We start from the raw sequence: 288358 nt of genomic DNA on the forward strand, positions 1-288358 counted from the left end.
TTTAGTTCTTTGGCCCATTTTTTGATTGGGTCGTTTATTTTTCTGGAATTGAGCTTCAGGAGTTGCTTGTATATTTTTGAGATTAATCCTTTGTCTGTTTCCTCATTTGTTATTATTTTCTCCCAATCTGAGGGCTGTTTTTTCACCTTACTTATAGTTTCCTTTGTTGTGCAAAAGCTTTTAATTTTCATTAGGTCCCATTTGTTTATTTTTGCTTTTATTTCCAATATTCTGGGAGGTGGGTCATAGAAGATCTTGCTGTGATTTATGTCGGAGAGTGTTTTGGACAGGCAGGTTCTTTACACCTAGTGCCACCTGAGACGGAGAAGGAAATGGCAACCCACTCCAGTGTTCTTGCCTAGAGAATCCCGTGGACAGAGCGGCCTGGTGGGCTGCTGTCTATGCGGTCACACAGAGTTGGACACGACTGAAGCGACTTAGCAGCAGCAGCAGCAGCCACCTGAGAAGTCTGGAAGTACTAGTACTAGCTGCTGTTGTGTCTGGCTCTTTGGGACCCCATGGACTGCCAGGCTTCTCTGTCCATGGGATTCTCCAGGCAAGCATACTGGAGTAGGTTGTTATTTCCTTCTCCAGGGGATCTTCCTTACCCAAGGATGGGGCAGTCCCAAATCGTGGCAGGTTTGGAGTCTGATTTCCTGACCTGCCACTGTTGGTTGAAATGATACCTACTTTAATGTCACAGGGACCTGGATTAATATTCTATATCCCTCTTCTGTCACAGGCTGGCTGGGTCATCTTGAAAAACTAACTTAACCTCTCTGAGCCTTAGTCTCCTTACCTGTAAAATATGAGATACCAGTCTCTTTGCAGAGTTAAGTTTCCAAGGAAACATAGTCAATTCATGTATGACATCTGTCCTGATGACTGGGATGGGGTAGGTACTCAGAAAATGATGGACTATGAAGATGATTATGACTCTGAAGAAGGAATTGAGAGTGTCTACTCAGAAAGCCCTAGAGGCTAATGTCAGAGGCTGTAAATCAACTCCTCTTCTGTTTTAATACTGAATTAACAACCAAGCAGGGGGAAAAATGGAACATTTAAATATTTAAATCAAACATTTAATTTTTAAACACGAACATTCTTTTTATAACTCGGACAGCTCTTCAAGGCCTGTGGAAAATTCCCCGAGCCTCGGAGACTGGCCCTCCTTCACGGTGCGCGCTAAAGAACACTGCTAACCTTGGGTGCCTCTGAACTTGGCAGGGGATAGCACATTTGTTCCACTCAGAAGAAGGCACATTTGTGTCCTAATAAAGATATTTCTGACAAGTTTCTGCAAAGAAAGAGGAGTAAATCTCTGTAACATAGAAAGGACACTAAATCTATTAATAAAAGAAAGGGAATGATTTCATGTGATTCTTGATTCCTGCTCTCCGACAGACACAATACCATGCTTTTTATGTGATTTCTTTCAAACTGCACAAAAAGCCCGGCAAAGATTTCATTGCAATTGTCTTTTTGTCCACAGGAAGCTGAGGTGCTAGGGTACTAATGAACTATCCTAGCATCTTGCTTTTTGGACAGCGGATATTTATGCAATGTAGCTCTTTGTCCATATCATCCTCTTCTTTCTGCAAGGAGCTCTGATTTTTGCTTGGAGATTGACTATTTCCTCCCCAAATTGTTGCTTTTGATCGTGGAACTAAATCCACTTTTAGTTTGTGTGCTTTCTGGGCCCCAGGAAAATGTCTCTCATTGTGGCCAGGAGAAGATCCCCTGGAGGAGAGCATGGTAACCCGCTCCAGTGTTCTTGCCTGGAGAATCCTGTGGACAGAAGAGCCTGATGGGATACAGTCCCTGGGGTCACAAAGAGTCAGATACAACTGAAGCGACAGCATGCACATGTGAACCAACAGAAGCCAAACAGGTGCATTGAAATGTCGCTGGGATCTTCGAAGATGTTGATGCTTTTGGTCATCTCATCACTGGGAAGGGAAAGCCTGATGAGGAAGGAGTTGGTAGCAGCTACAAGAAAGAGATCATAACTTGTTGTTCAGTCACCCAGTCATGTCCGACTCTTTGTGACCCCAGGGACTGCAGCATGCCAGGCTTCCCTGTCCTTCACCATCAACTGGAGTTTGCTCAAACTCATGTTCTTTGAGTCAATGATACCATCCAACCATCTCATCCTCTGTCACCCCCTTCCCCTCCTGCCTTCAATCTTTCCCCCAGCATCAGGATCTTTTCTAATGAGTCAGCTTTTTGCATCGTGTGGCCAAAGTATTGAAGCTTCAGCTTCAGCCTAAGTCCTTCCAGTGAATATTTAGGATGATTTCCTTAAAGATTGACTGGTTTGTTCTTCTTGCAGTCCAAGGGACTCTAAAGAGTCTTCTCCAACACCACAGTTCACAGGCATCAATTCTTTGGTGCTCAGTTTTCTTTATGGTCTAACTCTCACATCCATACATGACCACTGGAAAAACCATAGCTTTGACTAGAGACCTTTGTTGGCAAAGAGATGTCTCTGCTTTTTAATATGTTGTCTAGGTTTGTTATAGCTTTTAGTCTCATTCAGTCTCTGGGGTTATCTGTTGCCTTTAAGAGAAGGGTTTCTCTCCTCTTGATGACTTCTTATTTATTCATGTATTACTTTCATCTGCTTGTTAATGCAATCAACCATAGCAACAGCAACCATATAACCCTCTGGTCTGGCTTCCAGCTTTGGATAAGCATGCACTTGACTCCAAGGATAAGACTTCTTTTCCTCCCACGATTTTTTGCACCTACTTATAAGCTGTACCACTGGTGAAGTCTCAGATGCCCAAGCACAAAGCTGCTTTCTGTTGAGAGTGTGGTTCTCAAAGTGGGTCGTACTCTCTCTGCTGTTGTCAATCTGAGTTTGCTGCTGAAGATCTTTATCTCTGCCTTCTACAGGGAGTTTTTGGTCTCTGTCTCCAGCCTTTATCATGTTGGACCTTGGTTTTCTGCTTGGCTTTTCTCCCCTACTGGACCCTGTGTGTCTCCAGGTTTGGGAGAGTCCATCCAGGGGTGAAAGGAGCTGGCTCCTTCCTGTCTCCCATCTCTTAATGGTCAAAGGTCTTGCAATGGGAGCTGGTTCTTCCATACTGCCAGGTGTGTTACCTGACCCTCTTGGCAGACACCAGGAAAGCAAGTCTCATGGGAGCAGCGAGTGGGTCTGAGCCTGCAGCACGCCCTGGGAACCTGCAGCCTTCATCCCCTGGGGCTCAGCCGGGGGAGCCAGCAAGTATGGAAACGTGTGGTCAAGTGTCATTCCCTTAGTGTTGGCAGGGAAACCCTGCACACGAGGCACAAGGTAGGTGCTAAAAGCCCTGGGGTGGGGGCCTGGGTCAGCCTTGAGAGTCTCTTGAGTCAGCCACGTGACATGGGGACCAGGCTGCAGGGGCCTTGGCTGGTCAAGCACGAGGATTGCTTTGATAGCAAAAGGGCTGTGCTGTGAAGCTGGTGAGGAACATAAGCTCACTTTCTTTTCTTTCTCTTTCATTTTTCGTGGGCGTATAGTCGATTAAGGGGCTTCCTGGGTGGCACTAGTCGTAAAGAAACCTCCTGCCAATGCAGGAGACATAAGAGACGTGGGTTCAATTCCTGGGTTGGGAAGATCCCCTGGAGGACGGTATGGCAAGCCACTGAAGTATTCTTGCCAGGAGAATCCCATGGGTAGAGAAGCCTGGGAGGCCACAGTACATGGCGTTCGCATAGAATCAGGCATGACCGAGGTGACTTAGCATGCTTGCATCGTTGATTAATAATGCGGTATTAGTTTCACATGTACAGCAAAGTGACTCAGTGACACGTACACAAGTGTCTTGGACATGACTGAGTGACTGAACAACAGCAACATTCGTTTTTCAAATTCTTCTCCAACGTGAGCTTTCCTGAGTGAAGGTGAATGTCTTTTCCTTCTGTCTCCAAGAAGTGTGACTGGTTCCACGTCATCTTCCCTGAGCAAACTGGGCAAGTGGTATGAAGAGGAGGCAGAATGCCTTGAAGGGCTCATTTGAACAGAGTCTCACAAAAGTCAGGGTAGCAGAAGGAAAAACAGCCACCGGCCAGAGGTCCTGGGTCCTCTTCTTCTATCAGCTAGCTTTGTGACCTTGAGCGCGTTCCTCTGGGCCCTGGACTCCCTACCTGCGCAATGAGAGCCGTCTCCAGGCAGAGCCCTTTGCTGCTTGGCCATTCTGAAGCCCTCAGGCTACACGCAGATGCAAAGCCGTCCTTCCTTACCCCCTGCCTGTCCTCTGCTCCATGTGGGCACAGGGGGCAAAGAGGAGTGGCAGGCTCACCAGGAGAGAATCACCGAGGGTAATGAATAGCCAAGGTCACGGGCAGCTTCATCCTGCTAGTGTTGCTACAGACAAGTTAAATATAGCCACCAAAGTCTTCCACCCAATGCTGACCAGCTGCAAATATTTAACACGTCCTGCAGGGGAAGGAATATCCACCAGTCACCAGCAATCTTTGGCGGTGACTCTGTGAAGGGAGCCAAGGGCAAAACTTCACTGGTGTCGACATTCACAGTTGGCATCTGTAATGACCGAGAGATGCCTGAAGCCCCAGGCAACTGCATGTTGAAAGGTGACCTTCCATTTATTTATGAAGCAGTGGAGTCCTTTCCCTTTTGAAGCTTTTGATGGGTTGAGGCTGCCAGAACATGACTCCAGAAGCATTCTGAGTTATTATTTTTCCAAAAGAAAATCACACTGATGATTGTTGTGTCTTTGCTCTATGCATGTCATGTATCTTTATGTGTATCTCTCACCTTCCTGCTGATGCTTTGAGGGTCCAATTCCTGGTTGGGGAACTAAGATCCCACATGCCGCATGGCTTGGCCACAAAAAAAAAGAGAAAAAATAAAGAAAAAAAACAGAGACAGGGTTGAAAGAAAGAACATGGATATGCAAACATAGGAGTTCCAACTAGCCATTAAGATTGGGCCATAATTGAGTTATTTGCCTCCTGGTGGCCAATGTGAATGAGGAAGAACCATCAGGGTCATGGTTTCTTAGTCCACAATCCCAGAGCGGAACGAGGCACATTAGAAGCTGCCTGGCACAGCACTGGTGCCCATTGTGATAAGTTTTCTTCCCATTTCTGGCCTTGGATTATAAATACTCTATAACCACTGGCCTTTTCATAATAGACCAGGGTTTTGTGGCTCAGTGATGACGTGGCTACACAGCGGGGCAGAGAGACTTGGGAGGGGCTAGCCTCCCCTCCCACCGAGAGGGAGCCTGTGGTGTGGTCCTGTGCTTACTTTTGTGTGTGGAGCTTCCACTGATGGATGTCCCCACCTGGTGTAAGGCTCTAAGCTAAATAGGCATTCCTGCTCCCAGGTGCTACTCACACCAGCCCTTTGAAAGATGCACTTTTATCATTCTCATTATAAACATGGAAGATGGAACCTCAGAGAAAATAAGTAACACACCTGAAACCACATGCTCATGGATGACAGAACTGGGGTTCCTGTCCAAGACTCTTTGATCTGAGGCTATAAAGCTTGAGATGTGAGGTACTCTGCCTGACTTCTTTTAAAAAAAATTCTTATTGGAGTGTAGTTGATTTACAATGTTGTGTTAGTTTCAGGTGTATAGCAAAGTGAGTCTGTTTAAATATACATACATGCATGTATGTTCAGTAGTGTCCAACTCTTTGAGACCCCATGAACCGTAGCCCACCAGGCTGCTCTGTCCATGGGATTCTCCAGGCAAGAATACTGGAGTAGGTTGTCATTTCCTTCTCCGGGGGATCTTCCCAACCCAGGGATTAAACCCACATTTCCTGCATCTCCTGCATTGGCAGGTGGAGTCTTTACCACTGAGCCACCTGAGAAGCCCCATATCCATATATCCACTCTTTTTTAGATTCTTTTCCCATATAGGCCATTACAGAGTATAGAGGAGAGTTCCCTGTGCTATATGGTAGGTCCTTATTAGTTCCTTCCTGTCTTCTTTATGTGTTAATTTGATGAAGGTGAGAGAGGAAGCCTTACTGATGACATCTTTTGAGTTTCTAGCCTACCCCCTGGAAAGAAAAGAACCACACTTGCACAATCCATTACTACCAACCTAAAATAAATCTATCCACCTTTTAAACAAATGGATATTTTCCTCCACATCCAGGCTCTAGGAATACAGCTGAGAATGAAATAGACCAAGTTTCTGCTCTCTGTGGAACTCACATTCTATTAAAGAGACACATCTCAAGAACGAATTTCAAGAAAAGTCATTTCCTGTTCATTGTTATTTAGAAAATACCCACAGCTTCTACTTCCTATCTCCACCTCCATTTCCACACTGGCTATGTGACTAGCATAATAGTTATCTTCTGTTGAGCATCTACTATGTGCCAGTAAGCCTGGTAAGTACTTTATACATGGCATCTCATTTCCATTCCATAATGATCTTACAAGAAAGGTAAACCATGCCTTTTTTATTTTTATCTATTTACTTATTTTGCTGCCTTGGGCCTTAGTAGCGGCTCTCAGGATCTTTCGTTGTGGCTTGCAGGTCCATCATTGTGGTGTGAGAGCTTCCTTGTTCTGCGGCATGTGAGATTTTATTTCCCCATCCTGGGATGGAACCCGTGTCCCCTCCATTGTAAGATGGATTTTTAACCACAGGACCACCAGGCAAGTCCCACCATGCCTTTTTAAAAGGTGGGCAAACCAAGGCACAGAGAGGTTGGGTATTTGCCTAAGGTCACACAGCATAACTGGTAGAGCTGTGATTTGGAATTAAAACTGAATCTAAAGATCCTACTTCCTCTGTTCAACTATCATAGCTTCATACAGGTTCAAACTTTGGTTTTGCTGCTCACTAGCTTTGGAGCTTTAGATAAATATCCTTCTTTTTTTGAGACTTCAATTGTCCCTTCTATAATATGGTAGAATTAGACAAGATGACTAATCAGTTCCTTTTAAGTAACATGCTCTCTGATGGTGATTCTCTGAAAGGGGCAAGGGATGCTCAAAACTTCCAACGAGGTCTGTCAGTCTGGAGAAGTGGAGAAATCTACTTCTTTTAATGTCAGTGTAGGCCAAGCACTCCCAGAACATGAAGGAAACTCTTTCCATCCCAGGCCCATTGAATGCATGATGGTTGCTCTCTTTCTATTAAGATCAGCCCACATTTGGAATTCAAAGTCAGCTAGCTACCTGGCAACCCATGTGGAAGAAAACTAGCCATCACCCAGGGAGCCATGAAGCTGGTTTTATTGTCACTGACTTTGAATCCTTCTTAAATTATTCACATTTGGGTTTGTTGTGACCTGACATGAACTATGCATTTAATTAGAACTAATTAGGGAGGTGACTCCACATCTGAAGAATTAATCCTGGAAAGTAACAAAATAAAACTGCTATCACCTCTTCAGCAGCCTGGAAGATGTTCTGGATAGTGGTGGGGGAAGAACAGACAGTCTTCTATCCGTTTGTAGATTTCGGATGTTATTGTCGGTTTCATCAAAGCTGTTTTTGTTTTCCTTAAAGTAGTATTACGGTATTCTAAAAAGGGGTGTGATCTTGATGTTAGGTCTGAAATGGAATTCTGGCTCTGTCGTCACCATCTGTTTGCGGCAGTTTTTGTCAAGGTGACACTAGTTGCTATGCTGTAGGTTCATTGTAAAAATGGCCCCAACTCATGACCTCTCACAATGTGATCTTGCTTCTTCTCCCATTAAGAGATGGCGCTATTCCTCATTCTATGAATATGACTGGCCTTGGGGTCACTTTGCTCAGTGGAATATGAGAGGAGATGTTGGTCAATCCCTAGGTATCAACAGGCCATGCACGCTTCCCTGATGTTGGGTGGGCCCTGCCACTGCCATGAGAACCAGCCTGGGCTACCCTGCTGGAGTGAGAGTGACCACATGGAAGAAAGTGGGATTATCCCAGTATAATCCATTCCAGACCATCCAGCCCACAGCTGGCATGGCCCTTGACCTCAGATGAGTGAGTGAGTCCAACTGAGACCAAGTCCAGTCCATTCAGAATAAGATAAATGTCACAAATGACTCATTCATTTGTGAGATATCGCAAATGGTGTTATTTCAAGCCACTGTCTCAGTCAATTTGGGCTTCTATGACAAAATATCATAGACAGGCTTTTTTTCTATCAAGAAAACATTTCTATCAAATTAAAAAGTAGGAATCAATCTTCAAGCAAGATAAAATCATCAATAACACAATTAACAGTTAAGAGACCAGTGTATCTCTTTAGGGCTTCCCAGATGTAAAGACCCTGGTTGTAAAGGACAGCTTGCCAATGCAGGAGACATAAGAGATGCGAGTTCAATCCCTGGGTCAGAAAGATTCCTCTGGAGAAGGCATGGCAATTCACTCTAGTGTTCTTATCTGGAGAATCCCGTGGACAGAGGAGCCTGGTGGGTTATAGACCATGGGGTCACAAAGAGTTGGACATGACAGAAGTGACTAGTACACACGTAGTTCTTTAATCATAGCTAGACTTTGGTCTTGAACTGGCGTATCTCAAAGAAAGAAGGGAGAAAAGCGTGGGTTCCTCCCTGCCTTCCTCCAGAAACAGGGAAGGAGGTGTGGTCTTTGTGTTCACAGGACCAGAGAACTGGGACTCTGTAACGTCTTCTGCAGACCCTGCATGAGAAGACACTGATAGTAACTCCTGCTCGTTCCTAAGGAAAATACCGAGCCTGAGTGACCGCCTGAGCTTCTGGTTGGGTGACCTGGTGAGACACCCCGTGGCCGTCCTGGGGCTTCGAAACCGTCTAGATTCACTCTCTTGTCGTCTTAACACTCTCCACCCGAGCAAGGGATGGATGGTGGGAAAGAGGTTTGGGAAAAGTTGTCACTGATTTTTAGAATGATGGTGGGAATGATGTGTAAAATGAACTGAATGTTGGAGGAATCTGGGTCACCTTAGTAATAGAGAGAGAGAGGCAGGTGATCTACCGTGAGAATCTGAACTCCCAAATGTCCAATGAATTCAGGCACGCAGCCAGGGAATGGCAAATGGACTGTTCTGATTTTTCTTTTCTCCTTTCATTTCTTTTCTTTCTGAATCTTCCACTCAGAGAACCATCACATTTACAGTCAGGTGGGGCTGAAAGTGAGAGTGGGAGGAATAAACTAGAAAGTTTCTCCCCACATGTTGTCCTAAATTTAGGCTCCACTGTGTCTCTTACCCCTCAGAAACAGCTCTCCAGCAATGTTCCCAGTATGAAGCAAGTTTGCAGAAACTTACTGCTCTGTTTTGCAAATCTAGACACTAGGAAAGTGTTGCTCAGGCTTAGGGTGACTCTATATTTTTTTTTTTCCATTTAAGCAGGAACTCTTTTGAGAGTGAAAAGAGGCACTGTTATTAATATTAATTATACTAGGACACAGTTATAAACTAGAACCATTCTGCAGAAAGCAAGACATATCCTCCCTATTTACTGCGGTCTCCCATGGGACCAGAGCTGAGACATCCAGTTGAGAAACAGGAATATACCCTCAGATTCAAAATTAGCTCTCCTGGGATGGACTGCAAAAGGCTCAGGATTCAGAAAAATTTTTTAAAAAGGGCGACTTCCCTGGAGGTCCAGTGGCTAAGACTCCATGCTTCCAACCCCTGTGTTGAATTGAATCGCTTGTTCAATTCCTGGTTGGGGAACCAAGATCTCACATGCCATATAGCGAGGCCAAACATTTTTTAAAAAAGGCTCAGGATTTGGAGTACATCCTAATGCCTTGCTAGATACTTGGCAAGTCAGGTGTCCCCTATGAACCCTGGTTTTCTTCATCTGTAAAATAGGGGTTATGATAATCTTCACTGTAAGGATCATTGTTAAAGTGGGGAGAGATGGACTCAGAAAAGATTCTGTAAATGAAATTATTCTGCAAATATTCTGTCCTACCCTGAAGTTCTTGCTGATAAGTTTTATTTTATTTTTCTACTTTCCTACATGCCTTAGCCTGTTCCATCAGGACTGCAGACTGAGGACTTAACTACATCCTAGTTCTTACTTCTCCCTGTCAATGCTCAGAAGTTTTGGCTTCAGTAGTAGCCTTACTCATGTGATAACCCCTTTTTAAAGTTTATACAGGACTTCCCTGGTGGTTAATAGTCCACCTGCCAACACAGGGCAAAGGGAAAGTGAAAGAGTTAGTCTCCCAGTTGTGTCCGACTCTTTGTGACCCCATAGACTGTAGTCCATCAGGCTCCTCTGTTGATAGAATTCTCCAGCCAAGAATACTAGAGTGAGTGGGTAGCCATTCCTTTCTCCAGAGGATCTTCCCGACCCAAGGATTGAACCCAGGTCTCCTACATTGCAGGCGGATTCTCTACCATCTGAGCCTCCTGGGAAGACCCCAATACAGGGGACTTGGGTTCAATCCTTGGTCAGGGAACTAAGATCCCACAGGCTGTGGGGCAACTAAGTCCATGCACCGTCTACTGCACCTGTGTGCTTTGCAGGCTGTGTGCCCCAACTAGAGAGTCTGTGAGCTGCAAGGAAAGATCCTGCATGCCTCAAGAGAATCCCACGTGCTCTAAGTAAGACTTGATGCACCCAAATAAACAAATAGAATAGAAAATGAAAGTTTATACAGCATCTATTAAACCCTATTATTTTTCTCAATACTCTTTACTACTTCATAGCTGTGTGACTTTTGAGAAGTTACTTAATCACTCTGTGCCTCAGTTTCTTCACGTGGAGATAACACTACCGCTTAGGTTTACAGTAACCTCCCAGGGTTACAGTGAGGACTGACTGCTTTCTCCTGTATAAACCATTTATAACAGTGCTTGTCATGGGATTCTCACTCCGAAACTTCCAGCTTTGCAGTTGATGTGAAATGAATGTTCTTACCTAGAAGATGTTTATCCCATGGTTTCTAGGACCCCCTAGAAAGCCAGTATATATTTCCCAAAATGTCCAGTTTGAGAAGTGTCGTTCTAGGCCATGTTCATGCTCTATCTAATTCCCTAGTTATCTGCATTCACCCAGGGGGAGGAGGTCATTTCTCACTAGGGAATATGTCATTGGAACCAAGTGGCAGAGAGATATCTGGGAACTCTGTCACATTCACACGCACGTCTGCCATCTTTATTTGACACCACGTTTGGTGGCTCAGACAGTAAAGTGTCGGCCTACAATGCGGGAGACCCAGGTTCGATCCCTGGGTCAGGAAGATCCTCTGGAAAAAGAAATGGCAACCCACTCTAGTACTCTAGCCTGGAAAATCTCATGGATGGAGGAGCCTGGGGAGTACAGTACCCTGGGGGGGTACTGGTAGGGTATAGTCCATGGGGTCACAAAGAGTCGGACACGACTGAGCAACTTCACTTTCACTTTTCACTTCACTTTTGAATGAGGAGAGCTGAACTGATGAAGGTCATGACAATGGAGCACCAAGTGGGACCTCTCAGGAGTGATTTGGTCACCAGCAGTGGGAGGGGGTTGTGATTATTTGGATGCCAAGGCTCAGGAGAGGGAGCCCATTTGACTGGTTAATTACCCTTGAAAGAGTAAGAAGGTCAGAGAAGGGCATGAATGACAAAGTCTATTGAGCCTGCTGGATGGAGGCCAAACCCAAGCTGCACTGACCTCTTCTTTCTCCTCTGGAGGTGGCAGTGGTTGCTAAGGGAGTGAGTACTGAACAAGCATTCTGATGCCTTGGAGAAGGCTGGAAAAATGGGGAGGGTGCTGAGCTTGGAGCCAGGAGACCCTGGTCCTAATTCTTCCTTTCCTACTATCTCAGTGTGTGACTCTGAGCAAGTCCAGTTCTGTTTCTCGAACTTACCCTTCTTCCTTAAAAATGAGGGGATCTTTTGAAAAAAAAAAAAAAAAAAAAAGAAATAAAAAAAAGAAATGAGGGGATCTCCCTGAATGATGCTGGGGGTTTTCCTGCTTCAACACTCCTTGGCTATTAATCTGGGGAAAGCAGAAGCAGCTCATTATCAACCATAGGTTTGGGATTCATCTTGTAGAAATCTACAAGGGAATGGTGAAATTGAAACTGAATGAAGGGTACATGGAGGTTCATCATACTTTTTGCTTTATTTTTACATATGTTAGAAAATTTTCTGTTTATAGAGGAAGTTTTAACGAGCTCCTAAAATCTTCTAAGATTAATGGCAAGAATGATCAGATCTAGTTCATTTGTGAATGATCAAAATTTCTCATACATCCCACTCTGGTAGAATGTGGTATAAATAAAGGAAAGCCTGCTTGATAAAAACTATCTTTACCACCCACTTTTGTATGGCCTGTAAAGCTCCCAGCATCTTTTGCTTAAAGAGGGATTGTAGTATAGTGGGAAAAGTACTGAATTTGGTTGTGTAGACAGGACTGGATTTGAATTCTGAGCCTCAGATTTTTGTCTGTAAAATGGTAGTACTTGTACTGACTTGTAGTGGGGTTTTGGTGAGAATCAGGTATGTATACAAAGTGCTAAGAAAATGGTAACTCTTGTTGTGATATTTTGGTTTCCAGAAAATCATTTACATAAAAACACTACCAGGAAGGCTCACTCTTTTTTTTTAACTTTTTATTTTATATTGCAATATAGTTGATTAACAATGTTGTTTCAGATGAACGGCAAAGGCACTCAGCCATACCTGAACTCCCTGAACTCCCCTTCCATCCAGGAGGGAAGTCTCATTCTTGTAATGGAATTCAAATGGACGCATTTGGAATTTGTAAAATAGCATATTTTAATGGGGTTGGGGGCCCCTGATTTCTAGGGTGTGAGGGTGAAGGGATCTAGGCAAATGATTAGAAATGGAAATGGTGGGTAACAGAGTGAGCGATGCTTTTGAGAAAATTTCCAGCATCTCTGTACTTACAACAAGCATCTATTTTTGTACTGAAACTGGGTGTGCCTCTGTTCCTTTGATCCAGAAAGGATAATATGATATCATAAGGACAATATATCATATCAAAGAGCATGAAGTTTGATATCAAAGGGATCTGGGTTCAAATCCTAGATCTGCCAATTCTTAGCTTGTGAACTTCAAAGTCACTTAAGCCCTCTGTTGTTTCGCTTCATCTCTAAAATATGGAAGGAAATGCATTTTTGAGAACATTACATACATTTTCTGCTTCACGGTAGCTGCTCAATGTCTGATCCCTTCCTTATTACCTATATGGGAAGCTTTGATTATTCAAATGTTTTTCCATTTGCATTATGTGATTTGTGCCGTTAACCATAATAGTTCTGTGTGAACCTCTTCAGAACTCATGTAATTCTTCTTACCTGTGAGATCTCTTTAAACCCTTGAAAGTAGTGGTCATCTTTTGCCAAACCCTTATTTATCTTCTCCTGCCCCCAATCTTCACTTTTCAAGGTGAAATTCCAGTGAATTTGAACCAATTCTCCTGTATCTAGGTGGTAAAACCGGTAAATCTGTGGTAGACTGTAAAACTTGCCACAACATTTCCCCTCTCTGGATCTTTAAATTTACTTGACTTGTTTTTAGTTCTTCCAACCAAAAAGTATGGTATTTTTTCACCCCTTGAATCTGGAGTGGCCATATGATTTCTTTGGCTGATGGGCATGAGACTTGAAAAGTGATCATTGGCATTTATTGTCTTGAGATTCCAACATCTGAAAAGTCCTGAATGATGGTTCATGACAGGCTATGTGGAGCTAAAAGGAACCATTTCAGACAGATCCTTGCAGATGAGGGCTTCCCTGGTGGCTCAGTGGTAAAGAATCCACCTGCCAATGTAGAGGATAAAGGTTCGACCCCTGGCCCGGGAAGATTCCACGTGCCATGGGACGACGAAGCCTGTGCATCACAACTATTGAGCCAGCATCCTAGAGCCTATGACCTGAAGCCCATGTGCCTATAGCCTGTGCTCGGCAACAAGAGAAGTCACTTCAATGAGAAGCCTGTGTATCACATCTACAGAGTAGCTCTCACTCGGAGAAAGCCTACATGCAGCAATGAAGACCCAACACAACCATACATCAAGCAATCAATCAATCTTAAAAAAAACCAAACAAATCCTGCAGATGAGAGAGAGTCAAACTACAAATGTAAAAACCATCCAGGTACCCTGACCCATGGAATAAAGAGCTAAATAAGTGGTCATTGATTTAAGTCACTAAGTTTTGGGCTGGTTCATTTTTCAGAGAATCGGATACATCAGACTTCCAGAACATTCATTCTCCTCTGGCCTGTTTGGATATACCCATTCTGTTCCATTTTTTTTTTTTTTTGTATTTTTAAATCATCCATTTTCTTGGAACTTTCTAAATTACTGGGTTCTTGGCACAAGCAGTGCATTCTGTCTGTTCTTGACTTCTTCCTACTAAATTCTAACCATATGGTATAAAAGTACAGATCAATGTCCAAAAAGTCTTTAGAGTCTCGTTGGAAGCTTAAAAAATCCCACCCAAAACTTTTGTGAGGAAATCGTGCTTGGCCAAGGAGAAGGGAGCTTGAACAGCTTGAGTTCTGCTCAGCTCTTCCTGCGAATGATAAATAACTCTATACTTAGGAGAATTTCTTTTCTAGGTTTGAATTAATAAGGTGGCCTCTGCACAGCACTCAACGGGTCTGCACAGAATTTTGGAGCTGGAAGAAGTCTAATTTTCTTCAGTCTAATTCTTTTTTTTTTTTTTTTTTTTTTTGCATATGGAGAAACTGAGAAGATGGTAGTAGATTGTTGGAAGTGACACTATAGTGGAAGGGACCCAGGTTCCCTGAATCAAAAAATTAATGCTTACAATGGTCATATTTGAGTTTCTGTGGACATAGATTCCTGCTTTCTGGAGTATTAGACGCAAGAGTGTATACAAATATGTATGAAAACCTCTGGGAATAAAGCCACGGAGGGAAGAAATGTAGAGTCGTTGACTTCTTGTTGGCCATTTAGGGCATCACTGGATCCAAACATGAGAACAGAAAGTGAAAGTGTTAGTCACTCAGCTGTGTGCAACTCTTTGTGACCCCATGGACTGTAGCCCACCAGGCTCCTCTGTCCTTGGGGTTCTCCAGGCAAGAATACTGGAGTGGGTTTCCATTCCCTTCTCCAGGGGATCTTTATGACCCAGGGATGAAGGCGTCCTGCATTGCAGACGAATTCTTTACTATATGAGCTACCAGGGAAGCCTCAAGGATGGGGTTATTTTTCACCTTCAAGCCTGACATTGTGTTTGGCATAGTGTTGAAGGAAGACATAGATTATGAGTTCTATCTCAAGGGTCAGAATCTCAGATTGGTCTTGGCAATTCTTGGATCAATAGCTCTTTTCCATTCTTTTTGCCATAGACCCTTTATAAGAAGGAACAGACTCATTTCAAATACAATTATGCCATGGATGAAGCAATGAATAAGACTTGACTCTTGCCATGGAGGAGCTCACAGTCTACTAGGTAAGATAGATACATAAACAAATAGTTAAAAAGTGACCCTCGACATAGGTATTACATCTGAAACCTTCAGAGTAAAAATATTTCTCTCGACTGAACTTGTAGTCAGTGGAGAGTTGTTCAGCTCCTCTCTTTACTGTATGATAGCTGCTCCCAACATGTCACTGAGACATGAGCAAGGGTTGGGATTTTTGGAACTGATAGAAGCCACCATAGGCTGAGGAGGCATGTAAAGGAGAATGGATTAACTCAAAGGCCATCATAATCCTATCAGTTAAGTTCAGTCACTCAGGCCTGTCTGACTTTTTGTGACCCCATGGACTGCAGCACACCAGACCTCCCTGTCCATCATCAACTCCTGGAGTTTACTCAAACTGATGTTCATCGAGTCAGTGACACCATCTAACCATCTCATCCTCTGTCATCCCCTTCTCCTCCTGCCTTCAATCTTTCCCAGCATCAGGGTCTTTTCTAATGAGTCATTTCTTGGCATCAGGTGGCCAAAGTATTGGAGTTTCAGCTTCAGCATCAGTACTTCCAATGAATATTCAGGACTTATTTCCTTTAGGATGGACTGGTTGGATCTCCTGGCTGTCCAAGGGACTTTCAAGAGTCTTCCCCAACACCACAGTTCAAAAGCATCAATTCTTCGGCACTCAGCTTTCTTTATAATCCAATTCTCACATCTATACATGACCACTGGAAAAACCATAGCCTTGAGTAGATGGATCTTTGTTGACAAAGTAATGTCTCTGCTTTTTAACATGTTATCTAAGTTGGTCATAACTTTCCTTCCAAGGAGCAAGCATCTTTAAATTTCATGGCTGCAATCACCATCTGCAGTGATTTTGGAGCCCCGAAAAATAAAGTCAGCCACTGTTTCCACTGTTTCCCCATCTATTTGCCATGAAGTGATGGAACCAGATGCTATGATCTTAGTTTTCTGAATGTTTAGTTTTAAGCCAACTTTTTCACTCTCCTCTTTCACTTTCACCAAGAGGTTCTTTAGGTCCTCTTCACTTTCTCCCATAAGGGTGGTGTCATCTGCATCTCTGAGGTTATTGATATCTCTCCCAGCAATCTTGATTCCAGCTTGTGCTTCATCCAGTCCAGCATGTCTCATGATGTATTCTGCATATAAGTTAAATAAGCAGGGTGACAACACACAGCCTTGATGTACTCCTTTCCCTATTCAGAACCAGTCTGTTGTTCCATGTCCAGTTCTAACTGTTGCTTCCTGACCTGCCTACAGGTTTCTCAAGAGGCAGGTCAGGGGGTCTGGTATCCCCGTCTCTTTCAGAATTTTCCACAGTTTGTCACGATCCACACAGTCAAAGGCTTTGGCATAGTTAATAAAGCAGAAGTAGATGGCTTTCTGGAACTCTCTTGCTTTTTTGATGATCCAACAGATGTTGGCAACTTGATCTCTGGTTCCTCTGCCTTTTCTAAATCCAGCTTGAACATCTGAAGTTCATAGTTCACATACTGTTGAAGCCTGGCTTGGAGAATTTTGAGCATTACTTTACTAGTGTGTGAGATGAGTGCAATTGTGTCATAGTATGGTAGTTTGAGCATTCTTTGGCATTGCCTTTCTTTGAGATTGGAATGAAAAGGGCTTCCCTTGTGGTTCAGCTGGTAAAGAATCCTCCTGCAACATGGGAGACCTGGGTTCGATCCCTGGGTTGGGAAGATTGTCTGGAGAAGGGAAAGGCTACCCGCTCCAGTATTCTGGCCTGGAGAATTCCATGGACTGAATCCATGGGGTCGCAAAGAGTCGGACATGATTGAGTGACTTTCATAATCCTATAATTTCCCTTAAATCCAGTATTCCCATAGAAGGTTATAATATCATTCCTGAATTTATTTATTTATTTAAATGTATGCTTTATACTCATTTATCTATTTCTTGTGCACTCTATTTATTTATTTATTTTGGTCCCACCACGTGACGTGTGAAATCTTAATTCTCTGACCAGGGATTGAACCTGTGCCCCCTACATTGGAGGTGTGGAATCTCAACCAGTTGACTTCCAGGGAAGTCTTCTCAATTTATTTAAAGAAACACCAGTTTTTGAGACAGACAAGTCTGTGTTTGAACCTAGACTTTGGCACTACACTCCATATGGGTTTTCTGAGTCTTGATTTCTTCTTCTTTAAAGTAGGTATTAATGGTTGTCTTATATCGTGCTTCAAAAATGTGGTGAAAAACCACCATCTATATCTTTTAAAACCCAAATTCCTGGGCAATATCTGATAATTAATTTTTTTAAAAGATTCACTAAACACATTAAAAATATTTATTATTTGGTAATGATTGTATGGGCTGAAGGAGAGAGGATAGAGATGAGCAAGGCAAGAATGTTTGTTTACAAGGGAAAAGAGTAAGAGTACTGGAAAGATTACTGAATTTTTAATTCCTTAGCGTAGAGAAACAAAGCCTCCTCCCCAAAAGGCTATTGGAAAAAGGAGGGAAATCTAATGGAAGAGCTACTGATTGTATCAGACAACTGTGATGGGGTGGGGGTTATGAATAAGAGAGGGACATGGTGATATTTATGTTTTAGAAAGAGCAGAAGGATGGGAGGATGTGTGGCAGAGAATGCTGTGCATATCAAATATTCATGAACTGCTCTACTTTTCCTAGCCTTCTGTGAAATTAGGTCAGTGCCACAGAATGGGGTTCTGGCAAAATGGATATGGGCAGAGATTTGTAAGATACTTCTAAGGCTTACAGTTCTAAAATCCTCCATATCTTCCTCTTCTATGAAAAGCATGGAAGCCACATGTTTCAGAGGGTGCAGACAAAAGGTGGAAGAAGTCAGCTTGACTTGTGTCAGAGGATGGTTCAAGTGAGAACACTTATTTACTGCACCAAGTCACTCACTTTCCAGGGCTTATCCCTTGTTGCAGCAGAGCCTCTCCTATCCTGACTAGCTCAGGGGACTGAACTAGAGACAGAGCCCAGTTAAAGCTGGTAATAATAATATCTTATTACTATAGATTTTAAATTTAATGTTGGATGTGTGTGCGTGCTCAGTCATGTCTGGCTCTTTGTGACCCCACAGACTGTAGCCAGCCAGGTTCCTCTGTCCTTGGGATTTTTCAGATAAGAATACTGGAGTGGGTTGCCATTTCCTCCTCCAGGGGATCTTCCCGACCCAGGGATTGAACCTGCATCTCCTGAATTGGCAAGCGGATTCTTTACTGATGTGCCACTGGGGAAGTCTTTAAATTTGCTGTAGTTGTAGTTAAAGCACATATGTGTTTGTTTATAATCCTTTAAAATTTACTGACAATCAGTTTATGATTGAGTATATTGTATTCCTTGATGAATTTTCCATGTTCATTGGAGTTGTATTAAGCAATTGTTGGTAATGCTGTTTTTAAACTTTCTTTAACTCCCCCTCGTCCTGCCCCAAAAGAAGCTATTGAAATAAAAAAACTAGTGGGGATAAGGGCCCGAATTGTGAGAGGGTCACTGTAGATGATGAAGAAGAAACAAATCCCAAAATGTGGCAACAGCATAGCTAGATTCCAAATCTCCCAGGCAACTTGCCTGGATTAATACAATAGCCCTTGGCTTGTACCCCTGATGCCACCTGTCCTTTCCTACAGTCTATTTTTAGTTCAATTTATTTTAACCAGAAATACCACTTTTTCTGCATAAAACTCATCAGTTGCTTCCTAACTCTCTCAGAGTAAAAGCTGAGATATTCTACGGGCCAACATGATCTGTCCTTTTTGTCGCTTTTTGGGCCCGATCTCTTCTCACTGCACGTTTTCTCTCAATAACCCCTCTTAGTCCACACTGACCTCCTGCTGTTCCTTGAACCCGCAGGCGCACTCAGACCTCAGGACCCATGCACATCCTGTTCCCTTTGCCTAAAGTGCTGTTGCTTCAGATTTTCTCATGACTGCCTCTTTTACATCCTTTAAGTTATTGTTCAGCTGTCATATTTTCAGTAAAGCCTTTGAGTGTTCAATTTAAAATTGCATCCCACCTCCTTCCAACATTCTGAAATTCCTTTCACGACTTAATTTTTCTCCATAACACCCCACACATCCTTAAATATTGCGTTGGCCTAAAGGTTCATTCAGTTTTTCATAAAAAGGCAAACAAGCAAACCAATTTTTGGGTCAACACAGTAGTATACGTTTTACATATTATTTTGTTTAATGTCTTTCTCCTCCCGCTGGAACGTAAGCTCTAGGAGGGCAGGGATTCTTCTTATTTCTTTGCACACTGCTCTATTTTTCATGCCTACAACAGTGCCTGATATACACTAGACACTCAATGCTTACTAAATGAATGCTAATTACATCAATTAACTAAACAGATTAACTGAATCTGAAGATTACTGGCATTTAAGCATAAGTAGAAGAATTACTGGAGAGAAAAATGGTAACCCACTCCAGTATTCTTGCCTGGGAAATCCCATGGAGAGAGAAGCCTGGTGGGCTACACTCCAGGGGGTTGCGAAGAGTCAGATACGACTGAAGCAACTTAGCACACACAGAGTTATTCTTTATAAAGACAACATGTGTACTAGGCAGTTAGGTTATAGAGGAGGACTGGAAAAGTCTGGTTTGCCTTCAAGGAGATTATGCTTGACAGTCTGTCACTCAGCACAACTTTCTCTTGGCCATTCTGGGCCTAGAGATCAATTTGTTACTCCTTAAGTGTCTTTTATGTCTTCCTTATCCTAGAAAAGTGGCCCCAGAAAGATCATTACTGGTTGGTAGTGGTGTTGGGGTGATCTTGCTAGATTACTCTGAGAGTTCTATGAGAGGCTGGAGCTAACAGACAGCAAGAGATCAATTATTCTCCATTTTCTTCCCTCACACTTTCCCCTCATCATTTCTTTCCCCTCCTCTGCCTTTGCTTTTTCATTCATCTGCTTCTTTTAGCTACCTCAGTAGTGAGTGGATTTAAGACTATACTCATTTCCAGGTTAAGAATGGAGGCTGAGAGGTAAGGAAACCCAGAAGGAGCAGGGAAGGGAAGGAGAAAATGTGGGAGGGCTTCTGGGAGCACTGTTCATGATTAATAGCTATTTGAGTGTCGTTTCACTGGGTTCAGCTGAATGTTAGGCCATATAATCATGGTTAAAAAGCTTTAATTCCCAGCTTGAGAAGGGTGGTTGAATACTCCCCGATCACTGTGACATGCAGCCAGCAGACTATTGAGAAACCCCGCTGCCGCATTCATTGAATTATTCCAGTCCTGATAAATTCTGCCACCTCCATCCCAGATTCAATTTGGATGTTGCAGTCGCAGAAAAGATGATGAATGTGGGGATGAATCTAATATCATTAACTGAAGCCTTCATATTCCACATTTCCAATAAGTATCGACATAGGATGTGATGAAAATTCATGTAGCTGGTGGCGTTCTTCCAGCCCTATCTTGCCACAGTTGTATAGAGAAGCCACAGAGGGACTATAACTCAAGAGGCTTTGGGTTCAAGTCCCAGCTGCACCAGTTACTGGCTGGATGACTCTGTGGCAGAGCCTTCATTTTTTACTATAATGTTATTTACTTATTTTTGGCTGCGCTGCGGCTTCGTTCCCGGGCGAGCTTTTCTCCAGCTGCGGTGAGCGGGGACTTATCTTCATTGCGGTATGCAGGCTTCCCATTGTGGTGGTCTCTCTTTGCGGAGCACGAGCTCTAGGGCACACGGGCTTCCGTAGTCACGACACAGAGGCTCATTCGTTGCGGCTCCTGGGCTCTAGGGCACGGGATCCAAAGTTGTGGCCCACAGACTTAGTTGCTCTGCAGCCGGTGCGATCTTCCCAGACCAGAGATTGAACCCGTTTATCTTGCATTGTAAGGTGGATTCCTCACCACTGAGCCACTAGGGAAGCCTGAGCCTCCGTTTTTTATGTTTAAAATGGATATAATATTCACTCTTCAGTATAGATATATATGTAAGGCTGAGTCCCCTTGCAGCTTACCTGAAATTATCACAACATTGTTAATTGGCTATACTCCAATACAAACTAAAAAGTTTTGTTTTTTTTTTTAAACAAACGAAGATCCAGTGAGAGAAAGGATATAAAGTGTCTGGCACATTGCCTTTGGCATACAGTGTGTTTAAACTATGTAATTAATTTCCCATTTTTCTCCCATTCTAAAGACTTCAAGACCATCCATTTATCTGGCCCCCATTACCAATAAAATTGATTTCATGTTACTTAGGCAGAAGGCTCATCAGAAGGGGATGCCTTCTACCAATGCTGCTCCTAAATAGATGCCTGAGTGTGTCCCATTGGGAATACCAATGTGTTTTCATGAGACATCCAGCATTCGGGATAAAATTTTGAGTTTTTCTTCCCCTGAGGAGTGGGGGTAGACTTTTCTGAGCCAGCTGCATCTCTGTCAGATGCTTCTGTGGCCTTTTTTTTATTAGTCAGGATAGGCTAAGACATGCTGCATTAACAAGCATCACCCAAAACTCAGTGGCTTGCAAAAACAAACACTTACTTCTCACTCATGCTTGGTGCTCAGCATGGCTTCGTTGCAGCTCTGCTCCACGCCGTCCTCAATCCAGACACAGACAAACATGCAGGCTTCGGGGTGATAGTGCTTGTCCACAGCGGAGGGAAAGAAGACATGGCAAATGACGTAATGGCTCTTCAGGTTTCTTCCTGTGAATGACACATATTACTTGGCTCAGATTTCACTGGCTGGAGTCACATGATGATTCTTGAGTTCACTGCAGTAGGGCTGTAGAATCCTCACAGATTGTAAAGCATCTTAAGGAGAGAAAAATGGAAAACTTTGGTTAAAAAGTAACACAATACCATGTTCTTATTTTTTCTAAAACTCCATCATTTATACCCCTCTTCATAATTTCACCATACTTTTTGACAGCTGTCTTATTATTTACTTGTCATTTTTCTTTAAAAATCATTGTTACTTAAAAAGGTTACCATAAAAAGTAAAACCAGGGATAACAAAATAATGGTGTTAAATTTTCCCTGTCTGTCTCTGTTTTGTTTTGTTTCTCTTGTCTCTCTTTCTGTTAGAAGAGAAGGAAATTGGAAAGCTTTTAGATGTTAACAACATATGGTAACACACTTTGACTTTATTCTCAAAGTAATAAGAGGAGTTGGGGAAAAAATGAAAAGAGAATGGCTTTCACACTCTGGAAGTCAGTTATTTAATATCTTACTTATGCATGAACAAGAACTCTCTCTGTAGAACTAAAAAAAAATTAAAATCACGTGTATCCACTCATGATAAGTCTCACACATTCAGAAACACTGAGCTATGAGGACAGTGGAATGGACTAAATTCCAGGCTTATTCATGTTTATTTCTCTGCACTGCACCTGGCAAGTGTGTCCTCAAGAAATGTTTGTGGAATGAAGCAATGGCTAATTCTTTTTCTGGTATAGATCAGTCAGTTCAGTTGCTCAGTCGTGTCCGACTCTTTGCGACCTCAGGGACTGCAGCATGCCAGGCTTCCCTGTCCATCACCAACTCCCGGAGCCTACGCAGACTCATGTCCATCGAGTCGGTAATGCTATCCAACCATCTCATCCTCTGTCGTCCCCTTCTCCTCCTGCCTTCAATCTTTCCCAGCATCAGGGTCTTTTCCAATGAGTCAGTTCTTCTTATTTGGTATAGATCCTTGCATATCAAAAATAAAATTTTAATCAGTAGAGGAAAAGGCTTAGGATCCCCTCGTTTTGTCTCTCCTCAAGGTCCAGGCCCTCCTGGCATCAGCTTGTTGCTTTTTTTCTGCCTGGCATGGTCACGTTTTGACGTGGATGTAGATCATCACCTGCCTTCAAGGTATGGATCTGTTGTGATCATGCTGTCATGGGAGGATACTTTATGATAACCATGTCAGGGTTGGTTGGAAGGTATCATCAATATGAGTTTAAGCCATAGATGCCCAGGTTGCTCAGTGGCATTCCCTTTCTTGAAGTCTCTTAGGATACCTGTGTTGGAAAGCTTGTGATTTGAATCCTAGGAGTCTTATCACTCATGCCCATGCCATCCCTCTTGTTGTTCAGCCCAGAATGGGCTTGGCTGGTGGTGGTGGTGCCAGGAGGAAGGTAGGTGGCTGCTCATCAGAAGGCTTCATGGGTGACAATCCTTCTTAGATTTAACTCTAGCAATAGCCTTTGAAGGCTCTTGAACTAAAAATTAAATTAAAAGAATTTCTGAGCATAGCAGAGAAAATTTTCAGTGATAGACTGACATGAACCAAACACACATACAAACAAAGTTATGTCAAACAAGGTACCAAAACACCCAGTTACAAAGAGGAAAACATTTTTCAATGAGAACTGTGAGTGCGCTTGACCAGAAGCTTGTGGTTTCTTACAACTAGAGTTTTCCTGCATAGTATAAAACCACTAATTGATCCTTCCCTCTAGGGGGCCTTCCCTAGAGGGGAGATTCCTAGATTAGTAGATCCTTCCCTCTAATCCTTCCCACTAGTGGGCCTCCTAAGATGTAGTAGGGTTGTTTAACTCTTGGAGAGTGTATCAACTGCAGCATTTTTGGTTGTACATGTGGGCTAAGTTGCTTCAGTCATGCCCGACTCTTTGCGACCTTAAGGACTGTAACCCACCAGGCTCCTCTGTCCATGGGATTCTCCAGGATATACTGGAGTGGGTTGCCATGCCCTTGTCCAGGGGATCTTCCCAACCCAGGGATCAAGCCCATGTCTCTTTCATCTCCTGCATTGGCAGATGGCTTCTTTACCACTAGTGCTACCTGGGAAGCCCAGGTGTAGTGACTTTTTGGTTGTAATGAAGAAAAAATCCAACTCAGATTAGAAATGTGTTTTATTTAGCTGAAAAGCACAGAGGCAGGGCTATGTCAGAGAGGCCTCTTCAGTAGCTCAGTGATGTTGCCAAGTGCCTGGTTTCACTCTGTCTCTCCATCCTGCCTTTGATGGAGTCCACTCCATCCTTATGCTGACTCTCCTCATGACCCCAGTGGCTGCCCCCACATCTTAGGGTTTCCAGTCTTCCTTGTTTACAACCAGCAGGAAAGCAAGATTGTCATTTCCCAGAATTTCAAGGAAAAGTCACGTAGTCAAAATGAAAGTAAAAGTCACTCAGTCGTGTCCAACTCTTTGTGACCCTATGGACTATACAGTCCATGGAATTCTCTAGGCCACAATACTGAAGTGGTTAGCCTCTCCCTTCTTCAGGGAATCTTCTCAACCCAGGGATCTAACCCAGGGATCTAACATTGCAGGCAGATTCTTTACCATCTGAGCCACAAGGGAAGCCCAAGAATACTGGAGTGGGTAGCCTAGCCCTTCTCCAGAGGATCTTCCCTACCCAGGAATCGAACCAGAGTCTCTTGCATTGCCAGTGGATTCTTTACCAACTGAGCTATAAGGGAAGCCCAGAGTCAAATTGGACTTAAGTCAAATGCTTGTTTCCAGTGGGGAAGGGATATTCTGATTGGTTTAGCCTAGCTTGTATCTTCCTCCACACCTTGAGCTGGAGTCAGCTTCCTTGGAGTTGTCATAAAAGAGGATGGGGAAGCCAGATGCTGGGAAGGCCACCAAGAAGTCTCTATTGGAGAGGTTGACATTATTTCCTAATCCCTAAGAACCTGGCTGGAGTATAGGGCTGAGGACTCACTGCCCTTCTCCATGCCCTCCATCCGTTCCTCACCCGTCCCGTCTGCCTGCTATGATAAACTGCTGCATAGTGAGGTCTGAACCCCAAGCATTCTGGGATAGCCGGAGGGTGACCACATGGACACCTTCAGTAGGCTTCTCTGCCTTTGGACGTCTGGTTGAGTTTGGCCAGTAGGGAGTCCGGGTGGGGTGGAGGGAGGGAGGTTGGTGAACTGGGGCACCCATTCTCCTTATCAGCTTTGCAGTGCTACTGAGAACCTCAGGCCCTGTTGGGAGACTCTCTCCAGGCAGCTACTCTTGGGATTCTGGTAACTCCTCCTCCTCTTTGCCTCTTTGGACCTGGGGGATGGTAACTGGCCCTGCTTCTGCTGGCATAGAGCTTCTGCATTGTCTCCTTTCGGCTTCTCTCCTGCAGGTAGCTCCATCGCTGAGCCCTCGTGCGTCCAGCTTGCAAGCGCCAAGCTTCCCTGCCAGGGCCCAGACCGATGCACAGCATCACTACTGACACAGGCTGTCTCAGGGCAGGTAACACGGGTGCTGTCCCACGGCTGCATTCTCTTTCCTGTCTCAGGCTCTTGCTCTTCTCTGACTTAGTCCATCATCTTTTCATCACCATGGTCATACCAATAATACAGTCTTAACAACATGGTGTTTTTAGAAGATTTTTTTGATGCAGATCATCTTTATTGAATTTGTGACAGCATTGCTTTTGTTTTGTTTTGGTTTTTTGGTCATGAGGCACGTGAGATCTTATCTCCCCAAATAGGGATGGGACCTGTACCGCCTGCATTGGAAGGCAGAGTCATAATGACTGGACTGCCAGGGAATTCCCACAACGTGGCATTTTAAACCACGTAACTACAAGGGCATCGCTTTTAGAGTCTATGCCACTCACTTCTGCTGTAATGACTGGAACTCATGCAGTTATTCATGGCTGACTTTAGTGGTCAGGCAGGCTCTGTGGTATGAATGGGTTGACTGAGCTAAAAGGATCAGTGATCAAGTGGGCAGAGAAAACATATTTTGATGTACGTGTGGAGACACGGCTAGCGCTTGAGCTTCAAGGAAAAGTGAGACAGCCCAAGTCAAAGATGGAGCTTCCAGTTTCAAGCCTCCGGGGGGCCCTCCTGCTTTAACTGTCTTAACTGCAAAATGCACATTTAAAAGAGCAAGACTTCCCGGGCGGGGCAGTGGGGCTGGGGTGTGATGAGAGGCTGAGGCCGGGGGACCTGTCACTCTCGCTCAGCCTCCCTCCCACGGATGAGCCCTAGTCCTGGGAGAGGTGGCTCTTCTCCCGCTGACGCTGGGTCCCTTGTCACCAGAGCTCATTATCTGTTCAGTGTGAGTCACTCAGCGGCCCCCACGCCCTTCAGCTGGAGGAGGCTCTGTGAACCTCCTGGTGGGAGGACAGGGAGCAGGGGGCGCCCCAGGCGTCAGCCCCGTGGGACCCAGTTCCTCTTCCGTCCTTTTTAGAGAGGCTTGTGGAGCAAGGGAGGGGAGGGAAGGAGCAGGAGGACAGTGGGAGGGAGAGAGCTTCTGGAGGTGCCTGGGCTTCTGAGTCACGGCTGGCATGGCGGAGCAGGACCTACAGTGTCTCACGGTCTACAGCACTGGTGAGATCCCAGGGACACTGTGCAGTTACAGCCGCAGCCCCTCTCTCTGCTCCTTGGCCCTGGTCAGGGCCCGTTCAGCTGATTTCCAGCACCCTCCAGCCTGTCGCCACCCCCCACCGCGCCCCGGTCCTGTCCATTCTGCCTCGGCATCTTTGTCTAGCCGGTCCCAGCCGTCCGTTTGCACCAGCGCTGCCTGGCTCAGTGCTCTCTGACTGAGACCATGGCCACTCCTAACTGTGCTCCTGACCTGCCGTCCCCTCTGGTCCAGGCAAAGCTCTGTGTCTGATAAGCAGATCACTCAGTGCCAGCTGCCCTCCTCGCTCACAAACCTGCCTGATGGATGGGGTCCTCACGTCTCTGTCCCTAGACCAAGGGTCCTGGAGGAGCCCTTGTCCTATTCATCTCTATATCCTGGTACCTGCTGTAAGTTCAACCAGAGCTGTTTAACTGGGGCAATTGTGCTCCCGAGGGATCAGCTCAAGGACCCACACTAGGTTGGGCTGGAGTTTGCTCAAACTCATGTCCATCGAGTCAGTGATGCCATCCAACCATCTCATCCTCTGTTGTCCCCTTCTCCTCCTGCCTTCAATCTTTCCCAGCACCAGGTCTTTTCCAATGAGTCGGCTCTTTACATCAGGTGTATATAATTTGTTTCATTTTGTTTTCCTTTTGGTAGTATATAAATATGTTTAATAAGAGCACTGTTATGAATATGCTTTATTACTTTGGAAAAATATTTGAGTACTTTCTTATATAGCAACTCAAAATTCTGGTTCTATCTAGCTTGGTTTATTTTATAGTATTAATGAAAATAAAGAAAATGATACTATGAAAAAAACCCCAAATTCTGATTCTGTATTTAATTTTAATCCTGTCTTCCTAGAAAAATATATCTCACAGAGATATGTAGTTTAAAATGAAAGGAGTGTATCATTGGCTAAACAAATTTTAATTGTGATAATAATTTTTCAGCTCTATCCACTGGTTTAAGCACGCATTGATACTTAAGAGTCTTCTTGGTAAACATAGCACCAGGATCTCTCTGATGGTACAGTGGGTAAGAATCTGCCTGCCAATGCAGGGGACACAGGTTCGATCCCTGGTCTAGGCGAGAAACTGTTAAGCCTGCACGCCCCAACCACTGAGCCTGTGCTCGAGCCTGTGAGCCCCAACCACTGAAGCCCGTGCGTTCTGGGGCCTGTGCGCTGCAACAAGAGAAGCCCCCATTTGTTGCAACCAGAGACCCAGCACAGCCAAAAACAAATCAAATTAAACTTAAAAACCTTAAAGGCAAAAAGTACAGCACCAAAGATGGACCTTTTCAAGGGGCGCCCAGTATCATGAAGGTGATGATGTAGGTGGAGGACAATCCACGACCACTACTGTTGGAGGTGGTGCCGAGAGGTGCCTCTGCTTTTGTGATTTCAGGGGAGTCTGTCCTAATTCTGTTCTCAATTGTCCAGCAGGCACGATGCTCCTCTTGTTCAGCCTGCCCTTCAGAATTGTTGCAATTTCCACAGAAGATAAAAATCTGCACAAAGGCTGTGGTGAGCAGCGGCGGGCTGTGTGTGTGAGCAGTGGCGGGCTGAGTGTGTGAGCTGCGGTGGGCTGAGTGTGTGAGCTGCGGTGGGCTGTGTGTGTGAGCAGTGGCGGGCTGAGTGTGTGAGCAGCGGCGGGCTGAGTGTGTGAGTTACAGGTGTGTCTGGTGCTGAGCGAGGGGGCCCAGGCCACAGAGTGCTGTCTTCGTGACCCTGCTGCTCCGAGGTTGCCGTGGGAAATGGGATCCACTCCCCCAGCTGAGCCCACTCCTCATAAGCTCCTGTCCCCAGAATAGCAATGTTTCTGAACTTCTCAGGAGAAAGGTCCTGCCTGCGTGCAAGACCAGTCTTCAATTAAAATTTCTGATTTGGAAACCAGGATGACTCAAGCTAAAAGTGGCGGCGGGCAGTGTGGGTAGTCACACCTTGGTTTCTTTCCCAGAAAGTCCCTAGTGAGGTACAACACACCTCTGGTGAATGTACAGTAAAGTTTTCCTTTACTTGATTTTGAAGACCTGATTAATGCCTTCAGACTATTAATTAGGTCTATTTTCAGCCCTGGAGCATGAACATGAAGCTGAAACTTTTTTTGGATCTTTCTCATTCCACCTGATTTTCTTAACCAGCCACCCTCAGCTCTGGTCATATTAACACAGGCAAGGTGATGACTAAAGGGAGGGGAGAGGACTAACGGAGGTGAGGGCCTACCATGCCTGCAGAGCTCTACGAGTGTGAATTCTCTGTTTATTTATTGGCTGTGCTGGGTCCTCGCTGCTGCGTGCAGGCTCTCTCTAGTTTTGGCCGACAGGGGCTCCTCTCCAGTTGCCGTGTGCAGGTTCCTCGTGTAGTGGCGTCTCTCGTTGTGGAGCATGGGCTCTAGGGCATGCAGGCTTCAATAGCTGTGTCCTGTGGGCCTAGCTGCCCCGCGGCACGTGGAACCTTCCTGGACTGGGATCAAACCAGTGGCCCCTGCACTGGAAAGTGGATTCTTAACCACTGGACGACAGGTGTGAGGCGAGCAGAAGTAACGCAGCTTAGATTAGGAGTAGGCCTTCCTACTTGGTAAGATTATCAGGTAGCTTTCGTTTAACACTGACCACTGTTTGTCAATTAGGACCAATTAGCTTTCACTTAACACTGACCGATGTTTGCCAATTAGGAAATTAGGAACGGGGCGGAAACCCCGAGGAAAGTCCAGCGCGTGCAAAAGTATTGACCAATGAAATTGCTTTGCGAACGTGTAACCAATCCGCTTCTCACCCTATAAATTTGTGTAACAACTTGGGCTCGGGGCTCTCTGACCCACACCACTGCGTTGGTTGCGGCAGAGAGTCCTGGCTCGAGTCAGTAATAAACTTCCCTTTTTGTGAGTTGCATTGTCTTGGAGGCCTTCTCTCTTCCCGCTCGGGGATTCGGACATCGGGCATAACACAGGGAAGTCCCAAATGTGAATTCTTCAACTCAGAAACACCCTGGAAGGTTACCCTTATCATCACTGGGTAAAGTCAAGCGGCCAGAACCCATGGAAGTGAAGTGTCTTGACCAAGGTCATGTGAACGGAGACAGACTGGCCTAAGAGGGGGGCCCCGCCACTGCACTGTGGCCTTCTCGACCCCCACAGCTGGGAAGGGTGGGGGGTGGTGGGGGAGTGAAGGGAACATATTATAAAGTGAGATGCTCTAAATGAATGAATGGCTGGCAACAGAGACAAAGCGGAAAAGCACCCCAGACAGTCTGGGTTCAACTGCTTAAAATAGGCAAAGAAATTTCTTTGGCTAATGCATAATCACCGCAGGGATTAATGCAGTTCTGCTCCTCGGGGTTAATTTATACTCCATGAGCCCCTATTAGATGAGATTTTTAAATGCGTAAGAGCACGGGCTCTTTAGGGGTTTTCGTAAATGCCTGGGACAGGAGAAGAGAGGGAGGCTGGGGCCGTGAAGCTGGCCCAGAATAACTGGGCCTGGCTGCCTTTGGGGGCAGGTGCTGACCTGTGGGGTTCTGGCTGCCGTGGAGTCTTCACTCTTCTTGGCCCCGCTGAGCATCGAAAGGTGGCGGCAGGGGCGGAGAGCAGAGTGTTGGGTTCTCCTCAAGTCCCAGAACAGCAGAGCCAAGAGGGACCTCGGAGGTCATCTGGTCCAATCCTGCTGCCAACAGCTGGACAGATGGGGAAACTATGACCCAGAGGGGCTTCCCTGTTGGCTCAGGGGTAAAGAATTCGCCTGCAATGCAGGAAAGGCAGGTTCCATCCTTGGGTTGGGAATATGCCCTGGAGAAGGAAATGGCTACCTGTACTCCAGTACTCGTGCCTGGAAAATCCCATGGACAGAGGAGCCTGGTGGGCTCCAGTCCATGGGGTTGCAAAGAGTCGGACACAACTGTGTGACGACTGAGTGAATAAAAGACATTTGCCGAGAGAGAAGAGAGCTCACATTCAAGGATGTTTCTTCTCCCCCATTTCTGTGTACAACCAAGCATCTTTTCATCCATCCATGCTTCTCTGACAATGACTCTCACCCGCTTCTTCATCCCTCCAGCAGTGCTGAGCTGAAGTTCTCACTCTGGGAAAGAAGAGGTCACTTACTAGTTTGTTCATTCCCCTATTCATTCAGTTGTTCAGAATGAACCTCCTGCTACCTCCTGACCAGGTGATGTCTTCTGGGAAAGGCAACTGGGTATCACCCTGCATGCTCTCTCAGAGAACTTGGTCTGATGTGCAAGGTGCAGTTATCACAGTGATCTCTGTTTTCTTGGTCTGGTCTGCAGAGTGCAGTTATAACAGTGATTTTCTTTCAACTCTTTCTTTCAACTCTTGCTATTCACAGTGAATCAGTCCTGAGTTACAAAGGGATCCCCTGATTAGTTTGCCTTTTCCAGTCACTGTCTGTCAGTTCAGGAGACGTACCCTGTCAGATTAACCTCTGGTCTGGTCATTCCTCATCCTTAGTGGCTGCCTGTGTACGGACTCCAAGCTCCGAATCCCTTTGAGATGGTATGCCCCTCACATCTGGCCGATACAGAATTCCTGGCTGGTTCTGGAGCACGTGCCATCTGCTGTCCTTCCTTCAATAGTAGGACACCTGTCTCTTCACTGGCCCACCTGGCCGGTCTTTCTTTCCCACGTCCACCTATGGGAGTCACACTCTTTAAGGCTCACATGTCATGGCACCTCTTCCAGGAAAACTGTTCTGCACATTTTCAAGAGAGGCCATCTCTCCCATATCTGAACTTCTCTTAGAAACCATAAGTCTTGGTTTTTAAAATGTCTAGAACCCTTAGCTCACACTTCAGCCTGGTGAGTCTTGCTTTCTTCATCTGTAGGATGGGAACATGGTAATACCTCCTCACTCATCGTGAAGACTGAATACATCAGTATGTAAATTGGAGCAGATGGACTAGGTCAATTGATGTTTTCTGTTATAACAATTGTGTCTATTATTGTTACACATCACTTTCAGAGTAGTGTAATATCCATTTATTTTCATACTTCACCGCCCCTGTGGGCCACGCCTTCCATGTAAGTGAGACCTGGTACCTGATTGCTCAGTGAACAGCATTGTTTAAGATGCTCATCACTTTGCTCATTGAACAGAGGTGTTCTGATTGCCTGTGAGGAACTGCATGCTGAGAACACAGCTGAGAGGGAGGCACAGGCCGGCCCTTCACAGCTCATGACCTGGAGGGGGACAAACATAGCATATGGCAGGCTCGACTGGGCGGGGCTCACAGAAAGGACAGGGGCTGAGGGTCCCACAATTCGGGTGGGGGGATTCATTGTGCTCAGGAACAATAAAAATCATGGCTCAGCCAATAGGACCTTAAATGGCATCTTTCTTGTTACCTGAGCTTTGGCTGTGCCTCCAAAATTGAGAACAAATGATGTTTAAGCCACAGATTAAAAAAACCAAGAACAATGAGGAACCACCGAGGAGCAGCCCCCAAATCAGTCTAAAGGCCTGGCCCATCACTCGCTGGGAGGGTAGAGGAGACTTGCAGGGAGGCCGATGGTAGGGACAGAGGCAGATTCTCTTCAGAAGGAGGGTGCCAGCCACTGGGGCATCCTGTGCTCTTCTGATGGGCTCAGCAGGGCAGGTGAGGGGGTGGGCTTCCCTAGCACCATTTGGAGAGCATGGCCTTGGGTATCTGGGGGTTCAGGTGTGGCCCACGGGAGTGGGATGAGAGCCACGAGGAGCACTCAGGCAGGATGCAGACCGTGAGTGTCTGGCCGTGGGCTCAGGTGTGTCCTGGGATGGTCAGCTGGAAGTCAGGCCTAAGAGAACCATGAGCCACAAGCCAGAGGTGACATCAGCCAGGTTAGGGGACTGCAGTCAGGGGCCCCCAGGGAACACATTTTTCCCGAAAGAGCTCCAGGAGGAAAGGAGTGAGTGTTAGACACCTGCCATGTCCTTGGTGCCCCCAGGGCTGGACCACAAGGACAGCGAGTGGACAGTTTCTACTCCTTCTCTCCTCACAGGGGTCCCCGTATTCCCTCCCAGCCCTGGAGAGCTGTCTTACACATCTGTACCACATTGCTTCAGGACTTCTCAGGTGGCTCAGTCGTAAAAAATACTGCCTGCCAATGCAGGAGACACCAGAGACGCCGGTTCAATCCCTGGGTTGGGACGATTGCCTGGAGGAGGAAGTGGTAATCCACTCCTGTATCTGTGCCTGGAAAATTCCATGGACAGAGGAGCCTGGTGGGCTACAGTCCATGGGGTCACAAAGAGTCAGACACGACTGAGCACACACATGCCGTGGAGCCACGTCACCTCCACCCCGGGCCTCATGTTTAGCTCATAGCGACAGTGATGGAAGCTCTTTGCTCTGCATTTTTTAACCCAGGAGGTAAAGGACCCTAAGGCCACACAGCTAGGAAGAGGCTGGGCTGAGACGGGAGGGTCTCTGGCTGACTCTGATGTATCTGTAGAGTGAGGATGACAATCCTTGCCTCTGAAGATTAAATCGAATGTGGAAACAAAAGTGACAGTGACTTGGAACGACAGAGTGAGATAGACTCAGAGATTCAAATGTGCTTTGGAGCAAGCGACCTGGAGCCCTTGAGCTCTGAGGTTTGCAGGGTTCCTGCCCAGAGGAGGGGCGGCAGCAGCGGCTCCTACCCAGCCCTTTCCTCCTCCACAGGGCAGGAAGCCTGGGGGTGGGGGGTGGGGGCGGAGTCAGGTCCCAGGGAGCAATTTCCAGGGATTTCCCAGCACTTCACTGAAGTGCTTTTAGGCAAAGCAGCAGCTGTCAACACTGATGACTGTGGGCGCTGGAGAGCTGGAGTGTCAGCGCCTATGCGAGCAGAGAGAGAAGCAGAAACGTCGGAGAAGAATGCAGCGGAGAGAGCCAGGCATCTTGCAGCCCTGAAGCTGCATTTCAGGGGCTGGAAAATGAGGCATCAGGAGGGGTGCGGAGAGGGGAGAAGCGGCTGACTTGGGGGACGGCAGCCTCGACACGTTTGTTGTGAGCTTAGCAGGGGTTATGGGAGAAAGAGATGAGAGTGCAGCCCCTGATGAGCCCTGGGAGGAAGGAGAAGTCAGAGGAATAAACAGAAGATTACAAGACAGAGCGATCAGGACTAGGGGATGCAGGGCACATGAAAATCCAGAGGAAGCGCAATTAAAACAGAGGCGTGCAAATTGTTCTCAGCCCAGGCTGCGTATTAAAATCACCTGAGGAGGTTTTAAAAAGTACTGCTGTCCAGGATTCCTCCTAGATCAATTACTCCAATATCCCTGGTGGTGGAACCCCCCGCCGTGTCAGTACTGTTTTTCTAAAGCTTCCCAGGAGATTCTGGTTTCACAGCCAAGCTTGAGAACTATATTGGGCCAAGGGATCTGGGAATGCTTCTTGGAGAAGGTAGAGCTTGAGAGGGTGTTGGGCAAAAGCTGGATGAAAAATGCGGGGAAGGGCTGTCTCCTGGAGGGCGGGTAAGCTGGAAGCCAGAGGAGACAGAGCAGCCCCCATCAAAGGAGACGGGAGAAGATTCCGCAGCGAGGGCATGAGTGGAAGGCTATGACTGAGTTCAGGAAAGCTCCCCGTGCTCAGCCCAAGGGTTGAAAGCTTCTTGGAAGCAATGGGGAGGTGCTGAGAAAGATGACTTTATCAGGGCATCAATGGGGGAAAAAAATGAGTGGGTAAAACTCCCTCCCCTGTCCTTCAGAGGGATGGATCTGGAAAGAGTCCTGAACCCACCCAGTAGAGCTTCCGTTCCCACAGCAACAACCTTGAAATGCACCCCAATACTGGTTTTTCCCAATCTTTATCCCGTCCTCCCCGATCCCGTGCTTCTCCTTCCCAGAATCATCCCTAAACACACGGCCTGCACTTGAGACTTGGTCTCAGGCTGTTTGCGGGGAACCCACACTAAGATAAGCCCCAGACAACAGCCAGACCTCAAAGAACTCATTGTCTGCTGATGGAGTCAGATGAGAGTGGAGATCAACTCAATAGTGAGACACATCCAGTGAGAGGCAGAGCACAGACCTATCATGGGGTGTTATGGAAGGCTTCCTGGAGGAAATGGTGTTCCAAGTGAGAACTGAAAATCAGGAAGATACTGGCCTGGTAAAGACTTTGTGTTGGATATCCGTTCAGTCACTCAGTCGAGTCTGACTCTTTGCGACCCCATGGACTGCAACACACCAGGCTTACCTGTTCATCACCAGCTACCGGAGCTTGTTCAAACTCATGTCCATTGAATCCGTGATGCCATCCGTCTTATCCTCTGTCGTCCCCTTCTCCTCCTGTCTTCAGTCTTCCCAGCATCAGAGTCTTTTCCAATGAGTCAGTTCTTCGCATCAGGTGGCCAAAGTATTGGAGTTTCAGCTTCAGCATCAGTTCTTCCAATGAATATTCAGGACTGATTGCCTTTAGTTTTTATGTATTTGGGTATAGGACCAGGCAGAGGGTTGAGGATGAAAGTCAGTGTTAACAGAGGGCAGGGGCCACCCTGAGGCTGTCTGGAGAGGGGGTGGGACTGACCCTGGGAACTGCACAGGGTCATGCAGGTCCACAGTGTAGAGAGAGGGTCCAAGTGCCTAGGATGGGGTGGCCACTGAACAGCGAGGGGCCGTGATCCGGGTCATTAGGCTGCTGAATCCCAGTTGCTTAGGAAACCACTGAGGGTCACTCTTAATCATGGGTGGAAGCTCTGTTCCAAGTGTGTGAGTTTCAGGTGCCTAGCTCAGGACATGGCCCAGAAATTACCTATTAATATAACAATGATTTATCATTATGCGTCATGAGAGTCCTTTCTCCTGTTCTCTTTACCTACCGACTCTCTTCTTCCTTTATGATTTCACCTTCACCCTCCATCTATTCTTTCTGCTGTCTGGAAGAATCCAGTTGCCTCTAATTTAACAAAGAAAAAAACAATCAACTCACCCAAAGAGGGAGCGTCTGTAGATTCTGTCACCTGGTTCCTGGCTCCTTCAAAGGCAGGTGGGGACTGAAGAGGGAAGAAGGCCCACTTGCCGACAGGCGGGTGACATTTTTGGGGAATAATGGGAGGATTCTGTCAAGCAGCCTTGATGGGTCCTAACAACGTTGAGTGTTTGAATTGGGTGAGTGCATGTTACAGTGGAAATCAACCGTGAATATTCATTGGAAGGACTGATGCTGAAGCTGAAACTCCAATACTTTGGCCACCTCATGCCTAGAGCCGACTCATGGGAAGAGACCCTGATGCTCGGAAGGACTGAAGGCAAAAGGAGACAGAGGAAGCAAAAAGACAACAGAGGATGAGATGGTTAGACGGCATCACTGAGTCAGTGGACATGAGTCTGAGGAAACTCTGGGCGACAGTGAAGGACGGGGAAGCCCAGTGCACTGCAGTCCGTGGGGTCACAAAGAGTCAGACACGACTTAGTGACTGAAGAACGTTGACAATGTTACAGTGGGGTCCCTAGGCATGCAGAATTTTTAGCTGGGCCTGCTGGGGGAGGGGTCTCTAGGGTGGGAGACTTTGACTTCTTAAACATCTGCTCTGGCATCTCTGGGTCCTCAGTCCTGGCTCGGTGTCTGCTCTGGAGTGAGGACACCTCTTCCTTCCATGTTAACTGTCAAGAAAGGGAATTGGTGACTTACTGTGGTTTAAGCACTTTTGTTACCATGAGAATAATGATGATGTGAATATCATCATCCCCAATGAACAGATTAGAACATTGGACCAGAGTGGAAAGTTGAATACATTAGTCAGGGTCACACGATTTCCAGTCAACAGGACAGGGTTGGCACCCAAGCTGGCCTGAGACCAGAACCCATGATTCCCCTCTCAATATCCCTTCTTTCTCTCCCTACGAGGGTCAAATTAGGTCATGCCCTGGCATTTCTCCATCCTGTCTTAAAACTAATATCAGGCCCCTGTGCTTGTTTTAGATTTTCTCCCCTCTCACCTGCTCCTAGTCGCCACCCCAATCAGCAAAGGTTGTCTGCTCTGGACAGTTGACTCAGTAGCTGCCTCCATCCATGGACCCCAAGGAGCCCCAGATGCCAAAACTGAAACCACTCCATGACCTAATGGCTTTACACCCTTCAGCGTGGTTGTGTTTATAAACATCAATCGAATTTGAACTTATTTTTAGGGCAGGGGAGAAATATCAATAGCAGTGACACCATCACTAGTTCTGCTGGGCTAACTCCAGTCTTGTTCAGACTCACACCCTGGTCAGTCACTGTCTGCACTCCACTGCTTCCTGAGCCTTTTAAATCTCACCTTTTGCCATCAGACCTTCCTATTACATGTTCATAGACATGCTTGACATGCTTGGTTTTCATTCAACACCTTTTCATGGAAGCCCTGTAAGTGTGTCTGTGTTTACCATTGCAAACAAGGCATGCAGAAGAGGTTGGATAAGGGAGATTTGCCAGACTCTGAAGGTGAATATTCATTTCATCATTTTATAGATGAGAAAAGTGAGGACCTGAAAACAGAGTCACTTGCACAGTTGGAAGGGCAAAGTCTGGCTGGAGTGGCTTCTTGTCCAGAGCTGTTCATTGTTCACCCACTGCCCCACTGCTTTTCCAAAATCCTCCAAGAAATCTCCATTTTTTTCTCCCGATAGCCAGGTGTTGAACTAAAATGGAGTTGGGAGAAAAATGAAATGAGGGAGATGACATTTTTAGAGGCAAGATGGTTTAAGAAAAAAAAGAAAAGAGCTTTTCCCCTTCCATTTCCAGGTGAAGTAAAGCAAGAAAAAGAAAATATGGGGAAATGATGGGGGTGGGGGATGGTACCACTCACTTTTGTCTCCAGTTAAGAATGTCTTCCTGACTTTTTCCTTTCTTCAGATGTCTGTGCACCAGTGGAAAATGATCTGTTTTTTCTTTTAAAGCATATATATAGGAAAAAAAAATACCCTTTAGCTTCAAACCAGAGCTGTGAAATGCTTGTGTTCATGTACTGCGGGAAATGGGATTCCTTCTAGAAATATACCTCAGGACCCTCAGTGTGAGAACATGGGATGTGGTCAGGTTGATCTTTCTTGTTTATGAAAGTTCTTGAGCTGTTACAGAAAACTGGTGAATATGTTAATTCATGAGGCCTATCTTTATCAACTGCTTGAGTCTGAGATGTTTTGAACTTAAAATTTCCCCTTATCTCCTACCATGCAGTTGGGCCCTTCACACAGGGTTTAGCACACTGCAAAGGGTCAATATGCGTTTTTTGGAAATCAGAGAAAGAAGGGTGGAGGGGGTAGGTGGTCTCAACCCCAGTCCACTTCAGAGAGTCCCTGTGTGTTGACACCTTCCTTGTACCCTTTCCCTAGGTTCTCTCTCCTCCTCCCCACATCCTGCTCCCTCCTTTTCCAGCCCTGCTATATACCTATGCATATACCTGTATGGGGAAAGTGATCTTCAAGATGGATTCAAAGCCATTTCACTCTAAAGTACAAGCAGCTGAATAGAGCTCATGTTTGTCCCTCCTGTAATGGTTTGCAGAGTTATTGTGAGAAACATGCTCTGGGAACTCTAGGGAACAGCCACTCAGTATGAGGGTGTGGAAACATGTAGTTTCCAGACTGGTCTAGATGAGCTATGAGTTTATGGAGAAAGAGTGTCCTCTTTCTCATCGGAAATCCTTGCTTCCCGTCGTGGCTCTGTTGCTGGTTAGTCACTGTGTCAAGTCCAACTCTTCGTGACCCCATGGACTATAGACTGCCAGGCTCCCCTGTCCACGGGATTTCCCAGGGAGGCATACTGGAGCGGGTAGCCATTTCTCCCCCAGTGGATATTCCTGACCCAGGGATGGAATCCACGTCTCCTGTGTCTCCTGCATTGGCAGGCAGATTCTTCACCACTGAGCCACCAGGGAAACCCAGTCTTGGCTCTGGGAGAGCCCAAATGAAGAACCCCACAATCTACCCCATAGGCAGCCACTAATATTGCCCAGTGTGATGTCCTACACCTATGATGGCATCTGACTGCGAGGCAGCTTGGCGCAGGGAAAGACCTCAGAGGATCATGGGGTCCCCTCTCTGCTCCTTCCCTGTCCAGCTGGAATACAGAGGACTTCTGGCTTCATCTCCTCAGATCATCGTCTTCACCTGAGGTGAGTTCTGAGCAACAGAGAGGAAGCGTCCAGGGAGCCATTGGAGGGGTGGGACCAATCCTTCTGCCCTTGGGTGGTGGTTCTGGGTCAACCCATCACGGGACCCATCACAGGGAACTAGCTCTGGACACTGACCCGGGACAGTGCATGCTGACAGACTCTGGAGGGGGAGCTGGAGTGGAGGTGGTCAGAACTTGAGAAAAAACTCTGGCATCCCCTCTGCACCCCCTTTACCTCTGTCCTAACTGGGACAGAAATGGCCGCAAGGCACTTGGGGATCCCTGCCCAGCCAGCTGTCATGGAATGAGATGATTTTCAGCACTACATAAATGGACATTTTACATTTAATGTATTAGAAAAATGGTAACCACCACAGTAAACCCGTAGTATAGAATTTCTTTTATAAGAAGATTGTAAATGGGAAAAAAAAGTGAGTCAATTAAAATACATATTAAGAAAAAAGGAAATGATTAAACAATAAAATTTACATCTTTTAAAGCTTTGTTATAGACAGTACTTGTCTATAGGTATATGATTAGATATACCATCTGTAACTGTATTTTCTCATTGCCAGATCATCATTCCAGACATCATTTGCCTTTTCTTCCCCCTCAGAATTTCTAAGTAAATTGAGATCATTGGATGAAAAAACATGTAATAACTAAATTGATTTTATTGACCAATTTAGGCAGTTTTCCATTAGAAATGAATTCCAAGTAAAGAGATACAAATTATATATCTCAGTAATTGGAGAAGGGAATGGCAACCCACTCTAGTATTCCTGCCTGGAGAATTCCATGGACGGAGGAGCTTGGCGGGCTATTATAGTCCATGGGGTTGCAAAGTGTCAGACACAACTGAGTGACTAATGCTTTTCACTTTTCAAAATATATATTAAGTAAATCATAGGGCAGGGGGTATAGTACAAATAGATGTGATGACAATTGTGATGGCTGTTTACAAAGGACTAAGGAAACTTTGATAGATACCAGCAGGAGTATTATCATTCTGCTACCAAGTCATTTTTTCCCGGAAGACCAAGGATCTCATCATATTCTTTATTTCACCTGTCTTATCTTCTCTCTTCAATAAAAATAAAGTGTAGGGAGTGAGTTATCATTTCCATTTGTGTTTCCAAAGCAAAACAGTAGACACCCAGCGAGCATGTGTTATCTGTTCATCTATCACTTACAGTGTTCTGCAGGACAACCCTTTATGCCGGCTCCATTCTTCATGGGAAGGGTTTGGCTTGTGTGCAGACACACAAGCTGGGGTGCAGACACATTTCCTCATTTTGGCAAATAAATTGAGCAAAGATTCTCAACACTTCTCAGAAAGTCCATAGCTCCCTACCAAGGTCCCCAGAGTCAGCCCTGACTCCCATCGCCCCTCTCTGGGCTCTGCTCAGGGCACTGTGTATGTGAGGCTCTCAGTCATGCCCGACTCTGTGTGGCCCCGTGGACTGTAGCCCGCCAGGCTCCTCTCTCCATGGGATTCTCCAGGCAAGAATACTGGGGTGGGGTGCCATTCCCTCCTCCAGGGGATCTTCCCAACCCAGGGATTGAAGCCATGTCTCCTGCACTGCAGGCAGATTCTTTACCAGCTGAGCCACCAAGTCAGGACACCAAGTCTAGTCCTCTCTGCTCTAATCCGCAGAGTGAGTGTCTTTTCCGGGGTCCTTAGTGTTCTTACCCATCCAAAGATGTTGGCTGGAACCATCCCATTTCAACCCAACAGGTTTCTTTAGCTTTTCATTTCTAAATGGGATGAGAGTTTAGGTGTTTAGAAGCCTTCTGGCTCCTTCTGCAAAATGGTCACATCCACCCTAAATCCCAAAACGTTGAAACGGTGTTCTAGTTCAACTCGACGAAAAATCCATTCACAGAAACCCAGTTTGATAGTTGATCAACTTGTTGAAGGATAATTTCAGTAAATTATCAAATCTCCCAATTAACCACAAACTGATTTTGATGATTTGTCAGTTTGTAATAGTTTGCAGTGCACATGCGCATGCGTGTGTGTGTGTGTGTGTGTGTGTGTGTGTGTGTGTGCGCGCGCGCACTGTGGGGGGTAGGTATAGGGAAGGGTTGGTTCCAGAACTTATTTCTCAGGGAACTTTGGTTGAAAAGTATCCATTTTGTCTATCAAGAAGTGTCAATTGGCCCAAAGTTCTGAGTTAGAGGGCAATTCAGTCTCCTCATGGGCACTTTTAATAGATTGGCCCTGTCAACATATAGCTTTAGCTTCAGTAGGTCTTTATGAATTTGATGGGATACAAATAAAAGAAAAATCCTCAGCTGGAGTGAGACTTACTAAATCCAAACTATGAAACAAACACCATGTACTCTACAATTTTCTCATCAAAAGTAATCCCATGTTTGAATGTATTCACATATGTAAAACTGGATGGAGTGAGGGGAAGGTTCAAGAGGGAGGGGACATATGTATACCTATGACTGATTCATGTTGACGTGTGGCAGAAACCAACGCAATATTGTAAAGTAATTGTTCTCCAATTAAAAATAAATAAATTAAAAAAGACTGGAGGGAACTTAGCCGGAATGGCAACAATGAGGTTCCTTAGTTTTGTTTTAAAGTGAAACTCTCACTTGAGTTAGATTTCTTCATTTTGTGAAGCTAACACACCATGGCCATGTGAAAAGAAATGTAAGAGTCCTTTGTTTCCTCTGTCTTAACATTCACACTTCCTAACACTTTAGAATGCTGATCCCTGGAAAGGAGTGAATCCATCTGCTGAGAATCTTTATAAAACCAGGATGGGGAATATAAGGCGATGGGCCATCTCTTTCTCCTTTGGTTCCAGTTGCAGGTATTGCTAATCCATCACAGATCTCTTTCCACCTTTAAAATCCTTCTCAAGCCTTTGTTCCAGGCAGAGCAGATCACATGGTGAACTTTGGGATGGGATAAATCTATTTGCCATCTTAGTTCTTGTTCTACTGGATTATATCAATATTCTTTCATTGACCTGTTTCTATTTGCTCTCATTCTTCCCCAGAGTTTCATATTCTTCCCCCCGCCTTTTTTTTTTCTTTTTTTTGCTCTACTATAATGGTTGCTTTTTGGCTTCAGAATATGCACCTCGAAAGCAGAGAATTATCCATCATTCTGCCAGCCTTTGCTTGCCCTTCTGAATTTATGTGCAGCGGATTTGTAGCTCCATCCCTTCTTCTTGCTAACATGCTCCCAGGAAAGCAGACCTGTCCTCCTCCAGCCCAGTGTGGGAGCAGCCTGGCTCAGAAAACTCAACTCCATCTGTTTTATGACATGTTCATTACCAGTGTGTCTTCACATCCAACACGGGAAATCTCAGGGCACTGTTAAGTCTAGGCTATAGCTTACACCTCGGATTCTACTGTGCTCCAGGCTATGGACTATTCATCTTTCTATTTACCAAGAAGCTGAAACTGCAGAATTACCTGTACCAATGTCCAAAGGACCTTTTGGGGGTAAATAGTCTTAGGAATCTATTTTCTTGGTTTTGCCAGAACTGCCCACCCCCCCTGGACAATAGGTCCTGGTAAGATCATGCAAGCCTTCAAAGCCATATTCAAGGCTATTTCCTCATCAAATCGTAGTGCTTTATACACATCTCTGTGTTGGCCTTTCTTGCATCACTTTTGGGCTTCCCCAGTGGTTCAGTGGTAAAGAATCTCCCTGCAATGCAGGAGTTGTGAGATGCAGGTTTGATTCCTGAGTTGGGAAGATCCCCTGGAGAAGGAAATGGCAACCCACTCCAGTATTCTTGCCTGGAAAATCCCATGGACAAAGGAGCCTGGCAGGCTACACTCCATAGCGTCACAAAGAGTTGGATGTGACTGAGCATGCACGCATGCATCACTTTTTAATATCTTGTTTCCATTTTCCCATTCAGACTGGGAGGCATCTTAGGCGGGCAGAGTTTTATTCACCTCTGTGTCCTGAGGGTAAGTCACAGAGCCTATTATCATGGGGAGTAAGGTATATTGTGAAGAGTCAGGCTTAAGCAAGCAAGTATTCCCCAAATCCCAGTATTGACTATACTTACTGATTGTGTAGCAGCCTGTGAATTGCCTGGACCTTTTCTAGTAATTTGAATAGGCCACAAGGCTTTAAAAATTAAATAGAATAAAACATTTTTGTAATGAAAAGAGCAGCCATCACCTGCTTGCCCCACCTCTGTCCTGCTTCTTAGGAGCCATCCTTTTTAACTCTTAGAACTGTTTCTTTTGGTAGTTATCTCCATATTTCTAAATATAATTTCTTATATTGCTTTTTTTGGCTTTACACACTTAGCATTTATTGTTGTATAGGTAAAATTAAGTTGGATTTAATTCTTTCATATATTTGCACATTTTCTTGACAAATTTATATCACAACGTGTGTTTAATTCTTTAGTAGAGTTTTCAGTATTATGACTATGAAGTTTGCTCTAGAACCAGATGATACATTATGATTTTATTTTCTTTCTTGTATAGCTTTTGTGTCTTGTTTCTTTTTCTGTAAAGCTTCTGGTTACCATTCTTTTTTTTTTTCTTATTGCAAAATCTCCTTTATATTCATACTTTTTCTTCTTATTCTGTCCCAAGAGCTCCAGCTGATCAAATATTCTATTAAGCATTTAAAATAGCCTGTATTGACTGTTACAACATCGCTTCCATCTTACGTTTTGGTTCCTTGGCTGTGAGGCATGTGGGATCCCAACTCCTTGACCAGGAACTGAACTCAGACGCCCTGTATTGGAGGATGAAGTCTCAGCCACTGGGCCGTCAGGGAAGTCGCTCTCCTAGGCATTGTAATTATTCATAAAATCCTGCCACCCTTTCTAGGCTGACCCACGTTCCCTTCTGTGTGGCACGGCTACCATCCTGGACGCCTCTTGTACCAGGGGTCTCTGTTTCCCGAATTCCTCATTTTCCTATTTCTTGGGTTACTTCCTTATTTTGCTGAAGCACATCCTTCTTTACATCCCATAAGGTAGGTGAATTTTCAGAGCCCTTGAATGTGTGAAGATACACTTATTTCCTAGTCGGTTAATTAGGATTGGAAGAGGCTTAACTTCAGTGTTTAGGACGTACTCCCTGGTTCTCTAGCATGCGGTGTCACTGACAAGGCGCCCACCACTATTCTGATGATTATCCCTTTTCTGGGAGACCATTATGCCTTGAATTGTGTGTACGTGAGTGCTAAGTCACTTTAGTCATGTCCAACTCTTTGTGGCCCTATGGACTGTAGCCCACCAGGCTCCTCTGTCCATGGGATGTTCCTCACAAGAATACTGGAGTGGGTTGCCATTTCCTCCTCCAGGGGATCTTCCCAACCCAGGGATCGAACCTGTATCTCCTGTGGCTCCTGCATTGCAGGCAGATTCTTTACCACTGAGCCACTGGGGAAGCCTTCACTGAATCGTGTTCCCTTCCCCAAAGATATATTAATATTTAAATTCTAATCCCTGGCAACTCAGAATGTGGCCTTATTTGGGAATGAAATTACTGCAGATGTAGTTAGTTAACGGAAGATGGAGTCATACCGGAGAAAATTTTAGGCATATGTTATATTTTCTGTCATGGTAGTAAGTGAGAAACTGTATTATTTTTTAACCTTTTCTAGTTTAATCTCTCAAAATAGTCATATCACATTAAAAAAGTCCAAATGTATGTGAGGTGGCTTTATTTATTCTTTAAAATTTTATTTATTTTTCTCTTTGGCTGTGCTGGGTCTTCACTGCCGCTCGGGCTTTTTTCTAGTTTCGGTGAGTGAGGGCCAGTCTTTGCTGCGCTGTGGCCCCTCTGCAGTGGCTCCTCTTGCCGTGGGGCGTGGGCTCCAGGCTCACGGAATTCAGCAGCCGCAGCTTGAGGACTCAGTAGCTGTGGCACGTGGGCTTAGTCTCCCCACAGCAAGTGGATTCTTACCCACTGGACCATCAGGAAAGTCCTTAAGTGGCTTTATTGCTATAATTATATACACTGTCCAATGCTGAGCCTGCTGCTGCTGCTAAGTCTCTTCAGTCGTGTCCGACTCTGTGCGACCCCATAGACGGCAGCCCACCAGGCTTCCCCGTCCCTGGGATTCTCCAGGCAAGAACACTAGAGTGGGTTGCCATTTCCTTCTCCAATGCATGCAAGTGAAAAGTGAAAGTGAAGTTGCTCAGTCGTGTCCGACTCTGTGCGACCCCATGGACTGCAGCCCACTAGGCTCCCCCGTCCATGGGATTCTCCAGGCAAGAGTACTGGAGTGGGCTGCCATTGCCTTCTCCCATGCTGAGCCTAGTAATGCACAATTACAACACTTCCTTTTTTTTTTTTAACAAAGATTTTAGCTTTTCCTGGAGTTAATAATTATCTGTTTTTCTATTTACTTAGTTCATATATGTAAAATAATTGGAACAGTGCCTGGAAAAGAGTAGACACTATTGATGTGTTTGCTTTTATCATTTGACTGTTTTCTCACACCCTATAAGAGCTCTATTAAATTATGTGAAGCTGCGTTAATTTTCCACGTCATCAAACCCGTAAAATACTCTATATATTCTATTTTTCTCTTGCAGCCTCTTGGTGCCTCCATCCTCCTGATTCTATCGGGGACCCATTGCTCTCTAAATAGATCCTTAGCTGTATGCTAGAAATCCACCCACCATCGTCCTTAGGGTTCCCTTCCCCACTCCCTGCAGTGGGTTTTCCATTCCTTGATTTCTTCTCTGTTTAATTGGACCATCTCCTCCAGTAACTTCCTGAGAAAGGGTAAGTGAGTAGGAATTGAATTTTTGAGACTTGACACATTAAAACATTTCTTTTCTCAGTGCTCACATTGATTCCCTGGTGGCTCAGATGGTTAAGAATCCACCCTCAATTCTTAACCAGTGTTTGATTGGGAAGATACCCTGGAGAAGGAAACGGCAACTTGCTCCAGTATTCTTGCCTGGAGAATTCAATAGACAGAGGAGCTTGGTGGGCTGCAGTCCGTGGGGTCGCAAAGAGTCGGACACAAATGAGTGACTAGCACTTCATTGATTTATAATCTGGGTAATGTCTAAATTATTTTCCCTTAGAATTTTGAAGTAATTGCTCCATTTTCTTAGCTCCCTTATGTTCCTATGAAGAAGTCCAGTGCCACTCATATTCTCATATTTTTAATATAATTTAATGTGTATCATCTGTTCACAGTATGATTAAATTAGAAATTAATAATAAAGAGGCTTCTAAGAATCAACTTCTATTGGAATATTCAAAATGAGAAGCTACATAATATATAAGATAAAAGAAATATACCTTAGGAAAAAAGAAGTTAAGTCATATAAAAACTGACAGGACATAGATAAAAAGATACGGAGAAAAATATATATTTTTATAGATACTTATAAAATGAAATTAAAAAATGTTTTTTGGTCAGCTAATAATTCCAAATCAAGGGTAAAAAGTAAAGGACTGCTGTTATCAAAGGGATAACAGAAATGCAAAATACAACTGGTAATTGAGGAGAAAAATTGAGGAGCATTTAGGATATTCTTTTGTTCTAAAGTTTTACAGTGATATACTTTAGTTTGTTCTTCGCATCAGGTGACCAAAGTACTGGAGTTTCAGCCTTCCGCAGACTCATTGGAAAAGACCCTGATGCTGGGGAAGATTGAAGGCGGGAGGAGAAGGGGGCGACAGGATGAGATGGTTGGATGGCATCACCGACTTGATGGACATGGGTTTGAGCAAGCTCTGGGAGTTGGTGATGGACAGGGAAGCCTGGCATGCTGCAGTCCATGGGGTCACAAAGAGTCAGACACGACTAAGCGACTGAAGAGAACTTCAGTTTATTACTTTGGACTTACATCTTTTTCACTTATGACTCAGGGAGAATTTTTGTATCTCCATTCTAGGAAATGTTCTTGCATGTTTTTCTACAATAATATCCTCCTATTTTCTCTGATCTCTCTGGAAACTCTTATCATTAGGATGTTCAACCTCTTGGATTAATCTTTTAATTTTCTTGTTTTTCCTTTCTCCCCCTACCCCCACTTATCTTTTTATTCTACTTCCTGGGAAACTGTCTTGCCTGTATTGTAAAGTACTTTTTTTGAATCTTTTTAAAAAAAAATTGAGTCATCATATTTTTAATTTCCAGGAATTCTAACTTATTCTCTGAATGTACTTTTTTGTGTTTGCATTTTTCTTGCTCTATAGATTATAATATTGCCCCTTATTTCTCTGAGCATAGTAGTTACATTTTCTTTGAAGTTTTTCATGTTCTCTACATTAATTCTGTTGCTTCTTTGTTCAGATTTCTTTTATCAAGTAGGATGTTTTCTCTGATTTTTCGGAATTAATTGTCTTTATGATTAAGGTGTTTAAATCCAGATGCAGATGCTGAGTGCACTGGTAATCTCCAAAGAAGGCCAGTAGAGCCCAGAGGACAATTTTCGTTTGAGATTTGCAAGTCTTTTCCTGCTTTGTGGGGTTGTTTTTCTGTAGGGCTCTGTGCTCCGTGTGCTTCAGTGGTGTCCAACTCTTTGCAAACCCGTGGACTGTAGCCCGCCAGGCTCCTCTGTCCATGAGATTCTCCAGGCAAGGACACGGGAGTGAGTTGCCGTTTCCTCTTCCAGGGGATCTTCCCGACCCAGGGATCAAACCTGAGTCTCTTAAGTCTCCTGCACCTTCAGGTGGATTCTTTCCCACTGTATCATGCAATGGTCCTCAAATCAAGGGGCTGCTCACCCATCCCATCTCATTTATATATACAAGAGTTTACTTTTAACCTATTTTCAGCAGAGTATAGCCTCAAGGAGAAAAAAAAAACCCATGATGTCTTAGAGGGTCAGATAGGGGTTGGGACAGGGTCCAGTGGGTCTAAATTGGTATTATTGGAACCTTTCAACCACTTTTCTGTGTTTAGCTGCCCACCCTACCCTTCTCATTTGAGCCTCTTTTGATACCTGGTCCTGTTAGTTTTTGAGCCTTTCTCTGATCCTGGAAGGGTGAATTGGGTTGATTCCTTTCTTTGCAGGCACTTAAGGTTGACATGTTCTCTCTGCTAAGTCATTTGTTTTTCTCCGACTGTAGTCCATCTTCTCATATAGTGTGTTAAGATGTCTCTTAGTTTCTTTGAAGAAGAAATGCATTGATTTTTTTCTACTTCTTATTGTTATTGGGGGAAAATTTTGGAAGGAGAAGATGGCTGAAATGGATGTACTCTGCCATCTTAAAATGAGAACCTTTCTTGTGGAAGCTTTTAGAGACTTTTCTTTATCGTCATGCTTTAAAATGTGATAACCTGTTAAGTAAAATATTAAGCTGTGTCTCTTTCTTTCATATGTTTTTTAAAGCTCTTTATATTTTTAGCTGTTATGCTCGGAGAATCCTAAATTCTCAACTAGGGATCCTTTGGGAGGAGGGATCACTCAAAATCTTCAGTTAAAAAGAACAACCAGATGTTCTGCCTGAAGGGGAGGTGTGAGGTTAGGAAGGCAGGTTACACACCTGGATGGCAGTGCTCTGAGCACAGAGGGTGCGGCTGGGGAGGAAGGGAAACAATTCTGAGCCCAGTTTTTTAGCGAGTGTCTCTGGTTCCAGCCCCCTACCTTGGTGAACCTTGGTTTCAACCTCCTAGCGGTCTCACCTCCCACTCCCATGTCCTGGACTTCTCCAGAGTTTTGCGTTACTGGATATCGGTTTTTCATGCGCATGGCACTCTGCTAATGCACAGAACTGAGTCTGCATCCACCTGTGCCATCAGTCGCCTTTCTCCGAGCCGTTTCCCGGGACTTCAGTGAAATTCCTTAACCACAAAAGGGTTTTCTGCAGGTACTATCTTCACTGTGAGTTTAAATATTTTTTACTTCTGTACAATTGTAGAAATTGAGAGGACAGAGTCTGAAGATGCCATGCTCAGAAAGTGCCACTATTTTTTAACTGTCCATCTTTAAGCAAACTAGTTAGCATCTCTCTGCATCAGTTTTTTTTATCTGTAAAGCAAGAATAGTAATAAGACTTTCCTTGTAGGATTTTGTGAGCCTTAAATGAGGTAATCCAGGTAAAGAAAGGAAAATTTGACATGTATTAATAAGCTGATTCATAGCTGACCTTTCAAAAATGGCATTCATCACTATTTCAGTGGAATACTAGCATGGAGAAAAATACAAGCTTATTTCAATCCACTGTCATTTACTGGAAGTTTGATGAACTTTCCTGAGGTTTACATATTTCATACAACTGTTTGAGGAGTAAATAAGCTAATGTATGGAAAACACATAGCACATAGCAGATACACAGTTGTTAGTAGTCACTGAATAGGTCTTTGTTGAATGACTATTGAAGATAGAGTTTTATACAGGGAAGCAATGTCAAGCCTCAGTGTTGGATGACCTACATTTAGTCCTCCTTGCCACTGTTTTTCTGTGACTCAAATCAAATCAATGAAACTTTCTGAGCCTGTTTCTTTTTCTGAGAATAGGAATAATAATAGCAGATACTTTGATTGATGCATTTGAACTGTGGTGTTGGAAAAGATTCTTGAGAGTTCCTTCGACTGCAAGGAGATCAAACCAGTCAATCTGAAAGGAAATTAGCCCTGAGTACTCATTGGAAGGACTGATGCTGAAGCTGACTGGCCACCTGATGCAAAGAACTGACTTATTGGAAAAGACCCTGATGCTGGGAAAGATCAAAGGCAGGAGGAGAAGGGGACGGGAGAAGATGAGATGGCTGGATATCATCACCAACTCAATGGACATGAGTTTGAATAAACTCCGGGAGTTAATGATGGACAGGGAAGCCTGGCGTGCTGCAATCCAGGGAATTGTAAAGAGTCAGACATGACTGAACAACTGAACTGAACTGAACTGAATGATGTTATAATGATGAGTTCTATGATAAGTTTATACAAGCTATAAAGTGCTTTATAATAGAAAAAAAAATGTGGTATATTAATGCATGTATGTGGAATCTAGAAAAATGCTAGAGATGATCTTATTTACAAAGCAGAAATAAGAGACACAGACAGAGAAAACAAACATGTATGGATACCAAGGGGGGAGGTGGGATGAACTGGGAGATTGGGGTTGACACATGTAAACTATTGATACGCCGTGTGCAACAGATAATTAATGAGAACCTGCTGTATCTCACGGGAACTCTACTCACTGCTCTGCGGTGACCTAAATGGGGAGGGAATCTGGAAAAGAGGGGATTTATAGCTGATTCACTTTGCTGCATGGCAGAAACTAACATGGTATAGTAACTACACTTCAATAAAAATTGATTTAAAAGAAGAAAGAGAAAGACCCAAACCACAAAGTGCTTTATAAAAAATAGGGTATATGTGGGTGTGTGTGCCCACAGGTGAGCACGTGAGTTAGGCAGCTTGAAAGATGAGACGTGAGCACACCTACGATATTGTCAGAGGTGCCAGGACGTTCCACTGATTCTTAAAATTGTTGCTTGCTCCAGATATGGTAACAAGGTCTTGGTGCCCAAGAGCAGTTAACTCATGCCACCGTCTCCAGACCTGAGTTCAGCGCTTTCCCACTGCCTGTGGTTCTCAGGGAAACCAGCCAACGGGAAAGGCTGCCCATCATGGATCAGAGTGGAGGACTTCCTGCCAAGTTATTTCTTTTACTGAAGTCCACCGGAGGTAATTTGAATGAAAAGGAAGAGGTCAGAGGCTACCTATCTCTAGGTCTCTGCGTGGAGACCCAAGATTACAAATAAATTCCTCAGAACCAAGAGAATTCCAAATTGCTTTTTGGCAGGGGGCGCTCTCAAACAAGGTATTTTTTTTTTTTTCATAATTTTTTCAATCAGCACTAAGCAAAGTTCATAAATGACCAGTGAGAGAATAAGATAATGAGATGGAAATCTAATCCCCAAGCAGCTCCTACCAAACCCTCAAGAAACGGCTGCTTATATCAACTTCTGGGGAACCCTCCTCAGCGCCCAGGTCATCTCTCTTTCCTTCACACAGACCCAAGCACTGACTTTCTCCATGGAGACTGTTTACGGGGGAGCTAATTAGTTTTCCTTGTGCAAAAGCCCACTTTTGACTTTGCAGCTGTGCTCAGCCTCCTGAGGGGGACTAGATCTGAATTTCAGCACTCCTGACTGTACATCGAATGGCCTAAAAATACTCACAAACTGGTCTTCTCTTTCCCAACCGGGCTGGGCTCTCATCGAGAGGCAGACTCTTCTGAGAATTCTGAAGGACTATTACTTCCCAGGGATGGCATCAGCTATAAATAGCAGTGCCTTCCTGGTAGCGTGCTGCCGGCTGGCAAGCCCTGAGCTTGCATTATTCCAGGGAAGATTGAATGTCACTGGTGGATTCTGGGAACGAGAAGGCTGGTCTGGCCCTTGGGGCTTGGAGAAATTTACAGGGATCCTCCCTGGAGTCCCTTCCCTGTACCAATTTCCCTCCCAGCTGGGCATGAGGGCAATACATATGCATAGGACAAGCTTCATTTTTCAGGATCTTGTCGCAGACAGAACTGCCCAATAGGCATGAAGGGCAAGTCACGGTTATAATTTAAAAATTTCTAGCAGCCATATTTTTAAAAGTACAAAGAAACAGGCAAATTTCATTTTAAGATATTTTACATTCCCTTTTTTTGGGGGAAGGGTATCTCCATTGTGGTTGATTTTTGTTATTTGGCATGCTCCTAAGAGTTGTAAGCTGTGCTAAGAGGTAGACAGACCGAAATGTCTGCCTCCTCTCCACTCCCGACTACTCCTCTCCGAGTCTAGCAGTCTTTATACTCTGTTTTGGTCTGTTCCCTTAGTAGTTTCTGCTTAATTTTCCCTGTCTTCATCCTATCCTTTTTCAAAAATGAGCAGATGTACTTTTAAAGAATGACCTGGAGGGATGGGGGCAGGGAGGGGAGAAAAATAAGGAGGGAGGGGATGTTTGTTTAATCACGGCTGATTTGCCTTGCTGTGTGTCAGAAATCTGCACAACATTGTAGAAATTAAAAAAAAAATCCTTCATTTCCTGTTGGAAGGGTCCACACTATAGATAATCTTTGACACTTGGCTAATTTTGACTTCAAAGGATGTCCTGGAAATCTCTCCATATTGGAACACAAATATTTTTCATCTTTCTTTTTTTTTTTTTTTTGGGCCATGTTGCTCAACTTGCCGGATCTTAGTTCCCCTGACCAGGGATTAAACCTGGGCCCATGGCTGTGAAAGGTCAAAGTCCTAACCACTGGCCCACCAGGGAATTCCCAAAGATTTCTTATTCTTAATTGCGGCTTCAGAGCCCTTCATTACATGGATATGCCGTACTTATGTCAACCATTCTATGTGTTAGGTGTTCTAAAACACTTTGCAGTTACAAACAATATTCATGATTTTAAATACAAGGTGTGCAGTCTCCAATCCCCTCCCCCAACACCAAGCAATTTTCTGGCTCCAGCTGAATGTCTTACAATTCAACTCAATTCTGACACTGTCTACCTAGAGATAGCATCAGATCCCGCAGATTAAGGGCTTAGTCCTACAAGACTGTTGCCACTCCCTAGCCCCCTCATCAGATACTAATAGCAAGTCCAGAATTGTTACCTGGGCTTCTGATGGCGCGACTGTAGAGTCGAGGTTCCAACAACCCCATATGTTGGATTAATTTGCTAGAGCAGGTCACCAAACTCAGAGACACATTTTTCGTACTAGATGACTGATGTATTGTAAAAGATATAACTTGGGAACAGCAGATAGAAGAGATTCACCAGGCAGTGTATGGGGGCAGGGCAGAGAGCTTTGATGCTCTCCAACCTCTGAGTGCGTCACTCTCCCTGAATCTCCACGTGTTCACCAGCCCAGAAGCTCTATATTCTCTTTTTAGACTAAGCCTTTGAAAGGTGTGTATTTTAACACATTAGCACATCTCTCTTTGGACTCTTAGCTTTTCATTGGAATGACTTGATTTTTACTGAAATTTCCCGAAACTTGCTCTAAAAAGAGTGGATTCACAACCCGGGATATTTCAAACATCCTTACAAATTTTCCAACAGCTGAATTGAATATCATTTTTAAAATTTTTTATTTAAATTAATTAAAACAAAAAAATGTGATTCCTCAGTGGCACTGGCCACATTTCAGGTGCTCAACAGCGACACATGAGTGGTGGTTGCTACACTGGATGGTGCGGGTCTGTCATAAAGAGGCTATAAGACGAGCGCCCTTGCCTGGCAGGAGTGGGGAGTAGGTGAGGGGAAGGAGAAGGAGTAGAGTGGCCCAGCAGACTGGGCACACGAGACATGCAGCAGGGCAGGAAGGCCCGCAGATGGAGTCCCAGTCATTCAAACAAGGGAAACAGCAAGGAGCTGGTGAGACAGCCCGCTGCAGCAGCGCTGCTCTGTGTAACCCCACTCCCCTATGGGCTCGTCCAGAACCACTGCGAGCCTGCTTCCAGATGAGGATGTGTGACTGAAGCTCCTTTTTGATTCTCTTTCTTTTGGCCAATTGGGTATCTCCTCATAATTGAAGCTGAAGCTGTTATTTGTTAAGAATATCAGGTATTTTACACATCCTGATTGTACTTGTTTTCATCTTTGCAATAACCCTCAGGGAAGAATTATTATTTGCATTTCCCAATAAGGAAACTGAGGCTAACGGAAGTTCAGTTAACTCCCCCAAGTTTAGCCAGGTTTGACTGTAGGTCGATCTTACTCCAAAGCCTGTGCTCTGTCTTTTAATTCATTTTCTCATTCATTTATTCACTCACAGAGGTGAGGAAGACAGACAAACATCCTGCTTGCATGGAGCTTTCGGTCTTCTTCTCTTTTTTTAAAAAAATATTTATCTACTTATTTATTTATTTGGTTCCTCTGGGTGTTAATTTCAGCATGCAGGATCTTTAGTTGCAGCATGTGAACTCTTAGTTACAGCATGCGGATCTAGTTCCCTGACCAGGGATTGAACCTGGGTCCCCTGCATTGGGAGTTCAGAGTCTTATCCACCGGAGCACCAAGTAAGCCCCTGGAGCTGTCTTTATAACAGGAGAGGTATACAGGCATAAATAAGAAACAGTTACAAATGTGGCATTTATATAGAGATAAATTTTTATGAGGATAAAAATGGTTGGGGTGGGGGATATTTTAGACTGGGTAATTCAGGAAAGCCTCTCTAAGGAGTTGGCATTTGACACATAAATGAGAAATTGTAGTCAGCCCACAGGTAGATCTGAGCGAAGGGATTGTTCATCCTCTCCGGATAACCTGAAAGTCTTACTCATGTACAAAGGCTCTGCTTTCAGTCTGATCACCTATTCTCACATGATCATGGAAACTGAGGAGTCAGAATCGGAAGTAGATTTAGCTGGCATTAATCCCATAAAATATCTAATTTCTGTGTAAGGCTTTGCTGTTTATAATTGTCAAATGATATTCAGAAAGGCCTTGTGAGGTAGGAAATCGTGTATGTTTGCCCCAATTTTTCAGCCAACAAATAGGTAAAGAGAGATTTTGTCTCTTTCAGGGCAGTTTTTTACTCTTAAATTCCTTATCCACTGAGCAAGGTCTGTGCTAATTTATTGCATCTGGCACATGGTAGAAACTCAATGGCTGTTTGCTGAATAGGAACCTGGAGATTTTAAACTTCTTCCTGTAATGCATGCCTCCCTTCCACCTACAGAATGAGTCTACTTTCTGAGGGAGTAACTTGCTTTTGATCTCTGCTTCCTCTCTCTCCTTTACCAAAATTACCTTATCCATGCTCAGTTTTACCAGAACTTGAAGTGAGAGTCGTTAAACTGAAAAATAATATATTTATGTATTCCAAGTTTCCTCCTTCGCCAAAGAATTTAAGATGGTTTAAAACCAAAGTTTCTTAGACAGTAATGAGATTAAAGTAAATATACTGGATAGGGGAAAAAAGCCTACTGAATAGAAGAAACTAATGACAAACTATATATATGATAAGGTGTCAATATCCAAAATGTATGAAAGACCCACACAACTTAATAGCAAAAAATCAAAATCAGATTACAAAATGGGCAGAGCATTTAAATAGGTGTTTTTCTAAAGAAGACAAAGAAATGACCAACAGACACTTGCAAAGATGCTCAACATCCTTAATTATCAGGAAAATGCAAATCAAAAGCACAATGAGACACCACCTGACACCTGTCAGAATGACTTACCAAAAGGACAATGAATAACAAGTGCTGGGAAGGATGTGGAGAGAAGGGAGCACTTGTGCACTGTTCGTGGGAATGTAAATTGGTGCAGCCGCTATGGAAAACAGTATGGAGATTTCCTCAAAAAATTAAAAACAGAACTGAACAGAGCTGTACTTGATCCAGCAATTCCACTTTGGGGGTTTCCACTCTCATACTAGCCCACATCCAGCCTTTAGCAGTTTGTTGGTTCTTTTAGCTGCTTGTATGGTGCCCAAGTTCCCAGGTGGCGCTAGTCGTAAAGAACCCACCTGCCAATGCGGGAGATGCAGGAGACATGGGTTCGATCCCTGGATCAGGAAGATCTCCTGGAGGAAGGCATGGCAACCCACTCCAGCATTCATGCCTGGAGAATCCCCCTGTCATCCGAGGTCTGCCACAGGTGAGCCAGGTTTCCAGTCTGTCTTTCCTTGGATTTCACGTTACTTGTTAGTCCCGTGACCTCAGCTGTCTGATGCGTTCAAGAAAGCAATAATTTTGTATGTTATCCCACTTACTCTTGTTGTTAGGATTGAAGCTCTTTCTCGCTTTTATATATCTTAGGCCTAAATTCTCTGATTGTTTTTGTTTTTTAACAACAAATCAATGAAAAAGAGATGTCTATATTCACGTTCACCAAAATATATCTCTTCATTATTTCTTGGAACTTACTCTAGTAAGGCTTGGACCCTCATCCCTATATTAAAAAAAAAAAAAAAAGGTTTCCAATAATCTCTGTGTTCTTAAATAAGATGGATAGTTCTGAGTTCTCATCCTATTTTACCTTTCAGCATCTTTTCGTCCAGATGACTTCTCACTCCTTCTTTAGTGAAATACCTTAACTTGGCTTCTGGGACACCATACTTTCTTGTTTTTAATGTTTTAATTGGAGGAAAATTGCTTTACAATGTTGTGTATGTCTCTGCCGTACCACAGTGTGAATCGGTCACCATTATATACATGTCCTCCCCATGCTGAGCCCTCTTACCTCCCCCCGTCCCGCCCCTCCAGGCCATCACAGATTGCCACGCTGGGCTCCCTGTGTTGTAATGAGTAGTAGCTTCCCACTAGCTCTCTATTTGACACGTGATCGTGTATAAAGGTCAGCGCTGCTTTCTCAGTTCATCCCACCCTCTTCCTCCCCTGCTGTGGCCACAAGTCCACTATCTACATCTGCGTCTCCATTCCTTCCCTACAAATAGGTTCACCATTTTTCTAGATTCCATAAAGATGCATTAATATGCAGTATTTGTTTTTCTCTTTCTGACTCACCATACTTTCTTGAATTTTTGCTTACATAAGTGGCTGTTCCTTCTTTATCACCTTTTGGGAGTTCCTTCTCTTTTCCTAACCTTTAAATACTGAGTATCCTGGGCTCAGTTTCTGGAGCTCTTTTCTTCTTTAATGATACTTATATTCTTTTTGTGATTTTGTCTAGTCTCAGAGTTTTAAATATCACTTATCCACTGACAACCTCCCCGAACTCCAAATTTATACACTACTAGACATCTCATTTGAATGCCTGAGACATCTTAATTTAACATGTCTAAAACCAGATCTTCCCCCAACAAACCTGTTCATCCTGCAGACTTCCCGAAACTTAGTAAATATATTCTCACTAAAAGTCCTTCTTTTTGTTCAGACCAAAAACCTTGGAGTCATCTTGGCATCTCCTTTCAGATTCCACATCCAATCCATCATCAGCTCTTACATTCAGAACTAATTGCTCCTTATAATCTCTACTATTACTACCCTTAGTGACACCACAAACATCTTTGGCCTGAATAGTTGTAATAGAACTCTAACTGGGTTCTTTTCTCCTGCCTTCTTTCCCTACCTAGTCCATTAATATTTTGGCCAGAAACAAAAAAGCAATAGCAATTATAATCAGTAATGTGATATTAAACAGGTCACAACCTCCCTGTGTCTCATTTGAAAACTAGAAATGTGAGCAGAATTCTAAAGATGTCCTCTCAAAGTTTCAGTCCCTGGTTATTCAACTGAACATTAGTTTAGGTACGGTTGTGAAGGGCTTTTGCAGATATAATTAATGTCTCAAATCAGTTGACCTTAAGATATGGATATTAATTGGGTGGCCTTACTAAATCAATTAGGTCTTTCAAAAGCAGAAAGTTTTCTCCTGCTATAGCAGAAGAGACATTCAGAGATTAAAACATGAGGGGAATAGGTTGTGCCGTTCCTCAATTTGAAGATGGAGGGGGTAAAAAGCAAGGGATGCCTTCAGCTCTTAGGAACTGTGAGTTAGCCAGCAAGTAGACGAGTATCTCAGTCCTACAACCACAAGGATCCGAATCAGCCAATAATCTGAAAAACCTTGGGAGCAAATGCATTCCTAGAGTGTCCAGATAAAATCTCAGTCTGGCCCATGCCTTGATTTCAGCCCTCTGAGACCCCAAGCAGAAAACCTAAATGAGCCTGAAATTCTGACCTACAGAACTGTGAGATAATAAAGGTGTGCTATTTTAAGCCACTTAATTTGAGCCAGCTGTTATGCAATGATAGAAAACTAACGCGAGGAACTTACTCTCTTCATGGTAGTTGACTTTTCAGAGATAAGTCAGATTATGGCTTCTTTTTTCTTTTGAGAAAGGGGTTTACCATGTCATATTAAATAAAAGCTGAATATGTTAAAGGGTTCGACAAGACTGTACCTGGTTTTCACCTCTTTGACTTCATTCGTGTTCGCACATGCTACGTCCTATGCCCACAGTATACTTCCCCCAGATACCTTCATGGGCTCACCCTCAGCTATCTCAGGCCTTTGCTCAAGAATCAGTGGCTTGATCTGTTTCCTTAGCTCATTAGTGGTGGAAAGTCCACAGTCACTATCCTTTCAAATACGGTCCTTAACTGATTTTTTTCTGTCGTTTCTTTCTGGGACTTTAATTACTATGAAATCTTTTGGTGACGTGTCAAACGTATTCTATTCTGTTTTTCTGTGTTTTTCACCCTTTGGTCTCACCATCCTTTAGTCTGAATATTTTCTACTGACCTGTCTTGTAGTTCATTACTCCTTTATTCTTCTCTCCCTAGTTTTCTGTTAAATCAACCTATTATGTTCTTATATCCAGACACTATATGTTAAATATTAGAACTTCTGTTTAATTATTTTTTAACTACTTTCCAGTTTTCTGGTCAAATTTTCTGCCTGGTCACTTGTTTTCAGTTATTTAAAATTTACTTTTGGATCTTTTTGGAGTCTGTTACTATTGGCTGCTTTTTTCTAGTGCTTTTGGTTCTGTCTCCTAATATGCCTGGTAAATTTCACTGAATTCCAGCTATTGTGTGTGAAAAAATTCAAGAACTTTCATGAGACTCTGGGAGGAAATTATCTTCCTCTTGCAAGTACTTAGGGATTAAGATGTTAGTAAACCAATCTGATATTGAGCTGAGTGGAAGCAGTATCTTCAATCTTTGTGGAAGCTGGCAAATTTCCAGTATGCCTGTTCCTAGAGAGTAGAACTTCAGTGGCCCCAACAGAAAACCTGTGGTGTATACCATGGCTCTCCTCCTTGGCATGTTTTGAATGACAATATTTTCTCTCTAGCCCTTGATATGACTGAACTCTCAGCACACTGTTTTCTTGTTTTTTTTTTTTTTTGCCTCTTGGTCATCATTTACTAATGAGAAAATATCTCAAGCAAAGACAGGATGTAGGGCTCACTTTTCTGTAATTCTCTTCTCTCTCAAATCGTAGCCCTTCAAGCTAAGTAGGTCACTAATTCCTTCAAACAGAATAGTTTAAAAATAATTATCTGTGTTTTTTTTTTTCTACTGTCTTTTGGGAGAAGCTTGGTCTGATCTAAGCTGGCTAGGTTATAGTTGGCAATGGGAGAAGTATCACTGCCTTTATGATAACTTTCCTGACACCCTGTTAAAACGACAGCCTATCACCTCCCCTCCTCCATTCTGAAGCCTTTTTTCTCTTCTCTGCACTTTTTCTGGGTAGTATTGATCACTATTTTATGTTCTACATATGTTCATTATTGATGCATATTCTCCATAAAATACAAGCTCTGAGAGAAGAAATTTATATAAATGTAATATATACATACAAACTGTACATGTATATTATATATCAGTTCAGTTCAGTTCTCAGTTGTGTCCAACTCTTTGTGACCCCATGAACCACAGCATGCCAGGCCTCCCTGTCCATCACTAAATCCTGGATTCCACCCAAACCCATGTCCATTGAATCGGTGATGTCATCCAACCATCTCATCCTCTGTCGTCCCCTTCTCCTCCTGCCCCCAATCCCTCCCAGCATCAGGGTCTTTTCAAATGAGTCAGCTCTTCGCATCAATCAGGTGGCCAAAGTGTTGGAGTTTCAGCTTCAGCATCAGTCCTTCCAATGAACACCCAGGACTGATCTCCTTTAGAATGGACTGGTTGGATCTCCTTGCAGTCCAAGGGACTGTCAAGAGTCTTCTCCAACACCACAGTTCAAAGGCATCAATTCTTCAGTGCTCAGCTTTATTTATAGTCCAACTCTCACATCCATACATGCCCACTGGAAAAACCATAGCCTTGACTAGATGGACCTTTGTTGACAAAGTAATGTCTCTGCTTTTTAATATGCTGTCCAGGTTGGTTATAACTTTCCTTCCAAGGAGTATCTTTTAATTTCATGGCTGCAGTCACCATCTGCACTGATTTGGAGCCCCCAAAAATAAAGTCAGCCACTGTTTCCCCATCTATTTGCCATGAAGTGATGGGACCAGATGCCATGATCTCAGTTTTCTGAATGTTGAGCTTTAAGCCAACTTTTTCACTCTCCTTTTTCACTTTCATCAAGAGGCTCTTTAGTTCTTCTTCACTTTCTGCCATAAGGGTGGTGTTATTTGCATATCTGAGGTTATTGATATTTCTCCTGGCAATCTTGATTCCAGCTTGTGCTTCTTCCAGCCCAGCATTTCTTATGATGTACTCTGCATACAAGTTAAATAAGCAGGGTGACAATACACAGCCTTGACGTACTCCTTTTCTTATTTGGAACCAGTCTGTTGTTCCATGTCCAGTTCTAACTGTTGCTTCCTGACCTGCCTACAGGTTTCTCAAGAGGCAGGTCAGGTGGTTTGGTATTCCCATCTCTTTCAGAATTTTCCACAGTTTGTAACGATCCACATAGTCAAAGGCTTTTGTATAGTCAATAAAGCAGAAATATATGTTTTTCTGGAACTCTTGCTTTTTTGATGATCCAGCGGATGTTGGCAATTTGATCTCTGGTGCCTCTGCCTTTTCTAAATCCAGCTTGAACATCTGGAAATTCACGGTTCACGTATTGCTGAAGCCTGGCTTGGGGAATTTTAAACATTATTTTACTAGTATGTGAGATGAGTGCAATTGTGCGGTAGTTTGAGCATTCTTTGGCATTGCCTTTCTTAGGGATTGGAATGAAAATGGACCTTTTCCAGTCCTGTGGCCACTGTTGAGTTTTCCAAATTTGCCGGCATATAGAGTGCAGCACTTTCACGGCATCATCTTTCAGGATTTGAAACAGCTCAACTGGAATTCCATCACCTCCACTAGGTTTGTTCGTAGTGATGCTTTCTAAGGCCCACTTGACTTCACATTCCAGGATGTCTGGCTCTAGGTGAGTGATCACACCTTCGTGATTATCAGGGTCATGAAGATCTTTTTTGTACAGTTCTTCTGTGTATTCTTGCCACCTCTTCTTAATATTTTCTGCTTCTCTTAGATCCATACCATTTCTGTCCTTTATAGAGCCCATCTTTGCATGAAATGTTCCCTTGGTATCTCTAATTTTCTTGAAGAGATCTTTAGTCTTTCCCATTCTATTGTTTTCCTCTATTTCTTTGCATTGATCACTGAGAAAGGCTTTCTTATGTCTCCTTGCTATTCGTTGGAACTCTGCATTCAAATGAGTATATCTTTCCTTTTCTCCTTTGCTTTTTGCTTCCCTTCTTTTCACAGCTATTTGTAAGGCCTCCTCAGACAGCCATTTTTGCTTTTTTGTATTTCTTTTTCTTGGGGATGGTCTTGATTCCTGTCTCCTGTACAATGTCACGAACCTCTGCCCACAGTTCATCAGGCACGTTATCAGATCTAGTCCCTTAAATCTATTTCTCACTTCCACATATATATATTTCCCATTATTTATATATTCTTCTAATATATATTTACCCACTATTTCTGGATAGTATTTTATGTACTATATATGTTTATTATTAATATTATTGATATATATTCTCTGCAAAATACAAGCTCTAAGAGAGAAGAAATTTATATATATATATATATATATATATATATTTCATTGCTGTATTCTTAGCCCTCAGCACAATGCCTGGGACAGAAGGTATGTATTTATCAGATTAAATACTTGGTTAATGAATAAAAAAATTGAATGAGTAAATATGAAAAAAAATGTAGATTTAATTTGGTTTAGACATTGTTTTGATTTTGTTTGTAATTTTAAAATATATTATTTAAAATTTTTGTTTGTTTACTTAATTTAGCAAGAGAAAAGACAGATTTTTATTCACATAGGAAGATTTTTACAAAATGCAAAATGACTCAAAATGGCAGCTATAATTGGGGGCTTAAATGCCATCTTTTTTTAAAATTAATTTTTATTGGAGTATAGTTACTTTACAATGCTGTATTTGTTTCTACTGTATTGCAAATTAAATCAGCTATATGTCTATGTATGTCCCCTCTCTTTTGTATTTGCTGCCTTTTTAGGTCACCACAGAGCACTGAGTGGAGTTTCCTGAGCTATACAGCAGATTCTCATTAGTTATCTATTTTATAGATAGTATCAACAGTGTATATATGTGGTTTAGATACATTTGGAGGCAGAGACAAAAGAGAAAATGTGATAGGTTGAAATGCTCTTATTATCTATTAGAAAAAAGGATATCAGTTATTAAAGCAGTAAAAATTTATTTCCTGACATGGCATTCTTAAAGGAATTTATTACCTGATACAGTATATGAGTCTTTTAATGACATAATAAACAATACATTAAATGGTACTTTCATAGTAGATGCAGAAGTGATTTTATATGATTCTTTTGGTTCTATTATCCATAAAAGTTGAGAAAAATGAGTTTAAGCAAGAGAGGTAAGGGCTCAAAAAAAAACTCAAGGTAACTAGAATGGTGACATTTGTATCTTATGGGTAATCCTCAGAAATTATGAGAATTATCAGTAACATCAGCAGCAGGAAAACCCAGAAAATCTAGCAGGGTGACAAAGAATGGGTTAATTAGCTCTGTGGGCCTTGGTTTTCTTTTCTGTGAAAGAGGAATAATGAGAACCCTGCTCTTTTCAGAACTGCTATTAATATCAAGGATAACATTCTAACAGCCGACTAACAAATAGCTGAATCGCTTTCCTGTCATTCCCAAAATGCTTGTATGTGCACTTTCATATGCACATAAGCAGGTTCCGAGTGCAAGTACTGTCATCACTCTCTGTTTTCCAGGTGAGGAAACCAGATTCAGGAGGCCCAGCTGACACAGCCAGCAAGCCGCAGAGATGAAATTCATCCCCGTGTCTTTCATCCATGTGCTTTGCCTCCAGAGCCACATTGTCTTTCCATAGGAGGCATTTTCAGGTGGTAGAAACTCAGACATCAGGGCAGACACTCATGGGTCTGGTGGCCTTTCTCACGCTTCTGTGGTTACTCCACATAACCACATGAGGATGTGGAAGTAGTTAAAAATCCCAAGAACTGCTTTCACTTCATCGTCAAACCCCAAGGTCTCAGAAATCCGCACAGCTTCTACTTTATCTTGGCTAAAAAACAAAACATTTCATTTTTCCCTTAAAAATGAATATCTGGAACTGAATATAAAGACCCTCCTGATGTCTGAGTCAATAAATCGACTCCATCCTTTGAACTCTGTGATGGCCTCAGGCTACAAGAGTATGGGAAATGCCTCTACAAACATCAAAGGCAGACCAAGTCTATCTCTGTAAATATTAAACCTAAAATAGCCAGGACTCTGGGAGGATAGACCTCCTTGTTCTCCTGGCCTCCTTGCTAGAGGCTGTGGTGGTACCTTAGGCTCACTGAGTCCTTACTTTCCCTGGAAGAAGGGGAGATGTCTGGAGTTCTCTGGAGTCTTCCAGAGAATGTTTGAGCTCAGAACCTGGGGAAGCACACATTTAGGATTTTCTGAAGCTCTCATGACCTCATCCATTGGCATTTTATCTCTATTCCTAAGATTCAAGGAACTGGAAGCAGATGATGCATTTATTTCTTGATCTAACACACTGGCTAGCATCTCAGACAAGCCAATTCTTTAGCAAAAAAATGTGCCAAGAAAATGCAATTACATCTAGCTGGAGCTAAAAACCCCACACAACACAATAGTGATGCTATCATTAAATTTTCCTCTTTCTTTGTGCCAAATACCACACGTGCATTTCATATCCATTGTTTCACTTATGTCACAGAGCTTCTATGCAAATGCAATATCATCTTGTGTTTACAAATGAGGAACTGAACCTTTGAAAGGGTAAGTGACTTGAAATAACCTGAATGAATCTCCAGAAGATTATGCTGAGTGAGAAAAGCCAATATTATAAGGTTACACATCATGTGATTCCACTTATACACCCTTCATGACAAATCACAATTATAAAAATGGGGAATAATATAATGGTAACCAGTGATTAACAAGGGGTAGGGGACAGAGGGAAGTGGATGTAGCTTATAAAAGGGCCACACGAAGGATCTTTGTGGCCCTCATTACTGCATCACTGTTAATATCCTGACTGTATTATTGTGCATGTGTGTGTGCTCAGTCGCTCAGTTGTATCTGACACTTTTCGACCCCATGGACTGTAGCCTGCCAGGCTACTCTGACCATGGGATTTCCCAGACAAGAATCCTGGAGTGGGTTGCCATTTCCTTCTCCAGGGGATCTTTCAGACCCAGCGATCAAATCCATGTCTCCTGCATGGCTGGCAGATTCTTTACCACTGAGCCACCTGGGAAGGCCATTGTACTATAGTACTGTAGTTTTGCCAGATATTGCCATTGGAGGAAAGTGGTTAAAGGGTAAACAATATCTCTATATTCTTTCTTATGAATGCGTGTGAATCTACAACTAGCCTAAAATTAAGATTTTAAAAAGTACTGTAAGAATATTTCTCAAGATGGAAGAAACTTCAGTTTCCAAATTGTAAGGGTCCACCTGAAGATCCAAAACAGACTTAAATCAACAAGAATTTTATGTGTAACTCCAGAAGAGATTAAAGAAGAGATCCTAAAAGCACATCATGATAGTCAGAGAGGGAAAAGAAGAAGGGCCACAGAGAGGGAAGGAGAAGGGAGAGGGAGGAAGAGGTGGGGAGAGGTGAGAGAGGGAGAGAAAGCAGGTCGCATGAAAAAGACTGGGTATATGGGTGACAGTCCTTTTTTGGGTAAATTAATTAATTTATTTTAATTGGAGGCTAATTACAATATTGTAGTGGTTTTTGCCATACATTTCACATGAATCAGCCATGGGTGTACATGTGAGACCGGTTGATAGTCTTAATAGCAACATTTAAAGCTAGGAGAAAATGGACCAATGCTTTCAAAATTAAATTCTTCAAAATCCAGGTCTTTAACCTAAAATTCTCTTGCTCTTCCAATTAAGCATGAGGTTAGGAAATTCAGATAAATATACTTTCAAACATGCATATCCTCAATGTTTTTACTTTCAAGTTAGATTTTTATAGGATGGGAGCATATCAAGAGAGAAGATACAGGATCCAGAGCAAAAGGTTCACACCCAAGTGAGCTGAAGCGGCTGGGGCAGTGTGGCAGCTGTGCTGTGGGCAGAAGTTCAGCTAGCTCAGAAGTGTCTTTCTGGAAATATTAATAAATCAATTAATGAGATTTATGAAGTGCTCGTTTCTGAAGAAAAATTACTTAAAGTGGTTATAAAATTTTTTTTAAGAAGATCTGGAACTTGAAGGGACTTCCCTGGTGGTCCAGTGGCTAAGACTTTGCATTCCCAATACAGGGAGCCCAGGTTCAATCCTTGGTCAGGGAACTAGATTTCAAAAACCATATCTAAGGGCTCACAGGTCACAGCCAAAGATCCCAGCTCAGACAAATAAAATTAAAAAAAAATTAAAATAAATTTGGAACATGGAAAAGTAACTAAGCAAATTCTCAGTGTCAACAACTGAAAATGAAGCAATAAATTAGTCCTTCAAAAAATAAAAAGCTGTATAAGGGGGAAAAAATGGCATTCTTAGTTAGATTTAGCTTAGTCATGAACATATTTACATCATCGTAATGAACACTGGATTTAACAAAAAACACTGATGGTGGGAGAGAGGGAGAATAAAGTGGAGATTGTATATAGGCGAGACTTGAAGGTGCTGGCTTGCATTTTTATCTAATAGATTTAGATAATGTCCAAAATCAAGAAATCAAGAATCATAGTAATAGCTAGCATTTTGGATGAAAATCTAATATGGTGGGAAGTGCAGAGAAAACAGATGAAAAAGTGAAAATTGGTTGCTTTTTAGAGTAGGGAGAGACAGGGCAGTCAACTTCTGATTTGATTGTAAGTCTTCTAGTGATTTTGACATTTTAAACCACGTGTGTGTATGACATTGATGAAAAAAAAATTTAAATTTGAAAGAAAAAACCTGGAGGCAGTTTTTTTCCTTTCAGATGCATTAAGGAGACAAGCTCAGTTGAGTCGGAGGAGGCATTTACCCGTCTAGGGTATTTCAGAAGATATAGGCACACCTTCCAGACAATTCCTCCAGACCCTCTGCCCATCATCTGTATTAATAGTAACCATGGTAACCTGACTAGATGCTCTAGTGGCTGAGCCAAAGAAGAAAGGCAAGGTAGAAAGATGGTGGATATGTTCTGATATTTGTCTCCTTGGCCCCTCCATTTTGGCTCCTTGCCTTTGTAAAGACAGAGGACTCAGGTTCATGATAATAGAGTAGATCCATGTACCTCTTGAGTGATCCTGTTTTTTGTCTTTATGACCTGCGGAAAGCTGAGTGATTAAAAACAAACGTGGTAAAATGTGGCAGCTAGCACAGCCATACCAACAAAGAATAGCAGGAGAAGAGATTAACCCCAACAGATGGTTTTTAAATCTGACCTAAGCAGGAGGCATTTATTGCTGCCTCTGCTCTGGTGCAGACTAAGGTTTTTGATTTGCACCATGCTGTTCTCATAACATCAAAGTTTCCACCAACAGGTAGAAAAGCCTTTATGTCTCACTGAACTGAAAGTTCACAAAGCACCAGCTGCCCTGTCTGCATGGAAGCAAAGAACATCCCCATTTTACAGATGAAGAAAGTGAGATTTAAATTTATTCTTCCCTGGAGCAAAATATTTAATACAGGCATCAGCTATGAGGCAGGCACTTTCTTAGGTACTGAGATGGGGAGATGAAAGTCAGATGCTTTGTATACACAGAAGAGGGGGGCTGACTCATTCACTCATTCATTCAGCAAATATTCATTAAGGATTCAGTGCTTAGTCCTGGCTCAATGCTGAAGATAGAGCTCTAAATATACTAGACATAGTTCTTGCTTTCATGAAACTTATTTTCAAATCTGGTGTACTTGGCTGTGCATTGGAATCTCCTAGTGGAGATTTAAAAGCTCCCGGTCTTATCCCAGATCTCCTGCATCTGGGGGATGGAGTGGGATCCAGGAATTAGTGCTTTTCAAAGATCCCCAAGTAACACTTATGTGTAGGCAAGGTTGAGACCTGTCACAACCTCCCCACCCCCCCAAAAAAAAACTGATAAGAAATAAGTAACTGCATAATTTCAAATCATGGTAAGTGTAATGAAAAAAAATTATAAGGTACATTGGTAGAGAATTAAAGGAGAGAAACTCTGGGTTTGCAGTCTCTACTGATGCTCCCCTGCTGTAGACCATTGGGTACATGGTCTGATGGTGCAGACTGGTAGAGCTTACAGGAAGTCAGGGTTTGTAGAATTCTGGAGAATAGCCCATTTGGGTTCCTTGGCTAGCAGTGCCTTTTCCTTCCACATTCCTCTCTGGGCAGGTTCCATAAAGGAGCATCACAGTCAGACTCTCATTTTATTTCTGCCTGTATTGAAAATCAGAGCTCGATTAATAGTAGGTACTGCTGCTTATTCGACAGCATGATGCTTTTAGGATGACTTCTTTTATGAGAGTTGCTCTTGAAAGTTTCACTATAGAAATGCTTAGAAATTTTCTAGATTTCTCATGGCATAGGGAGCATAATTGATATGCTCCTGTCACCTGCTGGTGTCTAGTGTCCCTGGCCTTTAAAATATATCTGGCCCTTCTCCACCTCCATGAATAGGATCGGGGACAAGGATTACTGGAAGCAAAAGCACCTGTCCAGGTATTCAAGACAGTCCCAGGAGAGGTGGCTTATACCTACTCTGTAATAATCTTGATTCTGAACCATCCCCCAATTTGGCTTATTATTCAACTTCACAGCTGGATCTAGGGTACCAGACAGCATTATCAGGGTCTATCTTCCTCCATCTTCTTTTCCACCCTCTTCTCTGTCTTGGGTTTATTTTTACATATAAGAAAGCATAAAGTTGGTGAGCAGAATAGATGGAATTCTTGCCTAGGTCTGTACAATTCCAGAGTTCATGCCCCCTTTCTCCATTACAACATCCGGCCTTCTGAAGCCCTTGAATTCCCCATCTTCTGAGTACAGCTCCCTGCGGGGGCTGGCCTGCAGAGCTGAACATCGCCACAGCACCCACTGCCAGCACTTTAGGGACATCACCCTCTTAAATCTGTTCCCTCCTGTCCTCCCTTCCCCAGATGGAGTCTCCCTCTGTTCCCAGCCCTGAGTACTGGGCAGAAAAGGAGGTGCTTTCCTTTCACCAAATGTAGGAAACTACAGATCTTAGGATTCTTGTTCCCATCAAATTGCCTGTGTCTGGTCCACCTTCACCCAGATCCTTCCTCTTGTGTTATATGCTCTTGTATTCAGTTAATAGATTTTCAATCACTGAACATTTATGGAGCAATAACTCTGAGTCAGGACCTCTGTTAAGTGTTGGGATTAAGAGAAGAATAAGGCACATGTTCTATGTCTTCCATGAGCTCAAATATCACTGCAGGAGGCAGACAGCTCCTGTGACCCAATCGAGGTTGTGTTGGGAGCATGAGATGGGCATGGCTATTGCTACTCAGGCATGGAGTGTTAGTGACACATTCTTGGACAAAGAGGTAGGAGTATTGGGCAGTTAATTCCATTTATCCACCCATGACGCATTATTCTATCCATCTGACAATTGCACTTAAATCCATTTGTGCCTAATGAACTCTGACTGCTCAGTGTGATGGCTTCCCCAAGTCTTTATGGGTCTTCTGTGGGTCATTATAGTCTTCTATGGGTCAGCCTCCATGCCAGACATAGGTGTAGGAGGGAACACACCTCCTGGGAACTTAGAGTCTACGGAAGTCACATTCCTAATTGTGTTGAACATAATAGTCACCAGGGGAACCTGTTAACAACACAGATCCCCAAATCTCACTTCCAAAAATCTGGCTAATTAAGTCAGGAGAGCAATCTTAGAACCTTCACAGTTTTGAAACCCCCCAGCTCGATTCAGGTAGATCACACTTTCAGAAGCATTGCTCTCATTGATGTTGAGTGGCTTTGAAAGATGAGAAGTTAAGAGTTAGGCTAGACATTCCACATAGAAATGCAGCATTAAAAACAGCAACAACCTTGAGGAGTGCAAAATGCAGGGGTGTGTTTATGGAGGGAGAAAGATTTAACGATCAGGTAATACAGCAAACGGAATTCAAACAATCAGTGGGCAAGGTGAACTGAAAATGCTGAAAGGTAAATAGAAGCTAGGGGTTTGAAATTCACGATGACAAGCTTTGACTTCGTTTTATAGGAACTGGGAGTTACAGAGGTATTTTTTTAAAATATTCATTTATTTTTGGCGGTGCTGGGTCTTTGTTGCTACGCGTGGGCTTTCTCTAGTTGTGATGTGTGGGCTTCTCGTTGCAGGGACGTCTCTTGTGGTGGAGCACGGGCTCCAGAGCTTGGGTTCTGCAGTTGTGGCACACAAGCTTCGTTACCTGTGGCGTGTGGAATCTTCTTGAAGCAGGTATTAAACCTGGGTCCTCTGTATTAGCAGGCAGATTCTTAACCACTGGATCACCAGGCAAGTCTGTCGAGCTGATCTCTTTAATTGTAAAGAGCTGGTTTTGTTTTAGTATTTTTAAAAATTGAAGTATAGTTAATTTACAATGTTGTGTTAGTTTCAAGCTTCCAGCAAGGTGATTCAGTTATATATCCATACATAGGTACATATTCATTTTCAGATTCTTTTTCATTATAAGTTATTACAAGATATTTTTGTGTTACATAGGGGCCCTTGTTGTTTACCTCCTTTATATACAGTAGTGTATGTATGTCATTAAGGGGTTAGCTTTTAAAAATCCCCACGAAGTTACAAAAGCTGAGGTCTTAGTCATTTTCTAACTTACACGAGCTTTGGTGTCTTTATCTGCGAATGGCAGTTTTCTTCATTCTGGAATAGCCACATCCATCTTCTAGGATAACTTTAGGAGTCTGATGATGTTAAGTGGCCTAGAGACACGGTAAACAGCAGTGTCCTTCTGCGTATGATCACCTGGGTAGGCACAGCAACTGTGACCCTTCCCACTGGAAATGTGGGACTCCAGGGACAAGACAAGGTGAGGCGCTCACTGAATTAAGCAACATATAAAGTGAGGCATAAAGTTGGGGGTGTGGATCCTGCTCCCAGGGTTAGTTTGGGTAAGGAGGATGAAATAAAGGAAAAGAGAATCAAAATTGGGGGCACCTATTTCCACACAAGGCTCAGTAAGTCTTCAAAATAACTTTAGAGTTACTAGTGACAAGTATCTCTAATACAAACAACCCCAGAAAAAAAAGAAAAAAAAAAGACTGCTCTCAGCTCTGGCCTTTGCACTGCCGTCTCATCTTTATGGCATCCTTCTCTCTGCCCTGTGTCTCTCCCCGGTTCTCCTAGATCTCTGCTCCAGCTGCCTCTCCTAACAGCAACTGCTTCCAGGAAGGTTCCCGAGGGGCAGTGGGCAGGCACATGCCGTCTCTAGTTTCTCTGGCCCCTGGAGGGCAGGACAGTCACCCTGGGTGTCTCTTGTGCCATTTGGCTTCCAGCAGCCCTGCCTCTACCAGCCTGGGCCACCTCTTCATGGCCAGTGCCCTGGGCTCTTCTTCCTGTTGGCGGGGCTCTGGCTTCTGAGAACAGCATCCTCACTTGCAGGGTCTGCTTCTCTCACTAATGAACACATTGGGTAGGTGCCTAGAAGTCTATTAAAGTTGTTGATTCATCATTTTTCTCTCTCTCTCCCTTGGCCCAGAGACTCCAGCCTAGTCACATTATGACTGGGTGGCTGTACCCAAGTGACTCTGTGAAAGAAGGAAAACCTAGAGGGGAGAGGTTCCGGCTGCAAGACCCTCAGAGCAACCATTCCTCCTTCCTCAGAGTTCAAGGGGCACCTCTGTGAGCCTCACAAAGCAGGCTCAATGATGAGAGGGAGGTGGTTCTTGCTCCTCTGGATCCAGACTGGTGGAGAAGACTTGAGTAAGTGAGTGGATGAGCACAGGCATAAGTGAATAATACATTTACATAGACTGTAGTGGACACCGTTGGATATGTGTCTTTATTTTTTAAGTTAATTTTTTTATTGGAGTGTAGTTGATTTATAATGCTGTATTATTTTCTGCTGTCCAACAAAGCAAATCAGTTTTATATATATATATATACATAAAAACATATGTATTATATATATACACAATAAATATATATCTATAAAAAGGATCTATTTTAGATCCTTTTCCCATTTAGGTCACTACAGAGTACTGAATAGAGTTCCCTGAGCTACATAGTGGGTTCTTATTAGATATCTGTTTTATACATAGCTGGAGAAGGCTCTTGAGAGTCCCTTGGACAGCAAGGAGATCAAACCAGTCAATCCTAAAGGAAATCAATTCTGAATATTCATTGGAAGGACTGATGCTGAAGCTGAAGCTCCAATACCTTTACAGCCTGATGTGAAAAGCTGACTCATTGGAAAAGACCCTGATGCTGAGAAAGATTGAAGGCAGGAGGAGAAGGAGGCAGAGGATGAGATGGTTGGATGCAAATGGACATGAGTTTGAGCAAACTCCAGGAGACCGTAAAGGACAGGGAAGCCGGGTGTCAGACACAACTGAGTGACTGAACAACAGTAAATATATAGTAGTTCGTATATGTCAACCCCAACCTCTCGATTTATCTCCTCTCCCTTTCCCTCTTGGTAACCATATTTGTTTTCTACATCTGTGACTCTAGTTCTGTTTTGTAAATAGACTCATTTGTACAAATGAGTGTCTTTAAAATACAAAAGGTAACATTCCAGGGTGGTTCAGGGAGAGAAAAGATGGTCTGAAATTCCAGTCAATTCTTGTTCAGCTAGAACAATATGGACAGGCCAAAACAGCCAGGGTGATTGGGATGCTCTTGGGATTCATTGATGAGAAGTTCTGGAAACCTTCCAAGCATGAGTGATGCGAAGTTTGAGCACTCTCCACCTCGCGGAGTTAATTGATTCAAAGACTTAGAAGCCTCAGGAGGCTAATTGCTGGCAAGAACTACGTCCACTTTCAGCCTTCAGAGATCCTATAGGCGAGGAGAAATATTCACAATGTAGAAGCATTCACGAGAGCACTAATGGATTGACTGAGGGGAAGGGAAAATAATTAAGGGGTGGAAATAGTCGTCAGTAAAAGGCTAAGAAGTCAGCTCCAGCAAGATCAAGAAATCAAGAAGAATAGAGACACATATGCCTTCTAGGCCCTGCATGTCAAGAGCAGAGGTCACTAGATAAAATTAGGAAGAAGAAAATTGGAGTTTGTTAAGGGGGAGAGTTTCTCAGTTTCACAAGCCCCTGGAGGTCCCCCAGGAGGAAATATTTCAAAATGAAACCACATTGTTTTCTTTATGAATTTTACTTTTATTTAATACTCTTCTTCCTTCAATAACTAACTTTCATTTTGGATTTTTCAAGGAGCAGATACAGATATTTTTAATTATTGCTTATTTTTTTTAAAGATGCTTATTTTATGTTTTTAGTTTTTTAACATTTTAAAAAATTTTTGCCAAAATTTAGTTGATTTACAACTCAGCGACTAAACAGCTACAACAACAATCTCATCGCAAGGGCTCCACCCAAACACAATTCTCTCCCAAAGACCCCGCTTCCACGTGCTGTCACACTGGAGGTTCAACGTGTGAATTTTGGGAGGACATAAACATTTGCATGTGTGTGCTAAGTCACTTCAGTCGTGTCCTACTGTTTTTGACCTCATGGACTATAGCCCGCCAGACTCCTCTGTCCATGGGATTCTCCAGGCAACAATACTGGAGTGCGTAGCTATGCCCTCCTCCAGGGGATCTTCCTGACCCAGGGCTTGGACCCTTGTCTCCTGTGTTGGCAGACAGGCTCCATACCGCTAGTGCCCCCTGGGAAGTCCACACAAACATTCACTCTGTAACAATTAGGAAGGGGTCTAGTCTACCCTCTCTGAGCACCAAAGTCTTAACTGCAATTGTCAGCGGAAGCCATCTCTTTCTGTCATCAATCCATAAGGGAACATATAGGAATTCGTCAACATAGGAAGATAAAAATACCGCCCCCCCCAAATTCATCAATTTACCTTAACTAAAATCAAACTCATCAGATGACCTTAACTTAGTTTGCTGACAATCACTCAGGCTTGACCGCATACCAGGCACTGCGTGGGGGTCTTTATTTAAACCGTATCATGAAATGGACTCAGTGCAGCTTGTTAAATAGTAAATAGTAAATAGTTAAATAGTTAAATAGTAAATAGTAAATAGTTAATAGCTTGTAAATAGTGAAATGAAGCATATATCCATGCACCCCTCATGTTGCAGTCCTGGTACTGCCCATGCTTCCCCATGCTACGTTCCCAACCCCAAACACCAGAGAATGGGTAAGACTCTTAGTTCCATGTGGCGGAGTCAAATGTGTCCTTCCTGACCCCACTCAGCCTCTCTCGTTCATTCTCTCAACATCTATTTGTTGGGTGTTGTCTAGTGACAAGCACTGTCCAATGCACAGGATACAGCTGTGAGCAACCCAGGCAAGGGCCCACCCTCACCTAGCTCAAAGCCTGCATCTTCGTAAACTGCAATAAGAAGAAACGTGCCTAGGAACAATCAGAGAAACCAAACCATAGCACACTGCATCAGGCTTTTCTGGGAAGACTAAACCTCTAAACAGACAACTCCCAAATGAAGCCAGATTTAAATTCATTTTTGTGGCCTGAGAGGTGACTCACCCTCCATTCCCCCCATGCCCTGTCCCACTAAACCGGGACTCCACTGTGCAAGAGACACACAGAGAGGTCTTCAGTGACGCTGAATTTGTATGCTTTTTGTCGCAGATGTGAAATCAATGCTGGAGTGGAACACCATTTTCAAGTGGAAGAAAGATGAGCATCAGGAAAGAGAAGTGACTGATGAGGGGGAGGAAACACATCTAAATGATCTATGAGAACATGTATGCAATTATTTATGAAATTCTTGGAAATCTTCCGTTGCTAATGAAAGATAAAAGGAGGAAACTCGTGAAGCTCATCTTCAATGCAAGATAACGTCATATTTTCCATATACAATTCTTGGGGAAGATTGATTAGTTTCACTTTTTGAGAGCTGTAGAATTTTAGAGGAGGGGAACTTAAGCTGATCTGGGGGATGAAGGCAAATTCTATGAGGGGGCCCATCTATGCTTTAAGTCCATAAATGGAAGGCAGTATTCTCTTATGAGTTCCATTCAAGCAACATGATTTTCTTTTTTAACTTTTTATTTTGTATGGGAATATAGCCGATTAACAATGTTGTGATAGTTTCTGGTGGACAGCAAAGAGACTCAGCCATCCATATACGTGTATATATACATGTATATCCATATCCATATACATGTACCCATTCTCCCTGGAACTCCCCTCCCATCCAAGCTGCCACATGACACGGAGCAGAGTTCCCTGTGATATGCAGTAGGGCCTTGTTTGTTGTCCATTTTTAATCTAGCAGTGTGTACATGTCCATCCCAATCTCCCTTGCTCTCCTTTGCTCTCTTCCTTCCCTCCTGGCAACTATGAGTTCATTCTCTAAGTCTGTGCAAGCACCATGCTTTATGTGGTTAGAAACAGACTGGTCAGTTTCCTCTGACTTAGTTAACGGGAACATTTCTTTAAATGGGGTTGAGTCCTAATTCTGGCCTAACACCTGCAGCAGCATAATCATGACATATCTTCTGGCTTTTCTTCCATCCATCCTAGCCCTTCTTACTCAAAGACCTTTCATGAATCCACTTTGTCCAAAGTTCTACCTTCTCAGGGGTCTCATTCGAGGCCCCCTAAATCTGACTTCCACCCACTTTTCTGCCATCATTGTTTGCTGCTTCTTCTATTACAGTGTCTGTGGCAGAAGAGATGTGAGTATTTGACTGGCTGGAAAAATTCCTTCTAGCTTCATTTGAGGGTCTTTGTGTGGGCCTCTCTCCCCATTTGAAGCCTCTTCACAAGCCCATTTAGCACCTGGATATTTTCCTGCTATGATTTGTTTGGGATCTGTGCTGTGTCTTGTTCTTCTGGCTTTCAACTCAAATGTAAACTTTTTGAGGACAGTCTTTTCCTCCTATAAGGTACAGATAAAAACGTCTGCAACAAATGACACCACACCACCCTTTAAAAGAAATGCCCAAGATTGCAATAAGGCCGGATCAACCTGACATTTAATTCGGGGTTTGACTTTGGGGAAGTTATTTACCAGTCGTGAATGCTCGGTTTCCTCGACTGGAGTGTGAGCGTGATAGCTTCTGGCTGCATTCTTGCTGGAATCAGGCAAGAAATCCAAAGTATTTAGTGTGTGTGGAGCAATTCTCACTGAAAAGTACTTAGCATCATGCTAACGGATGCCTGTGGTCTGCTGCCTCCAATACGTTCTCACATGGAAACAGATTGCTCTTACTCTGGGACTAGTACTTTACCTATAATACAATCTCCAGAATAAAGGTTTACATTAGTGCATTTATTAATGCATTAATTTATACATTATTATTTATAAAGAGGAAATTTATTGCTCATTGTTATTATTTATAAAGAGGAAAAAATTGGTTTACAAAAAATAGAGGAGGGGTGTATGGGGGCTGCAAAGTTTTCAAAGAAGATGAGCCCCAGAGCTGAGAGGTCAAGAAAGGGCATGGAGGATCTGCTGACAGAAGGACCTGAAATGAAACCCTGCATCGGAGGAGCCGGCATGGGCGCCCTCTTTCCTCTCCCGGCTCAGTCTGTGGGAGTGTCACCTCGCGGGAAAACCCAGGGAGCGCTGCTGCTTTGAAGGGTTTCAGAACGCTCTCACCTGCTGTGAGGGTGGGGCTGGCGGAGGCAGTGAAGATCACATCAAAACCCTCGGCTGGGCATCTAGGTTGCTTCCATGTCCTGGCTATTATAAACAGTGCTGCGATGAACATTGGGGTGCACGTGTCTCTTTCAGATCTGGATTCCTCAGTGTGTATGCCCAGAAGTGGTATTGCTGGGTCATATGGCAGTTCTATTTCCAGTTTTTTAAGAAATCTCCACACTGTTTTCCATAGTGGCTGTACTAGTTTGCATTCCCACCAACAGTGTAAGAGGGTTCCCTTTTCTCCACACCCTCTCCAGCATTTATTGCTTGTAGACTTTTGGATAGCAGCCATCCTGACTGGCGTGTAATGGTACCTCATTGTGGTTTTGATTTGCATTTCTCTGATGATGAGTGATGTTGAGCATCTTTTCATGTGTTTGTTAGCCATCTGTATGTCTTCTTTGGAGAAATGTCTGTTTAGTTCTTTGGCCCATTTTTTGATTGGGTCGTTTATTTTTCTGGAATTGAGCTTCAGGAGTTGCTTGTATATTTTTGAGATTAATCCTTTGTCTGTTTCCTCATTTGTTATTATTTTCTCCCAATCTGAGGGCTGTCTTTTCACCTTACTTATAGTTTCCTTTGTTGTGCAAAAGCTTTTAATCATCAGCAGATGAATGGATAAGGAAGCTGTGGTACATATACACCATGGAATATTACTCAGCCGTTAAAAAGAATTCATTTGAATCAGTTCTAATGAGATGGATGAAACTGGAGCCCATTATACAGAGTGAAGTAAGTCAGAAAGATAAAGAACATTACAGTATACTAACACATATATACGGAATTTAGATAGATGGTGGCGATAACCCTATATGCAAAACAGAAAAAGAGACACAGAAATACAGAACAGACTTTTGAACTCTGGGGGAGAACGTGAGGGTGGGATGTTTTGAAAGAACAGCATGTATATTATCTATGGTGAAACGGACCACCAGCCCAGGTGGGATACATGAGTCAGGTGCTCGGGCCTGGTGCACTGGGAGGACCCTGAGGAGTCGGGTGGGGAGGGAGGTGGGAGGGGGGATCGGGATGGGGAATACATGTAACTATATGGCTGATTCATGTCAATGTATGACAAAACCCACTGAAATGTTGTAAAGTGATTGGCCTCCAACTAATAAAATAATATTAAAAAAAAAAAAAAAAAAAAAAAAAAAAAAAAAAAAACCCTCGGCTGTCTGGAGCGGCAGCCGGGCAGGGGTTTCGGTCTCGCCGGATCAGTTTTGATAATCTCAAAGCAAGAACTCGGCCATTTTGCTAGCTCAGGAAGAGACCCTAAGGTTTTTCACCAAAGTCAAAGCAGAAATAAAAACCTTTTCTGCCTGACAAGGAAAAGAGTGGCCCAGAAAACTCTGGACAGGGCTCTCTGTAAGAGATGCCAGGGGCAAATTTGGAAAATATCTTAGTTCCACAGTGGCTTCTCCTCTCTTATTTAGAGGACAGTTCAGCACTAAGGTTAGGGCAAGCCCATGGTAACCGTGTGGTATTTTTTGAACAATGTAGGGAAGGAACCCCATCCAAAATATCACCTTCATTCTTGATTTCCATCATTAAAAGTCATGCCCTTGATGACCGAGTGATTTATCAACTCACTTAATAGATGTGTTTATTTATACCAGGCTGCACACCATAAAGAATTTTAACTACCTTTCCAGAACCTATTTACTGTAAGCTAAGACATAAAGAAGAATTAGAAGGGACGAAATAAAAAATAATGATAGAAAGTTCCAAAGAGAGGTGTCACAAAGGTGACAGGCATAGGGTATATACAAGTGCTATGATTGAATCTAAAATTTTTTTCTGGGCTGAAAAAACAAAATAGAAGATATAGTCTTCCTACTATTGTTACCATGAGGGAAGAAAAGCTTGTATGTCAATATAATAAAGGCTCTGAGAAGTCTTGCTGCAGATAACAACAGAAACTTAACAACAGACATTTGTGGGTCTATGTTTCAGGCACTATTGGATGCATATTGCATGTTATCTCATTCAATCTCATAATGTAGTCAGCAGGCCGCTGGGGCTCCAACGGAGCAAGACCCCGTGAGGCCTTGGCGGGGTGTGGGTCAGCAGTCAGCCTTCCTCCACACCCTCTTCTTTAGCTCCTCTCGGAAGTACCTGGATAGTAGCATCTGATGCACATTTCCTGAGTTGTTTTGCAGATGTGAAAACCCACCACCAAACAGAAGATACTAGCTGCTTGATGACCATGGGCCCACAGCCCCAGGCCTCCTGGAGCCTAAGAACTGATAATGCTAACCCTGTTCCCTCACCATCCGCCAGTCAGAGAACTGGGCTGATCACAGACCCTGCACACTCCCCTCCTTGCCAACCTGGCTTTTAAAAGTGCTCTGCCAAAACCCTTTGGGGAGCTCGGGGTTTTTTAGGACATGAGCCACCTGTCTCCTTGCATGACCCTGCAAATAAACCTTTCTCTGCTCCAAACTCTAACTTCAGTTTGGTCTTCCTGTGTTTCAGGGACATGAACTTGTACTAGCAGCACTGCTGTCCCATTCAGCTTGTGTATCTTTATGAAATGCAGAGGTTTGGGCCCTGAAATGGCATGGTCCACACTCTCCTATACGTGGGATTCCAGCTGAGAAAACAGTTCCATGAGCAAGATGTCCTACGGTAAGACTGGGAAAGAAGAAGTGATGGAGTGAGTTCCAGTGGGTTGGCTATTTTTAGGGTCCAGTGGGTGTGGTCATGGAAACCAGATGCTGTCTTGGGTACAGAGAGGCGGTTGTAGTAGACAATGACTAGACTGACTTTTTAATGGTTGGGCCAGTGCAGTAACGGTGTTGGGGGCTTCCTGAACCCTGAACGGTACCTACCATGGTATTTGAAGCAAGGCCTCAAGTTTCTTCATGTTTCTAATCACGGTAGAGGTACAGTCAGTTCTACTTCCCTTTTTTTTTTTTTTTTCCCTGGGCATCACTCCTGGAGGTCCAGGCAAGAATTTTCTCTTCCAGTCTTTCCAGGGATTTCTGTAAGCACCTAATTTCCTGTATTGAGTCCTTTTCCACTTAAAAATACTTGAAGTGTTCTCTGTTTCTTGCACTGAATCCTGGCTGACATGGGCAGGAACTAGTATCATTTCTACTGTGTGGATGAAGAAACTGAGTTATGAAAAGCTTAAATAGTTTGCACAGAGTCACAACGCTAATAGACAGCCAAGCTGGGACTCAAACCTGTTTTAGTCTGATGCTAAAATCCATCTCCGAACTGTTTGAAAAAAGTAGAAGTGTTAGACTCAGTCGTGTCTGACTCTTTGCAACCCCATGGACTGTAACCCCCTAGGTTCTGCTATCTGTGGAATTCTCCAGGCCAGAATGCTGGAGTGAATTGCCATTTCCTTCTCCAGGGGATCTTCCTGACCCAGGGATTGAACCCAGGTCTCCTGCATTGCAGGCAGATTCTTAACCATCTGAGCCACCAGGGAAGCCCCTCCAAACTCTTTAATAGTGTTTAACTCAGAATTTCCCAAACTAATTGACTCCAGAATCAGCTTTTGTGTAATTTCTATTAATGTTCTGTGGAACTAATCTCTAACAATACTGCTTTCAGACGTGGTATTTTCAGCTACATTATTTTCACTCAGTGGGTTCTGACCAGGTGGGACCTGGATCTATCCGTGGTGGGAGAAGAAAGGGGGTATGTCTTCCACTATATTCTGGAAAAAATACATGACCTTGGAGATGGAGAGAAAAAACACAGTCCAGCCAGCAGAGCATAAGGGCTTTGAAGTACAGACCATGAAGTCAGGTCGTGATATGTTAGGGATAGTTAATCACTTTTCTGCACTTTTGTTTCTGCACCTGTGAAATATAATTAACAGTACTGTTCACTTGCTGATGTTTTATAAAGAGATGATGTGGTCAGAATTCTTCCTGATGGGAGCTGTGCAAGTCCAATTCAAACCAGCTCCAATAAAAGATAAACGGTTGGATCCCTGCCCCTAGCTCACATCCTCATCCTTTCTGTTAATTTAGGGTCACCATCGTTGTGTTGGTCCAGAACTCTTTTGACTTCAGAGCAATTTTTCTTCCAAGGACTGATTTTTCCTTCCATGGCTCTGGGTCTGAATTAATTGAGTTCATTCAACTCATGTCCTTAGTTTTGAATTTTAGAAAGAAAGAATAGGGGCCTTTTTAAAAATATTTTTTTGTGTGGACAATTTTTTGAATTTTTTACAATATTGCTCCTGTTGTTTGTGTTCTGGTTTTTTGGCCACAAGTCATGTGGGATCCTAACTCTCCAACCAGGGGTTGAAACCGTACCCCTGCATTGGAAGGTGAAGTCAACCACTACACCACCCTGGGAAGTCCCAGGGGTCTTGTTTAATGTCTCAGAAGGCAGGTGGATACATTGTGAAAATTTACTCTTCTTCCCAGAGCTCTGCCTACCCAGGGTAGGATAGACTTTGCTAAACCACATAAACACATAGGCTTTCCCACACATTCATAAGCACACAGACGCACATACTCTCACTCACACGCATGTACACACCCTCCTGCTGCTCACAGTGCAGTGAAGATCTTGGGCTCTTCCTTATTGAGTGTGGAGGTTGTTAGGGATTTGGAAGAAGCATGAAGAGGGGGAGACCTGTTGGGCAAAGGGGCAAAAGAGTGTCTCCTCCAGACTTTCTGCTGGGACTTTGTACTGTAAGAGAAGACTAATATGAACAGATGCTCGGTGAGTGACAGGCACGCTCAGGTCACCTGCTTGTTTCCTGCAGACCTCACACCGGCCGTGCCCTGCCTCTGCTCACTGCCCCCCTGGGCTGCACGGTCCTGGTGTGAGTGGCAGGCACTCGGGAGGATGCGGAGACTCACCCAGGCTGGAGGAGCCAGCAGTTCGGTCCTCCCTTTGGGAGACCATCCACACTGCCTGCTTGAGCCTTTCTGGGCCTCTCTGCCAGGTGGCCCCGGGAGCTCCACGGCAGGGAGATGCCTGCTTACCCATTAAGCTGGAACGTGCACTAGGACATCTGCAATGAGGGAGAAACGTGGTCAGCTCGGCGGGGCGGGAAGAGCGTTGTCCCGGAAGGCAGAACGCCCCAGCTGGCTCTGTCACCTGTGGGCAGTGACACCTTGGACAAGCCCTTTTGCTTCTCTGAGCCTGGATTTCCTTCTCTGTGAAATGCTCTGGCTCGGCCAACTGAGTTGAAAATGAAAATGGTCCTACCCTACCAACCCTGGGCCGTGACTTTCTTAGTCTTTAAAGTGAAAGTGAAGTCGCTCAGTCATGTCCAACTCTTTGCAACCCCATGGACTGTAGCCTACCAGGCTCCTCAGTCCATGGAATTTTCCAGGCAAGAGTACTGGAGTGGGTTGCCATTTCCTCCTCTAGGGGATCTTCCTGACCCAGGGATTGAACCCGGGTCTCCCACATTGCGGGCAGATGCTTTACCATCTGAGCCACCCCGGAAGCCCTCTCAGTCTTTCAGTGAGAGATAAAGAAACTTCTATCTCGTACACATGGTGGCTTTGGACGTCTGTTATTGCTATTGCTACAGCAACTTAGTGAATACTCCAATCCAAAGAATGACACCATGCCCAGGTAGGAGTGGGGAATTTATGGGCAGGAATGACTCATGCCCCACCTCCAAGGTGAACTCTTGGGAAGACCTCAGAATTTGCTCTGGACCAGCGTGACTCAGGCAGTCATGCAATAACCAGACCAGTTTCATCCCACTGGCAGGCGTGAGGGACTTAGTTCCTAAGAGAGAAGCAGGGAGGAAGCTGAATGTTCAGGTATCATATGGGGAGCTGACGGGTCTGCTCGTGGGTGAAATGCATAAAAATGGAAAGCTCATCCAGTGTCATTGTCTTTTTTCCATGTGTAGCTTCCTGTCTAGTTTCTGTCTGCTTTTGATCATTTTCCAGTACCTTCAGGTAGTTGTTTTATGCATGTTTTGCTTATGTCTATATCTATGTTTATAACTATATCATTTAGATTGACCTATCTATCTATCCATCTATTTATCTGTCTAATCTCTAGAGGGATATACTTATTATCAATGGGAGGATTGGTCTGGTGTGACCTGGTTCATCATTATGAAAGCAGAATTATAAAACTCTATTTTCCTGAGCAATAAAATTGTAGGTCTAAACCAGGAAAGGTCTAGCTCTGGCCACACATTTGTTCACTTATCACTTATGGCTGCTTTCTAGTTCTCACAGCAGAATGGCATATCTGCAACAAAGATGTGCAAAACCAAATGGTCTGTAAAAATCTAAAATATTTACTATATGGCCCTTTAAAAAAGGTTTGCCCTCCCTCAACCTACAAGAATGAATAAACTACATATCCTGGGTATGTGCATGCTAAGTCGCTTCTCCTTGTCCAAGGTATTCTCCAAACAAGAATACTGGAGCGGGTTGCCATGCCCTCCTCCAGGAGATCTTTCCCAACCCAGGGATTGAACCCACATCTCCTGCATCTCCTGCATTGGCAGGCAGTTTTTTTTACTACTAGCACCACCTGGGAAGCCCATATCCTGGATAATTATCCATAAATATAACTTCTTGTTAATAGCATTTTGAAGAAGAATTAGAAAGTTGAATGTTACTTTTTCTGGGAAGAATTGGGCTAGTGGGTGTTGTTGCTTAAATGAAGTGTGTGTTGATAAACTGAACGAGGCTCAGGGTTAAAATTCTTCACCAAGTTCACACAGGTGGGGAGTCCAGGCCATGAATCAGACTTGGGGCCTCTGACTCCTAGGTATGTGGCCTTCCCCCCACACCTGCAGAACTCCCTCAAACTGGGAAGAAAAATTCTTCCAGCTCAGCCTTTTGTGAAGCTTTGTTGAAACAGAGCAATTAAGATTCTGACTTGTACTGCTAGATGCTCTGTTCTTTTGAGTCCTCTTCGGGCTCAGAATCTCTTAAGGTCAGAGGCCAATTGCTAGTCCCCCTCCTCCCGCTTCCTCCTTTACCCACGTTCCTCTCTGCTCTCTTTTAAGATAGGTGCGCTGGCTCTGAGCCTTCAGCATGGCCCTTCCCCCTGCAGCCAGGGCCGCTGTGGAAGGTTCACACTGCCCTCTGCTCCCCGCCCCTGGGAGAGGAGCACTGACACATACACATCACCGCGTGTAAATAGCTGGCTGGAGGGAGGCCGCTGTCCAGCAATGAGCTCAGCTCAGCGCTCCGTGATGGCCCAGAGCGTGGGACTGGCGGGGTGGAAGGGAGGCTCGGGAGGGGAAGGATGCACATATACATGCCGCCGCTTCACTGTTGTGCATCAAAAACTGAGACAACATTGTAAGGCGCTGATTCTCCGATAATAATAACAGTAAATACTGATAAAAAGTTTTTACATAAAAGAAGTAAAATGAAGACAGAATCACTATTTTAAAAAATGATCCACGCTCCAATTCAGGTGTGTTTCACATGATATCTGCCAAGCTGTAAACCCTGCTCATCTACCTCCTGGAACATCATCTGCCTCTCAAATTGGGTAAATGACTGCCCTTTCTCAAATCAAGAATTTTGTCCCAATTTCCTCGTTCTTACAAAGCAAATACGTGTTTTTCAGACCAGTAGGCATGTGGCAGAAATTACCACTCCATTTCTTGGCAGTCTTAATCCTTCTTCCAGAAATGTGTTTCTTGATACAAAAATATTATTTGTAATTTGTTCCTCGGTGAGAGGCAGTGGGAAACATAAAGAGGAAGAAAGAGAGTGAGTGTGGTGCTGGTGAGCATGATTTTGCCGACAAACACGGATAAAGCAGGAGGAATCTCGAATCAAATCAGGGAACGGGACCTGAATGGAGGGGCTCTTGCACTATTATGTGTGGGAGTTGTTAGTACTTGTGGACTGATTTTAATTCTTATTTGTTGTATCCTTTTGAGTGTTCGTGTGTATGTGTGTGTTCCAAATCACACCTCCAATCAGGAGCTCTGTTCTGAATTTCAGCTTTATACATACAGCCAGCAACACAGTATTTCCGCTTACAGTATCATTCAAAATAAACAAGCAAAAGAAAAAAAATGAGAGGAAGAAAGAATGGAAGGAAGGAAGGACAGAAGGAAACATGAGTTCATTCTCACTCTTTCAAACCTGTCCCACTCCTTTATCCAGAGCCCGTTTTTGGAACTGGGGTCTGAAACATTTAGGACTAAAATGTCTATCCTTTAGCTTCTGGGAATGGTGGTGGTGGTGATTTAGTTACTAAGCTGGGTCTGACTCTTTTGTGACCCCATGGACTGTAGCCTGCCAGGCTCTGCTGTCCATGGGATTTCCCAGTAAGAATGTTGGAGTAAGTTGCCATTTCCTCCTCCAGGGGATCTTCCTGATCCAGAGATTGAGCCCACATCTCCTACATTGGCAGGTGGATTCTTTACCATCTGAGCCACCAGGGAAGCCCTTCATCTACCATGTAATTTACTTAAGTATTATTTATTGTCTGTCTGCCTTCTCTGAAATGTAAGGTCCATAAGTTAGAATCTTTATTCTGCTTACTGATGCATCCTAAGTGTTTAGTAGAGTGACTATCCAACCTATAATGAATATTTGTGGGGACTTCCCTGGTGGTCCAGTGGTTAAGACTTCACCTTCCAATGCAGGGGGTATGCAGGTTCGATCCCTAGTGGGGAGCTAAGATTCCACACGCCTCTAGACCAACAAAAACAAGACATAAAACAGAAGCAGTATCGTAACAATTTCAATAAAGGTTTTAGAAATGGCCCACATCAAAGAAGTCTTTAAGAAAGAATTTGTGGCGTGGATGAATGAATGACCTCCCTCTGTTCTTTGTCCAGTCACCAACACAGCCCACGTCTCTGCTGCCACTTTCTCCTCCCCTCCCCTCCACCTCACCCTTGACCTCCACTGACACTGCGGGTGGTCTCCCCTTAGAAGCCCAGGACCATCTTCTTTCCTGATGCTCTGCAGGTACCACCCCACCAGTTTCAGAAGAGGAAATTGTACATGTCCCTTTACATCCTCACCCAAGGCATGTACATCTGTAACCTTTAGTTCTTCCAAGGCACCAAGAATCCAAGTTGGCTGCATATAGGATTTTACATGACAATTCGGTGGAGAATGGTGTGAATGGCAATTACATACTCCACGGGGGTCAACTCTAAGTCAAATGTCCAACCTCAGTCACTGATGCTAAACACTCACCAGTGTCCTGATACACAGGACATTTCTCTTTACTGAGTCCTCTTAGGCTCCAACTCCTGACTTCTCCTTTTATCCCTTCTTGGTATGGTGATTATTCCCTGCTTTCCTCTCTTTGCTGGGTTTTCAGGATCTGCTGAATTCCCTCCATTGGAACAATCATAGGACAGATCCCCAATTCATCTTACATTTTTGTCCAGAGTCATTTTATTTTCCTTTTTTTTTTTTTTTTTGCAGTCATCACCTTTCATTATGGCACTCTGCTCTCCAGAAATAGGAAGCCATTGCTGTTTTGCTTAATCAAACCTCTATCGTGTTCAGATCTCCACCCAAAGACACAAGGAATAAAAGGAACTTCGAAGTTCCAACCTTGTTTTCTGAGTTCTGATTTCTGTAAGGGCCAAGCTAAATGTTTATCTAGGGCTCCTACCCTTCTCCCTAGGGAAAAAGCATTGATGGGACCCTGGCTAGATGAAGAACCCAGGAGTGATGGATTTTCGTTTCTTTCCTTTACATCGGTGGTTTTTAACCCTAGCTGAACACAAAAAGTCACCTGGAGAGCTGTTGAAAATCTTGACACTCAGGTCAAGCCCAGGTCAATTCCATTAGAAATCTTAAGGGTGGGGACCACTTTGCCGTTGGGTTGAGAGCCACTGTTTTACATTTAAAGCAACTGTAAAGTAGGAGCTTTCTGTTTTAGGGATGTGAGACTGAAGATCAGAGAAGTCTGCACAGCCAGTTCCTTATACTCCGGATCCCGTGCTCTTCCCTTGAGAAGCAAGGCCTCATCTCATCAGGGAGTCAGACATGGAGACAATTCCAATACAACGTGACAGTACAGGCTTTGTAGGTGTTTTGCAGCCATAGAGGACAGACCATCAAACTTCACAACGGAGGTCAGGAAAGGAGCTTTGGTGATTTTTTTCTGCTTTAGGGCAGCCTGGGGATGTTTTGTTCTAGCCTGGTTTTACCTGGATGAGCAGGTTGAGGAGCAAAGGGAACTGAGAACATAAGAGATGAATTAATGCAACCCTTCATCCCCCAAGGGAAAAATCCTCATCAAGCTCCCGATGAGCTTGTAATCCCTCTCCTCTCATTAACCAGGGAGGGAATTTTCCCTGCTCCTGCTTCTGTTCTTTCAGGATGGCTCATTAGCCACTGAGCAGTTCTCCTTCCCCAGGGGTCTGCTTTGAGATGACTCCATCAGGCTTTCAGCAGTGCAGTCAGGCTGGGGTCTGACTCTATATAAACGGCCACCTGGGAATATGCGGAGAGTCAGTGGGACCAGGGACTATTTACTCTGCCAGCAGTTTGGGGAGGACGCTGTTAAGTTCTGTGGAAGACTGTGCTTTTCTGGCTGGCTTTGTTTTGTGTGTGGGGATGGGGTTGATGCAAAAAGAAAGAGATGGCATAGCAGAGACAATGTATCCCGTTTCATTTCCCTGGGCCTTGGCACAGAAAAGACTGCATTCCCATCTCCACTGACCTTAACTCAGGGTCATGGACTGCATTTTGGGGGTCAGTGGGATATTTATAAATGTTAACTATTTCCTGGCCGGACTCTTAAAACGACCGCACCTGGCACTCCTGTTTTCTCCTCTCTTGCTATAATGACTTCGCAAGTTGTATGTTGAGCTAGCAGAATATGGACCCCTCACAAAAGAACTGAACCCAAGAAATCAGGAGGCCTGAATGGACTTCACCTTTGTACAGTTACGGCACTGACAATATGAGGCTTGTCTATTACAGCAGCAAGAGATTACCTATTCTGAATAATATATGCAGACATAGTTTAACTCCTACATACAGTGTAAAACATAGATTGGAAACAGAAACATAACATTTTAAAAATGCAACTTGCGAAATAAAAGAAAAAATAAGGATCAATGACCCAGGGAGTAGAAATCACGAATTTTTTTGACAGCTCATTTTTATGTGTTTTTGAGACTAACTTTACAGACTTGGTGTTTCTAATTTATGCTTGTAGAGTAAGCTTTAAATGACAGCTTCTGGACTATTACCACCTAACTTAAAACTCAGGTTCACTTTTCCCATGAGCTCAAGGATTCAAGTTTCAATAACTCTGATTTGTGAGCCATTTCTGTTGGGGATAATTGTTGAAAAAGGGTATTAGGCAGCTTTCAGAATAGCAGCTCCATCACAGCAATGTAGTAAATAAAGGTATGGTTTCACTTTGGTTTCAGCATGGAAATTTATTTCCCCAGACAGAAATAATGCCATTATCACTCATCTTGATACCAAAACCAGACAAAGATATCACACAGAAAAAAAAGATTTCGAGACAATATCAGTGATGAACATATATGCAAAAATCCTCCACAAAATACTGTAACCTGTATCCAACAATACATTAAAAAGATCATACACCATGTTCAGGTGGGATTAATCTCAGGGATGCAAGGATTTTTCAACATCCACAAATCAAGCAACATAATACACCACATCAACAAATTGAAGGATGAAAACTATATGATCATTTCAACAGATACAGAAAAAGCTTTTGACAAAATCAGCACCCATGGATTTTTACATCTCCAAGGTGTTTCTCCATCAACTGCCCAGTCAAACATCCAAGTTACTCTTGTATCTGGAGCCACGAGGGGGTCTGACAGACTGAGTCAGAGCACCCAAGGCATAAATTAGGATGCATTAAACTATATCACAGGGAAGCAGGGCTAGTGGTGGGGGCTAAAGGGAAGGACTTCTTCATGTGAATGTTATCTACAAGAAAGCCGGAATTATATTTGAAGATTTTAGTGAAATGTGAAAAGATGAAATCACTGAGAAGTTTTTCATAAGTTAAGGTTATGAATAGTATAGGTTCATTAGAACAAATAAGTGTCATGGAGGTCTGCATTTTTTGATATATTTTTGTGTATTTTATTAAAGTACAAGTGTTTATTAGGGTTGTTCTAGGCCCCCCTTGGGCTGCTATTTCCTCTAACACTTCTTCTCCACTGGGAATCAAATTTCTAGGCTGGGAATGTTCCTATCACTGTGATTCCAGAAGCATACTTTTATGGAAGGAAAGGGCTGATTTCCTTTCAAATTCTTCATCTGTAGCTGAGAAAATTGTTTTCTTGCTCCTTCCCACCCCTGACAAATTTGTCATGTCTCTTCTGCCCAAGAGCTCGGGACACAGTCGTGTTTGGATTAACAGACTTTGTAAAGCCTGAGTCTGCTTTTTTAAAATGGCAAAGCCCGTTGGCCTGTGTCCTTCATGTTCACTTGATTCTGCTTTGCTTTTAGCAATGGAGTGTCACCTCCTTCAACAGAAAGTGTCATTATTTCCCCTTCTTCTTGACATCTTCAAGTGATTTGATAGCCTGTTGGATTTTGTCTCACTTATGAGCAATGACATGCGCCTGAACACACCTTCTTTCTGTTCTGATGTGCGTCCTCTCTGGGGAACTTTGCTTCGTGACAGTTGTAGGAGAACCAATTTGAAAGAAGAGATACTTGACATTGCTGCAGAAACTTCCTGGCAAGTCTGGGCAGAGACAATCACCTTCTCACTTTGACTTAGATAGCTTCACTCAGGTAATATTTATTGTGGTCCGATTTTTTTCTTCAAACTCCAGAGTTATAGGCTAAGGCTGTCACCCTCTATGTATCAGAGGATTTACAAACATAATATCAGGCATTGCTCACAATAATAATTTTGTCCTATTGGTGTAATTATGGTAACCTCAGGTTGTGAATGAGGAAACGGAAGGCTTTGAGAGGTTGAAGATCTAACCCTCTCTTCAGAGCCTCTGATTAAAGCCTCCGCAATTAAAGGAAGGACAACAGCACTGCAGCTTTGGAAAGAGAGCCACGAGTCAATAAACAACAGTGCTTCTTATTTTCATTGTTAGCATTTTAAAAATAACTGTGTGTGTTTATTTACTTTTGGCTGTGCTGAGTCTCATTGCTGCCAGGCCTTTCTCTAGCTGCGGTGTGCAGGCGCTATCCTCTGGTCGCGATGTGCAGACCCTCACTGCAGCAGCTTCTCTGGTCACAGAGCCCAGGATCCAGGGCGCGCAGGTGTCCGTAGTTTCAGCCCAGACTGCACAGCACAGGTTCAGTAGTCGAGGTGCACAGGCTTAGCTCTCCCAAGGCACGTGGGATCTGCCTGGTTCGGGGTTTGAACCCATGTCTCCTGCGTCAGCAGGTAGATTCTTCACCTTGGAGCTACCAGGGAAGCCCTCATTTTTAGTTTTAATGATGCCGGCTTCATGTGTCCCTGTCTGTACTAGTTAGAGTAAAATGCAACGCTGAAATATTGGGTGGGGCCAAAAAGTTTGGTTGGAATTTTCTGTCACGTCATATGGAAAACCCAATTGAAATTTTTGGCTGACTCAATAATAAGGACAGTGATGATATGGTTTAAAGCACAGAGGAAGAAGATGTGGATTCAGGAGACATCCATCCCTCCTAGATACCAACTTGGAAATGGCATTTATCACTTCCACTGTAGTCTAGCTGGCTGTGCTGGAGCACACTCATGAGTGCTAAAGAAGAGAGAATTGATTCAGGGGAATAAGAAACAGTCTCCACAAAAATATCATAATCCTAAAATTTGTGCACCTGCTCAGTTGCCCAGTCATGTCCGGCTCTCTGTAGCCCCATGGATTATAGCCCACTAGGCTCCTCTGCCCATGGAGTTTCCAGGCAAGAATACTGGAGTGGGGTGGCATTTCCTCCTCCAGTGGATCTTCCCAACTCAGGGATCAAACCCATGTCTCTTGCATCTCCTGCATTGGCAGGTGGATTCTTGACCACTAGCACCAACTGGGAAGTCCCATATACATATATGCAGACACAAAAATTTATATATTCCAGCAGTATCTGAGGGCCCCACTCATTTCTTCAGAGTGAGTTAATGCTAGGATTTATTTCCTTTTTAAAAACATATTTATTTATTTGGGATTTCCCTGGTGACTCGGTGGTAGAGAAGCTGCCTGTCACGGCGGGAGACATTGGTTCGATCTTTGATCCCAGAAGCTGCCACACGCCACAGAGCAACTAGACCTATGCACCCATGACAAGCCTGTGTTCTAGAGCCCAGGAGCCACAACTACTGAAGCCTGTTGGCCCTAGAACCCGTGCACCACCACAAGAGAAGCCCCAGCAATGAGAAACCCATGCACCACAGCTAGAGATTAGACCTTGCTCTCCACAACTAGAGAAAAGTCTTAGTAGCAATGAAGACCTAGCCCAGTCAAAAATAAATAAATAAAATTATTTTTAAAATATATATTTATTTGGTCCCACTGGGGGTCTTAGTTGCAGCAGGTAGGATCTTTAGTTGTGGCATGTGAACTCTTAGTCATGGCATATGGGATCTAGTCCCCCTGACCAGGGACTGAACCTAGTCCCCTGAGTTGGGAGCATAGAGTCTTAGCCTCTGGACCACCAGGGATGTCCCTAGAATTTATTGTCTTTATGTGTTTTGCTTAGCACTGGACTGAAGTCAGAGTAACTTTCTAATGATTTGTTGAAAATGTGACTGAATATAATTTAGAATTCGCCAGATGTCTACAGTTGCTAAGGTCTGTGGTTTCCTTCTCTTAGTTCACATTCCTGGTTGAACATAAAAGGGACCAAGACCCAGGGAACAGTGTAACGTGTAGATGAGGTGGGGCAGTGAATCAGTACACAGAGAAGTTAGCCTGAAACCGAAGTCTGATGGGCCTCTCTGCCCATCAGCAAGATTAAAAAGAGAAGAATTAGTACAGAGGGCCACCTCTTACCTCTTCCTGATAGCAGACCAAGCTCCATGCTGTGGGGGGACATTGGGGAAGTGGTGAGGATGCATTTCTGGCTATTTCTGAATCTACAGAGTCAGGGACCCCATTTCTGCCTCTTAAGGTCACAGCTGTTCAACAACTTATTGCCGCTTTGATGGATTGTTGCAAAAAGTCTTAGTTACTTGTCATGTCCAACTCTTCGCAACCCCATGGACTGTGGCCCACCAGACTCCTCTGTTCATGGGGTTCTTCAGGCAAGAGTACTGGAATGGATAGCCATTCCCTTCTCCAGGGGATCTTCCTGATTCGGGGATTGAACCTGGTTTTCCTGCATTGCAGGCGGATTCTTTACCATCTGAGCCAGCAGGGAAGCCCCAAAGGTGGGGGCAGAAGTGTATTGAAATTAAAAAAAAAATTATTTCTTCCTGATCAGCCTTTCCATTGTGAGAAAAGGGGATCCTGGTAAGGGAAATAGAGAAAAGCTTTGAGTGTCAGCAGCCTGGAGTTCAAAGCCAGATCCACAGCCTCTAGTAAGACAATGGGCATTGCTAAGACTTTGCTTCTCATCTTGATAGTGGGCATTATAGCTACCTTTCAGTTGTGTTGGGAAATTAGATTATGGACATAAAATTTCTGGCAAAGAGTCTGGCTCATAGTCAGGTATAAATTATAGCTGTTAGAATTGTTACTACTTCACCTTTCTGCATTTCCCCAAACTTTTTCAATGAATATGAATTAACCTATTTGGTGAATATGTTTGGTAGTATAAAAAGTATGTATATGCACCAAAATAAAACTAAACCTCGCTAGGCTAACTGCATACCTTTTTCTATGAGGTGCAGTTCTCATAAGGTTGTATTACTGAAGGGGATTTGAACTTGGCTTTCCTTCCTTCCTTCTTCCTTCCCTTGTTCCTTCTTTTTTTCCCCTAACTTATACTCACTCACTTAAAAAAAAAATTGAGGCAGTTTGCATTGTAAAAACAAACATGCGGTAACAAGGTTTACACAGATAAGACCAGAAATATCTTAAGCGATGAGAAAGGACAGAACTCAGAACATAGGTTGAGATTCATTCACTCATCAAAAATTTCAACTTTCATTGATCATTTTATCCATAGGGAAGGAACAGGGGAGTGGAGGAGTCAGATAGTCTCTGCCTCCCAAGAAGCTGTCGTCTAAGGAGAGACAGAAAGTCATTAAAATTACTTACTGCTACTTTCAATACAGGCAAAGTCCAACACTTGGGATTACTGCTGCTGCTGCTGCTAAGTCGCAACTGAATTCTAAAACTGTAGCAGCGTTTCCTGGTAGCCAAGGCAAAAATATGAACAGAACACAATGAGTTTGGTCTTTCCCTTTATCTGATAAAAAGGGCAAATCCTTCCAGCAACAAAGTTAGCCTGGATTCACACTGAGTCACTGGCTCACCAGGACTCTTTGTTAACTGTATTTGTGCCATTCATAAAAATCTCTAATTCAAAAAGGATAGTTAAAGCCCAGTCTGTCATCATAGAGGATGCTATGCAAACGTTGTGTGCAAGGGAGGAGTGGAGTGGGGGGTGGTTATCACATTTAATGAAAATAAGAACAATAATGATTTTATCCTGAGCAGTCTCATTTTGCCTTTGAAATGTCTTAGGCCTCCCTCTCTGGGCTGTCTGTGCCCCTAAGTTGACTCTCATCTCTCTCTAAGCTCCCTTTGCTCTTGTGATGCCTGATTTTCTGATTTTCCAGAGCAGTCCCTTTGCTGCCCTTGTCTGCCTCTTTATCTCTCACTTATCCTCAGTAATGATTCTTGGGTGTACTGCGTACCCTGTTGTCCTTCTCTAGAGTTGATTCTCTGTTGGGGCTCCTTTGAGAAGAGCTGGCTCAGTGAAGAGACTGGATTAGTGGGGACATGTGGACAGACAGACCTCCTTTGGGTGTGTCCTGTGGCTTTCTTTCCACGACTATCCACTCTTGTTAGATACCAACTGGTCTCTAACCACCCTATCAAGTCAGAGCTACTCCTGACATGTGCAGAAGGCTTTGCAACTTAGAAAGCACTTCACACATCTCAGACATGCTAACCTGGTGAGATGAAACATATTTTGAAATACTGCTTTTCCCCACTTAATTTTATATCATAAGTATTTCCCCATTTTTTTCCTTTGAAAACCTCATTTTTAAAGGTTTCCATTGTATAGAGACATAAATATTTTAAGAGATGAGAAAGAATGATTTAATCTCAACCTTGTATTCTGAGTTCCATTCTTTCTCATCTTTTAAGTTCTCAACTGTTGGACAATTAGGGTGTTTCTAGCTTTTATTTAGAAAACTACATTGATAATCTTTACACAGAAATCTAGGTTGCACATCTCAGATTATTCCCCAAAGTTGTATCCCTACCAAGAGGATTATAAAGCATTTTAAGATTCTTGAGAAGCGTTGAATCTTTGCCTTATTGGTTATATTTTCAAGTGGGTTCCTTTGCAGATATTTTAACAATACTAAGAAAGTGTTCATCTAACTAGATGTTGTGAAAGGATGCATTCAGAAAGATACAGTTCAACTATTATAGAGTTAAATGCACAAACATACACACAAGCATGCACACTCATTGCTAACAGTAACTCTTTCTCATTGAGGAACTGGTAAAATTCCTAGTCAAGTGAGACCAAGGAAATTGCCTGATCCTGCTAGAAGCCTCTTCTTCAGCTGTTTGCCTCCGTATTGAATATTAATTCTCTCCCTGTTTAGTTAGTCTTATGTTCCAGGACAGCTTGTGTTTAGACAGTTCCACGTTGGGTCAAGGATTTTACAGAGTTTACATAGGACTGTTCTCTTTGTCTATACATAGTACAGACTCTCCTGCTATTGCCCTTTACCACCTCCATTCCTAACTTGTTACTGCATCTGTCTGTGCAATGATAGAACACGAGAAGGCCTGCCACCTTTGGGGAAGGCTTTACAGAATGTCTGATCCTGTTGTTTTGTCTTTGTGATTACTTTCTTGTGTCCTCTGGCTCTCTGTGTCCTGTGACACTTTTCATTGATCCAAATAACCCACAACTATGTCCTAAACACTTCTGTCCCATGAGTTTCCATTCCTCCTAATATAATAATATAATCCAATCACCTAGTGGCTTATTGTTCACTTTTTCTCACACTCATAGGGCTTTGCTTGTGTATAAACAGAGTTTTAATTTTAATTATTTGTCCAGCTTTGGTGTACAGGAAACTTTTTATATTTTCACAGTGATGTTGTATCTTACTAGATTTTGTAATACTGAGACATGGGTGATTTTTCTGTTTACTTCCTAGCATTTATTGGTGATGTCTTTTTAAAATGTTTTTCTAATTGTGTAAAAGTCACATAATATGCAACATACTATTTTAACCATATTTAACTGTAAAGTCCAGTAGCACTAAGTATATTCAGTTTGATAGGCAACTCACCATCACACATCTCCTGAGTTTTTTACCTTCTAAAACTGAAACTGTCCCCATTAAACACTAACTCCCGCATTTCCCCTTCCCACTCCCTCTGCTGGCCCCTGGCACCTACCAGTGTGCATTCTGACTTTAGGAATTTGATTTTTCTAGGTATCTAATATAAGTGGAATCAAACAGTATTTGTCTGCACTCAAACCCCAATACTTTGGCCACCTGATGTGAAGAGCCAACTCATTGGAAAAGACTCTGATGGTGGGAAATATTGAGGGCAGGAGGAGAAGGGGACAACAGAGAATGAGATGGCTGGATGGCATCATCGACTCAACGGACATGAGGCTAAGCAAACTCTGGGAGATAGTGAGGGACAGGGAGGCCTGGCACACTGCAGTCATAGGGTCGTAAAGACTCGGACATGACTGAGTGCCTGAACAGCAACAAAGGCATATTACAACACGTTTGTAGGACATATTACTGATATCTCTTTATCAGCTGCAAGCATGGGTGCCACATGAGTGTGCCCTGTTGCAAAGCTAGGAGCCGCCCCAGGAGGGCACTTCGAGTGATAAAGATGTCAGTACCGGCCTCTTACACAGCATGTTAGAAGCTGAGGGGAGAATTTAGCTCGTATGTTTGGAATCTGTAACAAGCTAATTTGTTCCCTGAAGATAGTTCTGTAAGAAAGAAAGTCTGAGTAGAGGAAACCGATTACAAGAAGGTAGATTTCTTTTTTCAAGTGAGACAGTTGGGAAGGAACCTCTGGTGGGACCCAGTCAACACGAGCTGGGCAAATACCACCTCCAGCTGGGTGCTTGCTCAGGGCTGGAGCCTCCGGAGACAAGTCACGGGCAGCCCCACCCTCTGCTGCCAAATGAAGAGGCCACTCAGAGCTGAGGGGAAAGGGCTAATTCAGCTGAGACTTTGCTGGCTTCTGTGGAGAAGCTGGAGGGAAAACCGCACCCAGGAACTCATGAGCCTTCATGAAAGTTTAATTTGGTTTCGTGAAAAGGGAAAGACTTGTATCCGGCCTTCCTGTCTTTATTAAAGCAAGGATAAGCTCTTAGGACAGGGGTGTAAATGAAAGTGTTGGTGGCTCAGTCATGTCTGACTCTTTGTGACCCCACCAGGCTCCTCTGTCCATGGAAATCTCCAGGCAAGACTACCGGAGTGGGTAGCCATTCCCTTCTCCAGGGGTGCAGCTAGGTAAAACCCCAGACGTTGATCTCTGTGTGTGTGAAAGAAAGAGAGACTGAGAAAGAGACCCAAATGGAAGGTCCAAGGGAGGACCAAACTCAGCTTCTGGTAGGGGCCGGGGGATTTGTGACTCAGGCCTCATTGTCACAAAAGTCCTCAAATGGAGCTTTTTCTCCCAATGAACTTAATGCTCCTTCAGTGGGGTTTCTCAGCAGGCCTGACTGAAGTCAATTTCCTCAAGCAAACTTCAACACTCATTGGGGCCTGAAATGCTGCAAATTCATGTTTTAAAATAAACTGTATAATTATTCTATGTAAATCATAATTATATTGCTTTGTAATTTTCTCCTCTAAAAGTGTTAATTTATTCCAAGTCAACATTTAAAACAGGCCACAATTTTTGTAAGCCTGTTTTGGCTGTCTTCCATCTTTTTTGACGGAATGAGAAACTCTTAAATGGGGTGTAGCCAGGGCTGCTCGAATGACCCCAATTTGAACCAGAACCCAAGTACTAACCACATCAATAATGAAAGCAATTGCTAATAATACTAGTGATAATAATAATAATAACACTGACATAATAATAGCAGTTACTCATCAGCTCTCTCCCAGGTGCTATAGTACATTATTCCCATTAACAATCCCAGTTCTTGAAACCCACCCTGTGCAGAACACTCGTGGGAGGAAGTGACCACTTTCTAATACACACTGGCATCTTGTAACTACTAAGTGTGTCTTCTATTTACTTAGAGTCAGGTCTGTTTCTTCTCAAACCAGTTTATGCCAGTTGTCTTGGTTATCAAATATTTAATTAGCTACTAGGTAATATGATGAAATGGGGCTTCCTGGGTGGCTCAGTTTTAAAATATCCACCTGCCAATGCAGGAGGCATGAGTTCCATCCCTGGGTTTGGAAGATCCCCTGGAGGAGGAAATGACAACCCACTCCAGCATTCTTGCCTGGAAAATCCCATGGACAGAGGAGCCTGGCAGGCTACAGTCCAAGGGGTCACAAAAGAGTCAGATATGACTTAGCGACTGAACAGCAACAACAAAATATGATGAAGTACGATGTCAAGAACTGAGTGACTATTGCTTTAAACACTGGCCTGACTACATTGGAAACAATTTATTGAGCATAGGAACTAAGCTCTCTGCTGGGCAGGTTTTTCATGCCTTATCTTCTTTTTCTGTTGTAGCCACCCCCCAAATTAGATACCATCATTAGTGATAGCCAAAATGAAGCTCAGAGATCTTAAGCAACATACTCCAGGTTAGCAACTAATAAGTGCTGGAAACAAAATATGAATCCAAGCTGTCTGACTCCAAAGATCATGTGCTTGCCACCACTGCAGGACCAGCCAATGTACACCTGTGCCTGGTATTGCATTAGGAGGAGGAATAGGGCTGAAAAAGTCACAAATCTGTGCCCTCGAGTAGCTCAGAGTCAGACAGGTAAACATACCACTACAAAGCATGTTTATGCTATGAGAGAAAGACCTGGGACTCGCTGGGGTTCATTGGGAATGCCAATATGGTGCGTCTGACCCCAGCTGGAGGAAAAGAACTGGAGGGAGCTTCTGGAAGGGGAAATTCCAGGTTAAGTCTTATAGTCTCAGCAGGCAGGTACCAGGCCCGTGTGCTACAATTCTGCCCCATCACAGCAGCCCGTTTTATTAGAGCCTTTCCCTGGGGAAATTCAGTCCTTGCAACCCAGCCTGGCCAGGCACTCTGAATGTCTGCTGGAGGATGGGGCCAGGTGGGAGCAGAGGCGGAGCCTGTCCGCTCCCTGCTTGTGGTCTGGATGTCACTGCTGCCCTGAGGTCCCTCCCAAATGCCACTGTGCTTTTCTGCAAGGAAAATGGGGCTCTGTCAAAAAAGGCGGAAATCGCTGACCTTGTCTGCTTCGTCAGAATAAAGACAATGAGTGAAGGTGGGTAGGAGGCTCCGGGGACTCTGGCAGCCTCATTTGAAGTGAGAACTGCTAAGCCTGCCATATTTAATGGCAGGCCTGGGAGTGTGGTTGAAAGCACGCGAGTGGTTCCCCTCTTGACTCCCGCCTGCCCTGTAACACTGCCTCCAGGCCTTGCTAAGTGGTGGCTCCATCCTCACCATGGATGGGGGCCAAGGGACCCACGAGGAGTCTCAGACAGCCCCTTACCTGCCAAGCCTGCAGGTTTCTTTTCCTTTTTTTAGCTCTTCGTTTGAAAGAAATTGGCTTTTCTTCTTGTGGGGTCTCTGAGGTTCTTGGGAGGCCATGAAAAGCTTCAGAAACAGTTCAAAATGCGGCACTGATGAGAAGACAGAAGGAAGGGACAACCTCTAATGGAAGCTGAAGTCATCAGAACAGCTTAGGGGCCCCCAGACCTCATTCTCCTTATTGTCAGCTGCCTTTTAAAAGAGGAAATCTTGATGACTGGTCAAGATGGCTAATTGGCAGTTATTCCATTACACAGCATTCCTGGATTAAAAGCTTTCTGTGGTCCCTGGGATTTCGGCAGGTACAGATGTCAATTGATCCTTTGGTTATCTTTGAGCTCAGTACCAAGTCTCCTGGGAATCGCCCAGAGCATCTCGCCCATCTCTCTGGGACCTGGAAATAGCTGGCAACAGCTGGCAACTGGATTCAACAGTGAAGATGTTTTCTTCTTTGCCTACTGACATCTGATCAAAGTCTAAGCCCATCAATTACCAAAAAAAAAAAAAAAAAAAAGGTAAAATAAAAGCTGCAGAATCAACACTTTAAAAAAGCCTTCTCGACTTTTCAGGATGTCTAATTAATGATGTGAGTGGGCAATTTGCTGCAGCCCTCACTGATTAATTTATCAAATACTGAAGCCTTTCTTGTTTGCCTCTCAGCCCAATTAGTTAAGTGCTGGATATGACGAGCAAGGCAATATCTCTGAGAAATCCCTCATGAATTCATGTTCATGATGCGTTCTCAGTCGTGTCCAGCTCTTTGCGACCCCACGGACTGTAGCCCACTGGGCTCCTCTGTCCATGGGATTTCCCAGGCAAGAATACTGAGTTTCCCTTTCCTACTCCAAGGGATTTTTCCCACCCAGGGATTGAACCCATGTCTCTTGTGTCTCCTGCATTGGCAGGCTGATTCTTTATCCACTATGCCCTTGGGAAAACCCTGGCCACTCCCTTTCAGGATCCTTCTCCCACACCCGCAGCCCACTCTGGGGCATCTTTCCCCTCCCTGTTCTTCTGGGCAAATTGCCCAAGGCTGGCTCCTAACAACCCAGCCTGTCCTGCCTTCTCTTGATGAGCGGTCCAAGACAAGCTGTGGCTCAGAACAAAGCCACATGCCTGTTAGCTGTCCCCAAAGGGCCCTAGCCACTGCCTTCCTGCCAGCGCTCCCCAGCCCACCACTTGATTAGGCTCAATTTAGCTTTTCGCAACAGATCGACGTGCATCGCTCTCTAATTAATAACAGCCAAGAAGAGCTCACGTGTGTCTGGTGTCATCATCTGTGAAGCGGCTTTCACACCTGTTGTCATGAAACGTCTAGGACAGTAATTATTATAATCTCCATTTAGCAGAGGAGAACGCTGATGCTTCGATAGGCAGCTGTAAACAGTGCAGGTTCACTGCATCCTTTATGTAATTGCTACAATTGTGATGAATCGAACATCCACTCTGAAACTCAGCGTGCAACAAGTAGCATGCTTTGAACTCACTGATCTGTTCACTAGTTGTGAGTCCCTTGATTTGGACCAGGTTTGGCTGGGGAGGCTTGATTCTGTGCCCTTGAGGCCCTTGTTCTTCCTCTGAGACAGGGGCTGTCCAGGGTGTATTGTTCCCAGGGTGACGGGAGGAGACTTCAGAGCCTGGACTTGGAGCTGGCACACAGTTATTTGAGTCTCATTCTATTGGAAAAGGGGTCATATGGTTGAACCACGCCAAGGATTGGGAAAATACACTCTATTCCCTCGGAGAAGGAAATGGCAATCCATTCAAGTGTTCTTGCCTGGGAAATCCCATGGATAGAGGAGACTGGCGGGCTACAGTCCATGAGGTTGAAAAGAGTTGGACACGACTTAGTAACTAACCCGCCATCACCACTCTGTTTCCTAGAGAGGGAGGTGCTGCCAGATCACATGGCAAGAGGTCAACATTTAGGAGGGATGAAGAAATGCAGTGTTGGGACCCAGGCTGGGCTGCCCCCAAATGTGCCACAGTGGAATTAAATTTATGAAATGACCAGTGCAAAATGGACACCCTGACCCCTTTTCCCTGTCTCCCTGAAAGCAGGAAATAAATCTCTGATGTGAAAGATGAACACCCTATATGGGGAGAGAGAAGGGCCCCCTTATCACCAGAAATAGAAAATTTGGACAAAGGATCCTGTATAAAAGCATCTTGTTACTTAATTTCCTACCCTGAGACCTGACTGTTTAGATTCTTCACTAACTGAGCAAACAAAACTTTCATTTCCTGGTTCTGTTAATTCCTCATAATTATTGTTTCTTTATCTAACAAGTCTAAAAGCTGCCTGCGTTGGCCACTTCTTAGGTCCTATTTCTATGCAACCACCATGAGCATGAATTAAAATGTGTTTCTTTTTCTCCTGTTAATCTGTCTTGTGTCAACATTAGGGTTAGTCCAGCCAGAAGAACTCAAGAAGGTGGAGGGGTAATTTTCTCTTCACCTACAGTGTCCAGCAATGCAATCTATTATAGAACCAAAAATCCAGCTGGGGTTTTACTCTCAATTGTCAACTTTTTCATGGTACAAGTATTTTAGAAGTGTCTACCATGTGTAAGACACTTTAAAAAATGGGGACTGAACAAGAAAAAGTTGCTGCTGTTACGCAATTTAATATCTAGTAAACAAAAAGAGGAAAGTAGCTAAACAAGAAAAAAGTTCAGCTCGTGATATAGACAATGCGGACTAGGAGCTGGGAAATGTCTGTGAAGAGCCAGAGAGTAAATAGTTTAGGTTTTGTGGGCCATCCAGGCTCTGGGGCAATTACTCATCTCAGAGTTGTGGCATGAAAGCAAAGACTGAAAAGATGTCACTGCTTGTCAATCAAATCTTATTTACAAACCTTGTTTTGCAAGAGCAAAAAAGGTCCAGAGAATTAAAATAACGATGAGCTGTCCCTTTGTGTCCTTGTTGATTAGTCACTGAGTCATGTCTGACTCTCTGCCAACCTCATGGATTGCAACCAACCAGGCGCCTCTGTCCTTGGAATTCTCCAGGCAAGAATACTGGAGTGGGCTGCCATTTCCTTCTGCAGGAGATCTTCCTGACTCAGGAATCAAACCTGCATCTCCTACCTTGCAGGCAGATTCTTTACCACTGAACCACCAGGGAAGCCCCATCCCTTTATATACTCAGCCTAAAAACACCGCGATAGAAACCCGCAGCGTGCAAAGACAGCTCTGAGGAGGGAGCGGGAAATACCTACCTGGGGTTGGTGTTGAGTACAGTGTCGCAGGACGTATGGAAATCTAGCAGGCAGGGAGGGATGAGAAGGCTTGGAGATGATGGACTGGGGAAACAGTTGTAAGGGTACTGAGAGAAATAACCGTCAGTGAAGCCTTGGACTGTGAAACGCCCATCACCCGTAACCCTACCCAGGGCCCTAGGGACTCTTGAAGCCCAGGCGTCCAAGGAAGACTCCAGGCTACAGCTAAGGTATGGAATAAAAATCCCAAGGGCAGAGCTCTGTTAGACATGGGGTTCTGAGCCATAGGAGCGGTGATCTTTTTTCTTTTTAAATTTTATTTCTTGGTCGTCCTGGGTCTGCAGCTTGCAGGCTTCTCTTGTCCTCAGCTCTAGAGAGCATGGGCTCAGTAGTTAGGGCATGTGGACTTCTCCTGGGCTGTTGCTCCACAGCATGTGTGATCTTAGTTCCCTGACCAGGAACCGAACCCGTGTCCCCTGCATTGGAAGGCGGATTCTTAACCACTGGATCACCAGGGAAGTCCCCAAAGTGATGATCCTGCAACCACCGAGTCAGCGTCCCAGCTTGTAGGAGAGCAGCCAAGTAGTGCTCCAGAGGATGAGGGGAGGGAGGCGAAAGATCCCTCAGTCTCTCCCCAGCCCCACACAGTGTCTAACGCTTCTCTGAACTGTGCCTCTCCTCGGTGGCACCCTCATGTTCTCGGCAAACAGAAACCGTGTCTGAGCAGAGTGAGGTACGGGCCTGTCTTAAATTGTGATAAAAGGAGAAAGTCTGAATTTGATGGGACCTATATCAACGTTCTTGCCTGGAGAATCCCGGGGACGGCAGAGCCTGGTGGGCTGCCGTCTATGGGGTCACACAGAGTCGGACACGACTGAAGCGACGTAGCAGCAGCAGCAGCATATCAATGAGGCTGGGGGAAATTCTACAGAATGAGACCCACAGCTACTGGGAACACTGGGAACATGGCAGGAAAAAACTGATACAGGGAGTGGAGAAGCTTCTGAAACTCACTGTGACCAAGTGACTTGGAGTCATAAATCTCTACACACATCAGATGCTTCACTTATTCGTCTCTCAGTCTGGCTACTCATTTACCAAGCATTTATCAAACGCCTTCTGTATGCTGGGCGGTTTACAGGGTACCTTGATCCTGCCCCTGTAGAACCTGCCATCTAGTGGAAAAGGTGGATAATCATCATACAATTACCACCATGGAATGAATGCTCCCAACTGTGGTATGTGGCTGGGTTGCGAGGTCATTGTTCCCTGAGAGAGGTCAACAGGGGAGATTTGACCTAATCAGGGTATCTGGGAAGGCTGCCATGAGGAAGTGACAACCGAGCTGACATACAGGACAGGAAGGAATCGACTAGGTGAAGATGGCAGGAAAGGACCTTCCTGCAGAGAGACCAGTGTGTACAAAGTTTCTGTGGCTGGAGGCTACCTGGTGCTTACGTGGAAGAGAAATGAGTCCAGGATTGCTTGAACTGAGTGTAACAAAGACAATGAGAGAAATGGACAGAAGAAGAAGCCAGACCCCGTGGGGCACTGTGCTGGAAGATCACGCTAAACACATCCTCACTGATCCCAAGGCTGAGAAACCACAAGAGTGTGCTACTCAGAGAGGCGACCTAAACTGACTTGCATCTTGAAACGATCCCTTTGATTGCTTCGTGGGGAACAGCCAGGAGGGGCCAAGTCGGGAGTCAGGTGGAAGAAGCATTGGCTTGTTTATACGAGAGATGATCAGGATTTGAACTAAGACGGTGACTGAAGAAGTAGAATGAAGTGAATGTGAGAAACACTTCAAACATAAGATTGTCAAGGTTTGGGTTGGAGTTGATGAGGGGGAGGGAGGTATGAAGGAGGACCTGAAGATTCAGCTTGCCCAGCCAGATGGCAGGGGTCACTCTCTGAGCAGGGAGTCCAAGAAGCCTAGTCGTCTGCAAAATCGGGGTAAACTTGCCAATCCTGCTTCCCTCGTGGGGTCGCTGCCAAGCCCCAATGAGATGAATGTGTGACAATGCTTTGTGGATCGTGTGATTGCAGACCTGTAAGCTATTATTATTTCCCCACCTACTGTCGTTAAGGGCTCAGTGGTGCCCTGCAACCAAATCTTCTAAGGAAATCTAAGTTCTCACTGAGAAGCAAACAAAACAAGTTCATTCCATCTTGGCAACAACCAGAAAATCAGATGGAATAAAATCTTTGGGAGAGAAAAACGTCTTTTGCCAGAACTGCAGCCCACGCAGGAACTTTAAGTTCCAAGCCTCCAACTCAGCCAAAATCTCTTCCATTTCTAATTCTTCTTGCCGTTGGAAAAGGCAACACAGTGAGTGAGGGAAATGTCCCTTACTAGGAGACTTTATGGACCTTTTTTGCTCTTGCCAAATAATATCTTAAATGACCCCCAAGTGATTCAGAAGTGAGGAGACTTCGCTGGCTTATCAATACCATCAATGCTTCATGCAACATGTAGCATGGATTTTTCCTCATCTTTAAGGAGACATCTTCCTGTCTTTCCTGCCTTGGAATAAAATGCATTTTATGAATGTCACGGTGTCTTCTTCTTTCACAGATTAGGGCAGTTCTGAGGATGTTCAAGGGTACACAGATCACCACTAGACGGCAAGTCTCAAATTTCCAGCTAGGTTTATCAGCTGCACAGAAAAGTCCCCAACTCTCCAATGCACCTTGTGAGTCCTCTGGTACCTGATGCTTCAAGAACAAAGTCCATACCCTGCAGCATCACATCAGTGAGCCATCAGGCTCTGACTCTGACTTTCCTTTCCTCCAGCTGCTGTTTCTCACCACTGTCCACTGTTATAGATACACTGTCCTCTGACCCTACAGAAACACTCCTTATCATCCCCTTGTTGATCCACTGTCAGATTCCTTGGCTTCTAACTAACTTCATCTCACTCGCCCAGATTCAGCAGAAGCATCTCCCATTCTTTGGGTTCTCTGAACGGGCCAAAGTCATTCTCCACGTTGGGTCATCGCAGCAGCTCTTCCCACGGCTGGGCATGTTCTTCTCTCATGTGTACACTTGGTTGACTCCTTCTATCCACAAAGATTTTAGCATGAATGTTTCTCTGAGAGTCCTCTTCAAGGATTGCTGCTTCTCGTTGTCCATGTTGTGCACTGCACAACTTCAGGGGAGGGGGCGCTGTTCCCATCACAGTTCGTGCTCAGGGTATGTGTTAGAGCTGGACAGGCGTGGTCAGCAGGGCCATGCCGGGGGGCCCTTGTCATCTCTGATGTGCACTCTGATGACCTTCTCACCCATTCCTGGTCATTTTATATTTTTTTCACCCTTTCAGATTTTTCCCACTGTACCTAACATTATCCAAAATAATTTCATTGAATTATTGATTTACTTCTTTACTGTCTACCTGCTCAGAGTAGACTGGAAGCTGCATGGGAGCAGACGTTGTGACGTTCTGCTTCACACTGTGGCCCCAGCGCCTGGAAGAGTGCCTGGGAGGTCCTAACTGCTCAATAAACATGGCTTAACTCCAAGGACTGAAATGTAAAGGGACATCAGAAAAGACAGCAATTAGGAACTGAAAAGTCACAGCGTGTGCATCTTCAGTCGTGTCTGACTCTTCGAGACCCCATGGACTGTAGCCCGCCAGGTTCCTCTGCCCATGGAATTTTCCAGGCAAGAATACTGGAGTGAGGTGCCATTTCCTACTCCAGGGGATCTTCCTGACCCAGAGATCAAGCCAGCGTCTCCTGTGTCTGTCTCCTGCATTGGCCGGCAGACTCTTTAGCACTGCACCACCTGGAAAGCCTAAAGACTACAAAGGGGGACCAATAAAAGCTGTCAGACCTCTGGACCCAAACACAGTGAAGGTGCTTGAGGGAAAAAAGAAAAATAATTGTTAGAAAAGACAAAACTTGAGAAAATGATCAAGATGCTGAAATGAAGATTATCACAATGTTCCCGGATGGAGACACTTGGCAAATGGATGGTTGTAATCCATTTTCCCAGTCGATGGAGCTTGAAGCCTTGAGAGAATGTGTTGTAAATCCTCCAAACACCCCCAACCATTACCCTATTAGTGCCTTGGTGTTTCAGTGTGCTTGGAGACATCTTTTCAACTGAAAGATCACTAAAAAATGAGAGCTCTGAGCAGCCTGTAAGATCTGAGGAGGCTCAAGTGCTTAAGTGGTTCTGGCTGCAATCAGCAGCTGCAGAGATGCTTGGAATCAGACAATGAAATTAATTGAACAGTGGAGAATTGACAGAGAATGGAGAAGAGGCACAGAATAGGTGACCTAAAGAAATACCAATGTTTGATGAAAATAATGATGCATTTGTTTGTTCACAAAACATAGGGGCTATATCATATGTGCTTCTTCTTCCTTTTATTTTATTTTATTTTTGTCTCTAATAGCAGTTCTTATGATGCTGGGCTCAAGGGAGGCATGACTGTATGTTTGTGAAAGGAATGTTCATGTTGGAATGGATGTGAATAAGAGTAAAGGGTTAGTTGCTCAGTCATGTCTGTCTCTTTGCAACCCCATGGACTGTAGTTCACCAGGCTCCTCTGTCCATGGAATTCTGCAGACAAGAATACTGGAGTGGGTAGCCATTTCCTTTTCCAGGGGGTCTTCCCAACCCAGGGCTCAAACCTGGGTCTCCTGAATTGTAGGTGGATTTTTTACTGTCTGAGCTACCAGGGGAGCCCCTCCTGTTGGAATAGTGGTACTTAATGTGGTCACAGGAGATTCTCAACTTGGCAGAGCCTTTCTCTGCAACTATTTTTTTGGGGAGCCGGGGGGGTGGGGGGTGGTGGTGTCTGATGTTGCTCTTTAGCTAACCTGTGATTCTCTAGGGTTCCCTCAAACTGAGAAAAATTCTATTTGTGTGTGCTCTTAAAGTCTGAGGATCTGGGATAACACCAATGAAGCTTCTTTTAACAGTACTGACCTTGGAAACTGTCTCAATTCTCCTTGGAAATGCTGTAGGAGACCTTGATCATCTTCAGGATAAAGTCTGAAGGAGGCCAGCCAGTGCTCATCACACTGTGGCCTTTGGCAAGCTCCTCCAGCTCAGCTCATGGCCCTTTTCAGTTTCACACCTGGAAGTTGCCCAAGCAACTGTTCTCCCTCTAGCCTCCGAACGTGCTCTTTGTTTCCCCACTTCCAGGAAGGTTCCACCTCCTCCCTTACCAGCCACATGGTGCTCGCTCCTTTAGGATTCAGCTCGTGTGCCTGTCCCTCGCTGTGTCCTCGTCAACTCTTCACTTACACCTCATCACAGCCTCATCATTCTAGGCTCGGGTTCATCCTTTCCTTCCAATCTGTGTTAGAGGCTGCTGGAGGATTGCACTGCTATTTTGTTCATTACTATCCCCTCAGTTCATATGATCATGCCTTATAAGTATTCAACAGGTTGTTTGTTGAGAGAATAAATGAATGAGTGAGGTAATGGGTTAAAGATCAATCCCAGAACATGGTATAAGAACATTTTTATGTTAAGGACACCATACTCTTTTTTTTTTTTTTAACTTTGTGTTTTATATTGGAGTATAGCCGATTAGCAATATTGTGACAATTCCAGGCAGACAGCAAAGCAACTCGGCCTATACATGCATGTATCTACTCTCCCCCCAATATTTCTCCCATCTAGGCTTTCAAATAACACTGAGCAGAGTTCCCTATTTAGTAGGGATACAGTAGTTATATAGTAGGTCCTTGTTACATTTTAAATATAGCAGTGTGCACATGTCCATCCCAAACTCCCTATCTATCTATCCCTTCCCTTCACCCTTCTACCTGGTAACCATAAGTTCATTCTCTAAGTCTGTGGAAGGACTTCATACTTTTAATTTCTTCTTTGATAGACTCTGCTGAATCTCTATGATTGAAGCCACACTCACAATCTCTGAAATTCATAGCTATTATCAGAGCTTATAGGAAAGAATTAGAATCAGCTTGAAAGGCAACATGGAAGTATCTTAGAGAGGCTACAGGGAAACCTCATGAGCAAATGGAGATGATTCCTCCGTGGCTTCCTTCTTGACCCTGGACCCAGGCTATGATATTGATGATACTGAGGAAACATTCAAAATAAAGAAGTAGTCTATCTTGCTCCTCATGTCAATGCTTGTCATTCATAACATATAAATCTTGGGAATTCCCTGGTGGTCCAGTGGTTAAGATTCTGTGTTTCCACTGCAGGGTGCCAGGGTTCAATCCCTAGTCAGGGAAATAAGATCCCACAAGTCACATGGCCTAAACATTAAAAAAAATTCCATAATATACATGTCAAAAACTTCACATACTGCTACTCTTGTAATTTGGGGAAGGATAGGTTGTGTTGGGGAGGGTCTTATCCCTGCTCATATGAAAGTCATTTCTCCTACAGATGAAGTCAATGTCAAGCACTGGGGTATCCTGGGTTTATAGCTAGTTATGGAAGAAGTGGAAATGGTGAGTGTGTAGATGAACAGATGGATGGACAGAAGAATGACATGTGCAGGCATGCATGTATGGGTACATATATGAATAGACTGGAGAAAGAACCGGGGCAGAGAAAGAGAGTGGGAGGGACACTGAACTATGAGACAGCTGATTGTACTTAGTATTTCTTATATTGGGGACAAATAAATATATTTACCAAGGGTGAGGGAAGACATCGTTTGTCCTTGTTATCTGGGGAAACAGATGAGAAAAAGCAATGATGGCCTTTTTACAGAAACCAAGAGTAACAACTTATCTTCTGGGACTCAGGTTAGCAGTTTGGGGTGAAATTGCCTGCAGCCCAGGGAAATGACGAAATCCTAATTAGTGCTTTGAAATTCAAACTCAAGACACAGAGAAAGGTTTGGAATTAGGAGTCAGGTTTCCATAGATAGAGAAAAGAGAGTGGAACAGAGTTTTTCCGGAGAAGAAAAACCAAAGGACAAATAAAGTAAGGGACCATTTTTCGCTCGTGCTTGGGGAAGGAGTGCTGGCAGGAGACACCGCCTGGCTAAGGAGTTCCGAGGATTGACCTCGGATCTGTCAGAGAAGCTCAGGGTTCAAGTCCCAGAGGGGCCACTCACTAACAACACGGTGGAGGCGGGGTGATTTATTTAACCTCTGGGTCTGAATGTCTTCATCTGTAAACAACATTCCCTTTGTGATGCTTAAATACAGCGTTCAGTTCTGACTAGGTGCACCCACTGACCAGTCAGCCTGGGAGAGGAAGCCAGGAAGGCTTCCAGCAGAGGCTCAGTTAATTCAGAGCTGAATTTTAGGAAGACAGGATTGGCAGGCTTGACGCTCTGGAGCAAGACTGTAGCTTCCAGTTGCCTGCCCTTCTCTGAATCCCATTCACCGGGCGTGTCCAGGGCCTCCATGAGCTGACTCACCCTCACCGGCCTGGAGCCTGTGAGACTGAGTCTTCAAGGACAAAAGGCAGCCCTTCTGTTTCGAGATTTGTTTTTTTTTCCCCTCAACAGATGGGCAAGCTCACTGCCTGGAGTCTTTAAACAATGTGCTGTCAGCTAGTAGACATTTTCCACAGTGCCATTTTTTTCTCTCCTATTGCTGATAGGTAACCTCAGACCTTCTAAGAGTGGGGTCAGGAATTTCACTGTGACAAGCCCCTCGGAGGCCTGTCTGAACACACACTGGGGAATAATCAGCAGAAATGCTTGGACTAAAAGGCCTCCAAAGCTGAGAAAATTCTAGAGAACATAAACTCCCCTGGGTTTTACATCCCTGTAACCTGCATCCTGACAAAGGGTTAGCTTGCAGATGGGGGGAAATGTCCAGGGTGGATGTCCCTCCAGCCATCCATAGATTTGAGACCCTCCCCACCGGCTGTAACTGTGCTCATGTTTTCTTATGCTGGCATCTCTGCTGAACACAGGATGAGTACCAGAAATGGGCTGGGTTCTGATGTTTTGAAGGTAGATGAAGGCGGAAGTCCTGCTTATTTAACTTATATGCAGAGTACATCATGAGAAATGCTGGGCTGGAGGAAGCACAAGCTGGAATCAAGATTGCTGGAAGAAATATCAATAACCTCAGGTATGCAGATGACACCACCCTTATGGCAGACAGTTTAGAAGAACTAAAGAGCCTCCTGATGAAAGTGAAAGAGGAGAGTGAAAAAGTTGGCTTAAAACTCAACATTCAGAAAACTAAGATCATGGCATCCGTTCCCATCACTTCATGGCAAACAGATGGGGAGATAGTGGAAACAATGGCTGACTTTATATTTTGGGGCTCCAAAATCACTGCAGATGGTGATTGCAGCCATGAAATTAAAAGATGCTTGCTCCTTGGAAGGAAAGTTATGACCATCCTAGACAGCATATTAAAAAGCAGAGACATTACTTTGTCGACAAAGGTATGTCTAGTCAAGGCTGTGGTTTTTCCAGTGGGCATGTATGGATATGAGAGTTAGACCATAAAGAAAGCTGAACACTAAAGAATTTATGCTTTTGAATTGTGGTGTTGGAGAAGACTCTTGAGAGTCCCTTGGACAGCAAGGAGATCCAACCAGTCCATTCTGAAGGAGATCAGTCCTCGATATTCATTGGAAAGACTGATGTTGAAGCTGAAAGGCCAGTACTTTGGCCACCTGATGTGAAGAGCTGACTCATTTGAAAAGACCCTGATGCTGGGAATGATTGTGGGCAGGAGGAGAAGGGGACGACAGAGGATGAGATGGTTGGATGGCATCACCGACTCAATGGACATGAGTTTGGGTAAACTCCTGGAGTTGGTGAAGGACAGGGAGGCCTGGCGTGCTGCAGTTCATGTGGTCACAAAGAGTCGGACACAACTGAGCAACTGAACTGAAGGCGGAAGTTTGTCCTTCCATCTCCACAGTTTAGAGTTTTTTCCCAGTGGCTCAGTGGTAAAGAATCCATCTGTCAATGAGGGAGATGCAGGTTTGATCCCTGGGTTGGGAGGATCCCTTGGAGGCAACCCATTCCAGGGTTCTTTTCTGGGATATCCAATGAACAGAGTAGCCTGGCAGGCTACAGTCCATGGGGTGGCAAAAGAGTGGGACACAGCTTAGCAACTAAACAACAACAAAGAGACAGACACACAAACCTGTGAACACAAAATCCCCCCGGCACTAACTGTGCTCATCTTTTGTTATGTTGGCGTCTTTCAGTGATTGATAAAACCACCTGCCTGTATGCCCAAACCGGAAATGTTGTCATCATCTCTGATACCTTTCCTGATGGCAGGGCAGCCATCTGCCCATGACATTCACCTTGGGAAGGGGTAGTCCTTGTGGAAGACGGGAGATGCTACTCGATACCCCCACTTTGTTGATGTAGCTATAAGATAAAGTATTTTTTTTAGTGTTCTCAAGGGACGGTTATTTGCACATGACAAATCGCTCACAGGTTACTCTGGTTTTAAGGTTTAACACTGAGTTTATTAAATTTATTAAACAAAGTTGTGTTCTTTCTCAAGCTTTTAAGTTGAGTTTATAAATCTTATTTTATTTGTAAAAGCTTGGTGAAAATTAACAATCACATATAAGGAGACTTTGATTAATACCTAATCTAATTTATAAACTTAGGGATTTTCAGTTGTCTTTATAATCTTGATACATTCTATTTTCAGTACTTTGTCCAATTAACAAACAAAATTTCCCGAGTATTCAAGTATTATAAATCTAATAGATTACTTTAAACTCATAAGCATGATGATTCTTATGATATCATAAATGCTCAAGTGCTGTACATAAATCTAGTAAAAATTCAACTTAAAACAGCAAGTCTAAATCAATTCTTAAATTACTCACTTCAGTTGTGATCACAAAGTTTAACTGCTATCCCAATAAAACAAACTCTCTTAAATACAAAAATTTCTATATGAATTACTCCTTCCTTTTATAATGATACAGTCACTTTTTTAAAAAGCAAATTGAAGGTTTCTGTCAGCCCAGTGTCAAGCAAGTCTATCATCACCATTGTTTTTAATAGTATTGGCTCATTTTACGTCTCTCTGTCACATTTGGATAATTCTCATGATATTTCAAACTTTTTCATTTCATCTCATTTTTTAATTATTATTTTATTTGTTATAGTGATTTGTGATCAGTCATCTTTGATGTTACTAATGTAAAAAGATTAAGACTAGCTGAAGGTCAGATGTTGGTTAACATTTCTTAGTCATAAAGTATTTTTAAATTAAGGTATGGACATTTTTTAAACATAATACTGAAAGAAGTCCCATGGACTGTAACCCACCAGGCTCCTCTGTCCATGGGATTCTCCAGGCAAGAATACTGGAATGGGTAGCAGTTCCCTTCTCCAGGGGATCTTTCTGACCTCAGGACTGAAACCAGGTCTCCTGCTCTGAAGGCAGATTCTTTACCATCTGAGCTACCACACTTAATAGACTACAGGATGGTGTTAGCATAACTTCTATATGCACTGGGAAACCAAAAACTCTGTGTGATGCACTTGATGTGATATTCACTTCATTGTGGTAGTCTGGAAGCAAACCTTCAACATCATTGAGGTCTTCCTGTAATTAATTAATAAAAACTATACATAAATTTTTTTGGTAAAAATGTATACAAATAATTGGGCTTCCCAGGTGCCTCACTGGTAAAGAATACATCTGCCAATGCAGGATACACAGGAGATGTGGGTTGGGAAAATCCCTTGGAGTAAGAAATGGCAACCCACTCCAGCTTTCTTACCTGGAAAATTCCATGGACAGAGGAGCCTGGTGGGCTATAGACCATGGAGTCACAGAGTCAGGAATGACTGAATTGAGTTAGCTTGCATGCACATACAAATAATTACCTAAGTGTATGCACTAACATGTTAACAACTATTAACTCTGGTTGGTCGCATTTCGGCTGAATTTTATTTTCTTATTCAAACCTTGCTTCATTTTCAAATGAATATGTATCTCTCTCTGTTTTTTAAATAAACCAAGGAAAGATATAATTGGGAAAAAAAAGAAAACCAGGTTGTGTCTGTTCTCGGATAAATTCTGTGCTGGGGCCCCATCCTGAAGAGTGGTCCCTGGGTACCTAGCCTCTCAAGATAGACTTCCTCATGGACCATTTGGATCATGGATTCATTTAATCACTGCAGAAGGCCTCAAGGGACTTATAATTCATGAATCTATTTGGGCAAAGATATTTTCAACATCAGGCTCTCAAATGTATTATTATTATTTTTTAACAAGGAGAGGAAATGTATACTTAAAGCCATCCTCCGTAGTCTGAGCTTTTGGGACGATCATGCAAATTTAAGTTTAACTGAAGAAAGGTATAGATTAGAAGCTCTTCTCTCCAGGTCTGGTGGACAAGCTCTCTATGACTAAGGAACTGATTGCCTGACTAAGTAACTGCCTGATGAGCTGAAAGACCCATGAATAAATGAATAAATACATGAATGCAAGCAAATTAGTGACTAGTTTTGAAAGCCAGAATAAATTAGTGAATGGATGAGTAAAAATAGCTAATTAATGACCTAATGACTGACTGGCAGAAGCAAGGACTCACTGGATGAATGAATGAATGGAGTCAAAGCCTTCCTGAGACTCAGCGGGGTGAATGAATTAATTAGTTGAGTAAATACGTGGCTGGCTGGCTGGATGACTAAATGATTGACAATACTGGCTAAATTGCCAACTGAAGACTGAATGAATGAAATAGAGAACGAATGTGTGCGTGCTAAGTCCTTTCAGTCATATCCGATTCTTTGTGACCCTATGGACTGCAGCCTGCCAGTTTCCTCTCTCCATGCGATTCTCCAGGCAAGAATACTGGAGTAAGTTGTCACGCCCTCCTTCAGGGGATCTTCCTGACCCAGGGATCACACCTGCAGCATCTCTTATGTCTCCTGCATTGGCAGGTGGGTTCTTTACCACGAGGGTCACCTGGGAAGCCCAGAGAATGAATGACTGAAAGTGAACTCAAAGGTTGGCTGACTCACTGTTTATCTGAATTAGTTGACCAACTGAATTATGGTTGTCTAAAACAACAAAACAATTAAGTGACTACAACAAATGAGAGGATGCATGAATGAATGAATGAGCTTGAGGGTGTGTGGCCCCTTCCCTCCTCATTCCCAGACATCTTAGATTTATTAAGGCAATTACTCAGAACCTTTTGGTGGCCTTCCTAAGTGCTCTCTTTTCATTACATTTTGTAGATGAAACCTGATACTTGACTTGTGGTTTATTCTTACTCTTAGGATCTGTCAATCAACCTTGATTTTTTAGGCTAGCTCCCCGGGGTATTTATGAACACCAAGTCACATCTGAGTCTTGAGTCTGTGCTTCTGGGTACCTTGGGAAGGATCCAGGTCCTGGGGTTACAGGTCTTTCCTGAGTCCTTCCCAGACTCTGGAGGAAGCCATTCAAACTCCAGGTCTTATCTGTTGGGTGAGAGGTTCTACTGTGCCAGGAGCTATACTGGGAGGCCCAGAGCTGGTTCATGTTAGTGCAGGGGCCTGATAACCTGATGCATGATTCTCTTCAAGCCATGGGATGCAGTTTGCACTTGCAAGCTTCCTGGTGTACATTCTATGGAGAATTTCCGATGTTTGCCTGCTCACCATTTTATTGTTGATCCTCCTGGGTTTTCCTTTATTTCTCTGGCTTACCTGAAACAGACTGACCCTTGAAAGAATTTTCAATGAATTAAACTCCTCCTCAGTGACCCATTTAGAGCCAGGATTGGGGAATGAAGCCTCCCACCCCTCCTCTCCTGCACGCTCGAAACTGCCTCCATGGACAGGGAGACTTGCTAAAGGGGGGGTCTATGTGTTACCAAAGGATCCAATAATTGGGAGTTCACTGTTTGCCTCTGATTTATTAGCTTCAGATTCCATACTGGATCTATTGTCTATTTATATTTTTAAGGGAACGTTTCAGAAGAGTATTTATTCTTCAAGGAAAGCTCAGAGGTTACCCTTGAATTTCAGAGCAAAGATCTGCCAAAATTCGTGGCAAAGAGGCTAAAGATAGACGTGGTGTTTATTTGTCTGCAGCCTCTTTGGGTGTGTTATTAGCTGTTGGCACAGAATTAGAACATCACCTGTAGCGCCAGGCTGGAAAGAAGGTGGGGCTGACATGACCACGGAGACAAGGCTTGATGACTGTGTGAGAAATCTTCTTGCTTGGTTCAAAGCTAATAAACAAGAAGACATTCTAATTAGATGTCAGCTCTCCTCTCGGGATTTGTAGAGTGGGTTTAACTTCTCAAGGATCTTTACATGTGTGAATACTCACATTGACTTGGGAGAAGGGCAGAAGGATTTAAACCAAAGTTCATCTGTCTCTCTGTCTAGGATGACATTATGACCTTCCAGTTTCCATAATCTGTTGAATTCTAGTTATACGTACATATATATATTGACCGCATACAGTATCCCATGCATGATTGGTATTTGATAAACTTTTGCTGATGAAATCAACAAATGAGGAAATGTCAAACTCAATTCATCTTTTAAGGCTTAGTTCAAATTCTGTATCTCCATGCAATAATTCCTTGCATTTGCTTACAATGTGGCACAAAAGGAAAATCAAGAGCCTTGGAGATGGGCCAACTGGGTTTCACACTCCAGTTCTCTTACTAATTAGTTGTGCTTAACTTTTTTCAGCCTGTTTCTTCATCATTATCTCTATCATCATGATCACCATCATCACAATAACGAATACCCCTGAGTGTTTACATGTGCTGATTAAGCATCTTCTTTTTAATCTCCACAAAACTCCACTATGTTAAGTCCTAGTATCTTCCACGTACAGATAAAGAAACTGATGCACAGGGAAGATCAGCTGTCGTCGTAGCTAAGCTTTACTATTTGCCAGGCACTGTGCCTTAGTATTTCAAAATCCACTCAACCATCAAATGAGCAACATGTCTTACTTTGGCTGGAACTGTTCTGGTTTTGGCAAGGAAAGTCCCATGCTCTGGGAAAACCTTCAATCTTGGAACCACCAGGACAGTTGATAACTCAATCTTTACAACAAAACACGAGAAAGATGGTATTTATTCAACTTACAGATGAGAAAATTTGCCCAAGTTCATGCTAGTAAATGGCAGAAACAGGTACTCTGGTTCTCTGAGCCTTGTTTTCTGCATGAGGAATAAATTTCCCATCATTGGATTACTGGGGTGTCAGATTCTCTCTAACATGTAATGAGGGTGTCACTTTTTTTCTTCCTCTTGTTATTCAAAACTACCACCTTACTGTCATTCTCTTTATATCAAGAGCCTTAAAAAACTCACATCTGGTGAGCTCCACCTCCTAACCTTCCATTTGCTTTCAGCCTGTCTCAGTCTTCCTTCTTCCTCCATCACTTTTCTAAGAAAGTGCTGTAGACAAAGGTCATCTAATCACTTACGGGTTATTCTATCCACTGGTCTCTTCATAATCCCTATTCTACTTCCTTGGAACATCAGAGGCAGTCTATCTATGGTTTTAAAATGAAAAAAAGGGAAAAAATGGAAATGAATTGAATTGGAATAAATCCCAAAGCATTTGACACTTCTGACCTCTCTCTCCTTAAAGTTTTTGCTGTCTTGCTTCCCATGACTCTCTTAGTTCTTCCATGTGTCTGAAAGCTCCTTCTCAGACTTCATGGCTCCTCTTTATCTTTCTTCTTTTTAAATATTGCCATCTTTCAGAGTCTTTCCATTTGTTCTCACTTTATAGTCTCTCATGAAGTCATCCCCTTCAATTCCCAGACTTCACTGTCATATTTATCTTGGTAAAATTCCAACATCTTTCTCTCAAGTTATATATATACACACACATACATACATACATACATATATATATGTATACATATATATATATACATATTCAAACATATCAGTAAGGAGAACATAGGTTTTGCTGTGGTAACAAGTCGACCTTCAACTCAGATACATCAAATATGTATTTCTCATTCACAAGTCATGTTCAGCAGAAGTTGGTAAACAGATCTCCACAGCACCGCTCAGAGACCCAGGCTGGTGGATGCTCTGCCATGAACTCTGGACCCATGACCTCTAGTCTCTGTGGCAGGGGGCTAGTGGGAGGAAGGGTTGCCTAATGGCTCTTAAATCCTCCCATCTGGAAGTGACACAGATAACTTCAGCCCCTAGTCCATCAGCAGGAACTAGTCATGTGACCCTGGAAACTGCAAAACTCCTAGAGCAAAGGAGGTCCTTAGTGCGCTGTAAATCAGTCAGCAGGCGCCTGGACATCCGCATATGGAGTTTACTGGGGCAGCTCAAGTTCATCGGTTCCCTACAGAATCAGTATCCTCTTCCACCAAACCACTCCACCTTCTATTTTCCCAATTTTTAAAAGGGCCACATCCACACTGCATCCTGAACTGTAAGTGACTCTGGTATTTACCTCCCTTCCCCTACCTTAGGCCACTTAAGAAAACTTACTGATTTTTCTATCCTTTCTTTCCTTGTCCCTGCCTCTTTGAATCTAAACCTCTCTGACTGTTCTCAATCTACTGCTCTAGATCAGTTTATCATCAGAAAACCTGAATTTTTGTTTCAGCTTATGAAATGCCTCCCCTATTCCTGGAGCATCTCCTACTATTCATCCTTCCTCTCGAATCCATCCTCTCTAAGGCTGCCAGAGTGGCATAGCTTGTTTTTCCTCAGGTGCTAATCCAATCACACCATGTTCTTGCTTTGGTGTCTGTAGGTTCCCTGAACTCACTCCTATAACAGTTAACTTCGAATCTTCTTCCTCAAACTTGTTTCTCCTGAAAGTCTCCCGGGCTCAGGTACAGTGATTCCATCTTTCCAGTGGCTCAACCCAAAACCTTGAAATCATTATAATGATCCCTCTTTCTGATTCTCTTATTCCACATTCTAGCTACCAGCCAATCTTATTGGCTCCACCTTCAAAATATATCCAGAATCCAATCAGTTCTCATGGACACTTCTGCTCCCTATCTGGTACAAGCCCCTGAGACAGTTCACATGGATTGATGCAAGAGCCTTCTAATGAGTCCCCTGTTTCTGCTCTGCCCCTTTAGTTCTATTTTCTACCGATTAGCAAGAGAGGTCCTTTTACAAGTAAGCCCATCTTATCACTCCATTGGTCAAAGCCCTCTAAGAGCTTCACTTTTAACTCAGGATAAAAGCCAAAGACCTGGGGATCCTGCAGGCCCTCTACAATCTGATTATCTTGAGTGGACCTCGTCTTCTAGGACCCTCCCCCAGAATCTCCCCACCTGGTCCTATTCATCCTCTTTCTCTTCCTTCAATGCCTCCAGAAAGATTCTCAGAACTGGGCACCATCCTTTGAGTCTTTAGTCACATGTCATTTCTCAGTGAGCAGCTGGTATAAAATCCCCATCTCCCTTTCCCCCCCTCTCAGTTTTATTTTTTATCTGTGGTGTTTATCACCATTTAATACACCGTGTTGCTGTTGTTCAGTTGCTAGTTTGTGTCCCACTCTTTGCAACCCTGTGGACTGCGGCATGCACAGGCTCTTCTGTCCTCCATTGTCTCCTGGACTTTGCTTAAATTCATGTTCATTGAGTCAGAGATGCCATCTAACCATCTCACATATTATTTTATTATATGAGACGCATATCACTCCTATTTATCTTTTTAACATCTGTCTCTTTCAGGGAGAAGGTAAGCTACACAGGGACAGGGACTTTTTCCTGCCTTGTTCACTGAGAGATCCCGAGTGCCATGAAGACTGCCTAGGATATAGTAGGTGTTCAGGAAATATTTGTAAATAGTCCTGAAGATAAGGGCCAAACTCCCACCAGTTACTGCAGTCCCCTCATCTGCCATGCTACCTTCTTTGCACAAAACCAACATTTCCCAAATTACCATTCAGACAATGCCTACTTGCATATCTGCCTTTAAAAAAAATGCTCGGGAAATATTTTATACCCTTGGCTCGCCCACTATCCCACAAAATTGGCCCAAATTCAAAATACATAAAAGCATATTATAAAATCTAAGACGTGCTGCAGAAAGTTTGACTTTGTTGCTAAGCTTCCTTATTCAGTGAATCCTTTTAGATGATTTACATTAGCACCCTGTACCATCCAGCCCTCTGTGAGTTTTCTGCTGCGTAGTTTACAGTTCTCAGAATGCATCAGACTGTTTGGTTTGTTTCATTATGCTGTTTTCTCACTTTTGAATTGCCAAATACTCTCCCTCATCTCTTTCCTCTCTACATAAACACACACACACAAACACACACTGTCCAGGACAGACAATAACTTCCCTTTCCTGCCCTTGTGCGAGCTGACACCTTCTTTATGAAGCCCACTCTGATTGCCTCCTAAATTGCTTTTTCCTTTAGTACCCCCACCAAGACCTAGTAAGGGATTTGTCAGAGCATTTGACTCAGTTAATCCCAGATATGAAATCACACGTCTATTCTCATGATTAATTCTCAGCTTCCCAAAGGCACAGGCTGTACCATTTCTTCCTTGTCTGCCCCGAATGTACCCCTCTACCTCACACAGAGAAGGTTGAACTTCATCAATAGAACTGACCTGGTGGGCCTTCTAAAGTTAGGGCATAAGAAGCCTTGAACTCTTTCTCATGGAACATTCTCAAAACCCATCCACCAGCTGTGAGAAGCCCAAGGAACATGAAGCCATGTGCAGGTAATGCAGGTTGAGAATCACTGCTGAGCTCCAAGCCGACAGCCAGCACCACTGCGGGCCATGGAGTGAGTCAACCTGGACGTCCAAACTTCAGAGGACTGCATCCCTGGCCACCATCTATCTGCCTGCTGTCCCAAGGGCGTCCACATCAGAACCATCCGGGCCAGCCCAGTCAGCCCACAGAACCAAGAGATATACAATAATAAATTGTTACATTAGTCCATGAATTTTGGTGGTAATTTGTTAGGCAGTTATGTTAGGGCTTCCCTTGTGGTTCAGCTGGTAAAGAATCTGCCTGCAATGCAGGAGACCTGGGTTCGATCCCTGGGTTGGGAAGATCCCCTGGAGAAAGGAAAGGCTAACCACTCCAGTATTCTGGCCTAGAGAATTCCACGGACAGTATAGTCCATGGGCTCGCAAAGAGTCGGACACGACTGAGTGACTTTTACTTTCACTTACGTTAGGGGAAACACTGACTGAAATCACCCACCCTGGCCAGGCCCCCTAGGAACCACTTGCATGAGTTATTTTATGACAGAGTGTCCTGGTAGGAAGAGCTTCCCTGGTGGCTCAGCGGTAAAGAATCCGCCTGCAATGCAGGAGACGTGGGTTCCATCCCTGGGTCAGGAAGATTCCCTGGAGGAGGAAATGGCTACCCCCTCCAGTATTCTTGCCTGGAGAATCCCATGGACAGAGGAGCCTGGTGGGCTACAGTCCATGGGTCGCAAAGAGTCGGGTATGACCGAAGTGACTGAGCATGCATGCACGCCTGGCAAGGGACACAGAACTAACAAACCACAACCAATCTGAAGAATTTCAGAGATCACCAGCCCAGGTGGGATGCATGAGTCAAGTGCTCGGGCCTGGTGCACTGGGAAGACCAGAGGAATCGGGTGGAGAGGGAGGTGGGAGGGGGGGATCAGGATGGGGAATACGTGTAACTCTATGGCTGATTCATATCAGTGTATGACAAAACCAACTGAAAAATAAAGAAAAAAAAAGAATTTCAGAAAAGTCAAAAGGAGACACCAGTCCATATGTCCTTTCAACCTTCCAGAATCCTTCTCACTGGCATCCATCTTGGCTGAGCAATGTGTGTGCTACCAGGAAGGACCCTGAGTCAGAATGATGAGCCAGAGACAACTCAGAAACTAACCCCATCACCGGACTTCAAGCCACATGGCAGAGCAGGCCTTCTGGGTTCCCTGACTCTGCTGCTCTCCGCCAGGGTGCCCTGCCCGGTAAAGTTTCTTGCTTTGTCAGCGTGTATGTCTCCTTGGACAATTCATTTCTGAATGTTGGGCAAGAGCCTATTCTCAGGCCCAGGAAGGGGTCACCTTTGCCACAACAGTTATAGATCCCTGGAACAGTCTCTTTATCTCCCCAAACCTGACTTAAATATCCTCTTTCTTAGCAGCCCTGCTGTTCCTAACTAAGGAACTTGGAATGTGAGACCCATCCCTTGTAGTTCAGAAAGTTCTGTAAGCTTTTACATCTGCCTGTGAGTAGTAGTGAAGAGGAACTAAAGAGCCTCTTGATGAAAGTGAAAGAGGAGAGTGAAAAAGCTCAATATTGAGAACACTAAAATTGTGGCATACGGTCCCATCACTTCATGGCAAATAGATCGGAAACAATGGAAACAGTGACAGGCTTTATTTTCTTGGGCTCCAAAATCACTGCAGATGGTGACTGCAGCCTGAAATTAAAAGACGTTTGTTCCATAGAAGAAAAGCTATGACCAACATACACAGCATATTAAAAAGCAGAGACATTACTTTGTCAACAAAGTCCATATAGTCAAAGCTATGGTTTTTCCAGTAGTCGTGTATGGATATGAGAGTTGGACCATAAAGAAAGCTGAACTCTAAAGAACTGATGCTTTTGAACTGTGGTGTTGGAGAAGACTCTTGAGAGTCCTTTGGACTGCATGGAGATCCAATCAGTCCATCCTGAAGGAGATAAGTCCTGAATATTCATTGGAAGGACTGATGCTGTAGCTGAAACCCCAATACTTTGGCCACCTGATGGGAAGAACTGACTCATTTGAAAAGACCCTGATGCTGGGAAAGATTGAAGGCAGGAGGAGAAGGGGACGACAGAGGATGAGATGGTTGGATGGCACCAGCAACCCAATGGACAGGAGTTTGAGTGGACTCTGGGAGTTGGTGATGGACAGGGAAGCCTGGTGTGCTGCAGTTCATGGGGTCACAGAGAATCAGACACAACTGAGTGACTGAACTGAACTGTGACTGGACATCCCCTTCCATCCAATTGCGTGATTCCCCATAAAAGACCAGCCCCTCCCTTCTCTTCCTCTGCATGTCTCATTCTACAGGAAGAGCAGGATGTCTCTGGAGAAACTTCGTTCTGTAGTATAGTTTAGCACCATCAGAATGTGCTCCGTGAGCCAGTGCCTGGTGTGTTTGAGTTGGTGGGACACGCTGTCCTTTGGCTGCAGCCCACCAAACACAGCAATGTGCTTTCAATAAGCTCATTTTAAGACTCCTCCATGACACTTTTTCCCTTGAGGGTCACTCAAAATGCTCCAAGTATTTCCTGCTCTGTGGTCATCCGTGTCCCCACCTTCCTTCCCTGAGTACATGAACTCCCAGGGGTTTGGAATGCACTAAGTCCCTAAACTGTGCTGTTTTCAGAGCTCTTCTCAGGCTTCCCAAGTGGCTCAATGGTAAAGAATCTGCCTGCTAAACAGGAGACATGGGTTCAATCCCTGGGTCAGGAAGGTCCCCTGGGGAAGGAAATGGTAACCCACTTCAGTATTCTTGCCTGGGGAATCCCATGGACAGAGGAGCCTGGCGGGCTTCAGTCCACGGGGTCACAAAGAGTCGGACACAACTGAGTGACTAAACAACATCAAACATAGAGATAGTTACTGATAGTGATTAGAAGACGGGAGCATTTGCTGCTTCTGTTTTTGAGGGACTGCATCCATAATGTGTCTCCTGTAGACACGTCTTCCCCTTCTCTATGGAGCCCAACAATTAGTGTTGGGTTTCCGTTCTACTTTGTGGCACCAAAGATTCTGCTTGGATTCATCCTTGTCCTTCAAGTGAATCCTATTAAATAAGCCCAGCAAGAAAAATGAGGAAGCTCAAACTCTATCATGTGCCCCAATCACAAAAGGAGACGGCAAGACACCCTGAGACAAAGTGGAATTTTGGATGTTGTTGGACAGAACACACAGGAAAGGCACATTCTGAACATAACAAGCACTCTTGGGCTGTTTCAGGGTGTTATCACCTTAAAAGGTGGCCAAAGGGGCTGCAAGGTAAATTGGTGATGTAAGTCTGAGATATCTAATTCCTCAGGTAAAGAGAGTCAGGTATTACAGAAACGTCAAGCATTATAAAAATGTCATCCAAGGGGATAGAGGTAAAGGGGAACTGCAGTAGCTGAGTCACCCGTCCTTCCCCATGAAGATCCATCTTGGAAAATCACTTCCTACAGTCCCAGTTACCTTGTTTGTTCTGGAGATCATTTTTTTCTGGCCACAGAAGGTTGGACCAAGGGTGGGCAAATGATCCCAGAGAAAGCAAGTCATAGCTGGTTTCAGCTGATCTCTCTGTCTCTATTTCTCTCTCTCACGTTTTTCTCAATATTTTGGACTATGTGATACAAAAATAGTTAGGAAGTGCTGGACACATGCATCGTGAGAAGATGTGGATCCATGGTGACTATTTCTGCTGCTCAATCAAGAAAGCCAGAGAAGGATATCGTGATGACCCAGAGAAATAGAATAACCCAGGTTTGTTTTTTCTTCCAGTCCCTTATGAGTCTGACCTGTAGCTTTAGTGCTTACATGCCAACAGAACTCACTCCTACTTTTTCAACTTTTTTTTTTTTTGTTTGGTTCTACTATTTATGTTTCTGTTTCTCGTAAAAGAAATCCCTAATGAGAAGAGGAAAGCAGATCAAAGAAGGTTTGAAATGTTAAATAGTTGTATCCCTCTGGTCCATGCATCACCTTGCCCCAATTCTGCGGGTATTTTCTTCACTGAAGCTTCCCTGAGAGACTCCAAGAAAGTGCCAACTCCTCCTCTTGAGTCAACGATAGAAGAACACCGACTGTTCAAAGTGAACCTGGCCCCTGCAGAACCATCCCTCTTGCTAGTTCTTGATTCCAGAACAGCTTTTGTGATCTGACCTCAATCAAGAAAACATTCTACCCTGTCCAGGGCTGATGGGGGAGGATCAGTGTATGAACACTATAACTTTGGCCTGTGCAGGAGCAAACCCTGGGAACTTGCTGTGACCTACATTAAGTTTCCACATACCAGAAACAGACATCCTGCATGAGAGTCAAAAAAGCTGGATCCAACCAACTCTTCTAAATAATTTTTATGTATTTTTTCATTTGTTTGTTGGCTAAGAGGATGAGATGGTTGGATGGCATCACGGACTCAATGGAATGAGGTTGAACAAACTCTGGGGGATAGTGAAGGACAGGGAAGCTTGGTGTGCTGCAGTCCATAGGGTTGCAAAGAGTCAGACACGACTGAGTGACTAAACAACAAGAATTGCCAGTAAGCAGCAAGGGAGGCAGGTATCAGGTCCCACTCTGGTCCTGCATGTAAATGGGCAAGATAAACAACATACAGTTCTATCCATTAAATAGAATAGAACTGTATATTCTATTCTGTAGGATAGATATCTAATTCTACTGGGTGGGTTCAGCCTGTCTCCATGTTTGTTTGGACTTCCCGGATGGTGCAGCGGTAAAGAATCTGCCTGCTAAGAGATGTGGGTTGGATGCTGAGTTGGGAAGATCACCTGAAGTAGGAAATCACAACCTCCTACAGTATTCTTGCCTGGAAAATTCCAGGGACAGAGGATCCTGGCGGGCTACAGTCCATGGGGCTCACAAAGAGTCAGACATGACTGTAACTGAACACACAGATCATGTTCTATTTACCTTTATAAATTCCTGCATTAAGACCCTCTCCAAGCCGGGATTAATTGCAGCTAGATAGCTGGTATTACTCTGGCTAGATAGCTGGGTACAGCCACTGCAGTCATTACTGCGGAAACCAGAGTGGAAAACCTGAGCTCCTACAATGTCTAGTCTGGGTTTGGAAGTTTATATGGTTGAGCTACCCAGGACAGAGTTAGAAATCAAACATGGTGGGCTTCCCTGGTGGTCCAGTGGTTTAGAATCCGCCTTGCAATGCAGAGGATGCATGTTCCATTCCTGGTCAGGGGACTAAGAACCTACTTGGTGCAGAGCAACTAAGCCCGCGAGCTGCAACTACCGAGTCCATGTGCTGCAGCTAAGACTCGATGCAGTCAAATTAATTAATTGATTAATTAAAGAGAAAAGAAAGCGAACATGAGTCTTTGAGCTCCCTTTCTTTTCACTAGACTACAATGTAGTCTACTGTAGATAGGTTTGCTATTTTCAAAGCAAAAGAGGTGAATGACTGATCGGGTTTCCATTTGGTTATCCTGGTGTTGGCCGGCAGTTCCCATGTGGCAGGTGGCAGAGGACAGTCTCTGGAGCCAGATGCCTGGGTAAAATCTCAGCTCGCTGCTTATTGACCACTCTCTCTGGAGGCCCTTAGCTTTCATGCACCTGACTCTGCATCTGCAAAGTGGGGGCAATACAGTCTGCCTCATGTGGGTTCTTGTGAGGATTCAGTGGGTTAAAGTCTGCAGTCTCAGAGTAGAGCAGAGCATATCTGCCCAGATGTAGAGTGACTGCCCTCTCCTTGATTTCCCTGGAACACAGAACACCTAAGGTACACAGATATTTATGTATCTGGCAGTTTTACCGAAGATCTGGGGAGTGGGCGTAGGATGTCAGCATGCAGAAATGGAGTGTCCAGTGTTTCCTGGAGTCCCCATCCCCTCCACTAACCCCACCAGTGGCGTAGACTCTTCTCATTCATAGTCTCTCTCTCTGCCTCTCTGTTGCTATGATGCCAGGCTGAAGGGACTTGCACTTGGCCAGGGAACATTTTTCTGCCTCACAGGAAGTCCTGAATTTTTCTGTGGTCCTGGGGAGACACAGGAAGGACTTCTCCTGTGTACCTCCCCAGGAGGGTTGCCAGAAAAATTAATACAGGATGCTCAATTAGCTTGAATTCCAGATGAACAACAAATTCCTTTTTCATTTTTTAGTATAAATAATTACCCCAAATGTCATGGGGCATACTTACACTAAAAATACATTTGTTGCTTGTCTCAAGTTAAAATTTAACTGGGTTGCCTATATTTTTACAGGTATACCTCGAAGATATTTCAAGTGTGGTTCCAGACCATCACAAGAAAGTGAACATCACAATAAAATGAATCACATGAAGATTTTGAATTCCTAGTGCATGTGAAAGTTATGTATAAGTGATACTGCTTCCCAGGTGGCCCTAGTGGTAAAGAACCTGCCTGGCAATGCCGGAGAGATGCGGGTTCAATCCCTGGGTCGGGAAGATCCCCTGGACGAGGGCAGGGCAACCCACTCCAGTATTCCTGCCTGGAGAATCCCATGGACAGAGGAGCCTGGTGGGCTACAGTCTATAAGGGTCACAAAGAACTGAACACAAATGAAGTGACTTAGCATGCACGTGCACATGAAGTCTGTTAAGTGTGCAGTAACATCATGTCTGAAAAATCAATGTATGTACTTTGATAAAAAAATAGTTTAAGGATAAAAAATGCTAACCATGATCTGAGCTTTCAGGAATTGTAATCCTTTTGCTGGCGGATGGTTTTGCAATATTTCAAGCCTTCCACCAGGTACCCACACTAATGGGAATATCAATAACTTTCCAAGTGCAAGGGTCTTATTTCATGTCTTAAGCAACCACTTGGTGTCTTTATACTGAGAACTCTCTGCCCCTCCCCTCCGTGCCTTCCTGTCATCCCTACGCCTCAGCAAGGTCTTGAAATCTTGAAAGGTCAGAACTCTCCAATCTGTGCTGATTTGGGTCACCATTTCCTTGAGACTTCCTTTGCCTCTTCTTTGATTAAAGCTCTGTTTGCCTCGCCTCCCGCTTTTTTAGCAATTACACTAATTAAGCTAATTTTTCTTTGTTCTCTCTTTGCAATTTGCATAAATGGCAAATTTATATATAGTGTCCCTAATTCTCCTTTAACTGCTCTGTAATTAACAGGATGCTCAGGCTAAATATAAATAAGTGCAGAAGGAAAAACAGCCTTCTGCTAAAGTACCGATAAAGGCTGGCAGAGAAGAAAAGCAGAGAGAAGAAAACAATTCCAAGCCTGCTCTAAACTCATTATGCTTGATTGGGTCACAGTTGGAGGAGACGAGCTAAAGGTCAGCGGCTGCAAGAGTGTCTTTCTGAGTGCCCCATCTCTCAGAGCAATTTCAGGAGAGGATTTGGGCAATAATAATACTTCACAGTTTTTCAAGGGGGCAGAGTGGTGTGGTATGAGGGAGATGGTGGTATGGCAGCCAGTGGGTCTCAGTCTGAGGCGTGGCTCTAAGACCACCTTGAGCTAAGTTGGGTCACCTTGAGCTAAGGAGCAACAAAACCGAATATCTGGGATACAGGTGCTTTCCAGGCAACCCACACTAGGATACTCAGTAACTCCACCATTCCGTCATCTCCCAGAGGGGAAAATACCGCATGATGAAGACGTGCTTAAAACAGTCGTTCATCAGGACGAAGCCTTCCTTCTACAGACGCACATTCCTGTATTGACGCAGGGCTTATGGAAGAGTCCTTTGGGAATTGACTTGGTGTATTTAGCAGTAGCAGCAGCAGTGATTAAAAAGGCTGTTCTTGGAGGCGGGTCTTATTTCTACCTCTAGCTCTACCTTTGTGACCTTGGGAAAATTGCTTAAGGCGTTCACGTTCTGTTTTCTGCAGAGTGGGGTACAGCAGGTTTGTGAGGCTGTTGGCAAGGTTACGGAAGCATCATTAGAGTACTTAGTACCGTGCCTGATGTCAGCAAACCCTCAACACCATTTAACACTCATTTTGTCAAGTCACATGATTCAGTTGACATTGGTTTCAAGATCTAGAACCTTGGACAATCCAATGAAAGAACTGTGGGAAGACCTAAGAAGAGAATTGTCCTCTCCTCCCACTCTTGGAATTGTGATCATAGTCATTGCCAACAGTATTCAATGCCTCATTTGTGTGTGTGTATATTTCCATACAAGTCTACAGGAGAATCCCCTCTATGATTGGGACACAGAGATGGATGAGGCAGTCTTCAACATGGTGAGATAGACAGGTTTTAAAGAGTCAGCTCCACAAGGATGAGTGAGAGCTCTCAGAGGGCTCAGGGAAGTGGGTCCCTGTGAGGACCAGAGGATCCAAAGAAGGTTGTGTTCATACTATGTGTTCATGTATTGCAGTGTTGGGAAATCACTCAGCACTTCTCTTCCCTCAACTTTTTACTCTGTTATAAAAAATGGATGCTTTATAAATAATTATCTCCTCCCCCTTTTTGACAGTTTGCTTTATGTCACCTGCTTTTTAAAAATCATTAAAGAATTTTATTAAAAAAAAATAAAGTCTTTAAAACTGTCATAGACAACAGGTGCCTAAGGAGACATTTGACTAAATGTTAGGTGGTAACCTGGGTGGGATTCTGGAAGAGAAAGAGGACATTAGGGGAAAACTGAGGAAATCTGAATAAAGTATGTACTTCGGTAAATAACAACAAATCAATATAAACTCATGTGACAAATGCACCATACTAATGTAATATACTACTAATAAGGTGATACTGGGTGTGGGGTGTACAGAAACTGTACTATCTTTGTAATGATTCCATAAATCTACAACTGTCCTAAAAATTATTGAAAAAGATAAAAGAGTAACTTTCAAAGGAACAAGTCAGAATTAACATTTCAAATTGAGTGTGGTCCTTGTTTGTGTAAACCCACATTAGGACCTGTCTTTGATAATTGGAAGAAATCAATAATTGCATTCAGTGTTATTTGCAGCTGCCACTACAGAAGGAGTGAGCATCTAGAGCAGAGAGCTGCTTCCCCAGGAACCACACTCAGCATCTCAGCATGGAGCCACTATGGCTTTGAACTCTGTCTGTGAGCATCTGTGCTTTATCTCCATTTGTTTTGTGCATCGTGAGCAACATGCATCTTAAGATCATTGCTTTTTCTCTTTACGCCACGTTGGCTCATGAAAGGTTTTGGACCATGGGGGATACCTGTATTGTTATAGTATACACTATATATTAGAATATGCATGTAATTTGTAAATAAGTAATACATATACAGAAGAGTGTATGGTCAAGAGGTTTTTCCTGAGAGAGGAGCAGGATCAAAGGATACAAAGGAGAACTCCCGTGGTGGCCCAGTGGTTAAGAATCCACCTGCCAGTGCAGGGAACATGTGTTCAATCCCTGGTCCAGGAAGTTGGCACATGCCTCGGGGCAACTAAGCCCGGGTTCTGCAACTACTCAGCCTGTGAGCTCTAGAGCCTGTGCTCCGCAACAAGAGAAGCCACTACAATGAGAGGCCCACACATTACAACTGGAGAGTAGCCCCTGTTCACCACAACTGGTCTCCCTGGAAACCTTTACTGATTGACTGAGTCCCCTTTAAGCTGATGGTCAGCAGGGCATCTTTTAAAAGACTAGAATCACAGCTGGCATCCGTGAGTAGGAATTGTTATCCATGAGCGATGTTTCCAGGATCATTGAGAGTCTCAGAGATGCTTCCTTATTTTCCTGTCTGATCAAATTCAAAGATCGTTTGTTTCAACATGACATCACTGGGGAAGTACTCAAAGACCCAGTTATTTTAAAAAAATCCAAGAAGAATTTTCCTCATTTTGGTTGGGAGAAATATTTTCAATAATTTGAGGCGATGAGGGGAATCTTTTTTACTAAGTTGTTTTGTGAGAAACATTTTAATGGTGTCAGGAGGGAGATGCCTTTTGTGCTGAATATACCTCATTACAGGCCCCTCAAAGGAAGCCTTTGTTAGCATCTCCAGTAGCTGATGATTGCTACTCTAGGATGATGTGAGGGAAAGAATACAGATTTTGTTTGAATTCCAGGCCTGTTTCAAATCCTGGTTATCCTTTATTTGACCTTGAAAAAGTCAGTTAAACTCTGTGAGTTCAGTTTCTTCTTCTGTAAACGAGACTAGAAATACTTCCCGAGGAGTTTTGTTGAGAAGGTAAGATAAGACGAAGTACACAAAGCTTCCACAGAGTGAGCTCACTAAATGTTATTCCCGTCACTGGAGCAAAATTTTGATTATTTAGGATCCCAATTCAGGCAATAGTTTTCCCCAAAGACTAGCTAATTCCAAGAGGAACTCCAAGGAAACACCTTTCGCTATCTGGTTCAACATCATAATCACTTCTTTTCCCTGTTAAGAGATGAAAGGCTCACCCTGTATTAGACAGTTCTGCTGAGTGGCAAACGGACCCTGCATCTCTGCTGCAGACACTGCTTTCTGGGTCTTGTCAGATGTTGTGTTGTGTCCATCCTTGAGACTGAGAAGCAGAGCAGGGAAATCACACCTGACGATGGGGAGGTCATGGAGAAGAGACGACCGCCATGTGACCCGCAAGCTGGACCAGGGCAACTGGAGGCTCCTCACCGCCACACCCCCGATTCCCTGGAATGTACACCCTGTGTCCTGTTCCCACAGTGGGAGCTGTTCCAAGAACGCAGCTGTGGAAGAACATGTGTGCTTGAGATGATCTGGATGGTGTATGAGGCTGAATCCCATTATGGCCTCTCTATAAACTCTTTTTAATTTTTAAAAAAAATTAATTGAAGTATAGTTGCTTTACAATTTTGCGCTAGTTTCTGCTGTAGAACAATGTGAATCAGCTGCTCAGTACACACATACCCATTCCCTCTTGAGCCTCCTTCCCAAGACCCCCTCCCACCCTCTCGGTCATCACAGAGCCCAGAGCCGAGCTCCTTGCGCTGCAAGCAGCTCCCCACTAGCTGTCTTCTTGCACAGGGTGAGGGATAGACGCCAACGCTGCTCTCTCAGTTCCTCCCACCCGCTGCTTCCCCCACTGGGCCCACAAGTCCATTCTCCACGTCTGCGTCTCCATTTCTGCCCTGCAGACAGGTTCATCACTACCATTTCTATAAACTCTTTAAGATCTGGGATTTCCCGCAGTGTTCAGTGGGGCCTTATTAGTGTTTTCTGAGCTATCTGGATGGCCCCTCTCCCTCCTTATCTAATCTGTTACTTGAAACACACTGTGGAAACACTGATTTACAGCACATAATTTAAGTTCTATAAGAACCTGTGAGGGGCAGAAATCCCCCATCAGCCAGCCAGAGAGCCAACTACTGGTGTCGGCTGTTGTTTTAAGAGACCCTTTTGGATTGACTCTGGAGCCTCTTTGAAAATGTCCCAGAACCCCACCATGGACCCTTTCTTTGGCGACAGTCCTGTCTCCAGTGAAAACTCTTCTTCCAATTCAACACAATGATACCGACACAGTCCTTAGCAGTGCCCTTGACACAAGGATGAAGATGCAGGGGTCGGGGGCAAACCTGATTATGTGCACAAACAGCACCAGGGTTGCGGTTGGAGAGCGCCCCCCTCCACCAACCGCCTGCCCACCCACCCCCCGACCTTGGGGTACCCTGACCGCTCTCACTAGCACCTTCGGCGGTCCTGTGTGTGCCGCACCTTCGCTTTCCTGACTTCACAAGAGCGCCCCCTCTGGCCGGACATCGAGGCAGCCAAAACTGCAGAGCATTTACTGCCTCCCACGGGAAACTCGCCACCAGTGGGAAGGAGAAGCCACAGAAAAGTGCTGCAGCTTTACCATCAGCCCTCAGTGGGTCGATTCTCAAACTCATTCCACGAGGTTCTTCAGGGGGTCCTCAGCGGCACAGGGCTCCAGCTATAAACACGCCCTCCTGTTGACGTTTCTCCTTTTACTCTCTCACTTTTCTCATTCCTCACAAATGCTTCCTGCGGTAACCCTCTGGATGAGCTACCTTCCTCCGGGACCTTGTTCCAAGATCTCTTTGCAGGAAAATCCAAGGCAAGATGCACGGAGCAGTGGTTTGGAAGAGCAAACGAGCTCTATGTGTCAGAGCGCGGAAGGGGAGAAACAGACATTGAGACCCAGTGTGTTGAGCTCAGCCTGAAAGTAAGTTCAGAAATAGCGGGTACACAGAATGCGGTACCCCAGTCTCGGGAGGGCGTGACCAGGGAGGGCTTCCTGGAGAACATGTTGGTTCCATATTCTTTCAGGAAAAAGTTGTCGCTCTCAAGAAAGAAAATCTTATGCTGCCTGAAGGTGAAAATTCAGTCCCACCTCTTCTCACCGGGTGAGGAGCTGGTTGGCCGCCCATTTACAATTCTTCGCTCCTCCTGCTATTTTGAAAGGTTCTGATATAAGGGGAAAATCTCCTCTCTGGGGAGCCTTCGCCCTTTCATGATTTGCCAAACACCTCCTCAGCAAGGAACCCAAAGCCTGCTGTAACCAATTGAGATTCAAAAGGGAAGCGGATCTAAATGGAGGGTTGGAGTGAAAAGATTGTGTTTATCATTGCTCTCGGGCTCTTTGGCAATCTTCACTGGAGGAATTTCAGCTCACGGCCCGCCAGGCAATGGGAGCGATTTCTCACCTGAGCCGCAGACACTGCAGCTGAATAGGAAAAGGCTGGTCACAGTGAATTGGAAGCTGATGCATTCAGGAAGCTTCCCTAACTGGTTCTTCCGATGCTTCTCTCTTAATAACCTCAGTTCTGGCTGATTGTGACCCATGTGATCGTAAAGATAAAGGAGCTTAGAGATGAAAGGATTTGGGGACTGTGGTCCAAATCCCTCATTTACTGTGGGAAACTGAGGTCAGAATGGGGGAAATGTGTCCCACAATGTGCAAGTAACAGACAAGAAACCAGCTAGACATTTCCAATCCTGAAGGCAAAGAAGCAGCGTGGTAGGTGGTTTTTCAGCTCTGGCCTGGATTGTTTGCCTCCAGAAGCCTTCAGACATTCTCCTGGATGCTAACATCCTCAAGGGCAGAGATCCTAAGGGTCAGTCTTGCAAAAAATGACTGTAACCTGATGACATTTCATTCATGTTTACTGAAGGCCAGTCATAAATATGGTCCCGTGCTACACCCTGGATACTGAAGGGTGTAAAAAAACCCAAACAGGAGAATTTCCTCTTGGTCCAGTGGCTAGGGCTCTGAGCTTCCATTGCAGGGGGCACAGGTTCAATCTCTGGTAAGGGAACTAAAATCCTGCATGCCACCTGGCCAGAAAAAACAAACAAGCAAATAATAAAATACAAAAACAAAAACAAAGCAAAATTTTGGGCTCTGCTCTCAACACCTCACCATTTGGTAGGACATAGACTTGTAAGCAGTTGGCTATTATATATTGTGAACAACCAGCAAGAGATTATAGTTCAGTGCAGATACAGGACAGAGGAGAAAAGTCACAAGGGTCTTCAGTGATCATCATCCCTGGACTGGGTTGAATAGGGTTGCACAGAAAGTCACGTCCACACAGAACTTCAGCATGGGACCTTTTCTGAGAATAGCATCTTGGCAGACATAATTAGTTGAGATGAGGTCACACTGGGTGAGTGCTCAGAAACTCAGTTGTGTCTGGCTCTTTGTGGTCCCTCGGACTGTAGACAGCCAGGTCCTCTGCCTGTGGACTTTTCCAGGCAAGAATACTGGACTGGGTTGCCCTTTCCTCCTCCAGGAGATCTTCCTGACCCGGGGACTGAACTTGTGTCTTTCCATCTTCTGCATTGGCAGATGGATTCTTTATCACTGAGCCACTTAGGAAGCCCATTGGGTTAGGACTGGCCCTAAATCCAATGAATGGTGTCCTCCTGAGCAGGCGGCATGAGGACACAGATGCAGAGAGATCGTGAAGACAGGCACAGAGGCCGGAAGTATGTATCTGCAAACTGAGGCTGGCCAAGGAGCAGCTGTAAGCGTATATATATCCCCTCTCTCTTGGACCTCCTCCCCCCTCCCCCCGCCATCTAGGTCACCACAGAGTGCAGAGCTGAACTCCCGGTACTATACACAGGAGAAGCCAACACAGCATTGAAAGAACTGTGGTGTGTTCCTCAGTCACGTCTGACTCTTTGCGACCCCATGGACTGCAGGCTCCTCTGTTCTTCTCTATCTCCCAGAGATTACTCAAACTCATGTCCATTGAGTCAGTGATGTCATCCAAACATCTCATCCTCTGTCACCTCCTTCTCCTCTTGCCCTTAATCTTTCCCAGCATCAAGGTCTTTTCCATTAAGTTGGCTCTTCCCATCAAGTGCCCAAGGTATTGGAGCTTCAGCTTCAGCATCAGTCCTTCTCTAGTGCTACAATTAAAAGCATTGATTCTTTGGCACTCAGCCAAAGAATGTGTCCAACTTTCACATCCACACATGACTACTGGAAAGAACATAGTGTAGCTTTCTTAAAAAAAGTTTTATACCTATACAGTTTGAATTTTTTAAAAAAATTGGGCTATAGTTGCTTTTCATACTGCCCACGAACAGTATGAGAAGCAACTATACACCAATTAGAAAAATTTTGAACTGCATAGATATAAAACTTAAAAAGATTAATCTGACCTTCACCCAGGAACCTTGAATCTACTTTTAGGAAATTACAAATAACTGCTGACTTTTAAAATTTGGTGACACAAGAAATGATTGACAATCTTAACAACAGTAAAATGAGATTTTTTTTTTTTTTTTTTTTCAAAAGGAAGGCCGAGGATGGATGGCCACCAGAAGTTACAAAAACAGCATGGAGTGGATCCATCCCTAGGGTCTTGAGGAGGAGCATGACCCTTGAGTTTGAACTTCTCACCTTCAGAACTGTGAGAGAATACCTTTTGTTGTTTAAGCCACCCTTTCACGTATTTTGTTATGTTGGACCTAGGAAACTAATGTAGTCACTGAGCCATGAGGCTTGCTTTTTTTGGGAAATCTGTGGGGAACAGTTGCAGGGCAGATTCTGTCTCCCTGGTAGTCAGCGGTAAAGAGTCCGCCTGCAGTGCAGGAGACACGGGTTTGATCTCTGGATTGGGAAGATCTCCGGGAGAAGGGAATGGCAACCCACTCCACTATCCTCGCCTGGAGAAGCCCATGGAGGGAGGAGCCTGGCAGGCTGTAGTTCATGGGTTATAATTGCGAAAGTGTTGGACATGACTTGGTGACTGAACAACAGCAACGAGCCTCATATTTCTATGCCTGTTTCTGCCTTTGTCCCCACCACACAGGCTCCGCAGACTGCAGGCTCCTCTCTCCATGACACTCCTGTACCATGAACCTGCTGAACAAAGCTCCCTTCTACAGAAGACAGGCCAGGCTCACTCCCCATCCAGCCTGGGTGTCCTGCCGTCACCCTCTTCCTAGCACTCCTGCTTCACCCATCCTCTGAAAGCAGACCTGATGTATGGAGTGCTGACCCCTCATGTCACTCAATCCATCAACAACTCTGTGAAATATGACCTCGTTTGATAGATGAGGCTGTGTTGGAGCTTCACTGGTGACTCAGATGGTAAAGCATCTGCCCTCTATGGGAGACCCGGGTTCGATCCCTGGGTTGGGAAGATCCCCTGGAGAAGGAAATGGCAACCCACTCCAGTATTCTTGCCTGGAAAATCCCGTGGACTGAGGAGCCTAGAAGGCTACAGTCTATGGAGTCACAAAGGGTGGGGCACAACTGAGTGATTTCACTCAGAGCCTCCATGTTCCCATTAACACATCCTAGGAATCTCCTCCTGGTCTCTGTGACTGATAACAAATAATCCCACCAATGACTGTATTTCAGTGTGAAAGGCTGGCTATGCCTTCATTTTTACCTGTCCTGGGTGACATTTGCCTTCTAACAGGGAAGCCTGGAAATGCAATGCTTCAATTCACTGGCTCCTAGCTTGAGTTCTCTGCCCTAGCTGTGACTGCAATTACCTTTGTTACAAGGTTAGAAAAAGTTCCACTCCAGAGACTCTGGTTTAAGTAGGTCTGGGTGGGCTCTATCTGCTGTGCTTGTTAAAAAGCTCTGTAAGAATTCTGAGGCACATTAACGCTGGTGATCTGCTTCAGCTCCAAAGGGTCCAAGCATAGGAACAGACTACATTTGGGGGTGAAAAATTTTGAAGTAGCGGGGACTTGGAAACATGGAAACTGTGCTGTTTAAGCTGCTATCCAAATGTACTGTGGCATTAGAGGTAATATTCCAAACAAGTGCCAATTATCATACTCCCACCAGGGTCAGACACTGTGTTTGGTTTCTTAAACGAATCCCTTCTCCCAGGGTCTGCAAGAGACAGGTAATTTCCATTTTCTGAAGAAAGCATTGAGGTTCAGAAAGCTCCCCTGCTATACGCCAAAACTGGATGTCATTATAATATAGACTATCGCCTGTGTACAGCACCCCACGTTTTCCACTCTGGTTTCAGGAGGTATAGAATCCAGTGTAGACTTCACGGCCATTCACTGGCTCTTGTCCCCTCCCAGGGACAAGCTGCTTACAACTATGCTCAGAAATGGACAACAGACCATTACAACTGTGTAAAGCCCTTGGCTCCCAGCAAGTCAACTTAAGTAAATGCCCTTTTCTTGGTCTGGAAATTCTTTGGGTTTTTCTCCAACATGACCATCTTTCTTTTTACAGAATTACGCAAAATCCATCCCTTTACTCTGTTCTCCCCAGACCTTTTGCATTTCCATCTTTCGACTTTATCTCCATTCATCAGCCTGAATTAACCACCAGCCAAACCTAGTTGAATGATTTATAGCATATTTATAAGATGCAACAAGCTTGCCCTTACTTTATCTCATAGAACTGCTACAGTAACCTCCCAGAATGCTATTATCATCCCCAGTTTTCTGAGGTTCAAGAAGCTAAATTGTGACTTGATCAAAGTTCTCTATTTAGTGTTGAGAAGATAAAGGGTTAGAACACAGTATTGTCTTTCCATGAATCCAGTGCCATATCCATGGACCACAGTAAAGAATCGCCCAAATGCAAGTACAAAAGTGAGACCTCGGTTGTGTGCTCACAATGGTAGTAGGATGTTTGCCTCCTCGTTCAAATGTGGCACTGCCAATAATATACTTTCCACTCTGATCCTCCTCTATTGGGTTTCAAGTTTAGACTGGCCTCACAATTTGGGTCTTGCAACATCCACGGACAGTGGTCTTAGTTTTCAACTGGATCTTTAGATTCTAGAGCTGAATCCACAGGGTACACCTGCCACCAGGCGACATTGAAGCCCGCAGGTCAAACATGCCTTTCAGGAGGACATCTCTCTCAGGTGCGAGTCTTGGCAGTCACTGAAACAGTAGTCACTGACTCTTCTCAGATCACCCCAGTGACAAGTCAGGTGAAGGGAGAGAGACCACCTGAGTGGATTTAGGAACTCTTACCTGAAATAAGAACTCACATAGCTAGCTGTAACAGTTCTGTAGCCATAGCTTCTATATCTCCATGAGACAAGCCCAGGTGCAGATTGCTCTGCAAGGAAGCCCGGATCACAGCATACTGCCAGGCGCTTATGGTCTATCCACAGTCCTCCCAGGAATGATGCAGCTTATCAATCATGGGGCTTTTTGTTTGTTTCCCTAACTGTAAGTTACATTGCCTGGAACAGAGCTCTCTTTCACCTTCATCAGGAGTTCGGGGTTACAGCATGGTCAAATGTATTCCTCTAGGAAGAAAAGGTTTTAATTAATCCTTTCTCTTAACTTTGCTGTGGTTTAGTCCTTAGGTCCTATCCAACTCTTTTGTGACCCCATGGACTGCAACCTTCCAGGCTCCTCTGTGCATGGAATTTCCCAGGTGAGAATATTGGAGTGGGTTGCCCTTTCCCACCCAAGGAAAGGGATCTTCCCCACCCAGGGACTGAACCCACATCTCCTGCTTGGCAGGTGGCTTCTTTGCCTCTGAGCCACCTGGGAATCCTCTTCTCTCAGCTGGTTTCCATCTTTCTAGTCTCTAGAGAAGCTTACATTAGGTAAGAATTATGCATTCCTAGGTTTGGTAAAACTTGAAATTATCTTGCTTTTTTTTGAGGGGTGGGCAGATTCTTTTACCACAAATTTAATTTCATGAATGGTCAGTTCAAGTTTTCTATTTCTTCTTGAGTCAATTTTGATAATTTTCATTTTTTCTGAAAATTTTAATCCCATCTTAGTTTTCAAAATGATTGTCATAAGACTTCACACCATGGTTTAATGATTGCTAAAATGTCTCTAAAACTGCAGTGTATTTCCTTTATTATTGTAAATATTGTTTATTTGTGTTTTTCTTTCTTGAGCAATCTTGTCGGAGAGCTATTTTATGGATCTTTTCAATGAACTACCCTTTTGAAAACAAATATCCTTACTGTGTCCTTATTTTCTATTTAATCACTCTTGGTTTTATCTTGATTTTATCTTTTAAAGTCTCTTTCAGTTTATTCTATGGTTCTTTACTTTTAGTTTTTGTATTAAATAAGTAGCTTCTTAAGGTTTCATTTTTTTCTAATACTTACGTTAGGACAATATGTTTCCATCCAAGTATCCTTTAGATTACATTACTCATAATTTAACATGTAATGCCTTTATCACCACTCACTTCTGAATTTCCATTATGAATTCTGCTCTAATTCATGAATTATTAATTGTTACTTTTCAGTTGCTAAACATATGTTGTGTTTCTTTGCACAATTTCACTCTGGCAAAGTAGTGGTAGTCTATTATCCTTACAGCAATAAAGCAGAAGGTTCTCAGAAAAATAAATTCTGGTGGAGCTAATAAACAATCAGGTTTATTTCACACACACAAAAAATAGAAATAACTTTGCTAGATCAAATATACAATCACATAGAATAGTGTTTACTTACCACTGAGTTTAATCTTATGGACATGTTGTCATTCAACCAAGATTTATTTACTACTTGATACAGGCAAGATATGTGTTGGAACTGAAGAGACAATTTAGGAGGGGAAGAAATCAAACCCGTGAAGGGTTCTGTGATGGGGGCCGGCAGAGTCTACAGAGTGAGAAATAAGGCTCCTAGGAGGGGAAGAGACAGAAGTCGCCAGGTGATGGTGAATGATGCCCCGGGTCTGGGAGCAGTCTGGACAAACGCATGAAGAATCACAGATGACAGAGACTCAGGGAAGACCCAGGAATGACTCTAGTGTTGAGTCCTTTTTTAGCAACTCCCAGAAATAAGACGAGAAAAGTGACAGGACTCAGAGTAGAATAGTCTTAAGTGATGGTTTGGAAGTTGAACTTCTCTCTCATAGCCCTCTAGCCTCTCGAAGGATTCACACTGCTTCTTCCTTCACAAGAGGTCCAGGTGGGTGGTCCTTACTTTAACATGAAAGGGAAAACAAGAGCTAGTTGGTCTACCAGCAACTCAGAACCACTGGACACTCTCAGAGCCCCGCAGAGGGGGAACAGAGACAATAGCACAGCGGGGACTGCGTTCTTCCCGCACGCCAGGCACTGTGCTGGGTGCCTTATAGGCAGTAGTTCATTCAGTTCCCCAGGAGCTGGAGTAAGTCCTGGTGATAGGCTTCATATTACGGATGAGCACACTGATTTCCAGGGTGGTAAGGACTTGCCCAAGCTTGCAGAGCTGGAAAGAAGCTGAGATAGGATTCAGTCCTCTTAGCTCCTTCTCTCTGGAAAACAGGAACATTGGGTTTCCTTGTGGGGTTCCCAGAGGTAACAGTGCAGACTTACCAGCAATCCTCAACATTACCAAGGCTCTGTACTTAAACAATCGTCTCGTGGGTGACCAAAGCAACAGGTAACCTATTAAATAATCATACCAGTTAGGATGCTTTCAGCTAAAAACAGCGGATGATTTCACTAAGCATGGTTTAAAGGTGAGGTCTTGTTTTCAATAACAGGGTGTCCAGCAGCTGGCGGTTTCAGTACTGACTCAGCACCTGGTCAGTGCTGTCAAGAACCCACATGTTCCCTTCTCTCAGAGCTGATGAGCTTTGTGCATAAACTGCGTCACCACGCACAGCCCTAAGGCGGCAATCAAAAAGGAAAAGGGAGGCATGCTGCTTTTTAAAATAAAATCTATTTTTATCATGGGGCTTCCCTGGTGCTCAGTGGTGAAGAATCTGCCTGCCAATGCAGGAGACATGGACTTGATCCCTGGGTCAAAAAGATCCCCTGGAGGAGGAAATGGAAACCCACTCCAGTATTCTTGCCTGGGAAATCCCACAGACAGAGGAGCCTGGCAGGCTACAGTCCATGGGGTCACAAAAGAATTGGACATGACTTAACGACTAAACAACAGCATTTTTATCGTGGAGCAGGGAGGCATATTTTCTGGAAGTCTCCTCCAAACACAGCAAACTTTCCTTTACATGTCATTAGCCCAGATTGATTTCCATGAACACCCCTCGCTTCCAGGAAAGCTCAAAAGCAAGGATCCAGCACTTTCTGGCCGTCAGGAGAGGTGGGCTCTTCTTTGACACAGAAGGATGAGGGAGCTGGTCATTGGTTAGGCAGCCAGCAGTGTCCGCTGCAGAAGCTCCATTTGATAGTGTTTTATTGCTGTCTCCTGCTTTGCATTTATCATCTGCTGATTTATACCCAAGGATGACTAATCTAGGAAGAGGAAACAATTAGTTATGCCTTAAAAACCAAATTCTGATTGGTGGAAACTCTTTCAAAGCCAAGAATCAATCATGGTATTTCTTCCATTGAGCACTAAAGTTCTTCCCTGGAATTTTTTTTACTGTTCCTGCCTCTACCTTTTGGGGCTATCCAGAGAGTCTGGATAGTGTAAAATTTGTCTCAAGGAGCAGTGTGGATGGTAAAGAGGACAGGGGTTGAGGAGATACTAGAGAGACCCTTCATAGAGCTGTCCCCAATATGCCCTGCTTTTCAGATTGGGCTTGCAGCTCTTTGGAGTGAGATGATGCCCTGGGCCCACCCACCCCATCTCCCCCCCCTCTCCATCACCACCCCTGCCATCATATATTCCTGAGGTTTCTCTGATGAAGATTAGTTCTGACTCTAATTTGAGCAGAGGATGCCTCATTGCCTCTTTCTATATTCAGTACCGGCTACATGGGCAGGGGCGGTGGAATGGGGTGTCGCTAAGAAAAATTGTTGTTGTTCAGTCGCTAAGTCATATTCAACTTTTTGCTACCCGCATGGACTTCACCACACCAGGCTCCTCTGTCTTCCACTGCCTCTTGGAGTTTGCTCAAATTCATGTCCACTGATGCTACTTAACCATCTCATCCTCAGCTGCCCCCTTCTCCTTTTGCCTTCAGTCTTTCTCAGAATCAGGGTCTTTCCCAATGAATCAGCTCTTCACATCAGGTCGCCAAAGTATTGCAGTTTCACCTTTAGTATCAATCCTTCCAATGAATATTCAGGGTTGATTTCCTTTAGTATTGACTGTTTTGAGTTCCTTGCAGTCCAAGGGACTCCCAACAGTCTTCTCCAACACTACAGTTTGAAAGCATCAATTCTTTGGTGCTCAGCCTTCTTTATGGTTCAACTCTCACATCTGTACATGACTACTTGGAAAACCATAGCTTTGACCATATGACCTTTTAGACAAAGTGATATAAAATTAGATAATAAAAACTAGGTGATACAGTTGTTTGAAAATGTTTCCCTCATACAAAATGCAGCTTCACAGAGCTGGCCAAGAAATAAGTCTGTCAGGGCTGAGAAGGAGATGATTTTTTTAGCTGTATTTTTTTTTTTTTTTTTTTTTTAAACTGATTTTATTTTATTTTATTTTTTTTTTTTTATTTTTTTTTTTTAAATATTATTTTATTAGTTGGAGGCCAATCACTTTACAACATTTCAGTGGGTTTTGTCATACATTGGCATGAATCAGCCATATAGTTACACGTATTCCCCATCCCGATCCCCCCTCCCACCTCCCTCCCCACCCGACTCCTCAGGGTCCTCCCAGTGCACCAGGCCCGAGCACCTGACTCATGTATCCCACCTGGGCTGGTGGTCCGTTTCACCATAGATAGTATACATGCTGTTCTTTCAAAACATCCCACCCTCACGTTCTCCCCCAGAGTTCAAAAGTCTGTTCTGTACTTCTGTGTCTCTTTTTCTGTTTTGCATATAGGGTTATCGCCACCATCTATCTAAATTCCGTATATATGTGTTAGTATACTGTAATGTTCTTTATCTTTCTGGCTTACTTCACTCTGTATAATGGGCTCCAGTTTCATCCATCTCATTAGAACTGATTCAAATGAATTCTTTTTAACGGCTGAGTAATATTCCATGGTGTATATGTACCACAGCTTCCTTATCCATTATGTATTTTTTTTTTTAATATTTGGTGCTTTCAAGTGGATATAGATTTTTATTTATTTATTTTTTATTGCCAACTTTGAACTCTTTGAGGGCTGATGTCCCCGATCTGAATTTCTTCAGATGGCCATTTGTAATGAAATACTATTTAATTTTACCTCTCCAAATGTATTCTACTTTTCTTGCTCTCTTGCTTTCTTGAAAGTTTGCAGAACTATTTGTCACTGGCCCCCATAATAAGGTCCCAAATTAGTATGCACTTGTGGAATGAATGCCTGTGTGTGTGTGTGTGTGTGTGTGTGTGTGTGTGTATACACACATATATATATATACTTGGCAGCTGGCTTTAATTTATAATTTAGTTCTGTTCTTGCAGCTGATGGCAAGGGAGCATGACTTTTGAGAACGCCAAGGTGTACTTACTTCTTGAACACAATTTACACATTAAAAGAAGTTGCCAGCTTCCCTGGGTTTCTGCATGTTCACGCATTTTCAATTATAAACTACCATGTGTATTCAGTAAAGAAGATGGATAAAAGAGAGAATGTGGGCTGGTTAGCAGGGCCAGATTATGAGGAACAAAAAATATTTTCACTTAATTGAATTGGCAAAATTATTGGCAATATTTTGCTTTCCAAAAAGGAGGGAGACAGAGTTCCTATTTCTTGGCAGTACACTGTGACAGGAACTAATTTGCCTATGAGGTCAAAGTTAGAGGAAATCTTTTCCCCTTCTGGAGGCTCCACTAATGTGAAGACCCATTTCATGGGAGCTGCACCTAGTCTTTCTATAGTTTCGGTCAGCTAGAACAGGGTTGTGGGGGCAAAACACTCAGGAAAGGAAAATTCAGAGGCGTGATGCAGTCATGTCCTAAAAAAAAGAAAGGCACCCTAAGCACCCAAGCAGTTCTGATGCCCAGGACCCCACCTCCTGCCCCAACCACATCCACCCCTCAGTGTCCCTGGGATTGCCTGAGGATCTCAGTAGCCCAGGGCAGCTGGTCGGGACTTGGCTAAAGGCTGAGCCTTTGTTCAGCCAAACCAGAAACAGTGTGTGTAAGCAGATGGGGTATGAAATGGGAGCAGGGTTCCGGCCAATGGAGAGAGATGACAGCTGCTTCAGGAAAGGAAATCTGAGAAAATTAAAAGAAGCTTAAAGAAGAAATTTAGGTCTGAGCATTGGTATATGTGATGAATTTCTCTGTAATCTTAAACAGTCTTCAGAAATAATACTCAAAAACAAACCAACTATCTTTCTCTTTTAAGTTTTAAGAGTTGATTTTTGATGACAGAGAAGGAGGTAGTTTGGAGTGTACGTATGTGCGTGTGTTGGCTTGTTTTTTTGATGCATGTGTGATGAGAAATGACATGTTTAGACTGGGCAATATAAGGGTTATAGCTGAATCCAGGTTATAGCAAGAGACAGGGCTCAGAAACCCTAAAAGTGGCTCAGGATAAAAGCGGGCAGCACAAGAGTCATTCACATGATTTCCTTACCTTGCAGTGCCCAATCTGGAGGATCCTAAAAATCTTCTTGGATGAGAAGATTGTCAGACTGACAAACTGGGAGTTCCTAAAAGGAAGGAATGACGGTTGAAACCAAATCAAGCAAACACAAGGGACATTTTGTACGTCCTAAGTGAATGATTGTTGTTGTTGTTAAGTTGCTAAGTCGTGTCCAATTCTTTGTGATCCCATGGACTGTAGCCTGCCAGGCTTCTCTGTCCATGGGGATCTCCAGACAAGAGTACTGGAGTGGGTTGCCATTTCCTTCTCCAGGGATCTTCCCGGATCAGGGATCAAATCCATGTTTCCTGCAGTGGCAGGTGGATTCTTTATCACTGAGCCACCAGGGAAGGAGCTCTATACAGTTGGCATCCATTTGCCATTTTTATTCTTAAGTAATTTTTAAGGATCTTAAAAAATTACTTCTTCCCTGCAGTTTCAAAGAGATGCTTGGAAATCCTTTATGAGATGCAGGTTGAACAAGCACAGCTTGTGAAGCAATTAAAATGCACTTGTGTTTGGTTCTCTCACCACTTCTTTAAAATGTATCCAATGGACCAACTTCTGCCCTTGGAAGAAAATAAGGTTAAGTCCAAGACTTTTCTGTTGACTTTCAGGTAATTGGCATTTCCATAGTCATTTTAAGTCTCAAAAATTAAGTGTCCAGTCAAAGGTGTGAGCCAAAAATCTAAACAAGATTTGATAGTGAGTCTTCCTACTTCCTGAAAGTTTGCTGGGACAGCAAGGAGATAAAATCAGTCAGTCCTAAAGGAAATCAACCCTGAATACTCATTGGAAGGACTGATGCTGAAGCTGAAGCTCCAATACTTTAGCCACCTGATGCAAACAGCTGATTCATTGGAAAAGACCCTGATGCTGGCAAAGATTGAAGGCAGAAGGAGAAGAGGGTGACAGAGGATGAGATGGTTGGATGGCATCACTGATTCAATGTACATGAACTTGGGCAGACTCCAGGAGATGGTGAGGGACAGGGAGGCCTGGCGTGCTGCAGTCCATGGGGAGGTAAAGAGTCATACACGACTTGGTGACTGAACAACAATTTCCTGCTTCTCCCAGCTCATATGTTTTTAGGATGGAAGTCCATGAAGGGAAAGCTGGGGACGTTGGGACCAGCTTCTCTTTCTTCTGATTTGTGCTTTAACAGTTTCCAAAACCACAGCTTCTTGGTAGCTTCTGACCCCTCAGGATGGGAGGGGAGGAGAGGTAAGAGAATGCCTCTTGGGATGGCACCATGATCAGCTGCCCCAGCACCCCAATACCTGGCAGGCGTATCATCATTTGAGGATCTCAGAAATCCTACCACTGAGAACCCCACCCCGAGGCTCCGCTCATCCAGCTAGAAGCAACTCAGAATCTAGGAACCCAGACTCTTCTTCTCTCTTTTTTAAAATTTATTTTATATTTTGGTTGTGCTGGTTCTTTGTTGCTGTGCTGGGCATCCTCTAGTGCAGCTACTCTTATATTTCTTTTCCTTTGCACGGGCTTCTCATCGTGGTGGCTCCTTCTTGCAGAGCACAGGCTCAAGGTGCACGAGCTTTAGCATCCACAGCACGTGGGATCGGTAGTTGTGGGGCATGGGCTGAGTTGCTGCGCACCATGTGGAATCTTCCCCCGCCAAGGACTGAACCGTGTTCCCTGCACTGGCAGGCAGATTCCCATTCATTGTACTACCAGGGAAGTCTGGAACTCAGGCTCTTGATGACAGAATCCCATCTACCCTGGGGAGCCCAATGAATTGAAACATTCCTGCTTACCAGCCCTCTTCTACCCTCTGCATTCCCTGTCTGGGAATCAGACCTCAGATATAGGGAACATACTACAAATCTCTTAGAATGATTCCCACTGAAAGTTCTTGTCACACTTTAGTTGGAACACATCAATATAACAGCATCTCTAAAGAAAGATGCTTGACAATTTTCCTTCTGTTTCCCTTAACTCTCTCTAAACCCTCAATGAAGAAGAGGGTCCTCGATCTTTGGGACAGGTCCTCTGACATTTTCTTTGCAAATTCCTTACCCAGAGATCTGGCTTTGAATTTCTCATCTGTTATCTCATGGTGCTTATTAGAGGCTTCAGTTTCAGCATCCTATTACAAATCTGTTTCAAGATAATTCATATGCCAAGAAGAACTTTTATTTTTTTTTCTCCCTTTGGTCTTCCACCCAAATGTTCCACGACTTTATAAAATATTTTATGACTCAGTCTCTAAGACACATTCCCTAAGTCACAAGATAGAATGACTCATGCTTCATCTGTACAATCTCTGAAGCCCAAAAAATATAGGATGACTGTACTAAGGCAGGTCTGGATATTCTAGAATTCCAAGTAAAGGGAATTCAGCGTAGAAAGAGGATTTTGCGTGCTAATAATTAAAAGGAAAGACTTATACATTTTTCTGGAAAGAAGTGACTAGATCCAGGTTAAAGCACTTGAAAAGTAAAGGTCAGAGATGGAATTATTTATTGACCATGACATTCATAACACCTAATCCTCAAAACAACCCAGGATATCCCCTGTCATTCATTCCTTAGTTTCCGGCTAGATGCTACTTCCTTTAAGAAAGTTTTCCTGACCCCAGACTGTATTAAATTTTCTTGTTCTTTTCTTCTAGAGCAAATTGTATTTGAGTACGTATCACACTGGACTTCTCAGGTGCCTCAGTGGTAAAGAATGTACCTACCAATATAGGAGACTCAGGTTTGATCCCTGGGTTGAGAAGATCCCCTGGAGGAGGAAATGGCAACCCACACCAGTATTCTTGCCTGGAACATCCCATGGACAGAGGAGCCTGGCGGGCTACAGTCCATGGGGTTGCGAATAGTCAGACACAACGGAGCCCACACACACATATCACACTGTGTTGTAATTGTCTGTCGATTGCAGTACTTCATCATTGGTTCACTAAATGAAACAGGGCTTATGGGTATCATTGTTATCACTTATTATAATGGCCTTGTGTAAAGTCAGGAATAATAACTATTTAAAGATATTTCACCTATGTATTAGTTAGGATAGGTTAGGTTATGCAATAGTAACAAACAGACCCTAAATCCAAGCAGCACAGCTTGGCTGCTTCGCCACGCAGAGTCCCAGAGGCTCTCCAGGCCAGTTTTTCTTCACTCAGTGACTTAGCAAGCTGGGCTCTTGGATCTCGTGGTTGCATTTCAGCAAGGGTGTTGTGATGGAGAAAGAAAACTAGATCATGCATCTCCCTGACACCAGACACCTCTCACAGTCCATTAGTCAGAACTGCTCACATGAAATGCTCATGAAATGGTTGGTAAAACCGCACTGCAGCCAGCCACTCTGGTCCTTCAGAACGTCAGGTTCATTCTTTTATACATGTTGGGCCCCCCAACTGACCTAGTTGGACGGTAGTTCAGAGTTGGGAGAGTGAGATAATTGAGAGGTAGTCAAGAGGCTGAGCATGGAAAGCCAACAGAGCCAATCTGAGGAGTCAGGAGCTTTCCTTTTTGAATAATATGAGCTATCATTTCTTGCATGATCACACTGTGTCTGAGCTGCATCGTTACTGCTCTTTGCAACAAATCTGTCAGGGGAGGACCACAGGAGCCGTGTGGCAGAGTTGGGATTTGCCACTGGGTCTGCAAAGCCTGTACTCTTCACAAGAGGAGTGCTTGGGATGAGTGTGGAAGGTTCAGACCTGTGTGGGAGGGAAACCCTAGGATTGTGGGGAAAGAAAGCTTAGGATGCTGTTGAAAGGGTTCTTGTGAGAAGATATGAAGAGTTGAACCAGGGCAGGGGAGGAGGTGGGCACAGCTGTAATCTTCAGAGACACGGCTGAGGCACCTCTTCTTTCAATCAGCTATTAAATATCCCCCACCCTGTCTCTGAGAATGTTTCAAGTTGATAAAGTCAAGTTGTCAATCTCTGATTTCTTTCTTCTGTTTTCATCTTATTATAAACTCACTCCTGATGGCCCAGATCAGGGCAGCAGAAGAGTGAGGTGGTGGGTGGGGTTGGGAGTGAGCAGTAGCTAGGGGTGAGGGTGGGGTGCAGGGGTCTCTGGGGGACAGTGTGATGGCAGAATTCGTTAGGCTACTGCTTGGGTAATACCAATGTCAGTAAAGTGTGAAAATGAGTGTTAGTCGCTTGTCTTCGACTCTTTGTGACCCCATGGACTATAGCTCGCCAGGGTCCTCTGTCCATGGGATTCTCCAGGCAAGAATACTGGAGGGTGTAGCCATTTCCTTCTCCAGGGGATATTCCAACGCCAATGTCAGGAAGTGACCTGGAAAGAGCCTCTTTCCAAACCACAGATCACCCTGACAGTGCTTTCTTCTCCTTTTCCAAAGATAGCACATTTTACATTTTACACGTGAACAATACAGAAGTCAAATTCCTTTTGATTGATTGAATTCTGGCAACTCCATGGAGTGCCAGTAGGAGCCAGGTGACAGGAGTGCTGAAAGATCCTACCCTATAGGCAGTCAGCATCTGAAAAGGAGCCAGGATCAGTTGGGTCCCTCGAGCTCACGGCAGCCTGGGAAGTAGGCTTGGTAGGATGTAGCCTCCTCACCTTACAGACGATGATGCAGCGCTGGACCAGGGAAGACAGAGCGCTCTGACTCACACCTCGCAGCTGCCCTGTGAGGTGGGCGCTCCTCACCACCTTCACTTCACAGATAAGACAGCACACCGCCCAGACTGAATGATTTCCCTGAACTTGTGCAGCTGGCTTAGGTGCGAACAGGTGTTCAAAACTCATCGGTTGGCCTCCAGACAACGTGTCCTTCCATTTCTGCTCACACCTTAGTGGTACAAAAGCTGGGGTGTGATTTTCAGGAAACGTGAAACATCTTCTCCGGAGTGAAGACTTGTCATACTTCTAAAAATTTGTTAAGACATTCTGCTTCCAGTAGCTTCTGTGCAGTTCTGAAGCCATTTTATAGGCAGAATAGGATGAAAAAGGCCGCCAATCTTTATACCCCCATGGCTTTGAGGAACCAAGATTTTTTTTTCATTTTGAAAGCAAATTAAATATTCCACCAATGAAGCATAATTTTAAAAATCTATGAAAACAAAGCTTGGACATTCATTAAAATGAAAGATGTTCATTTACCTTGTTATCATTTGAGGACATTTTTCCATGACCTACTGGATCCTGAATCACCTGCATAGACTACAATCAAAGCCATCTGTACTATTAGTTCCCCAAACTCTTTATTCTTCAAATATTATTAAATATATACAATCTTGAGTAGAATGACTTTGATCTTATATTCCATAATATGGAAAAACCTGAGTAACTTGCGTGTCAGTCATTCACGAAAGGTGGAAATCTGGGCTTGAAGTGGGCTAAAGTTTCTAGCTTGTATTTCTCTGAAAGTCAACTATCTGTAGTTACAGAGACTCGTCTCACTTATCTTCTGTTGACACTAATCCCAATTTTTCTTCACATTGGTCCCCTTTCTCTTCAACTGTAATGCTTCCTCAGTAGCTCTGGTCACTGTCTTGATCCAGTTCCTCCAAACTCCCCTTTTCAATGCCCAAATCAAGTCTGCATAGGGCAGCTGGATGATTTGTCAAAAGTCTGAATCTACTCACGTCACTCACCTATGAGAACGTCTATACACTCTTCATTATCTACAGGATGAAGTTCAATCTCTCCTGCAGACTTTTGAGAACCTCTAGTTTCTGCACAGGTCTCTGTTTTTTCAGCCTCATTCCTCTTTACTATTGTCTTTGCTCTGAACTCTACTTACGGCACATTAACCACTGTAATTTCCCCACTGTGACCTTTTCTTTCTTATCCTATGTTTCTTCTCATAGTGGTCCTCCAACTAAACATTGTCCACCTATATCTCGTTGTTTATTCTTGGGGCTGACTCCTGTTCACTTGGCACAAAGAGCCGACTCACTGTAAAAGACTCTGATGCTTGAAAATATAGACGGCAGAAGGAGGAGGCAACAGTGTATAAGATAGTTGGATAGTCATGTCACTGACTCAGTGGACATGAGTTTGAGAAAACTACGGAAGATGATAAAGGACAGGGAATCCTGGCACACTGCAGTCCATGGGGTTGCAAAGAGTTGGACATGCCTGAGCAACTGAACAACAACCCGTTCACCCTCAGGTCTAAACTTTGATGAAACCATGAGATTCTCTAGGAAGATTGCCTGGCTTCTTAGTCCTGAACAGGAATGACTCCTCTATGCTCTCATACTTTCCTATGCTTTCAACTTCTCTAACTCATCTCCTTGAACTGTCACTACCTATTAATTTATCTGTATCCCTTAGGAGACGATCAGCTCTTACAAAGTCGGACTCATCAGAAGTTACCATTAGGAAGGGACCTAATTCATGTTGGATTTTCCATCCATATCACTTGGATGAATAAATAAGCAACAATAAGCACTGTGATGAAACTGCACATGAACCCTGCATGTATTATTAGGAAGCTACAGCTTTAGTGATCGTCCCAACTGAGTGGGATTCTTACTTTGCACCATACTTGACTCATCTCTATGTGTCCAACCATACTGGCATGGTATATTGGGCATACTAGCTGCTTAGTTAATGTATTTGCATGAATAATAGTGTAGGACAAGTAGGGTCTGGTGATGAGCCTTGGTGTTCTAGGACCTGGAATCCAGTGTGGTCACAGGGCTGGCAGAAGTAGACAGAGTTCAGCAAGTTCCCGTATCCTAAGAGTGAGTCCCTTGGTCTCTGCTTTTGTCCTTTCTTCTAAGGTCACCTCAAAAAGGGTTGGGAGAAAGTCAAAACAGCTGGGTGATTCCATTAATGACCAATAATCTGGGAATGCTGCTGAATGCTTTTGAAACCAAAGTAGCAATAACTCCCCACGGGTCCATTAACCTGCAGCTGAAATTAGATTATGTAGAAATAACATTAAATAAAGAGTCACAGTCCTCAGTTAATTGAAAGGCAAACTTGTGAATTATAAGATCATTCTCTTCGAAAGGCAGAATATTCCATTGCCCCAGGACCCCTGGGACCACTTTTGAGTGTCCAGCTTGAGGTTCATTTTAGAGAAAACATGTTTCCTACGGGGGCACTTTAGCAATCTATTTGTTGTAGAAAACAGTTTGAAATGGGGAAAATGAAGAGATTTGGAATGAGACCAGGGTAAGGCAGGTTTAAAATCTTGGATCTGCACATCCTAGCTCTGTGACCTTAGGAAAGTTACTTAATTTCTCTGAGCTCCAACCAACCTGTCTGTTTATGAAGGATGGTGGTGGTAATAACACATGCATTTCATAGTGTTGTGAAGAAGGGTGTGCATGCGTGCTCAGTCACTTCAATCGTGTCTGACTCTGTGACTCTATGGACTACAGTCTGCCAGGCTTCTCTGTCCATGGGATCCTCCAGGCAAGAATTCTGGAGTGGGTTGCCCTTACCTCCTCCGGGGGATCTTCCAAAGCCAGGAACGGAATCCGCGTCTCCTGCGGCTCCTGCATTGCAGGCAGATTCTTCACCACTGAGCCACCGGGGAAGCCCATGTGAGGAAGTGGGGCATGTAAAAAGATCATTCCTCTACAAAAAGGGAGTATGTGGAAAGAGATCATTGCTATACTAAAAGGGAGTATGTGGAAAGAGAGTACCGTGGGAGCATCTGGGGGTCATCTCACCTGGCCAAAACGGTTAAGAAAGGCCCCTTGGAGAGATGCCACCTGGGCAGAATCATGAAGAATGAAGAGGAGCACTGGATTATGGTGTAGGCACCAGGACTGACCTCGGAAGTCACTCTTACTAGTACTGGGTCCTGACTGCTGAAAACACTCGGAGGAGGAGGTCAGCTTATGGACTGAAGTCTCTCCTTCCACTCTCCGTCTTTTGCTTCTTTCTAGGCTTCTATATTTATTTCCTTCCATCTTTCCTGTTAAAATTCTCCTATCCCTTCTCATCTTGGCTTCAGGAAAGCCCAGTGAAAACTCCCAGCAGCCGTTCTCTCGGGACTAAGGGGAACAGATCTCCCTGTCCTGCCTCTTCCGGCACTGCCAGTCCCTGCCCAGGGCAGAGCACTGTCTCCATTTCCCTCTGCCTCTGGCAGATGGCGGGGACTGCTGTGTGTTCCCACGAGGAGCACGCTGTCCCCGCTCTAGAGTCTCGCAGTGAGTCCTACTAGGAAGGCAAGCAGGACAACTTGGAAATCTACACCTGCCTTTTGAAAACATATGCGCATTCATGACCCACAGGATCACAAGGTTGACCCATCCTTGAGTGGGTCTGATGCCCTAGGGACCAAGGTCTTTTATTATTATTATTTTTAACTGGAGGATAATTGCTTTACAATGTATCTGCCATTTGACAGTGTGAATCAGTCGTAAGTATACATATGTCCCCTCCCTCTTAAAACTCCATCCCACCTCCCTCTCCATCCCACCCCTCTAGGTTATCACAGAGCACGGGGTTGAGCTCCTTATTGTACAACAGCTCCCATTGGCCATCTGTTTTACATATAGTGTTGTGTATGTGTCAATGCAACTCTCTTAACTTGTTCCACTCTCTCTTTCTCCTACTGTGTCCACAAATCCACTCTCTCCATCTGCCTCTCTATTCCTGCCCAGCAAATAGGTTCATCAGCACCATTTTTCTAGATTCCTTCAGTTCATTTCAGTTGCTCAGTCATGTCTAACTCTTTGCAACCCCATGGACTTCAGGGCTCCTTGTTCATCACCAACTTTTGCAGCCTACTCAAACTCATGTCCCTTGAGTTGGTGTTGCCATCCAAACATCTCATCCTCTGCTGTCCCCTTCTCCTCAAAGAGATCTTTGATCTTTTGATCTTTCCCAGCATCAGGGTCTTTTCCAGTGAGTCAGTTCTTCGCATCAGGCGGCCAAAGTATTAGAGTTTCAGCTTCAGCATCATTCCTTCCAATGAATATTTATGACTGATTTCCTTTAGGATGGACTGTTTGGATCTCCTTGCTGTCCAAGGGACTCTCAAGAGTCTTCTCCAATACCACAGTTCAAAAGCATTAATTCTTCGGTTCTCAGCTTTCCTTATAGTCCAACTCTCACATCCATACATGACTAGTGGAAAAACCACAGCTTTGACTAGATGGACCTTTGTCGGCAAAGTAATGTCTCTGCTTTTTAAAATGCTGTCTAGGTTGGTTATAGCTTTTCTTCCAAGGAGCAAGCGTCTTTTAATTTCATGGCTGCAGTCACCATCTGCAGTGATTTTGGAGTTCAAAAGAATAGTCTCTCACTGTTTCCATTGTTTTTCCATCAATTTGCCATGAAGTGATGGGACCAGATGCCATAATCTTGGTTTTCTGATTGTTGAGTTTTAAGCCAACTTTTTCACTCTCCCCTTTCACTTTCATAAAGAGGGTCTTTAATTCTTCTTCAATTTCTGCCATAAGGGTGGTGTCTTCTGCATATCTGAGGTTATTGATATTTCTCCCAGCAGTCTTGATTCCAGCTTGTGCTACATCCAGCCCAGGATTTCACATGATATACTCTGCATATAAGTTAAATAAGCAGGGTGACGATATACATGCTCTTTTCCTGATTTGGAACCAGTCTATTGTTCCATGTCGAGTTCTAACTGTTGTTTCTTGACCTGCATACAGATTTCTCAGGAGGCAGGTCAGGTGGTCTGGTATTCCAGTCTCTTGAAGAATTTTCCACAGTTTGTTGTGATCCACACAGTCTAAGGCTTTGGTGGAGTCAATGAACCAGAAGTAGATATTTCTCTGGAACTCTCTTGCTTTTTTAATGATCCATCGGATGTTGGCAATTTGATCTATGGTTCCTCTGCCTTTTCTAAATCCAGTTTGAACATCTGGAAGTTCATGGTTCATGTACTGTTGAAGCCTGGCTTGGAGGATTTTGAGCATTACTTTGCAAGTGTGTGAGATGAGTACAATTGTGTGGTAGTTTGAACATTTTTTGGCATTGCCTTTCTTTGGGATTGGAATGAAAACTGACCTTTTCCAGTTCTGTGGCCACTGCTGAGTTTTCCAAATTTGCTGGCATATTGAGTGCAGCACTTTCACAGCATTATCTTTTAGGATTTGAAGTAGCTCAACTGAAATTCCATCGCCTCCACTAGGTTTGTTTGTAGTGATGCTTCCTAAAGCCCACTTGACTTTACATTTAAGGATGTCTGGCTCTAGGTGAGTGATCACACCATCATGGTTATCTGGGTCATTGAGATCTTTTTTGTACAGTTCTTCTGTGTATTCTTGCCACCTCTTCTTCATATCTTCTGCTTCTGTTAGGTTCATACCATTTCTGTCCTTTATTGTGCCCATCTTTGCATGAAATGTTCCCTGTATCTCTAATTTTTTTGAAGAAATCTGTAGACTTTCCCATTCTGTTGTCTTCCTCTATTTCTTTGCATTGATCACCAAGGAAGGCTTCTTATCTCTCCTTGCTCTTCTTTGGAACTCTGCATTCAAATAGGTATATCTTTCATTTTCTCCTTTGTCTTTCACTTCTCTTCTATTCACAGCTATTTGTAAGGGCTCCTCAGACAACCATTTTGCCTTTTTGCATTTCTTTTTTGGGGGATGGTCTTGATCCCTGACTCCTGTACAATGTCATGAACCATATATATGGTTCCATTTATATGCATTAATATGCAATATTTATTTTTTTCTTTCTGACTTACTTCACTGTGTATAACAGACTCTAAGTTTATCATCCGTCTCACTGGAACTGACTGAATTCATTCCTTTTCATGGCTTAGTAATATGTCATTGTATATATGTGTCACATTTTCTTTATCCACTCATCTGTCCATGGGCATCTAGCTTGCTTCCAAGGGACCAAGGTCTTGAGACAGTGGCTCTGGAGAGTCTCTTCACACTGTGATGGAGGTGGCAGAGTTGATGCTCATTTTCTCTGCTTTATAGATAAGGAAACTGAGGCTCATAGAAGCTCAGCTTTTTTTTTTCCTCAAAATTACACAGCAAAATTAGATAGAGATGACATGCTTGATCTTCTAAATCAAGATCCACTGCTCTTTCATGATTATTCACTGCCTCTGTATATTTGGATTTTGACCAAGAGAAGATAAATAACCTGGGAATTTGCATTTTTACTTCCTGGTGTTGGCTTTGCTTAAACCTAAGTTAAGAGTCAATCTTTTCCATGCAAAATCTGCCCCTCTGCCTGTTATTCTGTATCTTCAATGGGGTATCACTCTCAACCTTTATTCAAGCAAAAATCTGCCCATCATCTTAAACCGTTCCTACTTCTTAAACCCACCTAGTCCTCTGCCCACCACATACCATGCACCCCAGGCCCTGTAGCTTTGGCTTTCCAAATTACTCTTGAGTGGTCCCTCACTGCCCCCCGCCTCGTTCTTTCTTGTCCAGTAAAGCACAATGACCTCCTATTGGGGTGCCCTTCTGACAAATTTCTCCTCAATCAATGTTCCAAACATCAGCAATATGATCTTTCAACACCACAATAAATACTCCCCATGACCATTCACTTCCTAAAAAAAGCAGCTCTCTATAGCAGCACATCTCTGAGCTGGGCATGGTGCCACAGCCTTTACACACATCTCTAATCCTCAAAACAACTCTACAAAAGAAGTCTTGTTATCTCAGTGTCACAGTGAGTAAGGAGCAGGGCGGAACCTCCAGTATAGGGGGATTTGACGGCCCAGCTGTGGTCTATTTACGGCACCACACCAGCTACCAGATAAAATCTCTTTAGCATCAAGCACAGCCTCACCTCCTGCCACCAGATCCCCACCATGCCCTGTTCTTCAGACATCCCGCCCTTCCTACAATTCACCCATCTCTCCATTGCCATTTTGCATTCCATTGCTCCACACAGTTTTATGGGCTTCCCAGGTGGCTCAGTGTTTAAGAATCTGCCTGCCAATGCAGGAGACACAAGTGTTGTGGGTTTGATCCCTGGGTTAGGAAGAGCTTCTGGAGTAGGAAATGGCAACCCACTCCAGTATTCTTGCCTGGAAAATTCTACGGACAGAGGAACCTGATGGATCAGCTACAGTCCATTGGGCCGCAGAGTCAGACACGACTGAGCATGCATGGAGCACGCTTACACTATCTCTTCTTGAAATGCCTTTCTCTTTTCAACTGTCCTTCCAAACCCCACTCAGTCAGCAGCTAAGGTTGGAACTCAGGACTTCCTCACTCCAGTCTTTTCTCTTTCCCACCATAGAGCCTGCCTCCCTCCCACATGAACAATTTTTGATTCACTCTAGGTTAAAATGCTGTAAATGATGTGGATGAGGTTGGGAAATATTAATACCACTGGGGATTGTTTCAATGGGTAGTTAACATAAAGGGATAGGTCTCTGTTGGCTTCCTCTGGAAAATTACTTCAAGGTTTAATTTTTAAAATGTAAAGGAAATAGGACTTGATCCCCTGGTCCGACTAATTACTGCACTCCCAAGTCATGCCGATGAGATGCTTCAGGAAAACAAGGGTTCTCCCACTGAACTGCTGGTCAGAGGGCGCTCCTGTCACTCTCGAGGGGAGTCATTGCTGGGCTGGAGTGTGCCGTTTCTCGAGGAACAGAGCTACCCAAATTGGTCTGTTAAGTATTTCTGTGTGGCGAGGGGGGTCTTATTCCTTGGCAGTGAACGACTCAGTGGAAAGTGGGGTGTATGTGGTTTGTCTGCACCATGCTGTCAGGCTTGTCGATACCAAGTTAAAGGACAAAGACACTAAGGAGAAGAAAGAGAGTTTGTCTTTACAAAATCATCAAAGATGAAAATATTGACTGCTGGCCAGCCTCTGTGGATTTAAAACCCAACACACGTGATGGATAAAGACCCCAGTGTGGAAGCTTGGCTCTGCACCTCTCAGGTGGGCAGAAAGTGGTAAGACTTTGATCCAGGGTCAGGGCATCGGCTACCCTACAAATGAATTATTTGCATGTTGTTTGCACACCTGTGACTTTGAATAAATGCCTTCTTTTCTCTGATCTTAGTCCCCCTTTGTAAAATAAAGGGTCAGAATAGAAATCTCATTTTTAAAAACAGAACTCAACAAGCTGATTCTAAAATTCCCCTTCAGAGTACATTAGTAAGAATATCTATGTGTATTTTGAATGTGAAATATAATAAGATCAACTCATTGTATCAGAAATAAAATTATATTCTACGGATAGGAACATTAATTTTTTTCTCAAAGCCTGGCATTGTCCAAAGACTAGACAAATCAATTAAAAGAACAGAAAAGAGAGGTCAGAATGCAAACTGTGGTATTTGAAAATTTATGATGTTTCATTTCATATCTGATATAAAAGGAGTAACAATTCAGGACACAGAGTTTAGACAGTTGAATAACCATTGAAAAAATTCTCTCTCTGACTCACACTGTATACGGAAATAATATCAAGATGTATTAAAGATATGTTTTAAAAACAAAATTTTGGAAACATTATAATAAATATAGAGGAATAGTTTTATTACCTTAGGTTGGGAAAATTGACCAATTAAAGATTCAAAACTTTTGACACCATGAGGAAAAGACGGATATTTGTTGCTGTTTTTGTTTTCAGTTGCAAATTTGTGTCTGACTCTGCGAAGCCATGGACGCAAAGACTGACATACTTGATCATAATACATTTCCCATTTCTTTTTCTATGAGACACACGTAGCAAATTAAAAAGTGCAGAATAAGAAAAATATTACAATATATGTAACAAATGACTAATAATCAGAATATACAAAGACATCTTTATAACCAATCATTAAAAATTTTCATAGAAATACAGGAACAGAATATAAAAGGACAATAAATACAAGACATATAAAGGCTAATAAATATATGAAACATTTTCAACCCCATAAAATATCAAGGAAATGCATATTGAAATTAAAAAGGTAAAATTTATACTGTTAGTGAATGTATCTATATAGTTAATTAAATCCAATGTTATTTAAATTGCTGAAAAATGGATATTTTCATTAAATGACAAAAAATTAAAACTGGTTAGGAACATGGGCTCTGAAGTCAGACCACCCAGCCCTCCATCCAGTTTTGTGTGACTTCAGACAAGTTACTTAATCTCTGCACCCTACTTTCCTCATCTATATCATTTATATGTTAGAGTTATGTGAAATTAAATATAACGATCCATGGAAAATGCTGAGAGCTATGCCTGGCACATAGTGAGTACTCAATGATGATTTGTTTTTATTTTTTCACTGTCAATGAAATTGCTAAAATTAGAAGTGCATAAGCAATTCCATTTATAGGTATCTGTCCTATAGACATAACACCCAAGGACATACTTTTCTTTTTATAAGAATATTCATTTCAGCTGTCTAATGGTGAAGTTTTGAAGACATCCTAGCTGTTAATTAAAAGGAGAAGGATCACATAAATTACTGTGTGTTCAGTTCAGTTCAGTTCAATCGCTCAGTCGTGTCTAACTCTTTGCGACTCCGTGAATCACAGCACGCCAGGCCTCCCTATCCATCACCAACTCCCGGAGTCCACCTAAACCCATATCCATCAAGTCGATGATGCCATCCAAACATTTCATCTTCTGTTGTCTCCTTCTCCTCCTGCCCTCAATCTTTCCCAGCATCAGGGTCTTTTCCAATGAGTCAGCTCTTCGCATCAGGTGGCCAAAGTATTGGAGTTTTAGCTTCAATATCAGTCCTTCCGACACCCAGGGCTGATCTCCTTTAGGATGGACTGGTTGGATCTCCTTGCAGTCCAAGGGACTTTCAAGAGTCTTCTCCAACACCACAGTTCAAAAGCATAAATTATTCGGCGCTCAGCTTTCTTTATAGTCCAACTCTCACATCCATACATGACCACTGGAAAAAAAATAGCCTTGATTAGACAGACCTTTGTTGGCAAAGTAATATCTCTGCTTTTAATATGCTGTCTAGGTTGGTCATAACTTTCCTTCCAAGGAGTAAGCGTCTTTTAATTTCATTGCTGCAATCACCATCTGCAGTGATTTTGGAGCCCCCAAAAATAAAGTCAGCCACTGTTTCCCCATCTATCTGCCATGAAGTGATGGGACCGGATGCCATGATCTTAGTTTTTTGAATGTTGAGCTTTAAGCCAACTTTTTCACTCTCCTCTTTCACTTTCATCAAGAGGCTCTTTAGTTCTTCTTAACTTTCTGCCATAAGGGTGGTGTCATCTGCATATCTGAGGTTATTGATATTTCTCCCAGCAATCTTGATTCCAGCTTGTGCTTCCTCCAGCCCAGCATTTCTCATGATGTACTCTGCATATAAGTTAAATAAGCACGGTGACAATATACAGCCTTGACATATTCCTTTTCCTATTTGGAACCAGTCTGTTGGTCCATGTCTAGTTCTAACTGTTGCTACTGACCTGTGTACCTCCCCTTATAAAACTGTATTCAATCATTTGCAAAGAATAATCTAGCTCCCTCTTTACTGAGTTGGAAGAATCACTAAATATTTATTATTATGTAAAAAGGTAAATCAGAGAACAATCTGAATAGTACAACTGCTGGATATCATTTTAAAAACATAATATTTGTAAATACATTGATATTCCTGTAAAGAATCTCACTGGACTGTTAGTAGCAGTTACTTCTGGGGAAGGGAGTGGGTTGAACAATTTTTAAATTTACTTCAGTAGTACTGGTATTTCTCTGTAACAACTATATACTTTTTATTCCCTATAACAACTATATATATATATATATACACACACATATATATATATATGTAGTTTAAAAACAGTATTTTAAAATTAATGATGGTTGAGATAGGCACCCACCAGACAGAATTTTAACTCATACCATGATTCTCTCATTTTGTTCTCCAAGCAACGGGGAGTCATGGGTGATATATGAGGAGATTGACTTGACCACAGCTACAGGAATTTGTGTTTTTAGTTTTTATTTTATATTGGACACAGTTGATTAACAATGTCGTATTAGTTTCAGGTGGACAACGAAGTAATTCAGTTTTATATTTGTGTGCTAAGTCGCTTCAATCATGTCCGACTCTGTGACACCGTGGACTGTAGCCCATCAGGTTTCTCTGTCCATGGGATTCTCTAGGAAAGAATGCTGGAGTGGGTTGCCATGTCTTCCTCTGGGGGATCTTCCCAACCTAGGGATCGAACACATATCTCTTACATCTCCTGCTTTGGCAGGTGGGTTTTTTACCTCTAGTGCTACCTGGGAAGCCCAGTTTTATGTGTGCATATATATACACACACACACATACGTGTATCTATTCTTTTTCAAATTCTTTTTACCATTTACCTTATTATAGAGTACTGAGCAGAGTTCCCTGTGCTATACAGCAGGTCCTTGCTGGTTATTTAAATATAGCAGTGTGTACATGTTGATCCCTGGAATTCTCGAATATATAGCTTCTTGTCTTCCTCTCTCTTATTACACTTTCCTCACCTACTCTTCCAAGTGCCTACATGGTCCTTTTTCTTTTTTCTTGCCATCAGTCAGTAGTTTTCTCTTAATTTTCTTTTAGCCAGCCACTCAACGCTCAAGTTTATTTCTCTCTTAAAGTCTTTATTGTTTTCCTCTTTCAGACAAAAAATTGGTTTCTGGAACTATTTCTTCTCTGTTGCTGGGTGAGTTTCCAGAGAGGTCACCTCCAGCTAGCAAGTTTTCTTTCCTACTTCCTCACGGTGGTGAGGCCAAAGGGAAGGCCCATGCCAAGGATGAGGAAGCCAGACTTGGAGCTGGCCTGGGGATTCACCCTCTTGGAAGTCCAATTTCCCCACTAAGAATATGGAGAATTCAAACAGACATTCTCTAAAGCCACATCCACTTGTGTCATCTAAGATCCCAAGAGACTTAAGGAACACTGGAGTTTGACTGATCCTAGAGAAAGAAGAACTATAATCTGATGCCTCCATGCCTCTGCCCATTTTTTCCCCTCTGTCAGGAATACAGTTTCCCTCATCTTACAGGTGGCCAACTCCTACTCCTTCATTCATCTAATCACTCATTTAACACTCAGTATCTACTAGGTGCTAGTGTTGGCCCTAAGCATCAACAATACAACAGTGAACAAGAACTACAGGAATATGACCTCCAAGTAGCTTATAATACAGTGAGGGAGAAAGACATTACTCAAATAACCCAGAAATACAGGTGTCATTGTGACATTTGTTTTGTACAAGGAAGAAACAAAAATTGTGAGTTGAGGGAGAATTAAAGGGTGGCCTCTCCAGACTAGGGGTCAGGAATTGTCTCTCAGAGGAGGTATCATTATAAGCAATGTGTCCAGGCAAAGGCTGGAAAGAGTTTTCTGTGTCTGAGCAAGAGGAAGTCCATTGTGGTTGGAGTGACGGGAGGATGGTACCAAGGAGCACAGGGAGGTGTGGCAGATCGTGGGGTGCTCTGTGGGATGAGGCCCTGAGTCTCCATTTTCTTACAAGTTGCAAGGGGATTTTAATTAAGGAAGTAACTCATTCTGGTTCACATGTTCAAAACATCACTTGGTCTTTTGTGTGGTGGGTGAACTAGGGGTTTCAATCATGGGAGTTGGGTAATTATTTACAATATTGCTATTGTCCCAGGAGAGGAATGATTGCTAGGACTAAATCATGGTGGAAAGAAAGTGGTGGCTTTCCTTATCATAACAAAATAAGGAATGAGTGGCTAGAAGGGCCAGTGCCAGCAATGATTGAAAATAGTAGGGTGCAGGGATGGCAAATACCTGGAGTCCACTGGAGAAGCAAATGAGAGCTTTCTTAGATTCATTGAAAAGTAGGGTTGGAAGCTCCTGAAGAGGTCTTCCAGTCATGGCATAGGATCATGCAACTAGGAGAGAACAGAGCCTGGACTAAAAGTTAGATCTCCGCCCTCCTCCCAGTCAGTTCAGGGAGAGTTGGATTACACAAGTCCAGCTGAGTTAGCGATAGGTACCATCTCAGGGAGTTCTCAAGAAAACCCCTTGATTCTTTCATGTCAAGAGCTCAAAACATTCAGTTCCTAACTGAGCTGCAGGGAGAGCTTCTCAATCACCGGACCATAGCGGGTAGTGACTGTTCTATGGCAATGTCTGGTCAGGTAGGGCAGGTACCTCTAGTTAACTTAACCTGCTGTACTTGAGACCAGAGCTTGAGGCCACTGTAGGCATCAGTGAGACCAGATGCTTCCTTCTCCTGATGGAAAAAAGAGGGCCTTAAAGAGATGGGGTGACTTGCCCAAGGTCATGTGGCTGGATGAGCTAGTGGTGGGGAGCTAGTTCATTCAGTCCGAAGCTATGAGAATGATGAAACTTTAACATCTCCCCAGCCACCCCAGGTCCTACCCTTTCCCCCATCCCATTTCCATCTACCCAGGAAGAGTAATTTACAGTGAACTGGCTCTAAACAAATCTGCACTGATCTCCCTGAATCTAGCTTTTACTCCTTGTAATAGCCAGGCATTCTGCTGTAGTAAAGATGCATAACAAACAACCTTATTAGTTCTACTAGAGTCAGTATTTTTTAATACTTTTATATATATATGTATATATAATTTTTTTTTTTTGCCCACAACACAAGATATGTGGAATCTTAGTTCCCTGACCAGGGATCTATCCCATGCCTCCTGCATTGGAAGTATGGAATCTTAACCACTGAACTGCCAGGGAAGTCCTATAAAGCAGCCTTTTATTTCAGGCTCATGAGTTTCAGGTTGGTGTTGTTTCACCTGATCTCAGCTAGGTTCAGTTAGGCTTTACTGACTCTAGGCTTCAGGTTGGTCCAGGTCAGCTGTAAATGTCTTCATTTGAGAATCCAGGCTGAAAGAGACTACCTGGGACATGATCTTATCATGCCAGAAGAGTTCATTGAGACATGAAAGCTCATTTAAAGCTGCTGGTTGGCTGCAGCATATATTCCAACTGCTTGCATTCCTCTAGCCCAAGCAAATGATCAGCTGGCCAGAGCTGTATGTTCTATCTTTTTCTAGAGTGGCGGTACTCAACTAGGGAAGCAGGGTGAGTTATTTTTCCCTCCAGGGTTACTCTGAGATATTCTTGGTTCTCACAGGTGGGATGGAGGCAGGGGGATGCGACAGTGATTTTACTGGAAACTAGAGGGTAGGATGCTGCTGAAAGCCTTACAGTTGGAGAAGGAAATGGCAACCCACTCCAGTATTGCCTGGGAAATCCTATGGACAGAGGAGCCTGGTGGGCTACAGGCCATGGGGTCTCAAAAGAGTCAGACACAGCTGAGCTACTAAACAGCAACAAAAAGTGGGTAGTATGCTGCTCAACATCCTACAATACCCTGGCCAGCCCCCACCACAAAGAATGACCCAATACAAATGGCCAATATTATTAAGGTTAAGAAACTCACTGCAAAATAGCATAGCAAAGGGTGTTGATATATAATCACAAATACAGGGAGAAAGGGAAGAGCTGGGAGCCATCATCTGGTCTGCCACACTCCCAGCTGCTCTCCTCTCATCAGGCAGAGTGAAACTCACATTTGTCTTTTCATTTCTCTGCTTAAAAGCCCATAGTGGCTCCTCCTGACCTCTAAGCCAAACTTCTTAGCTAGACTCATGGTTCCCATCATGAGCTTATCTGCTTCACTAATCTTGCTTCTTGTTAGGTTTTCTTCTTTGATTTTATACTCTGTGGCCACACACACACACACACACACACACACACACACACACACACATATCATTTCTTTATTTTATTTTTTTAAAGATAGCTTATTATCTTCACATGAACCACTCTCAAGTTTTGATGTTCTCTCTTCTTTGTCTATATCCAGGCTTGCCTTTGTCCTTTCCATTTCGATTAGGAGTCTCCACCCCTCTCAAGCTCTTCACACCTTCTCCAGGGAGGTGTGCCTTCCCCTCCCAGCCTCTTACTGCGTCCTTTACTTAGTTGGTCTCTCACACTGGACTATGATGCTCTTTTTCCTTTGCCATGTCCCAGCGAAGATTGTGAGCTCCAGGTAGAGAAGAGTTTCGCCTTATGCATCTCCACTGCAAAGGGCACAGAGTAAGTGCTCTAAGAATGAAATAGGAGATTTTTACAACCCAATACAAAGGGAAGTGAGGGTACAGAGAAGAGAATGTATCCATTACCTGCTCCCTATGTTTGCAAATCTTCTAAGGTGTAGAATTTATCCATGGCAGGTACAAGCACAGTGCTCTGCACAGATTGTACTCCAAATAGTAAATGAAGAGTTCAGATGCGAGTTGTTTTTATCAGTCATTTACACTTTAGTATGAAGTTGGCCCATAATTCCCAGCCTCTCAGGGATGCTGGCATCTTGAGTTTCTCTCCTTGTGGAGTTAAATGGTTATTTAGGGTCAAAGGTCAGAAAGCAGGAGAGAGGAGAGAGGAGTTTGGAGAATAGGCTGAAAAGGAATCAGCTTCTTTGAAAAGACTAGTTTAGCCCCTGAGTCCGTGTCTCAAGCTGGCCTCTCTTTCCAATTCAGAGGCTCTTTGCCTGTTCTTCCTACCCCGCCCCTGATGCAGAACACCAAGCATCTCAGCAAGCCAGCCTCCTCACATTGGTACTCCACCCTGGGCCTGCCAGAGGCAGTTTATTTCATTGTTTATGTGCTGAGACACACACCCCTTACTTAGAGGGAGGTGTGAACAAACAGACCTGCGGCAATTTCTTTTCTCCGCAGCCTCCCCCCCAGAACAACTGTCACTCCTTCCTCCCTCTCACCCTTCCTCCCTCCACAGGCTTTAGTGCTGAGAACACCATGTGGAGATCACAGTTCTAGATCTGAGTCCTAGTTTCACTGCTGACTAGCTCTGTGACATTCTGCCTTGGTCCTCCATCTGTGTAAACGGGCAAAATTCCTGTCATCTTCACTATGCTGTCGGTTCAGGTAAATGTGTCAATTTAGATGTCAGTGTAGCAAATGAATTCAGAGAATGCATCTTTGTTGATATAGGCACTGCAGCTACAGAAACACCCGGGAAGAAGTTCGCAGTAAGCATTCAAGAAAACAATGTGGGATGTGAGATGGTGATAGAGGTGTGGAGTTTGCCTTCAGAAGACATGGTGTCCACGTTCTGGACCTACTTCCTCCTGATCCATGGTGTGGGGTTAGTTTCCTGGAGAGACTATGGTGTAGGGATGGCACGCATGCTCACGCTTCCCTCCAAGGCCATGGCAGACATCACTAATCAAACTCAGATGACACACTAATCAGACCCACATGTCCTCTCTGTATTCACCTCAACAGAAGACACCAGAGAGCCACTGACAATCAGCCAGAAGCTGAAATCTGTGTACCGTTTTGGGGACAAAAATTATGGCTTTGGGGTCTACCCAGTGTGGTTTGAATCATGGTTCTTGTGTAAGATTAAGCAAGTGCAATACTCTCCTTGCATCTCAATATCCCTCCAAACCTGCATAAAGAATATGTTTTTACCTACCCCACAAGTTTCCTGTGATAACTAAATAACATTAAATAGTACAAGTAATATGACATGGGGTAGGTACTGAGAAATGGAATATTTCCTGCCATATCAGTAAACAAGGATGTCATAGTCGGCAGCAATTACAGCCACCACAGATGGTGAGCTGGTGAGCCCTGAGGGAACGCAGGATGTGAAAACACAGCGTCCTGGCCCCAGATAGCTGAGGTGCATATCAAAGGAGCGATTTCAGTGAGCCCAGACTCCTGCATGTCCCCATAATTAGTTAAGTGCTAAATTCCTTAACTTGAGATATCTGGCTTTTTGTAATTAACAATCATCTTTTGATGTTCAGACTACCTGCTGTTTGTTGCTACATTTCTGTATAACCTGGCTCCTCCTCTCACCTCCTTGGGAGCACTCTCAGGGGCACTTGAGACTCTGTCTCCTGGGCTTGATGTCCTAAAAATTCCCACTGAATAAAACATAATTCTCAACTTTTAGGTTGTGAACATTTTTAAGTTATAGTACTTAATACTCATTTTCTACCTCTTCTCTTCTAGTTCTGAACAGACCTTCCCTCTTTACCCTCAGTTTTTACCACCTGTAAAATATTATGAATGGCATTCACATAAAGTTATTCGAAAGATTCAAAGTGATGCCCTGCATCATATTGAGGGAGGAAATCTAAAGTCAAGACTGTCCTGCCCCCCCTCCGCCCCCACTCATAGTTCTGCTTTCCCTGTAGCAAATCCATTGGCTCCCAGCTAAAGGTCCACCCTGCCTCAGTTTCCCTTCCATTTTCTAGCCAACTTTGAGAATCATCTGGGGAAGGGTCATTAACTTCAAGCTAACCTAAGTGCTAGATCTTGGTCCAAAGTGTGTGTGTGTGTGTGTGTGTGTGTGTGTGTGTGTGTGTGTGTGTGTTGCACGGGGTGGGAGTGGAGGCCAGAGCTCAGATGTTCCTTGTAATTCATGGGGATGTGTTCTTGCCTCTGACTTCTCAGGCCCTTCTGTATGTCAGGGAATAAATGCCCCAATGCCATGTTCCTTTTGATGGGAAGACAGCAGAAGAGGCTGGCAATGCCCTTTCCATCACTTTTCAGTTATTTATTCTTCTCTGGTTGGAAGGCCCTCCCACTAGGATCTGACCAAAGAGAACACAGATAGAATCTTAGGGAGCAAAATTTAAGGAGACCCTTACTCTTGGGGCTTTGCAAGGGCAGATTGTTCAGTGAATGAGAGCCTTCTTAAATGGAGTCTCTTCAGCTCCCTGCTTGCCACTCCCTAGTCCCAGTCCAGCCAAGTATGGAAGGAAGTCAGTAGAAGCTTTATGGGTCAGATGGGACCTTTGAGGGTCTGGGCTTTGGAGCCAGGTGCTCTGTATTCAGATTCCAACACCACCACTTGAGTTGTGGAGTTTTGCATAACTTAACTATATATATATATATATATATTTTCTTATATGTAAATTGGAGATAATAATAGTACTGTCCTCATAGTGGTGTTGTGAGGATTAAATTAGGGGCTATATGAATGATCACCAAGGAAACACTGGTAATCATAAAAACACAATTTTAGTTAGACTGTGCAAAATTGGAAATAACAGAGACGCTGATGGCTCAGACAGTATAAAGAATCCACCTGCAGTGCAAGAGACCTGGGTTGGGAAGACTCCCTGGAGGAGGGCATGGCAACCCACTACGGTATTCTTGCCTGGAGAATCCCATGGACAGAGAAGCCTGTTGGGTACAGTCCATGGGGTTGCAAAGAGTCAGACACGACTGAGCGACTAAACACACAGTACACAGGAGAAGAGGAAGGGATCAAATTTCCACTGGGAAGGGATCAATACTATGCTACTTCTGCTAAGTCACTTCAGTCGTGTCTGACTCTGTGCGGCCCCATAGATGGCAGCCCATTGCCTTCTCCAAATACTATGCTAGACAGCTCTATATGTTTTTCTATTTTAAGCATCAGAACTATTCTCTATAGCACCATGAAGTGCTTCCCAGGTGACTCAGAGGTAAAGAACCTGCCTGACAATGCAGGAGACGTGGGTTTTATCCCTGGGTTGGGAAGATCCCCTGGAGAAGGAAATGGCAATCCACTCCAGTATTCTTACCTGGGAAATCCCATGGACGGAGGAGTCTGGTGGGCCACAGTCCACGGGGTCACAAAAGAGTTGGGCACGACTTAGCAACTAAACAAAAACCAACAACCAATAGCACCATGATCCCCACTTTACATGTTAGGAAATTCAGGCCACAGAGAATCAGGAACTTGCCCTAGGATGCTCCACTAGTATGAACAGGCTATAAAACTTGACCCCGTGTCCCATCCCCAAAACTCCAAACTCTGCTCTTTCCTTCCACCCTGAAGTCATCTCTGATTTGAAATCCATGCACTAGATTCATGTTTCCTTCAGCTGCCTGTTCACTAGAATCACCTGTGTAGCACCTTAAGCATATACTTGATAGAGCTCCACTGGGATTAGAGTTGTCTGGGAATCTGTGTTTTTAATAAAAAGCCCTGGGATTAATACAAGCTGCCAGGTTTGGGCATCACAGGAGGCTGGGTGACCTCAAAGCCCCCTTCCTCCTCCAATTTTCTAAGTATAGCCTCATGAGAAAGTGAGAGTGATTATCAAATCCCAAGAATAAAGTGCCTTGCTAAGAAAAGGCTGGCACTTTCTGAGTGACGTATAATTAAAGCCCAATAGATTAAAATTCCTTTAAGAAATGAGTAATACAAAGATTAAGGCACATCTGATACAGCTTTCTTGAAGGGCTGCTCAAAGATTTATAGGCAGAGGATAAATAGGCTCTGACGAGAGAAAGAAGACGATGTGTCTTATCGCTCACATCTCCCAGTGGCAGGTAAAGTGTGCAGAAAAGGACCGTTACACAAGGCACTAGAAGGGCTTTTGCAAATATTTCCCACAAAGAGAAAGAAAATCGCCTTAAGGGAGCAGGGGCAGTCTGGTTGTCCGTCAGGAGTCGAGTGACTTCTAGTGTCAAATCCCTTTCTTGGGAGGGTTTTTATCACACACAGAAAATGAGCAAAGGAACCTGGAGTAATTAGGAGGTAATGAAGTTGTCAGAAAAAGCTATTGACCAAAAAGCAGACAAGGGAATAGATGAAAAATTTAAGCATTTCCACTTATCTGATCTGGAAGCCGTGTATCTTTTTCCCGTGTGGGAATTATCCTCCGTGTCTAATGAATTGAGTTTTCTGGGCAAAGTAAGGAGCATCCCAGAAGACAAAGGAAGAAGGGATTGGAATCAGAGTCTAAAATGGCAATGGTGATAGTTATAGAAATTATAATTAATCCATTTCATTTTTATCTGGCTTTGCAGAGTGCTTGAACATATATAATTACCTAGTTCAATTTGCACAGAAACCTAAGCGGGAGGAAGAAATATCCACAGGTGTAAGTATGGAAAGTCAAGGTCATACAGTGCCTTGCTAAGGGTCACCCAACTTACTCTCACTCTAGTACAGAGCTGAGGCTTGAATTCTGGTCCTTCCAGCCCAAAGCAAGTGCTCTTTTCATTACAGATTAACCTGGGGGACACCGAGGGTGATGGGAGTATAGAAAGTGACAGACCAGTTTAACTCAATCCACAGAGCTTAAATGGGCAGGCTATGATTCCTTTCTTCTTGCATCCATGCTTTCCTGCCAATCTGGTCTCTTCTTTCCTCTCTTCGTTGTTCAAGAGTTTAAGGGAAGGAAGTTTCTTTGAGAAGAACTTGGTCATCCTCTGTTTATTCCGGTTGGTATTGCTAGTGGGGGAGAGAGACCAAAAGAGTAGCCATTTGCTCAGTGTTGGTCCTGGGCTTTGCCTACAGCATCTCATTCAGTCTCAGAATCAGTTTGTAAGGGAGGTTCGCTGTTATGGATGTGCAGACCAGGATCCTGAAAGACTAGATAGCTGGCCCTAAGCCCCACCCAATCTCTCCATCATTCAAATTCACGAGCCTTCGCTATTATTTCCACCTGCTAGGCATCTAGGTGGAGAAGGACCACAGACCACAAAGATTACTATTTAGTCTGGAGAGCAAAGGCATATGTGGTTCAGTTTGCAGACAGTGTGAGTTAAACTCCCAGCCAACTCCAGTCACATGAGTGAGCCATCTCAGAAGTGGACCCTCCAGCTCTAGGGAATGGTTCTCCTAAGGTCTGCTGGAGCAGCAACAGACAGTCCTGGGTGAGCTCTGCCCAAAGCGTAGGAAAATGATCAAATGAAATGGTTGTGTCTTTTACACATTGCTTTATTTAAAATGGATCACCAACAAGAACCGACTATATAGCACAGGGGACTCTGCTCAATTTTCTGCAGCAGCTTGAATGGGAGAAGAGTTTGGAGGAGAATGGATACATGTATATGTATGGCCAAGTCCCTTTCTGTCCCCCTGAAACCATCACAACATTGTTAATCAGCTATGTGCATGCTAAGTTGCTTCAGCCGTGTGCTATTCTTTGCAACTCCATGCCTGCAGCCTGCCAGGCTCCTCTGTCCATGGGATTCTCCAGGCAGAAGTACTGGAGTGGGTTGCCATGCCCTCCTTCAGGGGATCTTCCCCACCCAGGGATTGAATCTGCATCTCTTATGGCTCCCGCATTGGCAGGTGGGTTCTTTACCATTAGTGCCACACCCAAATACAAAATAAAAAGTAAAAAATGGTAGTGTCATAAGTCACAGAACTGTGGGGTAGTTTGTGACACCGCAAGCCATCCCTAGGGTAGCTCTTTGGAGAAGGGCTCATCTCTGCAGGAGGTGTTTTCCAGGCAGAGTCTTAACAGGAGAATGAAAGACAGAAGGAAGGAGGGAGCTTCAAGCGGCGTCTCTGGGCGAGACTGCATCTCCTCTGTTCATCTAGCTCTTTCAGGGTTCAGGTTTTGCTATGTGAGCCCATCCCCCATGCTCCATTCCACTGCCTCCTCCCTCTGTCCCTCCAGAGCTGGGAGTGTCTGCTGGTACTACTGATCATTGTCCCTCTTTCCCCCAATTTTCCTATCAATTGTGTAATTAATAAAGAGGGCTTCCCTGGTGGCTCAGATGGTAAAGCGTCTGCCTGCAATGCAGGAGATCCAGGTTCAATCCCTGGGTTGGGAAGATCCCCTGGAGAAGGAAATGGCAACCCACTCCAGTACTCTTGCCTGGAAAATTCCATGGGCTGAGGAGCCTGGTATGCTACAGTCCATAGGGTTGCAAAGAGTCAGACATGACTGAGCAACTTCAATTATTTAATTAATGTCCCACATTAAATTCTCTCTCTGGAATATAAGCAAGTCATTTCTATTTTATTGATTAGATTCTGATGGATACATCATAAGTTATAATAAATAGTCCAACCCTGGTCTCTTCTACATGTTCATTTATTTCTGTGCCCTTGAGCACCCATCAGAACATAAGCACACCCACCCCCTGATCACGGCCCTTTCTGGCCTCTCTAATACATCTCTGGCACTCTCTCCGCAGCTCTCCACTTGGCCTCAGGGCCTTTGCACTGACTGTTTTCTCTGGATGGTCTTCCTTCAGATGTGTACAGGGCTCACTCTCTTATCTCTTCCAATCCTCTGTCCAAGTATCATCTTCTTAGTTAGGCTGGCCTTGATCCCTACTTCAAATGACACCCCTGCATGGCCCCCTGCATTTCCAGTCCCCCTTGCTCTGTTTATTTTTTTCTTTTTTCCCCCATAGCACTGATCATCCTCGAACATACTATGTAATTTTCTTGCTTATCACATTTATTATCTATTGTCTCCTCTTTCTTGGCCAAATTCTGTGAAGTCAGAATCTCCATTGTCTCTGGTCAGTGATTTATCCCAAGTGCATCAAACGTGGCTGGCACAAGCTGGGCATTATCTGCTGAATAAGCAGATGGCTATTTTATGCACAGTATCAATGTCCAGACCACAGAAGAGCTGAACCTCTCTGGCTGAAGCAGAGGAAACAGGCGAAGACCCCAGGCTATACATAGCGCACCTCTTTCTCTGCAATGTTCTCTTTAAGTTTTTTAAAGCTTTATTTTCTTAATTATTTTGGCTGTGGTGGCTCCTCACTGCTGCACACGGGCTTTCTCTAGTTGCAGCGAGCAGCGTCTCCTCTCCATTGCAGTGTGCGGGGCTTCTCACTGCAGTGACTTCTCTTGCTGCGGAGCAGAGGCTCTAGGTGCGTGGACTTGTGTAGTTGCAGCATCTGTGCTCAGAAGCTGTGGTTCATGGGCTCTCGAGTGCTGGGTTGGTAGATGTAGTGCATGGGCTTAGCTGCTTCAAGGCATGTGGAATTGTCCTGGACCAGGGATTGAACTGGTATCCCTTGCGTTGCAAGGCAGATTCTTAACCACGGGACCACCAGGGAAGCCCCTGCTATGTTCTCTTTAGGATAAACTCTGCAGTTTAAAGCCCACAGCTGCAGGGGACCCTGAAAGCCCAGAGACCTGTGCTTATGTACCTAGTCGGGCTCATAGCTTGTTATCCATTTACTACAGTTTGTTTCACAAACACTTTCACTGAGTTTTAACAGGTAATATCCCTCAAGACAGTTTGGAGGGCAAATAAAAGCATAGAAACAAACAGATTCCTTTCCTGCAGTATTTCTCAGAGCCTTTTAATATGCTCCTGAGTGTGGTGAATTTCTAGGAGGGAGTTAGTATATTTTCCAAACTTCTGTGACCACAAAATCTTCTCTTCCCTCTATCTGAAAAGAAGAAATGCTTTGAGAAAAGCAGACCTTCTGGCTGATTTCAGTCTCCATCCTGTTACTATGATCACTTGAATCACCATAAATATTTAATTCATGACTCTTATCTCCATTGCTAATACAGTTAGTAACTCCACATTAATATCACATCTATGAGCATAATTATTAACTGTTAATTCCAGAATGGTTAATGGTAGATGAACCTTAGTCCGCATTAACGACACTTCTGTCTTTAGGAGAAGTGAAGTTGTTGGACATGCGGGGTGAGGACTCAAAGGGAGTTCAGACAACCTGGACCGGGTTCTGGCTTTATTGCAGGTTTGTGGCTTGGGCCAAATAACAGAACTCCTGGGTCTCGGCTTCTTGTTTCTTAACTGAGCTGTTTTGATTCAGTCGGGATGTTTAAGCTAGTAAGGTCTCTTGGATGTGTGGCAAGGAAGGAAGGAAGGAAGGAGGCTTGTGGTTCCATTCCCCACCCCCAGGAGCTCGGCTGCCTTTATCTGGTTGATGCCAGCTGACAGGCACTGCTCACTCGCCATCTGCCAGACACTGTCCTAATGCTCCCTGTCACAATGCCCGCAAACCCCAGTGGCAAATGCTCCGAATAAATCAGAGTAACGAGCTAGAGACTGACTGGGGTCTCTAGCTTCACTGTCCTCTGTTAGCAATACTCTATACACACAGACACACCAGATGAGTGAGCATGTTGTATGCAGTTGCATGCATATGTGTGTGTCTGTGTGTGTGTGAAGGATCATAGTTATAAGAGCTTTAATGAGTGTCAGAAACCAGGCAGGCAAGCGGAAGGCATGAAATGAAAGGAGAGGCGCTCTTCTCCTAAGATGACTGTCAGGTCAGCAGCTGGAGGGCGACCTCAGTCAGAGTATTTCCATCTATAATGAGAACCAGGTTCCCAAAGGTTGAGAGTGAGTCAATAGCCCAGAGGTAGAATGTCAACTGGATCTGCTTGGTCGTTTCAGAGTCAGACTGGAAAAGCGGCAAGAACATGCTCTTCTCCAAACGCTGGCTGGAGTCCCTGAGAGATCAGATGCTGCTTCAGTGTCTTCACGCTCTCGTCTGGTCCTTCCACATGGGGATGGATAATAGCTGAGCCCGGCTCTCAGGGGAGGGGAAACTGATCACTTGGACTGAAGCCATGCAACCCACAGTATTTCTGAGTCCTGGAACCCCTCACAGGTGACATATCAAATACATCTAGAGATAGGAGCCCCCAAATCTGGACTTGCAGTCAGAGCATAAAAGTTGTTTCCAAAACTACTAAATCTAAAGATAATATGTGAAACAGCTTCAAATAGAGACTTGTCCAAACTTCCTTTTCAAAAACCTAGTGAGGTTCTGGTCAAGCAAGATGCTAATTAAGTTTGGACATAGGGCAATCTGGAAAAAACTTCTGAGTCCCTTGGACAGCAAGGAGATCAAACTGGTCAACCCGAAAGTAAATCAACCTTGAATATTCACTGGAAAGATTGATGCTGGTGCTGAAGTACTGATACTTTGGCCACCTGATGCAAAGAGCCAACTCACTGGAAAAGATCCTGATGCTGGGAAAGACTGAGGGTAGGAGAAGGGGGCAACAGAATATGAGATGGTTGGATGGCATCATTGACTCAGTGGACCTGAGCTTGAGCAAACTCTGAAAGATAGTGAAGGACAGGGAAGCCTGGCATGCTGCAGTCCATGCTGAGTCGCAAAGAGTCAGACACGACTTAGCAACTGAACAACAACAATCTGCCTTCTTTGAGTTCCAGGACTTGAGGAGAGATTCTGAGCCAAAACCCCTAAAATGTGCCATAAATCAAAGCAAAGGACGTCGATCTCAGTGTAACAGGCAAATGTAGGGTTACAAATCTGAACCCCATGCCAAATATGAGTGGGAAAAAATAACACAAACTAATCAAGGAGGCAAATCCTGGCCCTTCTGCTAATTTCCCACAGGACATTCAGCATGTGGGATGCTGAGCTTTTCCATGAAGCAGTGCCTAATTGTAAAGAGTTGGTACAAGATAGAACATGGTAGATGAATAGAGTGGGTTCCTATATCTGTCATCTTGTTGCAAAGATAGGCATCGTCCTCCCATCAAAGTATTCCTTTCCACCAAGTCTAACTGATGCTTTCTCAGTGCTCCAAGGATGCACACCTGAGATGACCTGGGCACCCCAGAGTCAGGAGTACCCCAAATTCCTTCCAGTGCAAACAAGCTTCTTCATTCTATGACAAACAGATTTCCTGGTGTGAGAGCACTTTAGTCATTGAATTTTCCTCTCACTACATTAACGGCACATTCATATGATTCCTTCAGCCTTATTATTGATACCTCAAATGTCCTCACTATGGACCATTTATCTTAAGACATTTGCACCTGAAGGTCAACTTAACCCAAAGTCCTCAATGCCCAGGGCAATCTTCCTGATGAAGAATATGGTGTGAAGACAGAGTCACAGGTGCTGACAGGCGTCTGAATGACTAAAACTTGGCCACTTTTACAATCAAACACATTTTTAATTGGACTTCCTTGGAGACTGCCTCTTTCGTGGTGTCTTGAGGAATGTTCTTGCCTGGCGTGCTTGTATGAAGGGCTCTTCACAACTTTCAGTGCTAATTATCCTCTAGAGAAAAGGGGAGAGACCCTGGCCAGCAGCTGGTTCCATAATCTAGGTCAACTCTCTGGAGCTGGTCTTCTGTTGTTTCAGTTTCCTCAAACTCATTATCAGAAGGAACCTATAAATGCCTGATTAACTGGGTCCTGACTGAATACTCGATTTCCAGGAAATTTTCAGAGGCCTCCTCTCCAAGAGCAAGAGGTAAAAGACAGTCAAACAAGTCAACATGAAGGAACTCATGAACAACAAAAGATGCTAGGGAAAAAACATGTTTGACCTTGTGGTATGTGCTGTAGTATCTTGTCATTTTTCGTTTGTTTGTTCCAGTAACTTAAAGCATCAGTCATGTTTTTGCTCACGCTGTGGGTCAGGAGTTCAGGCCAGGCTTAGCAGAGATGGTTCAACTCTGTTCCACATGGTGTCAACTGAGCAGTTTGATGGGCTGGAGCATGCAAGATGACCTCACACACATGTCTGGACCCTTGATGCTGGCTGTTAGCTGGGAGCCTCGCTTCATCTGCCAGGCATCTCCTTCTCACCAGATGGTCTTTCATCAGCCAGGATTGCAGACCAAGCTTTTCACATGGCAGCTGGCTTATAAGAATACACATTATTTCTAGTTTGCATTTATACTTTCCAGGAAACATCTGTCTGAGGAAGACCACCAAGAAGTTGTAGGCACTAACAATAGTGTTAAGTAAGAGAGTCTTTGGTTCTTACTCCTACTCTTGGGATCTGATGACTTTCAGTTCTCAAACTTCTTCCACCTCTGAGATTCAGACTCACTAGGATGCTTAGACTGGGAAAGCATTGGATAACCTTCATTAATTTGGCTTCTTTGGTACATTTTTAGAGGAGAAGCCTCTGTGTGTGTCATTGCAAGATTTCTCCAGCCTTCTCCTCAATACATAGGATTATGGAGTGCCAACCATAAGTCTAAGGGTGAAGCTCAGCCTTCAAGTCCACCAGCCATGTACTGTCTCTGCATTTATCTCATTACCCACCTGGCTGCAGACTTCAACAGCTGTTCAATTCCCCTAAAGGATTCACTGACACCAAAGCATTAGTGAGCAATGTGGATTCACTGACAATTATGGAATGGAGAAAATTGACATAGCACAACCCTGAGCAAAATTAAGAAAAAATATATGTCCCCTGGTAGATGTTTGTCTTTCCCCAATTCCCTTCTCTACAGGATCCCTAGGAATTCTCATCCTTTTTGCATTTCCTTCCGCAGTACCCAGGTTGCCTGAATCTTCTCTTTTCCCTGCCAAACATTACCAGGTCCTTCAAATTCATCTCGCCTCTGTCATCCAGCTCTTTTGCTCCTAAATCCTTTACCTTTCTCAACAAACCACCCCCCTCCCTTTTTTTCTGTTTTGAGAACTTATGTTATAAAAACCACAGGTAGAAAAGTGAAGAACATTCTGACCCAGTTCTGCCCTCCTGTCCCACCCTCAGTACCAACATCATCATCATGACCAGCACAGTGTGATGTGATACTAGGAGCTAGTGCAGTGGCCAGTTCTGCTAATTCCTTTATGTGCACAGCAAACCTGTTTGAGAACCCTACTGTGTGTCAGACACGGTGCTGGTCACACACATGAGAGTGAATAGCATATATCTGCACACACCTCACATTCTGGTGCAGGGAAATAGACAGTGTAAAGCATGCACATCAGTTGAAGAATGCACAGATAAACATGAGGGACAGGAAAGAGATAGAGTGCTGTGACAGGAAACCTGAGACACCTTCTTAATCGAGGTGGTTAAGAAGGGTCTCAGGTAGAATGCTTTACCACCTGAGCTAAACGAAACAACAGACAAAGGATTAATCTCAAAAATATACAAGCAACTCCTGAAGCTCAATTCCAGAAAAATAAATGACCCAATCAAAAAATGGGCCAAAGAACTAAACAGACATTTCTCCAAAGAAGACATACAGATGGCTAACAAACACATGAAAAGATGCTCAATATCACTCATTATCAGAGAAATGCAAATCAAAACCACAATGAGGTACCATTACACGCCAATCAGGATGGCTGCTATCCAAAAGTCTACAAGCAATAAATGCTGGAGAGGGTGTGGAGAAAAGGGAACCCTCTTACACTGTTGGTGGAAATGCAAACTAGTACAGCCGCTATGGAGAACAGTGTGGAGATTTCTTAAAAAACTGGAATTTGAACTGCCATATGACCCAGCAATCCCACTTCTGGGCATATACACTGAGGAAACCAGATCTGAAAGAGACACGTGCACCCCAATGTTCATCGCAGCACTGTTTATAATAGCCAGGACATGGAAGCAGCCTAGATGCCCATCAGCAGATGAATGGATAAGGAAGCTGTGGTACATATACACCATGGAATATTACTCAGCCATTAAAAAGAATTCATTTGAATCAGTTCTAATGAGATGGATGAAACTGGAGCCCATTATACAGAGTGAAGAAAGTCAGAAAGATAAAGACCAATACAGTATACTAACGCATATATATGGAATTTAGAAAGATGGTAATGATAACTCTATATGCAAAACAGAAAAAGAGACATAGATGTACAGAACAGACTTTTGGATTCTGTGGGAGAAGGCGAGGGTAGGATGTTTCGAGAGAACAGCATCGAAACATGTATATTATCAAGGGTGAAACAGATCACCAGCCCAGGTTGATGCATGAGACAAGTGCTCAGGGCTGGTGCACTGGGAAGACCCAGAGGCATGGGGTGGGGAGGGAGGTGGGAGTGGGGATCGGGATGGGGAACACATGTAAATTCATGGCTGATTCATGTCAATGTATGGCAAAAACCACTACAATATTGTAAAGTAATTAGCCTCTAACTAATAAAAATAAATGGGGGAAAAATAAAAGAAGGGTCTCAGGCATTTGGGCTGAGATCAGAGGGGTGAAAAGGAATATTTCTCCTCTTGCCAAATCCTGTTATCTTCTTGCTCTCAATGGATAAAATCTAAGGAATGTTCAAAAAAGACATCAACAGGAAAAATATTAAGCTGGTGAAGAACGTGGCATGTTCTAGGGAGAGTGGATTAGAAGGAGCACGAGGAAGATGCTCAGAGAGAGGCTGGAGAGGCAGGCTGAGCCCTGGTGGGCCAGGCGTACCTTCCAGGTTTCAGTTGGGGATATAGAACCACTGCAAGTAGCACAGAAATAAGAGATTTATTATAGGAGTTAGACTTTCCACGCATGTAGGAGGTGCGGGGAAGTGGGTGTCTAGAGTGAGGGAGTTGAAGGATCATAGATACATTGCTGAAGCACAGACAAGGTGGGGGTGTTAGAGCTTGCGGGAACCCACAGTCACAAGCACGTTGGCCTCCCGAAATGGCGTGGGTGCTCAGGAGTGGTCTTTGGGAGCTGTTGTCTCCAGGGGGCAGTTGCCTGGGTATAACTGCTATCTCCACGGAGTCACAGCCAAGTGCCTGGGTGGTGGTCAGCAGCTGAGATGATGAGCTGGCTGCCGAGGAGCATGTGGGCGGGTGGGGGCCGCTGGCTTTCTCTGTGCCTGTTCTTTGCCATATGTGACCACGACATCCTTCTGAGAGTAGGATGACTTTCTCTCTTGGCCAACTCTAAACCAGAACCTCAGAACAAAGAGAATTCTGGGAAACTCAGCTCCCAGTTCTCCAGATGAGGGTTTGGATTTTCTTCTCAATGGAAATGAAAACCTTCTTGCCTTCACGACTCCAGGGATTATCATGGCAAATATCAGTCCTTCTCCTCGATTTACCTTTGCTTCTTTACTACCATGTTTTTATATTTATATTCCTTCTTTATATTTCTAGATTTTTCCCCTAACATAGTCCCTAAGTCCCAAATCCCTCAAGTCTCTCTTTTTTCTGGCAGACAGTTGGTATATCACGCATGCTCCTCTTGGACACTGAAACAGATACAAATGCATGTCCCACCTCTTTAGAGGCTCAGAGGTTGCGGGGTTGGAGAGGGGGATATGTTTTGTAGGTTTGAGTCAGGATACCCAAGTACTACTTAGTAGGTGGTAGTCAGGGGCAAGTTGCCTGCCTGAGAAATCATTTATCCATGTGTAACCTAGATGGCATATTAAAAAGCAGAGACATCACTTAGTTGACAAAGAGCCGCATAGTCAAAGCTTTGATTTTCCAGGAGTCATGTACAGATGTGAGAGTTGGACCATAAAGAAGCTGAGCGTTGAAGAAATGATGCTTTCAAAATGTGGTGCTGGAGAAGACTCTTGAGAGTCCCTCAGACAGCAAGGAGATCAAACCAGTCAATCCTAAAGAACATCAATCCTGAATATTCATTGGAGAGACTAATGCTGGAGCTCTAATACATAGGCAACCTGAAACAAAGGATCTGACTCATTGGAGAAGACCAAGATGTTGGGAAAGACTGAAGGCAAAGGCAGAAGGGGGCAGTGGCAGATGAGATGGTTTGATGGCATCACTGAGTCAATGGACATGAGTTTGAGCAAACTCAGGGAGAGAGTGGAGGACAGAAGAGCTTGTTGCAGATCAGTTATGCTGCAGATCATGGGGCCACGAAGAGTTGGACATGACTCAGCAACTGAACAACAGCAACAAAATGGGCGTAGACATCTCTGCCTCACAGAATCTAGGGAGTTAAAATAGAAAATGCATTTTAAGCAGACAGCATGTATGCGAACTGTATTATTTTCAGCAAGTACTCGGTCTAAGTTAATTCACCTTTTCTTTTCCTCTGCTGTGCTTTCTGGACTAACACTGACACTGCATTGGAGTCAGTCATTGCCCCATTACACTTGTTCCTGCTTCTCTTTACTGCCCACCCCCAACATCACAGCCATGATGAAGCTCCTAAGCAGGGTGAGCCAACTCTTTCATGTGTCAGGCAGGTACAGGGCTGCAACCCTGCAATTACCTTCCTCAACTTTAAACAGGCATCATCATAACGGCACTTAACTTCTTATAAAGATCGAATGGGAAATGTGTGGGAAGGGCTTGGAACACAGCCTGGCCCAGGGGAAGGACTCAAAGAAGGGTAGTTATCTTACTATCACAGCCATTATACCAAGCGCATCCTGCTTGCAAAGGTGACCTGTCAAGTCCCTGGGCGGTGGGTAGGATGACCTAGCAGAATGCCGACTCTCAAGTGCCTATCTACTCACATAGTAAGTCAGGTCATGAGATAAGGCCAAATACCGCAGTCACTTTCTTTAGGAGAGATTTATGCCCACAAGGGTACTGTTGAGAGGTCATGAAATGGACTTGCTTTGTCTCCCTCTGACTTGAAACCCTGGATCCAATGGTTGCTTAGGGCAGATGGGCAATTTCAAGCTCCATTAATGACTTTTCCCAGAAGCCAACTGTGTCTGTAAGGGGCTTGGAAATGTTCGCTGAAGGGACAGACAAATCATTATCCCTTTCTAGGGTTCTCTGACATATTTATAATTATTTTTCCAAATGCATTTGTCTTGTTTCACTAATAACAATAATAATGCCCTATATTTATTGACCATTCACTATGTGGCTGACACTATGTTGATGGTGTTAGTTTCATTAAGTGTTGTATCTTCATATTGACCAGTGAGGTAGAAGCCGTTACATTAGATTTACAGAGGATGAGACAGATATGTGTGTATATATTGTTCTAAGTCTAGGTACTTGGCAGTGTGCAGTAACCCAGAAGCCTTCCTGCTACATATATACAACTTACAAATGGAAATGATGGGGAAAATATAATAAATTAAAAAGCAAGATACATGCATGTAGCTTATTTAGTATTTAAGCCAAGAAAATTACCAAGTGCCAGAAACAAAGAAAGAATTGAAAGCCAGAGTGTTAAGTGTAAAATCTCATACTGTGGCAACCCTGGTGGGTAGGGAATAATGTTAGACCTTAGAGAACTGTCCACCTGTTCATGGGCATGGGTTTCAGTATCCTACAGCACAGGAGATAAGGCCTGGAGGCTGCGACAGGTAGAAAGTTGGAACTGTGACTTCATAAACCTGGAACCATAAAAAACTCTTTCTTAGTGAAAATAGAATTAGAAAAAACTTGAACCACCAACACTGGGAACTTAACAAAGATGCATTTCTCGACCCAGAGCTCTTTTGAAGGTTAAAAAAAAAAAAAAAGTGGTGAAAAACAAAAACGCTAAACTTTCATTACAGATGGATTTGGAAACTGAACCTTGTGATATGGAGTTCAGAAATCTCAATGAAACATATTAATATAAAAGATGATTCCTGGTTCTGGTAAACCTGGACCCCTTCATAGGGGCGAAAACAAGAGCTTAGAAACACCGATTCATTCCCCAAATACATGAACTTCCCATCATGCAGAAAATTAGTAAAGGTGAATTAACAATCGTTGTCTAGTTGCTGTCATGTCCAATTCTTTGTGACCCCACAGTATGCAGTCTGCCAAGTTCTTCAGTCCATGGGATTTCCCAGGCAAGAATATTGGAGTGGGTTGCCATTCCCTACTCCAGGGGATCTTCCCAACCCAGGGCTTGAACCCACATCTGCTACATTGCAGGCAGATTCTTTACCACTGAGCCTCCTGGGAAGACTGACTTAACAATAAAAATGCACAAAATATATAGGGAAGTGACTCACCACAAAGCAGTTTTAAGAATCACAATCATCAAAGGGACCAACTCCCAAGCGTTTGAGACAAAAGAACAGTCCAAAGAAACTGCAAAATCAGAATTTTTAAAAGCATCCAACAGATAAGCAGAAAAATAGTAATTACAATAAATAAATAAATAATATAACATTATTAGAAAAGGCCAAATTGCTTGGAAAGATAAAAGCATTAAAGATAAAGATGAAGACATTAAAAACTGGGTTCCCCAAAATTCAAAATCCAATGAACAAATGAAGTATCAGTTTAGATACAGATGAAGAGATGATTCTGAAGAATGCATCACAGGGAATCCAGAGAAAAAGCCTCTGAGGGAAACATGAGACCCACTGCATAGAATGAGAGAATCTATCATTTAAGTAGAATAGAGAGAGAATGAGGGAAAGGCAATGTCTAAAAATATAACTGTGAATTTTCCAGAGTGGATAAGATATAAATTCTTGGAACATTAAGTTCTGAGAAAAAAGGGAGAGCTAACCTACCCAAGGCACATAACCAATAAGCAGTGGAATCAGATGCAGACTGATTCAATCTGCATCAGCTCTTCGTTTTAACTATTAATAGCACCCTATGCCGCCAGCAAGTCTTTGGTATTCTCCTTGAAGGCTCAAATCATGACTAATTCATGCGACCCTTAGTGTTGTAACAAACCTCAAACTCTATCTGGTATAAAACAATGACAATCATGAAGTTGTCAACCCAGCATTTCCTAAAATGTGTTTCAGAAAGCATTTGTCCTGGGGCTTCCCTGGTGGTCCTGTGGTTCAGACTCCGAGCTCCTACTGCAGAGTGTGCGTGTTCGATCCCTGGTCGGGGAACTAAGATCTCAAATGCTGTGAGGTGTGGCCAACAAACAAACAACAACAACAACAACCCGTTTGTCCCATAAGATGTTCTTTTGGGAATGGTGAAGGGTAGGAGTGAGGAGGGTGTTCTGGTGACATACATTTGGAAAACACTGTATATGCAATATCATTTTGTAGAGTCACGGCAAATATCAGTGTATTAAACTTTCTAAGTCTGACATGGAGACCTCTCCTTGATTCCAGAGCAAATTTCTTGCCAAATACCAAGAAATCTTTCACCTTCAGAAGTCTCTTTGCTACAATTCTATATAATACTGGAAACAAGTAATTATTCAACTTTGTTTGAATTCTTCCGTTGTTAAGGAATTTACTATCAGTCAAGGCAGTCTTCTCACTTTTATTTTTTAAGATTTTTTTTCTTTTAATGTGGACCGTTTTTAAAGTCTTTATTGAATTTGCTACAATATTGCTTCTGTTTTTCATGTCTGGGGCTTTTGGACAGAGGCATGTGGAATCTTAGTTCCCTGACCAGGGATCAAACCTGTACCCCTGCATTGGAAGGTGAAGTCTTAACCAGTGGACAGCCGGGGAAGTCTAAGTACTCCCTACCTTTGGAAAGCTTTTACTGACAGACGATTATTGAGAGGAAATGTTTCATCTTCTACCCAGTGGCATGAAACTATACCCCATAAGATTAAAAAGAAAATGCCTTGGCCTTGTTAATTTATGCTAGAGTAACAAATGCCATCTAGATTTCAATGGTTCACAACAGCAAATGTTGTTTTTTGGCTAAGGTACCTGTCAGCTCCAGGTAAGCCCGGTCGCTGATCTTTAATAGTCCTTGTTTCAGGGCCCAGGCTGAAGGAGCATTCTCCGTCTTGGTTGGGGCCAATGAGAACTTCTACCGGCGATTCTTAAGGCTTAGTCATGACTATCACCACTTTCACATTTAATTGGTCAGAGTAAGTCGTGTGAGTCAATCATCAAAGAAGATGGTAATGACATGGAGAGGATAGCTAATATCTGGAAAATATAATATAATCAACTATATAGTCAAACCCGACCTTTCAGAAAATTTGAGGATGCCTACTGACTAGGTGCTGGTATCAATTCCAGCGTTGGGAGTGGGGGCTAGGTCCCCACCCCGGCAAGCAGTTCTCCTGTGGGTGTTCTGTAACGCAACTCAATTCTGACACTATCTACCAGAAGATAGCACCAGATTCCACAGGTTAAGGGTTCCTTTAATTCCACACTGACACCTCTTTGTCCAACTTCAGATCCCACTAGCAAATCCCGGTTATTACTTGTGCCTCTGACAAATCTGGCTATAAATCAGATGTACCTATCCAGACCCTCTCATTGTGTTCAATTAATTTGCTAAAGCAACTCAACAGAACTCCGAGAAACATTCTACTTACCAGATTACTGGTTTATTACAAAAGGATGTAACTCAAGAACAGTCAGATGGAAGAGACGCACAGGGCAAAGTATGGGGAAAGGGCATGGAGCTCCCACGCCTTCTCCAGGTGTGACATTCTCCCCGCGTCTCTGTGTGTGCACCAACCCTGAAACTCTGAACCCAGTCATTTGGGTTTTCAGGGAGGCTTTATTACATAGACATGGTTGATGAAATCATTGGTTGTTGGTGATTGATTCAGCCTCCATCTCTTTCCCTTCCCCAAAGTTGGGTGAGGATGGGTATGAAGGGCGACTGAAAGTTCCAACCCTCTGATCAAGAAGTTCTAACCTTCTAATTAACCAGCCCCACCTCCCCATCTCCCCACCCCCAACTACTAAGGACTTTCCACAAGTCACTGTATTAACATAACAGAAGATACCTTTACTGTTCTTTTTTTTTTTTTTTTTAACCTTTACTGTTCTTATCAGAGGAATTCCAAAGGTTTTAGTAGCTCTGTGCCAGAAGATGATGACCAAACACATGTTTCTTATTGTAAGTCAAATATCACAGTGAGGGTCATCTCTATTGCAGCATAGATGTGCAGATTGTTGATTGGTGACTAGTATTCCATTGTGCAGTATGTAGACTATCTGTTCCTGGTCTTCCCCGTCTTCTTCAATTTCCCACTCTTTTTCTGTCTTTTATGACATGGTTTCGAACATCTTGGGCTCTCCCTTTCCTGAACATATTCCAGTTAATATTAATAATGATGATGATAATGACTGGTGAATATAAACCTGAACCTAGGCTCCACTCTTTACCAGCATCATCTCTTTTAATCTTCACAAAACCTTGGGGACAGGTATTACTGACTCATTTACAAAAGTACAGATGGGGAAATCGAAGCTTGGAAAGTTTGACTCACTTAACCAAATTCACATAGCTCGTATGTGGCAGGGACTGTCTGACTATGAAGCTCAGCTCTTAACCTCTAATATACATGCTGCCTCCCTGTTCTCTCGACTCTCTAGCTAAGTATGAGAAGCTGAGGAGGTGCTGACACCTCTCTAGTCTCAAGAACATATGCTGTGGGGCACAAATGTCCAAAGGTGACATAGAAATTCTATGATTCAACATTTGAAGCATGAATAAGAATATGTTGGCACATCTCTCAGAAGCACTGTGTCCTCCACGCACCTGGAGGTCCATTTGCACATTTAATGTACATTACAAACCATCTGTGCATATTGGGTGCAATAATCAACAGAGTCATTTATGGACAAGCTCTGGATCACAGATGGAAAAAATATTTTACTTTCTATGTTAACTCTAACTTTTTTTTCTTTTCTTTACTTTTTTTTAAAATAAATGACCACCTTGAGCATTGTGTTCAGAAGGATCCTGAGGGGTTCTCAGGAAAGTGAGGCATAATCAATAAGCAGTGTCTGCTAAAAGAAAATAAGGAAACTGTGCTAGGCTTTGCAAGCATTTGTCATTTTTATACTAGAGAATACCACCTATAAGATTCTGGGAATAAAGTCTTTCAGAAAAATACTGAACTGAAACTTAATTTCATAAAAAGAAAGGAGAAGGAATTCCCTGGTGGCCCAGTGGTTAAGACTTTTCCTTCCAGTGCAGGGGTGTGGTTTTGATCCCTGGTTAGGGGAACTAAGATCCCACATGCCAAAAAATAAAAAGCAAATACTAAACAAAAAAAAATTTTTTTTAATTTTTTTAAAGGAGAAAACTGATAGCACTTACCTTTGAACATAAATTTTATTTCACTTATTCCACACAACACAATGCAAATGCCTATCAATGTCCCTATTTTATAGGCAAGAAGATGAAGGATCAGAGATGCCAGCTAACTCCTCCTGAGATCCATAGCTAGTAAATGGCAGAAACAGGAATCAGCTTTAGGTCTGATGGATTCTTGATGCTGAACCACAGCATGACATCTCTAAAATGCCCTGAGCTACATAAATGGTCCTGCTAGCTAAACATGCTGCCTTGCCATGATATGGCCCAATTCCAGGACATCCAGCACTTTCTGCTCCTGTCCTTCCGCCTTCTCACTGGCGGCAGACTCACCCCTCTCAGAATACAAATGGCTACAAGGCAAGACGCTCCATGTTGGGCCATTTTGTGCCTCCTAAAGGTGGCAGGTTTGCATCACGACTTTACATAAATGCTTTTGGCACCGACAGCAGGAGGCAGGCAGGAGTGTGGCTCTGCCATGCGACAAATATAGAGCTGCTGTCCTTAAAACTCTCACAAGAGACTAACCCTCAAGGGAGACGCCATGCAATAAATAATTTTTGCCATAACACATTCCTTGCCTTTGCATAAATTTAACACCCCGCTCTCTGTGCAATATGTGATCTTCCTGCTAACTCCCCATAGACAGAAATAACTCTGGTAAGATGTGATAAAAGACAAGCGGCAGAAAGGAAGGGAGACACGACGCATAGAGGAACTTGACTTTAGTGCCGGCTCTTCTACGAGGGATATCACTCTTTGCATCCTTCACGGAGAACAGTATGCAGAGGACAACCACAACAGGGGTCACTGGTCTATGGGACCCTCCAAAGCATGAAAGGAACTGCATTTTTGGGACTCTGAGACGCTGGTTCCCTGTTTCTTCTGGCAAGTAGCATCGGGCTGCTAGTCTCTGACTGCTTTTCTCCAACAGTGGCCATGGACTACTTCCCCCATGTGCCTGGCTTGTGTCAATGGGTCTATTCCTGACCCCAATCAAATGCTTAAACTTGTTTTAGGTGGAGCTCTGTCATATGCAACTGGAAGACATGGACCAATATACCAAGGTTCCTTTCTGATGAGCTGTTGACTTGGATTTTGCTGTATCAAGAACCCAGAGGAAGGAGATAAGGTTATCCAAAGATATATCAAGACATAAGTAGCTGAAACTGGGGAGATGATAAAGACAGAACTCAACCCTATCTCACAGTTCTCATCTCTCCAGACAAAGGACCAAAATAAGAGAATTTCTGTCAAATGTTGCACCTGCCTGGTATGGTTCATGCTTCTCTATGGTGACCACATGGGGTTTAAACATTTTGTGAAGTCTATTACTGATGAGTTAGAGAGCATATTGCCTCTTGTCACAGTGCTGGTTGGCATCAGAAGTCCACAGATTCTCCTGGGGACCTCCCCAGTGGTCCAGTACTTAGGACCAGTAGTTTGACAATTAGTGGTCTCTAGTAGCTTGCTTCCCAGTGTGGGGGGTGTGGGTTTGATCCCTTGTCAGGGAGTTGGGATTCTACACTCCCTGGGGTCACAAACCAAAGCACAGAATAGAAGCAACATTGTTACAAATTCAATAAAGACTTTAAAAATGGTCCACTTTTTTTTTTAAAGTCTCCTGGCTACTGCTTTTATTACCTCAATGATCCAAGTCATAAATATTGAGCAGGAACACTAATAATTGAGCCATCCTGCATTCCTATGTCCTGGGTTCCCACAGTCACCACTTAATTCCTGTCTAGGTCTAGGTCTTGTGTTCCAGTTATAGTTTTGGCTGCTGGCCTGGTTTACCAGTCTAGGACTTTGTTTCCCCAGAAATTGAAGCTGTGTCCTTGAACCCCCAGCCAGTCCTGGGGGGCTGTTGTGTGTTGGCACTGACACAAGGTGCTCATAGGCTGCCATAGTCATGAAAGTCAAGTCCCAGATTCCATTACTAAACTGTCTGCTGGACATTTCCATTGATGGCACCTCTAGCTCAACATGCCCAGAATTATTTGCACCAAATCTCTCCTCCCTAATCTGTTCTTCTGCTAATGCTCTCAATGGGATAGATGGGATAGATAGATGGGATAACTGTCTTTCCATTTGCCCAATGAAGAGATGCCAAGATCACCCTTGACTCTTTACTTTCACATATATCTTGTGACTCTTTGCTTTCACATATACAGAAGGTATATGCTTCGCATATACCATGGAGAAGGAAACAGGAACCCACTCCAGTACTCTTGCCTGGGAAATCCCATGGACAGAGGAGCCTGGTGGGCTAGAGTCCATGGGGTCGCAAAGAGTCAGACACGACTGAGCGACTAAGCATGCGAGCACCACCATATACAATCACTCTGTCCTATTGAGCGTATTCCCAATAATTTGTCACGACAATCTGTTTGTCTCCAGCCCCACGTTTAGCATCTTGGCCCAAGTCACCAGCATCTTTTACCCTGACTGTGGTTCTGTTTTTTCCCATCCTTACCCTGACCCAGTCCACTTTTCACACAGCAGTCAGAATAACTGTCTCAAACCGCAATCCCACGTATAGTATCAATCCCACACATCGCATCCTCTGGCGGCTCTTCTTTGTCTCAGCACCTATTCATCTTCTGGGTCTTAGATGAAATGCAACTTCCTTGGGTCAGTTTTCCCTGACTACTTTCATAGCATCCTACATTTAATCTTCATAATGTCTATCAAAATAATATATCGATTATTGTGTTACTGTTTAGTGAATATCTGCCTTCCCAGGTGAAGTAAGTTCTAGAGAAGGTGGGTGCTATATCTAATTTTCGTCTTGTTCCCCATATAGTTAATGCTCAATAGATATTTAGTGAATAAATTTATGAATGACTATCACAGCTCATTCTAACAGTATTCAAGTGGAGCTTAAACAGTCATCATTCTGGAGTACTGCAAAGAAAAATCTGTTTTGGAGGTCGGATTATATATTTCTTAAAGCTCCTTCCAAGTAACCCTTTTTGATTTTTTCTTAGTCTCATCATCTTGATGTTAAATACTAGTCATTATTCATAGGAAATACAAGAGGTAAGCTCACCATTTACTAAATTAACCTACTATAGGAGATACCACTAGTTGTTATATCACATCATTAAGTCATCTTACTTCCATTCTATTTTCAGTCCCCTCTTCTGAATATGGGGGAGGGAATAGCATTTATCATCATCTAAAAGAAATTAAACCTACAAACCCAATAAATTAGAGGATTGTCTTAGGTCTTACCAAAGAATTCACCAAAAATTTCCTTGAAAGAACAAGCTCTCTGAGGGCGTTTAAAATTGGATTTGATTTACAAAATTTGATTTGCACATTCAGGAACACATTGATTGCTTAAAGTGAGGTACACTGGGACATAACTACCTTTAATCTGTTATAACAAAGGCAGCAATTAAACTGCTTTTGCTAAGCAACTTTTGAAACAGAAGGTTCGATCTCTTTGCTACACTCCCCTACCCAGAAGACCCCCTCTCTCCCCACATGCTTTTCTCCTCCTAATTAAGTGAGGCAGCCATTCTGGATTCTTTGTAGAATGCAGTTTCTGACAGGATCACCCTCCTATCTTAGAGATACTGAAAAGGCTGTGTCAGGGGCTTAATTTCATTTCCATCCCTCTTTGTTAGTGGTCTTTTCTTATTCTCGCTTCTCGGAAGCATTGTTAGGGAGGGATCGATTTGTTGGTTACTAAGAAATGGTCAATTCCTATGGTATTAGCTGTGATGTTCCCCAGCCACAGTGTCATTTTCACCCCCTTAAAAAGTTTGCCCTTTGTGTTCCGTGTCTGTTTGCTTGCTTTATTTAGCCTGTGGTGCGAAGTGCCTAATAAGGAATCCTGACGACAGTTTGCTCCGTCTCCAGATTGAATTTCTTTATAGATCAGCCTCAGGAATTCATTTCCCAACCGGTTTTAATCAATACAGCTTGACTCAGCTTAAGTTTGGAGAAACTAACAAAAACACACTGATTGGTACTGATTGGGTGTCTCAGAGCACCTTCTTCATAAAGGTTCTCTTTGATGGTGACCCATCAAACTGACCCACAGCCTCTTAGTGGAGTCAGGGCCAGAGCTCTACCCAGGCCCCAAAGCTGTCATTGCCGTTTTGTTTGATTCTGTGAAGCCGGAGGCCAGAGAGGCTTTCGCAAAAACAGCATGGTGTGAGGGAAAGATGAGTAATGGTGTGTCAGGTCACCCTCAGAACCTGCCGTTGAGCCTCACTGAGTGGCTGAAACATCCTGAGATTCCATGTCAGCATCTACAGAATAAGGTGACTGGAGCTATGCGTATATGAGGTCTCGCTGAGCTCTGAAGTGCTACGACTCTGTACGGAGATAGAAGGAACTGCTGGATCCCAGTCGCCCATCCCACTTTTCAAGTGCACGCCGAAAAGCCACCATTTGGCTAAAGAGATGGAAAACCGTCATTTCTAAATCATGGAAACAATTCTTGCCCTCTGCCAGCAGGATTCCAAACCCAGCTCTCACATTTTCTAGCTATGGGGCCATGGCTAAATCATATTATTTCTCTCATGCTCTGTTTCCTTATCTTTAAAATATAGATATGTAATAATACCCTTTATCCATTTGGGGGATGTTGTGAGGGTCAAATGGGGTCACAGATGCAGGAAGCACTTTGGAAAATAAAGCAGAAAAGGAACTGTTAATCAGGTGGCCGTTGCACTGCCGGAGCACAGAGCCCTGAACATCACCCTCAAGCTTCATAAATCTGGCTTCCTCCTGCTCCCTGCCCTCCCAACTTCCCCACTGCAGTTGTAGTTCACGCTGGGCCAGAAATCCTGGCTTGTTTGCAAGTTATTTGAGTGCAGAGGCTCATCAGTGCGGGCAGTGACTCCATCCTTGGGGAGTGCTGCAGGGATTCAGCCAACTAAGCTCAGCCAGCCTGTTCACCCCATCAGGGCAAGAGTCCTAATACCCACTGGTCAACCAGCCAGTCAGCCATCAACGCGGTGCTTAACACACTGGGAGCACAGGGCTTATGATGCTACATGTACAGGATCAAGAGTGAAGATGGGCTGACCCCATGCCTTTTTAGATTAATAGTGGCATTTGTAAACTAGTGAAATTCTAAATGAGGCATGGTAATGTTTTTTTTTTCCCTAAAATCCTACTGATTTTTTTTTCTTAAGTAGAATATCTATAAACTCTAGGACCTAGAAATAAAATTAATTTCAGTCAGTACACCTTTTAAATATCTACAATGTCATGGATTTTTATTCTGAGCCAAGTTTTGTACTGATTACATTACATAAATGATTGAATTTATTCTTAAAAACATTTCTGTGAAGCATGTATTCACTTAGTACCATTTCTTGAATGAATGAATGCATGAATACAGTTAAATAATGAATGTGTGTTGAGTGCACTGTGTTAGTTATTAAAGGTTCAGAAATAAGAAAAATAAACAGCATAGCTGTTATCATTGAACTTATGGTCTAAGTATTATGAGCCTTACTTATAAATAAACAAACTGAAACACAGAAGATGAACTAACTCGCTCAAAGTCACACAGCAGCAATGTCAAGAGGCAGAAAGCAAGTCTGGCTCCGGTCACGATGGAGTAACGAGTACAAACTTACCTTCCTACTTCAAGCAATGATAAAAACTTAAAATACATATATACATAAAACAATAGTTTTCAGGCATTGGATATCAAGGAGCATGGTACTGTGATCTTTAGGGAAAGAAAATCACACAAAATAAACCTCATGTTTGGTCTGATTCTGTGCTTTAAAACACTTTCCCAACTTCAGCAGAGAGAGGTGGGATCTGCAAGGAGGGGAAGTTGAGACATGGATTTGGGGGGTTCCCACTGCATGTGCACAAGGGGAGACTCCACAAAGTCTAGCAGAGAGCAGCTGCTGTGGACCAGCATTGCAGAGGTCATGGAGAACTTGTAGGTAAGGGAATTTCAATCCAGCCAGAGTGGAGAGACCTCCCTGAGCACCTCAAAGATTCAGCTGAGACCTCATAAAGGCCACGACTGAGCAGTAATGACCAAGTCCTTGAGACAGAATCAATCCCTAGGATACAGACAAAGTGAAAACAAACCAGTCATTAACAATGTAAACAAACAGAAAAAAAATCCAAGCCTGGAAAGTTGAGAAAATCTAACAGCAATTTAATAACTCCTCAAGCAGAATTTAACACTCTTTAAAAAAGACAACATGATCCAGATTTCCTATAATGCATTTTTTTTAAACATTCAGTGTATATTTAAAAATTGTTAAATATGTGAAGAGGTAGGGAAATTTGATCTATAATTTATAGAAAAATAAGTCAGTAGCTGATCCAGTCACTGGAAGTAGTAAATAAGGACTATAAAACAGTTATTATAAGTACATTCAAGGATATAAAGGAAAAATAGTTATAATAATTAAAAAGAGAAAATGATTTGAATTCTAAAATTGAATATTATAATACATAAATAAAATTTATTTAATGACAATATATTAGAGATGGCAGAGGAAGAATCAATAAACTTGAGATAGATCAATAGAAGTGATACAATCTTAATAATTCAGGGGGAAACTTGAAAAAAGGAAAAGTGCCTCAAGAGTAAGTGGGGTAATATATACTGTCTAGTATTCATGTGATTGAAGTTCCCAAAGGAGAGTATAGAGAGGATACATCAGAAAAAATATTTCAAGAAATAATGGTCAAAATGTCTCAAATTTGATGAAAATATCAACCTATAGACCTCAAAGCCCAGCAAACCTAAAGCAGGATAGATACAAAGAAACACGGGAATGGAAGAGAACAACAGTACAGATCTTGAAGATGTTAAAAAGAAAACAGATTCCATGACTTAGAGAACATGGATAAATTCCTTTACAAGCATAATTCAACAAAAGTTACATAAGATTTTTCCAAATTGAAATTTTTATTCTAAAATGTATATAAAAATTCAAAGACCTAGAAAATAAAATAATATTATAAAAGAAAACTTGGAAGTCTTAAACTATCTGATTTCTGATTTACTGTAAAGCTACAGCTGTCAATACAGTGTAGTATTGGTCTAAGGATATAAAAATAGATCAATGGTACAGAATTAGATAATCCAGAAATGAATCTATACATTTCGACATTTGGATCAATTAATTTTTAAAAAATTCATGCCAACAATTTAACAAAGAAAATTTCATGCAGCAAATGGCGGGGAAAATCCAATACTTTCCTCATCAAACACAAAAATTATTTCAAGAATCATGGACATATAATACTATTGAGTAAAGTCAATACTATTAATCTTCTTTAAGAAAACGTAGAATGTATTCAAACTTCAGTATGGCTGAGACTTCTTAGAAAAAACACAAAAATAAGCCCAAAAGAAAAGAAAATAGCAAATTGGACTTTATAGAAATTAAAGAGCTCTAGTCATTAAACAAAACAAGCCTGTTAAGAAAAGGAAAAGTCAAACCACCAACTAAGAGACATTGTTCACAATACCCATATCTCATGAAAGACGTGTGTCCCTAATATAAAATAATCCTTGTAAATCAATAATTTTTTAAAAGTTACAAAAACAGACAAAAGACCTGAACATATAATTCACAAAAAAGTATATAAATGGGCAATGAGCTTGAGAAAAAGCTCAACATCCTTAGTCATCAAGTAAAAGCAAATTAAAACCATAATGAAATACCATTACAGATATACTAGAATGGCTAAACTTTAAACAATAACACCAAATGTTGGCCAGGATGGAATGCCACCAGAACCCTCATATACTGCTGGTGGGAATGCAGTGATACAAATGCTTTGGAAAAATGGTTTGGCCATTTCTTAGAAAATTATATATCTCCCCTATGATTTAGCAAATTCATTCATAGATATTTTACCCAAGATAAATGAAAACATGTCTAGAAAAGACTTATCCAAAATGTTTATAAGAGCTTAATTTAATAACCCCACTCTGGAAACAACCTATCGACAGGAGAATACAGTGTTCAGTTCAGTTCAGTCGCTCAGTTGTGTCCAACTCTGTGACCCCATGAACCACAGCACGTCAGGCCTCCTTGTCATCACCAACTCCCAGAGTCCACCCAACCCATGTCCATCGAGTTGGTGATGCCATCCAAACATCTCATCCTCTGTTGTCCCCTTCTCCTCCTACCTTCAATCTTTCCCAGCATCAGGGTCTTTTCAAATGAGTCAGCTCTTCACGTCAGGTGGCTAAAGTATTGGAGTTTCAGCTTCAACATCAGTCTTTCCAATGAACACCCACGACTGATCTCCTTTGGGATGGACTGGGTGGATCTCCTAGCTGTCCAAGGGACTCTCAAGAGTCTTCTCCAACACCACAGTTCAAAAGCATCAATTCTTCGGTGCTCAGCTTTCTTTATAGTCCAACTCTCACATCCATATGTGACTACTGGAAAAACCATAGCCTTGACTAGATGGACCTTTGTTGGCAAAGTAATGTCTCTGCTTTTTAATATGCTATCAAGGTTGGTCATAACTTTCCCTCCAAGGAGTAAGCGTCTTTTAATTTCATGGCTGCAATACCATCTGCAGTGATTCTGGAGAATACAGTGTATTATAATATATTATATTCATATATTAAGTCAACAAAATGTATTTGGTTGTTCAGTCATGTCCAACTCTTTACAATCCCATGGACTGTAGCCCACAGGCTGCTCTGTCCATGGAATTTTTCAGGCAGGAATATTGCATCTGGTTGCCATTTCCTACTCCAGGGATCTTCCCTACCCAGGGATTGAACACTCTCTTGTGTCTTCTGCATTGGTAGGTAAATTCTTTACCACTGAGCCATGTGAGAAGCCCCCAACAAAAGACTAACTAGCAATAAAAGGTATAAAGTGTTGTTATACACAGCAGCATGAATGAATTTTAAGAATATTCTAGTGAGTGAAAGTTATATACAATGCAAACTGTAAAATTCATTTATTCAAGAAAGGCAAAACTAATCTTTGGTGACTGAAATCACAACACTGGTTGTCTCTAGGGTGGTAAGGATTAAACTAGAAGGGTTATCGAGAACTTTCTAAGGTGATAGAAATGTTCCTTATTTTTATTGGCATTTTTGGGTACATTGAAGAGCATTTGTCAAAACTCATTGAACTGGGCCTTTAAAAATCTGTTTATTTACTTGTGCATAATTTTTATCTAGTTAAGATAATCCTGTCTGGTTCCAGTGCCCACATATTTTCTTGTTGTATTATGCTGAATATCAGCAACCAGTGGAAATTGTACTAACCTAAAATGAGTCAGCACCTTGTGAAGCAGAGAATCCTCTTTTAGAAGAACATGAAGACGCTGTTTATAAACTGTAGAGGTAACAGAAATATTTATATTTATTTTTAAAGAACTATTATTACAAACTATAAAAACAGTGCTATGTCACAGGGATTTTGGAAAAAGTGGCCATTTGCATTATCTGTGACTGCATAAAAAATTACTGTAAGACTTCTAAGTGGCTTAAAACAGCACACTTTATTCCCTCTCATTTTGCTGTGGGTCAAGAATTTGGAAGTGACTTAGCTGGGTGATTCTAGCTTGAGACATCCCCCGAGGTGGCAATCAAGTCCTGGAGGGGGTGCAGTTACCTGAAGGCTGGAGGGTCCTCCTTCAAGTTTATTCCATGGTGGCTGACTGGCCTCAGATCCTCCCTGGCCCTTGGCAGGAGGCCTAAGCTCTTTGCCAAGTGGGCCTCTCTAGACTGCTGACAGTACATAAGACGTGGCAGTTGGGTTCCCCCAAAGTAAGTGGTCCTGTGATTGGAAGTCTTTATGCCCTTGTAGCTCAGACAGTAAAGAGTCTGCCTGCAATGCCAGAGACCTGTGTTGGATCCCTGGGTTGGGAAGATCCCCTAGAGAAGGGAATGGCAACCCACTCCAGTATTCTTGACTGGAGAATTCCATGGACAGAGGAGCCTGGAGGGCTACAGTCTATGGGGTCGCAAGAGTCAGACATGGCTGAGTGACTATTACTTTTTCCTATGCCCCAGGCACACTGAGGCCAAACAACACCAAAATGTTGGAGTTTTGAGCAGGGAAAGGTTTACTGCAGGACCCTGCAAAGAAACAGGTGGCTCATGCCATAAAAACTGAACTCCTTAAAAACTTTCAGCAAAATGTTATTATAGAAAAGGTGAGAGAGGCGTATGATTAGTTGTGGCAAATTTTTGGTGTCAGATCCTTTGTTCTTGAGGTCAGGTCATGGACAAGTCAGGATGTTCCTGTAAATCTCCACTAAAACCTGTTATTCTCTGCTCTGACAAGAAAGACAAGGTTCCAAGGCTCGAATTTTGCCCTCTGAGATCCAAATCCTGGCTAAGAGGAGTGGATCCCTGCATCACCCCATCACCCCAAGTGCTCGTCCAGCACCTGGTCTGGGTCCTCCTGCCAGTGCCCAAGCTCAGCTGAGGAGGCACATGTCAGCTGGCAGCGCCCACAGGGCCCAGTCCCCAGACCCTGCCCAGCCGTCATCACTTGGGGAACCAGGAGCCCAGGACCCAGCCGACCCTCAGGCTTTTTATTAAACTGGAAAGAATCGTTTGTGCAGGATCAACAGGAACACATGTTGCAGCAAATACCAATCAGATTAATCCGCAGCTCACCACAACTGCTCTTCTTTGAGAGCAGCCCTAACCACAGAGGTGGACCCAAAGTAATGATGTGCAAAGTCCTTGTACCTTTACCCTGACCTCTGGCCACCTCCTAGGGGTAGAGAACTCAGCTAAGCTGGACCAAGTTCTGAAACTTGAACAGAGAGAATGAAGCTGTTTGAAGCTCTTACCTTAAAGCAGTGTCCATATGTTCCAGCTGCCAAGGACCACGACCCCTGGAGACCACCACTGTCATGAAGTTGCAGAGGTGGGGATGGGGGAGAGGTCCTCTGCTCCTTCAAGGGCTCTGGAGCGGTACGGGACACAGCCCCAGACTGTCCCCAGGCCCCCAAGCTCACCTGCCAGGCTGGAGGGCCACCGGGGAGAAGGCTGTGGCTGATGGCATCTTATCACACTCCCTACCCCGAGGACCACTGCCAGGCTGACTGTTGGTGGAGCCTGGACTGAAACAGTCTAGCGGGGAAGATCTAGCGGTAACAATTGCACTAACAGGTCTCAAGTTAATGGCTGCCCGCTCGCCCCACCCCTATTCCAGTTCAAGAGAAAGAGCCCAAGACTCCAGTGGAAGCTGCGGTCCCCTCTTTGCCCGGATGTTGCTTTGCAGTGTGTTGTCGGTCACGCAGACAATGCAAGCAGGGGAGACTGCCTGGTGAGCCCTGGGGGGCAGGCACCCTGGAGGGTCCCTTGGAGTCCGGCTACGCAGTCGCTTTTTAATCCCTGCTCCATAACTCTTTAGATGCACAATTTGGAACACATTCCTCTATTAAGTCCCCTGTTTCTTAATCTAGGAAATGGAAAGAAATCATTGTATTTACCTCAAGGGGCTAAAGTTGGACTGTATCTTGTACTTACCTCAAGGGTCCTCAGAAGGATACCTGAAATGGAGTAAGTTTTTGTTACATTATCTTAAAACACAAATACCTTGGTACCGTATTGTACTGGGGCAGCATGGCTCTGCCAAGGGTCTGCACGGTGATGGGCCCCGCAGCAGTGGTTCCCCTGGGTTGCGGTCCGAGGGATCTGGTCCCTGGTTTGTGCAGCCTGAGGGCCAGCTGTGTCCTGGGCGCCTGGCTCCCTTGATGGTGACGGCTGGGCAGGGTCTGGGGACCTGGCCCTGAAGGTGCAGCCAGCTGAGGTTTGCCCCCGGGCCTGGGCACTGGCTGGAGGGCACAGACCTGCTGCTGGACGAAGGCTCCAGTGCAGGGTGGCCAGCCTGAGCAGGGACCCTCACCCTCCCAGCCAGGGCCTGGGCCTCGGAAGACAAAAGTCAGTCCTTGGATCTTGGAACAAGATGAGGGGCAAAGATGTTGGTTTGCTCACAGGATTTGTTAAGTGTTGAAAGCTGCCAGAGTCATGGAGAAAGAATTTGATTCCTCCCCTTCCCCTTCTTGTATATTTCCCAAGGCTATGACCTTTAAGAGTATTATACCTTTAGATAAAATGTTGCAGAACAGAGACTATCATTTGCTTTGATGGAGGTTTATAGGCATATGTGGCCTGACCTTGACCTGATCACGTGGCCAGTTGCAAAAACAAAGGATGGGAGATCAAGCAGTTTGCAACAACTAATCAAGTTCCTCCCTCACCTTTCCTATAAAAGGACTTTTCTGGATGCCTTCAGGGAGTCTGGGGGTTTTAAGGCATGAGCTCCCTTTCTCCTTGCATGGTCCTGTCTTCTCCTCCTCTGCTCCAGACTCTGATGTTTTGGTATTACTTGGCCTCACTGTGCATTGAGTGCAGGAGCTTGTGTTTGTAACAGCATCACTGTCCTGGCCAGGTAGCCTGCTTAAACCTTCTGCCACTGACTGCATATCTGGGTCAGTTTTTAAAAGTGGCACCTTCCTCTAATTTGGATCCTTGAAGCTGGGTAAGTTCTGTAATCAACTTTATCCAGTGGCTCCTCCCCATTCTCCCTTTATTCACCCCATGTGTTTGGTATCTTTTGCCTACTCTTCTCATTAGACTGTGAGCTCTCTTGAAGGAACCTTGTGCTTTAGTCTTTGTATTTCCCAAAGCCACTGTTTGAACTTCATATAGATTTTTACATAGCCAGTGCTCAAATAGTATTCGCTGGCTACATTTTACAAAGCTGAATATCCAGGAAGTGAAAGCTACTATCACAAAGTATATCAATCATTGTCCCCGAAACAGTGCATAGTAAGCCACCTCAAAACTCAAAGCCATACGACTACAAATGCTTAGTCTCTTGCTCATGGGTCTGCAGGTCAGAGAAGAATTGGCTGATCTTGACTGTGCTTGGCTGGGTGATGTTGCTTCAGGTCTAGGCTTGGCTTCTTGCTGCAAGTCTCAGCTCAGTTCTGTGCCACCTGCGTTTATTCCAGCTGGGACACAAGCTGACGGGCAGTGCTTACCCTGGGAATGTCTTTCCAGGTAACAGTTGAAGCACAAGAGGGCAAATAGAATCCTTCATTGCATTTCAAGCCTTTCCTTGATTCATGAACCTCACCACCTCATTGGCAGAAATGGGTCACGTGACAAAGACCAACATCAAGGAGATGCAGAAGTAATTGCTCTGCTTCCAGTGGGAAGAGCTTTAAAGTCACCTGGAAAGGGGCATGCAGAAACTGATGAAAGTTGGGGCCAGTAATTCTGCTATATAGGATATGAAGTTGTCAGAGCTATCTAAGAACCAAGTATGGCTGGGAACAGTGGACTCTCGGAGAAATATTTGAATATTGTTCCTTCACTTCTAGAGCTGGGAAACACTTGGAATCTGCATGATGGTGATATGGGCTTTAGAGATGCTACCCTACTTTCTTCCATGTGGCTCAGATGGTAAAGAATCTGCCTGCAATGCTGGAGACCTTTGTTCGATCCCTAGGTTGGGAAGATCCCCTGGAGAAGGGACGGCAACCCACTCTGGTATTCTTGCCTGGAGAATCCTGTGGATGGCGGAGCCTGGCAGGCTACAGTCCATGGAATCTCAGTCAGACACGACTGACTGAGTAACACACACACACATATTTTCTTCCACTGGTCTTTCCACTGTCTTTTTCTCTGAGTTCTTTTTCCTCAAACACAAAGTAGAGATAATAAAACCTACCCAAGTTGTTGTGAAAAATTAATTAACATATATGAAATTACTTGGCATTACAATGCATTCAGTGTTTGTTTCTCCATCTGTCCTTCTAGAGTGGCTGGGGGTTGAAGGGTACTTTGATTTTTCCAGCAAGCTTCTGAGGCATCAACTCAGTCAGAGAAGGACTCAGCTTTCCTGAGTGAGAAAGAGGTAATGACAGAGAATCTTTATATTCATCCACTTGTTGCTTTAAGATAGATGAGTGATCAGCTGTTGCCTATTTTGGTTTCTCAAACACTAAGTTATTGCCATAGAAACATGATTATAATGAGTAATTAAAGGAAAATATTTTCTGAAATCTTTTAAAATTGAAGTTCTAAATTTCTACCTTTTCACTCAGTTCATATAAGCATAACTCAGAAACTGTAGCACATATCTTATTAATATTTTCTTCCAAATCAGTGAGCTATTTGCAGTCACTTTATTTATAAAAGTGAAATAAATTCTCCCTATTATGAACATGCAATTTCCACCGTTTTCCTGAAGGAATGGCATCTAACCTACTGAAACAATCTGGAGTTTAACGTTATTTTGCTTTGCATCCCAGGAAATGTCTGTGAACAGGTCAATATATGTTGAGAAGGCTCTTTCATTAACCTTATAAATATATCCGGGCTTGCTTTGCTGAAGAATTCCACAGCAAAATCCTTAAAGATTTGCAAAGATCTGTTGGTTTCCCTCTTCCTCACACTCTGTACCACCAAACCAAAGTACATCCTATGCCCAAAATACATTTCAAATCCATCCATGCAACCTGTTTATTAATGATGTGGGCTACAATTATATCCTCTCAAATGCCTCCCTGTGTCAGCTTCTATCGACCAACCCAATTACTTTTCACATAACAACCACAGTGGTCTTTTGAAAAGCTAGAATCATATCACCTCTCCCCTGGGAGAAGTGATAAAGTCTGTTTCTTGAAAGCCTTCCTGTGGCTACTTGTTGCAATTATAACGTGTCTTTGTTCTTAATACACATATGTGTGTGTTAGCCACTCAGTTGTGCCTGACTGTTTGCAATCCCATGAACTGTAGCCCACCATGCTCCGCTGTGCATGGGATTTCCCAGGCAAGAACACTGGAGTGGGTTGCCATTTCCTCCTCCAGGAGATCTTCCTGACCCAGGGATCGAACCTGGGTCTCCTGTATTGCAGGCGGATTCTTCACCGTCTGAGCCACCAGGGAAGCCCTGGCTGCTTTATTAATAGGCCATCAGGGGTCTACATGGAACTGTACGATCTTGCCTTTTTTACCTCTCACCGTCTTCGCTAGGTACTAAACCCTATTGTACTGAGCCTTCTCCCAGCATCTTTGATGTTCTAGCTCTCTTCTTCTCAGGATCTTTGCATGAATTGTTCCCTCTGCCTGGAATACCCTTTCCTTTACTCCCCACATGTCCGTTTCTTCTTGTCTTTCATCTCAGCTTAAATGTCAACTCTACACAGTGGTCTTCCTTGATTCCCAATAAATCTCCTTATTATTTTATGCTACCCTCCCGTTTTCTTCTTTCATAGTACTTACTCCAATTTGTTATTATAAATGTATTTATAGTTTGATGTGTTTAACATCTGACTCATCCACTGGATGTAGGCCCCATAATAACGGGAGTAATATCTGTATTTTGTTCACCAAAGTATAACAGGGCATTGTCCTGTGCCTAATGCTGGAAGATGCTCAATAATTACTTCTAAAGTGGAGGAATGATTGTGAATGAATGAATGAATAAGAAGGTGGAACCACCAATATTTACCAAGAAACCTAAAATATCTCTGAAGCACCATCAGATAGCCATCACTGGAACCTTGCTCATGGTAAATAGGCAGTATCTTTTGGAGGAAAAAACATCAGGTTGGGTGTAAAAAAGCTTGGATACTGGTACAATTTCCCAAGGGACTGCCTGCAAACCTAAGGATCTTTCTGAACCACAGCTTGCTAGTAGGTAAAACGAAGGCCTACAACTGAACTGGGAATGTTTAACCAGGAAAGGCCTGTTACCATGGACATGCATTTTATCTCATTTTTTAGTAGTGAGCTTCCATCAAATTCTAAAATATTCTTGATTCCAAAAAAGTTAAGAAACATTGGATTAGGTTAATTCTAAAGTCCCATATGCCTCTGACAATCTGTGTTTCTATAGAAGGAAAATCAGTGTACTGGTCAAGATTAGACATGACTGCATGTCACAGAGATTCCAAATAACAGCACTTCAAGCAACACTGAAGTCTATTTTATCTCTCCCTCCTTTAGGTCTGGAGGTGAGCATTCCAAGGTCAGTAAGCTACCACAGACTCCAGGTCCTGTCTTGCTGCTCTGCCATCCTGCCATCCTCTGCTGTGATCCATGTCTGCATGAATATTTGAACACATGGGTGGATGGATATTCCAGCCAGAAGGACTGAGGTAGGAGAATATCTCCTGTTTTTAAGGAGAGAAGTGGAATTTTCACATAGCATGGGTCCTAACTTCCTGTTTGCTAATATGATAGAGAGAGGTTAAGAGATGCAGATTTCACTTTGGGTGGCCATGTGCTCAGTTAAAAACCAGAGGTTCTAATACTTTGGAGGGCTTCCATGTGGTTCAGTGGAATCTTCTTCTGGATTCTTCAGTAAAGAATCTGTCTGCTAATACAGGAGACCTGGATCCGATCCCTGAGTCAGGAAGATCCCTGGAGAAGGAAATGGCAATCCATGCCAGTATTCTTGCCTGGGAAATCCCCTGGATAGAGGAGCCTGGTGGACTACAGTCCACCGGGTTGCATAAGAGTCACATAACTTAGCAACTAAACAACATTACTTCGGAAGATCAAGGCAATAAAGAATCTTTGCCAAAATCAGAAATTCTGCACAAGTCTTAAGTAAAGAGATGTGTCAAATGCCTACTATCACAACAGATAGACTAGGCAAAGTGAAATTAGGTGTGCAGACTGCCTGGCATAGTTACGTTCACTTGTTCAGTCGTTTCCTGCTCTATGCAACCCCATGGACTGCAGCACGCCAGGTTTCCCTGTCCATCACAACTCCCGGGGCGTGCTTAAACTCATGTCCTTCAAGTCGGTTATGCCATCCAACCATCTCATCCTCTGTTGTCCCCTTCTCCTCCTGCCCTCAATCTTTCTCAGTATCAAGGTCTTTTCTTTGCATCAGGTGGCCAAAGTATTGGAACTTTAGCTTCAGTACTTCCAATGAATATTCAGGACAGATTTCTTTTAGGATTGACTGGTTTGATCTCCTTGCAGTCCTAGGAACTCTCAAGAGTCTTCTCCAACACCACAGTTCAAAAGCATCAATTCTTCAGTGCTCAGCTTTCTTTTTGGTCCAACTCTCACATCCATAGATGACTACTGGGAAAACAATAGCTTTGACTAGATGAACCTTTGTTGGCAAAGTAATGTCTCTGCTTTTTAATATGCTGTCTAAGTTGGTAATAGCTTTTCTTCCAAGGAGCAAGTGTCTTTTAATTTCATGACTATAGAACTGTGGTGTTGGAGAAGACTCTTAAGAGTCCCTTGGACTGCAAGGAGATCCAATCAGTCCATCCTAAAGGAGATCAGTCCTGGATGTTCATTGCACGGACTGATGATGCTGAAGTTGAAACTCCAATACTTTGGCCACCTCATGTGAAGAGTTGACTCATTGGAAAAGACCCTGATGCTGGGAGGGATTGGGGGCAGGAGGAGAAGGGGATGACAGAGGATGAGATGGCTGAATGGTATCACCGACTCGATGGGCATGAGTTTGAGTAAACTCCAGGAGTTGGTGATGGACAGGGAGGCCTGGTGTGCTGCGATTCATGGGGTCACAAAGAGTCGGACATGACTGAGCGACTGAACTGAACTTAATTGAACTGAACTGAAGTCGCCATCTGCAGTGATTTTGGAGCCTCCCAAAATAAAGTCCCTCACTGTTTCTGTTGTTTCCCCATCTACTGGCAATGAAATGATGGGACCAGATGCCATGATCTTAGTTTTTGAATGTTGAGTTTTAAGCCAGCTTTTCACTCTCCTCTTTCACTTTCATCAAGAGGCTCTTTAGTTCCTCTTCACTTTCTGCCATAAGGGTGGTGTCTTGATTCCAGCTAGTGCTTCATCCAGTCCAGCATTTCGCATGATGTACTCTGCATTTAAGTTAAATAAGCAGGATGACAATATACAGCCTTGACGTACTCCTTTCCCGATTTGGAACCAGTCTGTTTTTCCATGACCAGTTCTAACTGTTGCTTCTTGACCTGCAAACACGTTTCTCAGGGGGCAGGTAAGGTCTGGTATTCACATTTCCTTAAGAATTTCTCACAGTTTGTTGTGATCCACACAGTCAAAGGCTTTAGCATAGTCATTGAAGCAGAAGTAGATATTTTTCTGGGATGTGCTTGTTTTTTCTGTGAGCCAATGGATGTTGCCAATTTTTTAAATTTATATTTTTTTAATTGAAGGATAATTGCTTTACAGAATTTTGTTTTCTGTCAAACATGAATCAACCATAGGAAATTTGATCTCTGGTTCCTCTCCTTTTTCTAAATCCAGCTTGAGCATCTGAAAGTTCTTGGTTCACGTACTGTTGAAACCTTGCTTGGAGAATTTTGAGCATTACTTTGTTAGTGTGTGAGATGAGTACAATTGTGCAGTAGTTTGAATATTCTGTGGCACTGCCTTTCTTTGAGACTGGAATGAAAACTGACATTTTCCAGTTCTGTGGTCACTGCTGAGTTTTCCAAATTTGCTCGCATGTTGAGTGCAGCACTTTCACAGCTGGATTTGAAATAGCTCAACTGGAATTCCATCATCTCCACTAGCTTTGTTTGTAGTGATGCTTCCTAAGGCCCACTTGACTTCACACTTCAGGATGTCTGGCTCTAGATGAGTGATCATACCACCGTCATTATCTGGGTCATGAAGATCTTTTTTTGTATCGTTCTTCTGTGTATTCTTGCCACTTTTTCTTAATATCTTCTACTTCTGTTAGGTCCATACCATTTCTGTCCTTTATTGTACCCATCTTTGCATAAGTAACCAGATAATTTACATCTCATAGAATTTCAGATTGCAAGAATACTATTCAAGCCCTTTTTGTCTGCATATTTTCCATAGTGGTATCGTCCTGAATTTAACTTATTTACACACACAATGGATATTTACTGAGCACCTACGTCTACTGCATGTGCAGGCACTGTTTCTAACTCTATCTATAGAGTCCTTGCCCCCAGGGAGGACATAGTCTAGTGGGTAGGCAGATAACAGACCCTCCAACTGTGGCCTCATAATCAGCTTTTTATAGGATACAGTAGAAGCAGAAAGAAGAGGACCCTACTTAACCTTTTTGGAAACTTTTGGTTCAAGAAGGGCCTTCCGTTTTGATTGAGTTGTGAATGTTGAACCATCCTTGCCTACCTTGAATGGATCCCCTTTGATCACGGTGTACAATCCTTTTAAAAAAACACACACGAAAGAAGAAGAGCCTTCTGTAGGAAGGCCTCATACTGAGTTTTGAAGGATGAACAGTGCCTGGCATGGAGAAAGCAAAGGAGGTATTCACATCACCTCTGAAGGATAATTGGGAAGAAAGAAGGGAGGGAGGAAGGAGAAAGGGGATGGATGGAAGGAGTAGGAAGACAAAATGTATTGCACTGAGAAAAAAAATCACTAGAGGCTTTCAGATTATTGATCTTGTAACAATTAAAACTGATCTTAGGCTTAAAAATATAGACTGTATATAGTATTTTTGTTATTCAAAATGGTGGCAATGTTCTATGGGGCTTCCCAAGTGATGATAGTGGTAAAGAACCCACCTGCTAATGCAGGAGAGATAAGAGATGTGGGTTCAATCCCTGGCTCGGGAAGATCCCCTTGGAGAAGGGAATGGCAACCCACTCCAGTATTCTTGTCTGGAGAATCCCATGGACAGAGGAGCCTGGCAGGGTCATCAGAGAAGCCCATGGGGTCGCAAAGAGTCTGACATGACTGAAGTGCCTTAGCACACAATGTTCTATGGACCAGGCAGGCTGTGTTTCTCTTTTCTTTCACCCTTTTCATCCACACAGCCCATCATGCTAAGGTGTTGCCCATTCTGTGCTTGTTTGCTTGTCCATCTCCATTCCAGAAGGTCAGCACCAGGGGCCAGAGGTCGTGTCTGTTGATCTCAGTAGGCTCAGACTCTAGCAGTGTCTGACACAATAACAGCTCCAACAATTACTTGGCAAATGAGTGAATGAGCAGACGTTAGCCTGTCAAAGACAGGCCTCCAATGCAGAGGAAGCCTCCAGAACAACTGGAAGGCTGTAGAGAGTACAGAGCACCCAGCGGTTCATCTCTGTCAGAGGCCAGTGTGCATAATGGGTGAAGGAAGAGGGCAGTCAGGTGAAAAGATGACTTTGCAAAAACTGTTTCCTCAGGTTCGCTGTTACTAACTGCACACAGATCATGGTCCAAGCCTTTCTTCCAGGTACCTACCACCCGCTGTAACCATACACTGGAGTAGTAGCATGCTGTGAAGAGTCTAGGCAACTTCCTGGGGACCGATCCCAGCCTTGCCCCTTCTGAGCTGTGTGACCTTGCACAAGAAACGTAAACTGTCAATGAAGCAGTTTTCTTACCTGGAAAATGGAAATAAAAATGCCTATCAAATAGACTTGTTGGAAGGCTTAAGTGGGAAAAAAACCAGTCATTTAAAATGATTCAAAGAGTTCCTTGATCATAAGTGCTTAATAAATGTTGCTATTGTTAATAGGTGGTGATGATAAGTAGATGACAGATAAATAGATGATAGATAGATAGATAGTAGTGATAGGTTTCTGTGTGGTTAGTTGATTATGGCATACATAACCCTACGACATTATAAGAAAGGATCAGAACCACTTCTTACCATTGTGGAGACAGCCCAGCAAAATGCCTAGGATGAGGAAGGTGCTCAAAGAATATAGATGAAAATGTAAAAGTGATAATATAGCTGGAGAAGTTGGCAGGAGATATCACCTGGTGACTTAGAAACTGTGGTGAGAAGCTTGAACTTTTCCCTCAGGGCTAGTCTTAGGTTCCCGAAGGAAGATGAAATGATCTTACTCTCATCATCACAGAGGCTGGACTGCAGGGAAGCAGGCTAGGAGGTCCTGAGTCACACCAGTTGAATAGCAAATCCAGGCACTTCCTGAGGAGGCTTGGTGTAGGGGAAACACAGAAGGGAAAGAAAAAAAAGGTTTTCCTCTTGGGATTTTATCCCAGCATCTCTCAATCACTACTTCCTTATGGAGAAAGCTGAGCTTGGAATTCAATTCTGCCAGAGTTTTCATGGAAATATATAAGATACAAGATGAGTAACACACATATTCTTGGTTTGAATAATCATATACAGATGTGAGAGTTGGACCATTAAGAAAGCTGAGCTTGGAAGAATTGATGCTTTCTAACTATGGTGCTGGAGAAGACTCTTGAGAGTCTCTTGGACAGCAATGAGATCAAACCAGTCAATTCTAAAGGAAATCAACCCTGAATATTCATTAGAAGGACTGATGCTGAAGCTGAAGCTCCAATACCGTGGCCACCTGATGCAAAGAGCTGACTCATTTGAAAAGACCCTGATGCTGGGAAAGATTGAAAGCAGGAGAAGAAGGGGACGACAGAGGATGAGATGGTTGGATGGCATCACCGACTCAGTGGACATGAGTTTGAACAAACTCAGGAAGATAGTGAAAGACAGAGAAGCCTGCAGTCCATGGGGTCTCAAAGAGCCAGACACAACTTAGCGATTGAACAACAAGAAGTCAATCTTAACTCCCTTATGGGGATAGCAGAGCTTGGAACTCAATTCTGACAGGGTTTTTATGGGAATATTTAAAATACATGGCATGTGACACACATATTCTTGGTTTAATAGATTGTCAACATGTATCACTCCCCTTTCCTTTTCCTCTTGGTGACTAACACTCTTTTCAGTGCCCCTTCCCTTGCCCCCAACCAAACACATGCACTTAAATTTCATTGACCAATATTTAGGGAAACAGAGCCTACTATTATAATCATCACATACTTTCAAACATGGAAGAACCCTTCAAGTTCAATTAGCCCTACTCAAAGATTTTTAGAAATAGAAAAGATCCCAGACCACAACTACTCCATAAACTTAGACACAGAGAATCAGAAAAGCAAGGTGCTTTACCCAACATTGTCAGCTTGCAGGCTTTTGAGCTGGTCTGATTTATACCTCATTGTTCTTTCTAGCTTCAGTGTTCTGAAAGTCAGTCCCATGTGCCATGGAATATGATTACCAACATCCAGGGATTTGTATTAACCATGTTCACAAACAGCAATGTCAGTTAGCCCAAGGTAAAGCAGAAACTGCAGCGATAGCATCTATGATGTGTTACACACAGATTGTGTGCTGGGCACTCGGCCACTTTATTTGCGTTAATTCATCTCATTCTCGTTACTATTCCCAATTTACAGACTGATAAATAAAGTCTCAGAGAAGTAAAATAATTGCTTGTGACGTAGAATCCAGTATATTAAAATATGTAGCAAGCTTCATTAAGTATTTATTATTAGAAACATTTGTTGTGTGACAGATAGTCTATTAGGTCCTGGACTAGTCCAACTCCACACCCAGCACCATCTCACTCCAAAGTCCTTGCTCTTCATCACTGCTCACCTACACAAAGCCTTGTTGAAAACAGCATGGATTGAATTCTCAGGCCAATTTCTCATTGTCATTCTGGTTCTTTTGCATTCATATTTTTTTCATTATTTTCTACTATATTTTTGTGTGTGCTCACTTGCTTCAGTAATGTCCACCTCTTTGTGACCCTATGGACTGTAGCCCACCAGGCTCCTCTGTCCATGGGATTCCAGTGGATTGCCATGCCCTTCTCCAGGGGATCTTCCTGACCCAGGGATTGAACCTTCATCTCTTGTGTCTCTTGCATTGCAGGCAGATTCTTTACTGCTGAGTCACCTGGGAAGCCCATATTTTAATATGATTTATTTCTATTTCCTATCCTATAGCATGTCAGATTTCAAGTCCATTTAATCCAATAGATGTTTAATCAAGTCATAGCTATGCAAAAGCAATATGCAAGAATACAGTGTAGGAAAATGTAAAGATTAAAGAACTATGATTCTTGCTCATGTGGGAGGATTAAATAGAGGGACCAGACTGAGGATGTGATGGGAAGAGAAAATGACATTTAGCAAAGACCCATATTGTACTAGATGCTGTTCACTGGGGATTTTTATACATTGGGTTGGCCAAAACTTTTGTTTGAGTTTTGAAAATCTGAACAAACGTTTTGGCCAACTCAATACATACAGCCCTCATCGGAGCTGTTTCTGGTAGAAAACAAAAGAGAGTTGAGGGCTCAGAATGAGTAACTAACATAACTAATTTGTATGTCTAGTGCTGGTGAGTGGCAGAGTGAAGATTCCCTACAGTTCATCTGACCCCAAAACCTGAATCCTATTCAATGTATCACACCATCACCAGAAAGCAACTAGATAAGGACAGGAGTTATCAAAGCAACTAGATAAAGACAACTCCAGTTACTAAGTCGTTTCCAACTCTTTGCAACCTCATCGACTGCGGCATGCCAGGTTCCTCTGTCCTCTCGGAGTTTACCCAAACTCATGACCACTGAGTCAGTGATGCCACCCAACCATCTCTTCCTCTGCTGGCCACTTTTACTTTTGCCTTCAATCTTTCCTACTATCAGGGTCTTTTCCAATGAGTTGGTTCTTCCCATCAGGTAGCCAAAGTATTGGAGCTTCAGCTTCAACATCAGTCCTTCCAATGTGTATTCAGGATTGATTTCCTTTAAGATTGACTGGTTTGGTCTTCTTGATGTTCAAGGGACTCTCAAGAGTCTTTTCTAGCATCACAATTTGAAGGCATCAGTTCTTTGGTGCTCAGCCTTCTTTATGGTTCAACTCTCACGTCTGTACATGACTACGGGAAAAACCATGCCTTTGACTATTCGGACCTTTTTCTGAAAAGTGATGTCTCTGCTTTTTAATATGCTGTCCAGGTTTGAGGGACAGGAGAGGAAACCATAATTCTAAAATGCTTTTAACTTTAACCTGTAACTATTCTTAATCCTTAACTCTTAACTTTCTTAACCCTTTACTATTCTTTCACTTCCATATTTGAAACCTGGACATACAGTGTTGAAATTGGAAGGAGACTTGATGTTCAGCTGGTTCTAGGAAGGCCAATAGGTATTTATCTCGTGGTCAAAGAAAAAGGCAACTCCAACTAACAACTTATAAATTTTCTCTTCTAATTGATGGGGTGAGAAGTCCAGAGCCCAGAGAAGTAACTGCCTTTGTGTGTTGTGGGTAATGATGACACGGACCCAGGCATGTTGATTTGCTCCTCATCTCCACCAACATGAGTGCTGGTATGAAAATAACCTTGACTTAGTTCAGGTGGCTGGAAAGGTGATAGGATGGGAGAGGTTCAAGGATGGATGGAACAAGCCTGGAAGAAAATATCTGAGATGGAGCTGTAGTTCCAGAACCAGATGAGGGATTCAGAATGGAGACCGAATATCCAGTGGCTAGAAGGTTGACTGTAAGAGAAAGCTCAAAGGACAGGCAGAGAAGATCCCAGGTACTAGGGACAAAGAAGGAAGGTCCAAGGTCAAGGCAAGAATAGTCAGATAAAACCAAGAGAGTAAGTAGGACTCAAAATGAGTCATGAAACCTTGGTACAGAAAGGAATTCAGTCCCAGAGCCAAGAGGAAAATGAATACTAACTGGATACCACACTGGTTATTTTGGAATTCGCTAACTCATTTAATCCTCACCACAGTTTTATGGGGTATCTATTCTAATCCTTTCTTTGTAACTGAGGAAACTGGGGCACAGAGAGGTGAATTACTTGTTACACAGCTAGAACTGGGACCCTGATCTTCATTTTATCAGTTCAGTTCAGTTTAGTTGCTTAGTCGTGTCTGATTCTTTGCGACACCATGGACTGCAGCATGCCAGGCTTCACTGTCCATCACCAACTCCTGGAGCCTACGCAAACTCATGTCCATTGAGTCGGTGATGCCATCAAAACATCTCATCCTCTATCGTCTCCTTCTCCTCCCACCTTTAATCTTTCCCAGCATCAGGATCTTTTCCAGTGAGTCAGTTCTTTGCATCAGGTGGCCAAAGTATTGGAGTTTCAGCTTCAACATCAGTCCTTCCAATGAACATTCAGGACTCATTTCCTTTAGGATGAACTGGTTTGATTTCCTTGCTGTCCAAGGGACTCTCAAGAGTCTTCTTCAGCACCACAGTTCAAAATCATCAATTCTTCCACACTCAGCTTTCTTTATAGTCCAGCTCTCACATCCATACATGACTACTGGAAAAACCATAGCTTTGACTAGATGGGCCTTTGTTGGCAAAGCAATGCCTCTGCTCTTTAATATGCTGTTTAGGTTGGTCATAACTTTTCTTCCAAGGAGCAAGCGTCTTTTAATTTCATGGCTGTAGTCACCATCTGCAGTGATTTTGGAGCCCCCCCAAATAAAGTCTCTCACTGTTTCCATTGTTTCCCCATCTATTTGCCATGAAGTGATGGGATCAGATGCCATGATCTTAGTTTTCTGAATGTTGAGTTTTAAGCCAACTTTTTCACTCTCCTCTTTAAATTTCATTAAGAGGCTCTTTAGTTACTATTTATAGTAAGACTGACTTTCCACTATCCCAGTTGTTCTCTATTAGGGCAATTTTGTCTTCTTGTGGCAATTTTGTGATGACTGTTAAGATTTTTTTCTGTTGTTGTCATAACTGAGCATTTCAACTGGCATTTAGTAGGAAGAGGCTGGGGATTCTTCAACATTCAACAACACATCAAACAGGCCCGCACCAACAGAGAATTATCTAGCCCCAAATGTAAGTCACACTCAAGTGGTAGGTAAGCCTTGTTCTGTACTGCAGACCTCAGAAATGATACAGTTTGAAGCAAGATCCTTGTATTTGAAGTTAAACATTCATTCATCCCTCACACATTTATTGAATGCCTGCTAAGTTCCAGGAACTCTTTTGTTTTTCCCTGCTTTATTATGGTATCATTGGAAATAAAAATTTTACATATTTAAGGTATGTTATGTGGTTTTGATATATGTATACATTGTGAAATAATTATCATATTAAGCTCATTAACATATCCACCAACTCACATAACTACCATTTTGTATGTTTGTGGTAAGAGCACAAAATCTGCTCTCAAATTTCAAGTATACAATACAATATTATTAAGTATAGTCACCACACTGAATCCTAGATCTCCAGAACTTATTCATCCTGCATAACTAAAACTTCTACCCTTTGACCAGCATCTCCCCACTCCCCTCACCCTCCTGTCCCTGGAAGTCACCATGTTCTACTCTCTGCTTTTGTAAATTCTACTTTTGGAGATTCCACATGTAAGAGAGATCATGAAGGAATTGTCTTTCTGAGTCTGGCTTATTTCACTTAGCATAACATTCTCTAGTTTCATTCCTGTCCTTGCAAATGAGAAGATTTCCTTCTTTTTTTAAGGCTGAATATTTTACTATATTTTATGTATGTATAAGCATATACAGCTATTGTCAAAAAGACAAAAGATAAGTCTTGGTGAGGATGTGGAGAAGAGGAAACACTTGTATACTGTTTGGTGGGAATGTAAATTGGTGCAGTCTTTACAGAAAACAGTATGGACGTTCCTCAAAAAATTAAAAATAGAATGACTGTATGATTCCATAATCTCACTTCCAGGCATATATCCAAAGGAAATGAAATCCAGGTACTGTTTTAGACTTTGTGGATACAGAATTGAATAGTTAAAATTCTACCCTACTGAAATTTACATTCTAATGAGAGTACAGACAGTAAATATATCAGCCAGCAAGTAGAGAGCATGGAAAGTCATTGTATCAAATGAGTTAATTTAATGGGAGGATGTACAAGGAGGAGAGGAACAAGAACGGTCCTAGACCCTTGACTTTGCTGCTGCTGCTGCTAAGTCGCTTCAGTCATGTCCGATTCTGTGCGACCCCATAGACGGCAGTCCACTAGGCTCTGCCGTCCCTGGGATTCTCCAGGCAAGAACATTGGAGTGGGTTGCCATTTCCTTCTCCAATGCATGAAAGTGAGAAGTGAAAGTGAAGTCACTCAGTCGTGTCTGACTCTTAGTGTCTCCGGGGACTGCAGCCCCCCAGGCTCCTCCGTCCATGGGATTTTCCAGGCAAGAGTGGAGTGGGGTGCCACTGACTTTAAAGGTTAGGAAAAGGAACAGAAGAGTGTGAGTTTCCAAGAAAACCAATGAAAAAAGAATTTCAGAAAGGAGGAAGTCATGTTTTAGATTCTGGCCTTACCTCCCCCTCTAGTGAGACAGATCACTAGACTTCCAAGAATCTCAGCTTAGTATTGTTCAGAGGTTCATTTTTTTCCCTTCCTTAAATGGGGCCCCTGAATGTTATCATAAGAATAAAGTCAGTGAATGAATATGGAGTCTCTTTGTAAATTGCCTTGTGGATAACACAGACCATCACCATGCCTGCCAGAAAATCTGTGTGCCCAGATTTGGCTTCATATATATTTTTTAAACCATGACAAAATGACACTACAGATGGGAATGGAAAGGAGATCTTTTCTGATATGGTACATCTCATAAAGTGCACCAGAAACAACCTGGTAAAAGAGTAGTGGGGGTAGATTTTATTCATGCTAACTAGGATGCTTCGGCCAATTTCTTTTTGCAATTTACTTTTAATAGATTTGCTGACTGACTTCTATCCTTGTCATTAGAGGAGAGCTAAGGAGATATAATGGATATGTACGTCTATATATCCAGCTAGATAGGGCTTCCCTGGTGACTCTTGGGTCGAGAAGATCCCCTGGAGAAGGAAATGGCAATCCACTCCATTATTCTTGCCTGGGAAATCTCATGGACAGAGGAGCCTGGCAGGCTACAGTCAGTTCATGGGGTCCCAAAGAGTTGGACATGACTGAGCGACTCGGCATACACGCAATATGATCTAAAGCAGTATTGCATGGTCTCATGGGGGTTCTGAAGGGTGTTTCCTCAGAGGATATTTGGGAGGTTTTGGGAGAGGGAAAATAGGGAAATGAATGTTGGGTAGGCAGCCAAAAATATACCACAGTCATGTGGTAATGACTCATCCTTTAAATCTAGAAGGAAAGAACTTTAAACAGCAGCCCTCTGTTCTTAGAAATAGCAAATGTCTCTGTCTTACTTAACATGTGTCAGCCACCATGCCGAACACTTTACATATGTTGATGCATTTAATCTTTACAACCATCTTACAAGGTATTATGGAGTTCCCTATTTACAGATGAGAAAACAGAGGTTGAGAAACTTCCAGAGGTCATCCTACTACTAAGAAACAGAGCTAGTGTGAAGATGGAGTCTGTAGTTGTGACCACTATCCCGAGTCCCTTCTCACTGTAGAGATGAGCTAACAGGTGCAAAGAAGTGAACAGAGTTAGCCAAGCTGGGCCTTGGTTAGTGATGGAGCAAAGGCAAGCTTTCAATTTCTCTGTCTTAGCAGCCAAAATGATCAAACAGGCAATTTTTTAAAATAAAGATTTTAGTGTCCATCAACAGAGGAATGGTAAAGAAGATGTGGTACATATATACAATGAAATGTTACTCAGCTATAAAAGGAACAAAATTATGCCATTTGCAGAGAAGTAGATGGACTGAGAGACTGTCACAGAGGGTGAAATTAAATCAGAAAGAGAAAAACAAGCATTGTATAATAACACTTCAATGTGGAATCTAGAAAAATGATATGTGCTAAGTCGCTTCAGTCATGCCCATCTTTGTGCGACCCTATAGCCTGTAGCCTGCCAGACTCCTCTGTCCATGGGATTTTCCAGGCAAGAATAATGGAGTGGGTTGCCATGCCCTCCTCCAGGGGATCTTCCCAACCCAGGGATCAAACCCGAGTCTCTTAGGTCTCCTGCATTGGCAGGCAGGTTCTTTACCAGTAGCGCCACCTGGGAAACCGCTTCCCCTGTCCCCCCGTCCAAAAAATCTTACAGATGAACTTATTTGCAAAACAAAAATAGTCACAGATGTAGAGAACAAATTATGGATACCAAGGTGGGGGGAAGTAGGGGTCGGATGAATTGGGAGACTGGGATTGACATATATAACACTTGATGTATAAAATAGATGACTAATAATATCTACTGCATAGCTCAGGGAACTCTCCTCAATGCTCTGTGGTGACCTGAATGGGAGGAATCAAGAACAGAGAGGATATATGCAGACACCTCGTGATTCATTTCGCTGAACAGCAGAAACTCATGCAACATTGCAAAGCAACTATACTCCAATTAAAAGTAATAGAAAATAAAAAGTTTAGGCATTTTAAGGAAGTATATAAAGACATGTGTGATCTCAGAAAGCAGAAAGGTGAATGGAGGGCCAGCCTCTACCTCACTGATCCAGGAAGCTGCAAAATCCTCCACCCTGACAAGGCTCAAATGATGTTCCTCTGTCTTTCCTGTCCCTCATCCCTGGGCTACCAGTGGGTGAGATCAAGTGTCCCGTCTGTCCCCTGGAGACACTGTCAGCTTGGTTTTTCTGGTTTCCAAAGGCTAACCACCCAGGAGAAACAGAAGTCTCTGCCTCTAACGTCCTGCACATTAATATTCCTGAGTACAGCTTCTTGAGCAATCCGGAGGCAATCATCCCCTGAATCAGACAGCTAGATAAGTGTGTTTCCCTCTGGAATCCACACAGGCTACAAAAGAATTAACGAGGACGAATTAAGGGTTGTCAGAGCTTGGGGAAGTCAAGCTATTTTCTACCCAGGAGCAATCTGTTAAGATCATAGAAATCTGGACAAATAACTGGAAAGCACATCTCAGGGAACAATTTTGGGCCACTGAGCAATACAGAATGATTGTCTGGCTAAGCCTTGTTCATCCCTATTACTCCAAATCCTATTTTTGGCAGGTCTCTGCAGAACCATCTAGTCAATAACATCTCTCCACAGGGCCCTACATTGGGTCTGCCTGGGGAGTTAATACTCTTTCCTGTCTCTGATTCCCCACTCCTTCCACTCTGCCCGGGAAAGCGCTGAGATGAATTCTGCCATGAGCAAGCGAGGCATTTCATTTGACTGACTCAGGTTCATAATCAACAAAGAAGAATATGCACATCTATGCTAAGAAAATGCTGACAAGAGTGGACTTGCCTCTGTATCTTTGACCTGTAAAGTGTGTTTTTCTGATTGATCTTGGAACTTACATTTTTCACTTACCAAAGAGAGGAATTTTTTAAAAACACATTTGCAATGTTTAACAATTGAACAAAGAACATCAGTAAACTCACTTGCCTAATTAATTTTTTTTTGCTCTATTGTTGGACATTTACCAAAAAAATACATATAGATGGATACATGGATAAATGGATGCGTAGATGGCTGGTGGGTGGGTGTAGTGATGTAAATACATTGACCTTGAGGCTTAGAGACACATCGAAGGCTTATGCTAAAGCAGAGAAAAATTATTCAAAGATTACTAGAGTTATTTTTTAAGATGTGTCTAGTGCTTGCTATGTGCCAGGCACTGTGTAGACAACTCTGGCTGGGGATTAACATAAACACATAGTTATATATAAAATAGGTAAGTAGGGACTTCCCTGATAGTCAAGTGGCTAAGATTCTGCACTCCCAATGTAGGGGCCCAAGTATGACCCCTGGTCAGAGAACTAGATACCACAGGCTGCAACTAAAGAGTGACGATCCTGCATGCTGCAACTAAGACCCAGTGCGGCCAAGTAAATAAGTAAATAAATATTTTTAAAATAAATCAAATAAAATAGAGAGCCAACAAGGACCTACTATATAGCACAGGGAATTATACTTAATATTTTACAATAACATATAAGAGAAAAAATGTGATAAAGAATATATGTCTGTGTATGTATATACAGAACACACTTGCCAGTGCAGGCAATGGAAGAGACACAGGTCTGATCCCTGGGTTGAAAAGATCTCCTGGAGGAGGACATGGAAACCCACTCTAGTAGTCTTGCCTGGAGAATTCCATGGACAGAGGAACCTGGTGGGTTATAGTCCATGGGGTCACACAGAATCAGACACAACTGAAGTGAAGCATGCACAAACACACACACACACACACACACACACACACACATATATATATATGACTAAATCTCCGTGCTATACACCTGAAACTAGCACAATATTGTACATCAAATATACTTTAATTTAAAAATAATTATAAAAGGAAAAGGAAAGCATATACAAGTGGGTCTAGACAGTTCTGCATTTGCCTAATTTCTTGTACCCACTACACTCCCCATCTCTCTCAGCCCAATAAATGACAAGTGGCTGATCGTCTAGGGGCGGACAGTAACCTTAGATATATGCCTTGTCTAACATCCATTCATTCATCCAGCAAATATTTATTGAGCATATACGATGTGCTAGAACACCAGGAATAGACAGTGAACAAGAAGAGAAAAGTTCCTTTCCTTTTGACACTTATATTCTAGTGGAGGAAGACTGATAATAGGCAAATAATCCTAACAGTTATAAAGTGAAATGAAGCAGGATAAATAGAGCCCGTGGGCTGTGCTCATTGATTGGGTAAACAATTGGGAGCCCTGACTACACAGGAGATGCAGAAGAAAGCTGGAATTTTGCTGGATTTCAAGGGGACAGAGAACCATGTCAGTTCAAGTAAGGGCACATGGGAAGGCGTGGTCACTTCTGACGCCAACGAGATGGCATAAGATGCAAGAAGGTCTTTGAGACTCAGAGGATACTTGTTTGAATCTTGAATTTGTTCTCTGGGCAGACACAGAAGGAGGCTGAATTTCAGGCTGAAGGATACTCTAATCTGGAACCTCATAGCTCAAAGTGTGTTCTACAGACCAGTGGCACCATCATCGCCTAAGAGCTCATCAGAAATTAAGAGGCTGAGGCTGACCCCAGGCTCTGTTGTTTCTGTTTAGTCACTAAGTTGAGGCTCCTCTGCCCATGGGATTTCCCAGGCAAGGATACTGGAGTGAGTAGCCATTTCCTTCTCCAGGGGAATGTTCCTGACCCAGGGATCAAACCCACAACTCCTGCATTGGAAGGTAGAGTTCTGTATCACCGAGCTACCAAGGAAGCCAACCCCAGACCTACTGAATCAGAATCTTCATTTCAGCAAGATGCCTAGGTGAAGTTCAAGCAAGTTAAAGTTTGAGATGCACTTTTCCTAACCAACGTCTTTCAAAGTTTGCATTACATTAAAATCACCCAGGGAACTTCTAAAAGTCCCTATGCCCAGGCCATATCTTCTATCAATTGTGCCAGGATCTCTTCCCTGATGACTCAGTGGTAAAGAATCCACCTGCCAATGCAGGAAACGTGGGTTCAATCCCTGGGTCAGGAAGATTCCCTGGGGAAGGAAATGGCAACCCACTTTAGTATTCTTGCCTGGGAAATCCCAAAGACGGAGGAGCCTGGCAGGTTACAGTTCATGGGGACGCAAAGAGTCGGACACAACTGAGCACATAAGCTTCATGCTTCTCTGTGAGTAGAATCAGACATCAATACTTTGAAAACTCCCAGGGTGAAAGACCTGTTTTGAATTTCTTCTCACCCTTGACCTGTGTGCTTTATCCTCTCCCCAAAATTCAACTGTCTCACAAAGACTCTCATTTGTGAACAAGAATTCTTCAAACCCTAACTCTGCAGATACGGCTGCCTTGGTCACCACCCCCCCTCCCCACCCCCACTACTGGAGAGATTAATCAGAGAGAAGAGAACTTCCAATTGGTATGAGGGGGAGGATGTGAAGTGGATTTCCCTGCGTGGTGACGGGTTGGCAGATCCGGCTGTCACAGATGGCTGGGCTGTAGCAGACACCCTGCAGCATATCTGACACATACGTGTTGGGCTTAGCATTCCTTCCTGAGCCAGAGCAGACGGCTTCGGGTAGAGAGGACAGCGGGTCTTCAGAGAGAAGGAGAGCACGCTGTCCCAAGTCCTCGTCAACAACAGGCTGTGTTCTTGAGGAGCAGCCAAAACGCTTCTTTCTCACCAAAACTGAGTCATACTGCAAAAGCAAGAAGTGGAGCCAAGATGCAAACTTTTCTCAAGAACTTTCTTCCCAGAACATCATCTTCTGCCATGTGTGTCCTTTGCACCATTCCTCCCTTTTACTCCAATCCCCCAGCATTAAATCTACAGGAATGATCACAGTCAGAGGCAAGGGGGAAAGCTAGACTCCCTGGACCAGAGTGTCTGGGCCTTGACTGGCAAGTAATTGCTGTTATGTGTTGAAAAGCGATGCAAATCTCTGAATCTCATCCCTTGTCACATTGTAAAAATGACTTTTCTCATCAATTAATCCTCTGCTTATACTCCTGTCCCTGTCCCCCATTGTTTAAAGTTGGGGGCCATGATCTACTAGCTCTCAAAATGATGCTACAATAGATAGGATTCTAGTTATCAAGTGCTAAGTTGATAGGTCAGTACACTAAACACTTGTATGCATTACTTTATTTTACCTTGCCCCTGTTGCTGGAAAGTAGATAGTGTTATTTTTCACATGATATTTTTTTCTGAAAATCTGTGGAATGTGTTGGTCAAATTTGCGTGTAAGTGATGAGTGATAGAGTGGATTCAAACAAGCTCTAGCCTGACTTTAAGCCTGTGCTCGTCATCATTCCTCAATAGTCCCTTAACCAATGTAAATAAAGACTCTTAAAGCTGTCTCACCTTGAAAATATCTTGATTCTGATAGCTGTAAGCTTGGTCCCAGGATTGAATGCATATTTAATTAACCCTGCTCTGGGAATTCATTGGTGTTTTGCCATTAGAGGTTCAACCCCTTCTTGACCTCCATTTAGTTTGTATGCCTGGGAACTGAAGCAGAGGGTGCCACTAGAGTCTGTCACCTTAAACTTCTTTCCTGAGAACAGGTCTGCAGATGACCACAGGAGAGACCAGGAGGAAAAGCAGAGGGCCTAGTTTGCACTGGTGTTGGTGATGGATACCAGTGATGGGAAGAGTCATGGGTGCACCACTTTGTTGATGTAGTTTGCAAGCTGCAAGTAAAAGTGTCTGGAAAACTGACAGTTGCTTAAAATGATTTCTATATTGGGGGAGTTTGAGGAATAAACATTAAAGGAAATGATGCCGTGTAGCATCTTTTGTACCGGGGGTCACTGATGATGGAAATGGCATCGATAACCCAATATTCATGTGAGACAGGCTTGATTCAGGAAACCTCATTTCCCCTCAAATGTCCTTTTCTGGCCTCCTTCTGGGACACTTGGATGCTTCAGGGTGACCTCATATGGAGACTGAGAAAGTGATTGACTGACTGATGTGTTTTACCTTCTAACTGCCCCCACAGTTTTTCCATGAAGCCTCAAATATTGTCATTAGCGGCACAACTTGAGTTAGAAAGACAGCGTTGTAAAACAGAAAGATTTTGCTCCATCATTAAATATTCTTTGAAAATGTGACATTTAATGAAGCATAGTATTCAGTTGAATATTTCTATAATTAGAAAGTAGGGTTATTTTCATTTTTTACTACTTGAATGCTGCACTAATTTAGTACTTTTATATATACATATCGCTGTCAAAATCTATTATTATGTACTTAAGAGAGTGCCCTAGAAGTGAATTACAAGGTTGAAAGTCCTAAAGCTGGTGGAAATGTACACTGGCAAATGTTTTGAAAAATACTTTCCTAAACTTTATGATTCAAAAAATTTTCTGAGTTTCCCTGGTGGTCCTGTGGTTAAGACTCCATGCTTCCATAGCAGGGGGCTCAGGTTTGATCCCCGGTCAGGAAGCTAAGATCCCCTACACTATAGCACAGCCCCACACTTTTAAAAAAATACTTTGCATGTGGGTCTCTCCCTTCCCCGACCTGTGCCAGTCATTGCCTTTTCATGCTTATATTCACTCAGCATATTGGATTACCCCTATTTCCTTATTAATTGTGATCTTGGGACTTCCCTGGCGGTCCAGTGGTTAAGACTCTTTGCTTCCACTGCAGGGGGCATAAGTTAGATCCCTGGTCGGGGCACTAAGACATGCAACAGAGTACAGTCAAAGAGTTTAAAAAAAGAAAAGTGATCTTTTCAGTGTGAGTCCATCGTTACAGTCTAATGTTATCCTTTAGAATTTTGCTATAGCCACCAGACGTGATCTTCTCCTTCTAACACTGGGTCCAAAATAAACATTTTTTTTTAACTCTTTGACTATTTACCATTTCACGTGGGGCTTTCCTGGTGACTCAGCAGAAAAGGAATCTGCCTGCAGTGCATGAGATGCGGGTTTGATCCCTGGGTCAGGAAGATCCCCTGGAGAAGGAAATGGCAACCCGCTGTAGTATTCTTGCCTGGAGAATCCCATGGACAGAAGAGCCTGGTGGGCTACAGACCAGGGGGTCACAAGAGTCAGACATGACTTAGTGACTAAACCACCACCACCACCATTTCATGTAGTGTCCAAATGGAAAAATATCTGAATGGGGGTCTTGTTGGTTCCTAGGGATTACCACTCTTGTATGTACTTTCCCTGCAACCCCCAAACTTGTATAATATTATGTTGTAAGCTGTTTCTAGATAAGCAGTGATACCCACTGGGAGGAGATGGTATTTAAGACATGAACGACCAGGCGGGTGAGGCGTGTGCACTTCAGGGAAGAGCCATGTCGAGGCCTTGCCCTCCCCCAGGCACAGGTTTGAGGGACCAAGGGGGGACTTTGGCAGAGAATTGCAAATGGGACCTTGAAGCCATGGCAGGTGGAGCTGAGAGAGATGCCAGCTGGCCCGAGCTGAAGGGGAAGAGAGTGGAAGCAGCAAGAAGTGGGCGGATGATGTTTTCTTCAAGTGGTTTTCTTCCTGCTCTAAGATTTTGTTCTCCTTTAATCCAACTTAGAATCTGTTTGTCCATTACTGAGGATGTTATATGCCATGTATTTGTTTATTCCCTTTTAGCTTATGCCAGAAGGACTCTTACCTACTTCAAACACGGGAGCGTGTTTGTGTATACATATGTGTGTTCTTTATGAATTTGTGATCATGCTCAAGGTCAAGGTGGGAGGTCATTTGCATGTCAGTTATGGAGCATTTCAGGAGACCAAGACTGCCCCTGGTTCTTCTCTGTGTGATGAAGTAATGCAGAAGGGTCATGGCGGCTTTGCCAAGTTTGATCAAAAGATGCCTCCTGTTAACTAATGAGCATGAGCTTGAGAGTCAGGAGACAGGGCTGTGTGACCTTGGACAACTTTCTTTACCACTTCTGGTCTCCATCTCCTCATCTATATAACAAAGATTCTTTAAATGAGCTCAATGGCTGTGTGCTAAGTCACTTCAGTGGTGTCTGACTCTGTGCGACCCCATGGACTGCAGTCCACCAGGCTCCTCTGTCCATGGGATTCTCCAGGCAAGAGTACTGGAGTGGGTTGCCATGCAGTCCTTCAGGGGATCTTCCTGACCCAGGGATCGAATGCACGTCTCTTAAATCTCCTGCATTGGCAGGCAGATTCTTTATCACTAGTGCCACCCAGAAGCCCCCAGTGAGCCCAGTAAACCCACTACTGTGTTCACCCAATCAATGAAAGCAAAGCCTCTGCCACAGCAGGAGTGTGTACCAGTCTGAAGCACTCCTCCTTCTCTGTCCCAACCCAGTTCTTATCCCGATGAGATCCTACTTGAGTTCGGCCTCGTTCTGAGCTCTGGACTTCTTCCCCTGTCCTGGGGGACTCACCCCCAGGTTTCTCCACCCCCGGGTTCTCCAAGGCAGACAGATGTACCAATTCCATGGAGTTAGAGTGGGGGCACCTCTGGCGGGATGTGGTAGGGCAAAGGAGCCCTGTGGCTTGAGCAGCAGTCCAGGCATGTAAGGTAGAAAGTTTTCATGTACTTCTTGAATCCTTTTTTGTTTCTCTGTCTCTTGCTCAACCTACTGCGTATTGGAGGGTGTTTTGAGCTCTTCGCACGGCACTGGCGTTTTAATGAGGCAAAAACAGAGCAACGGTCCCGTGGGACTAGTGTTAGGAACACTTAGCCTCATTCTTTGAGTGTCTACTAGAGGCATCTTTCTGCCCCTCCTCCAGCCCTAAGCCCCATCTCCAGGGAACTCAGGAGTGGAAGTCAGTGCTCTGATGGGAGAGATGGGGATAAGTCACTGGGCCTCCTGGAGGCCTTGGGAGACCCAGATTTTCTGCTTACCCATCTGATAAAGTCAGAGAAGCAGCAAATGCCTGGGCTGCTGAGATGAGAAGGCCTGGAGACTGAGATGGTCATGTTCAATGTGGCAGAGGAGAAGGGGGTGGGAAGCCCAGATTATGACAGGACATTGGAGCTACAATCTCCAAATCAGTCAGCCTGGTTATAGAGCTGATGCTTGATTCCATTTGTCTGACTCCTAGGTGTCACTTCTTGGTTTATTTCAAACTCTGAGAGTACATAGTTATTATGTAATGCCCCCCCCCACCTCAAAATCCTATCTATAAAAGGTTTTGCCTGGAACCAATGGGCACTGGAATGATCATTTGGAGTCCAAAACAGTGAGGGGAGACATTGCTGCCGGCATGGCCAAGATGCCTCAGGCATGTCCCAAAGGGTTTTCACCTGTGGTTTTCAGTGTCCTCTCCTGCGGGCATGCCCATGACTGTCATGTGACTCTGGACCATGGCCTTGAGTGAGTCCTGATGCTCATGCATTGCTGGCTGATTCTGACTTGAGGAGGTACCCATGAGGCAAGCCTCTGCTTCTGGGACGAAGGGAGTCATTTAGCCCGGGGAAGGCCTGCCTCAGAACAGACAGAGGTTCAGTTTATGGACTTTCCAGCTGACAGTGGGAGGAATAATTTTTTTGCTTCTTTTACTGTGTTTCTCAGCAAGGACCATAAGCCAGAACTTCAAATTGGAAAATCAGCCAAATTCCATGTGAGCTCCGGAGGCAGTAATGTAAGAAGGTTGTGCCCTAAATGCAGCAAACTGGACTCATAATCAGTTGCTCCCCACACGGACACCTAGGTCCAGTCATGGCTTTAGATTTCAGAGACTCAGATTGCTGCTCTGTCTGTCACAAGCTGCTGGATATCATCAGAGACCAGAAAAGAGCCAGAAAAAGGAGCAGGGTCCCTGTGACATAGGGTTTGTGTCAACTTTTCATGTTGAATTAGGAAGCAATGTGATAACAGTTTTACAAATGTGATGGACGAGGAAGATATTTAAGTGTTCTGTGTAAAGAACTTTCTCTTTCGAGGTATTGTTTGCCTCCAGGGTCACAACAGGATTAACTAGTTGAAAATGTGCCTCAGATTTATTACCAAAGCAGGGAAGGAAAATGAAGGAGGTCATGGGGGTTTCCCAGGAGCACAGTGGTAAAGAATCAGCCTGCCAATGCAGGAGACACAGGAGACAAGGGTTGGCTCCCTGGGTCGGGATGATCCCAAACATCCTGAAAGATGTAATCAACAGGAAGGATGTGTTTTAGTTGTTACTAGATGGTAAGAAATGGCAGGGATCAAAGATCAAATAAATCTAATACTGAAGGTGCAGGAGAGAGTGACTCTCAGAAGGGATTCCGGGTCCAGAAAGTACGTAGAAGTTCATTCTCAAAGCCACAGGTGGAGACCGTCATTGGAACAACTGAACAAGCTCTTCTTGTACTCCAGAAGAGCCACACCAAGTGGTCACACACATCTAGACAGAGTTAAAAGGGGCAACCTGAGAAGGTTGGCAGTATTAAGTGTGATCCAAGGGGAAAAGAGTAGAAAAGTGTGTTCTGAGCAGGCACACCTAAATCGTGTATGGGCCTGAGGCCCAGAGAAAACATGGTTATTCCAAGAGAACAGGCAGTTGATGAGCAATGACTTTAAGGCTCGGGCTAGAGGCTGCCCTGATGGAGGAGCCATTGCTAGGGGGAATGTACAACTCAGGGGAACACGTGTGGTCAAGATTCATTTAAAACTGGATAGATCTGGAAAGTCTAGATCTTCTTGACTCCATCTATTTTGTTGTGCTGTGCTTACAAGTTAACATACAGACAGTGGTTGAAAAACAAATTTTCTTATCAGTAAGAGAGCAAATCGAAAGAAAAGGAGAGAGAAAACTCAGCCAGGGGGCATGATAGGAAAGGAGGCCAGTTAGGAAGCAAGTTCAAATTCAGTAGAATGATTCTGAAATGAATTTACAGTTAAGGGGAGAGGTGGACCATCAGAGGTACATGCCAGGACCACAGGGAAATGTACAACTGAGGGGCGTATTTTGCTACGTAAGCCATGCCAGTTATGCCTGATAGCTCAGATGGTAAAAACTTTGCCTGCAATGTGGGAGACCCAGGTTCAATCCTTGGATCAGGACGATCCCCTGGAGAAGGGGATGGGTACCCACTCCAGTATTCTTGCCTGGATAATCCCATGGACAGAGGAGCCTAGCAGGCTACAGTCCATGACATCACATAGAGTTGGACAGGGCTAAGTGACTAACACTTTCACTTTCAAGCCAGGCCTGTTACACAGGTATGAGCAACTGTGAGGCCGGGAAAGGCAAAGCCCTGGGGACAAGACTGTGGTGGAGCTGTCGGAACTCACAAAACCCCAGCATTCAAACTTGAGAAGCCTCACCTGCATCTTCAGCTCAGGATGCTGCCAAGGATGCTTCTTCAGCTACAACAAAAACCAACTTCACAAATAAGTGATGCCGTAGCTGGAGGTGCCGGCAGCAGCCACTGAAGCTCAGGCCCGTGGCAATGGATGAACCGCCCTTATCACGGTGGGGGGAGCCAGGATCACCCCAGAACCGACAGAAGGCATGGACTTCAAGGGGGTCTTTTCAACCAGCATTTAAAGGGTGCTTATGGTAGAAATTGAAGCCAGTGGTTGTTGTTCAGTTGTTAAGTCATGTCTGACTCTTTGTGATCCCATGGACTGCAGCACACCAGGTTTCCCTGTCCTTCACTGTCTCCCCAAAATCATGTCCATTGAGTCATTGATGCCATCTACCCATCTTATCCTCTGCCACTCTCTTCTCTTACCCTCAATCTTTCCCAGCATCAGGGTCTTTTCCAATGAGTTGGCTCTTCACATCAGGTGGCCAAAGTATTGGAGCTTCAGCTTCAGCACATGAACACAGTGAAAATCAGTGGAGAAATTCCCATATTGTCAATGGCTTGGATAAATAGGAGCTCATATATGCTATTGTAAAAATTTAAATACTGCCTTTGCAGAACTCAGTCTATTGATGTGTAGGAATTTGTTCTAGGAAAATAATTATACCAGAGCAAAAAGATAAATGTGCAAAGCAGTTCTTGAAAACATTATATGTAATGGTACAAAAAAAAATTATTTAAACAACCTAAATATCCATCCCCAGGAGGACTGGTTAGATGCATTAAAGTAAATCCATCTGGCGTAGTGGGCCATGGATGTTTACAATGGTAGTATAGATCTGTATGTATTGACTTGGAAATATGTTAACTGAAAATGGCAAGTTACACAAGAGTATGCATAATAGAGTCCCGTTTTTTTGTTGTTGTTGTTTGTTTGTTTTTTCTGAAAAAAAGGAAACTGGTGACAATCTAAATACCCAACAATGAGAGAAGTTAGATAAATTATAGCCTATTTGCACTTTGGAAAAAAGTGGAGAGGTTGTGGTTCTTACCTTATGATGCTGACTTGGGGCTAAAAGGAGATGATGAATGTCAAGGCTCAGCTGTGCCCTTGGTGGCTCTTGTGACATTTATGTGGGTATCTGTCCCCCTTCTCTAGTGTGGTGTAAGTAATTACTCCCAGACTCAGTGACTTCAATGATAATCATTATGTTTCGTGAATCTATTGGGTCCCAAATTTGGGCAGGACCTGGCTAACGCTTTGTTTTCTGCAGCATCACCTGCAGTTATTCTTGGTACCTGGCTGGTGGATGATGTAGTTTGGAGCATCCAAAATAGCTTCACTCAAGTGTCTGACATTTTGGCACATGTGACTAGAAGGCTGAGCTCAGTCGAGACTCTTGATTGAAGCATCAGTACATGGTGTCTTCAGCATGGTGGCCTCAAGGAAATTGAACTTTTACATGAGGGCTGGCCCTTCATTGAACCGGTATCCCAAGAGAAACTGGTGGAAGCTGCCTGGCCTTTTCTTGCTTATCCCCAGAAGTCACAAAGCTTTGCTTTCACTACACTCTATTGGGTGAAGCAGTTATAAACCCTTCCTGATTCAAAGGGAGGAGTAGGTCAAGGAGAAGAGTGTCAAGGTCTCCTGTAGACAAATATTGTTGCTATCTTTGGAAAATATAATCTGCCATAGAACCTAATCTTTATACCTTAGTATTTTGCAGAGATATAATATGTGCGCTTGTGCTTTGAGACCCTCTGAACTGTGACCTGCCAGGCTCCTCTGTCCATGGGAGTTTTCAGGTAAGATTACTCCAGTGGGTTGCCATACCATTTCCTCTAGGAGATCTTACCAGTCTAAGGATTGAGCCTGAGTCTCCTACATTGGCAGGCAGATTCTTTACTACTGAGCCTTTGGGGAAGGTATACTATATATTGTTGATGTTGTTCAGTTGCTAAATCATGTCCAACTCTTTGCGACCCATGGACTGCAGCACGCCAGGCTTCCCTGCCCTTCACTGTCTCTTGGAGCTTGCTCAAACTCATGTCCATTGAGTCAATGATGCCATCCAATCATCTCGTCCTCTGTCGTCCCCTTCTCCTGTTACCTTCAATCTTTCCCAGCATCAGGGTCTTTTCTAATGAGTTGGCTCTTTGCCAAAGTATTGGAGCTTCAGCGTCAGTCCTTCCAATGAATATTCAAAGTTTGATTTTCTTTAGGATTGACTCCTTTGATCTCCTTGCAGCCCAAGATATAGCTACAATTTAATGTATATCTCGATGTACAGAGCTGGTGGCACTTTATGTAGCTAAACACTTGAACACACAAAGAGACGGGCACAAAGATATGTGTAAGTTCTGTATCAGAATTGCTTCGGTGGAGGACAGGCCTGTTGCATGTGAAGTCTGAGATGTTTGTGTAGGAAAGCACAGGGAAGAGGAAGGAGGTGCTGGCTTGTTGTATATAGTGTAGGTTTTGCCCTTTACAATAAGATGGCGCATTTCATTTGCTTTCCCTGTTGCTATGGTATCTGTCGCTTTATTTATAACCATGTCTGTTCAGTTACATCCTTGTACTTGAGAAGCTTTTCCTGCCCTAAGAAAGAACCACAGCAACCCAGGAGGCTCCCCGGGTCAGGAGTGGGAGGAGCGGGGATCAGGGTGTTCCTGCCCATTCTCTTCTGCTAGCCTCCCTGACTTGTGTCTCTAGGCCCCGACACCCCTCTGACAGCATGGTCTTACCTTCCTCCCTCACCCCCAGTTGCTCACGCAATCAGAACTGAAGTCTGTGGCCTTGCTGGCTCTGTGAACTGAGCAGGCTATTCAGTGTCTCTGAGCCTCCCGCTTCCTCCCCTGTTGCTTTTATAAAACAGGAAGGATAAAGCAGACTTGACCAGCACCCTTTTCCAGTCTACCACTGCCCACGGCTCTTTCAGTTTCTGCAGAACCCTGTCGTCTCCACTTAATGTCTGGCTTCCTCTGCCTGTTAGACTCATCTTTGCTCCTTCTCATATTTACATGTCACCTTCTCTGAGGAGCCTCCCTGGTCCAGGCATCTGCAGCAGATACACTCAGTGCTCTTAAGCACACATCATCACATACATGTGCGTGCTCAGTTATGTCCAACTCTTTGCGACCCCAGGGGCTGTAGCCCAATAGACTCCTCTGTCCTTGTGATTTCCCAGGCAAGAATACTGGAGTGGGTTGCCATTTCCTATTTCAGGATATCTTCCCAACTCAGGGATCAAACCTGTGTCTGCTGCATTTCCTGCATTGACAGGTGAATTCTTTACCACTGAATCAGCTGGGAAGCCCTATGCCAATATCCCTTCAACTATTTCTTGCACATTGGCTTCCTGGGTGTACTTCCACTCTCAATAGCTGATACCCGAGTCTCTTCATTGGCAGGCTCTCCTTCTGGTCCCAGTAGTGCCTGATCACATCGCCTGCCACTCCCCTCTGTGGCTACAACTGCCTCCTCTCAGCACCTCTCCTTTTAGAGTGTGGGCTTCAGAGTCAGCCATTGGCTCCTCCCCATCTGGTCTCACTGCTAAGTAACTGGACCGTGCCAAGTATGATGGCTGATTTTGTATCAATTTCATGGGGCAATAAGATACTCAAATATTTGTTCAAATGCTATTCTGAGAGTTTCTGGGTGGGTGTTTTCAGATGAGATTAGCATCAGAATTGCTGGACTGAATAAAGCAGATTGCCCTCCCTAATTAAGGTGAGCCTCATTCAATCAGGTGAAGGCCTGAATAGCACAGAAAGACTGTGCCTTCTCCATCAAGGAAGAGGGAACTCTTCCTGCTGGACTGCTTGAATGGGGACATCGATCTTTCCTGGTCTTCATACGTGAACTGAGAGTATGAAGGCCAAAAACGACCTTGGCCTTCTTGGATCCTGAGGTTACTGGCCTTCATTGGAACCGTACGACCAGATCCCCTGGGTGTCCAGTGTGCTAAATGCAGATCTTGGGACTTCTCAGCATCTATAATCACATGAGCTAATTTCTTAGACTAAATCTGTGTGTTTGTGTTTGTGTGTGTGTGTATCTATATCCATATTTATATCTAACCTGTTGGTTTGGATTCTCTGTAGAACCATGACTACTCTACCAAGATAAAAGAAAGATAATAGTATTAATAATAGCCTACTTTAGGACTTCCTTGGTGGCTCAGATGGTAAAGAATCTGCCTGTCATGCAGAGGGTCCAGATTCAATCCCTGGGTCAGGAAGATCCCCTGGAGAAGGGAATGGAAACCCACTCCAGTGTTCTTGCCTGGAGAATCCCATGGACAGAAGAACCTGGCGAGCTATCATCCATGGGGTTGCAAAGAGTGGGACATGACTGAGCGACTAACAACTTCACTTTTCACTTTGTGTCAGGGGTTTTGCACCTATTATCTTTGATTCTGTATTTATCACCATATTACAGATGAGAAAACTAGAGCTCAGAGAGGTTAGCCTCATGCCAAGGGCACAGTGTTAGGAAGAGGCTGAACCTGCATGGGAACCCAGAGCTGGTGCTGAATGGCCTCAAGGCCACACGCAGCACACCATCAAGCCAGAAGTGGGCCCCACAAAGCATTTGCCTGTAGGTGAAAGTCTGGTTCATCTCAGATTTGCCCTGGATTGACATATGCTTTCAGTTCACTCGCTCAGTTGTATCTGACTCTTTGCGATTCCATGGACTGAAGCACGCCAGGCTTCCCTGTTCATCACCAACTTCCAGAGCTTGCTCAAACTCATGTCCGTTGAGCTGGTGATGACATCCAAACATCTCATCCTCTGTCGTCCCCTTCTCTTCCCACCCTCAATCTTTCCCAGCATCAGGATCTTTCCCAGTGACTCAGTTCTTTGCATCAGATGGCCAAAGTATCGGAGTTTCAGCATCAGCAGCAGTCCTTTCAATGAATATTCAAGACTGATTTCCTTTAGGATGGACTGCTTGGATCTTCTTGCTGTCCAAGGGACTCTCAAGAGTCTTCTCCAACACCACGGTTTAAAATCATCAATCCTTCCACACTCAGCTTTCTTTATAGTCCAACTCTCACTTCCATACATGACTACTGTAAAAACCATAGCTTTGGCAAGATGGACCTTTGTTGTTGAAGCAATGTCTCTACTTTTTAATATGCTCTTTAAATTGGTCATAACTTTTCTTCTGAGGAGTAAGCGTCTTTTAATTTCATGGCTGCAATCACCATCTGCAGTTATTTTGGAGCCCCCCAAAATAAAGCCTGTCACTATTTCCACTGTTTCCCCATCTATTTGACATGAAGTGATCGGATCAGATGCCATGATCTTACTTTTCTGAATGTTGAGTTTTAAGTCAACTTTTTCACTCTCCTCTTTCACTTTCATCAAGAGACTCTTTAGTTCTTCACTTTCTGCCATAAGGGTGGTGTCATCTACATATCTGAGATTATTGATATTTCTCCCAGCAATCTTGATTCCAGCTTGTGCTTCATCCAATCTAGCATTGCTTATGATGTACTCTGCAAATATGTTAAATAAGCAGGGTGACAATGTACAGCCTTGATGCACTCCTTTTCGGATTTGGAACCAGTCTGTTGTTCCATGTCCAGTTCTAACTATTGCTTTTTGACCTGCATGCACATTTCTCAGGAGGCAGATCTGGTGGACTGGTATTCCCATCTCTTGAAGAATTTTCCACAGTTTGTTGTGATCTACACAGTCAAAGGCTTTGGTGTAGTCAATAAAGCAGAAGTAGATATTTTTCTGGAACTCTCTTGCTTTTTCAATGATAGAACGGATGTTGACAATTTGATCTCTGGTTCCTCTACCTTTCCTAAATCAAGCTGGAACATCTGGAAGTTCACAGTTCACATACTGTTGAAGCATGACTTATAGAATTCTGAGTGTGTGAGGTGAGTACAATTGTGCAGTAGTTTGAGCATTCTTTGGCATTGACTTTCTTTGAGGTTGGAATGAAAACTGACCTTTTCCCATCCTGTGACCTCTGCTGAACTTTCCAAATTTGCTGGCATGTTGAGTGCAGCACTTTCACAGCATCATCTTTTAGGATTTGAAGTAGCTCAACTGGAATTCCGTTACCTCCACTAGGTTTGTTCATAGTGATGCTTCCTAAGGCCCACTTGACTTCACATTACAGGATGTCTGGCTCTAAGTGAGTGACTACACTATCACGGTTATCTGGGTCATGAAGATCTTTTTTGTATAGTTCTTCTGTGTTTTCTTGCCACCTCTTCTTAATATCTTCTGCTTCTGTTAGGTCCATACCATTTCTGTCCTTCGTTGAGTTCATTGTTTCATGAAAAGTTGGCATCTCTAATTTTCTTGAAGAGATCTCTAGTCTTTCCCATTCTATTGCTTTCCTCTATTTCTTTGCATTCATCACTGAGGAAGGCTTTCTTATCTCTCCTTGCTATTCTTTGGAACTCTGCATACAAATGGGTATATTTTTCCTTTTATCCTTTTTGCCTTTTGCTTGTCTTCATTTCATAGCTGTTTGTAAGGCCTCCTCAGACAACCATTTTGCCTTTCTGCACTTCTTTTGCTTGGGGATGGTCTTGATCCCTGTCTCCTGTACAATGTCACAAACCTCCATCCATAGTTCTTCAGGCACTCTGTCTATCAGATCTAATTCCTTGAATCTATTTTTCACTTCCACTGTATAGTCATAGGGATTTGAGTTAGGTCATACCTGAATGTTCTAGTGGTTTTCCCTACTTTCTTCAATTTAAATCTGAATTTTTCTATAAAGAGTTCATGATCTGAGCCACAGTCAGCTCCTGGTCTTGTTTTTGCTGACTGTGTAGAGTTTCTCCATCTTTGCCTGCAAAGAATATGATCAATCTGATTTTGGTGTTGACCATCTGGTGATGTCTATATGTAGAGTCTTCTCTTGTGTTGTTGGAAGAGGGTGTTTGCTATGACCAGTGCGTTCTCTTGGCAAAACTCTATTAGCCTTAGCCCTGCTTCATTCTGTGCTCCCAGGCCAAATTTGCCTGTAACTCCAGGTATTTCTTGACTTCCTACTTTTGCATTCCAGTTCCCTATAATGAAAAGGACATCTTTTGGGGGCTTTAGTTCTAGAGGTTTTGTAGGTCTTCATAGAACCATTCAACTTCAGCTTCTTTAGCATTATTGGTTGGGGGCATAGACTTGGATTACTGTGATATTGAATGGTTTGCCTTAGAAACGAACAGAGATCATTCTGTTGTTTTTGAGATTGCAACCAAGTACTGCATTTTGGACTCTCTTGTTGACTATGATGGCTATTCCATTTCTTCTAAGGGATTCTTGCCCTTAGTAGTAGATATAATGGTCATTTGAGTTAAATTCACCCATTCCAGTCCATTTTAGTTCACCGATTCCTAAAATGTTGACATTCATTCTTGCCATCTCCTGCTTGACCACTTCCAACTTGTCTTGATTCATGGACCTAACATTCCAGGTTCCTATGCAATATTGCTCTTTACAGCATTGAGCTTTACTTCCATCACTGGTCACATCCACAGCTGGGTGTTGTTTTTGCTTTGGCTCTGTCTCTTCATTCTTTCTGGAGTTATTTCTCCACTGATATCTAGTAACATATTGGGCACATACCGACCTGGGGAGTTCATCTTTCAGTGTCCTCTCTTTTTGCCTTTTCATACTGTTCATGGGGTTTTCAAGGCAAGGATACTGAAGTGATTTGCCATTCCCTTCTCCAGTGGACCACGTTTTTTCAGAACTCTTCACCATGACCCATCCATCTTGGGTGGCCCTACATGGCATGACTCATAGTTTCATTGAGTTAGACAAGGCTGTGGTCCATGTGATCAGATTGGTTAGTTTTCTGTGATTGTGATTTTCAGTCTGTCTGTTGTCTGATGGAAAAGGATAAGAGGCTTATGGAAGCTTCCTGGTGGGAGAGACTGACTGAGGGGGAAACTGGGTCTTGTTCTGATGGGCGGGGCCATGCTCAGTAAAGCTTTAATCCAATTTTCTGTTGAAGGGTGGGGCTGTGTTCCCTCCCTGTTATTTACCTGGGGCCAAACTATGGTGGAGGTGATGAAATATGGTGACCTCACTCAAAAGGTTCCGTGTACCACTGCCCCACTCAGTGCCCCCAACCCTGCAGCAGCCCACCGCCGACCCACACCTCTGCCAGAGAGTCCCGGACACTCCCGGGCAAGTCTGGGTCAGTCTCTTGTGGGGTCACTGCTCCTTTCTCCTGGGTCCTGCTGTGACAAGGTTCTGTTTGTGCCCTCTAAGAGTCTGTTTCCCCAGTCCTGTGTAGTTCTGAACTCTATGGTGGGTTAATGACAACCTCCTCCAAGAGGGCTTATGACACACCCAGGTCTGCCCCTGCCCTGCGGCAGCCCACTGCTGACCCGTACCTCCTCAGGAGATGCTGAAACACAGCTCTGTCTCAGTCTCTGTGGGTCCCTGGGTCCTGGTGTGCACAAAGTGTGTTTGAGCCCTCTGAGCATGTCTGGCGGGTATGACGTTTGATTCTAAACGCGATTCCGCCCCTCCTACCTTCTTGCTGGGGCTTCCCCTTTGCCCTGAGATGTGGATGTCTCCTCGCAACTGCTCCAGCACTGGGCAGCCGCTGCTCCAGTGCCTGCTGTCTTGCTGGGGCTTCTCTGCCCATGAGTGTGGGGTATCTCCTCACAGTTGCTGCAGCACCACGCAGCTTTACAATGTATGCTTTACGATTCCCATTTACTCACATGCACAGGTTCAGGAAGGGTGGAAGAAGCCGTTTGTTCTCAGAGAAGCCAGGAAACAAATACAGGCAGGCAATTCCATCAGCACAGACAGACTTCCAAGTGCTCATTACCAACATTGGGGAAATAAGATCTAAAAACGAATGCAAGCCCACTAACCCACGTTACCAGTTGCAGCCTGTCTAAACTCTTCTCGCTAACTCCCGACTGCTCTCAAGTGTTGACAACGAAGCAGTCAAGTCCACTGCCAGCCCAGGGTCCTGCTGGGTTTCTCATATCCTGTAGCCCTTTAGTCAAGTTCCCACACCTTTACAGGCATGAGATGTTGCACAGCAGTGTGGGGAAAGCCTCCCCAAACCTCGCTCAAGAAATGGAGTCCCTGAGTAACAGGGGCCCAGCTGTAGGACAAGAGGGCCTTGGATGGACACATGGAAAGAGATGAGGTCCCAGCAGGTGGGATTTGAGTACTGACCGCCACCCACTGGATGCACCATCTGGGCGCCTCGCACCTTCCTTCCTCATCCACAAAATGGGCACAGAAAGGGCTGATTTTGCATCTTTCTGAGGATTCTGTGGATCCTGGTCTTAGCACCCAGCACAATGCTTGGCACGTTGTAGGAGCTTGGAGCTCCTGGTCCTTTCTCACCCATGAGCCCCAGTTTTGCCTGCAAGCCCACAATAAGACGTTTAACAGGAAGAGGGTAAGGAGCATTCATCCAGGAGAGTCAACACCGCAGAGCAGGGCCATGGGGCTCGGCCTTCAGGAGCATTCATCCTTCCCCTCACTGGGCTCTTCTCACCCCACACCCTCCTGTCCTCGTTGGAAAGTGAGGTCCTGTGGGCCGGAGGGCCAGGGATCCTGCCCTCGGATGTGGCCAGGCACAAGAAGTGGGGTGGGTGGGTGGCTGCTCTGTTATGATTCTGGAGAGAGCAGAGGGGGCAGGAGGGGGCTGGGGAAATGGAGCAGGGACGTGGGAGGGAAGCTGTCAAGTCTGGGGGCCTGTGGGGCTCAGTAGTCGTCCTGGGAGCTTGACAGTGCTGGGCATCCCCGTGTAGGGACCTTCCAGATGGGTCCTCTAGGCCCCCAAGCCCACCATCCATGCAACTGAGACTCCGTGTGCTCTAGCCAAGAAGCATCATATCATGTGGATACACACCGGGAAAGTGTGAAGGAGGGAAGAAGGGACAGGGTCACTGGCCGAGAATTCTTCAGGAGCTGTCGTGGTAAGGGTAGACCCCCGGGCCTCTCCAGTTCACCCAACCTCTCATTGTCTGCAGTTTCCCTCAGCTCCCTGTGCTGCTGTGACCTGCTGATGGTAAAGCCTCTTCATTTATTGATGAGCCCTTGGGAAGCAAAGTACTCCAGAGGCTTCTCAGATCAATACACAAGGGCGAGAAACCGTCAGAGGATTACAAGAACCGGTTTACTTTGAACTCTGCCTAATATGAAAGGAAAGACCAAAAGGGAAGTAGTTTACTTTAATATCTGTCTGCTTTTTTTTCCCCAAACAGCAAGTGTCACCACGAGCCCATGAGTGTCCCTGGCTCTTCCAGCAGTAAATGGGTCTTTTAATGGAAAGAGAGAGCATGTTTGAGGTTCAAAGGACCCAAGTTTACATCTCATCCCTTGTGGTGCTTGTGGTAAAGAACCTGCCTGCCAATGCAGGAGACATAAGAGACCCAGATTCAATCCCTGGGTCTGGTAGATCCCCTAGAGGAGGGCATGGCAACCCACTCCAGTATTCCTTCCTGGAGAAACCCATGGACAGAGAAGCCTGGTAGGCTACAGTCTGTAGAGTCACACAGAGTCAGACAGACTGAAATGACTCAGCACACACCTGCTAACTAATAGCTGTGCAATATTGGGAAGGTTACTTAACCTCTCTGAAAATCAGAGGTTTCTCTTATAAAATTTTAATCATGATCATAAATAAGTCGCTTCAACGGGGGAGATTATTTAACTGACATAAGTGACAATCATTTTGGAATTTTAGAACTAGGTTTGTATTAGTTTATTTTGCAATTTTTTTTTAAGTTTATTTTGCAGTTTTTAATATGGCTTTATAAGCTCCCATGTCATCATTCCCCTGAGAATCTCTGGTTAGTCATTTCTCCATCTTCCCATTATGAGGATGCCCACAGTTATCAGGGCCGGTTTTCCTCAATGTACTTACTCATTCAATATCAGTTTGTTAAGTATCTTTCATGTGCGAGTTGTTGGCATACTCTGAGAGCGATGTCCCTGCTCTCATGGAGCTTACTGGTCAACTAAGATGGCTAAGCAATGAGCAGATGGCAGAACTGGCTCCCCAGCTGTGGCCTGACGGGGCCAGCATCGCTTGGCTGATTGTGTGGAGTCAGGCATCGCGCGAAGGACTCTGGGTGCAGCATCCCATCCCAGCCTCACAGGAGCCACACGGACAAGTGCTCCTGCTGTTTCTTGTTCCGCTCGGGTGCGCGCTGAGCTCTGGAGGGCTCAGACCATCGGCGTAAGGCGATGCCTAACAGGTGGTGGGTCTGGGACGGAGCCTGCGTGGTCTGTCTTCAGCCTGCACTACCCCCTCTAGACTGTGCTGGGTCCCGTGGTGGATGGAGATGCCTGAGGAGATGTGGGAGCCAGAGCAAAAGCTCCAAGGTCGTGTGAGCAGCATCCCGAGGCTCAAGGGCAACGCTCACCCAAGGAAGCCAAGGCCGGGCATCAGGTGCAAGCGAAGCAGGGGTTAGCAGCTCACATGTGCTCCCTCACCTGACCTGGGTCTGGGGAGCCTTGGTCCCTGAGTATAGACCGAACTTCCCTGGGGCGGACATGGCCGGTCCTGCTGGAGTCGTCCTTGCTGATTGCCAGGAATTGCTCCTTCCTCTTTATACCTCCAGCCTCCTGGTCCCAAGACCACTCTTAGCTTAGCAGTTTTCCTCTCTTTAGTTTTTTGTTTCCATTTTTTATTAAGCAGAGCTGACAGGCACGAGGATGGAATCACCACTCATTTCCATAATCGTTTGACGAGCACATAATGAGAATCGCTTATCAGAGAAATATGCTGCAATTAGCCTGGAACCACAATGCCATCTGTGTTTTTTAACGTCCAAATGTGGTTGAAGTCAACGGAGGGAGCGCTCCCGACGATGTGTGGAGAGAGGCGGGCTGGCAGCTGAGGAGGGTCCCAGACAAGGATACGGCCAGGTGTTTGGGACAGAAGGCTGTGGGGTCTGGGACCTCTCCTGGTGACTCAGTTGGTGGGGCTGGGGAACTGAGGAGAAACTGCTACTTCCTACCCGACTTGGGGCTTCTCAAAAGAGAAAGGTAGGCAGTGATACATCTGTTCCTTTCTTTAATCACTTTGTTAATTGGCCCTCGAAGGGAATACATTGTATTTGATGGAAAACAGTGAATTGTTCATAGTAGACACTTGATAAATATTTGCAGGATTGGCCTGCATAGAGGTTTCTTTTAAGTCCAGACTGACTCTTCAGAAGTCTTGGGCAAGATGCCCAAGCTCAGAGAACTCCTCAAGCACCCCACACACAGGTAAGCAGTGGGGAGGAGACACATGTCAAATCTAGAATCCAAAATCGGAGAACACAGTTTTGTTAGGTTTAATCTTGGACAATCATGTATTAAAATAAATTACAAGATTCCTGAGGTCCCTGGGCACAATCATGAAGCTGATGAAGTTTGCTCTTTGAGATCCCACTGCTGTTCTCTCCACCCTCCCTCCCCTGCTTGAGCTCCAGGTCAGTTATTGTTATTGTTATTGCTTAGCCACTCAGTCACGTCTGACTCTGTGATCCCATGGCCTGTAGCCCACCAGGCTCCTCTGCCCATGGGATTCTCCAGGCAAGTATACTGGAGTGGGTTGTCATTTCCTTCTCCAGGGGATCTTCCCGACCCAGGAATCAACACAAGTCTGCTGCTTGGCGGGTGGATTCTTTACCACTGAGCCACATGGGAAACCCGGCAAGTCAGTTAGCACTGGTCAGACAGCCTGCCTTCCTTAGAAATGACATTTGGCTACAGGTAGTAAAAATCCAGGCAGAGAGACTTTGACAAATAAGAATCTGGAAAGGGACGTGTCCCACCCATCAAAGAAATAAAATGAAAGCACCAAGGAGGTGTCTTTCCCACTCAGCACAGCAGTAAAGAACTCATAGTCGTAGACTATGGAGATGCAAGAACTTTCTTCATCCCTGGCGGTGATGTGAAGCAGGAAAACCATTAGGAAAGCAATCAGGTACCATCTGTTAATGTGGAAGAGAAGCGAGCGTCTCTGTGCTGCGAGTCTGCTGTCAGAGTGCCCTGCGGAGTCCCCCGCAGGCATGCTGGTCCACACCCAGGGCGGTCATCGCTTGAAACAGTGAGTGAAAGGACAAGTGAAAAGAACCTACCTACGTTGTCGCCTTATAGAAACAAATAAATTGTGAAATGAGGGACTTGGCAATTAAAATTAATGAACAGAACATATTTATCAACATAAGTCGAATGAGGAAAGCAAATTACATAAAGAGTCATATGAGCATAAGACATATATGGAAATGCTTTGATGTGCACAAAACAAAAATATGTTTCTCTTGTGGAGCTATATGTGGACAGAGTCCAAAGATCTAAGTGTGGTTCAGTCAGATGTGCACAATTTTTAGACCCTGATTTCCTCAGCAGAGAAGGAGAATGGAATGAAGGGACTTCCATTTTAAGTTTTCTTTTACTGTTGAATAATTTAAAAGCAAATATCTGGATGGACAGTTTATTATTCTCTGAAGTTTTTAGTACATTTCCTAATTGAATCAATTAAAGAAGGTACATAGATTGCAGGTCTGGCTGGCAGAACCGAGCAAAGGGAGAGGTTGGTGGAACCAGGACCCTCAGCTCCCAAAGGTGGGGTGTCTCCAGCCTCCTCCAAGGAGCCAGGTCTGTTCTCTCCTCCTGGCTCAGGAAGCCTTTTTTTCAGGTCTCAAATTTCAAATGCAGTCAGCACCCCTACATCAAATCCCCAATATTTCTGACCATCTCACACTTTCTGGAGCCAAGATCAGCCTCTCTGGCTTTCAAACATCTTATTTTGCTTAATTTTTGGGTACCAGGAAGTCTGAATCCTTAGCCAGGACTTTGAAAGCTTGTACTGAAAGAAAAAAAGAAAGAAAGAGAGAGAGAGAGAGATAATCTGCAGGAATTATGTGGAAAGGAAAAGAGATAAAAAGAGTTTTTATGCGAGTGTCTGGTCTCTTAACCTAGTCTAACTTTAAATAAAGTCAAATCTCTGACCTTCACTGGGAAAGGGGGAGGAGAGTTGAAAATACCTCTTGCCTATCTTCAAGGTTGAATCCATTCTGTTTGGACACTAAATTTCCTTAAGCATATTTTAGGACAACTGATCTTATCTCACAGATAACTTATTTGCATTAATAGCAACTATTGATACAGTGCTTCCTGCTGGCCATTACATTACATGCATTATCCCTTTTAATCTCCAAGGCTACTCTAGGAGATATGTATGCTTATTCTTATCTTATGAATGGAAAGGAGCAAAGAAATGTGTCCAAGCGCACATGGCTGGTAAGGAGGAGAGCTGGGACTCTACACAAAAGCATAGCTTTGTGTGTTGGTAGTGAACATCAGGATGTATGAAACCTTTTATTAAATGCTGCCTTCTTGGACCATCCGTGTACTGAGGCCAACTCCATCTCTGGTCCTTAGCATGTCTGTCTCATGTCTTCATGTCTGTCTACCTGAATGTCTGACCCACATCTTTAACATCAGTTCCAAGAGGATTCTTTTCTTACACAATCTGTTTCCCCTCTAGTCTTTCCTGTTTCTGTAAACGGCGTCAGCATCCACTCAACAGCTCAGACCAAAAACCTAGAAGATACCTTCATGTTCTCTCTGACCCTCAAACTCCACCCAGCTCACCAGCAAATCCCTGTGTCTCTACCTCCGAAAAGCACCTCGGATCTGACTGCTCCTCTGCAGATTCCCATTTCTTTTTCTTTTCTTTTTGGCATCACCACAGAGCATGTGGGGTCTTAGTTCCCCAACCAGGGATGGAACCCATGTCCCCACAGTGGAATCACAGAGTCTTAACCACTGAGAAGACTCCGTGCTTCCCCTGTAGGAGTGTGGATTCCACTGTAGGGCTGTGGGTTCAATTCCCGGTCACAGAACTAAGATGCCCCATGCTGTGCAATGTGGCCAAAAAGAAAAGAAAAAGAAACGGGATCTGACAGGAAAGTATTTCAAGCTGCCCCTTTCTCTGATGACAGTGATACCCCTGAAGCTGGTCTCTCTGTTTCCATTCCTCCCTGGCTCCACCCCTCCAAACATTCAGTGATTTAAGTGAAACTGTTCCCTGTACCCGCCTTGGTTTCAAATCTCTGGGGATTTCTCACCGAGTGAGTGAAGGAGTGAATGGTGGCTTGCCGGGCCCACACATGACCAGCTCCATGGTGTGCAGACACTATCGCACAGTCATGCTCAGAAGGGCCTGTGATTGGTTTGAAGCTCCGCTGTCACTGTCTTGGAATTCTTAGTAATTTCTGAACCAGAAACTCTGCATTTTCATTTTGTCCTGGGCACCATGAATTATTGGTAAAGAATCCACCTGCAATGCAGGAGACGCCAGTTTGATCCCTGGGTCTAGAAAATCCCATGGAGAGGAAATGGCAACCCACTCCAGTATTCTTGCCTGGGAAATCCTATGGACAGAGGAGCCTGGTGGGCTATAGTTCATGGGTCACAAAAGAGTTGGCCATGACTTAGTGACTAAGCTCTCTCCCTGTCTACACACACTGAGTTTCTCTGACCTTATCTCCTCTCACTGTTTCTCTTGCTTCATCCAGTCCCTCACTCATATCCCTGCATCTCTTAGCATCTCCTGAAGAATCTTGCATGCTCCATGCACTCTGATCCCTGCTGCCTGAGAAACGGTATCCAAGTAACACCTTCTACATTTGATGTCTTCACCAGCACATTAATCAAAAAGGTTGTCCTTTCTCTGTCCCCAGTCCATGACCTCACTGAGCACTGTGCCATCTGCCGCCACCTGCCTACCAACTTCAACCTGTAATTCCGCAGTCCTGAGGCCACCGAATGCAGGACTAAGAGATGGAATTCCATGATCCATATGGGTCCCACTGAAAGTCAAACCACTGGGGGGACATTATGTTAATACTCGCTCTGTGGAACGTGTGTTGTGATTCCTCCCACAAAATTTGCAGATGATGGAAATACTGATATCTTCCCAAGCATTTGAGCTTGCTATTGGATAACTACCCAGAGCACAGCTCAGGTCTAGAACACAGACAGCGGGTGATGCTTTGAAATAATTAGTGAACACCCACTCCATCCAAACGCTGTATAATGTATAGGAAGCACGTATTAATGGGACGGGGAAGAGCTGTAATCAAAGCAAGAATAACATGAGGCAGGAGTGCCCAGGAGGAGACATGTGAGTGAGTATAAGTAATGTCTAGTGTGTACCAAGCAGAAGGGCAGACATCCCCAGCAGAGAGAAGGCCCTTGACAAAATCCAGAGGCTCAGACGGCCTAAGGATCTCCACAGACTGCCTAAGGATCTCCACAAGCATTCACAACAAGCCCCTGAGTTTGGTATACCAACAGGAGTGACCTCCACGTACAGGTGAGGAAACCAAGTCTCAGAGAAGTCAAATAACATGTGCCAGGTCATGAAACAAGATGGACTTGTGCATGCTTTTTGATTCCTCCTGAGTCTCTGTACTGACTTCCAGAGCTTATACTGCAATGAACAGAGCCCAAGTGATGCTACAGCAAAGAGAGACAATGGCCCGAATGACAGAAAGGATTCATCTAAATTATCTGCATCCTTAGCAGGCATTTAACGAGGAGAGAGCTATCTGAGAGAGGAGTTGAACACCCTGGTTTGAGTCCTGGCTCGGTCACTAGCTTGCAAAGTATTCCTAGATAAATTATATGCCCTCTGAGCTAGTTTCTCTCATGTGATAAATGAGCCTACCATCATTAGAGAGCTGACACAGTAAATAGATGAGACACTTTGTGTGATGGTAATCTCTGTGCTCTGGAGAGCTGTATACATGTTAGATTTATTGCTTAATTGTATTATTATTATATTTTATTATATCTTCTATAGCATGCTATATATTTTATAATAATGTACTAGCATAGTCCCTTGTATATTATTAGTTTATCATTACTAAAAATATTTTCCCAAGTAAGACATAGTTTAATGGCATATTGCATGGGACAAAATACCTCAACTGAAAGAGCTTTTCAGATTTCAGGTTGCAGACCTTTAATAGGTCTTGTAAACAAGTGGGGAAAAAGTGAAAGTGCTAGTTGCTCAGTCACTGTGTCCAACCCTTTGGGAGTTAGTTTCTTTCTGTTTTCAACATTAAGGCAATACAGTTCCTGACCAAGTACACACAATTAGCTATGATGCAAAAGTTATTACTGCTGGGAGGTCATGATCAAAAAAGTCTTAAGAACCCAACAATCAAAAGAAAAACCTAGAAATATGAGGGGTCAGTGGTTGGTTGTTTGATGATAAAGGACCTTGGAGATGACTGAGTCCTACGGGCCTCACTCCTGCCTTCAGGAGTTTGGATATCTAACCTTTATTCATTAGCGTCCGCTGTGCACCATCCCTGACTTCAAGGCACTGCTTACATTTTCATGGGAGAGAGAAAGGTAATACAAGTATGCTGAAAAACAAAGGTTTTTTTTCAGGTTGAAATAAATTCAGTGAAGGAGCTAAGGAAAGGAAGGGACAGAGAAGCATAGGAGGGTGTCCCCATGAAGGGTCTCTGAACAGGCGACCCTGAGGTTGGATGCTAAAAGACAGACATCCTCAAATTCATCTTGGTCTTTCCTCCGTGATCACAAGACGGCAGCCACGATGTCAGGTACCACACTCTTGTTCAAGCCAGAAAGACAGGGTAAGGGGAACCAGTGATGCCATATATGTGCTTATCTTTTGTTAGGAAAAAATATTATCAGAGGGAAAATTTTCAATTAATTTCTAGAGATCAGTGGATGCTGAGGAAAGCACCTGTCTCTCCAGAGATGATCATGTGGCTTCCAAACTGAATTGGGCTTTGACTATGAAGGAAGAAAGGGACCACGTATATTGAGTAGATGGTAAAATGTGATTGCCACTGGTATCATTCTTTTACACATTTCTGTGCATTTATTCATGTGATTCCTTCTACTCAGCACATGCTTTTTCATCTCATGAAAGAGAAATAAGCATATGGCTTCATTTTCCTCCCAATGCCAGCAATAGACAACCTCCAGACAGCCTGATTCATGAAAAAAAGCAAGGTATATGCTTATATAAGCCACAGTATCCAGCTTTCTCATACTTGCAGATGAATGGAATCTCAACTGACATGAGGTCACATGGGGAATGACCAGCTTTTATCCAAGGCACCTCTCTGCTGACTCCCTTACATGAAGCACTTTCACTGTTGACCCTAAGAACCCTAAACTTTACCCTCAAAAAGGGGAGAAAGACAGGTCAGCTTCTCCCAGGGATTCATCAGTACTCTGACACTCAGTGACCAAAGCCTTCATTCAAGTGAGGTCAGAATAACCTTCCCTTGATCAGAGTTTCAAGGTCTCCATCATTGATGCTATATATCTGCAACCCTGACCCCCTACCTGGCTGAGGACCTTCTGCTGACTTCTAGTCATAATCCCTGTGCTCTGAGATTGGATTGCTGGATTGCTCCACAGTGTTTTATCTCAACCCTGTGTAAGTCCACAGTGCCCTGCAGACCCAGTTGAACCCCTTGTCTCCCTCCTCACTTTGCTTTTCCATTCTACCTTGACCAACCCATCCTCAGTTTCTAGCTCTGTCTCAGGAAGAGTCCTGGAGTGATGTGACCATGTCTGTTCATATTTATTTCCACCACACAAGAGGGTAGACTTAGGCTTTCTAATAAGCACACATTACTCAATTCATAATTTATTATACATTTTTATCCTCAGCTCTTTGCCGGTATGATTATTCCACAAATTGCAGGTTCCAACTTTAAATTAATGCTGATGTGACTTTTTCCAGGTGCATTAGCTTACGTTTATCTATATTAAATCTCATCTCGTTTGCTTCCAAAGACTTGCATTCTTCTCTCTTCTCTTAGCCTCTGCAGTACTCATTGTGTTTTGGAATTTGATAGCATCTGAAATGTAATCAACTTATCTTTCCCTCTAAATCATAAATGAACTTAGCCTAAATGCTTCTAACTTGTATAGGAGAAGAATTAGCATTTATTATCTGTTGACTAAGAGTCAATTCATCATGTGATGGATTATTGCTGTATACACTCAATCTTCCAACTAGGTTGACCAGCTGACAACACCCAGCTCTTGGTGGGCAGTTCCAATCACACAATCACTTGATGCCCCATGATCAGACACTCAGTCTTTATTAAGATCCAGTAGCATGGCAGGAGCTTCTTTTTGAACAGTGTGTAATTCTCTGTGATAGAAGTGTGTTTTTGATCCAGAAACCTAAAGGTCGGCTCTGTGGTTCTCCTATTGAAGTTGCCAAGCCCTCCACACAGCATTCGCGTCTACTTCAATAGATTTGGCACCTAAAATCTGCCTGGTCATATAGCTCCATGTCAGAGCCACCTTTACAGCAGGCTGATCCTGTTGCAGAAGTTGCTTTTGGCCTCTGGCTTTTGGCCCCAGTCAAAACTGGCAGCCTTCCTAGTCATCAATAAACTGTTGGAACAGTGTTCCCAAATGTGGTACACACCGCTTCCAAAACCAAAGAGGCCCATCAAACACTGTGCCCAACTTTTATCTGCAGGGAACTCAAGGTACACTAGGGCTTCCCAGGTAGCACTAGTGGTAAAGAACTCAGCTGCCAATGCAGGAGACCTGAGAGACACGGGTTCAATCCCTGGGTCAGGAAGATCCCTGGAGGAGGGCATGGCAACCCACTCCAGTATTCTTGGCTGGAGAATCCCATGGACAGAGGAGCCTGGTGGGCTACAGTCCATGGGGTCACAAAGAGTCAGACATGACTGAAGTGACTTAACACATATGCACTCATGGTTCAATAATGGGGCTTATACCTTGTGATGTGCCCCAGATGCTTAGACACCTATCTTCACCCAATTTCACCAAGGTAGAAGTCCAAAATCTTCATGGAGTTTATCTCCCACCACTGATCTGGGAGAGGTAGGTGTTTTGATGAACATACAGCAGTCTCTGACACACATATGCATACATATATGTGCCTGCACATACATTAAAGATTTGTCAAATAGTGCATCTCAAGTTTTCCAAAGGGCAATATGAGTAGGAAGGGATGAACAATGATTCCTTTTCTTCTGTCCAAACACATTTTACTTCAATTTACCCAGTTGCAATAACACCCAATGCAACCCACTCCAGTATTCTTGCCTGGGAAATCCCATGGACAGAGGAGCCTAGCAGGCTACAGGGCCACCGAAGAGTCAGACACAACTGAGAGACTAAACGGCAATGAGATGAGAACTCATTCCCTGAAATGCAGAAATTATGCAGGAGTGCACAGATATCCTGGAATGCGAAGTCAAGTGGGCATCAGAATTCCAGTTGAGCTATTTCAAATCCTAAAAGATGATGCTGTGAAAGTGCTGCACTCAATATGTCAGCAAATTTGGAAAACTCAGCAGTGGCCACAGGACTGGAAAAGGTCAGTTTTCATTCTAAAAGGCAATGCCAAAGAATGCTCAAACTACCGTACAATTGTACTCATGTCATATGCTAGCAAAGCAATGCTTAAAATTCTTCAAGCCAGGCTTCAACAGTACATGAACTGTGAACTTCCAGATGTTCAAGCTGAATTTTTAAGCTGGAAAAGGCAGATAAACCAGAGATCAAATTGCCACCATCTGTTTGATCATCTAAACAGCAGAAGAGTTATAGAAAAACATCTACTTCTGCTTTATTGACTATGCCAAAGTCTTTGAAAGAGTGGATCACAACAAACTGAAAAATTCTTAAAGTGATGGGAATATCAGACCACCTGACCTGCCTCTTGAGAAATCTGTATGCAGGTCAAGAAGCAACAGTTAGAACTGGACATGGAACAACAGACTGGTTCCAAATCAGGAAAGGAGTACATCAAGGCTGTATATTGTCACCCTGCTTATTTAACTTATCTGCAGAGTATATCATGAGAAATGCTGGATGGATGAAGCACAAGCTGGAATCAAGATAGCCTGGAGAAATATCAATAACCTGAGTATGCAGATGACACCACATGCATGACAGAAAGTGAAGAAGAACTAAAGAACCTCTTGATAGAAGTGAAAGAGGAGAGTGAAAAAGTTGGCTTAAAACTCAGCATTCAGAAAAATAAAGTTATGGCATCTGGTCCCATCACCTCATGGCAAATAGATGGGGAAACAGTGGAAACAGTGTCAGACTTTATCTTGGGAGGCTTCAAAATCACTGCAGATGGTGATTGTGGCCATGAAATTAAAAGATGCTTACTCCTTGGAAGGAAAGTCATGACCAATCTAGACAGTATATTAAAAAGCAGAGACATTACTTTGTCAACAAAGGTCCATCTAGTCAAAGCTATGGTTTTTCCAGTAGTAATGTATGGATGTGAGAGTTGGACTATAAAGAAAGCTGAGTGTGGAAGGATTGATGATTTTAAACTGTGGTGTTGGAGAAGACTCTTGAGAGTCCCTTGGACTGCAAGGAGATCCAACCAGTCCATCCTAATATTCAGAAATCAGTCCTGAATATTCACTGGAAGGACTGATGCTGAAGCTGAAACTCCAATTCTTTGGCCACCTGATGCGAAGAACTGACTCATTGGAAAAGACCCTGATGCTGGGAAAGATTGAGGGCAGGAGGAGAAGGGGACAACAGAGGATGAGCTGGTTGGATGGCATCACCAGCTCAATGGACTTGAGTTTGAGTAAACTCTGGGAGTTGGTGATGGACAGGGAAGCCTGGCGTGCTGCAGTCCATGGGGTCAGACATGACTGAGTGACTGAACTGAACTGCACAGATCAAGTAAGCAGACTTGAGTACAAGTAATACAGTTAGCAGAGTTACCAACCCCCAATAATTTGCATATTCTGTGTAGGCATAACAGTAAAAACAATTCAATTCATGTGATGCAAGCAGCTGACTCATTGGAAAAGTCCCTGATTCTGGGAAAGATAGAGGACAGAAGGAGAAGAGGGAATCAGAGGATGAGATGGCATCACTGATGCACGGACATGAACTTGGGAAAACTTTGGGAGTTGGTGAGGGACAGGGAGGCCTGGTGTGCTGCTGTCCATGGGGTCACAAAGAGTCGTACATGACTGCGTGGCTGATCAACAGCAACAAAAGCAATTCAAGGCAACAAAAGACATGAGAACTTGAGGGAGACAAATGATAGATTGGGTGGTAGAGAATGAGATGATTAGATGGTAAACATTTTCATTATATTTATTATGGTGATCTGTGACCAGTGATCTTTGATGTTACTATTGCAAAAGTATCATGACTTGCTGAAGGCTTAGATGATGGTTAGCATTTTTTAGCAATAAAGCATATTTAAATTTAAGGTATGTACGTATAATGTCCTTGCATACTTTATAGAGTATAGTAGAGTGTAAATATAACTTTTTTCATTTTATTTTTTTATTAAAGTTTAGTTGATTTACTATGTTGTGTTAGTTTTATGTGCACAGCAAAGGGATTCAGTTGTGCCTATACATATAGAGATGTATATTCTTTTTCAGATTCTTTTCCATTACAGGTTAGTACAAGATATTAATTGTATTTCCCTGTGCTATACAGTAGGTCCTTTGTTGTTTATCTTTTTTTATGTATAGTAATGGGCATCTATTAATCCTAAATTCCTAATTTATAGATCTCATCCCTTTCCATTTTGGTAACCAGAAGCTTGTGTTCTATGTCTGTGAGTTTATTTTGTAAATAAGTTCATGTGTATCATTTTCACGTTCTTCATATAAGGAAAATACTATGATTGTCTTTCTCTGACTTCACTTAGTATGATAATCTCAATGGACATTAGTTTTATATGTACTAGGAAATCAAATACATATAACTTGCTTTATTGCAATATTCATCTTATGGTAGTGACTTTCAGTGGTTTCAACCAAACCCACAATATTTCCAAGGTATGCCTGTGTTTAACTGTAGTATAATTCAAACAACTTTGGGGGGAAAAAGAATTAATTTTCCATCACTCCGAAATCTTCTCTGATCTTATTAGACATAAGAAGTTACATTTATTTTGCTTTGTTTTAATCAGTGTATATATTCTATTTTCCCTTCTCCCTTTTTTATTCACCATCATTCAATGCCCACAATTGTCTGCCTACTGTAGAGAATTTTTATTTTAATGGCTGGATATTTATTATTCATTATTAATTATTCATTATTTTGTTCTCCAATCATCCTTTCTGGAATCTACTATTGTAAGTTCGTAGCTTATGAACAACTTTGTACAATGGCTTCTGTATTAGCCTTCCAGGGCTGCCATGATAAAGTGCCGCAAACTGAGTGTCTTACACAACAGTGATTTATATTCTCACAGTTTTTGAAGTCCAAATTCAAGGTGGCTGGCAGGATTGGCTTCTTCCGGGCCCTCTCTCTTTGGTTTTCAGAGGGCTGTTTTCTCCCTGCTTCTTCACGTGACCCTCCCTCTGTGCTCAGCTGGGTCCTGATCTCCTCTTACAAGGACAACAGTCTTGTTGGACAGGCCCCCCTGATGACTGCACCTTAACTGCATTACGGCAAGACTAACTCCAAATACAGACACACTCTGAGATCTTGGGGATAGGACTTCAGCATACAAATTTGGGGGGAATCACGGCTCCACCCACAGATGTTTCCTTTTCATTTGGGGTTCTTCTCTGACTTTTCAAAGCTGGAGCAGACCTCACCTGTCTCCTCATTGTCAACCTCTTGCCCTCTGCTCTTCAGTGACTCTGGGATGTGAACTGGGAGTGCAGTAAGGTTCAGACCCAGAGGGTAACCCTTGCAGAGTGAGTAATAGGAGATGGAGAGGTGCTGGGAAATAAATCCTTCTTGTCTCCCACCCCAATAAGTCATTCCAATCCATGGTGTCTGGGGACATCTCACACACAACAGAGAATCCACCAGCATTTTTGTGTGTGAAAATGCAGCTTTCTCAGTCTTAATGCACTTTGTACTTTTCTTCCCTTTTTTCTTAGGTCATTTCCCTCTTTATTGCTATAGTAACCAGGAGTGTTTCTGATGCTCTGACATCTGGGATCTTGCTGACCCAGTAGAGACTGTCCCTTCGGGGTCAGCCACCTGCCAGAGATATCAAAGGATTCAGCTGTGAGTTTACCTTTTATATGCAAACAACCAATCCAGAACCTCCCCCCGCCCCCAGCTTCTCCCATCTCTTTGTGGCTCTCACACTCAGGCTTACCACCCACTTGTCCTTCTTTTGAAAAAAAAAAAAAAAAAAGGAGTATAATTGCTTACAGTATTGTGATAGTTTCTGCTGTACAACATGAGTCAGTTGTAAATATACATATATCCCTTCCCCCTTGAGCTCCCCTCCCACATGCCCCCCATCCTGCCCCTCAAGGTCATCATAGAACTGGGCTCCCTGTGCCCGATAGCAGCTCCCCAGTGTTCACTGCACCGCTGTTTACAGCAGCCAGGGCATGGAAGCAACCTCAATGTCCATCGTCTGGTGAATGCAGAAGATATGTACACCTATATACAAAGGAGTATTACTCAGGCATAAAAAATAAAGTTGGGTCAGTTGTAGTGATGTGGATGAACCTAGAGTCTGTCAATACCCGCCTGTTCTAACTGCTCCAGGACCACATGCCAGACAACCAGAGAGAGTCCCTATGTCACAGCCCATGGACATTATTCACATCAGCCAATCTTAAGCCTGCTCACCCTGCACACACCCTCTTCTTTCCCCCAGGAACCACATGATGTCTCCCTCCCTGACTTAGCCCGCTGCCTCTGCATCCTGATCCACCTTGGTGCTTTCCCATGTGAACCGTGTGTGTCCTTCCTCTTGGGCACTGGAAATAATAAACTGTGTCAGTCATTTCCAAATCTGTTGACCTCATTATACCCTGAATAAGAAAAGAAACTTTCATCTTAAAGCTACCACCTTAAAATATAGTAAAGTTTCAGGATATAAAATTAACACACAGAAATCCCTTGCATTCCTATACACTAACAATGAGAAAACAGAAAGAGAAATTAAGGAAACAATACCATTCACCATTGCAACAAAAAGAATAAAATACTTAGGAGTATATCTACCTAAAGAAACAAAAGACCTATAAATAAAAAGCACTGATGAAAGAAATCAAAGAGGACACAAACAGATGGAGAAATATACCGTGTTCATGGATTGAAGGAATCAATATTGTCAAAATGACTATACTACCCAACGCAATCTATAGATTCAATGCAATCCATATCAAGCTACCAGTGGTATTTTTCACAGAACTAGAACAAATAATTTCACAATTTGTATAGAAATACAAAAAACCTCGAATAGGCAAAGTAATCTTGAGAAAGAAGAATGGAACTGGAGGAATCAACCTGCCTGACTTCAGACTCTACTACAAAGCCACAGTCATCAAGACAGTATGGTACAGGCACAAAAACAGAAATATAGATCAATGGAATAGAATAGAAAGCCCAGAGATAAATTCACAAACCTATGGACACCTTATCTTCGACAAAGGAGGCAAGAATATACAATGGAAAAAAGACAACCTCTTTAACAAGTGGTGCTGGGAAAACTGGTCAACCACTTGTAAAAGAATGAAACTAGAACACTTTTTAACACCATACACAAAAATAAACTCAAAATGGATTAAAGATCTAAATGTAAGACCAGAAACTATAAAACTCCTAGAGGAGAACATAGGCAAAACACTCTCTGACATAAATCACAGCAGGATCCTCTATGACCCACCTCCCAGAATATTGGAAATAAAAGCAAAAATAAACAAATGGGACCTAATGAAACTTAAAAACTTTTGCACAACAAAGGAAACTATAAGCAAGGTGAAAAGACAGCCCTCAGATTGAGAGAAAATAATAGCAAATGAAGCAACAGACAAAGGATTAATCTCAAAAATATACAAGCAATGCCTGTAGCTCAATTCCAGAAAAATAAATGACCCAATCGAAAAATGGGCCAAAGAACTAAACAGACATTTCTCCAAAGAAGACATACAGATGGCTAACAAACACATGAAAAGATGCTCAACATCACTCATTATCAGAGAAATGCAAATCAAAACCACAATGAGGTACCATTACACGCCAGTCAGGATGGCTGCTATCCAAAAGTCTACAAGCAATAAATGCTGGAGAGGGTGTGGAGAAAAGGGAACCCTCTTACACTGTTGGTGGGAATGCAAACTAGTAAAGCTGCTATGGAGAACAGTGTGGAGATTTCTTAAAAAAACTGGAAATAGAACTGCCATATGACCCAGCAATCCCACTCCTGGGCATACACACTGAGGAAACCAGATCTGAAAGAGACACGTGCACCCCCATGTTCATTGCAGCACTGTTTATAATAGCCAGGACATGGAAGCAACCTAGATGCCCATCAGCAGACGAATGGATAAGGAAGCTGTGGTACATATACACCATGGAATATTACTCAGCCATTGAAAAGAATTCATTTGAATCAGTTCTAATGAGATGGATGAAACTGGAGCCCATTATACAGAGTGAAGTAAGCCAGAAAGATAAAGAACATTACAGCATACTAACACATATATATGGAATTTAGAAAGATGGTAGTGATAACCCTATATGCAAAACAGAAAAAAAGACACAGATGTACAGAACATACTTTTGGACTCTGTGGGAGAAGGTGAGGGTGGGATGTTTCGAGAGAACAGCATCGAAACATATATATTATCAAGGGTGAAGCAAATCACCAGCCCAGGTTGGATGCATGAGACAAGTGCTCGGGCCTGGTGCACTGGGATGACCCAGAGGGATTGGGTAGAGAGGGAGGTGGGAGGGGGGATCGGGATGGGGAATACATGTAAATCCATCACTGATTCATGTCAATGTATGGCAAAACCCACTACAATATTGTAAAGTAATTAGCCTCCAACTAATAAAAATAAATGAAGAAAAAAAAAAAAAAAGACCCTGATGCTGGGAAAGATTGAGGTCAGGAGGAGAAGGGGATGACAGAGGATGAGATGGTTGGATGGCATCGCCGACTCAATTGACATGAGTTTGGGTAAACTCAGGGAGTTGGTGATGGACAGGGAGGCCTGGCGTGCTGTGGTTCATAGGGTCACAAAGAGTCAGAAACAGCTGAACTGAATACATAGATGCAAGGAAGACTGGGAGAGAATGGACATTTGGAGAGACTTAGCAAGCTCCAGCCAGAGGTCTAGGAAGACGCGGTAAGAGCTAGACAAGCGACTACCCCTCTCTTCCTGAGATCTATCATCTAGGTTTATCAGCATCAACAATGCTGAAACTAGTCAATGGATAATATTATGTGTAAACTCTGGGGAGCTAACATACAGCATGGAGACTACGGTCAACAATACTGTAGTGTATAATTGAAATTTGCTAAGACAGTTGATCTTAAGCATTCTTACAAAAATAAAGAGGTAAACATGAAAGAAAATGATTTCTCTTGTTAAAAAAAAAAACAAAAAACCAAAAACTCCCACCTCTTGCCACCCAGACATTTTATCCCCTGATAAACATTACCACTTAGGCTGTGCCTCGGGCTGATTTTCCAGGAGACTGAGCTAAAGCAGTACCCAAAGGAAAGGAGACATGGTTTCCTTGCCGACCTACTAAGTGCTGGGTAATGTACTCAAACCTTCACCCATGTGATTCCATTTGAAATAATTTAAAAGTCAAAGAAAATAATTTTATAGATCCAGTTGAGTTGCCTTTCTCCAGAAAAAAGAGGCAGAGTATACTCATGTGTCTTTCCATCCCTCACAGCATCTGTTTGGTACTGTTTATTCAATAGGTGTTCTATGGTAAATTAGAAGTTGCTTTTACTTAATGTTACCTTAATTGCTAATGAGGCTATGCATTTAAAGTAAGAGTTATTCTGCTTGCTTATTTTACTGCCAAAGTAATATATCAGGCATTGGCAGGTGGGTTCCCCGCTTCAGTATTCTTGCCTGGAGAATCTCATGGACAGAGGAGCCTGGCGGGCCACAGTCCACAGGGTGGCAAAGAGTCGGACACGACTGAAGTGACTCAGCACAATAGCACGCAGTATATCTGGCTTATACTTCTTGGGACATAGCAGACTTTCAGGAACTTACCTACCTGCTATACTGGGTTCTAATACTGAAATGGTAGAGGCCCAAATTCCTGACCTTGTGGTGCACAATCTCAGCCTTGGGCTTTCTTGATTGCTTGGTAGTAAAGAATCTGCCTGCCAGTGCAGGAGACATGGGTTCAATCCCCAACCCGGGAAGACCCCTCGTGCTGCGGTCTAGCTCAGCCTGGGAGCCCCAACTACTGAGCCTGCATGGCACAGCTTCTGAAACCCACGAGCCTGTGAGCCCATGTTCTGCAGTGAGAGAAGCCCATGCAGCACCACTGGAGGGTAGCCCTGGCTCGCTGCAACTAGAGAAAACCTGCACGGCAATGCAGACCCAGCACAGCCTAAAGACGAAATGAGAATCCCAGTCCCGAGGGCCCCTGATCCAGGGACCACACCCCCTGCTACCAGGCTCCCTGGTGACATGAAGCTTTTATGATCTTACCATCTGCTCCTCCTGAGTGCCATTCTTGGGATAGGGTCTCCTTTAACTACCACTGGCCTCATGTCAACCTGGAATGTGATCCCCTCAATCTAGGGGCCTTTGACCCACCTATCCTCTCCATAAATAATGCTTGCTGATAAAACTCTTTGAGATTCCTCCAAGAAACTAAGATTCTCAGGACAAGGTGTTATCATTTAGCTGATGGGAAGCAAATATCTACCTAATCACCATAATTATATTGTCAAAACTGCTTAAAATATCCACCCTGCTGGTGTAGCAGTGATGTCAGGATCTTTTATGACTAGTAAATTGGAACATTAACGTGAAATTAAAAAAAGAAAAGTTATATTACCAAGTAATTCATTGCAATGATTTGATAGTTCAAGGATAACCACTAAGTGGTTTCAGGAACATGTAATTATTTTTTCACTCACTATTTTTATGATGCATCACTGTGCCTTTTAAAATGGAAGAATAACACATGTCATTAACAGACCAATGTCTAGGTGGGAACTTGTTCAGTCACTAAGTTGTGTCTGATTCTTTGTGACCCCATAGACTGCAGCACCCCAGGCTTCCCTGTCCTTCATCAACTCCCGGACCTTGCTCAAACTCATGTCCATCGAGTCAGTGATGCCATCCAACTATCTTGTCCTCTGTTGTCCCCTTCTCCTCCTGCCTTCAATCTTTCCCACCACCAGGGTCTTTTTCAATGAGTTGGCTCTTTGCATCAGGTGGCCAAAGGATTCAATCAATCGTGAAGACACATCTGGTGGCAGAGACATTCATGTGATCTCAGACTGCTTGAGAGAGTTCCTTTCTGTTGTCAGGTCGTGACAATGTTATTGATCTCATGGAAATCACAGACATCTTACGACTACAACAACTGAGAGTGTAGACTGGAAGAGGTTGTCCAAGATTAATGTGAGGCTCCTTGTGCCTCTGAGCCTCCCCACTCGGCCAGTCCCCTGGGTCCCAGGCTGTGGGAGTCAGGATGCAGGACGCCGTAGTGCAGGACAGCATAGTGTTGAACAAGCCCACTGTCCAGACAACTGTCAATCAAGACCTTCGAGCTGCCCGTTTCCACTGAGATTTATGACACTTTGGTTCCTCTTTGCACAAACATCCTGATTCTATTCCAGTTAGAGCAGTGTTCCTGCTTTCACATTTCCCCATCTTAATGTCAGCAGACACACAATATGGCTTTTTTGTGGACTGAACTGTTGGTTGTCTTTGCTTAGTCGCTCAGTCGTATCTGACTCTTTGTGACCCCATGAACTGTAGCCCGCCAGGCTCCTCTGTCCATGGTATTCCCCAGGCAAGAATACCGGAGTGGGTTGCCATTTCCTTCTCCAGGGGATTTTCCCGACCCAGGGATTGAACCTGAGTCTCCTGCATTGGCAGGCAGATTCTATACCTCTGAGCCACCAGGAAAGTCTGTGGACTGAACTCAAATGAATATAATGAAGTTTTAACCACAAGACCTAGTGTGGTCATACTTGGAGATAAGGTCTTCAAAGAGGTTTTTAAGGTTAAATTAGGTCACTGAAGTGGCCCTGATTCAATATGATCAGTGTCATTAGATGAGGAGATTAGGACTCAGACACATGCAGAGGAAACACCATGAGAAAACCATTAAGAAGTCAGCCTAGGAGAAAGGTTGCCAACTTGCCAACATGTTAATCTTATACTTCTAGCCTCCAGAACTGTGAGAAACTAAATTTCTATTGTTTAAATTGCTCAGTTTGTGATATTTTGTTGTGGCATCGGCTCCAACTCCACAGAGCCTGCTTAGTCATCCAGCATAAGTAGTTTGCCTATTATCTACTTCATTGCAAGTCCCTTGCTATTAGATTTCTATTAATGGCTTCATTTGAAAAACCACTGCTTCCTGCCAAGGGCTGTACCAGGAATCAGATGTGACCAGTTTTGTAAAGAAATATTATTTGTGGGATATGAAAGTGGGGACCTTGCTCTTCTCTGGCCTTCTCAGATCCTACCTGTATTATAACACTTCTTTCTTGTACTCAATTCCTACTCATGTGAGTCTTCCCTGTTAGACCACAGGCAACTTTGGTGCAGGTGTTCTGCCTCCACCATCCTGGTGTGTGCTCTGTCACACACACACACACACACACACACACCCTACAGAGTCCCTGGTACAAACACTGCCAGATTGGATGAAAATCCATCCAACACATTCCTGAAAATAATTCCATTTTTCCATGATCATCTTCCTCCTGGAGAGGGGAAAGAACAAAGGCCAGGATGTACAGATCCACTTGCAACCTGGACTTGTGATAAGGAAGCAAATTTCTCATTAAAACTTAATCAGTTGGTATCTATTTGTCTATCACTATGGTTTGTCTAGTACCCATCAGTTCCCCTGAGACTAGATGAGCTCTGCATAAACTTCATTTCTCAAAGATGCTTCTAATAAGCTTACAGAAGCTTAAGACATCTCAGGCGTTAACCTAAGACTGGACCTTGATGTGTAGTGGCCTCTGCTGGGGCTTCAGGGAGCGCTGATGTACACATGTGTCATGCTCAGAACCCTCAGCGCTCTCTGTGGCCTCTAACGGTGGTTTTCAAAGCTACATCTAGAAAAACAAAACCATGCTTGCCTCCATTTTATTTTGGTAACAATAGCCAGTTCATCTTGCCATCTTCAACAATGTTAGGAAGACATGTCATTTTGATGTTTGTGGCTGTAAAGAAGCTGAAGAAAAGAAACAGTTTTGTCTGATAAAGTCTCACAGCTAATATGACTTGCTTCCTACTTTCCTGTCTCCCGGGTTCATTAGTCCCACTTCGTCATGAACCCTAAACCCTGGACACTCCTAGACACTCAGGTCTCCAAGCCATCATCTGCTGTTCCTCCTTCCTCCTCTCTCCTTGCTCAATCCTGGTTCTCCTTCAAACCTCATCACCTGAATGATGCCTCCCTGCTTTCCCTCCCACCACCTGCATTGCCCTCCTGTGGTGGAATCTGAGTCGGTTTTTGTTTCTGAGTCTATCTCGTCTTAGTGGCAGAGATGGTAGCTTTTCACAACCTGCTCCCCCCCGCCAACCTGACCACCAGTCCTGGCACTGAACCAAGCACAGGGTCAGTGCTCAAGGGGCATTTGATGCTTGAAGAAATGGGAGCCAGGGTGAATCTGAGACCACTGGAGTCAGAGCCCCCACCTCACCTTCCTTGAACTATGCATCTATGCATCTCCACCTGCCTAGTGGTTCTGCTGAGGTCCCCGGCCGATGTTTCATCTTCCAGTGGTGATGGACCCATCAGGGAGTCCCTTTATTGGGGCATCTACCTCAATCTCTTGCATCAAGTCAAATTACTTCCCTGGACTTGCTCCCCTCACTGAGCCTTTGTCCTCAGTATTTGTTCACTAAGTGTATCAGTAGTGTCAAGGATTTAATCAAGATGTATGGACTAGAAAAGAATTTACAGCATTGGCACATGTGTATGTTGGGGCCAGAGCTGGAGCCATCCATCTTGCCTGAAAACTTGTCAACAAGGTGAAATGGCCAGATGTCTTATTTTTGCAATTTTGTAATTCTCTTTGAACAACAACCCCCATCCCCTGCAAATGCTCCATCCAGAAAATATGCTTCTCTTGGAATAGCTGTGACCTCCAGCCACAACTGACTATACAACAGATCACTCTCCCTGCTCAGGTCTGATTTGGACCCAAACAATGAGACTCAGGGAAAATACAAAGAGGGAGATGAAAGCAGAGCTCCTGATGGAATCAAGAATAACCCCACCGTGACACAGAAAGCAAGGTTCATCATATGAAAATGAAATGAATCATAGTCGTGTACTGTGGGTACTCAGTGGGGTTACTGTGTTCCTGGGGCTGGAGATTTCATTTCTGTGAGGGGGTCCTTTCAATATGTTTTCTTTTAAAGGCTTTCTTTCTCCTTGAAGATTCAGAAGGGTACGGTATAACACAGTGGATAGATATGGTTTTGATTCAGAGATGACCTTGAGCAAGTGGCTTAAACACCTGAAGTCTAGATTTCTCATCTACTAATTTGACTAATAACAACATTTCTTTTTCAGAATTGCCATGGGAATTGAAAAGAATAATTCAGGAAAAACACTAAGTAAAGTACCTGGCATGTAGAAAACACATTATTATTGTAAGTATGAAATAGGAAATATACAATGAAATAATTTTTATAGTAGGAGGAAGATCAACAGTGTCATAGTATGATTCTTAGTAATGATCAAACTATCGCCAGTAAGTTTAAAAGAAAAAAGACCAAAAAAAAGCAAAACCCTGACTTCCTGGATTAAAAGTAGATAATGTAGGATTCTGCAGACAAACAGACCTGGCTTTGAATCCCAGATTCTCCACATTTCAGTTTTGCCTACTTCTTCCCATCTTTATACTTAGTCCTTAAAATGGCTTTAATAGAATCCTTCTCATAGGGTTCATGTGAGAATTAAAGTAATAACATACAGACAGCCGTAAGCTTAGATCCTGGCATCTGTTCAGTATAGAAAGAGCTGTCATTAGTATTAATATCAATTCTCTCTGGTTTCTGTTAAAAGTACAGAAGGAAGAGACTGTCCTAGAAGGAGGACCCTGAGTTGAAGTCCTGGTATTTTTATTAATAGCTGTTAGATATTTACTTAATCTTTTAAAAGCCTCAATGTCCTCATCTGAGGAAAAGTCAGCGTTTGGTCACACAGTGCTGTGGGCACCCAAGGTTCCATCCTTCCTGGGCCCTTCTGAAGAGTGTCCAGAATGTTTCTCAGGGCTTTTCACCCAAAAACCCATCAGGAGAAGTAGATGACCCCTGTGGAGAGTTGCCCCTGTGTGTGTGCAGTGCAAGCTCAGCTGCTAAGCCGTGTCCGATTCTTTGTGACCCCAAGGACTGTATAAACTGCCAGGCTCCTCTGTCCCTGGGATTTCCCAGGCAAGAATACTGGAGTGGGCGGCCATTTCCTTCTCCCGGGGATCTTCCTGACCCAGGGATCAAACCCACGTCTCCTGCCTCTCCTGCACGGGCAGGCTGGTTCTTCACCGCTGAGCATCTGGAAAGTCCACCTGTGGGTGCTGACCCCTCTGCACTGCCCGGTCGTGTGGGGAATGGGTCCTTGCTGAGTAGAATCAAGCCAGCATCAGGGCATCAGAGTGCCATGAAAGATGCATGACCTGAACCCAAGAGGAGAAGCACCAGCATGAGGGGCATCTAATCCTGCACAGCAGGATCTGCCCATGTGGGCTGGGGCCGGAAATGGGGTGGAGAGGATGCGAAGCAGGACACAAAGGGGTCTGATACACTCCATGCAGGTAGTCCTGACTTGTCTCAAAGGCTTAGAATCAAAATGTTCCCTTCCCGTTCTGAAAACTTGGCTCTTCTTACCCTGAGTTGACACAGCAACAAAAACCAGGTGGTGGGTGAAAATGGCTTTCAATCAAGTATGTGATGACAGATTTCTGAAGACATCTGGATGCTTGATGAAATTTGTATTCCGTTTGCTCTCATTTGTACACACAGTTATATACAGAGAGAGAGAGAAGCGGATGGCAGGAGGATGAGGAGAGAGAGAGAAGGAGGGAGAAAGGAATTCCTAGCAATATCTAGTCAGAGACCCTATGGACTGAATGTTTACATCCTCCCAAGTCCATATGTTGAATCCCTTATCCCAAGGGCAATGGTATTTGGAGGCGGGGTCTCTGGGAGGTACCGGGTTTACATGAAGTCAAGGGGGCGGAGCCCCCACGATGGGAATGCTGCTGCCAGCATGATCCCTTCCCACCACGTGAAGATGCAGCAAGTGGATGCAAACCAGGAAGAGGGCATTCACCAAAAACCTGACCATGCTGGTACCCTGAACTCAGACCTCCAGCCTCCAGAACTGCGATAAAAAAAGTTGGTTGCTTAAGCTGCCCCGTCTATGGTATTCTCTTAGAGCAGCCTGAGCAGACTAACAGAGGGGCAACCCAGCCTCCACCTGCCTCATCCTCCTTCTCAGAGTTGAGCTCCCACTCTGAGGCCAGTCCCCAGGTGGAGGTTTCATCTTGCAGAGAGAATGGTGTAAGGGTAGGGAGGTAGAGATGAGAGACATCTGTATATTGAATTTCAACTAAATCATTACCCTAAAGTCTTTGAAATCTCTCATTTCAAAGCTATGAGGAAGTCTCTGTGTTCTATTAGGTGGACAGTTGAGTCCATCTTTGGAGCTAACCATGCTTTAGCTGTAGGAATACTACCTTTTGGATGGGAAAACAGGAGTGCTGTCCTTTAAACTCACCCCTTGCTTCCTTGTCTCCTATGACTATGCATGCACACAGCACAGATATGTTTCTCAAACTGAGGGTTTTAAGATTCTGGACGCTGGCAGCTTTGTTGTTGTTCAGTTGCTGTCATGTCTGACTCTTTGTGATCCCATGAACTGCAGCATGCCAGATGGCTCTGTCCCGCACTATCTGTCAAAGTTTGCTCAGATTCATGTCCATTGAGTCAGCGATGCTATCTAAGCATCTCATCCTCTGTCACCACCTTTTCCTCCTGCCCTCAATCTTTCCCAGCATCAGGGTCTTTTCCAATGAGTCAGCTCTTTGCATCAGGTGGCCAAAATATTGGGGCTTCAGCTTAAGCATCAGTCCTTCCAATGAATATTCAGGGTTGATTTCCTTTAGGATTGACTGATTTAATCTCCTTGCTGTCCAAGGGACTCTCAAGAGTCTTCTCCAGGACTGCAATTCAAAAGTATCAATTCTTCAGTGCTCAGCCTTCTTTATGGCCCAACTCTCACATTCATACATGACTACTGGAAAAGCCACAATTTGAATGTGACATCTCTACTTTTTAATATACTGCCTAGGTTTGTCACCGATCAGCTAACTCCATGAAAATCTGCTAGTATCTTGGGCAGAGCTGAGTGTCTGCCACTTTTGTTTCCTAGAGAAAGATTTCTTCTCTATATATAGATTTAGGATTGAAAATTTTCATTTACTCTTAGATGTGTGTGTAGAGGGGTGTCTGGGTGGCCATTTTCTCACAGAACATCAGAAAATGAGCCCCTAAAGATGCAGAAATGATAAATGGGCATGACCATCAGCTCCAGCTAACAGAGAACCTACAATGAGCCACATTAGATTACTAATGCTCGCCCATAGAGCATAGAAGTTGATCTCCAGAATGAAGATGGTCAGCAAGGTGCCTTGTGTTGCGTCTGGACCACTGTATTTGCGTGGGATTGTCCTGCCGGAAGGCACAGCACTAGGCCAACTCTTAGGAGAAGAAGGTGGGGATTCCAGGAGGGAGGAAGTATTCTCTGGAAAGCGCAAATCTGAAAACAGATGAAAAGCATCTGCTGACAGACCCAGATCAGGAGAGAGAGGACACTTTGTCCTGTGGAGGATCAAAGATATACTCAACACCTCGACCCGCTGGTGCAGAAGGCAAAACTGACTTCTGCTTAGTGAGAGGAGCCTGGAGCAGTCACGCGGCATCAACATAGGACCAGCCCCCGGGGAGCGGCTCTTCCTTAAGTACCTCTGAATTATCAATTCCTTACCACTCAAGTCTGCAGGTAGGTTCCGTTAAACATCGCAGAACCGCCCGTGTTGAGATCGAGGCACAGAAGAGAAGAGGGCTCTTCTTTCTCGCTGAAATGCACTGGTCTGAGAAAGGTTGTTGGTTCCAGAGCTGCGGCGACCAATTGAGCATCTCCAGTGAAAACTCAGCCAAGTGAGAGCTTCCACGCTAACATGGAATGGGAGAGAGCGCCGGTGGGAAGACCCCCAGAGACCCTCACACACACAGGGGAAGGACAGGGGGGCATGGGGACGTCCTACCATCACTCGAATGGGGCCACAGGAGCAGCAATGATTTGGATTTTCTTCTTTGCTTTCAAAGTATTTAATTAATAGTCCAACTCAGTGCATCACCAGACTGATCTCTCCTCAGAAGCTGAAATACAGAAAGCTGATGATCCTTCCCAGTTATCTGATGTGTGCAATTACCATCTTTCAGAGGAACAGGGAACAGTCAATGAAACTCGTACCTTTCTAAACTTAAGTCATGTTGTTCACCCTACCCATCTCCCTTTACCCTGTTTAATAGAGAAACTGAATCTGAGATGAGCTTTTAATTAAAAGTCTCATAATAATATATACAAAATTCAGGAGATAAGGAGATTAAATATTAATTTTTTTTTGTTCTCCCTATCTCTCCACGTTTCCTGTTGTTTGGCAGGCACAAAGTTTATTAGAACAAAAGGAGACAAAAGAACTTTCGGCATCATAAAGGACAATATTGGAGAGGGTTGTTTTGGGCCTGTGAAGTTCTGACAGTCTTTTTTTTATATATAAATTTATTTGGCTGTGTGGGATCTTTATTGTTCCATGTAGGATCTTAAGTTGCTGCATTCGGGATCTATCACCAGCCAGGTATGGAACGAGAGTGCCCTGTTCTGAGAGCTCAGAGTCTTAACCACAGGACCACAAGTAAAGTCCTGATCTGATGGTCTTTTAACTCATCAATCCAGATCCAGATCAAGGAGTGGGCACCACCCACCTATATACCTGGGAGTTTGCAGAGCCCACCCCACCCTCAGCCAGCTCAGTAAATGACAATCCATGCCAGAAGTCCAACACCCTGGGTGGTGGGGGTAATAAGGGGGTTAAAAGAACTAAGGGCCGTAATAAAGGGGAAAAGAAATTCCAGTGCGAAGAAGCTCTCCTGACAAGGAAGGGGTTTGTTCTTGATTCATTTTGTATTTGACAGTGACATGATTTGACTGTGGGACCTGCAACCTCTTTCTTCCATGATAGAGGCTTTAAGATTGTAGTTGCAGGAGAAACAATAAAAATAAACCTTTTGTGTTTGATTTTTATAAATAATGTCTGTTGCTTTGTTTTCAAGGGCATTTAAAGGAAAAATGATTGCATTTTGCAATTCTATAGAAAATTCCAAATATTTTGAAATTCATGATGAAGAGAAGGCTCTGAGTCCTTTAGTTTGCATTCACAGCTGAACAGTTCTTTCAAGGTCTTTCTAGAAGCTTTAGAAGTCCTAAACATAGGCCTCCTGTTGATACTTTCTGGTGTTGTCATAAGCCAACTCATGGCTGGTGTGAAGAGACCTGAAAATCTATGATGGCAATCAGATCAGACCACTGGTATAAAGAACTTGCCTGGAAAGACAAGAGTAGGTTAACTAATGTTTCCATGGGGATTGGGGAGGGGGTAGTGGAAGCAATGAGATGACACAGGTGAATGCTCGTCACTAAATTCAGAAGGACACGTATTTTTTGTTGTTGTGTATTTGTTTAAAGCTGACCTCATTCTGAAAAGAATTTGAAGAAGTCCTTACATACAGTACCACGAGACAAAAATAAAAATAAATTAGAAGACTGGAGTGAAAGGAGAATAAGCTGGAATAATAAGATGAAAACACAATTTTAAAAGAAAGTCATCAGGCAGAGAAGCATGCTGTGAAGTTCTTCATGATTCCAACTGAGCCACAGACTGATTTCTGACGAGGGCGCACTCATTTTTCTACAGGTGGAAGCACAAAGGTCGCCCCCAAATTAGCATCTGGACTCATTTCCATTCAGCAGGTAAAGTTTGATGGGAACATTATTCATCTGAGTAGAGCTCTGTCCTTAGCACTCTGAGGGGAAAGCCATGCACATTCTTAAGACACTGTTTTAAAGCTGTGGTTTTCATTTGATTTGGGAGCGGGTAAAAAACTTCAAAGTCAGCTTGATGGATTGTAGATGGTGTGTTCATTCACTCGTTCAACAACGTACGGAGCACCTATTGCTTGTCAAGACTCATGTTAGGTGCTGTGTATAGAGGAACAGGTGAGAAGGGTCACTGCCCACGGAAGCCATGGGAAACAGACAAGCAAAAGACCAGTGACTTTACAAATGCTGAGTGCTGGTCACAGGTGCGTCTGTGTGTATAGGGAATGGGGGGTGCTGTAATGGGGCGCACGTCAAGAAAAGGACAGCCTGAAGAGGGAGAAACTTGGTATTCTTTTGGCCTCTGTGGATTTCTTGTATTCCTTCATTCATACACTGATCTCGAGCAGCCTCAACCTGCAGCAGTTTGAAGCAGGATTTTGGTTCCTGGCCAGAGACTGAGGTCGGGCCACAGAAGTGAGAGTGCTGAATCCTGACCCCTAGGTCACCAGGGACAGTAGCCAGTAACTTGGCCCTGGCCTGTCAACAGCATAGAAATGAATTTCCACATAGAGACAGAGAGTGGTGAAACCGGGGACTTCCTGGTGGCTTACCTGCCAGTGCCAGGGACGTGGGTTTGATCCCTTGTCCAGGAAGATCCCACATCCCTCGGAGCAACTGAGCCCATGCTCCAAGACCACTGAGCCTGCGCTCTGGAGCCCGGAGCCGCAGCTGCGGAGCCCGGGCACCCCAGAGCCTGCGCTCTGCTATAAGAGAGGCGCCGCGATGGGAAGCCTGCGTGCCCCAAATAGAGAAAGCCCAGTGCCACCAAAAATAGAAAATAGATAAGGAAACATTTTTAAAAAAGGAAAGCAGTGAAACAAGGAAAGTGTTTATTAGGGTAAAGAGTACAGTATGTGTGGATAAACACACGGGCAGGCTCAGAGAGAGAGTGGCGCCCTCGTTGTAACTTGAATCCCTTTTATGGGGCATTTCTTTCTGGTTTCCTTTGGCCAATAATCTGGCTTTGCCTGGTTCTGAGTCCATGTTTGGTGTATCTCAGGGTCCTCCCGTGTGTGCATATCTCTTGGCCAAGCTGGATTCTAGTGAAGAGGCCTATGGGAGGTTTACATCACTGACTATGATGTGATACCCACCTCCCTTTTGACCTCCGAGGAGCCTTTCTGCACATGTACAGTTAGGAAGGTCTCCCTGACCTCGAGAATGAGGAATATTTGGTTTTTAATCTCTTATCTTGGCAGGGCCCAGCCTCCTCTCTTGATTGTCCTGCTCTTCATATTGTGGAGTTTCTGTCCACAGGGAACGGATTCCATCTGCTTTGCCTGTTGGGGATGAGGTGGGGGGGCGGTTAGTCCATCTATCTCCTGCCTCACATCCAGAACAGGAAGTTACAGGGCCACATCCTCCTGAGTCTTACTGTCAATGGACACGGCTTCAACCTCACATCCTTCTTTCTTACTTCCTCTTTCCTATTATACCTGATTTTCAGTCACAAAGAGAGATTACTATGCTATGTCATACACACTGTATTACAGACCCCATGGACTGTAGACTGCCGGGCTCCTCTGTCCATGGGATTCTCCAGGCAAGTAGACTAGAGTGGGTAGTCATTCCCTTCTCCAGGGGATCTTCCCAACCCAGGGATGGAACCTGGGTCTCCTCATTGCAGGCAGATTCTTTACCGTCTGAGCCACCAGGAAAGCCCATATTACAGACATATTCTAAGAATTATTTGTATATAAGTTCATTCCGTTCTTACAACAATGCTTTCAGATGGGAATTAATTTCATCACGTCCCTTTTGTGGGTGAAGAAGCTGATCTAAGAGAGGCTGAGTGACTCACCCCATGGTCACACAGCCAGTAGGCATCTGAGCTGGGGTTTGAACGTAGGTTGTAGAAATCCAGAGCCCACTCTGTTACGTGCAGCACCACCCCTACTTCGTAACCAAAGTATAACTATTAGCTATTAAAGTGACCGCAGGCTTTAAAAGCACTTTACTTTACATGCATTCAAAGTATAAAAACCAAGAGGAAAGGGACAAGTCTATCCTTCTGTTAAATAGATCTATTATCTAGCAGCTAGCTACATAAACTCAGCCCAAGCATGACTTAGACTTCTTTCTGCATAAACCCAAAGATCAAGGATGGAAGGTGAAGATGAGCAGAACTTGACTCATTATTTAGAAGAACTTTCTAATGGTCCAAATGTTCAGCAAGGACGTTCAACTCAGTCTGCTTGAGCAATTTCTCCATCACGATATGCATTCAAATTGATGCTGTGTCTCCCTTGTCCTGGAGTTGCAGAGAGTTTTTACACATTTTATGGTGGTTAGAGTCAGGTGGCAGGTGGTAAAAAATCTAGCTGCCAATGCAGGAGATGCAGGTTTGATCCCTAGTTGAGAAGATCCCCTGGAGGACGAAATGGCAACTGGCTCCAGTATTCATGCCTGAAAAATTCCATGGGCAGAGGAACTTGGGGGCTACAGTTCATGGGATCACAAAGAGTCAGGTGAGACAAGGCATGAGCATAACCAGAGATGTTTAAGATCCCTCTCAACCTCAAAATTCTGCAGGACAGATCAGTGGGTGCTTATTACCTAGACTGTCCATTGTGTAGGTCAGTGAGATATCACAGCCTCTAATACGAATCGTAATTTTCCAGAATGCCTTGCTTCCACCCTCCTTCCTGTAGGGTTGTTACGAAGACAAGAAATGATGCATATAAAGTCCCAGGCACTCAGCAGGCAGGCACGACGCATCTGTCCGGTGGGGGCTATTATGATGTGTCCAAATGCTCTCTCCTCTGTGTTGACCATGTAGTGAGTAGCAGTTGGTGGCCTAACCCTTCAAGTGAACCCCTCTTATTTCCTACAGGAACCCTCTGAGGAAGGTTTCTTATCCCTAGGAGTGGAGACCACGGAGGCTGAGAGAGAAGCCCGAGGTCCCAGTTGGTGGCTGCACCCCCTCTGCCTGGCCCCAGCGCCCCTTCTCCTCCTCTGCGAAGCCCCTCTGGATGCAGAGCCCCGAGGCAGCACCAGTCAAGCCTTATCCTGCACGACGTGGGGCTTTTCTGCAAGTGCTCCTGAGGCTCAGTGAGACCAACAGGAGGGCGTTGATTGAAAGAAAGGGCATTTGGTGGTAGGAAAAGGTTGTCATTTTGTTCCTTTGACTGTTGGCCCTTAAAAACGTACACATGATTAATGAACTCCCTGAAAGCCTTCTCTCTCAAATTATTTTTTTTCCCTGAACCCCACAGAAACTGTGATTGTTTTATAATAACTGCTGCTGTGACACAAATAACCTTTAGCAAACATCCAACACGGCTAATACCTTCTCCAAGCAGCATGGCTGCCATTGTAATACCCAGCCAGGATGGGGTTTCCAGCGACATGGGACCCCCCACTCCTGGCTGCAAGAGGGACACCTTTGAATGTCGGGTGGAACCCTGGCCAGGTGAGCTTCCCTCGGAGTCAAAACCTATGTATTGAAGTACAACTTAAAATTATTAATATTAGCTGGGCAGATTTTATTTTTTTGCAAAAGGGGTTTCTGCTTCTTAAGTCATTTTGCTTAATGTTCTTCAAATTGCAATCCTACAAAATGTGCAAAAGGTTCTAGACTAGGACGTAGGCATGCTTGCTTCCATTGTTGACCTTGCATAACTCATTTGATGTATTTGAAACTGTATTTTGAAGGGAAAATAGAAAGAAGGAGAGAAGGGAAGTAGACAAGGGAGATGAAAGGGACAAGGACAGGGATTGGAGGGAAGAGGGAGAAAGAAAAGGAGAATGAAAAGGAGCCAGAGGAGGAGGAGGGAGAGAAAAATGGAAGGAAAACTCAAGAAATTGCATGTACTCCTCAGGTTGGGTCCAGATGTCTGGGACTCTCCGATCACCTATAAGCTTGAGCTTCCATGTCTAACTGATTGTCCGATTGACACGGTGTTTTTTGCACCATATCTATTGTTGTGAACACAAGCATGCAAATGTGCCACGTCTGCTTTAAGGTACCCACATTCCTAAGTACTGGGGCCCAGGGTTCCCCAAGCTCCTACAGGATAAAAATCGCCTGAGGTCCAGCTAAACATTCAGCAGTCTGATACCTATTACAGGAACCCTGGGCGATGCTTATCTTCAGGGAAGTCTGGAAAACGGGGGTGGGGAGAAATAAGGAAAACTTGTTGAGCTGATCCAGAAGGTGAAAGAAACACCAAGATGGGAAAAGATGGTTTTTGCTGTTGTTCAGTCGCTATGTCATGTCCAACTCTTTGCATCCCCATGGACTATAGCATGCCAGCCTCCTCTGTCCTTCACTCTCTCCCTGAGTTTGCTCAAATTCATGTCCATTGAGTTGATAAGGCTATCTAGCCATCTCATCCCCTGCCACCCCCTTCCCTTTTGGCTTCAATCTGTGCTAGCATCAGGGTCTTTTTCAATGAGTCTCCGATGAGCCAAAGTATGGGAGCCTCAGCTTCAGCATCAGTCCTTCCAATGAATATTCAGGGTTGGTTTTCTTTAGGATTGACTGGTTGGATCTCCTTGCTGTCCAAAGGACTCTCAAGAGTCTTCTCCAGCACTACAGTTTGAAAGCATCAATTTTTTGGTGCTCAGCCTTCTTTGTTGTCCAAACACCTGAAACTTTAAAAAAGAGGGGAGTGCAGGGAGACCTGGGGTCTGCTCAGCAGCCAGGTGCCAGCCAGGGCCCCATCTCTGGGGTCAGAAGTCCCAAATAGGCCAAGTCAGTTCTGCTGAAGGCAGACTCCTAAGGCTGAATGAAACATATTTCCTGTGATCAAGAAATAGGAGACGCAGGAAGGCTTTGTGTCCTGGAAGCCCACGGGATCCTGCTCAATATCAACAGTAAGTTTTCAATTGGCCTGTATTGCATGAATGAATGGATGCAACATGTCTGGGTAGATAAAATTCTCTGCACCGAAGACCTAAAACAAGACTTGGCAAACTTTATACCATGAAAAGCCAGATAAGAAATATTTTAGGCTCTGTAAGCCATATGGTCTATGTCACAACCATTCAACTCTGCCACAGACAATACAGATATGAATGGGCATGGCTGGATGCCAACAATGCTATTCACAAAACAGACTGTGGGTTGGATTTCATCCAAGGGCCATGGTCACTGAACCCCTGGCCTAAAGAATTATCTTTTTAATTTGGACAAACAAGTTATTTGTGTTTGATGTTTTTTACAATGTCAACTAATTATTTTGCTGAATTCTATCAGGTCTACAAGGATAACTGGATAAAGGATTGATTTACTTAAACTTTTGTAAAATGAAGACAAGTGCTTCCAGCTTCATCTCTTGATTCAATCTCTGACACTCCCAAGTGAAAGAAAGTGGTGTCGGTCTGCTTAGCCCGGATCGAGACCTCAGCTTGCCTCATAGACGTGGCCCTGGTTCACTCTTCTAGCTCTTAGCTCCCCTCTTGGCTCAGGAAGCAGCTCTAGGCCAAGGTGCCAGTTCAGAGAAGCCAAACCTCCTTTCTGGAGAAGTCAAACTCGGCCCGCTCACACACAAACACTCCCAGCCATTCGAGGGGAGCTTAGGTAACTATGGTTAAAAGAGAGGCTGAGAGCAAATATAAATGCTGGGAGGGGGCCTGACACCCTGGAGGAAACCTGTCCACATCCTTTTTCTTCTCCTTCCCGTCGTCAGCTGGAGGCATGCATTGCCTGTCCAGACGATGCTCTGATGGAGAGAAGTCATGGCTGCTAGGCAAGGTTTCTTGGCTTCCCTGGGAGGGTGGCAGAAATGTAACAAGTTCACAGCTCACACCTTCTTGTCCAACTGTTCCCACCAGATTGGCTTCTCACTTTGAACGATTGCCCAGGCTGGCTGCTCAGGACAAAGACACACCTCTGCGCTTTGGTGCAAACAGCGTCCATCGTATCCCTGCAGTCTCATCTGACACTTGTCACTTGTCACCTTTCTCATGGAGCCCTCTCACCTACCCTAGTGTTTCCCAGTTCTGGATCTGTGCAGATCTGTGAAGTTTTCACCAGTCCAAGGTGGAACAAGAAAAACAAAGCCTCTGAGAGCCCCGCCCTGTCAATATTAGAAGTGCATCCTCTGTGAGTCCAGTGCTTGTCTTTCAGAGCACTTGTCAAAGTATTTAATCACAGATTCCGAGTGTGTGTGCGTATTTAATATCTGTCTCCCTAAAAGCCTGAATTTTCCCTGGGGAAAGGACTTTGTCTTGTTCACTTCTGTAGGTCTAACAGGAGGAATGATTTTCAAAATACATCACAACTGGTGTTACAAGCAGGTCCTGCCAATCAGAGCCAATGATGGTCAGTACACTGTACCAGTGGGTTACAGCTGATGACTAGCCCTGCCCAAGGTCAAGCACGGTGCCTGATGTGAGCATTTTTGAGTAATGAATGAATGAATATAGTATCTTTTTCAAAACAGTAGTCAATTTTAAGAACTGAGCTTTGTTCCAAGAATATGTCCTTCCCACTTTCTGATGTGGGAAGTCAGAATACCTTTTTAAAAAAATTATGGTGTTAGCATATAATAGAGGTTTCTTTTTGTTTTAACATCTTGTTTAACAAAAAAGAGTATTTTTTTAATTGGCAAACCATGTTCCCAGATTATTTTGAAATATTGAAACTTCACCAAATTAAGGATTCTGGAAACATCTGCCCTGTGTTACCCTTTTATCATTATGATGATGATGATGAAGAAGATACAATCCTGTACCATGAAATTCATCTTTTTAAAATGTTTCATTCATTGGTTCTTAGCATATTCATAGAATTGTGCAATTACTACTATTATTTAATTCTAGAAAATTGCCACCAGTGTCAAAGAAACTTGGTACCTATTAGCAGTCACTCCTTATTTATCCTCCCCGTCCTCCATCCCCTGACAATCACTAATCTGCTTTCTGGTGCTATAGATTTGCCTATTCTGGGCATTGTGTATAAATGGAATCACAAAATATGTGGCCTTTTGTGTCTGCCTTTTTTCAGTTGGCATAATTTTTTCAAGGTCCATCTATATTGGACAATTACCTCATTCCTGTCTATAGCTGCATATCGCTCCTTTGAATATGCCACATTTGTTTATCCATTCTCTAATTGAGGTTTTCCCACTTTTGGCTATCATGAAAAATGCTGCTATAAACATCCATGTACAAATATTTGTTTGAACACTTGTTTGAATTCTTTTGAATATATACTTAAGAGTAGATTGCCAGGGTCATATGATAACTGTATATTTAACTAGTTGAAGAACTACCAAACTGTTTCACAAAGTGGATGTAACATTTTGCATTTGTGCTAGCAATGCACGAGGGTTCCAGTTTCTCTACCTCCTCAACAGTATTTGTGATTATACTCTAGCTGTCTTGGTCAGTTTCGACTTCTATAACAAAAACACCAGATACTGGATGGCTTAAGAATGATTTATTTCTCATAGTTCTGATGGCTGCAAAGCCCAGGGTCACACTGTAGCAGATTCAGTTCTGGTCAGGGCTCTCTTCCCAGTGTGCAGATGGTCTACTCCTTGTTTTGTCCTCATGTGGAAGAGAGAGATGGTAAGAAGGGACACTAATCACATTCTTGAGGACTCCATCCTAATTTCCTCCCAAAGACCTCACCTCCAAATGCCATCACACTGGGAATAGCACTTCAACATAGGAATTTTAGGGGGAACACAAACATTCAGTCCATTATACCATTATAGTGAGTGCGAAATGGAATCTCATTTCCCTAATGACTGATGATGTTAAGCATCTTTTCACATGTTTATTTGCATTTTCATATCTTCTTGATGAAGGATTTAAATCCTTTGTCCATTTTAAATCCCCTTATTGTTGAGTTGTCAGAGTTCTTTATGGTTCTGGATACGAGTCCCTTATCAGATATATGATGTGTGTTTTCTTCCTTTCTATGGGTTGTCTTTTTAACCTTCTTGACACTGTTCTTTGCACATAAGTTTTTAATTTTAATGAAGTCTAATATATCCGTTGCTTTTTCTCATTGTCCTTTTTGTGTTATATTAAGAAACCAGGATCACAAAGATTTACACCAGTGTTTTCTTCTAAAAGCTTTATAATTTTAGCTCTTGCATTTTGACCAATGATTTATTTTGTCTATGATCCATTTTGACTAGTTTGACTGGTTTGAAACTTGACCAGTCAAACCAGTCAATCCTAAAGGAAATCAGCCCTGAATATTCATTGAAAGGATTGATATTGAAGCTGAAACTCCAATACTTTGGCTGCCTGATGCAGGAACTGATTCATTGGAAAAGACTCTGATGCTGGGAAAGATTGAAGCCAGGAGGAGAAGGGGGCGACAGAGGATGAGATGGTTGGATGGCATCACCAACTTGATGAACTTGAGTTTGAGTAAGCTCCGGGAGTTGGTGATGGACAGGGAGGCTTGGCATGCTGCGGTCCATGGGGCCGCAAAGAGTTGTGCATAACTGAGCGACTGAACTGAACTGATGATGCATTTTTAGGTAATTTTTGTCTGGTGTGAGGTAGGGGTCCAAATTCATTCTATTGTATAAGATAAAAAGTTGTCTCATCACCATTTCTTTTTAGAAGATATTTTTATCCCATTTAATTGTCTTGGCATTCTTTGCAACCATCAATTAACCATAAATGGATGAGCTTACTTCTATACTCTCAATTCTGCTCTATTGATCTGTATGTGGTAAAACCACATATTCTTAATTACTGTAGACTTTTAGTGAGTTTTGAAATTAGGAAGGGTGAGTCCTTCAACTTTGTTCATTTTCAGAATTGTTTTGCCCATTATTAGAACTTTGTATTTCCTTGGGAATTTTAGGATCAGCTCATTAACTTCTACTCTACACTATCTTGCTGAGATTTGAAACAATTCTGAATGTCTTTGAACAAGGATAATTATTCAGGTCAGGACCTGGAGGAAGTATATGACGAGGAATGACCAGAGACTTCAACTTGTTCCAAGACCATCTCTTTCCCTGGCAAAACTACAGAAAGCATTGAGAATCCTAAGTAGGTGACTTGCAGGTAGTTAGGCTACACCAATTATTATTCCCACCCCCCCTTTCAAAGCTCTCCACTTTAACAGTCTCCCTTACATCTAAAAGTGGTGGTGAGAAATGGTGCTGGCCAATGGGATTTTAAGGGAAGACTGCTGGGGATCTCTGAAGAAGTTTTTGCTTTCCTAAAGAAAGAGACATGACCATTTGAAGTTGCTTCTGCTCCCTTTTTGTTGCCTTAAGTATGATGTGATGCCTGGAGCTGTGTCAGCCACTTTGCAACCATTAAGTGACAAGCATGAAAATGAAAAGACTGATGGTAAAAGAGCCTATAGCTCTGATGACTTCTTTGAGCGACAAAGCAATTTCCTACCTCTAGAATTCATTTAACTGATCTGTGACTTCCAGAGGAAGGATAAGAGGTGGCGTCATAGGTGTGTCCCCCAGTACTCTGCAGTTGGTGGTGCAACAGGAGGATTCAGTGAACCCTGTAAGTGACACTTTCCACCTCCTGCAGCTCTGGTAAATTGATTAAAACTCCCTGACTTTCCTGGGCATTGAGAGGTAAAGACCTGCCCAAAGTAACTGGGAGTTAGTGGCAGAGCTGGAAACAAAGCCTTTCTCATTAGTCATGACTGTCCTTCCTAAGCTGTATTCTTCTCTGGGTTCTGGCAAGCAGCATCATTCTTAATGTACAGCTACATCCTCCCAAGGTCCCAGAGTACTTCACTTCCTTCCAAGAGACTGCAAGACAGTTATGGGGAAGGGAGGAGATAATAAATTCACAGAGCATCCACGTTCAAAGACATCCTCAAATCCTCCCAACTTGGGCGTGTAAGCTGATGCAGCCAACTTTGCAGAGCTCTTTGGCAGCTGCTAATAAAGCATGTGCATAAGCAATTCCCAGTCAGCCACTCGTGGGGGGACCCTCCAGAGAAACACTCCTGGGTGGGCATAGAAGACACACACATAGAAGTTCACGGCCACAGGTTTTATATAATCAAACGCATTGGAACTCCCCCAAATGACCTGCCAAAGGGCCTGTATCGAGGCTGCGTGGTCCTGCAGGGCAGTAGAAGAGCACACAGAAGATAAAACAGATGCTCTGATACTCAAAGTGTACTGCAGAGAGAATAAAGCAGGGTCCAGAAAGACCACAGAGGCTAAGGTGCTGCTTTAGCCCGCCCTGGCTGCCGTGAAAAAATGCCATCGGCTGGGTGGCTGAAGCCGCAGAAATGGGTTTTCTGACAGCTCTGGAAGCTGGAGTTCTGAGATCAAGGAGACAGCACAGTCGGGTTCTGGTGCACACTCACCTTCTGGCTTGTAGATGGCCTCCTTCTCGCTGTATCCTCGTGTGGCCTTTCCTGGGCACTAACCCCGTCAGACCAGGGCCCTGCCTCAGGACCTAGTCACCTCCCAAAGGCCCCATCTCCAAACACACCAAGGGTTAGGGCATCAGCATATGAATGTGAGGGAGTAACAAAAAATCTGGGGGCTTCCTAGGTGGTACTAGTGGTGAAGAACCCATCTACCAATGCAGGAGATGCAAGAGATGCAGGTTCAATCCCTGAGTTGGGAAGATCCCCTGGAGGAGGGCACAGCAACCCACTCCAGCATTCTTGCCTGGAGAATCCCATGGACAGAGGAGTCTGGTGGGCTACAGCCCACAGGGTCACAAAGAGTCGGACAGGATTGAAGCGACTAAGCACGCACATGCAAATAATCAGTTCCTAACAACTGCCGATTCCTGGCCCCCTCCCTGGCGGGAGGACTCAGACTTGCAGGTCTACAGCCACCTCGCCCACCAACCACAGATCAGGCCTTCTCACTCCCAGCTGCATGCTCTCTCCGACACCATGCAGTCTTCAGAAGCCATTCCCGTCCCTTGCTGCCACAACGGTTACAAGAATGTGCAGTATTAATGACTTCCCTCCACGGGGCTGCTTGCCCCTCTTCCCTATCCCACTCTGCTTGTCCAGGATATAGCTGGGAAGATGTCTTTTTCATCCCTACATCTCTCTCTCTCTCGTCCCTGGGAAGGAGTTTTCCTTGGTCTCTTAGGTGCACCTATGAGTCCCTGCACCTTCTCTCAAGAGCTGTTTGCATGTGTATCCATTTAGTCTGCAGACATTTTCTGAGCACCTACTATGTGCCAGATACTATACCAGTCCTGGGGAATTCAGAAATCAGCTCTAACAGTGTTTAGGGTTTAGAGATGTATAGATATAAAACCCTCACTGTGTACCAAACAGTGTTCCAAGTTCTTTACTGTAGTGTAATCTTTTAACCCTCACATTATCATCCCCATTTTATGGGTTAAAAGAGAAAAGCAGGCAAAAAGGTTTAGATCAACTTCTCAAGGTCATGCAGGTAGTAAATGGCAGAGCCAAGATTCAGTCTCAGGGAATCTGACTCCAGAGTTCAGCCATGGCAAGACATGCATCCTCAGATAGGTAAGCAGACAGACAAGGCACTGTGATGAGCTAGGACACCCAAAGCTCAGGAGACTTTGGGAACCTCGAGATGGAAGTGTTCATGGAAGGCCCCCTGGATGACAGAGGATGAGATGTTTTGATGGTATCACCAACTCGATGGACATGAGTTTTAGTAAACTCCGGGAGTTGGTGATGAACAGGGAAGCCTGGTGTGCTACAGTCCATGGGGTCAAATAGTCAGACATGACTGAACGACTGAACTGCCTGGAGGAAGAGACATTTGAACTGAGTCATGAGGATGACTAGATTTTTGCAAAATTGGACACTTTCTCCAGACAAAGAAAAAACCCAGGGTGTGAGAGAGTAAGTACATTCAGATTTAATGAGGCAGGACAAGAAGGATTGGGAGAGAGAACATGCAATTGATCCATTTAAAAATCCTTGACAGTTAAAAAAATAAGGCAACATAATATATTTTAGTGGCTGTGGCCATGTTTTGGGTCCAAGAAATGCTTGGGCTTAAATCTTGGCACCAAAGCTTCTTGGCTATACGAACATGGATCTCCTGATGTCTCATGGCCCCATCTGTAAAACGGGCATAATGATGTTCCTGCCTCACAGAGCTGGGGTGGGAATTATATGAGTTCATAATGAGTTAATGGACGTAAGGTTCTTAGAACAGTGTTTGCGTGTGGTGAGTGCTCTTTATCATCATCACCGTCATCACCATCATTTGTTCACTCATTTGTTTGGTGTATTTATTGTGTCCAGGGCCACGCGAGGGAGGACAGTTATGGAAGGAAAGTCCTGAAGCTCATGTTTAGAACAACTGTCACTAGAAAGTGAACCCAAGGCTAGTGAGGGAGGGATGCGCTTCCAGCCTGTCACTTGCAAGAACGCGAAATGTCCCCACATGTCCCTTTTTGATGACAGCGAGCAAGGCCACTGCTGAAAGACAAGGACTTCTATTAACCAGGAACGCAAAGGCACAGGGCATATTAACATTTGACTTTGCAGGAGGAGAAACCAGGGTGCTGAGAGGGTCTCAGAGACAGATCCATCCTCAGAAGACCCTAGGGGGGGATCGTGGTCAACAGAGAGCTGCTCCACCAGGGCCCCCTTCAGCGTTGACCCTGGAGTCCCCAGGAGAGATCCTGAGAGGAGTCATCTCAGCATTATCATCTCTGCTATTTTGGACAATCGAGTCCTAACTTCCCTTCTAGGATATTTTACCGTCAATGGGCACTTACATCCAATAGTTTGTTTGAACCTCACCATACCCATGTGAGTGAGCAGATGCTGGTCTTATTTTTCTTATTCTGATTTATTTGTAAACTGAGTACCAGTTATGTGACCTGCTGAGTGATGAGCTGGAATCATGATCAAGACTCTCCAACATTCAGACTAAAAATCTTTTTGGTATAAACACATCGTTTCATCTCTCCAGTTGTTTCCAAAGCACAGACAAAACCCAGGCTGCTTGGCTTTCAGCTTAAAGAGAATTCAAGTCCACACCGCGGCTGCTAGCGGGCCGTCCTGCAGCTGCTGCAGCCTGAGCGCCCTGTACTCGGGAAGCTGCGTGGGCAGAGGAGCTTGGGCGGAACCTATGGGCGCCCAGGCTTTGGAATTTGATGTGTTAATAAAGTTCAAAAAAATTTGTTAAAGACGAACTTAGGGTGGCCAATTTTGTGTTTTTCAAAATGAGGACATACATCAAGTATAATTTAGAAAAATATAAATGTATACAACTTAGTAATATTCCAGTCTATGACTTCATATTCTGTCCTATTAATACATACAACTTAACTATAGTTACTAATGGGGGCTTGCCTGGTGGCTCAATGGTAAAGAATCTGCTTCAAAGCAGGAGTCACAGGAGACACAGCTTCAATCCCTGGGCCTAGATGATCCCCTGGAGAAGGGCATGGCAACCCACTCCCGTATTCTTCCCTGGAGAATTCCATGGACAGAGGAGCCTGGTAGACTACAATCCACGAGGTCAAAAAAGTCAGACATGACTGAAGCGACTTAGCATGCATGTATAGTTAATAATACTCTATTGTATATTTGAAACTTGCTAAAAGAGTAATCTTAAAAATAATCACAAGAAAAAAAAATATAATTCTGTGGTGATGAATGTTACCTAGACTTATTACAGTGATCATTTTGCAATGTGTACAAATATCAAGTCATCCTTTCGTATACCTAAAACTAGCATAATGTTATACATCAGTTATACCCCAGTAAAGAAGCATAAATATTTCAAACAAACAAAACCAGAAAGTTCTCCTTACCCTTTCCCCTCGCCAAAAGAGACAGATTCAAATGTACCACTGCATGGTTTTATAGTTCTTTTCTAAGTCCTTAAACATACATAAATCTGTATATGTAGATACAGGAGGTAATAATATAAGCATGGTTCTGAAAATTGCTGTTTTCACTTAAAATATTTCTTAGCAATAGTTCCACATAGTGCCTGACTATTTCTAAATGGATAAACAGATTTTCCTGGACATGCCATGAATTGTTTAAACCACTTCCCTTCTCATGGGATTTTAGGTCATTTGCCCTTTTCAACGTTAAAAATAAATTTCCAGTTAATATTTTAGAATTAGCATATTTGTGCCCAAGAAACAATTTTTATTTAGGATTTTTTTTCAGAGAAGTAGAACTCTTGGGCCAAATTAAATTTTGATAGCTGTAGTCAAATTTGTTTTGAAAATGTCTTTACCATCTCATCTCCCATCGACAGTGTATGAAAGTGCCCATTTCTACACATCTCCCCAGCCCAGGATTTTCAATCTTTACTCTTTGCCTAACCAAGAGATTAGAAAAAGAAGTTAATTTTGTTTCATTTGACTGTCCTTAGCAGCTGGAGAAGTTGAGAACTTTTTCATGTGTTTCATGTGTTTCCGTATGTGTTTCTTCTACGACTTGCCTATTTTTCTAATGTACTTCTTGGTTTTTTTAATGATTAAAAATATTCTTTATATGTTCTAGATGTTGGCAAAAATATTTATAGTCATTTATTTCAGTAATTTGACTCTTCAATTTTATTTTCCATGTAATTTCTCAAACCTAAACTAACTTTTTTCACTTTTTAAATAACTTTTAAATTTAGAACAGTTTTAAATTAACAGAAAAATTGTGAAGATAATACAGAGAATTCCCATATACCCCACACTTGGTTTTCCCTTTTGCTTATATGTCACATTAATGTAGGACATGTTACAATGAAACCAATATTCTTACATTGTCATTAGTTAAAGTTAATGATATTTTATATAAAGATATTTTAGTCATAATTCCTTAGTTTTACCCAATGACCTTTCTCTCCAGGATTCCAAGCAGGACCCCACATTACACTTGGTCATCGTGTGTTCTTGGGCTTCTTGATTGATAGTTCCTTGAATGTTCCTGATTTTTGATGAGTCCTGGTCAGGTATTTTGTAGAGTGTCCTTTAACTGAAATTTCTCTGAGAGTTTCCTCATGATTAGATTGGGCTGATGGGCTTTTGAGAGGAAAACCACAGAGGAAAAATGCCATTTTCGTCACACTGCACCAAGTGTATTTACCATCAACATGAGTTACCACTGTTGGTGTTGCCTTGATCACCTGGCTAAGAGAGTGTTTGTCAGCTTTCTCCACCGCTGTTACTTTTCTCTTCCCTTTTCCTTACTGTGCTTTTAAGAAGAAAGTCCCTAAGCACAGCCCACACATAAGGGCTGGGGCGCTAGGATCAACTGTCTCTGGAGGGCAGAGTATCTACTTACATTATTTGGAATTCTTCTGCACTGAAGAATTGTGTATTCTCCCCCACTTATTTATTTATTCAACTATTTATTTATATCAGGATGGACCCAGGAATTTTTACTTTATACTTTGGGTTATAATCCAATAATAGCACTGTAAGATTTTGCTTCAGGTGTTTCAGCTTTGGCTATTGAGAGTTGGGAATTCTTTCACGTGGCTCCTACAAACTTTGATAGATTCCCCTCCATCATTTTATATTTTTTATCTTCCAAACTTTTCACTATCACAAGGCACATCTTGTGTATTTCATGACCTGGTCATTTATGTATTTCTCTAAGGAATCCTGGTTCGTTTTACTGGAGAATGATATTAGCAACCATGATCGGGCTGGTAGGTATGACTGTTACCAGAAATGGTGCTCCCAGATTTTGTACTTTTAACCATTTAATGGATGTGTGCATGCGTGCTAAGTCTCTGCAGTCACGTCCGACTCTGTGCGACCCTATGAACTGCAGCCTGCCAGGTTCCTCTGTCCACGGGATTTTCCAGGCAAGTATATTGGAGTGGGTTGCTGTGCCCTCTTCCAGGGCACCACCTGGGAAGCCCAATGGATGTGTAGTAGTCTTTTACTGTTGATTGGATTTGTGATTCCCTAATAGATAGCATATTAAAAAGCAGAGACATTACTTTGCCAACAAAGGTCTGTCTGGTCAAGGTTATGGTTTTCCAAGTGGTCATTTATGGATGTGAGAGTTGGACTGTGAAGAAAGGTGAGCGCCGAAAAATTGATGCTTTTAAACTGTGGTGTTGGAGAAGACTCTTGAGAATCCCTTGGACTGCAAGGAGATCCAACCAGTCCATCCTAAAGGAGATCAGTCCTGGGTGTTCATTGGAAGGACTGATGCTGAAGCTGAAACTTCAGTACTTTGGCAGCCTCATGTGAAGAGTTGACTCATTGGAAAGACCCTGATGCTGGGAGGGATTGGGGGTAGGAGGAGAAGGGGACAGCAGAGGATGAGATGGCTGGATGGCATCACTGACTCGATAGGCATGGGTTTGGGTAGACTCTGGGAGTTGGTGATGGACAAGGAGGCCTGGCATCCTGCGATTCATGGGGTCACGAAGAGTCGGACACGACTGAGTGACTGAACTGAACTGAACTGAACAACAAATGATGTGCACCTTTCCATGTTTATTTGCCTTCTGTATATCTTTGGTGAGATATCTGTTAGCTTTTTGGTCCATGTTTTAAAATTGTGGTAAAATATACATAACATGAAATTTACCATTTTAGCAATTTTACATGTACTTTTATATTCATGTGTAAACATCACCAAGATCTCCAAAATACTTTTCATCTTCCAAAATGAAAACTCCATACCCATTTAACAGTAATTTCCCATACTCTCCATTGAATTGTAGAATAACTTGTAAAGGATGGATTTCTTAATAATATTGAGTTTATCAACCTGAGAACATGGACTCTCTCCATTTAGTTAGATCTTTAATTTCATCAGAGTTTTGTGGTTTTCCATTACTTTGCCGACAAAGTTCTGTCTAGTCAAAGCTTTGATTTTTCAAGTAGTCATGCATGGATGTGAGAGTTAGACTATAAAGAAGGAAAGCTAGGAGCCAAAGAATTGATATTTTTGAACTGTGGTGTTGAAGAAGACTCTTGAGAGTCCCTTGGGCAGCAAGGAGGTCAAACCAGTCCATCCTAAAGGAAATCAGTCCTGAATATTTGTTGGAAGGACTGATGCTGAAGCTGAAGCTTCAATACTTTGACCTCCTGATGCAAAGAATTGACTTATTGGAAAAGACCCTGATGCTGGGAAAGATTGAGGGCAGGAGGAGAAGGGGACGACAGAGGATGAGATGGTTGGATGGCACCACTGACTCAGTGGGCATGAGTTTGAGCAAGCTCCAGGAGTTGGTGATGGACAGGAAAGCCTGGGGTGCTGCAGTCCATGTGTCACAAAGAGCCAGACACGACTGAGCTACTGAACAGAACTGAGTTGAGGGGGCTTCCAAGGTGGCACTAATGGTAAAGAACACGTCTGCCAATGCAGGAGATGAAAGAGATGCCGGTTTGAACCTTGGTTCAGAGAGATTCCCTGGAGGAAGAAATGGCAACCCACTCCAGTATTCATGCCTGGAGCATCTCATGGACAGAGGATGATAGTAATTTTCAATTTTCAGTTCCAATTGTTCAATGTTGGTATAAAGGAAAGCAATTCAGTTTTTATATTAATCTTGCTATAATCACTTATTATTTCCAGAAATGTTTTGGCTATTTAAAATTTTTGATAGAAGAAACATGTCATCTGTGAACAAAGGCACCTTTATTTCTTTCTTCCCAATCTGTATACCTTGTATTTCCTTTTGTGGTTTCTCTCTGTGTGTGTTTTATTGCACTTCTAAAGTGATGCTGAAGAGAGGGTTATCTTTGCCTTGTTCTTGATTTTAGAGGGAAAGCACCTTGATTCACTTCATTAAGTTTGGTATTAGCTGTTTGTGTGTTATAGGTGTTCTTTATCAAGATGGGGAAGTTCTCCTTTCTTTATAGTTTGCTGAGAGTTTTTGTCATGAATGGGTATTGTCAAAAGCTTTTCCTATATAAATAGATTTGATCATATGGATTTTCTTGCCTGTTGACAAGGTGCTTTGCATCGACTGGTTTTGAAATATAAAATCAGTCTTCTATACCTGGAACAAATTCCACTTGGAATTTGAATGTATAATTCTATTTATACATTCTTGAATTTGATTTTGTTGCAAGATTTTTACATCAATATTCATTAGAGATGTTGATCTGTAAACTTCTTTTGTTGTAATTGCTTGAACTGGATATTAGGGTACTGTTGGCCTCCTCAGAGAATGAGTTAGAAAGTGTTCTCCCTGATTCTATTTTCTGGGAGAAATCAAATAGTATTCGCTTTATTTCTTTGTTAAATATTTGTAGAATTCACCAGTAAAACCATCTAGACTTGGTGCCTTCTGTCTTGGAAAGTTATTAATTATCGGTTAAAACTCTCTAATAGATATAAGTCTATTCAGATTAACTATTTCTCTTTGTATGAGTTTTAGTAGTTTACATCTTTTTTAAAAAATTGACCTATTTCATCAATCATCAAAGAAAATTATTTATGATATTCCTTTTTATCCTTAATGTCCATGAGATCAGTAGTGAGGATATCATTTCTGATACTGTAATTTGTGCCTTTTCTGTCTTTTTTCTTGATTAAACAGGGTAGAGGTTTATCAGTTTATAAAATCTTTCCAAATAACTGGCTTTTTTCTACTTTTCTTCTGCTTTCAAGTTCATCAATTTCTGTTCCTAATTTTATAATATCTTTTTTCTGCTTTAGGCTTATATGGCTCTTTTTTTCTAATTTTATTGATTTTAGACCTTTCTTCTTTTCTAATATATGCTTATATTGCTATAAATTCATCTTACAGTACTGCTTTTAATATAGCAAATGATTTTTTATTAGTTTTATTTTTAATTTAATTTAGCTCAAAAATTTTTTTAACTGTAAACAATATGATTGTACTTTATTTTTAAATTTTTTAAGGGCTAACTCTTTTTAAATTTTTTATTTTTGATTGGGGTATGGCCAATTAACAATGATATGGTAGCTTCAAGTGAACAGTGAAGGGACTCAGCCATATATATACATGTATTATAAAAAATACAAAAATTTTATAATACAAGAATGTATTATAAAAGATATTAAAAAGTTTGTATTATAGGTTGGTAAAGAATCTATCTGCCTGCAATTCAGGAGAACTGGGTTTAATCCCTGGATCAGGAAATTCCCCTGGAGAAGGAAATGACAACCCACTCCAGTATTCTTGCCTGGAAAATTCCATGGACAGAGGAGCCCGGCGGGCTACAGTTCATGGGGTCACAAGAGTCAGACAGGACTGAGCAACTAAACTACCACCACAGAATATGAGAGTGATATCCAATCAGAGGCAAGATAAGAGGTAAGAAGTCAGATCCTGAACACCCCCATGTGTCATGGTAAAGATTTCAGACTGTAACTTAGAAGTACTGTAGTAGAAAGCATTCCGCTTATGCTTATTAGTTTTGAATCTAAACACTGTACTCAATCAGAATGTTTTATGGATTTTTGCTACCCAGCATCTAATTGGTATGGCTTACAAGAGCCAATCTTCACAATAACTTCATGTCAGGGAAATATGGAATGCTAGCTAGTCTTTCTTGTAGTACTGAAGCCTAAACAAAAGACTTAAGAGGAGTCTATTCTTTTTGTTCCATATTACACTAGGTTGCCCAGCTGTGCACTCAGAGTACCCCAGAACTTCTCCTTTATATAACGTGCATCATAATATTAAACAGATAAATACAAATGCAATTTAATGACTGCCTCTCCACTCTGAAGGATTGGATGAAGGTGCAATGGATTTCATGACCTTTCATCCTTAGCATTTCCAATGACTGGGCAAATTCTAACTGCCTATATTAAATCCCTTCCTGCTCAGAACACCTGGGGGAATTTCTCTTTTCCTGAAACAGGAAACCCTGACTCTTTCTGTATTTGGTACAGGAATGGATCCAAGAAATAGAAACCTTTGATGTGGGCTGGATCCAAAGGTACTAAATCTCTCATCTCCAGTGGAAAATTGAATGTTGGAAGTGCTTGGCAAATGTTGACTGTTGGACAAGGCAATGCAAGATGCACTCGGGGGACCATTAGCTGGTTTCTCAGCAAGAATGAAAGGCAACAGAGAGAGTCCAGAAATGTGGAACTTTGAGGAGCACTAAAGCTGACTGATTCTAGACTCCAGATGGTAGAAAATAGGAATTAAAAAGACTTTTGTCTAAATAAGCAAACAAAACTTGCAGCAAAGACCAGATTAGAAATGTGGTCTTCCCACTTAATCCTGACAGTCTTCTGTACCATAAAGTTGAAAAAGAAGGGTATAGGGATGGGGAAGCTAAGAGATAAAGTAGGTTTGAAAATGCATCCAAGAGAGATGTTTGAGTATCATTAATGGCTCACTGAACCACCTGGAAGCAAAAAGATCAGACGTCTAATAAGATTTAGGGAGGATTGTTTTACCAAGGAAACCATCATTTCAGACTAAAAAAATCCTCGATGATTTAAACTTAAGACAACTCTTTGCCCTCCAACCTTCCATAAGCAATGATCAGGCTCCAGAAACTTAACATTCCTCAAGCAGAGCTGCTCCCCAACACACATCATTGTTGTCCAGTTGCTAAGATGTGTCCTACTCTGCGGCTCCATGGACTGCAGCACGCCAGGCTTCTCTGTCCTTCACTATCTTCTGGAGTTTGCTCAAACTTGTATCCGTTGAGTCAGTGATGCTTTCCAACCACTCATTCTCTGTCTCCTGTTTCTCCTCCTGCCCTCAATCTTTCCCAGCACCCAGGTCTTTTCCAATGAGTCAGCTCTTTGCATCAGGTGGCCAAGTAAATATTGGAGCTTCAGCTTCAGCATCAGTGCTTCCAATGAATATTCAGGGTTGATTTCCTTTAGCACTGATTGGTTTTGTCTCCTTGCCAAGGGACTCTCAAGAGTCTTCTCTAGCACCATAACTTGAAAGCATTAATTCTTCAGTGCTCAGCCTTCTTTATAGCTCAACTCTCACATCCATGAATGACTACTGGAAAAACCATAGCTTTGACTAGATGGACCTTTGTCAGCAAAGTGATGTCTCTGCTATTATGTGCCTTCTTTCCCCTCCTTTTGTGACTGGGAGACTTTACTGTGGAATTTCTGTTCCTGCTCCACCATCGTACATCAAGAGAAAGAGATAATTTGTAATTGTAGTTTGTAAGTTCCAAGATTTCTAATATCCCTTATGGTCTTCAAAACGCTTTCTCTCTTTCCTACCTGCAGGTTAATATCAGGATGATTTTAAGAATTGGGTGCTAAAAATGGCAGTTTGTCCATTAGCCTGGGTCCCTGAATGACCTTGTGGAGCAAAGCCCTCTGTTGACTCACTTCATGGTGATGTCATAGAGACACATCTCTTTAATGTGTTGGGTTGCTCAGAGTATGGAGTTGTTTGTTGTAGCACCTGGAGTTAATTACCCTGACTAATACATTGTGTGACTATTTCAAGCTACACAGTAACTCAAAGAAAAAAAACACAAACAAACAGGCCCAGAGCCTAGGTCTCTTGATCCCTAGTTCAGTAAGTTTTCTACTTTTGGAATATGTCTTGTACTGCCTCTAAAATGACAAGTCTCTCCCCCGAGGCCCCGCCTTTATTCACTAGAATAATGACATGGTCCCATTGTTTTTCCAGTGGCCTATCTTGTTGAGGTTAGCAAGCATGATGGAGGCATCGTCTGCTGACCCAATTTCTCTCCCTCAACTGTGTTGAGGGATTTTATGAAGGTCTGTAACTACACAATCACCCTCCTCCTTTATGAGCTCAGACAACATTTCCCCCCGTTTATTACATTTACTATCCTTGCTTGCCAAGGCACTTTTATGACTGTGGGAACGATTGCCTCACTCTTGAGAAACTCAGGAATATCCCTCAGTGCTTCATATAACTTGTCACAATATTTTTAACAGCAATTCTTCTTGTGTTTTTTCTGTGAGAGCCTCTCCCCTGCATCTCCCTTGATGACACTGTGAGGGGCCGAGTGCTCTGGCAGCAGAATCATCCTTCTTTGCAACAACAGCAGCTATCTCCCGAGGCTCTGCCCAGAGCCGGCTTCTCCATTCTCTTAAATCCACTATCCATGGTCTCTTGGTGAATGTAAAGGCTCGAGGTTAGAGTTTGAAGGTTTGGGGTTTTCTTTGCTTGGGTAGAGAAAAGAAACAGACCATCCTGAAATCCTAGCTCAGAGAAGCAAAGGCTAATATACAGCCTTATACAATACAAAGGTTACCAGCAATGATGACACTAAGAGCAAAAGTTTGTTTACAAAGCAATTTCATAGGTAATCCATTTTTACCTGGTATAGATTTGGGGGGAGGGAGGCATTACAATTCAGTCCATGATCTTTGAGATTCACATGTATCTTGGCCAACCTAGGAAGATTCTGGTACCCTCATCACCACCCTATTTTTTGTGGATGTGTTTCACTATCTAATGTTCTCTCACAATATCCTAAGCTTATCTCTCTTGCAATATGTATCTGTTTGGAGAAAACAGCCATTCATCTCTGAATCCTGGACTCTTTACCGGTGCCCAGCACACAGCAAGCAGTCAATGTTCATTAATCCAGCACTGATTGAGCACCTACTATATACCAGCAACTGTCCTAGGCTCTGGTGATACAACAGTAATGGATACACACAGAGCACCTGATCTCAGGTATAATTCAGTCGGGGAGATAAACAGGAAAGATGGTAAGAAAAAAGGAGAATGCTTGAGAGTGACTGCTGCCCAGGAGACAGTAATGGTCAAAATGAGACAGGTATGGTCAAAAGGTGATGGGGCTAGGATGGAAACTCATTGGTCCAGGGGCCTCTTGAAAGGAAGACATGTGAACTGCAACATGAGTGAAGAGACAGAGGGGCCAGGAAAGATCTGGATGAAGAAAAATCCAGGCAGAGGGACAGCCAAATTTTTGAAGCTTTGTTGTAGTTCAACCGCTCAGTCATGTCCAACTCTTTGCAACCCCGTGGACTGCAGCACAACAGATTTCCCTGTACTTTACCGTCTCCCAGAGTTTTCTGAAGTTCATGTCTACTGAGTCGGTGATGCTCTCCAGCCATCTCATCCTGTCGTTTGCTTCTCCTCCTACTCTCAGTCTTTCCCAGCATCAGGGTCTTTTCCAATGAGTCGGCTCTTCACATCAGGTGGCCAAAGGATTAGAGCTTCAGCTTTAGCATCTGTCCCTCCAATGAATATTCAGGGTTGATTTGTGCATTAGGGGAACAAGAGGGACAATGGAATTGCCAGGTGGGAAAGAGTGGAGGGCAGAGCAGCAGCAGGTGAAGTTAGACAGGCAGCCAGGATGGACCAGGGTGGGGACTGGGTGGATTCACTCTGAGAGCAAAGCGAACACCTGTAGGGTTCAAGCAAGGAGCATCATGATTTACTCTATTTGGGGGGATAGATCCGTCCAGATTGCTGGGCGGAGGTCTGGTGGCAGTCTGAGTGGCTATAGGAAGGAATTTTCTGCTCCCAGCAGGGCCTGAGGGTTTGGGCCATGGCATAGGGGTGGGGCTGGTTGTGCTTTCTAAGGAAGCACTGAAAGGAGCACAGTTTACCCGCTGGGGTAGAGATGATCCAACCCCTAATCGCTTGTGACATCGTTAAAGCGTCTGTTATGTCCCAAGCACTTTCCATTTGTTATCTCAGCCCTGCATTCATAAAATGTGCATGGACCATCCCATAGGCTAGGCACTAGGAAGAGAAAGCATCTTGATTTCAATACTTGGGAAGCTCAATGACAGGAATATAAAGCCAGGGTCTCAGACTGGGGACAGAATACCAGTCTAACTCCCACGTCTCGGTGACTGCTATTACATCAGCCATGCTCCTTCCCATGGTTCCAGGGAGGCAAGAACTCCCAGGGCTTTCTCTCTCCTTCAAAGTAAGAACTACGAGTAATAATCATATCTGATATTTCTTGGACACTTACTGTGTCCTGGGCTCGGTAATGGACATCATCTCATTTAACTCCTGACAACCCTGTGAGATAGAGGATAGGACGGAGGCTCAGAGAGATAATTAGCCCAAATAATAGGAATGGTGCAGAATGTTCGCCAGGATTAGTAAGTTTGGAACCAGGCTTTAAGACCCAGTTCTTTCATACTCTTTACCACCATGCTTTTCTGTCTCCGGCAATGCACAAGAAACTTCCGTTTTGTTCTTTACAGTTCACGGATCTTCCTCTGAAATCACATCAACTCCTGTAGGATTCGGACTGTGGGCCAGTGGGGGCTTATAACCAAATGGCCAGAGACACAAGGAGGTCCCTTGTGCACGTGATGTCTGCGAGACCCTTTCCTGTTCAGCCACCGTGTTTTCTGGAAGGAAAGCAGCAATACAGAATTCACCCCTGTGGGTCAACTCCCAATAAGCACCTCAAAGCCCCTGAAAATATATCCCAGACAGGTCTTTTCAGACGGACATAGGAGAACCACCCCCAGAATGTTATTGAAAGCATTGCCAATAAAAGTGATGAACCACTTTTGCAAGTGACCCAAGACTAAAACTTTTTTTCCCTTCTTTGCCTCACACGACATCCCCTTCATCTGTCTTATATTGTAATCAGATACAACCTTGATAGAATGAAAGCAGAGGTCACACTGAACAAACTGGCACTTTACGTGCTCTGAAAAAGGCTCCTTTGTAACAGGGAAATTATAGCATTTCTATAGAGGGATTTTTCTTAAAAGGACAGACTGCTTTGTTCAAATGGTGCTGATTTCAGCGCTCCAAGGAGAGAGCCTTTTCAGACTGTCGGCCTCCTGAAATGTGTGGGGTTCCTTTTGTTTGTAGAAACCTGCATATATTACAGGGAATATATTAAAATAGAAATTATAAACCATTTCTAGGCAATGTTTTGATGGCCCAGAGACATCAGGCAAAATGGTCCCCACTTGACGTTTGGCTTATATATATAGTATCAGATGTCATAGGAGCAGATACAGAATATGGTTCATGGATCTCTGTGGGGCCTGAGTTATATGCTTTGTCCACACACATGTTGCATCTCTTGGGAGGGGAGCTGACGTTTGCAAGCAGTGGTATTTCAGATCATAGTATTCAACTTGCATTTAAAAGGGAAAACAGCAACAAGACAAAACTCTTGAGTCTAGGCAATGTACAAGAATAAAGGAAATATAACTTGGACCCTGTTGCCCTGCAACAGCAGGAGCCTGGCCAAACTTGGGAAATAATATTGCAAAGCAGAGTGTGAAAGTCTGAAATGTTTGAGCTAAGAAACAAGGTTTTGTGTCAATTGAAATGCCAGGCATGTCATGTCTCAACAAGTAACGTTATCAAAAATTAAGCAAAGTGTTTCATTTTCCTGGTGTCGATTTTAACACTTAACAATATTTTTGGCATTGTAATTACTGTTTTCATTCCATTAGGCCTTCTGTGAGCAGGAATGTTTTGTCTACAACTCTAATAATCATTTATACTTTGTAGGAGCAGATGTATCGCTTCATTAAGTCTGATTGTTTATAGCTAATCATAAAAGTTTTACCAAACCCACTAAACTCCATATTTAGGTTTTAAGTGTTTGTTTCTCACCCCCTTCATTATGTCATGAATGAAATCAGTATTGTCATTTTTCATGAAAGAGTGATATTTGTGGTGGGGTGAGATGAGACCTAAATCTTCTCTCCCAGGTAATAAAAAAGGGCATTTCGGTGTGATATTCTTTAATTTCATGCACAATGAAAGCTTTTTAATCTAAGTCTGGGCAGGAAGGGGCTGCCTTCACAACTGGCATCATAAAGCTATTGTATTACTTCCCAAGAAATAGGGTGTGTTTAGTCGCTCAGTAGTGTCCGACTCTTTGGAACCCTGTGGACTGTAGCCCACCAGACTCCTCTGTCCATGGGATTCTCCAGGCAAGGATACTGGGTTGAGTTGCCATGCCCTCTTCCATGGGTCTTCCCAAACCAGGGATTGAACCCAGGTCTCCCGCATTGCAGGTGGATTCTTTGCCAGCTGAGCTACAAGGGAAGAACAGAACATACTTTGATGACCTCCAATAACAATGAGAAGACAGAAGTTCACAGTGGTCAGGTAACTTGTCCAAAGTTGCATATCTCCTTGGCAAAGGATTGGAACTTAGATGCCTACTTAACTAGGAGTGGTTCAACCTGGATTTTGTGCAGGAATCCCCTGGAGGGCTTGTTAAGGCAGTTTACCTGGCCCACGCTCTGAATTACTGACTCTGTAGGTTTGGAGTGGGGCCTGGAGGGTCTGCATTTCTAAAAAGCTCCATTGTGATGCTGATATCATGTACCTTCCTCAATTTTCTGTTATTGTTGTCAGCTGCACAGTCCTGTCCAACTCTTTGCAACCCCACGGACTGCAGCACGCCAGGCCTCCCCATCCATCACCATCTCCCGGACCTTGCTCAAACTCACGTCCATCAAGTCGGTGATGCCATCCAACCATCTCATCCTCTGTTGTCCCCTTCTCCTCCTGCCTTCAGTCTTTCCCAGCATCAGGGTCTTTTCTAATGAGTTAGCTCTTCGCATCAGGTGGCCAAAGTGTTGCAGGAAGGAGGAAACGTTCCAAGGTCCAAATGGGCCTCTTGTCTAACACTTGGAAATGAATTGTCCAAGGAGACACTTTACTGGGAAATAGGGTAAAATTTATTAATAGGAAAGCTATGAGTGTCTTGTGTGGGGTAGACTATAAATAAGCACAAAAGAATCAGTCTTAGAGGTAGCAGGATAAACTTGATTTTAGATACAGTAGGAGAGACCTGGCCAAAAGAAAGAAGATCCTGTAACGCATTCATTTCACAACCCAGTCTAGATTTGCAAGACCTGTAAACTTTCATTATGTGAAGCCACTGAGATTCCAATTTATACATTACTATCACAAAGCCTAGATTGCTCCTTTTTTTTTTTTTAATTAAAAAAATTCTGGCTCAGTGGTAAAGAATCCATCTGCCAATGCAGGAGACGCAGGTTGGATCCCTGGGTTGGGAAGATCCCCTGGAGAAGGAAATGGCAATCCACTCCAGTACTCTTGCCTGGGAAATCCCATGGACAGAGGAGCCTGGCGGGCTACGGCCCGTGCAATTGCAAAAGAGTCAGACACGACTTAGTGACTGAACAATAGCAACCTCACAGTTGATATAAAATGTTGTGCTAGTTTCAGGCGTGCACAGGGACACTGTATTATGTGTGTATGTGTATGTACATATGTCTGTAAAACGAGGTTTATTTATCATCGCGGCTGCACAGGTGCTCAGTCATGCCTGACTCTTTGCAGCCCACTGCAGCCTACCAGCCTCCTCTGTCCATGGGATTTTTTCAAACAAGAATACTGGAATGGGTTGCTGTTTCCTTCTCCAGGGGAATCTTCCCAACCCAGGGATCGAACCCATGTCTCCGGTATTACAGGCAGATTCTTTTACCTGCTGAGTCATGGGGAAGACCTTGTATATCATTGCATATATTCTTTTTCAGTTTCTTTTCCATTAGAATTAGAATTAATTAGACTTCTAGTTAGATTAGAATTTCCATTAAAATTCCAAAGGTTATTAGATGATACTGAATACAGTTACCTGTGCTAAACAGCAAGTCATTGTTTATCTAGTTTATATACAGTAGTGTGTATCCATTAATCCCAAACTCCTAATTTATCCCTCCACACTTCTTGCCCCTTTGGTCTAAGTCTGTGAGTCTAGTTCTGGTTTGTAGATAATTCATTTGTATCACATTTTTTAGATTCCACCTATAAGTGATATCATATGATATTTATCTTTCTCTGTCAGACTCACTTCACTTAATATGATAATCTCTAGGTCCATCCAAGTTGCTTCAAATGGTTTTATTTCATTCTTTTTATGGCTGAGTAATATTCCATTGTATATATGCACCATATTTTCTTTATCCATTCATCACTGATGGACATTTAGGTTGCTTCCATTCCTGGCTATTGTAAATAATACTGCAATGAGCACTGAGGTGTACGTGTCTTTTCAAATTAGACTTTTCTCCAGATGTCCGCCCAGGTGTGGGACTGTTGGGTCATATGGTAGTTCTATTTTTAGTCTTATCTGAAGAACCTCCATATTGTCTTCCATAGTGGCTGCACTGGTTTACCTTCTCATCGACAGGGTAGGAAGGTTCCTTTTTCTCCACACTCCCTCCACCGTTTATTATCTGTAGACTTTTTGATGTTGGCCATTCTGACCAGTGTGAGGTGATAACACCATTGTAGCCTTGACCTGAGCCCAGCCCATTGTGACCAGCAGACGCTCACTTCTCAGGCTGTCATGAGGACTGGATGATGCCCATCTGGGTGCCGAGGGCAGTGCCTAG

General features: G+C 43.6%; 1 non-coding gene across 1 annotated transcript; it reads left to right on the forward strand.

The window, feature by feature from the left end:
- Nucleotides 1-167885: 167885 nt before the first annotated feature.
- On the forward strand, nucleotides 167886-167957 carry TRNAC-GCA (transfer RNA cysteine (anticodon GCA)). The gene has a single exon. It is a non-coding gene; the product is annotated as a tRNA-Cys (tRNA).
- The last annotated feature ends 120401 nt before the right edge of the window (nucleotides 167958-288358 follow it).

This window comes from Muntiacus reevesi, chromosome 12 (assembly GCF_963930625.1).
Source record: "Muntiacus reevesi chromosome 12, mMunRee1.1, whole genome shotgun sequence".
Classification (NCBI taxonomy): domain Eukaryota; kingdom Metazoa; phylum Chordata; class Mammalia; order Artiodactyla; family Cervidae; genus Muntiacus; species Muntiacus reevesi.